The sequence below is a fragment of the Schistocerca cancellata genome, chromosome 1 (assembly GCF_023864275.1).
Source record: "Schistocerca cancellata isolate TAMUIC-IGC-003103 chromosome 1, iqSchCanc2.1, whole genome shotgun sequence".
Lineage (NCBI taxonomy): Eukaryota > Metazoa > Arthropoda > Insecta > Orthoptera > Acrididae > Schistocerca > Schistocerca cancellata.
Genome location: NC_064626.1, coordinates 885905973 through 886194330, shown reverse-complemented (window position 1 = coordinate 886194330; position 288358 = coordinate 885905973). Strand labels below are relative to the sequence as shown.

At 41.0% G+C, this 288358-nt stretch overlaps 2 protein-coding genes across 2 annotated transcripts; both read left to right on the top strand.

Annotated features, from left to right (window-relative positions):
• Positions 1-4253: 4253 nt before the first annotated feature.
• LOC126190659 (malectin-A) lies at positions 4254-49671 on the top strand. The gene is made up of 4 exons (XM_049931093.1): positions 4254-4832; positions 43184-43366; positions 43520-43577; positions 45372-49671. The coding sequence occupies exons 1-4, from the start codon at positions 4467-4469 to the stop codon at positions 45578-45580; spliced, it is 816 nt and encodes a 271-aa protein (XP_049787050.1). The 5' UTR covers positions 4254-4466; the 3' UTR covers positions 45581-49671.
• A 72963-nt stretch (positions 49672-122634) lies between these two features.
• On the top strand, positions 122635-232829 carry LOC126190653 (RING finger protein 10). The gene is made up of 12 exons (XM_049931079.1): positions 122635-123004; positions 150948-151120; positions 158658-158957; positions 171664-171848; positions 181581-181776; positions 194286-194531; positions 204507-204675; positions 208944-209195; positions 222747-222921; positions 228436-228571; positions 228742-228967; positions 231879-232829. Exons 1-12 carry the CDS (start codon positions 122914-122916, stop codon positions 231965-231967), a joined length of 2238 nt encoding a protein of 745 aa, XP_049787036.1. The 5' UTR covers positions 122635-122913; the 3' UTR covers positions 231968-232829.
• The last annotated feature ends 55529 nt before the right edge of the window (positions 232830-288358 follow it).

Genomic DNA, 288358 nt, shown 5'->3' with positions numbered 1-288358 from the left:
CAACAGTGTCCCTAATTTGCTGGGAAGTGGCGGTGCGGTCCCCTGCGGCAATGCGTAGGATCCTACGGTCTTGGCGTGCATCCGTGCGTCGCTGCGGTCCGGTCCCAGGTCAACGGGCACGTGCACCTTCCGCCGACCACTGGCGACAACATCGATGTACTGTGGAGACCTCACGCCCCACGTGTTGAGCAATTCGGCGGTACGTCCACCCGGCCTCCCGCATGCCCACTATACGCCCTCGCTCAAAGTCCGTCAACTGCACATACGGTTCACGTCCACGCTATCGCAGCATGCTACCAGTGTTAAAGACTGCGATGGAGCTCCGTATGCCACGGCAAACTGGCTGACACTGACGGCGGAGGTGCACAAATGCTGCGCAGCTAGCGCCATTCGACGGCCAACACCGCGGTTCCTGGTGTGTCCGCTGTGCCGTGCGTGTGATCATTGCTTGTACAGCCCTCTCGCAGTGTCCGGAGCAAGTATGGTGGGTCTGACACACCGGTGTCAATGTGTTCTTTTTTCCATTTCCAGGAGTGTATATGGCGTGCAAAAAATTTTCTATAAGCTGATGATATGACTATGATCTCATCTGCTGAGAATATGCAGGCAGTTATAGACGAAAAACTATTTGAAAAAGCAGTCAGTGGTGTTAAGCTAACCAGTAAGAAACAAACAGAAAAAATACAGAGGATGTATATTTTAATCTAAAGGCACAAAAAGAAGAGAATAAAATTGTCAAACAGTTGGACCTCATAATAGGCCAAAGAATCTCTTAGAATGATTATATAAAATATCTGACTGATAAACTTGCAAATATTATTTTTCTACTTTATAAACTAGCAGTCATATATGCTCAAAGATTGGGTCTTAGAGAATCCTGTAAGAAACATGTCTGTCAACTCAATATAATGAGCTCCCAAGCCTTTATATATATATATATATATATATATATATATATATATATATATATATATATATATATATATACCTCCTGGAAATTGAAATAAGAACACCGTGAATTCATTGTCCCAGGAAGGGGAAACTTTATTGACACATTCCTGGGGTCAGATACATCACATGATCACACTGACAGAACCACAGGCACATACACACAGGCAACAGAGCATGCACAATGTCGGCACTAGTACAGTGTATATCCACCTTTCGCAGCAATGCAGGCTGCTATTCTCCCATGGAGACGATCGTAGAGATGCTGGATGTAGTCCTGTGGAACGGCTTTCGATTCCTGGCGGGCTCAGGAATTTTCACCTGCCTCGAGATGACTGGGTGTTTGTGTTGTCCTCATCATTTCATCATCATCCAGGATAGTGGCGAAATTGGACTGAGCAAAAGATTGGGTAATTGTACGGGCGCTGATAACCACGCAGTTGAGCGCCCCACCAACCAAACATCATCATCATCATCATCATGTGGAACGGCTTGCCATGCCATTTCCACCTGGCACCTCAGTTGGACCAACGTTCGTGCTGGACGTGCAGACCGCGTGAGACGACGCTTCATCCAGTCCCAAACATGCTCAATGGGGGACAGATCCGGAGATCTTGCTGGCCAGGGTAGTTGACTTACACCTTCTAGAGCACGCTGGGTGGCACGGGATACATGCGGACGTGCATTGTCCTGTTGGAACAGCAAGTTCCCTTGCCGGTCTAGGAATGGTAGAACGATGGGTTCGATGACGGTTTGGATGTACCGTGCACTATTCAGTGTCCCCTCGACGATCACCAGTGGTGTACGGCCAGTGTAGGAGATCGCTCCCCACACCATGATGCCGGGTGTTGGCCCTGTGTGCCTCGGTCGTATGCAGTCCTGATTGTGGCGCTCACCTGCACAGCGCCAAACACGCATACGACCATCATTGGCACCAAGGCAGAAGCGACTCTCATCGCTGAAGATGACACGTCTCCATTCGTCCCTTCATTCACGCTTGTCGCGACACCACTGGAGGCGGGCTGCACGATGTTGGGGCGTGAGCGGAAGACGGCCTAACGGTGTGTGGGACCGTAGCCCATCTTCATGGAGACGGTTGCGAATGGTCCTCGCTGATACCCCAGGAGCAACAGTGTCCCTAATTTGCTGGGAAGTGGCGGTGCGGTCCCCTACGGCATTGCGTAGGATCCTACGGTCTTGGCGTGCATCCGTGCGTCGCTGCGGTCCGGTCCCAGGTCGACGGGCACGTGCACCTTCCGCCGACCACTGGCGACAACATCGATGTACTGTGGAGACCTCACGCCCCACGTGTTGAGCAATTCGGCGGTACGTCCACCCGGCCTCCCGCATGCCCACTATACGCCCTCGCTCAAAGTCCGTCAACTGCACATACGGTTCACGTCCACACTGTCGCGGCATGCTACCAGTGTTAAAGACTGCGATGGAGCTCCGTATGCCACGGCAAACTGGCTGACACTGACGGCGGCGGTGCACAAATGCTGTGCAGCTAGCGCCATTCGACGGCCAACAGCGCGGTTCCTGGTGTGTCCGCTGTGCTGTGCGTGTGATCATTGCTTGTACAGCCCTCTCGCAGTGTCCGGAGCAAGTATGGTGGGTCTGACACACCGGTGTCAATGTGTTCTTTTTTCCATTTCCAGGAGTATATATATATCTGTGTGTGTGTTTGTGTGTTTGTGTGTGTGTCGGAGAAAATGTACAGAAATTTACTCTAAGAATGAATGTACTGACCACTGACTACTTTTTTTAGCTATTTTTGTCTACAACTATTTGCATATTCTCAACAGATGAGATCAAAGTCATCTCATTCGCTTACAGAACATTTTTGCACGCCATATAGTATACATTACCAGAAACAACTGCGTGCTAGACATACCACATTCAAGGTTGTCACAGATACATAAGTGTCACAAACACCTTTGTCTGAATATGTGTAATAAACTGCCAGAATTAGTAAAAATCCTCACTCTAACTCAATTTCATGTAGTATTAGAGATGTGGTTTAAAAATGTAGCACATTATTCCACAGAAGAATACCTTCAAAGTGGCCTGAAGGACATTATACAATGAAGGAGAAAACCCTACTTACTATAAATTAAGTGTGTCATAGATGTATAATCATAACATACTTTCTTATTTATGTAAAATGTAGCTATACCACACACAATATGAAACTGGAAGTACATGTATATACTTCTGTAATTAATATGCACATAACATATAATGGAAGAGATGATATATTTATTATTGTATGATTATGTAGATATGTAATGAGGTGCACTAGAATGTAAATTATCGCAAGACAATCATCAATTTGTAAATGTGTTAAAAACTGTATGTTTTTAACTAAAAAAATAGATGTACAAGTATAACTTCAATTGAAGAAGCCAATTTCGTGGTAAACATGCTGAAATGCTAATAAACAAACAACTAAATGTCTATTAAATCACATGGGAATTACAAAACTTGTAAACCTTTTATTTGTTCTTATTGTGTCGGACCACGTCTTCGAGGAATGTTTTCTTGTCTTTATCCATCGTATTCCCCCTTATGTGCATCGATGATTGATATTCGTTTTCCCATTGGTATCTTGTTCTGCTATATGGTGCAGTCTTTATATCTTATGGTAGTAATAAGATATTTTTAAAAGTGCAGTTTTGAGCACCTCATTATATTTAATGTTCATTGTGAAATTAGCAACAAAGATTAAATTAATGACACCAGTATGAAATTCAATATCGGTTGCAATCGCACAAGTTAACGATTCATTTTACAGTATTTCAGCATCAAGTTTCTTTCCGCAGTCGAGTTTGGCTGGACAGTGACTGGAACCCAGATCATTAGAGCCTAATGGGTGAAATGCTGAACAAGCTCCAGTGGCGGACACTTCAAGAAAGGCGTTACGCAATACGGAGAGGTTTATTATCGAAATTACGAGAGAGCACATTCCGGGAAGAGATGGGCAACATATTACTACCGCCCACATATATCTCGCGTAATGATCACAACGAAAAGATCCGAGAAATTAGAGCAAATACGGAGACTTACAAGCAGTCGTTCTTCCCACGCACAATTCGTGAATGGAACAGGGAAGGGGGGATCAGATAGTGGTACAATAAGTACCCTCCGCCACACACCGTAAGGTGGCTCGCGGAGTATAGATGTAGATGTAGATGTAAAAATCACGCGATTCGGCCATGCTAAACGTCGGTATAATGATATCGATAGTTTCTCCAATGTGATGAAAAAGTATCGATTGTGGCCAACGCGTGGCGTTCGGCAAAGATAGATGTGTGTGTGCGTGTGTGTATGTGTTGCGTAGAGTATGGTGTATTGTCGACAGGTTAGTTGCGTAATGCCGGCGGACGAAAACGGGTTGTTGCCGGAAATGTAGACATACACATTGTTGAAGCTGAAGTGTTTGTGTGAAGGTGGCTGTTGTTAGAGATTCCAATGCATGTTTTAGTAACAGAAGTCCATCGGTCCTCAGCTATTCCGTCATGCTTCTGCAATCAGTGAACACAAGTTTTTCCTTTTTTATAAGCTGCATAGTGTTCTTATTCGGTGTTTCGCGAGTTACCGGCGTAGGAGAGGTGATATATGCTATTAACGCAGGCGGCGAATCGCACACAGACAGTTTGGGGGTAAGATATGAAAGGGATCCTCTCCACGGAAAGGTGGGAACAGCATCTGACTATGGAAAGCAACTTATAATAGGAAGGGTACCGCCTACGGATCAGCTGTTGTATCAGACGGAACGGTATCATCATAGCACTTTTGGTTACGATATACCCATTCATGAAGACGGAGAGTATGTTATGATCCTGAAGTTTTGCGAAGTATATTTTAATGCACCAAACATGAAGGTGAGTATATCTAACGTCATGGTTAATGTTTACCTACAATACATATAAGCCCTTATTGCAGGATGCGTGATGCTTAATTTTGAAGGTACAATTTTAAGATGTTAATGCAAATGTTCCGAAACAGTCGCTGAGTGTTTGTTGGTTTCGTAGTAAGTTATTTTGTGGCACCAGAGGCAGTCTATCGTCAATTGATTGAAATTAGCTATAGTGAATGCAATCAATGGACGTGATATGAAAAGATATAAGTGAATTTCGTTTATAAACTCCTACTAATGTAGATTAATAAATATCTCGTGACATAAACATGTGTATCATATATGTAGGCTTGCCCATTTCTAATGGGGGAAACAACTTCATTCATATGACAGCTGTTGAGTACAATGATTTATTAGTGATTGGTTTTCTCATCAGTAAGCACTTTCTGTACAGAAAACACACTGTATTGTGTGTTGAAACTGCTGCACATATTATTTATTAGGTTCCTGCCCTGTAATCATTTTGACCAAATTTTTGAGAACACAAATGTGAAAAGAAATCTTACACACTTCGAAATTAAATCATACCATTCCAGATTAGTACAAACATTATTTTCTTGATCAACGGACCCTTTCAGTTTTTTGAATGGTGAGAATTGTATGTGGAAATCTTGTTTACTGCATCAGTTCTTTATAATTTTGAGAAATAGTGAGGCCTGTGACAGTTACTAGGGAAAAAAGTAGTATTAACACAGATTTTCTGCCACAATGATATGCGAAGTTTCACACAGGCGTAGTTTTAAAACAGCCCAACTGATATCAGTAATGGTTGGGAAATACAACCTTGCTACCATCCTTTAGTCATTCCGTACAGATAAGATAAAAACAGTTATCACATTTTCTCAATCATTAATTCATTTCTGAACTTTAAAGCTTTTTTTCCGTGATCACTTCAGCGTCATTTGCTAGTTGTAATTTTTGAAAAACAACTACACTTTTGCATTTTCCATTTTCTTCAGATGCCCCCCTCCATATCTCTCTCTCTCTCTCTCTCTCTCTCTCTCTCTCTCTCTCTCTCTCTCTCTCTCTGATAATTTAAGGTCTATAGGAAAGTTATTTTATTGGAGTTAAAGATGTGCCTTGGAATATTATGCAACATATGATTCTATGAATGGAAAGGTGTTGCTGTTTGAGCAGCCTGTAATGGCCTGCTGCAACATGTAAGGTTTTGTATGTGGCAACATGTAAACATCCTGGCATCAAATCATTAAGTCTCTGTATGGTTTTGCAGAATCTGTATGCAAATCCATGAAGTATCAACTCTCTTAACCAAAGAAATAAGCAACCATGTCCCAGGCACATTTAGTGAGAGCTGTCAGCTGAATGTGTGGACGTGCAGACCATTGGTACTGATTTCCATCTTCACTTGCTTCATTGATATTTGCTAGTATTTCAGTACTCCATCAGTACACACACACATACACACAATCCAGCAGACCATTGGTACTGATTTCCATCTTCACTTGCTTCATTGATATTTGCTAGTACTTCAGTACTCCATCAGTGTGTACACACACACACACACACACGCACACATACAAAATGCATGCCCACCAGCAGGTCAGTTAACCAACTCTTCATCAGGATGTGCCCAACAAAAGCTAATAAAATAGGAATGAAGACACCTAGCCCTGATATATAGGTCATGTATAGAAACAATGTGTATTGTCAAAAGAAGCACAGGGTGCACATTTCATTGAGAATTCAATTCCAATAAAGAGTGTTCATATTAAACTTACTGGCAGATTAAAACTGTGGGCTGGATCGAGTACCAAACTCGGGACCTTTGCCTTTCGCGGGCAAGTGCTCTACCAACTGAGCTACCCAAGCACGACTCACGCCCCGTCCTCACAGCTTTGCTTCTGCCGGTACCTCGTCTCCTACCTTCCAAACTTTATAGAAGCTCTCCTGTGAACCTAGCAGAACTAGCACTCCTGAAAGTAAGGATATTGCGGTGACATGGCTTAACCACAGCCTGGGGGTTGTTTCCAGAATGAGTGCTAGTTCTGCTAAGTTCGCAGGAGAGCTTCTGTAAAGTTTGGAAGGTAGGAGATGAGGTACTGGCAGAAGTAAAGCTGTGAGGACAGAGCGTGAGTCGTGCTTGGGTAGCTCAGTTGGTAGAGCACTTGACCGCGAAAGACAAAGGTCCCGAGTTCGGGTCTCGGTCCAGCACACAGTTTTAATCTGCCAGGAAGTTTCATATCAGTGCACACTCCGCTGCAGAAAGAAAAATCTCATTTTGGAAGCGTTCATATTATTTCTCTGAAAGTGATTAGATTTTTTTCTGTTTTTCAATGAGTTCCTTCACAGATGTTTTGATTCCAGTTTATTTCCATAATCTCTCTGTTAATGATGCTCAACAACATCTAGATGGGCTACTTCTTGAATTACCTTTTGCCACAAAAACATTCATGCTCTCAAAGCTGAGACTTGGTGTGGTAGCTCATGGAAACACCCATAATTCTCAGACTGCCTTACAGTCACTCCCATCAGTGGCCATGCCAAGTGTTAGTTTGGAGTGCGCTGCGCGATTGTTGAAGGCTGCTATTTGAATGTAATTTTTTTACTTCTGACCTAGTTACAGTTGACTGACCGTAATCTGGAACATAGACTGTATCCTTGGCTCAAAATAGTCATTCAACTGAAACAAGTCCAGAAACAAATATCCTAAAATAACAGTCGGTATAGCTTTTTTGTGGCAAGATGTTTTTCATCTAATCAGTTTCTCATTGCTCATAGTGCTATAACTTCTTTTAGAAGTGTAGCACAGCTCTCTACTTCCTTTTTAAGTGTCTGACATTGTTATTAAGACACAGTTCCTATGGAATTATTCAAGAAAACTTGAGTAATTTCTTTGAATTTAAGTTGAAGCTTTCCAACTTCCTCATTATAGAATTGTCTTCTGTGGTACGCATACAAGTCTCAGTCATAAATCTCAGATCAAAACTAACTTCTGTTTTTTTGTCATTATTAGACACTGTAGTATAACCTACTTAAGGTGTTCTCTGAGACAACCTGCTATTTTTACCAGAAACATGTTGACAGTAGATACACCCTTCCACAATTGTCAGTCTAAAAAATAAAGATAAATATATCCTTTCTAAGAAATTCCTTTCTGTTGTATGATGAGAAAGCGTTAAAATATCAGTGCAGTTCCTTTCACATTTACAATTGCCACCACTCTCAGGAACTTAATAAAAGTTAAAATTTGATCCTGGCTATATAGGATTTATATTTAATTTTATTATGCCCAACCAGTGTGGACCTGACATCCATCTTCAACAATACAGTGTATGCGTATGTACATACAGTTTATTGTAGTGCTTGTAGTAAAAACTTTCAACCTGCCCTGATAGTCATGTGTGTTAAAGCGCTTTCCTCCAGAGCAAGGAGTCATGGCAGCTCCAATTTGTATTTGCCCAGTGGATTAACAACGAGGACCGGTGTGCCAGCCAGCCTGAATGTAGTTTTTAGGCAGTTTCCCACATTCCATAGGTGAACACTGGGCTGGTGCACACGTCCCACCTGCAAACATATATATGCTCCACAAACATTTAGAAAACTTTCTCACACTTGCAAATAGATTTTACTCTAGGCACAGACAGGTAGGTTACACTGAGTCCTTCCTCGGAGATAAATAGGAGACTGATGACCTTAGATGTTTAGTCTCCTTAACCCATAATCATCAGCAGCAAAGAATGTTCATGTAACATAATGATACCTGCAAGTGTGCCGTGGAAGATGGGGCAAGTGTGCCGTGGAAGATGGGCCTGAGGTCAGATACCGATCCAGTACACTAAAATTTAAAAGATTAATGTAGACTTTTAGTGTCATGAAGTTCCGGAGATTCATGTGACTGTTCCACATATGCTACCTGGCAAAAAAAGTGAAGCAGCCAGAAGACATGGTCGGCTGTCAATATAACTATGAGCACGCACACACACCATTGGCGAGTATTCAAACAATTCGAGTTGGAATTCTCTGTAACATGTAGAACAGCCCTCAGGGTAAATTAGTCTTTTTTGTGTTTAAGGATATAAGGTACTTTCAAAGGTCGAAAAAAATCGAAATTTTTTATGACTTTATGAAATTCTGTAGTATTTCCTGATTACATTGATATATACATTATAGGGCTTCAAATTAAATATGACCTGTATATACCACATTTTAAAGTTACAGTCACGTATGCCGCCACCCCCCTTTATTTCTGTTGCAGAAACCAGTATTATTTCAAAAAGAACTGTGGACTTTCTGTTTCCAGTGATTATACATATGATACATTGTATATGTTAATAACAGTGCAGATTTCTAGTGTCTGTAAATGATAATCTTTGCTAGTATTTACTTTTGTTTCGCTGAAGCAGTTTGTTCACTTGTTACTGAATGTTTGTAGCCCAAGTGCTACATATATTTGTGGAAGTACATATCCTTTAGTGCGCAGTAAATACAAACTATGCCACATTTCAAGAAATTCAATAAAAAGAAATTCCATGGAAACCATTTCACAAACAAAGCAAGCCACACTGTTGAAAGTAACCTATGCATCAGTTCTTCAGGGAAGAAACTCCCACATGGCACACCTCCTGGTGATTCAAATTTTTGTGTTAACAGTGACTCTGTTTGTAGTGGACTTGTTGTTGATGTCAGCATTTTATCTTCTTTGGTAAAGGAAGTGGCGAAATGTAAATAATGTGATGGTGTAGGCTGTCTGGAAATACTGAACAGCAGAGTAGCAGGAAGGCTTTAGCGTCAAAATTAGTTTACTGTGTAGATTCTGCAATAAATCTACCTCAAAAATGACTTCGAACATTGTGCATAATTCATATGATGTGAATTTGAAGTTAGTGTATGCAGTGTGTGCAGAAGGAAAAGGAGAAAAAGCTGCTCAATCGTTTTGTTGTTTGATGGACCTTCCTCCTCCTCCTCATCCCAGTAGGTTCAGCAAGTACATAAAACTACTTTTAGGTACCTTGATGGTTGTGTCTAAAGCATCTATGAATCATGCAGTAGAAGAAACTGTAAATATTAGTGGAACCAGGGACATTGCTGTTTCACTTGATGGGACATGGCAACGTCGAGGACATCTCTCCTTGAATGGTGTTGTAAGTGCCACTTCTCTGGAGAATGGAAAAGTTGTTGATGTTGAGTTCTTATCTAAGTACTGCCACACCTGCCATGGTAACACTGAAGGACATATTGAAAATCAGCATTCTAAGAATTATGATGGTTACAGTGACAGTATGGAGTGTGATGGAGCTCTTAATAATATTTCAGAGGTTGGTGCCCGTTTATAACGTTAGATATACGAAGTACCTAAGGCAATGGGGACTCTAAAGCTTTCAATAAAATTAATGAGTTCAATGTTTATGGTGATACCTTGGTAACAAAACTGGAGTGTTGTGGACATGGATGGACAAAAGAGAATTGGTCATAGCTTGAGGAAGCTACGAAGAGAAATGAAAGGAAAGTTGAGAGTTCTTATGGACTGGCCATTAGACGAACTGCACCTCTGAACGATGTTACAGCAATAAGAAACTCTGTATGAGCCACCTACTTTCATAAGTTGTTCACAGATGACCACCCTGTTCACAGATTTTGCCCTAAGGGAGCAGATTCTTGGAGCATTACCAGAAAGCAAAAGAAAGTGGTCAAATATACCTTAAGAATTCTCTTCCTGAGCCTGTTACGAATGAAATAAAACCAATTTTTAGAGACCTGAGTGACCCTGTTTTGCTTAGTTAATGTCTTCATGGGGGCAGTCAGAATGCAAATGGAAGTTTCAACCATTTCATATGGGAAAGATTACCCAAGAACGTTTTTGTAGGACTAAATACATTAAACGTTGGTGTACTAGACGCAGTGATATGTTTCAGTGATGGAGTGATAGGAAGGTTGGAAGTCCTGAGAAATTTAGGTGTAGAATGTGGCTCTAATATGGAATAACAGTTGCTTGGGTATGACAGACAACGGGTGCATGAAGCTGAAAGATTCGCTCTTCGAGTTACCAAAGAAGCAAGAAGTGCTAAAAGGAATGCCAGGAGGGAGCTTGAAGATGAAGAAATGCTGCAGGATGAAGACTATGCCTCAGGAATGTTCTGAGGCACAGTTTAATTGGCTCATATCTTCATTCGCAATTTCCTGCAAGTTGTATTTTTCAGAACTCAGGTACAAATATTTCCTAAAGTTTGCTGTAATTTTTTTCTGTAACTTGAAATAGTCCATACTTATGTAATAGATCTAAGCTTTATTGCAGTAAAATGTAAGATGTGATATTTTTATCCTTGTAATATACATAATAGGTGGAATTAAATGGGGCTAGTACCTCAGCCATCATGTCATGCATATTTGATAAACGTTTGGTCTCCTTCAAATGTACAACATTGGATTAAATAGTACCTCAGTTTGAGGAAGCATTTTGGAAGAAAAATGCATCAACTTCTTTGTAATTTTTTTAATAGCCCTAAGCAGGTTCAAAAATATTCAAAATACTGTATCCTTAACGTTGTTATCAGGCTTGTAGGATGTATAAGGGGCGTGAACAGCATCAGGCGTTGAGTGACCGCTGTGAAGAACATGGAGATGCTGCATACTCATGTGAGACACCATTATGAGCACATGACAGAGCATGAAATTGACCTCACAGTGAGTCTGCATTTGGCAAGCTGGTTGAATCCTGCAGTACCCAGCTTTCTGGGCCGTTTGGATGTGACAGTTGCCCAACGTTGAACTGCATGGGAATATTAGGGCAGGTATACTAGTCACCAAAGTTTCAGTCAATTATGTCTCGATACCATAGAGGAGGATAGCTGTATTGTACACCAAGCACAGTGTAACACCGCACCTGCTACCTGAGAACAAGTAATGGGATTCTCTGCAGGATTCTGTGTCATTGCATGTCATTGGTTGGAGACTAGCAGCAGCCAAATTAGGGAATTACCATCCCATTTGTAGCCTGTCAATAACACCACAACACATACATGTGCATTTGGAGTGATGCCATGACTGAGAGGGCTGGACTGCTGATGAATGGTGTAACATTGTGTTCATTGATGAATCCCCAGATGACCATTGTCAGGGGCGGCGACTTTAGTCTAGGTCCCATTCGTACAGTATTTTTGAAAGGCACAACAGTGCTACCTCAGGCCTTATGACATGGGAACCCATCGGGTTTGACTTCAGCTCACAGTTGGTTGGTAGTGTATTAGGGAACTCTGATTGCACAGCAGTGTGTCTCGGATATTTTGCATCCCTTTGTGGTAGTATTGTGGTGTCATTTTTCAGCTCGTGCACAAATAATGTGTCGCTGTGAACTGCCTGCGTGATGCTGAGTGGCCCCCGTGGACAGTAAGATGCCTACTTTTGCACTGATAGAACATGTGTGGGACCTGATTGGATGTAAACTCCTTCACCAGTGCCAATATACAGGATGTTGAGGACCAGTTATGACAGTTGTGGGCCAGTTTGCCTCAGGAGAGGATACTATTGCCCAAATGATATCTTTACCAACCAAATCACGGCATGCATGCAGGTCAGAAGAGGGTGCAGCATCATAGCTGATAAGGGTGTTCATACCCCAAGTTCTTTGTAATTCACCTCGGTGCTGTAATTGCCGAAATAACATCACATACTCTCTCAACCTGCAAAGTTTCACATTGTTTTAATACTCCCCTTCTGCATGCTGCATTTTTGTATCAGGCTGTTATTTATTTGCAGCTGATAGTTAGTTATTTCAATGAGATTTAGAAAGTAACAATATTTATTCATCGTTTGATCATTTTATGCAACGCAAATTTGTATTAAAATAGTATTTACATGTGCAGTTGGAGTGATGCCATGACTGAGAGGGCTGGACTGCTAATGAATGAATGGTGTAGCATTGTGTTCATTGATGAATCCCCAGATGACCATTGTCAGTCAATCAAAGTGGAGAATCAGTAGTAAAACATTCCTTCTGTGAAAGAGATAGCAAAATGTATCACATGTGGCAGGCCTAGGTTAATGTGAATCGTGTACCTATTCCTCAGCATTGTAAAATCTTATGTATACCTAATGTTTTATATTGTTTATTTGTGCAGGCAATGAATTGAAGAATATTATTGCTTTGTATGGCATATTTTTCTGCTAAATTGCCTCCTTGTGTACTTCTCTATGAAAATCTTTTCTATCCTATTCTGCATAGCTAGAACACGCTTCATGATCACTCACACTGGAGATAACACAGAGACTGGTCCAGAGCATAGCAAAGTCATTTTAAGCACATACCAACAGTCCAGATAGCAGTTTGGATCAATAATGGAATACAGGCAAGGTTAAAACACTATTAATGAAGAGCACATACTTAATGCTTAATTGAACTGGTGAGATTGACTGGCAAGTGGCGAGTACTAAAGCCCTTCCCTGTTTAATCAGCACGTAGTGCCTGAAATGGTCCAGATTGTGTCGACTTCATCAAGGAACAGGAGAGAAAGACAGATGCTGGAAGCCTCTCCAAAGACTCCCGCGGAACGTCATTGATGCAATTGGGCAACTCCCAGTTCCCATTCCCCAGCACCCTGCACCCTTCTCAACCTACCTAGTTCCTCCTTTGCGTGTCGTAACTGCACCTGAAAGGCACAGATCTTATGCTCCTGCTCCTCTATCAACTTATTTCTACTACAGGTTCTGCATTCCCAGGAGAGGATCTCACTAAAATTACCACTGGCTTCCCCTCTGCATTCCCCCCAATGAAAATACTTTGAACAAATCCAACAAACCTACGACAGAGCCCACACTTCTCACTCATGGTTAAATTTTACAGTTACTGAAAGAAACTGAACATCTACGTTACCTAAGTTCAGTTACACCAGTAGAACTATTTACAGAACAAAAGGTCTTGAAGTTCTCTCCCTACTAATGAAGCAACTTTTATTAATACTACTAAACCACAGCTAATACCAATACCAACAAAACTTCAAAAAATTTATTAGCTAAAACCAAAAATTCAAGTGACCACAAACATTATTTTAACCACTTTAATGCCTTATGCAGTTTGTCAAAATGATTTACGTTCTGTCATGCTGTATTTTTGTGATTCACAGCCAAAAGTTATCCAAGACCTGAAAGTAACTGTTTCCTACTTGCTTTTGTCTTTTAGTAAAAGAACTTCAAACATTTGGTTTTGTTCATTTTCATGCACATTTGTTGAAAAGCCATCCAAATAGAAGGCCATTGTTTCTGATTTAAAATTTGCACAGGTTCACTTCTAGGATAGGTCTATACCCACAGCAAATTATAGGAAAATTGAAGCTCAAATAGTGGGAATCCGTGGTCACTTGAGGTGAAATGACCATGTCATTCCATTAATGTCTGGTTGTAACATGAGTCTCTGCATCCTGTCTGTTGCTGCTCTGAGCATGAGCAAGGTAGTATGCAGCACATTTGACAGCCAGTTTCATGGCATGCCAGCTGAGGCAAACATTTGCTAGATGTCCCGGTGTGCGACACAGGAAACATCTGATATTACTGTAAGGGCAGTGACACCATTGATTCTGTAGGCCACAACATGGAGACAATTTGATGGGAAGAACTTGTCAAGGACCCTCTGAAAACAACGAGGAGGAAACCATTGTGTGAGAGTCTGCTGTCTTTGGAACAAGCTGTCGGGGAACAAAATATTTGTGTTTTTGCGCATCTAACGACAATGAGGGGGTGGATTGCTAACTACTGGAAGTCATCAGTTGATAGTACAACAAATGGTAACTATAGCCCATGTTAGATAGAATGACGCTTCTGCGAATGGAGCTGGAACGGTAGGGAAGTGCGGAGGCATGAGCTCTGCACATGCGTAGCAGCAGAGAGTGTGCAAACAATCTCAATGTTGCCAAAGTGTCTTGCAGCTGACAACAATTGAGTTCATTTGTCTATGGTACATGGTGTGATACATTCAAATCTGTAAGGGAAATATATATATTTAAAACCAGTTTACATTCTTCACATTGAGTCGACAGCTACACAGCTTTGGTCTGCTTGACATTGGAAGGCGAGAACTGCTGACACAACTTTGTGAAGATGTCAGGTACAGTTTTTCTCAAAATGACAGTTGTCTAACAACAAGGTCATTGAAACTGCTTGCAATTATTTTCATTTATTGTGATTTGGACTGTGTTGCAAGTAAAAATGTAAGACACAATGAAATTAACTTCAGCCACAAATCAAAATCATTGTATTTGCTTGAGAACTGCTTCTACTCCATAGAATTTTTAAAAATGTTGGTATGGTGTGTATGTGGGTGTATTTGTTGGTATTTATGTGTAATTACTGTACGTAAAAAACAATTATTACTGGTAGAAAAGACTTATGTAAAAGACTGTTGTAAAACCGGTCAGTATGTTGTCATATTTTTCACTGTCAATGACCATTATGAGAGTGAACTAAGTCGTTCAACATTACACTGAGAGGCCACATTTATAATCCATTATGAACAAGCAAACAATTAACCATCTTTTGTGAATAACTTGAGGGAATGCTGACTGATAACTTTGAAAACCATCGGTGTCTCGACAGGTAACCATCCCTGTCATTTTAAGGCATTTTTTAATTTGTGCCTTGCAAATGACATAGTTTACCCTTGGAAATAGCAGAGCTTTTGACAAATTTATCTGGACGCATTCTTGCAAGTTATTAAAGCATACAACACACTGGAAAAAGCTTCACTTCTCCTTAGGCAATATATGTTGAACATTATAGTCCGCATACTTCATAGGATACAAATTCCTAATCAATAAAGGCTAGGAAGTTCTCATTACTATGTATGTAGCTGATATGTTGACAAACACATTTTCTAAACTTTTGAGTCTTTAAAACTAAGAAATATTATTACTAATTACTTTACTCTACATCGAAATACCATCCTCACCAATATATTGAGTCTGTGTCCGAACCATCAAACTGTAAATGTAGGCTGATAGGTTTGAGGCTTCCATCTTCACCTCCCTATCAAAGTCTTTTTCCTGGAGCTTTTCAGCATGCTGCACATACTATGTCCACACTGTACGAGGGATGTTGTCTACTGCTTCATGCACAAGCGATTCAGTATCTGTTATCTTGAATCCTTTGGTGGTGTCTTCCACACTCACCATGGCTTTTGCCCAAATTAAGTCCATGGAATTATATACACAGTGATGTGTGGGGTAGGTAAACGCAAAATCTATATGACCACATTCACGTGCAATGAAGTCAAGTTTGTGTGTTCTCTTGCGTGAGTTATATAAATTAAAGAGCTGTGGGAGATCGGCATGAGTCTGATTTATACTGCGTGAAATGTTTCTATTTTTAAGCCAGGGCAAAATATCCACTTTCCTGGTGTTTTTACTTGGTGTTTTCTCCCTAACAGCTGAATGATAACTTGCGTAGTACATTATAATGACCAACTTCGAAGCAAGGTTCAGCAAGAATTGTTCAGTGAACCACTTCATGAAACTGACAGCATTCATTTGTGAATGGTAGTCGCTGCTGTTTTTCTTACTCCTAAACGCAAGTTTACTCTCAGGAACAGAGCCAGAAGAAGATCGAGCATGCAGAACAACTATAGCAAAACCTTTTCCTCTAGGAACTTTAAAACCTCCAGTACCATCATTCATTTTCCAGCAGGTCTTCTTTGATAGATTCTGGGTCACCCAAGTTTCATCAAGATAAAACACTGTTAAACTACCTCGTTCTCTTGCATTGTGCATCTTTATGAAGGATGCAGTTCATGCTGCACCTATATCACTTCTTTCAACTAAAATCTCTCTTCTTAACATATTTTAAACCAATTTGTTTTAAAGTCTGATGAAGCACTACCTTTGAAACAGCTTTTCTCGTGCATAATTGTGATGTCTGATATCCACCATTTACATGGCAGTCTCAAAAACATCATTGTCAAAACCATCCATTGTGTTATAGGTTTCTTGCGGTTTTTACACTTTGTGGGCGACATGAAACCAACTTTTCCTAAGGCTCCTACAGCTCTGACACTTTTGTTTACAATTCTTCTAACATTTCTCTTGCTGGCACCACATATTTCTGCACTCTGTTCTTGTGTCTTTAGATGTCAACAGTAGGCCTGCTGCTTTCAAATTCACATTTGAAAAAGTTATAAATGCAATAAATAATACCCCTTGCCTGCTTGTAAAGCAATTAACATATGTTGCCATCACCAGACTTTTTTTAAAAGTGCAGTAAAACATTTACAGATACACATTCACAATTATATTACTAAAAAAAGAGAGAGAGAGAAGTACAGCAACTCTGCAGCATGCAGGAGAGAGATTCTAACTGGCTAGCTGTAGCTTATGGCTAGTCGCTTGGAAAGAGAATGAATATTATTGGCCACCAACAGTTAATGGAGGGGGATGCACAGAACAGTTGAAAATAGCACTCCCTTCCTACTTGACTACCAAGAATTTCAACACCAGAAGAATTGTAAACCATAGCTTCTATTGAAGCAGTTACTTTGTTAACTTTGGCAAGTTTTTGCACATCACTCAGGGTTGGATCAGACAGCTCTCAAGCCTTTGCAATATCAGGAGAAAGACACATAATAACATCAGAGGTTAATGATTTGGCATATGGTGCGCCACACTGTTAACATGAAAAATCACATTTGTGTTCTGACCCTTGCAAGTCAACAGCCCATGCTGTGTATATCTGCTTTCGTTGCTTAGCACACAGGTTAAATTTGAGCATAGTTGCAACTATGTGGGTTTGGTGAACATTTGTCAGCAAACCACAAACATCAGAAAAGCTCAAACTGCTGTGGTCAGAGAGTGAGTGTAGTTTTTGCTGCACCACTTTGTACAGTTTATTACCACAAGACAGTAAAAGTGTGCTCTGGTGGCCTTAGTCAGTTACGGAACTTGCCTTGCAGTGAAAAACAGAATACGGGCAAGGTCAAAACTCTACTGATCAGTGGCACATACTTAATGCTTCATTGAACTATTGAAACTAACTGGAAAGTGTCAGGCTTCTGTGTTCACAGACAGTTTCACTTCAGTGGACGGCTCCGTGTGACATGATTGCTGCAGCAGCCTTATGCAGGAACAAGCTGCAGCAGGAGTATGTAGCCTGGGTTGCTTTGACCTGCTCTACATATTGATACTTGGACTGGGCATGAAATCCTAGTCACTGTCGGATATCAAAAATTCATTCCTACTTGTAGTTTCACAATTGTGCACATTTCTATCTAATGCTGAAAATTTCCTATGTTATTTAAAGTAACATACGCTTTCATCCACCACTCCCCCAATCCCCTCTTCATCCAGCCCCCCCCCCCCCCCCACTCCTCCCATGAATCATGGACATTGCCATTCTTGGGGTGGCTTGCATTCCTCAGTGATGCAGATAGCAGTACTGTAGGTGCAGCCACGTCAGGAGGGATATCTGTTGAGGGAGCAGACAAACATGTTTCCTGAAGAGGGACAGCAGCCTGCAACAGTCTGGATGATTGACTGATGTGGCCTAATAACATCAACCGAAATGACCTTGCTGTGCTGGTACTGCAAACTACTGAAAGCAGGGGGAAACTGCAGCTGTAATTTTATCTGAGGGCATGCAGCTCTACTGTGTGGTTAAGTGATGATGGAAATCTCTTGGGTAAAATATTTCAGAGGTAAAATAGTTCATTGTTCAGATATCTGGGCGGGGACTATTCAGGAGGATGTCATCATCAGGAGAAACAAAACTGGCATTGTACTGGTCGGAGTGTGAAATGTTAGATGCCTGAATCGCACAGATGGTTTACAAAATTTAAAAAATGAACGGACAGGTTGAAGCTAGATATAGTGGGAATTAGTGAAGGGTGGTGCCAGGAGGAACAGGACCTCTGGTCAGGTGAACACAGGGTTATAAAAACAAAATGAAATAGGGTAATGCAGGAGTATGTTTATTAATCATCATCATCATCATCATTTAAGACTGATTATGCCTTTCAGGGTTCAGTCTGGAACATAGCCCCCCTTATACAATTCCTCCATGATCCCCTATTCAGTGCTAACATTGGTGCCTCTTCTGATGTTAAACCTATTACTTCAAAATCATTCTTAATCGAATCCAGGTACCTTCTCCTCGGTCTGCCCCGACTCCTCCTACCCTCTACTGCTGAATCCATAAGTCTCTTGGGTAACCTTGCTTCTCCCATGCGTGTAACATGACCCCACCATCTAAGCCTGTTCGCCCTGACTGCTACATCTGTAGAGTTCATTCCCAGTTTTTCTCTGATTTCCTCATTGTGGACACCCTCCTGCCATTGTTCCCATCTACTAGTACCTGCAATCATCCTAGCTACTTTCATATCCGTAACCTCAACCTTGTTGATAAGGTAACCTGAATCCACCCAGCTTTCACTCCCATACAACAAAGTTGGTCGAAAGATTGAACGGTGCACAGATAACTTAGTCTTGGCACTGACTTCCTTCTTGCAGAAGCGAGTAGATCGTAGCTGAGTGCTCACTGCATTAGCTTTGCTATACCTCGCTTCCAGTTCTTTCACTATGTTGCCATCCTGTGAGAATATGCATCCTAGGTACTTGAAACCGTCCACCTGTTCTAACTTTGTTCCTCCTATTTGGCACTCAATCCGTTTATATTTCTTTCCCACTGACATTACTTTCGTTTTGGAGATGCTAATCTTCATACCATAGTCCTTACATTTCTGATCTAGCTCTGAAATATTACTTTGCAAACTTTCAATTGAATCTGCCATCACAACTAAGTCATCAGCATATGCAAGACTGCTTATTTTGTGTTCACATATCTTAATCTCACCCAGCCAGTCTATTGTTCTCAACATATGATCCATAAATAATATGAACAACAGTGGAGACAGGTTGCAGCCTTGTCTTACCCCTGAAACTACTCTGAACCATGAACTCAATTTACCGTCAACTCTAACTGCTACCTGACTATCCATGTAAAGACCTATAATTGCTTGCAAAAGTTTGCCTCCTATTCCATAATCTTGTAGAACAGACAATAACTTCCTCCTAGGAACCCGGTCATATGCCTTTTCTAGATCTATAAAGCATAGATACAATTCCCTGTTCCACTCATAACACTTCTCCATTATTTGCCGTAAGCTAAAGATCTGGTCCTGACACCCTCTAAGAGGCCTAAACCCACACTGATTTTCATGCAATTGGTCCTCAACTAAGACTCGCACTTTCCTTTCAACAATACCTGAGAAGATTTTACCCACAACGCTGATTAAAGAGATACCTCTGTAGTTGTTACAATCTTTTCTGTTTCCATGATTAAAGATTGGTGTGATTACTGCTTGAATATGAAAATATAAGTTCAGCTAAACTATAAACAACAGCAGAGTGAACATACTGGATTATCATATGGAAGATCAATACTAACCCACTACACTAGTACAAGTTTATTCACTATGTGATCAAAAGTGTCCGGACACCTCCAAAAACGTATGTTTTTCATATTAGGTGCATTTTGCTGCCATCTACTGCCATGTACTCCATATCAGCGACCTCCGTAGTCATTAGATACCGTGAGAGAGCAGAATGGGGCACTCTGCGGATCTCACGGACTTTGAACATGGTCAGGTGATTTGGTGTCACTTGTGTCATACATCTGAATGTGAGATTTCCACACTCCTAAACATCCCTAGGTCTAATGTTTCTGATATGATAGTGAAGTGGAAACGTGAATGGACACGTACAGCACAAAAGCATACAGGCTGACCTCCTCAGTTGACTGATACATACCGCCGACATTGGAAGAGGTTCGTAATGTGCAATAGGCAGACATCTATCCAGACCATCACACATGAATTCCAGACTGCGTAAGGATCCACTGCAAGTACTATGACAGTTAGGCAGGAGTTGAGAAAACTGGGATTTCATGGTCGAGCAGCTGCTCATAAGCCACATACCACACTGGTAAATGCCAAATGACACCTCGCTTGGTGTAAGGAGGGTAAACATTGGATGATTGAACAGTGGAAAAACATTGTGTGGAGTGACGAATCAACAGTACACAATGCGGTAATCTGATGGCAGGGTTTGGGTATGGCAAATGCCTGGTGAACGTGATCTGCCAGCATGTGTAGTGCCAACAATAAAATTCAGAGGTGGTGGTGTTATGGTGTGGTCGTTGTGTTTCACGGAGGGGGCTTGCACCCCTTGTTGTTTTGTGAGGCACTATTACAACACAGATCTACATTGATGTTTTAAGCATCTTCTTGCTTCCCACCGTTGAAGAGCAACTCGGGGATGGCGATTGCATCTTTCAACACGATCGAGCACCTGTTCACAATCACGGCCTGTGGCAAATTGGTTACACGACAATAACATCCCTACATCCCTGTAATGGACTGGCTCGCACAGAGTCCTGACCTGAATCCTATAGAAGACCTTTAGGATGTTTTGAAATGCTTACTTAATGCCAGGCCTCACCAACCGACATTGATACCTCTCCTCAGTGCAGCACTCCATGAAGAATGGGCTGCCATTCCCCAAGAAACCTTCCAGCACCTTATTGAATGTATGCCCCCAAGAGAGGAAGCTGTCATTAAGGCTAAGGGTGGGCCAACACCATATTGAATTCCGGAATTTTCAGCTAGGTTTCCGGATACTTTTAATCACATAGTATGTCGACTAACTCTGCAGATGATGAAGAGATTGGATAAATGTATGATGAGATAAAAGAAATTGTTAAGATAGTTAAGGAAGAGGAAAATTTAATTGTGATGGGGGACTGAAATTTCGTAGAAGGAAAAGGAACAGAAGGAAAAATAGTAGGTGAATAAGGACTGGGGAAAAGAAATGAAAGAGGAAGCCACCTGGTAGAATATTGCACAGAGTGTAATTTAATCATTGCAAACAAAATAATGGAAGAAGGTTGTATACATGGAAGAGACCTGGAGACAGTGGAAGGTTTCAGATTGATTGATAATGGTAAGAGAGATTCGGAACCAGATTTTACATTGTAGCCCTATCCAGGAACAGATATGGTCACTGACCACAACTAACCATAGATTAAAACTGAAGAAACTGCAAAAAAGTTTGCAATTATGGAGATGGGACCTGGATAAGTTGAAAGAATGAGAGATTTCTTAGAGTTTCAGAGGGAGCATTAAGCAATTATTGAGTATAACAGGAGAAAGGAATACAGTAGAAGATGGATGGGTAGCCTTGGGATATGAAATAGTGAAGGCAGGAGAGGACCAAATGAGTCAAAAGACAAGGGCTAGTAGAAATCCTTGGACGACACAGGAGATATTGAATTTAATTTTGAAATGAGAAAATATAAAAATGCAGCAAACAAGGCAGGTAAATGGTAACACAAACTTTTATATCTTCAAATTTAACACATATTTCGGACAACAACACATATAAGTCACTGAGTAAGTTGACCTGTGTACAAGTCGGCATTCAATTAAACACTGAGTCTCAGTCTAGCGGCCGCTGCTCGGCTGGCCGCTTAGGTGGCACAGCTGCTGCGTGGCTGGCAGACAGCGCCGCACGTAGAGGACGTGCGTAATTGCGCGGCGGCACTTTGAATAATCGGCGAGTCACAACACTTTACCCCCCTTTGAAATTGTTGCACTGGTCTTGATGGAGGTGTCCTGAAGATGGCTAACGTCCATAGGCGTTGTTTGACTCGCCGTAAAGTCTCGAGGAGGAGGCTTCCCGTACGGACGGAAGTGTCCCCGATGATAACGGGTTGAGGTTGAGATGACAGGAGACGTAGGGGTTGAATCTGCTGGGGCCCCCTGCACCAATCTGCCCGTTGCAGCAAGTCCAGTTGATATGACAGGAGACATGGGCGATGTGTCGGCGTCTGTTGGAGGAGGAGGCCAGTAGATGTACTCTGACAGAGGACGGTCCTCCGGTTCCTGCATGGGCACGTCTCCTGGTGGCGTCCGTTCTGGTGCTGGCATCGCGATGACGGTGAGAGGGCTGCGTTGTGAGTATTGAGAGATGCCAAGATCCTGAGCATCAGGTAGAGCCAAAGGTGGTGTGGCGGCATTCGGAAAAGGCGTTGCTGGCACCCGAGGCCGAAGCTGGTCCGAATGACGCACTGCAATGCCCGTGTCCGTCTGGATTTCATACAGGCGTCTGCCACGGTGTCGTAAGATGCGGCAGAAGGCACCCGCGGCCGTGAGGTGGGAGGCCGCAGAAGATGAAGTAGCGTGCGGGGCTGTCGGCCATGTAAGAGCTCAGCCGGGCTGTGATCGCCCGTGGGGGTGAAACGGTAAGACACCAGGAACTGGAGAAGCGCGTCATCAGCAGCAGAAGAAGTCAGAAGTTTCCGCATCTGAGCCTTAAATGTGCGGATCAGTCGTTCAGCCTCACCGTTGGATTGTGGATGGAACGGCGGGGCCGTGACATGCGTAACGCCGTGACGAGCACAAAAATCCGCAAAGTCGGAAGAGGCAAATTGCGGACCATTATCAGTAACAAAAGTAGAGGGGAGGCCTTCCAAAGAAAAAATGCGGGCCACAGCACTGGTGGTTGCCGCGGTGGTAGGCGACGTGCAACGGACAATGAAAGGAAAGTTAGAGTAGGGGTCAATTACGAGGAGCCAATAAGTACCTATAAAGGGTCCCGCAAAGTCAGCATGAATGCGCTCCCAGGGCTTCTCAGGCGAAGGCCACGGTGACAAAGATGACTTCGGGGCAGCGGCCTGTGACGCACAAGGGCCGCAGGCAGCGACCATGTGTGCGATGTCAGAGTCGATGCCAGGCCAGTACACATGACGGCGTGCCAGAGATTTTGTGCGAGACACACCCCAGTGCCCCTGGTGAAGGAGGCGCAAGACCGAAGCACGCAAAGACGCAGGTACCACAACACGCGGTGAAGCATTGTCAGTGGAGAGGAGGATAACACCATCCCTAGCCGTGAGGCGGTAGCGCAAAGTGTAGTAGTTCCGCAACGGATCAGAAGTCTTAGCGGACGGGCGATCTGACCAACCCTTCTGAATACAGCGTAAAACCCGGGAGAGGGTAGGGTCAGAACCCGTAGCAGCCGCCAGCCTGTCCCCAGTGATGGGGAACCCGTCCACAACCCGCTGCTCGGCAACATCCAGGTGGAAACACAAAAGTTCGTCCCTATCGAATGCCTGATCAGGACCCATGGGAAGGCGAGACAAAGCATCAGCATTCGCATGTTGAGCCGTTGGCCGGAAGTGAATCTCATAATTGAAACGGGACAAGTAAAGAGCTCAACGCTGGAGGCGGTGTGCAGCCTTGTCGGGAAGTGATGTTGATGGATGAAACAAGGAAACAAGCGGTTTGTGATCCGTAACAAGATGAAATTTTGAGCCATAGAGAAAAACACCAAACTTATGAAGAGCATAAATGATGGCCAAAGCTTCTTTCTCAATTTGAGAATACTTTTGTTGGGCATCCGTGAGCGTTTTGGAGGCATAAGCGATGGGTTGTTCCGAACCGTCAGAAAAACGGTGCGCAAGGACTGCACCGACCCCGTATTGAGAGGCGTCTGTGGCAAGAACAAGATGTTGGCCAGGTCGATAAGTAGCCAGGCACGGGGCCTGTTTCAGCATAGCCTTTAATTTCCGGAAAGCCGCGTCACATGACGCGGACCAGTGAAAAGGCACGTTTTTATGCAACAGGCGATGCAACGGCTGAGCCACCGACGCCGCAGACAGTAAAAACTTGTGATAGTATGCTATTTTCCCCAAGAAAGCCTGCAGTTCCTTAACTGATGTAGGGCGAGGAAGGGCATCGATCGCAGCAACAGTGTGTTGAAGCGGACGAATACCATCCCGAGAGAGTTGAAACCCCAAGTACGTGATAGATGCCTGAAAAATTTGTGATTTCTGAAGATTACACTTAAGACCGGCAGTCTGTAAGACATTAAAAAGTGCGCGGAGATTTTGAAGATGTTCTTCAGTGGTGGAGCCAGTGACAAGAATGTCGTCCATGTAATTGATACACCCCGGGACAGGGAGCAATAATTGTTCCAAGAATCGCTGAAAGAGAGCAGGGGCGCTAGCAACCCCGAATGGCAAGCGTTGGTATTGATAGAGGCCGAAAGGCGTGTTAAGGACCAGAAACTGCCGGGAAGCAGCGTCGAGAGGAAGTTGATGATAAGCTTCCGACAGGTCAATTTTAGAAAAATACTGTCCTCCAGCGAGTTTAGTGAACAGTTCTTCAGGACGGGGCATAAGGTAAGTGTCGATGAGGCATTGAGCATTTACAGTGGCTTTGAAATCGCCACAGAGACGAATAGCACCATTGGGCTTAGCAACTACAACGACAGGAGAGGACCACTCACTGGAAGTGACAGGAAGCAAGACCCCTGAAGCAGTGAGACGATCCAACTCCCGTTTTACCCGATCACGAAGGGCCACAGGAATGGGCCGGGCCCGAAAAAACTTAGGCCGAGCAGTGGGTTTGAGCGTGATATGAGCTTCAAAGTCGTTTGCACAGCCTAACCCAGGAGAAAAAAAGGGACGAAAATGTCGTCGACAAGGAATCCAGTTGAGCATAAGGAATAGCGTCAGAGACAATATTGACAGAGTCATCTATGGAGAACCCAAAAACGCGAAAGGCATCGAAACCAAAAAGATTTTCTGCGGTGCTCTGGTCGACCACAAATACGGGAACAGTGTGAACGACGGATTTGTAAGATACCTCAGCATTAAACTGTCCCAAGAGAGAAATCTTCTGTTTATTGTACGTCCGTAATTGCCGAGTGACGGGACAGGAGTGGAGAACCCAGCTGAAGATACGTCTGAGAATTAATTATAGTGGCAGCAGAACCGGTATCCACTTGCATGCGAACATCTCGACCAAGGATTTGGACAGTGAGGAATAACTTCCCTGAAAGGGAAGAAGTGCAATTGACAGACAACACAGAATCAGAATCAGCGTCATGTTCATGAACATCATGTATGCGGTCGGATTTACAAACGGAAGACACATGACCTTTCTTTTTCCAATTGTGACACACAGCCCAACGTTGGGGACAATCCTCGCGTGAATGTTTCGTAAAACAGCGCGGACATGAAGTAAGTTGCCGGGGATTTTGCTGCAGTTTCTTAGTGGGTTGTTTACGGCTAGGCCGAGGCTGCGCGTGGGAGCGCACTGAGGCCACGTCGGCCGGCGGGGACGCGCCGCACGCGTCGTCAACAGCGCACAGAGGTTGTATTTCCCCGACGTCACCCCACGCTTCTATTTGCGCCCCAGCGGCGTGAGAAATTTCAAAAGACTGCGCAATGGAGAGAACTTCATCTAGAGTCGGATTCGCCAATTGAAGGGCACGTTGCCGAACTTCTTTGTCGGGCGCCGACCAGATAATAGCATCCCGTACCATGGAATCGGCATAGGATTCTTTGTGAACGTCAGTAACAAATTGACACTTTCGACTGAGGCCGTGAAGTTCAGCAGCCCAAGCGCGATAGGACTGATTTGGTTGTTTTTGACAACGATAAAAGGCAACACGAGAGGCTACCACATGCGTTTGCTTTTGAAAATAGACAGACAGAAGGGAGCACATTTCAGCAAAGGACAAAGACGCAGGATCCTTCAAAGGAGCCAATTGCGACAACAACCGATACATTTGAGGTGAAATCCAGGAAAGGAACAGAGACTTACATGGTTGTTCGTCCGTGACATGAAATGCAAAGAAGTGCTGTCGAAGACTTTTTCATAATCAGACCAGTCTTCCGCCGTCTCGTCGTAAGGTGGAAAAGGAGGTACAGCCAACGACGAGAAACGCCCCGCATTTGATGCCGCGACGAAATCGCGAATCGCCGCTGTTAGAAGTGTTTGCTGATCGCGAATCGCCGTCGTTAGAAGCGTTTGCTGTTCAAGGAGATTTTGCAAAAGCTGCTCGACAGTAGCCATGGAACCCTGTGAGTCAACGGTGAAAAGGAAAAATCCACTACCTCGTCGCCAATTTTATATCTTCAAATTTAACACATATTTCGGACAACAACACATATAAGTCATTGAGTAAGTTGACCTGTGTACAAGTCGGCATTCGATTAAACACTGAGTCTCAGTCTAGCGGCCGCTGCTCGGCTGGCCGCTTAGGTGGCGCAGCTGCTGCGTGGCTGGCAGACAGCGCCGCACGTAGAAGACGTGCGTAATTGCGCGGCGGCACTTTGAATAATCGGCGAGTCACAACACAAACATCTAACAAAAGAGGTTGACAGGAAGTGCAAAATGCCTAGAGGACAGATGTAAGGATTTAGAAACATATTTTGCTAGGGGAATGATAGATGCCAAAATTAAAGAGATTTTTGGAGAAGAGAGAAGCAGCTGGGCTCAGATGTAAAACCAGTCCTAAGCAAAGAAGGAGAACAGAAAGGTGAGAGGAATATATAGAGGATCTATGCAAGGGATATGAACTTGAAGACAAAAACAGAAAGAGAAGTGGACACAGCTGAAATGAGATGAGAGATATGATATTGCAAGAAGAATTTGACAGAACACTGAAAGACCTAAGTCAAAACAAGTGCCCTGGAGTAGATGACATACCGTTAGAATTAGTGTTAGCCTTAGAAGAGCCAGTAATGACAAAACTATTCCATCTGGTGTGCAAGATGTATGAGACAGGCAAAACACCCTCATAGTTCAAGAAGAATGCAGTAATTCCAACTCCAAAGAAAGCAGGTGCTGACAGGCATAAATATTATTGAACTGTCAGTTTAGTAAGTCATGGTTACAAAATACTGATACGAATGTGGTATAGAAGACTGGAAAAACTGGGAGAAGCCAACCTCGGGGAAGATCAGTTTGGATTATGGAGAAATGTAGGAACACGCGAGACAGTACTATGTTTATAGCATTTGTAGACTTAGGGAAGGCTTTTGACAGTGTTGGCTGGAATACCCTTTCTGAAATTCTGGAGGTGGTAAGGGTAAATTACAGGGACATGAGAGAGACACACTGGTTGAGAAGGAAGTGATACATGGTTGTAGCCTATCCCTGATGTCATTCAATTTATACATTGAATGTCATCAGCAAACAGAAATATTTTAGAGTAACCCGTAACACTAGGGCATATCATTTATATAAATAAAACACTGATCCCTGGGGCACCCCCCACTTGACAGTACCTCACTCAGATCCCACATCACAGCCGTTATCAACATTGTGAATATTGACTGTTTGCTGCCTGTTGCTAAAGTAAGAGGGGAACCAGTTGTGAGCTACTCCCCGTATTCCATAATGATCCAGCTTCTGGAACAATATTTTGTGATCAACACAATCAAATGCCTTAGTTAAATCAAAAAATACGCCAAGCATTCGAAACTTTTGGTTTAGCCCATCCAGTACCTCACAGAGAAAAGAGAATATAGCATTTTCAGTTGTTAAATGGCTTCTAAAGCCGAACTGTACATTTGATAGCAAATCGTTTGATATAAAATGATCAATTATCCTTACATACACAGCCTTTTCAATAACTTTTGCAAACACTGATGGCATGGCTTTACTACTGAGTACTTTAATCGCTCAGGAAACTGACCATTCCTAAAGGAACAATTACAAATATGGCTAAATACAGGACTCGGAAAGGCATTTGCCAAGAAAGTTATATGATTTCTTGTAGAAACTAAATTTTTATTTAATTCACCAGCAATGCTCAGAAAATGATTGTTAAATACTGTAACAGAAATATTTTTACTGCGAACTGACTGTATATCATCGACCTTGTGGTGCTGACCAGACATTTCCTTCACAACTGACCATATGGTTTTAATTTTATCCTGTGAATTAGCTATTCTATTTGCATACCATATACTCTTTGCCTTCCTAATAACATTTTTTAAGCACCTTACAATACTGTTTGTAATGGGCTACTGTAGCTTGATTGTGACTACTTCTAACATTTTGGCATAATTCCCGCTTTGTTCTACATGATATCCTTATCCCACTAGTCACCCACCCAGGCTGCCCATTACTGCTAGTACCCCGTTTAGAATGTTCTAATGGAAAGCAACTCTCAAAGAGCATGAGAAATGTGTTAAGGAAAGCATTGTATTTATCATCTATGTTATCAGTACTATAAACATCCTGCCAGTCTTGTTCCTTGACAAGTTTTATAAAATTCTCTATTGCTTTTGGATTAACTTTCCTACATAGTTTGTAATTAAATATGACATTGGTTTCAGTACAAAAGCCTTTTAGTGTTAAAATTGGTGCATCATGGTCTGAAAGGCTATTCATGCTTTTACTAACAGAATGCCCACCTATTAATGAAGAATGAATAAAAATATTGCCTATGACTGTGCTACTGTTCCCCTGCACTCTAGTTGGAAAAAAAACACAGTTTGCATCAGATCATATGAATTTAGGAGATCTACCAACATCCTTTTTCTTGCGCAATCATATACAAAATTAATATTGAAGTCACCACATATAACTAGTTTCTGGTACTTCCTACAAAGTGAGTCAAGAACCCTCACTAACTTGAGCAGAAATGCTCTGAAGTCGGAGTTAGGGGACCTATAAACAACAACAATTAGAAGTTTAGTTTCACTAAATTCAACTAACGCTGCACAACATTTAAATATCTGTTCAGTGCAGTGTCGTGATACGCCTATGGAATCAAATGGAATACTGTTTTTTACATACAGTGCTACTCCCCCACCCCGCAGGGAACTCCTTGAGAAACAGCCAGCTAATCTGTACCCTGGTAAAGGAAGCCTCTGAACTGTCAAATTATTTAAGTGGTGTTCTGATATACCAATAATTTCAGAGTCAACATCTATGAGCAGTTCACTAACTTTATCTCTAATACCTCTTATATTTTGATGAAATATGCTAATTCCTTATGTACTTGGAAACATTACATCCTCTGAAGGTGAGCCCTTAGCTAGAGGGACTTCTTTTAAGCAGGTATACCTATCATCTGACTTCAATCTAAAAACGGTGCAGCTCTAAACCAACTACTACATGAATTTTTCCATGAGTGACACCACCACCACCACCTCCACCACCCACTACACTGTCACCTATAAGCTTAGCCAGCCCCCACTTCCCATACCTATTGAGGTGCAGGCCATGCCTAGTGAAACCCGATCCACTGATAGACCCAACTGGCACCACTGAGATGTGACCTATGCCCTCTGCCATCAGTGCCCTCCTCAGCCCCACGTTAACACGCCTAACAGCCACATTAAGGTGAGGCCGATCATGACGCTGAAACAGTTGCACGAAATGCACATTAGTACCACCACTTTGAGTATCTATCTTAACCAAGTCACCACCGACATCATATTCCCCGTCCCTATCGAGGCAGTTCCCTGCTCCACCCACTATCACTACCTGATCCTCCTTCGTAAAATTCTTACATAACTCCCCTATGCTTTCGGTCACCTGAGCCAACCCTTACTAGGCTTCACAATGCTGGTGACTTGGTACTCACTCCCCAACACTTCCTGCAACTTCTGGCCCACATTTCTACAGTGGGAACTACCTAGCAGCACAACCTTCTTTCTGCTAGACTCTGAAACTAACCTAGGCCTCCTAATTGCTGAGGACTGCCGCAAGTTCCCTACATGTACAGCTACACAAGGCTTCTATCCACTCAACTCGGACAGTTGGTCATATCTATTGCATGTATGCAAATTAAAACTGTCTGAATACCTCCTCTTCCTGGTTGCCTTCTTGCCAACTGCCAGTTCCCATTCCCCACCACCCTTCACCCCCCTCCTATCTACTTCCTCCTTTGCGCATTGTAACTGCACCTGAAGGGCGCAGATCTTACGCTCTTGCTCCTCTATCAACTTATTTCTACTACAGATTCTGCATTCCCAGGAGAGGATCTCACTAAAATGACTACTGGCTTCCCCACTGCATTCCCCCCAAAGAAAATATTTTGAACAAATCTCACACCGTAATCGGCTACTCACAAACCTACGACAGAGCCCACATTTCTTACTCATGGTAAAATTTTACAGTTACTGAAAAAAATTATACATCCACGTTACCAAAGTTCAGTTACACCAGTAGAACTATTTAAGAACAAACAATAATGGTCTCGAAATTCTCTGCCTACTAAGAAATCAACTACTTGTATTAATACTACTACACCACAGCTAATACCAGTACCAACAGAAGTTCACAAAATTATTAGCTAAAACCAAAAAATTTCTAACGGCCACTGTAACACTAAGCGAAGTTAAAACACTGAATGAAAATTTTACTGAAATATTTCACTAGAAACAATAATAAATGTCAGTTGAAACGAATGCACGAAATTTACTAAACAACTTCAATGCACAGAAAACTCTAAAAAACACAGTGAGGGAACAATTACAAAAGTTTATTAAACATGCCACAAACTATGGGATCGTCAGCAGTTCTTCCCTCCCTTTTTATGGTCAGTGGATTGTGACCTCCTCTGTTTCTGCCCTCACTGTTATTAACGACTCTTCCAGATTTACGTCATTTTGTTACTGCTTTATTTGATAGTTGTATCATTTGCCATCTTCGTTTGTTGCTGCTAACTTCATATATACCTTCTTGCAGCTTATTACATATGGCTTCAAAGCTGTATTTTTAAACTGTTTGTGACTTTTCTCATGATTCTCTTATGACCCATGGACTTGCCTTTACCATAACCTTAATTTTCTTCATAAAGAACACAACATTGATGCAATATTTATAAATACAGAAAAAAGTCAAACGCTCCGTGAACATAATCTTGAGACACTTGTTGCCAGGTTAGTCTTTGTAGCATAAAATTGAAAATACTTGTATTGTTTTTGTTAATGACTCTTCTTGTTACATAGTTATCACTTATTCTGCAATAATCATTCAGCAAAAATATAATGGCCTTGTGATCTGAAAAACCAGTGTTGGTCATCTCAGCATTGTAGTCATAACTCTTGTTTGTTAACACATTCGGAACACTGCTTGTAGAAATCATGGGCACTTTGTAATTTCCCAGCGTTAAAAGAATCTCCAAGTGTGGCTTACCTAATTGTTAGTTCACAATGCATTTTTTTCTGGGCAGTGATGGCTTGAAGCCAGTTTTTTGCTCTGTTAGTACTTTGGAGAGCTGCTAAATGTATGTTCATGCTTCCACAAAGTGCTATGTGACTTGAAAAACATAACACAGGCATAATCCGTTGTTACAGTGTGCTTCCATAGTTGTTTTGATTGGAAAAGTTCGTCATAAATGGGGGACAGTTAGACTGATAAAGAAATTCTGATGCTGGTTTGAAGAATCTAGTTCTGAAATTGATAATAATGGTTTTGAAATCGATGATAGTATTTCTGCAACAGATGGTAATCACTTTCCTCCTTCATATTATAAGCAGGAGCCATATGAAGAAGTGGAAAAAGTTTACGATGTCTAGGGTACTGCAGCAGTCACTGTGCCCCTGACTGGAATTTGTTAATAAATATCCGCTCTTTTGTTTCATTTCCCTGACCATATCTGATGGTCTCTTGTACAGTTGGTGACAGGTTGTAAATGGTGTTTGTCAGTTGATCCCTTTTAGTACTTTTAAGCTGTAAAGTTTACTCTGAAGTCACCAAAGATTTCAAGATTTCCTAAAAACAAAGAAAAATGACTTGTTGGCTATCTGTGTGTACTTTCAGTGTTATTTCCCTTTTCTGCTAGTTCACAAACATAGTACTCAAAGCTTTTTTTAAGTGCATTTCACTTGTAAATTTTCTGTTTTTTGAGTATAGACCTTGCTAGCAAATAAACATACTCATCACATTTTCAGCTTTGCCTACAAAAGCAGCTTTATCATTGCAAAATTTGTAATTATAGCAGTACATACTCATTGGTGCAAAGTGCCAAAATTTCCATAGAATTATCTTTTAGGGTCACTTCAACTGCACCCATTTCATTTCTTAAAGTTAACACATTTTTGTACAGCAGTTTGAAGCATGTATGTGTCTGTTGTCCTCTGTTCATCCCAGTAATTTCTTGGTCTTGACACTAGAACCTCCCAGATATTATGGTAGTGTTACTCTTCTTTTATATGTTGGTTGCTTGGTTGCTGCTACTTCAATTGATTATTGTCTTGAAGCCAATGTTGTTTATGCTCCTGCTATTCTGTTTTAAGTATGTGAAAAATTCTGGATATCCTACCTGTAACAAAAGGGGTGACCCGAAACCCATGCACTGTACTACTCCTGACCTGTTGAGATGCAGGTCATGCTTGGTGAAACTCCACTTTCCAGTAGCCCAACGGATACAGGAGGATTGTGTGCAAAGTCAGTTATCACTAGTGTTGTTTCCAGTCCTAGCGAAACCACTCGACAAAGTAGACATTGGTGTCACATGTTAAGAAAGTTATCATGTCCCTGTCCAAACTGTTGTCCACCACACATACTGTTGCTGCTTTATTTTCCTTGAGAATTGCTTACTCAGAGCCCCAAGATTGTCAGTCGCATGACTAATTCTTACGTGACATCTGAAGATGCTGTTGGCTTGGGTTTCTGTAACTAGGATTTTCTGTGAACTATAGGCATACCCCTCACCCATGGGTAGTACTTTATGCAATGCCTTCTCCTTTGCAACAACTATGTATAATGATGTGTTGGCAGAAGAGCCAACACCGTATAGCTAGAGGAGGCCGAAATGCACACGTTAAAGCTCACGCAGGCTGGCGTGAGGTCTGGAAAATGACAAGGAATTATAGTAGCCAAAAATAGTACATAGTTGATGGAATACTTAACTTTAATCCATAATTGGTGCACATTGGTCTGATAGTACATGCTTCACAAGATACATCGCAAAGGATAAATGGCGCCTTGCTAGGTCGTAGCAAATGACGTAGCTGAAGGCTATGCTAACTATCGTCTCGGCAAATGAGAGCGTATTTGTCAGTGTAGCTTTGCTAGCAAAGTCGGCTGTACAACTGGGGCGAGTGCTAGGAAGTGTTTCTAGCCCGCCGTGTGGTGGCGCTCGGTCTGCAATCACTGACAGTGGTGACACGCGGGTCCGTCGTATACTAGTGGACTGCGGCCAATTTAAACACTACCACCTAGCAAGTGTGGTGTCTGGCGGTGACACCACGTATAACCTGAATTTCTGAATCATGGCTGAAGTGTATTGCATGTTTTTTTACTCCTACTTCTGTGAGAGGCTCCAACAAAGTAAAATAGTCAAAATGTACGTTTTTCTCTAATCTGTTACCAGCTACCAATTCCCAACCTCTCTCTCACTGCTAATCTGAAATGGCTCACTTCTAGCTTCTTCCAGCTGTGCTTGAAGGGCACCTGTCTGTAATATCCTATAGCAGGAGGGACCCTCAATAATCCCCCCCCCCCCTCCCCCAATCTGCCCACTGCACATACCTCCCTCGCACCACAATTGAAACCACTTATTGCACAATCCCCAACAAATCCCTTTCTTACAGTCGAATGACAGCTCTCACATTTTTCACTGGCAGTCAATTATTTGTGAACAATTAATACACAGCAGAACATTAAGTATACTACTTTATGTCAATAACATCCTATTATACTAATTTGTAATTTGAGTTCAGAAAATTTATCCAAATAAAATGGGAAAAGATATTAATGTCTACATTCTCTTCATGGACATATAACTTGTCTGTGCCTTAACTGTAACACACACAACGTGGAATCTTGCTGTAATAAGGGAATACCACATATACTGTGCTTTCCATTGCTGCATTATTGATTTGTCAAGGTGTACCCTCTAGTTCTACCACCGAGCCATTGGAGAGTACTTGTGACCCTCAACATGGTTTCAAAACAGAGGGGGTTGGGTTGGATTGGGTTGTTCGGGGAAGGAGACCAGACAGCGAGGTCATCGGTCTTATCGGATTAGGGAAGGATGGGGAAGGAAGTCGGCCGTGCCCTTTCAAAGGAACCATCCTGGCATTTGCCTGGAGCGATTTAGGGAAATCACGGAAAACCTAAATCAGGATGGCCGGACGCGGGATTGAACTGTCGTCCTCCCGAATGCGAGTCCAGTGTCTGACCACTGCGCCACCTCGCTCGGTCAAAACAGAGGATTCTGTCTTTTGTGAGTTACCTGCTGCTAATCGTGAAATTCAGTCTTCCTGGCCTGCAATGCTATTTGTTTGGTCAGATGCTGAGGAATATGTGGATGCTGAGACAGAGAGCAAAATAATCAGAAGCACACATAATATGTATGTACATAATATGTACATCATTTACTTAATTTTCTTCTACAAGTCCAAATAGTATTCCACACAGACACATTCATCATAAACAATCACAATAACAGACAGGCCAACTAATTCCACACAGCCACATTCGTCGTGAACAGTCACAATAACAGACAGGCCAAGTAGTTACAGTGCGGAGACTCCAAGTCAACAAGTGTACTCCACAATTAGACATTCTGGCATTGGTGTGGTGTCTTCTTAAGGCAACTTGATGGTGGCACTACTTGTGCATGCAGCAGGGGGTGTGTCTGTGAGCTGGTTGCGGATTGGCAGGACAGTCACATGTTATTGCCAGTCTCTGGATGTAGAATGCTGGCATGGTATCAATAGTTGGGTAACACCACATTCCCGCCACTCTTCATAAATTCATCGCTGTCATGTACTAGTACAGCAAGAAATTACAATGGCGGCGTATGGGGTGTGTTTTCAGGTGCTACTGATGAGCTGAAACTGCAGCTGATGACAAACTCCTGCTTGCACCTCAACCAGTAACACTGCCCAAAAAGCGAGCCGTAGGGTGCACATCTATGCCTAGGCTCAGATGGTCTTCTTCCAATGGCAATAGTGCAATGATGACTGGAGGATCCGCAGTGGTCGAATAGTGCAGAGTGAAGCCCACTTCTTGTGACTGGGACTGCTGACACTGTGGTAACAGTGATAGCAATGCATCAACAGCCTTTGGCTCCCTGTCCAACAGTGTGGCACACAAGGGAGGTGAAGGCGGCTGAAGCTGTGGGGTCCTCCTGGATACTGAATCTGCAAATGAAAAACCCGCAGCAGGATCATGCAGCTCCCACAAGCTTTTGCATCTCACTGGGACCCTGTAAGACATTTAAAGAGTGGCCGAAGACCTTGATAATGCATCATTTCCAGTGCCTGTGTCCACCAAAAACTCTGAAAATTCTGACATCATTAACATTAAACTTAGAGTGCTGCAGATGATTGGCCAACCACTGAGGAGGATGCAGCAGCTGAAGCAGTGTCCCCAGATGAGAGGAAGAGCAATAATGCTTGCCCCCACATATAGGACATGCGTAACGTGTTCATGTGTTGCTTGACTGTTTGGACGAAATGTTATGCTTCACCATTGGATTGAGGATGGAACAGTGCTTTCTTCACATTCTTGATGCTGTTGGTATCACAGAACTGCTGAAGTTCTGCTGATGTGAACTGGCCTCTGTTATTCGAAAGCAACACTTCTGGCATACCTTCAGCGCAAACAATCAAAATCAGTCATGATAGTACTAGGTGTTATGGTGGATGCCTGGTCACCACAAATAGAGACTTGCTAAAGGCATATACCACAATAAACCAACAAGAATTCCAGTACGGACTCACAAAGTCAATTGCAGACACTACCAAGGGGAGCTGGGCTTGGGGCAGTCAACAATTTCTGTGGTGGAATAAGCCTGGTGTTTCGAAGACACTGGACATCGTGAAGACAGTTGTTTTAACATGAGTGCCCATGCCGACCCATGTGCAATGGTGTCGTGTGTGCTACTTAGTGCAACTATACCTCAGTGTCTTTGATGGAGAAGACAAAGAATGTCCTGAAGCAAAAAGCAAATATGACACAACCACTTGTGGTTGATCATTTTCTGTGTGTAATAAGGTAACAGCCTGCTGGACCGATGTGTCGAAGATCAAAATAATGGCTTACATCTGTATCACTAATTTGCTTAATTTAATGTAACCAATCAGTACATGGATTCTGCAACAGTATCTTGAGATTGGGGCCTGCAGCCATTGCTTAAGCAATTCATCAGTGGTCAGTGGGAAAATCATCAAGTGTTTCATTGTCCTGAACAACAGTGTGGAAACTTGAATCTTTGTTTGTGTTGAGCACAAAGTCAGTGCCAATTGGTAGGTGAGAGAGAGTGTCTGAATTTGAATGCTTCACTGTTGTCCTGTACACAGTTGCATACTGGTAATTTGAGAGGAGCAGAGACCAGCGCTGCAACTTTTGCACGGTACGTTGAGGTACTGGCTTCTAATGGCTGAACAATGAAGTCAGAGGCTTGTGATCTGTCACCAAGTAAAATTGTGTGCCATATATGTATTTGTGGAATTTCATCACCGCATATACGATAGCAGGAGCTACCTTCTCAATCTTCCAGTAGTTGCACTGTGCCTTCTTGAGGAGTTTGAATGTGAAGATAGTTGGTGTAGCCAGTGATCCAACTCTGTGTGAGAGCACAATGTCAATCCTGTAAGAGGTGAATTGACAATGTCGTCCAAATAGTTTCAACAATAACAAACTGTAACAATCAGCTATGACAAATAATATTGAAAAATTGCAGATGGGGACACCCTACTGAAGAACAATCTTGAAATCATGAATAAACCTAGGTGGGTGTTGTTCACAAAAACTCGTTGCGACTCATCCAAAGGAAGTTGCAAATAAGCGTAATGAAGATCAGTGTTGGAAAAGACATGATTTGCATTAGTTTTTCCGAGAGATACTCAGGATGTGGATTTACTGTAGCCTTGAAATATCACACATAAGTATAACCTACGTGAAGGTTTTTATATCATCACTGAAGGCAATCCCCACTGACTGGCTGCCACAGTGGAAATATACAATTGCCCTGACAAGATAAAGAGTTCCTGTGCCACCCAATATCTGATAGCAAGAGGGACAGAATGTGCTCAGCAAAACTGTGGTTGCGCATTATATTTCATGACAGTGTGAGCCTCAAAATTAGTGGCTTTTCCTTGGTCTCTTGTGTCTCACTAAATTCATCACACAGTTCACCTACCTCGTCTGTAGGCACAAAAGAATTCACAGAGAGAACGTTGTCTTGTATGTTCAAAGCAAATGAATCAAAAGAATCTATGCAAAAAAGTATATTCAATCAATGAGTACAAAACCGTGAATGAAAATCATGGTAATGCTACTAAAAGTGGCAGATAGAATGCAAGTACCTAACGTAGGAATGTCATATCCGCCATAACCAGAAAGAGTTGCCTACGACTTACATAGCTTAGGCTAGTCTAACAGATCGTAAATGCTTCTGTTCAACAAAGTCAGTGACGCACCAGTATTCGAATGCCTGCATATTTTGCGACTGGCAATCTGCAGAGTGACAAACAATGTATTTGCCTGATGCTGGACGAAGTGTGTGACTTCTTCAATTTTACACTTGATTTACACTTTTCAGTGTTAAATCACTGCTTAACTTTTTAAAAAATCACATTGACTTTCATTGGCTGACACTTTGGAGAACATGTATGTTCGACTTGCATTTTTGCAGACAGACAGCTTGAACATGGCTGTGTTTACCACGGTGGTAACACTTAGCATCACAACAAGAGCACTTGTGCAGTGGGAAACCCCGAGGGCAAGATTTAACACTGCTAGACTGCAGCCTAGCACACTTAAATCTGTTTATGTTGCTGCCCTGGCCGAGACTTTGTGTGCCATGGTTAATTCAAAAACCTGCTGCAAATTAGGATCAAAATACTTGAGAAACTGTTTTATATATATATATATATATAGAGAGAGAGAGAGAGAGAGAGAGAGAGAGAAACATTCCACGTGGGAAAAATATATTTAAAAAGAAAGATGATGAGACTTACCAAACAAAAGCGCTGGCAGGTCGATAGACACACAAACAAACACAAACATACACACAAAAATCAAGCTTTCGCAACAAACTGTTGCCTCATCAGGAAAGAGGGAAGGAGAGGGAAAGACGAAAGGATGTGGGTTTTAAGGGAGAGGGTAAGGAGTCATTCCAGTCCCGGGAGCGGAAAGACTTACCTTATGGGGAAAAAAGGACGGGTATACACTCGCACACACACACACATATCCATCCACACATATACAGACACAAGCACTTCTGCCTCGACTGACATCTCTGCCCAAACTCTTTGTCTTTAAATATGTCTGCTTGTGTCTGTATATGTGTGGATGGATATGTGTGTGTGTGCGAGTGTATACCCGTCCTTTTTTCCCCATAAGGTAAGTCTTTCCGCTCCCGGGACTGGAATGACTCCTTACCCTCTCCCTTAAAACCCACATCCTTTCGTCTTTCCCTCTCCTTCCCTCTTTCCTGATGAGGCAACAGTTTGTTGCGAAAGCTTGATTTTTGTGTGTATGTTTGTGTTTGTTTGTGTGTCTATCGACCTGCCAGCGCTTTTGTTTGGTAAGTCTCATCATCTTTCTTTTTATATATATATATACTTCCACACTTTCACTTAAATTTATAATTGCATGTAAGTCCCTGTAAGTCTGCTACCTACTGTGTATGAGTGTCGTTAGGTTTCCTCCACAAACAAAAGAATTTGTAATGTGCAGCTGTCACATTAATCTGTTCATCCAACTATTTCTGTGGCACAGCAATTACCGTATTTACTCGAATCTAAGCTGCACCTGAAAAATGAGACTCAAAATCAAGGAAAAAAGAATTTGTCGAATCTAAGCCGCACCTGAAATTTGAGACTCGAAATTCAAGGGATGCCGCACCTCCAAATCGAAACAAAGTTGGTCCATTGTAATATGAGACACAATTTAGGTCGAATGAATGACAATAGAGCTATATAGTAGTTTGGTTCGAGTCGTAAGCTTAGTAGTTAAGCTTTACCAGGTAGCCATTGCTATGTGTCAGGCACTCCATTCTTATTTATACGGGTACCCTTCCTTTTCCACGTGTTTCGTCTCGTTTGAATAGATTGTTTATTTTGCTTTGATCTGATAAGTGCCGTTCTCTTTGTTAAAGGTGTTTACGTCATTCTAAGCTGAAAATGCATTATTGTACTGTGTCATACATTGTTTGTCGCATTCTGATAATGAGTGTTTACGGCCTGTTGCCGCTCTCGGGATGGCCTGTTTTTGTGCACGCTACCGCCGCTTACAATTTAAAAAAAAAAAAAAAAACAAAAAAAAAAAAAAAAGAAAGAGAGAGGAATCCTCTCATTAGCAAAACAATGGCAAGAGACTGCTATTTGTTGTTACTTACACTGCTGCTTTCTTTGCTAATGATCAAAAAGAACCAAATAACAGACTGCCTATGATAGAAGATGTTCTGGACGAGAATTTAGAGAAAATTTTTCTCTGTTTGGAAATCTTTGCAGACGCCTCTTTAGCACATTATATTCTGCACAGAAATTAGAGCCATCCTAGATTTAAAAATCTATTCAATTGCCGTGCTTCATTTTTGACTGTATCACTATTAGGCATAAGAATAATACAAATATAAACATGACATGATATGTATATTCTTCCGCGTCTGCTGTTGTCTCACTCTAGTTTCGTAGTTTATTAGGCAGACAGGATTTAAATGAGATAGCAGCAACCATGAAAGAATACGTGGCAAAATGTTTATATTCGTATTATTCTTATGGTGAAGAGAATACTGCATGTGATTCACAATTCATAAACGTTCCTATTAGCAACCATCTCTTCTCACAGGTAGGAAAAAATTCAGAACGTAGAGTTGGCCATATTGACAAACATCCTAAACAGTCTTGCCAGTCGGATTTTCGTAGTACATTGAAATGCTGCTACATTCGGAGATGAACAATACGGAATTTGTATTTACTTCGTTGGATAATGTATGAAATTGCAGTGGTCGAGACTCGGGTAGGAGCAAAAAGCTCGTCTTCCACCTCTTTTTTAAATGTATTTACTGACGCAGAGGTTTTGGCGCCAGTATTTATCTTTGTGCCTGCAAAGCTTGCCTGTGTAGCGCTACATGTATTCGACGGCAGAAGTTAGTTGTGGCGGCACCTACCAACATTTTTCAGAACTTCCGCTTACTTTGCACTCGATTCTAAGCCGCAGGTGGTTTTTTTATTACAAAAACTGGAAAAAAGTGCTGCTTAGATTTGAGTAAATACGGTAATTCTTCATAAGAAACATTTCAGGGCGGATGGTGGGGAAAAGTTTGCTGCCAAGCCTGTACACTTAGTTGTGTTCGGTACTGAAACAGGCACTGCTGGCTGAGACTGTGCTGCAGGAGGGCATTTTAGTGTTGGGTCATGAGCATTCCATCAAATTTTGCATCTACTGTACCTGAAACTGAGCAAGGTATGTTCAGTTCTTGTGGAGGACTTGCCATGATGAATACACACAAAAATTGTAATGGAAAGTATTCATGGTCACTGGGGAAAAAAAATTAATTAGAGACACAGAAAAGAAAAGGAAAAAAAAGCACATGCAAGTACAGGCCATCTGTGGGTACAGTTTCATCAGCAGTTCTTGGGTTGGCCCAGCAGTGGATGCCGAGGAATAGATAGTTGCTGAGACAGAGAGCAAAATAATGAGAATAGGTAGGTAATGTTGTTTACTTATCTTTCTTCTGCAAGTCCAAACAGTATTCCACGCCAGTCTGTTACACAGGCACATTCATCATAAACAATCACAATAACATCACTTAAAACTTCTGGGCTGTTAGGCCATGATCGTTGTATAAAATTTTCTCCTAATGTTTCTTCTCCACCTGCAGGAGACATCTAAATTTTGTCTAATTTAACACCTCCCACTTTTCTGTTAAAATTATTATGGTGTTTTATAAATCTCAATAGACTCTTTATATATATGCTTGTGATAATGTGATTTTTTCGATATGACACTCCTCTCAGTGAATTTTATTTCGTGATCACCCTTTTGGTACCACTATGGCCGATGATCCGTATGTCCTAGGTGGCAATTCCTCTTGTGTTCAACGAGATGGGTGTTAACACTTTTTTTTATGATATCAATAAAAACCAGTCCACAACTACAAGAAATTTTATATACACCCGGTGTAGCCAAAGGATCTTGTATATCTTTTGCTGATCTTTAACATTCTTGTATCATCCTGGTTGCTCTGAAGGTAGTTTCCACACTTTACTTGCTCAACACTTTCCCAGTGTGATCTGTAATCATACTGATGAACAGAAGGGGCGGCCATGGTTCCTCATCGGTCCTGATTCTCTCCCTAGGGCAAAGTGCTCTATCTCTCTCCTTGTTAGAATAACCATTCTTCTCGAATGTCAACCATAGATGTTCAAGCTCATCTTTTAAGTAAGTCAGTTCACAAATTTTCTGTGCCCCATCTACCACGGTTTTAATCAACCCCTGTTTTGGGTTGGGGTGGTGGTTAGAATCTATATGTAGGTAACGGTCAGTATGCATGGCTTTTCTATATACTTTATAGCCCAATGTCCTGTCCCTTCATTTAATAACAGACACATCCAAGAAATTGAGCGTGTTGTAATTCTCTGTCTCCATAGTAAATCGTATTTTCCGATTGATACTGTTGAGACGTACCAGGATTGCATCCAATTCCTCTGCATAGAGAAGCTATTGAGATTTATAAACACAATAATAATTTTAACAGAAAAGAGGAAGGTGTTAAATTACACAAAGTTTGGATGTCAATATTGCAACATAGAATGACGATCAATTATTTTCATTCAGTAGCCCGGATGTAAGTACCAACAATGAAAGCCTGTATTATGTAATTGTCACCATAACAGACAGACAAACTAGTTACGCTGCAACAACTCCAAGTGAATTCCACAATTGGACTGGCTGGTGTTGGTGCAGCATCGTCTTAAACAGGCTCGGTGATGGTGTTGTTCAAGCATACAGTCAAGGGTCTATGACCTGGCTGTAGATTGGCAGGCTAGTCACATGTGTTACTGCCAAGCTCTGGATGTAGAATGCCTGGCATGGTGTCAGTAATGTATGACACCACATTATTAGTCTTCACCACATCAACCATCTCCCTGCAAGCATTGTCTTAAAATTAGAAGGCTAGGATAATTAGTCAAAAGTTCACATTTGATTTCACTCTTCGCCTTCAGTAAAATGTCAACTACATAGTGGCTTCCAAGCATAAAAGTTGAAGAAGAAGAAACATGATTTTGATAAACACCCATTTTAGTTTATACGCACTACATACATACTTCGAGTATCACTGAAATATTGTCTATTGACAGAATGTAGAGCCGTTATGAATTTACTTTATTTAACTGCTCCACTGCAAACAGGTTATGCTCCAATGCCCAAAGGCTGTCCATTTAAAAAAACATGCATTTTCCTGTCCTACCTTTTTTTACATGTATCTTTCTCACAAGAATTTTTAAGGTTACATGACAGCTGTACTTTTGTGATTAAGTCTCTTTCTTAATAATGTAAAAAAAGGAGTATTGTATAATTTTTATTTAATATTAAAATGTTCATTCTTTCAGGTGTTCGATGTTGTTCTAAATGGGGATCTCACAATAGTTCCAGACTTAGATATTTTTGATAGAGTTGGAAGAGGAGTTGCTCATGATGAATACATACCATTCAGTGTTGTAAAAGGGAAACTTTACTATAATGAAGAAGAGTCTGATATACGTGGAGGGAAGATAAGAGTCGAATTTATCAAGGTAAATGTGTAACTATTGTTTCCTTTTTTTATAGACAAGATTAAAATTTGAAATTTTATTGTGCAAATACCTCTACAAGCATTGTTGTGTATTTATGTCCAACAAAATGTCAGCACTGACTCCACAATACATTTTGGAAATTCGTTGTTTCAGGGATATCGAGACAACCCTAAAATAAACGCAATTTGTGTAGTAAAAGGAAAATTAGAAAGTAAGTAATGCATTAAATTGTTCAATTTGATATTTGGAAGTACTGGGTCATGCATAAAGAAGGCATGCGTTTCAGATGAGTGTAATTTGTTTTATTCTGATTGTAAAACCTTTTTTATTAGGCCGAAGTCTGTTACAAAAACTGTTTTTTATGGATGAAGATTGATTGCTTAATTTGATAACATTGTATTGCAATAATAACATTCTATTTGTTGTACATGCATTTGAGGTCCCTGTACATAACAGCAGAAACTTGAGCACATTGTTGCATTTATAAGCAAACCTATCCTAGTATAAACTTTCAAGAATCAGAATTAAGTGAAAAATCTAGAGATATTCTACAGTCTCCTTACCTATCACCCATGGAGAGACCATAAAGAGAGTAAGACTAATTACAGTATGCACAGAGGCTTTCTTCCTGCTCTGTGTGTATATGGTTGGAACAGGAAGAAAGTCTTAACATCTGATGCTCTCTGCCACCATGCACTTAACAGTGCTTTGCAGAGTATGTATATAGATACAGATGTAGTTTGTCCATAATACATGGTCAACAGTCTCAGATCATTTGCTGGTATTTACTTTATTTAATATTCACAGCCAAAATCATTTCTCTGTATAATCATTTTGTGGTAGAAGCTCTTTCCTTGCCTATGTTTGCTTCCTAATATACAGGGTGATTCAAAAAGAATACCACAACTTTAAAAATGTGTATTTAATGAAAGAAACATAATATAACCTTCTGTTATACATCATTACAAAGAGTATTTAAAAAGGTTTTTTTTTTTTTCACTCAAAAACAAGTTCAGCAATACCAACCCGATACTCCAACTCGTTCCACACTCTCTGTAGCATATCAGGCGTAACAGTTTGGATAGCTGCTGTTATTTCTCGTTTCAAATCATCAATGGTAGCTGGGAGAGGTGGCCGAAACACCATATCCTTAACATACCCCCATAAGAAAAAATCGCAGGGGGTAAGATCAGGGCTTCTTGGAGGCCAGTGATGAAGTGCTCTGTCACGGGCTGCTTGAACCAATTTCAGACGATAAGGTTTCATAACTAACCTTTTTCGTAGGACTCTCCATACAGTTGATTGTGGAATTTGCAGCTCTCTGCTAGCTCTGCGAGTCGATTTTCCTGGGCTGCGAACAAATGCTTGCTGGATGCGTGCTACATTTTCATCACTCGTTCTCGGCCGTCCAGAACTTTTCCCTTTGCACAAACACCCATTCTCTGTAAACTGTTTATACCAACGTTTAATACACCACCTATCAGGAGGTTTAACACCATACTTCGTTCGAAATGCACGCTGAACAACTGTCGTCGATTCACTTCTGTCGTACTCAATAACACAAAAAGCTTTCTGTTGAGCGGTCGCCATCTTAGCATCAACTGACACTGACGCCTAGTCAACAGCGCCTCAAGCGAACAAATGTACAACTAAATGAAACTTTATAGCTCCCTTAATTCGCCGGCAGATAGTGCTTAGCTCTGCCTTTTGTCGTTGCAGAGTTTTAAATTCCTAAAGTTGTGGTATTCTTTTTGAATCACCTTGTATAATAAGGAAATATGGTTCTGCCTTGAGTGGTATGCTTGGTACAAAAATGCTTCAATTTTTTGACTAGTACTTCATGCATTTTCTTTTCTTCTTTTTTTAATTATTATTATTATTATTATTACTGTTGTTATTATTATAAGAGTGTTAAGTTAATTATCCCAAAATACAATGAATATAGTCTATCAGCAATTTTTTGTAAATGTGCTTTTTTTTCTCACTACATGTGATATTCTTACAGATGTTCCAAAACTGGCACCACTCCCAAATGAGCCCGACTCGGATGACTACCAGGAAGAAACAGAGGAACGACGAGCATCAAAGAATCGTAGGCCTAGTGGCCCACGCACTCCAGACCCTTACTCAGTAGATGAGACTTCTGTTATGCTCCCTGTTTTTGTGGCCATTGGTGCATTCATCCCTCTTCTTTTCTGTCTGTGTAAGCTGTGATGGCCTGGGCGGGCAGCGAACCGTCGACAGCGAGAGTGGCGGGATAGTGACGCGTGGTTGCGCCCGCCACCCTCTGCTATCGACCGCTGCCCGCTTTGCCAGAGGTCACCGTTGGATTCTTAATGCTATGGTGCACGTCCAGATGCTACAGAGAGCTCAGCACTTTGTATTACTTTATGAAAAGTATGTAGTGCACCTGCAAATGTTCAGTATTGTGAGAGACTGCATTGTGTAGAGACTATCACTAAAGCATCAAAAACGACAGCAGTATTATAGATATGCACTGCATGGATTTGTGTGTGTCTCTACAAGTTTTCATCGGGAGACTAATTCTGTGCTGCCTAGCATTCAGATCAGTGAAGAATTAGCAGGCTGGTTCAAATTGTCACTGCAGTTTGATAACCTAAAATTTCCTCATTGCCGTATATCAATAGAAAGAAGGGATCCACATATTCCAACCATTGATTTGGCAATTCTGAATGTGTATTGATATAATGTGGGTTTAACTGATAAATTTACGTATTATTGTATCAATTTGGCCACAACAGAAGACTTATCAATTGCATCATTATTACAAGAATTACCACAGGATGCATCCAGGCTACGCCTCATGAATATTGTGTGTTTGGTATGTGGAACAATCACAAAAAGGCAGATTCTAACCATGTGCTTATCTCTGTCAAGAACTGAAACTCAGTATACTCTGTTAATTTTTGTTTACATGTTTACATTCAGAATTTATGTGCAGTCTCTCTCTCTCTCTCTCTCTCTCTCTCTCTCTCTCTCTCTCTCTCTCTCTCTCACACACACACACACACACACACACACACACAACACACACACACACACACTTTCACTCTTTCTTTATCTTTTTTTGTGTGTATAAGATGGGATTGTGTGTTCATTTTGAGGGTTGGGGGGAAGTACAGTGATTTATGCTGTGTTCCGAACTTTTATTGTATTTGTAAAATAATTCTGAAACATAATTTCAGTTTTATGAAGTCTAAAGTGTCTATTGACACCAGAGTAAGTCAGGGTGGACTTTTGAAGAAAAAAAATGAAAGAAGAACACACATTTGTAATTTGACTATTTTCCATCTGCTGTCTTTTGCTCCATGACACAGAGAGAAATTTCTGTTCCATTTACCTTTTCTTCTAGGAAACTGTCCATTTATGTCAATGCCAGGTAATCTTAACTTTAGCAGGTGAGCAGTCTTTATAAATCTTTTACAAGTGATTATTTCAGTTCCAATGAAATATTAGAACAATATGTATGTTCCTCATTGAACTCTGTTTATGTGTCTGGATGACTCTATTATGAATGTAACGGGTAATCCAGTTAAACTTTTAGATTTTGTATTATGAATTACAAAAGTAATTCATGGTTAGTGGTGCTAGAAATTTCAGGATTGATTGACAGTTTGTTGGTCTTTTTTCCATAATAAATGTTGATAGGGTGGAGCCATTTCCAGCTAAATGGCTATAGTTTAGTTTAGATATGATAAGAGAACACAGCATTTCATGAACAGTTCATGCCTCAATGGCAACAGAATACAAACTCTTCATATTGTTAACTGTAAACTGTACTTTTGTGCCACTGAAAACTATTACTTTGTTAATTATATACATTTTAGGCAGACATCTCTCCAAGAATGACAAATCTTATGTTCTTAGAACAAGACAGTAACACACCACAATATTTTTGCTATCTCAGTGCACTTTATCCTCAAAGAGTGTTGCTTTATCCAAAAGGGATTAAATTAAATAAAAGGAATGGGTGATGGAACACTTGATGATTAAATTTCAGACTTAATTTGTAATCCTCCTTTATGGGCCGATGATAAATACATTGATTCCCAAACCTGCTTGATATCATTCGCCGTTAGCATAATATTCTTTAATGCTTGTTTTTCATACACACAGCGTACTAAAAATAAGAATCCAGTGTCTGTCTGAGAATTCTTCTCCTGCATTGTCTCCATTTCTTTAACTCATACTGCACTTAATGATTAAATTTCAGACTTAATTTGTAATCCTCCTTTATGTATTTATGCTCTTTCATGATGAGCTATGTCTGTTGGGCTTCTGGTGTGTTGTTCATCTCATTTTGTCTATGTGTTTTAATGTTATGTTGCAATTACTTCACCATTTCCCTACACAAATCATTTTATGTTGTTTCAGTTTTAAATTTGCTTGCCATGCTCTCTCTCTGCCATTAATGTTCCATCACCAGTAAATAAGTTACACTTCATTTTCTCATGCAGTTTAGTGGAACACAGCTATTTCTGGCTATATTTCATGATACACAATAAATTCCCTTTAATTTGTGTGTTGGACATTTGCAATTGCTTCTTTGATACTTATTTTTCTACATACTTAAACTGCTTTGCCCGTGTTGACCAACCTTCTCCCCCCCCCCTTTTTTTATTTTCAGCCCTAATATTCAATTGTTGTTGTTATCTTACCTAACACACCACATTTAATTTTAAGAATGTTTGCAGTAATAGAGTTGATTTGAAACATTTCACAAATAGTGTGAAACATGCACTAGAAATCTATAAGGGGCATTAGTTACCGATAAAGTTACTAAGTACATTACCTACCTTTGAGTACAAACTTTCACAAGTTTAAAAGTGAACTACACTATGTCAGTGCAGAAACACAAAACATCTTTGAAAACATTCAGATATTTGCTATCGTATTAGCAGGCTGTATCACAATTGCAGTGTGTGCGTGTGAAAAGACAGGCACCCAGAATTGTTATTCAGTTTGGGTTATTCTGAAAGTAAATGTACAAGGGCTCTCACGGGACTATGTCCTGGTTCACTCTGGTACTATTGGACAATCATCATGCTTATTCACATGTTTATTTAACATATACCAAAGCATACATGTGCATTATTTTTCTGCTTTCTCATATACAAAAAGAATGTTAACTGTCTTTAACTCTCACACCTCGTGATCTTAAAGCTGAGGAATCTAGTAAAATAACAAAGTGTGGGCCAAGTGAATCCTACTAGTCATAATTAATTGAGATGATGACTTCTAACATTATTATTTTGAAATAAATATGCCAAATAATAATTGACCGTAATTGGTGTAGTCAACTGGGTACAGAATCACTTTCATTTTGCATCAGTTTGAAGGATAGAAAGTTATATACTTATGCAGAACAATGTAAGAGTTTAATTTTACCTCACCCTTTGATGCCATCTGAACATGCTAATTCAGTTTTTACAGTTTAATCAGCCATGTCAGTATTTGAAAGAATCATGCATTTTCTGTTTAATGTGTAGAAGTTGTAAAAATGTTTTGATAAATTTCTCCAATTTCTAGCTGAAAATTTCAAAAGTATCACATGGACCGATCATGTTATCGTGGTGTGTAATGAGCAAGCAAGGCCTGTACAGTATGGTCTTTATGATCACTATGACTCCTTGTAATATATCATTTTATTGAACTGCGTTTGTGGATGATACGAACAGTGAACCAATAGGTATGGTGACTTTTAGTGTCATTTAACACATTTTACATTATTATTTGCACTGTTTCAGAATTATTGTAAGGTTGATATACTCCACTAATGTAGTTGAAAAGGGAGGAACACAATATTCATAAGCATAGGTTAGCTTGCTGAATAATTTCAAATTTGTTTAAAACTGAAAATTATTTAATATACTGGCCATGCACTTTTACTTCTGTCTCTTGTAGACTAATAATGCAGGTTGCCGCGCTGAAATAAAATGATATTCCCTATGTTTGTTAAAAATGTGGTGGTTGGTGATGTGATAAAGAACATTTTATGAACAACTATAATGTATTGCTGCATCAGCTGTTGTGTGTTGTACATATGATTGTAACAAATATTTTTCATTGATGAATGGGAAATGTTAAAACATAATGTTGTCTCATTTTTATTATTGAAGACAGTGTCACTAAAGTTTTTGGGTGGTGTCTGTTCAGAATGTGCAAAATTTGTGTGAAGATGCATGAATCAGTTTGGAGATGAACAGTTACTATATCAGTGACTTTTTGTGGGAATGTTTCGCCTCTCTATTTCAAATAATGAATTACATAAGTTTTCCTCTTGACCCTGCTTACGTGTGGAACATATTTTCAAAGGCCTGACCTGATTTTTAATGACCGGTGCAATGAAGACGCTTAAATTCAATGAGCTGTTTTGTTGTTAATTTTTTTATATTACGCTTTTTTTAATTTGGCAGTTCTGCCAATGAAACATATTTTTCATGTTATATAGTAATTTTTATGTGTGTTGTGCATTTTATGAAGTTATTGTTTGCCATAAATATCAGTATTTTGAGGATTAATTGTTGTGGGGTTTTGTCAGATGAAATAAATGAATTGTTGCATATTTGAAAGTACCATTTTCCTTGCAGACTTTGTTTTCCATGTGCTTCATTACTTTATACTACTTAAAAAGTTGATAATCATTCCATGAAACATTGCTCACAAAGTAGCTGGAATAAAATTTTATCCATTTTAAAATGTATGTACCATTTTAAACAAAGCTGTATTTATATATAAGCATTGAAAAAGTCAGATATGACTTGTTAAACTACTTACAGAGCAGTTCAGTAGATTCACTTTGTACCAAGATTGTGCTACCAAGGGATATGTGCAGACTTCCATATGTTATCACATACCTGTATGTGCTGTACATTGCCTCAATCTACATGAATACTGGAGTAATATGCATGTGTGTAACTGCAGTGTTAGTACAAATATTTATCTGTTGTTTTGTTTATAAAAATTGTTTGCTACTTTAATAAAATCAATAAAATGGGAGAAGTTCTGTTTTGAAATTGACAATAGTTCAGTTTTTGGAAACTGGTTACAACAGGGATTGTGTTTGTATGTCACATGATTCGTGATGTTCATGTTGATATGTTGTTAGTTTAGTATAATAGGATGTGAATAACCAAAAAAGAGAAAAGGGCAGAGTGTCTTGAAAACCATAATACATGGCTGTCAACAAACAAATAGAATTATGATTGATCTTTGAATTCAGTTGTGATTTACACGTCGTTCCTGTGGATAAAAAGATGCATTACACTTTGTATACAAATAAATGGCCGCTCTGCAATTACATTATTAGATTGTGATGCTACAATTTGTATGCAGCAGGCTCTTTAAAGGGAATATGGTTAAGCATATATTAGTGCAGTCACCTCTCTCTTGAAGGGTCGCCTTTTATGATAAAGTCGGGGTTGTGATATATAGCTGCAACATGTATGCTTCAAGTCCTTGTGACTGAAATATTTTATTTCTCTAAGAATGATGTATGTGCCATCCTCTTGTACCCACCAGTCTGTCTATGTTCTGCAAAGGCAAAGCATTACTCTCTATGTATGTGTGAACTGTCTTCCATCTTGAACCTTTCCAGACTTTAGGTAAGTAGATTCCTGACTATAACTTTCATTTGTTTGTCATACTGAGATTCCTGGAAGGAGAGTGAATAAGTACATCCCTTTTTTTTTTTTGTCATTTAGATTTCTACTTCCGTGTACAACATCTGCTTTTCACCAGATAGGGACATAATTAGCCTAGTGAAGCAATTGTTCTGGCCCTATTTTATTGGGAATTTCAATGCCACAACACACTGTAAGATTGTACATATCATATCCCATTCAAACAGCAACTGATTACCAAGTTAGATCTCTCTTTACTAAATACTGAGAACTAACACACACATGTAGCATGCAGTCACATCCTTGCTCTACTATTAGCCAACCAACATGACACTTATCTCTGGTTGCATCCTGCAAACAGTTTCAGATTTGCAGCAAAACAGAGGTGGATTCGTACAACAGCAACTACATGATCAAACAATGGAAACTTCTGGTTGGAATATTAAAAAAAATAAGGAAAAGATAGATTGCTACTCACCTTAAAGATGACACACTGAGTTGCAGATAGGCACACTGAAAATACGCCGACACATGAGCTTTCGGCCAATGCCTTCACTCAAGCAAGCATACCTCACGCACACATGATCACTATATCTGGCAGCTTTTATTGAAATGCAACTGTCACGTAGAAAAGAAGGTGCAATCTGGAGTGAGTGGGGAAGGGAAGGGATAGCAGAGTATGGGTGGGGAGAGAGAAGAGTACTGCTTGATGGAGTATCCAGGGACTGGACTGTCAACAGGTGTAATGTCGGTAAGCTATGGGGCAGGAAGGTTAGGGAGAGGACTGAAGGACGGGCAATGAAAAAAGAGAGGAACAGGAAAGGGGAAAGACAAGTGGGTACATTGGCAGAGGGTGGAAGACGTAAATAAGGAGGAGGTGATAGGACAGAGAGGGTGGAAACTGTCGGGTGGAAGGTGTGGGGACAGTGGGTTACGGTAGGTTGAGGCAGTATAATTTCAGGAGTGAACGTGTAAGGTCAACTCCAATTATTTCAATGACTGCTGCACTACTCGATTCAATGGCTGCTTCACTACTCAACCCATCTGAATCCGCCCTTCCACCTCTGGCTTTTCTGAGCTGTGAAAATGAGAGTTATCCTTACAACACTATCCTGACGTCAACTACGGTATCCTGCTATCCCCACACCCTCCACCCAACAGTTTCCACCTTCTCTGTCTTATCATCTCCTCCCAATTTTCATGTTCCGCCCTCTTTGTGTGCCACCCTCTGCCAAGGTACACACCCATCTTTTCCCCTTCCCCGCTCCTCTTTCTTGCTCCACATCCCCCCCCCCCCAAATCTCCTCACAACCCACAGCGCTCTTTCTTTGCCACCACCTGTATCTTGCTAATCCTCCCCCTCTCCCCCTTACCCACTCTCTTCAGATTCCTGCTTGCTACTCTACGTGACAGTTGCATTTCAGTCCCAGTTGCCAGAGATAGCAATCATGTGTGCATGAGGTGTGCTTGCTTGTGTGAATGAATGTGTGTGTTTCCTTTTCTGACAGAGGCTTTGGCTGAAGGCTAGTTTGTGTCTTTCTGAAGCAACACGATATAAGACCAAAGCTAGAATTTTTGAGATGGTACAGACTCGATTGGAAACTTAGAAGATTGTGACGGTGCTGCAAGAGAAGAACTAGGTTTGATATAACAATTGTCATATATAACACAATTACTACATTTAGATCCATGTAGTTGAGTCACAACTACGTTAAGGATGTGAACAAAGTCTGAATACAATCATCTAAATAATACTTTCAGTCTGCCGATGACAATCTTAAGTTCAGCTTGGAACTAACTGTTACCAGTTGTCAGTAAAGTTCTAATACACAGTCAAAACATAGGTGGGCAGCACAGATAATGGTCTTACTTCTGCAGATACACTCTCTCCATACCAGACTTCGTGACAAGATGTCTGGGGGCTATATCCTACACTCAGTGACATCAGACTCCCACTTCGTCAGGCCGTGGAATGTTGAAAATACCCATTGCCTTAACATCTCGTGCCCTATAGAGCATTCTCTGAAAAGTTTCTGCTCATTGTCACATAGTTCTCTGCTTCTACAGATCCATGTGGCTTGGTAGGGGGTATTATTTCCAAATTTTTTATTTTGCTTCATTGCTATAGCTGGTTCTTGACCGGGCCTACCTTAGTTAAGGCTTGCTGTTATAAATGTTAGAGGTGCAATTATACCCCACATACACATTTGGATACTTTTGAGTGAATGTAAATTTTGTCCCTTATTCTACCCTAAATAGAACAAGACACTTCTAATCACTAACATGATTGCAGTAAACTGAAAGAGATAACAAATTAAAACAAACGAACATTACTTTCAATAAGCAATTTCAATTGAACCACTTTCTTTATACATACATATATTATCATGAATACAGTGCCTGTGTTTTATTAATATATTTATGTAGTTACCTTATATTTTTGTTGGCTTTAATAAAGAACATATTTTTTATTTTGCCCTCTTTCTGTTTGAATAGGTGTATCACTTCTCAATGAATGACAGCTTTGATATCATACTAACTCATGCTCATGAACTCAATTCACAATTGTAGTTGTACATATTTTTCAACGTCAGTCCTCCCTAATTATTCTAGATATGGACATGTAACAGTTCCTGCAGCAGTATCAAAACACAATGCCTTGTTAGAATTAACACTTATCAGTTTTCTGAAGTACTGTACTATTGGTACATGCATCCAAGGTTTGTTTAATAGAAATTTTTCCCTTGTGAATCCAATTTTTTCTCCAATCTTCTAATTTATATCCAGTTATCTAAATATCATCAAGATGCCTAATAACATAAACTATGGGCGTATCTAACTTCAGTTCTGTTAAATTCACTTTTTCTATAGTAATTGTACAACTGGAGTACTCAGTCTTGAGAGCAAGTACAATGTAGTCACTTAGACTTCTTTTGATTGAATTAGTATTTTGGCACCGTAACTGTATCATCTCCCGTAAAATTTCAGTTCAGCCATGCCCTTTATCTGTGGGATTTTCATTATTACATAAAATAGTCAGACCTTTTTCCTGACAGGCAACAACCGACCATTCATAACCCCTAAGTGTAGTCCACATATATTGCCAAGCTTAACTACTTTCCTGTTATAATGTGTAGGTGTCTCTGCACTGGCTGCAACATCTTAACCTCACAAACTTTATGATCAAGGGTACAAAAGTCTGTTTACAAATCTTGCAGTTTCTTTCTAATGTTAAATAGATACTCATTGCTCAATTTTGCCCACCGTCTTTTCACCTTGTCAACTACTATTATATCCTCCTCTGGAACTATATATGAGACAAAAACATCTAAATCAGTATTTGTAACAGCTGATACCTGCTGTTCTCTGTTGGTGCTGCTGGGAACATCTTACCTTTAATGTCTTCCCAGGTAGATTTATAAAGTAAGGCTGTAGAATTCCTTTCTGCTCATTTACAAGAGCATTAATTACCTTATCATATTCTCTTTCTAACTCAATAAATATGATCATGAACGGAATTAATTGCTTGTTTATGATAATTATTATGGATACATGTTGTAACTTTTTTCAGTGGTATTAATGTATCTCTTAAGACTTTTATGTAACTTCTACTTGCCACTTGTAATAATTTCTGCATTTGAGTCTATTGTGGACAAGGTTTGGTTGAAACCAGTTAAAGTGCCTTTAACTACAGTAACTTGCACCTTCCTAAGCCATAACAATTGTCTTTGCTCTCTTCCACCATGTCTATTTTTGCTTTAAAGTATGAGGCTTTTTCCTCATCCAAACTACCAAACAGCATCTTACTGAATCACCCACGAAGTTTTAGACTCCGTGTTTGCTTCATTTTTCCTGGTTTGTTATTTGTCTGGTTATACTTTGAGCATTCTCTATCTTCGTTTTGTGCCATTCTATTACTTGACATTCTAATAAATTCACGCTTAATTTCCATAGCCTTCTTTCACAGACATCTTCTACTATTTGTTATCATTGTTCTATTTTTTCATATTTACCTTTCAGTTCTTTTAAATTTATGTAGCTGATAATTTTCGGCATGATACTGTATGTAGTACAGTGAAGAACCAAAGAAACTGGTACTCCTGCCTAATGTCGTGCAGGACCCCCATGAGCCAACATGATGTGGCATGGACTTGACTAATGTCTGAAGTAGTGCTGGAGGTAATTGACATCATGAATCCTGTAGGGCTGTCCATAAAACCTTAAAAGAGTATGAAGGGGGGAGAGCTCTTCTGAATAGCATGTTGCAAGGCATCCCAGATATGCTCAATAGAGTTCATGTCTGGGAAGTTTGGTGTCCAGCAGAAGTGTTCCTCGAGCCACTCTGTAGCAATTCTGGATGTGTGGGGTATCACATTGTCCTGCTGGAATAGTCCAAGTCCGTTGGAATGCACAATGGCCATGAATGGATGCAGGTGATCAGACAAGATGCTTACGTACTTGTCACCTGTGAGAGTCGTATCTAGACATATCAGGGGTCCCATATCACCCCAACTGTACGTGCCCTTCACCATTACAGAGCCCCCACCAGTGTGAACAGTCCACTGCTGACATGCAGGGTCCATGGGTTCATGAGGTTGTTTCCATACCCGTACACGTCCATCCGCTCGATACAATTTGAAACGAGACTCATCTGACCAGGCAACATGTTTCTAGTCATCAATAGTCCATTGTCAATGTTGACGGGCCCAGGCAAGGTGTAAAGCTTCGTGTCGTGCTCCGAAAGCACATATTGATGATGTTTCATTGAATGGTTCGCACACTGACACTTGTTGATAGCCCAGCATTGAAATCTGCAGCAACTTGTGGAAGGATTGCATTTCTGTCACATTGAACAATTCTCTTCAGTTTTCATTGGTCCCATTCTTGCAGGATCTTTTTCCGGCCGCAGTAATGTCGGAGATTTGATGTTTTCCCGGATTCCTGATAGTCACAGTACACTCTTGAAATGGTCGTATAGCAAAATCCCCACTTCATTGCCAACTCAGAGATGCTGTGTCCCATCGTTTATGCACTGACTGTAACACCACATTCAAACTCACTTAAATCTTTATAATCTGCCATTGTAGCAGCAGTAACCGATCTAACAACTGCACCAGACACTTGTTATCTTATATAGGCACTGCTGGCCACAGTGCTATATTCTGCCTGTTTACATATCTCTGTATCTGAATACATGCACCTATACCAGTTTCTTTGGCACTTCAGTGTAGTGTTTCCCAGGTTATTGCAGTATAGTCCTGGTGTGTATGTAAACTTTTGCACTTAAAAATTATGCATGTATTGATAACCATGTGCTGTTGCATAGCTGCATGGCCATACTGCCAGTCTGAACCTCTGCATCATCTGTAATTCAAAACAGTTATGTTACTTGGTTTTCAGGAATTTGTTCTTCTTTATACTATTATTATGTTAGATCCTGTGGTTCTGACTTCTTGAAGCAGATCTCTGGAGTGATTCCCTACTTTCGCCAAGTGACCTCATTGTTCACTTTCATCATATAGTAAGACTTTGTCTCCTATCTTGAATACCTTCAGAATTTGAGTTTGGTCGTAGTGTTCCCTTTTTTTAGTGATCATTGAACTCTTTTAATACTGAGGTATTTATTTCATTCTAGTGTGTACTCATCTTAATTGTAAATTAAGTCAACGGGATATTTTTGCAATATCCTGGGCATTTTTCACTTTCTGCCATACAATAGCTTAGGTGTCACATCCTGTTGCACTATGTGGGGAAAAAAAAGTTCGTTCTAACACACCATTACTGTGGTGATGATAGCAGATTGTTTGAATCTTGTTAACTTAAAGTATCAGCGGGATATTTTTGCAATATCCTGGGCATTTTTCACTTTCTGCCATACAATAGCTTAGGTGTCACATCCTGTTGCACTATGTGGGAAAAAAAAAGTTCGTTCTAACACACCATTATTGTGGTGATGATAGCAGATTGTTTGAATCTTGTTAACTTAAAGTATCTAGCATACCTGTTTATACATGTTGGTGCCAAAAATGCTCCCCATGTCGCTGAGGAGAATTCACAGTTTTCAAAATTATTTTTTCTGCTAGTACTCTTACTACTGTATCGGTATCTTGCCTCTTATTTCCTTGGCCACCATGTTCAGGGCTAATACAAATGATACATTTGTTTTCAAAGTTCTATATTTTTCACAGTATTACACGTACAGATATGATTGTTGCATGAATAGAACTGTAGAATCACCGAGTTTGTGTTGTGCCCACCAGTTGGCATTATAAGTGCAGTGCCCTGACAAAATGGAGACAAATTGAGAAAAAGAGTTTTTGTGTGTTGGAATATGCAAAATGTTTATCTGTTATATTGGTGCAGCGTACATTCAGAAGGGTTTATGGAAAAGAAGAGTCATGTAAACACAGCATTGTGGTGTTGGTACCGACAATTTGGGGACACTGACTGTTTTTCTCCATAAACAGAATAGTATGGTCAACCAAGAGTGCCAGATGGAACCATGGAGAGATTGAGGGAAAGTTTTGTATGCTGTTCCAAAAAAAAAAAAATCAGTTGTCCAGGCAAGCCAATAACTTGGAAAACTGCAGCAAACTGTGTGGAACATTTTGCAATGCCAGTTGCATTTCAAACTGCAGCTTGTGCAACAATTAAAACGAAGAATATGACCAACACCTTCACTTTTGCATGACAATGCAGGAAGTACTTGAGGATGAACATGTCACCTCCAAGCTGATATTCAGCAATGAATAAGAGCAGGGCATTGAAAATCCTCATGAAATTGTGGAGCATGAACGAAGTTTGCCGAAGGTTAATGTTTCATATGCAGTGTCACAGATGAATCCTTATGGGCCACTTCCTCTGTGAGGAGACTGTGAAGGGTACGTCACACCTTTGTATGTTGCAGCTGTGATTGTTTCTACAACTTAGTGCTGATTCCAACAAGACAGGTCACCTCTTAATTGGAGCATCCATGTTCATCAGAGCATCCATATTCATCACTACCTAAACAATGAACTTCCACATCATTGGATAGGGCGTAGTGAAAATGGTGTGCCTCTGTTACCTTGGCCCCCCAGGTCATGTGACCTAACACTTAGTGACTTTTTCCTTAAAGGTAACATTAAGGACTGTGTTTATGTATCCCCACTGCCAAGAACATTGGAATAGATCATAGAACATATGCTGATGTGACAACCATTAATGGGATATTGCTACATAAGGTGTGGAACGAATATTGCTACCACTTGGACCTGTGTAGTGCATCCAGAGAACATTTGTAGAGTGAAAATGCAAACTTGGTGAGTTTAACATATATTCTTGCAGTGGTCATATTTGTACATGTAAAAACTTGAAAAATAGAGAGATCTGAAAATTACTGAATCATTTTTAATACCCGTAATGCATCTTAAAATGTTAATATGTATTTGTGCCTATTTTCTGTCTGAACTAGTGGACCTATAATGTCAATAGTACATTTCTGGAAAATACTTTCTGGGGTTCTTTTTATTCAAGCGGCATCTTACCCTCCTCCCCCACTTGATTTTGTTTCTTTGGAAACTTTCACATGTCCTTATATATATTCCTCTATATCTTTTCTCATACCATCCTTCCTCTTATATCTCTTCTCATATGATCCGAGGTGAGGTTCTTTCAAACCTTGTCAAGGGTTCTGCCAATCCCTTTATGACATCCAACAGGTGCATCATGTACTTGTCTTAAGAGTCATTTTTACTTCTTCAGGACTCAGTCTTTGCTGTCCTCTTTCTGGTGTGTTTGCATCACATTTGGCTGCCAGAGCTCTCTTAGCTTCCTTGTCCTCAGCTCTCTTGATACACAGCCCGTTTGTCTCCAGTGATGCAGTTACCTCTTCAGTTTCATAAATCCTCAATAGTGGCTCAGCAACCTGATTGCTCTTCCTGCTTTTATATAGAATTTTGTAGTCATTTTCTTCTAGTTTCAATCTAAGCTTCAATTATCTCGAGGAAGGATTTGGAATATTTCCTATCCACATTACTAGGTTATGATGAGTGCATATTGTAAATCTGCGACCAAATGCATGTGATCTGCAATGTCATACTGCCCAAACAACAGCAAATAATACTCTTTTCGTAGTACTATAATTTCTCTCAATTTTATTAAGTGTCCTGGGCAAAAATGTTATGGAAAGATCCATTCCCAGCTCTCTTGGGCTTAGCACAGTGTCAGCAGTGTCCTGGCTTGCATCGGTAGTTATTGTGAATACTTTTTTGAAATCTGAGTACTGTAAGGTTGGAGGACTTCCTCTAACTTTTGAAATATGTTTTCATACTTCCAAATCAAATATGTGCGACATCTTTCTTTAATAGTTCACGAATGTATCAAATTATCATACTGAATCCATTGATGAACTTTCTGTAGTATCTAGCAAGACTTAATTATGCTTTAAATCACTTATGTAGCTGGACAGTCTTTGACAGCTATTACCTAATTTGGATCTGGTTCTAGCCCTTTTGCTGACAATACATGCTGTGGGTAAGTGACTTCTTTTCAGAGGAATCTGTGTTTATCTTCCCCTAGTTCAAGAATTATGTTGCATTAATCATTCAAAAACTTCCATTAATAAGATACTATGTTCTTCTAATGATTATCCAAAAATTATTATACCATCCAGTTATATAAGTAGTTTCTCTCCTTGTAGCCCCATAACACAGAATTCATTAATTGCTGGAGTGTTGGTGGCCCTCAACCCAATTGCTATTTTAGTATTCATAATGACCTTATGTCTACTGAACACAGTTTTCACTTTCTTTATCATCAACCCACCCTTGATAATAACCCTCGGCTAAATCCAACGTTGAAAAATCTTTTGCTTTTCCAGTTCATGGAGAAGCTCATCTATTCTTGGTAATGGAAACACTGAGTTACATGCAATGTGGTTGAGTTTGCAGTAGTCTACTACCAGTCTCCATTTCATCCTTCCACCTTTTTTGGGATAATGATTAGTGGGAAATCTGAGGCACCCTTGCTTGGTGTGATCTATCATCCTCTTAAGTTTTTTTCTGTATCTTCTTGTAGTACTTCTTTTGACAACATAATGAAAATGGATTGCTACTCACCATATGGTGGAGGTGTTGAATCACAGGCAGGCCTTCTTCTACACTAGACAACATACACACACCTATTCAGACAAATACAACTCGCGCACAAGTGACCGCTGTCTCTAGCTGCCGAGGCCAGACTGTGAGCAACGGCACATGATGGGGGAAGCACTCTAGGTGGTGGGGCTAACGAGGCTGGGGAGGGATAGCTGGGTAGTGGCAGGGGATGGTAAAGTGCTGCTTATGGGAGCATACAGGACTGTGGTGGGGAGAGGGTAGGACAGTTAGGTGCAGTTAGGATGGAGGATGGGGGGAACTGGAAAAGGAGCAATCAATAAGTGAAGAATGGGCAGCATGCACAGCAAATGGGTAGCATGCACAGCAAATGGGTAGGCCAGCTGTTTCTTGGCCACAGTTTATCTGTGGCCATTCACGCAGAGAGACAGCTTGTTGTTTGTCATATCCACATAGAATCCAGCACAGTGGTTGCAGCTTAGCTTGTAGATCACATGACTGGTTTCACAGGTAGCCATGTGTTTGATGGTATAGGTAATGCTTGTGACCAGAATGGAATAGGTCGGGGGGGGGGGGGGGGGAGAGGGAGGATGTAGGGGACATGTCTTGCATCTAGATCTATTACAGGACATGAGGCAAGAGGTTGAGAGCAGGGGTCAAGTAGGAATAGAAAAGGATTTGCGTAGGTTAGGTGGGTGGAGTAAGAAGGATAGTGGGTAGGACATTGCTCATTTCAGGGCATGGTGAGAGGTAGTCAAAACCCTAATGGATATTGTGATTCAGTTGTTTCCCATATCCCAAGTGGTACTGAGTCACAGTAGGAATGCTCCTCTGTGGCTGGATGATAGAACTTCGAGAGGTGGTGTGTGATGAGGGTTGCCAACACATTATAGAGAAAATAAGGGATCGAGAAGGAAGCATACAAAATAAACATTTCAAATAGTGTTTCCTACAAAGAGCTGTAGGAACGTATTCAAAATGTTCACACATGCTTTATTTTACATTATTGCCTGTATTTATTTACAGATTGTGCTTCTTTTTGCAAAGATTCATTCGATTTTGCGTATGAAAAGAGTTCTCTATAATTAAAATACACTCAATGGTAAATTTGTTGCACATCTCTGTCTCTTTATGGTTCATTGGGGAAAAAAATCTATCTGCCTAAGCATTTGAACCAGCAATGCTTATTTCAGCAAATTGGAAACCTGAATTTTTCTCTCTCAAGCTACTGGAAACATTAACACACCCTCTGTTTGCACTGCCTTCCGAAGATATGCCTTGCTTCAAAATATCCTTTGTAATGCAAAATTCATCATACAGACAATCTTCATGTGTGTTAACAATTATTTAAAACCACCGCATCTATATTATTGCACATTTATTGTGTTACAATCGGTTTTGTTTTTTGAACATCTTCAGAATGTCAAGTTATGCTGAAGTCGTGACGTAAGTAGTCTGGTTCTCATACGTAATGTTAAAGGCCAAATCCAAGTGCTCTGAGCATAAACATTCTACAGACTCACAAAAAACTTCATTTACTTGAATTGAGTTAATTATTTTTGAAGATGCTTCAATTTTAGCTCGGAACTTAGACAAGAATAGACACCACACATTGATGTAATTGATTAGCCTTGATGGGCTAAGAATCAACCACCTTCAGTGTGAATGCCCCATAACGTTCGACCTCCTGTGGGAATCTCAAAGTAGCAAGTAAGGGGGACATGGATGACGTCTGTGGATAGGTGGTGATAGTTAGAAATGTGGGTCCAGACCACGTATCAGTGTCCCTTCAAGCTGCCCTGGATAACACCGGGGTTGACAACTCATGCTCACAAGCTGATGCGGCCCTGGCACCACTGTCAATGGTGATGACTGCGATCCCATTCAGACCATGATATGGACATCACATAGCTCATTGTCCTCATGATGACCCTCTTCTCAGACTGTCACAACTCTCAACTTCCAACACAGAGGGATGGACACATAAACAACATTCACCTAAACAGTGCAAGAGGAGGCATCGAACTGTCTCGGAACAAGACAACTCACTTTCCATGGACACTTCGGAGGCTGTTGAGCCCAACGAGACCTCAGAGAATCTGCACAATGACAACATGACACCAGATGTGCTGATGCTTAATCTGCCGGTTCACTCATTGCACCTGTACCAATGGACTGTGCCATTGCAATTGCCACCAAGATATCCTCCACTGCTGTGAACAAGTTGGAACATATGAACACCACAATGTCAGTGTTCTGGCATAAAGTCAAGTGCCAGCATGCCAGTCGAAAACAATAGAGCTGAGAGGGCTGTGAAGAAGACATCAGCCAATTGCACGTTGACCAACCTGTTTCTAGGTCGACAACGTGATGGCAGGCCCTCTATGTGAAGAAAACATAAGTGCCACGCCGGCTGGTTGCAGACAGTTCTGCGACCTCTACAAGAAGCGTCAAGACCAGCGACCTGGATAGAAGCATTCCCTGTACTGCTTCTCTTGTATTATGAATTGTATATACTGAAGAGATTTCTTGTTTGTCTGTTGCTCTTTTCTCGCGACTCATCTGTATTTCTCAAAGTTAAGTATTGTCATGTATTTTCTGTAAATAAAATTCACTAATACGATTTGCAGTTGTGTGAGTCATGTGATGTATGGCACACCTTTATGCTGCCCCTCCCCCGAAGTCTTTCCCGACCATGATGTGGTTCAACTCCAAACATGATGCCGAATAGCAACATTAATGACATTAGCTCCTGAGTGAAAATTCCAATGGCTGTGAGAGATGATATGGGCATCAGACGGCGATATTGCACTACTAAAGGCAGTACACTTGGGCACATTGCCAGACATTGTGGGCTATACCACTTATCACTCCCCTGCTGACCACGTCGTATGTGGCACAGCCATCTGTGTCTGCAAGGACATCCCAGTAGCTGACAATCACATACCTTCCATTCACCAGAGGCATGGTGATCATCATGGGAACACATACTGTCATCCATGGACATGACAGAGCACACTCCTACTAAGAAGAAATCGCCCCTTTCTTTCTTGGGCACTGTGACCATTATTTGCTTGGGGTGATTTTAATTGAATCCTGCACTCTTAACGATCAAATGCCCCACTCCAGCACCTCTCAAGAACTGCATCTTGTCATCTGTGATCTGTTGCTCTGCTACACATGAGAAGTTTGGCATGCCAATACACCTGAACATACCAGACTGGTCACTTCGCGAGTCACCTTGACTGGAGTTATATCTCTTGGAAACTCACAGCTGCCCTCCATGGAGCAAAACTTTGCCCCTGCCCTTTTTGGACTACTGTGCCTACATTTGCAATATTCTCCTCCTGCAACAAGTGGTCGGGCACAGTCGTGCGCCATGGAAATTGAACACCTCCCACCTGGACGATACCGAATGTTTTCAATGCATTAGCAAGATGTGGGCCACCTGTGAGCATCAATTGTCTAAATACTGCACTACCTTGACTTGGTGGCCAGAATGTGGCAAATTTGACATTCAGTGTGCCTTGACTCAGTACAGCAAAGAAGTAACTGTTTGGTGCCAACACACTACCAACTATTTCTATGCCGTTCTCCATGATTTAGATGCCCAGCCATCGACCCCCGAAACCCAGAGGGAACACAGCAGTTTTGTACGGAATTAGTCCATGACCTATAAGTTCACTCTAACATATTATTTAATATTAATCATATGTACACTCCTGGAAATGGAAAAAAGAACACATTGACACCGGTGTGTCAGACCCACCATACTTGCTCCGGACACTGCGAGAGGTCTGTACAAGCAATGATCACACGCACGGCACAGCGGACACACCAGGAACCGCGGTGTTGGCCGTCGAATGGCGCTAGCTGTGCAGCATTTGTGCACCGCCACCGTCAGTGTCAGCCAGTTTGCCGTGGCATACGGAGCTCCATCGCAGTCTTTAACACTGGTAGCATGCCGCCACAGCGTGGACGTGAACCGTATGTGCAGTTGACAGACTTTGAGCGAAGGCATATAGTGGGCATGCGGGAGGCCGGGTGGACGTACCGCCGAATTGCTCAACACGTGGGGTGTGAGGTCTCCACAGTACATCGATGTGGTCGCCAGTGGTCGGCGGAAGGTGCACGTGCCCGTCGACCTGGTACCGGACCGCAGCGACGCACGGATGCACGCCAAGACCGTAGGACCCTACGCAGTGCCGTAGGGGACCGCACCGCCACTTCCCAGCAAATTAGGGACACTGTTGCTCCTGGGGTATCGGCGAGGACCATTCGCAACCGTCTCCATGAAGCTGGGCTATGGTCCCGCACACCGTTAGGCCGTCTTCCGCTCACGCCCCAACATCGTGCAGCCCGCCTCCAGTGGTGTCGCGACAGGCGTGAATGGAGGGACGAATGGAGACGTGTCGTCTTCAGCGATGAGAGTCGCTTCTGCCTTGGTGCCAATGATGGTCGTATGCGTGTTTGGCGCCGTGCAGGTGAGCGCCACAATCAGGACTGCATATGACCGAGGCACACAGGGCCAACACCCGGCATCATGGTGTGGAGAGCGATCTCCTACACTGGCCGTACACCACTGGTGATCATCGAGGGGACACTGAATAGTGCACGGTACATCTAAACCGTCATCGAACCCATCGTTCTACCATTCCTAGATCGGCAAGGGAACTTGCTGTTCCAACAGGACAATGCACGTCCGCATGTATCCCGTGCCACCCAACGTGCTCTAGAAGGTGTAAGTCAACTACCCTGGCCAGCAAGATCTCCGGATCTGTCCCCCATTGAGCATGTTTGGGACTGAATGAAGCGTCGTCTCACGCGGTCTGCACGTCCAGCACGAACGCTGGTCCAACTGAGGCGCCAGGTGGAAATGGCATGGCAAGCCGTTCCACAGGACTACATCCAGCATCTCTACGATCGTCTCCATGGGAGAATAGCAGCCTGCATTGCTGCGAAAGGTGGATATACACTGTACTAGTGCCGACATTGTGCATGCTCTGTTGCCTGTGTCTATGTGCCTGTGGTTCTGTCAGTGTGATCATGTGATGTATCTGACCCCAGGAATGTGTCAATAAAGTTTCCCCTTCCTGGGACAATTTATTATCTCAATTTCCAGGAGTGTATTTAATAAATGATGATTGACAAGTGTGGTAAATAAACTTTTGTCCAACTTTGTGTTAAATATGAGACGTGTTCAGCTTTTCCATTATATAACTGTTGGTGTAGGATGTTTTCTTCATCTTTTTCTTCCAGCAATCAGTACTATAATGTATTGTAACCACTAGTTTGAGAAATGTGCATTTACTTCCACGAACTGTTCACGACTGTTTTCATGATAAATATGACCCCAACAAGTGTAAATCATCAATTGTAAAATAATGAAAGCATTTAATTTTATGTATGAAGTTCTCATGTACTGCTTACAATCACTTCTTGGAAAATTATATACAATTCCAAATTTTGGTTTGCCTTTCCTTCCTATGTGTTTTATTTAGGTATTAATAAATGCAATATATGAAACATTATTTCTATTTATTTTGCAATGTAGGTAATGTAAAAATTGAAAACAGAAAAGGTGAAATAATTACACAGACGGACTTCAGTCTATGACCCTTGGCTTACCATTCCTCTCTTTTTTCCACTATGCCACACACTGCTTGTGTGTTTGTCTTTAAATATGTCTGCTTGTGTCTGTATATGTGTGGATGGATATGTGTGTGTGTGCGAGTGTATACCCGTCCTTTTTTCCCCCTAAGGTGAGTCTTTCCGCTCCCGGGACTGGAATGACTCCTTACCCTCTCCCTTAAAACCCACATCCTTTCGTCTTTCCCTCTCCTTCCCTCTTTCCTGATGAGGCAACAGTTTGTTGCGAAAGCTTCAATTTTGTGTGTATGTTTGTGTTCGTTTGTGTGTCTGTCGACCTGCCAGCACTTTCATTTGGTAAGTCACATCATCTTTGTTTTTAGGCATATATATATATATATATATATGGTTATAATAGAAGGAAACATTCCACGTAGGAAAAATATACCTAAAAACAAAGATGATGTGACTTACCAAATGAAAGTGTTGGCAGGTCGACAGACACACAAACGAACACAAACATACACACAAAATTCAAGCTTTTGCAACCAACGGTTGCCTCATCAGGAAAGAGGGAAGGAGAGGGAAAGACGAAAGGATTTGGGTTTTAAGGGAGAGGGTAAGGAGTCATTCCAATCCCGGGAGCGGAAAGACTTACCTTAGGGGGAAAAAAGGACAGGTATATACTAGTTTTTTTTCCCACGTGGAATGTTTCCCTCTATATATATATATATATATATATATATATATGAGCATTCTCTTTGCCATAGACAAGAACTCGCAGTATGTACAAGCTGGGAACAGTAAGTATTTTGTATTTGGTGAAGTATTCTTTGAAGAAAGTTGTGTTTTGTAGACCAAAAATGCACCTTACTGCTTTCTTCTGCCACAGGAAGACATTCTTAGCCCCAGCAGAGTTCCCCCAGAATATTATCCCATAGTTCAAATGTGTGTGAAAAAATGCATAATATGTCATAAGGAAGAGGTCTTGATTGACACAGCTTTTTAATTTGGTTATCAGGTACACTATTCTTGATAATTTATTACAAACTTTTTCTGTCTGGGCATTCCAACATAACTTATTGTCAAGATGGATGCCTAATAATTTCACTGACTTTTCCTTGAGTTTGTGCAGGTCAGTATCAAGGTCCCTGAAGGAGAACAGTGAGTGTTCTGTTTTATCATCATTTAGCTTTAATTTGTTGTCCCTGAACCACTCACTAGCCTCTTCCATCATTAGTTCATTCATTTGTACCACAACCTTTTCATCTGTATGACATGTGATGAAAGTGGTGTCATCTGCATACATCACTACTTTACATGGCACCATGGGAATTTGCCCTTCAATATATTCTCTCTTCCCATTACCCACCAGGCCTCAACCTCCGCTAATTTCAAGTTGCTGCCCCTTGTACCTCACCTGTCATTCAACATCTTTGCCTCTGTACTTCCACCTCGACTGACATCTCTGCCCAACCTCTTTGCATTTACATATGTCTGCCTGTGTCTGCATATGTGCGGATGGATATGTGTGTGTGTGCAGGTGTATACCTGTCCTTTTTTCCCCCGCTCCCAGGATTGGAATGACTCCTTACCCTCTCCCTTAAAACCCACATCCTTTCATCTTTCCCTCTCCTTCCCTCTTTCCTGATGAAGCAACTTTGGGTTGCGAAAGCTTGAAATTTGTGTGTGTGTTTGTGTGTTTTTATCCCACAATCTAGAAAGATTTATAGGAAGAATCAATGAATCAATTCACTTTTACCTGCCTCATTTGCTGCATTTTAATGCTTTCTCCTTTTGCCAATTAAATTTTAGTCTCCCATAACTATCTAAATAGTTTATTTCCTTCTCATCACATCTGGTAAGTCTCCCCAGACTTACCAGGTTCTGGGTGACTTTTCTGAACTCTAACCTTTTTCCCAAACCTCTCCAGTTTGTTTCCTTCACTGCTCTTCCTTTTCCTTCAACCCTTCTACAGAACAAGGAGCTACTGGCTCTGGAAGCTTGCATACATAAAACCTTTTTTATACTTGTATTCTCCTGCTGTCACTTGGTGAGTAGATTTTTTTATCTATCCAATTACATTATACTGTCAATACCTTCAGTGATGTACAAGGATTTCTGCCAGATCTTACTTTTTATCTATTTGATTCTCTGCTGCCTTCACTATTTCATCTCTCAAAGCTACCCACTCACCTTCTATTGCATTCCTTACCCCTGTTCTAGAAAATCATTGCTTAATGCTCCCTCTGCAACTGTGAACAGCCGGTAGTTCTTTCAGTTTATCCAGATCCCATCTCCTTAATTTCCTACCTTTTCACAATTTCTTCAGTTCTAACCTACTGTTCATAACAAATAAGTTGTGGTCAGAGTCCACATCTGCCCCTAGAAATGGCTACAATTTAAAATCTGCTTCTGAAATCTCTCTCTTGCCATTACATAACCATTCAGAAACCTTCCAGTGCCTTCATGCCTCTACCATGTTTGCTACCCTCTTTCATGAATCTTAAACAAAATGTTGGACATTATTAAATTGTGCTTTGTGCAGAATCCCATAAAGTGGTTCCCTCTTTCATTTCTTTCCCACAATCATTATTCACCCACTATCTTTCCTTCTCTTCCTTTTCCTACTATCAAATTCCAGTCAACCATAACAATTAACTCTTCGTCTCCCATAACTATCTAAATAATTTCTTTTATCTCATCACACATTTCTTCAATCTCTTCATCATCTGTGGGGCTTGTTGGTACATAAACTTGTTCTACTGTTTTGGTTGTGGGCTTAGTGTCTATTTTGGCTACAATATTGTGTTCACTGTGCTGTTCACAGTAGCTGATCCACATTCTTATTTTCTTATTGATTATCAGACCAATTCCAGCATTATCCCTATTTGATTTTGTACTTATAACCGTATATTAACCTGACCAGAAGTCGTTCCTCCTGTCACTGAACTACACTAATTCCCACTATACCTAACTTCAACTTATCCAATTTCATTTTTAAAATTTTCTAAGCTATCTGTCTGATTAAGGAATCTAACTTTCCACTCTCCAACCCATAGAACAGTGGAAAACCCAGGACAGAATGTAACAATATTATGAAAAAGAAAGTTGTCACTCACCATATGGTGCAGATGCTGAGTCGCAGAAAGGCACAACAAAAAGACTGTACAAATAAAGCTTTTGGCCAACAAGGCCTTTGTCAACAATTAATGACAGACGCGTATGTACCACATTATTCCCACCAATCCCTCCCCTCCCCAACCCAGCCTCCTCCTTACCCCCATCCAGTCACCACTCGCATCACGCAGTGGTGCTGCTGCTTGCAGTGTGGTTTCAGTTGCGTGAGACTGCAGTTGTGTGTGTGTGTGTGTGTGTGTGTGTGTGTGTGTGTGTGTGTGTGCAACCATACAGCAGAGGGTGCATGCCCTTGGGAAAAATTACAATTTTAGTTTTCCCTTGCTTTCAGCCTTTTCAGTACCAGCACAGCAAGGCCATTTTGCTTGACATTAGTAGGCCAGATCAGGCAATCATCCAGACTGTTGCCCTGCAACTATTGAAAAGGCTGCTGCTACTCTTCAGGTACCACATGTTTGCGTAGCCTCTCAACAGATACGCTTCCATTGTGGTTGCACCTGCAGTACAGCTGTCTGTATCATTGGGCACACAAGCCACCCCATCAATAGCAAGGTCCATGGTTCACAAAGGGGGCTAAATACCTAGGAATTTCAATTACAAACAACTTAAATTGGAATGATCAGATAGATAATGTTTTGGGGAAAGTAAAGCAAAGACTATATTTTATTGGCAGAACACTTAGAAGATGCAACAGGTCTACTGAAGAGACTGTCAGTGCTACTCTTATCTGTCCTCTGCTAGTATATTATGGTAGGGTATTCTTATAAGACAGGACTGACAGAAGATCAAAAAAGTCCAAAGAAGGGCAGCTCATTTTATATTATCTTATAGCAGGGGAGGGAGTGTCATGGTGATGATAAGTGAGTTTGGGTGGCAATCATCAAAACAAAGGTGTTTTTCATTCTGGTGAGACCTTTTCATGAAATATCAGTCACCATCTTTCTCCTCTGAATGTGAAAATATTTTACTGTCATCAATCTACATAGGAAGAAATGTTCATTGTAATAAAAGAAGAGCAGTCAAAGCTTGTACAGGAAGATTTAAGGGTTCATTTTTCCCGCATGCTGTTAGAGAGTGGAATGGTAGAGAAATAGTCTGAAGGTGGTTTTTTGAACGAATTTGTACAGAGAATAGCCATGTTTTTGTGGGAAATAAAACTGAAAGAGTACTCCAACAGCAATATGAGGAACACGGCCTATGAAATTATTGTAGCAAAGTACAAAGAGATAAATCATGCTGCAGACAGCATCTTTGTCATAAAAAATTAGTTGGCTATTGGTGTCTTTCTAGCATCAGTACAGGAACAACCAGGATGCTAAAACAACAACCAGAAGCACCACTGAAAACACGCCAGAACCGACACTGCGGTATTTTGGTATGTAGCACTGCACCCTGAATCAAGAAGAGGTGCGATGTGCAGTATCCTCATTAATACAGGCGAGAAATCTGCAGGGCAAACAGACTGAGAAACTAAATGCTGGCTGCAATATGTCAAAGATGGCCAAGCACAATTCAGAGATTCCTTTTGCAAGCAACAAAGGCAAAATCACACTTCTGTGTTTCAGGTTACCATAACTTCTGTCAGTAGCCAGAAATCTTAATGTTGCAGCTAAACTGTCTTAATCAGTGATGGTAGCTCTCATGTGTATTTCTTTCTTTTCAGTTTTAGTTTGTATCAATTCCAGCAATTCAAAACACTGTTATTGCCCACAAGTAAAAAACTTTTATAGTCTGTAGGCTCTTGAACTCAGAGGTTTCACAATGAATTTACATGAGAAAACTTGGTTTTATCTTTCAACCATTCTTTCATTCATAAATGTTTCTTTTTCTTGTTCTCATCTAAACAAATATTAATGCTGCAGCCACAGCAACTTTTCTCTTTTGTTTTGGCATGGTGAAAGTTGCCACATGACTGGACACACAGCAGGTAGAGTCCACAAAGTGACTGCAGGTGTCGACACACTGTCGAATGTGTCACCGCTGAAGAGGAGATGATTCATGCATGCAGTTCGCCTGACCAGCTGGGTTATGAATGAGACCTTTAGCGAAATAGTGTCCAGATGAAAAGAAGTCCAATATTCATTAATATGCTTGCTTAGCGGCATCATTCGAGATGTGCAACTAAGTCCCTGAATTTACCATCCTCCAGGAAAGCTGTTGTGCACATATTACATTCACCTCTGACAGCTGGAGGATGAAACCTGATGTAGAGAGCTTAGAAGTATTTAATGATGCATGTAACATATATTGAAAAGACAGGTTAGACCCACAGGGAGGGGGAGTGTTATTTGCAATCGTTAAAATTATTTCTGTTGAGCTTGAAATTGAATCTGACTGCACAATTATCTAGAAGTGAGTAAATGGCCTAAGTGAACTCAAGTGAATCATCTAATGTTTTTATGTTTATACTGAGTCCTATATGCCACCATAACAGTTGTCATTCAAAGAAGGCTATGCTCAGTGACTCAGAAGTATCCCACCACAGACACACAATAGTAGCTGGAGGCAGCTTTAACCTACAGAATATGCACTGGGACATCTATGGATTCATTGTTGGTGGTACGCACAGACAGTCTTGTGAAGTAATTCTGAACACAATTTTGAAATGCATCTTGAGCAGCTAGTTTGCCAACCCACATGCAATGGAATTATTTTGCACATGTTAGCTACAGGCCAGACTTACCAACAGTGTCCAGATAGAGACACGGATTAGTGACCATGATGTCATTATAGTGACAATGGTTTCTAAAATAATTTGAACACAACCTGACCTGCTTTCTTCATGCAAGTAGTACTGCAGCTCCTGAGCAATGTGCATGCAAGACAAAATTGGGACCATAAATGATTGCTACAACTGATTTTGCATCCTGACATATGCCTTATTGTCCCATTCTGACTCTGAAATTTAAAGCAATTTCAGAAGTAAGATTCTGGCTGGGTCAACATGAACAGGACCTGCTCTGCCTTTCTACTTTTGTCTTGATCCAACTTATCTTTAGTACATCTGTGCTGAGCTCAGTGGAATGCTCGTAGATCACAACTCTAACCACAGATCAAAATGGAACACTTTCACAGTGAGACAAACAAGTTTTTTTTTTTTTTTACCAAATGCTGCAAATTGTGAGCTGCTCGGAAAGTGAATAGCATTAATGTGAAAAGTGATACCTACTCAAAACTCAGCAAAAATGCACCCCAATCAGTGTCCAGACCAGAAGTCTCTCTCCACCCACAGCAGTACTACAAGTGTCTCTCCCTGCAAAGAAAGACAGTAAGTGCCCAAAATTATCTTCCTCTAAACCTAACTCCTGACTTTCAGGAAAACACTGTGTGGAAGGGCTGACACTTAGACATTGCCACCATGACCAGCAAGACGTTTTCTTTGTTTGTGCGTATACAGTGGAATACTGCAGAAATTTCCAATTCTTGACTTACAGAACACATCTAATCATGGTATCAGCAGCTGGTTATGTACCACCGATTGGCCAAGCTCTTTGTGACAGAGCACAGTGACAGGAAAGGCTCATTTGACTGGATAACAAGATTGAGAGGGAAAGGCAATGAATTTTCTCATGGTGCATGAGCAGTGCAGTGGCAGCCCATTCTTAAATCTGCCCACCAGGAGGTGAATTTTTCATGCACAATTACACTCTAGGGACTTCCAGTGGCTTAATGACAGCTGCCTTCAAAAGACAAAACTACACTCACTGCCAAAGCATGGAACAGGGGCTTACCACAACCACTTCTGGGAAATCCAGTGCCCTGGACATCCACTTCCCTTCTCTAGAGCCTCTGTGACTGATATCCTGCAGTCAGGCCAGAACACAAGATTAACCCTTGGGTCCACTCATTTCTTAAAAAATAATATGAAGCCATCATCTTGAATTAGCAAGCCTTGTACTCCCCTCTAAAATAGTCATGAAATGTGCAGAAAATAATCAAATATCACTCAGTGATAGGTGACTGTTACATCACAAGTTGTTAGCATGCTAATTGGACAATTAACAGGCATTATTTGCTACCAGTATGCTGGAGATAGAGTAATTAACGATGTGGTTTTAACTCATTGTAAATTACACTATGGAGAATTATATGGATTAAGGACAAATAGGACCCAGTGTTGTCTATTAACAAAATCTGGAAAGTGCTGAGCAAACAGAGATGGTTGCATTCTCATTTCAAAAAGAATGTGGAAATAATGACAGGCAAAAGTTAGTAGAAATTCATGCATCTATAAAAAGGTTGATGCATGAAATATGCAGCTGTATGCAACTTCTACCCTCAGCCCATGGCTAATGATCTTGCCAAGAATTCAAAAAAATTCTGTTTCTACATAAACTCACTCAGCTAGTCGAAGGCTTTTATTCAGTCACTTGGCAACCACTCTGGCTTAGCAATAGAGGACAGCAAAAGAAAAGCAGAAATTTTAAAATTTGTGTTAAAAAAGTAATTCACATAGATTTGTTTGACAGCCACACAGATACCTGTATGGAGGACATAAATTTTAGGCATAACTGGCGTGGAATGTTACAATAAACAATTTCAGTGCCAGATGGAATATTATGATCTCTGTAGAAAAACAGAAGATATGTTAAGGTCAATCTTGTTTTGTCACATTCTGGTACCTATAATATTTTAACATTGAATAGAGTTTGAGTGGAGAGGAGTATGTCCATTTACTGTTGAGTAATAACCATTAAAGTGAATAAATTGGTGTATGTACTTATTATTATAATCCTGTGGCACCTTTTAATGTAGCAAAGATGAAGGAGTTTACCGGGTCTTCAAGGCTGTAAAAGGAGGTAAGTGAAAATGGATTAACTGTCAGCCGGTTTGGACAGTGTCAAAATGGTGGCTCGAGCAGTACATAAAATTTAATAGAGTAATCCTCACCCTTTTGAAGAGCTTGCAGTCTTTAACTTTCTAGTTTCATGGTAAAAATATAAAAAGAATAATAGTATTCTCCAGGTCAGTTCATCAGAGAAGCCCTCTGCCTCTTGCATACTGATCCAAAGTGAGACAAGGTATTTTGCTTTTTTTTAATTTTTTTTGTTTTGTTTTTTAGATTGTAAAACTCAACCTATTCATGAAATATGGCACTAGGAAATAATCATCGAGAATCATCTTCAAATTGTGAGTGTATCTGATTTTCAAAATTATTCAACTATTTTTCTCTGACTAAGCAATCAACCCCCTCCCCATGAACCATGGACCTTGCCGTTGGTGGGGAGGCTTGCCTGCCTCAGCAATACAGATGGCCATCTCGTAGGTGCAACCACAACGGAGGGGTGTCTGTTGAGAGGCCAGACAAATGTGTGTTTCCTGAAGAGGGGCAGCAGCCTTTTCAGTAGTGGCCTTGTAACACTAACCAAAACGGCCTTGCTGTGCTGGTACTGCGAACGGCTGAAAGCAAGGGGAAACTACACCTGTAATTTTTCCTGAGGGCATGAAGCTTTACTGTATGGTTAAATGATGATGGCGTCCTCTTGGGTAAAATATTCCGGAGATAAAATAGTCTCCCATTCAGATCTCCGGGCGGGGACTACTCAAGAGGACGTCGTTATCAGGAGAAAGAAAACTGGCATTCTATGGATCAGAGTATGGAATGTTAGATCCCTTAATAGGGCAGGTAGGTTAGAAAATTTAAAAAGGGAAATGGATAGGTTAAAGTTAAATATAGTGGGAATTAGTGAAGTTCGGTGGCAGGAGGAACATGACTTTTGGTCAGGTGAATACAGGGTTATAAATACAAAATCAAATAGGAATAATGCAAGAGTAGGTTTAATAATGAATAAAAAAATAGGAGTGTGTGTAAGCTACTACAAACAGCATAGCAAATGCATTATTGTGGCCAAGATAGACACGAAGCCCACGCCTGCTATACTAGTACAAGTGTATATGCCAACTAGCTCTGCAGATGATGAAGAAATTGATTAAGTGTATGATGAGATAAAAGAAGTTATTCAGGTAGTGAAGGGAGACGAAAATTTAATACCGTATTTACTCGAATCTAAGCCGCACTCGAATCTAAGCCGCACCTGAAAAATGAGGCTCGAAATCAAGGAAATAAATTTTCCCGAATCTAAGCCGCACCTGAAATTTGAGATTCGAAATTCAAGGGGAGAGAGAAGTTATAGGCCGCATCTCCAAATCGAAACAAAGTTGGTCCTTTGTAATATGAGACACAATTTAGGTCGAAAGAATGGCGATACAGCTACAGTAGTTTGGTTCGAGTCGTAAGCTTAGCAGTTAAGCTTTACCAGGTAGCCATTGATATGCGTCAGGCGCTCCGTCCATATTTATATGGGTACCCTTCCTTTTCCATGTGCCTCGTCTTGTTTGAATTGATTGCTTATTTTTTCTTTGATCTGATAAGCGCAGTTTTCTCTGTTATAGGTGTTTACATCACTCTAAGATGAAAATGCATTACTGTACTGTGTCATGCATTGTTTGTCGCATTCTGATAGTGCGTGTTTACGGCCTGTCGTCGCTCGCGGCATGGCTTGCTTTTGTGCACGCTACCGCCGCTTATAATAAAAAAAAGAAAACAGAGGAATCGTCTCATTAGCGAAACAATGGCAAGAAACTGCTATTTAATGTTACTTACACTGCTGCTTTCTTTGATAATGATGAACAAGAACCAAATAATAGACTGCGTATGATAGAAGATGTTCTGAACGAGAGTTTAGCGAAAATTTTTCTCCATTTGAAAATCTTCGCAGGCAACTCTTTAGTACATTACATTCTACACAGAAATTAGAGTCATCATAGATTTAAAAATCTAGTCAATTGCCGTGCTTCATTTATGACTATCACTATTAAGCATAAGAATAATACGAATATAAACATGACATGATATGTACACTGCTGGAAATGGAAAAAAGAACACATTGACACCGGTGTGTCAGACCCACCATACTTGCTCCGGACACTGCGAGAGGGCTGTACAAGCAATGATCACACGCACGGCACAGCGGACACACCAGGAACCGCGGTGTTGGCCGTCGAATGGCGCTAGCTGTGCAGCATTTGTGCACCGCCGCCGTCAGTGTCAGCCAGTTTGCCGTGGCATACGGAGCTCCATCGCAGTCTTTAACACTGGTAGCATGCCACGACAGCGTGGACGTGAACCGTATGTGCAGTTGACGGACTTTGAGCGAGGGCATATAGTGGGCATGCGGGAGGCCGGGTGGACGTACCGCCGAATTGCTCAACACGTGGGGTGTGAGGTCTCCACAGTACATCGATGTTGTCGCCAGTGGTCGGCGGAAGGTGCACGTGCCCGTCGACCTGGGACCGGACCGCAGCGTCGCACGGATGCACGCCAAGACCGTAGGATCCTACACAGTGCCGTAGGGGACCGCACCGCCACTTCCCAGCAAATTAGGGACACTGTTGCTCCTGGGGTATCGGCGAGGACCATTCGCAACCGTCTCCATGAAGCTGGGCTACGGTCCCGCACACCGTTAGGCCGTCTTCCGCTCACGCCCCAACATCGTGCAGCCCGCCTCCAGTGGTGTCGCGACAGGCGTGAATGGAGGGACGAATGGAGACGTGTCATCTTCAGCGATGAGAGTCGCTTCTGCCTTGGTGCCAATGATGGTCGTATGCGTGTTTGGCGCCGTGCAGGTGAGCGCCACAATCAGGACTGCATACGACCGAGGCACACAGGGCCAACACCCGGCATCATGGTGTGGGGAGCGATCTCCTACACTGGCCGTACACCACTGGTGATCGTCGAGGGGACACTGAATAGTGCACGGTACATCCAAACCATCATCGAACCCATCGTTCTACCATTCCTAGACCGGCAAGGGAACTTGCTGTTCCAACAGGACAATGCACGTCCGCATGTATCCCATGCCACCCAACGTGCTCTAGAAGGTGTAAGTCAACTACCCTGGCCAGCAAGATCTCCGGATCTGTCCCCCATTGAGCATGTTTGGGACTGGATGAAGCGTCATCTCACGCGGTCTGCACGTCCAGCACGAACGCTGGTCCAACTGAGGCGCCAGGTGGAAATGGCATGGCAAGCCGTTCCACAGGACTACATCCAGCATCTCTACGATCGTCTCCATGGGAGAATAGCAGCCTGCATTGCTGCGAAAGCTGGATATACACTGTACTAGTGCCGACATTGCGCATGCTCTGTTGCCTGTGTCTATGTGCCTGTGGTTCTGTCAGTGTGATCGTGTGATGTATCTGACCCCAGGAATGTGTCAATAAAGTTTCCCCTTCCTGGGACAATGAATTCACGGTGTTCTTATTTCAATTTCCAGGAGTGTATATCCCTCCGCGTTTGCTGTTGTCTCACTCTAGTTTCGTAGTTTATTAGGCAGGCAGGACTTAAATGAGATAGCAGCCAACATGAAACAATACATGGCAAAATGTTTATATTCGTATTATTCTTTTGGTGACGATAATACTGCATGTGATTCACAATTTGTAAAAGTTCCTATTAGCAACCAACTCGTCTCACAGATAGGAAAAAAATTCAGAACGTAGAGTTGGCCATATTGACAAACATCCCAAACAGTCTTGCCAGTCGGATTTTCGTAGTACATTGAAATGCTGCTACATTTGAAGATGAACAATACGGAATTTGTATTTACTTCGTTGGATAATGTGTGAAAATGCAGTGGTCGAAACTCGGGGCGGAGAAAAAAGCTCGTCTTCCACCTTTTTTTTTTTAAATTTATTTCCTGACGCAGAGGTTTTGGCGCTTTGTGCCTACAAAGCATGCATGTGTAGCGCTACATATATTTGACGGTAGAAGTAAGTTGTGGCGGCACCCACCAACATTTTTCAGAACTTCCGCTTGCTTTGCACTCGATTCTAAGCCGCATGCGGTTTTTTGGATTACAAAAACCGGAAAAAAAGTGTGGCTTAGATTCGAGTAAATACGGTAGTCATGGGTGACTGGAATTTGAGAGCGGGAAAAGGGAGAGAAGGAAACATAGTAGGTGAATATGGATTGGGGGTAAGAAATGAAAGAGGACGCCGTCTGGTAGAATTTTGCACACAGCGTAACTTAATCATAGCTAAACTTGGTTCAAGAATCATAAAAGAAAGTTGTATACATGGAAGAATCCTGGAAATACTAGAAGGTATCAGATAGATTATATAATGGTAACACAGAGATTTAGGAACCAGGTTTTAAATTGTAAGACATTGCCAGGGGCAGATGTGGACTCTGACCACAATCTATTGGTTATGAACTGTAGATTAAAACTGAAGAAACTACAAAAAGGTGGGAATTCAAGGAGATGGGACCTGGATAAACTGACTAAACCAGAGGTTGTAGAGAGTTTCAGGGAGTGCATAAGGGAACAATTGACAGGAATGTGTGAAAGAAATACAGTAAAAGAGGAATGGGTAGCTCTGAGGGATGAAGTAGTGAAGGCAACAGATGATCAAGTAGGTAAAAAGACGAGGGCTAGTAGAAATCCTTGGGTAACAGAAGAAATATTGAATTTAATTGATGAAAGGAGAAAATGTAAAAATGCAGTAAATGAAGCAGGCAAAAAGAATATAAATGTCTCAAAAATGAGATCGACAGGAAGTGCAAAATGGCTAAGCAGGGATGGCTAGAGGACAAATGTAAGGATGTAGAGGCTTATTTCACTAGGGGTAAGATAGATACTGCCTACAGGAAAATTAAAGAGACCTTTGGAGAAAAGAGAACCACTTTTATGAATATCAAGAGCTCAGATGAAAACCCAGTTCTAAGCAAAAAAGGGAAAACAGAAAGGTGGAAGGAGTATATAGAGGGTCTATACAAGGGTGATGTACTTGAGGACAATATTCTGGAAATGGAAGAGGATGTAGATGAAGATGAAATGGGAGATACGATACTGCGTGAAGAGTTTGACAGAGCACTGAAAGACCTGAGGTGAAACAAGGCCCCAGGAATAGACAACATTCCATTAGAACTACTAATGGCCTTGGGAGAGCCAGTCATGACAAAACTCTACCATCTGGTGAGCAAGATGTATGAGACAGGCGAAATACCCTCAGACTTCAAGAAGAATATAATACCCCAATCCCAAAGAAAGCAGGTGTTGACAGATGTGAAAATTACCGAACTATCAGTTTAGTAAGTCACAGCTGCAAAATACTAACACGAATTCTTTACAGACGAATGGAAAAACTGGTAGAAGCCAACCTCAGGGAAGATCAGTTTGGATTCCGTAGAAATGTTGGAACACATGAGACAATACTGACCCTACGGCTTATCTTAGAATCTAGATTAAGGAAAGGCAAACCTACATTTCTAGCATTTGTAGACTTAGAGAAAGCTTTTGACAATGTTAACTGGAATACTCTCTTTCAAATTCTAAAGGTGTCAGGGGTAAAATACCGGGAGCAAAAGGCTATTTACAATTTGTACAGGAACCAGATGGCAGTTATAAGAGTCGAGGGACATGAAAGGGAAGCAGTGGTTAAGAAGGGAGTAAGACAGGGCTGTAGCCTCTCCCCAATGTTATTCAGTCTGTATATTGAGCAAGCAGTAAAGGAAACAAAAGAAAAATTCGGAGTAGGTATTAAAATCCATGGAGAAGAAATAAAAACTTTGAGGTTCACCGATGACATTGTAATTCTGTCAGAGACAGCAAAGGACTTGGAAGAGCAGTTGAATGGAATGGACAGTGTCTTGAAAGGAGGATATAAGATGAACATCAACAAAAGCAAAACGAGGATAATGGAATGTAGTCGAATTAAGTCTGGTGATGCTGAGGGAATTAGATTAGGAAATGAGACACTTAAAGTAGTAAAGAAGTTTTGCTATTTGGGGAGCAAAATAACTGATGATGGTCAAAGTAGAGAGGATATCAAATCTAGACTGGCAATAGCAAGGAAAGCGTTTCTGAAGAAGAGAAATTTGTTAACATCGAGTATAGATTTAAGTGTCACGAAGTCGCTTCTGAAAGTATTTGTATGGAGTGTAGCCATGTATGGAAGTGAAACATAGACGATAAATAGTTTGGACAAGAAGAGAATAGAAGCTTTCGAAATGTGATGCTACAGAAGAATGCTTAAGATTAGATGGGTAGATCACTTAACTAATGAGGAGGTATTGAATAGAATTGGGGAGAAGAGGAGTTTGTGGCACAACTTGACAAGAAGAAGGGACTGGTTGGTACGACATGTTCTGAGGCATCAAGGGATCACAAATTTGGTGTTCGAGGGCAGCGTGGAGGGTAAAAATTGTAGAGGGAGACCAAGAGATGAATACACTAAGCAGATTCAGAAGGATGTAGGTTGCAGTAAGTACTAGGAGATGAAAAAGCTTGTATAGGTTAGAGTAGCATGGAGAGCTGCATCAAACCAGTCTCAGGACTGAAGACGACAACAAAAACAACAACAACAAGCAATCAACAATTTTTCTATCCCCTTCAGTTAACGCAAATCACAGAGAAGGATATTTTACAGGCACTGAGAAGCAATGAAAGAGTTGAAAACAAATAAGTCACCACATTCATATAAAATCCAAATTTGGCATTGTCCCTTACTTAGCTTGAATTTATTGTGAATCTCTTGCCCAGTGAAAATTTCATGTGACTGGGAAAAAGTGCAGGTATTCTTGTATATAAGAATGGGAATAGAATGGACCCACAAAATTACAGGCCAGTATCTGTAACATCATTTTGCTGAAGAATTTTTGAACAAATTCTAAGTTCTAAAATAATAAATTTCTCTGAGACACAAAAACTTTTGTCCACAGATCAGCACGGATCTTAAAAGCATCGCTCATGTGAAACTCAGTTTGCACCTTTCTCATATGATATATCAAATGAAAGGCAGCATGCAGATTACATATACCTAGTTTCCTGGAAAGTGTTTGCCATTGACCCCACTGCAAATGTTAACAAAGATTCAAGTGTATGAACAGGCTCTCAGACATCTGAATGACTCAGAGACTTCTTAAGTAATACAACCCAGTATGTTTTCCTGGATGATGAATGTTCATCAGGGACAAGGGTTTCATCAGGACTGACCCAGCAAAATGTGAAGGACCTTTCTTGTTGTCCATATACATAAACAATCTGGTGGGTAAGGTGAACAGCAATTGGTGACTGTTTGGGGATGGTGCTGTAGTGTACAGGCAAATGTCGTCACTCCAACATTTTCAGTTTTGATGACATTATCAGTGCTGGTTCCAAAGTAATGGACCAAGTCAATTTAATGTCTGAAATGGTGTCTTTTTCTTCCCTTGATGTTTTGTGCAATTCTTCAGCAGTGCCAAAATTTCGTAGAGCTCACCCACTACCACTTGTGGCTAGAGAACTGTTCAGGCAGAATTGCTCAGTTTCAGAACTAAGGCAACATTTCCTTGGTTTCAACCAGTCAGTGGGTGGTTGCTATGGTTGTCCTAAAAATTCCTAATGAGTCTTCATGCATTTCTGGTGATTTTACGTCCACTGTAAATTCCCATTGCAGCATTGATCTCCATCCTATACCTTGCCTGGTGGATTTGTTAACTTAACTGACTATGAGCCATATTTTTCGAACACAGATGTAACAGTGTAGATTTGAAAGATATGCATCTACAACTGCACCAATCAATGATGTGTCAGTTCAGCTGCTAGTCTTAGAAACATAATTTGATTTATATGGGAATAATTGCCTACCTTTAAAGTTTCTAATGCACTCACCATTTGCCGAAAATGCTTAGAACAATTGATCCAAGAAGTCTGCTCTGTGATAATTGTCTGGGTAATTGTTACAGGATCAGTGTATACAGAACACTGCAGGAACCTGGAATCCCTTTCCAAATGGCTCCAGAAAAGTGGTTTCTGCATTCAGTTGGAAAAGTGCAGTTTTTTGCTCCCATTATCACACACCTGGGGCACATTTGTAGTTACAAAAGTGCCGCACCCATGCATTACTTCATCAATGCAATCACTAATATGCAGGCCTCTGTGAAATCACACCCCCCCTAAATCAGCAGCTCATGAAGGGTGTCAGATAATCATGGCAGGCTATTTGCTGTCAGACTTTCCAGCACCTTAAAGATGATCTCAAGGTGGCACTGCGTCTGGCGCCATGTACACTGAAGCAGTGATTGGCACTAACAATAGTTACTTCCCAGTATGAAAATGAGTCACTTTTGTCCCATAAGTTGGCAGGTAATTCTGAATGGCCCTTTACTTTCATATCAAAAATGGTGACTGGCACAGCTCAACTACTCACAAATTGAGAAGGAGATGTTGACAATCATTTGTGAAGTCAAGAAATTTCATATGTATATGTATGTCAGCAACTTTCAACAGTTGAATGACCATAAACCTCTGATTTCTGCAGCAGTGGGTGTTGTTTTTTTTTTAAGTGGATACCACTATGAAATCCACTTTTGGTCCACTGGTCAACATGCCAACACAGAGATACTGCCTCACTTCCCTCTTGGCCCTGATGTGGAATTTGATCACCAAGAAACAGTTTGTTTTGCTCTGGACCAACATCTACAACAAATCCTGGATGAATTACTGCCTAGCATGTGCAACATGACCACAGTATCACCCCAGGATCCAGTCCTGTGGAAATTTTTGTTTGCAGTACAGAAACAGAGCATGTTTCCACCCAGGCTGACCTGGGTTTTCGCAATTATCTCTAATTGTGCTATGAGCTCAACACCACAAAAGGTGTCTTTATGCTACCTTCAGAGAAACATGAATGCTAGGTTGCAGTTCTGCCTCCTCTCTGGACCCACATCCTGCAGCTCCTTTATGCTTCACATAGGGAGATGATGTGTGTGAATGCTTTGGTCTAGAGGTACTTTTGGTTTCTTGGTATTGATGCTAACATTGAATGTGATGTGACTGCTTCCTCAATTGGGTGGTCCCTGTGAAACATTCATTGAAGTGGCCCCTTCCTATCCACCCATGGGAGAGAGTCCACATGAATTTTGCAGAGCCATTAATGGACCAGTGAGGCTGCCGGTAGTAGGCACTTATCAAACTTCCCTTATGTAGTGTGAATGCCATGCACTACCACTCTTATTACTATTCATGGCCTCTCAATGATACTTGCTATTGAGGGAGTGCCATGTGTCCTAGTGTCAGAAAACAGGCTCCACTTTAAGTCAGCAAATTTCCAAGTCTTCTGTCTCTGTAACAGAATCAAACACCTCACTACCATCACCTTTCATCCCACATCCAATGCAGAAGCTGAGCAATTGGTCCATTTTTTCTCATGATGGATATGAAGGCCTTGCAGACATTATCTATTGAGGAAGTCATGCACAGCTTTTTCACAACACACTGGTCCACCTCCATCAACAGAGTCATCTGACCAAAATACTGCACAGGCACCAGAATCATAACCCATTAGATCTCCTGTGTCCCACACAGCATGCCCAGCCAGTCTGTGGGTGAGGCGCTTTTGATGGGCATGCCCATTTGCCAGCATCTGGAATAGACCCATGGGATCATTATCACCCACAGAGGGCATCAGCTATTTGAAATTTGGCCTTGCACATTCATCAGACCTGCAACCACAGCCTGCTCTTGCCATGACCCGAATTAGCAATTGGTGCCCCACTCCATTTTCCACCACTGACCCCTGGGGTGACACCAGGATCAAGACCAGGGTCATCCCTTGCACCATCACCTCGTGCCTTCCACACCCCATTACGACCTCCAGCTCAATGTCATCACTTTACAAGGGCTTGGTGAGGTGATAATCGCATGGGAGCCTATATAGACTTGGATCCACTCTCTGTGCACCAACCTTCCCTCACACCTGTTATACTACCACAGTCTGCTGACTCCAGTGTGCTGCCACCTCCAGAGTCCTTGACCATATTGCCAGGGTTGACCAGCCCTGGGCCCTTTGTTCTAGATCCATTGGAGGGGTGTTCTACCATTCCATCAATACCTTCCGCCCCCCCTCCCTCCCCCCTCAGATGCTCTAGCACCAGCATTAGCTGGGATATTTTTGGCCCTATGTGCTGATTTGAGGGTGGAAAAATTTAATATCCCCTGCCAGCTGCCAATATCAATAGTGGCTCAGATGCACTGCAAATAATGCTTGATCGTTGCCACTTTGGGTGTGCACAGCACATCATGTGGGCACAGCTGCTCACAGCAATGGAGCCAGGCAGGCAGCCATGATTCCATCTAGTACAGGCTATAGCATGAGCTTCTATCAATAGTGCCACTCTCCTTATTGAATCTCGGCCTAGCATAGTACCTGGTCTTCATTGTTATGATTATTGGATTTCATCCAGTGTGCTGTTCTTGATGAATCTGGCTTTGGATTACACATTTTTGCTCGGAACTGACAGAAAAGTCTAGTGGAAATGGCCAAGTCAGACATCAAAATTATTATGACTACAATAAGGGTGTGTAAAACTCATCAGAGCCAGACACCTGAATACAAACAGTACATTCCTCCAGTGATTCACACTGTCAATGTACGAATGGACACAAAAGTAAGATACACATCAGGCATCCAACAGTGTTTTCAAAAGACACTGGCCATGATTCTAGTAAATGGTTATAGTAATTTGACTGTGTTGTTACATATGACAGATCAGATGACTGATGTGTCTTTCTGCCATCAACTTTTATTTGGACAGGACAGACCAGCAATGAGAGAAGCTCAAGTGCTAGGACATATTTTACTTTCAGTTTAAGAAGACAACAAGCACTGCCTAAGAATAACTTAGAAACATCCCAGTGGCATGCTGCTGTGTCATACAGTGAACCAAAATAACACACAAACCAACAAAGTTTCATAGTGAAGGGTTTGGCACAAGATGTCTGTCAAGTGCTACTTTACTACTTTTGAATTCATCAAGTGGTGCCATTACACTGAAGCACTGCCAAAGAAAAAAGTACTGTATTTTATCGCACCAGCTCCCCTGTCACATATCCCCCTTTCTACAACTTTTCGTCATTAAAAAATTGTTTTATTAATATCACACATAATTCCCTCTCTTGATTCATTCGCTTTAAAATGACTTGACAATGGACACAGTGGTTCTTGGCATAAAAAAATTTCCATTCTCACACCATATCGTACATTGAAAAGTGAAGTTGCAGACCTACTTCTAAGTCAGTTTATCACAAGCCGTCATAATTTTGAAATATTCAAACTATATGGACAAATTTAAACTAAATGTATTATCTTAAGCCAATACAAAAAGAGTGAAAACTGCAGGAAGACATTTCTTCATTGATCCTGTGGTGTCTCTGGCACAGAGCGCCCTATTTTTGACTCTGACCTCTTTGAACTTCTTTTTTATGTGACACTCTTGGCACAAAACTTGTGTACAGCCATGCTTTGTTCTTCTTGCTTCATGTCTAATAAACACATTTACGATATTTAAAGTGTGTTATTACCGACCAGCCTAACGTGATAACCACAGTGGTGCCCCAACATCATCATCGAGTGATCACGAGTTATTTTGTGCTTGTCTTTGTCATTTATGAATTTCATGTGCCAGCCCACATTGTTTCCGCCACAATGGATCTACCAGTGTCTTTCAGTGCAAGTGTAATGGACCTCATTAACTTTGCTTGTGATCATGAGTGGACAAGTGTATCTACTCCAAATTTGATTAAAAGTGGACAATTATTTACACCCGACCCTTCCGGAGGCCACCTAAACTTATCCGACACAACATGGCCACTGTCTAGCATAGTAGCACAATAGCCACAACACAGACAGTGCACACCACCTAACGACAATGTGGACAACCTTCCTGTTAAAGACTTTGTGGTTTATCCTTCACGTACGTCATTACCTTTGGGATGGTTCCAGAACTGCAAATCAAACATTTTTATGCACAGGGTAGCACATTCTAATTTACATGATGTTGCAACACCTCCCCCACATGCCGTTTCGATGACGCCGGTCACCTTCCACCCACCCCAGTTACTGGGTCCGCCGCCATGTGGCTCCACCACGCTATCGCAGCACCCTGCCCCCTCCCCCCACACCCCATTTCGACGACGCCAGTTGCCTCGCCTGCACCACTTTCCACGCAGCCGCCTTCCACTCCATTTCATAATGGCACCAGCCGTTCCACCTGCGCCAGTTACCTGGCCAGCCCCCCTGTGGCTGCGCAGCGACCGCCTTCTGCCCACTGTTGCAATGGCACCAGCCATTACACCTGCGCCGTGTTCTTCGTCGGTCATGTAGTTTGGACACAACATGCCGACTTTTGCACCCACACACTCTACACCATGTGCTGCATGCAGCCGCCATGCCTTGCAGACCTTAGATGACGCACCATTCACCACTACTGCACTTTCGGTATTGGAGGTGTCCTGCTCTCTCATACCGATCTCCGTCTGTCGGTACTGCCTCAACATGTGTTACCTGGCAGGTTTCCTAAGTTACCTGATTTGCAAAAAGATAACCCAAAGACTTGGTTCACCTTAGTGGATCACTTCCTGGACATTCACAGCATTTCCGACGATGGCGTTCGTTTTGTCTGCCTGATAAGCCATCTTCACACACATACGGACCTCGTCATCTACTTGCTCCTCTTACCACCTGCCTTGCACAAATATTCGATTGCCAAATCACTGCTTATCGAGAGCCTTTGCTGCTCTCCAGCAGAGGCTATCCATCAAATTATTCACGAGGAGCATCTTGATGACTGCACCCTTTTGCAACTTTGGCACCACCTATGTGCATTAATCGACAATCAAGCATTACCTGATGCCACGCTTTGGATGTTGTGAGTGGCCAAAACGCCTTTGGATCTGCAACTTCATCTACTGTCCATGTCGCCGACCCACTAGTGGTTCGTTTACGCATGGCGGATCAGGCTAACACTATCATTCGTCACCAACACCACCTGTCATGAACAACATCTACATAACCCTCAACTTCCACACCTGCACCTTTGGTTCCGCACCTTGCTGGCAGAGGCCAGTGCGTTCACCTGGACATCTCAGCTGTTAGTCAGGAGCTGCCACCTAGCGGCCTGCAAGAGGTACTGCCAGCAGGCTCCCAACAGCCACTGACGTCGCCCAAGCAGCAACCTGATTGGCTACCGGCCCCGACACAGTCAGCTGTGGCCCCCTTCCACACCACACTGCCCCACCAACCAGCCTACCCGCTGTGCTAGTTCCACGCTACCTACAGGGACGCTGCCTGCAACTCCGCGTGCCTAGCGCCTACCCAAACAAGACCAGTGGGCCATGTTTAGGCACCATGTCCCGCCACATTCTTTCACAGTGCCTATCGCCCAATGCTGCACCACTTGCTTTAGCACTGCGATGCCTTTATGCCACAGACATATCACCTGGCAACCACTTTATTGTCGACACAGGCGCCAACATTACCATAATCCCGGCCAAGCACACTGCTGACGCACTATCACCTTCTACCTCACCTTGATTGCCTCCATCAAGATGTCACTTCACCTATCACCGGTTCACACCTACCTTTAGACCTTCTATGTTGCTGATATAGATAAACCTGTGATCGGGTTGGATTTTCTACACCACTATGAACTTTCAACAGACCTGCAGGCCACAGCTTTCCAACAAGCATCTGACTCTACTGTTCCGTGCTCACATGAGTTCAACATGACTCCACTCTCTGCCTCCTTGGTTACGCTTTCCACGTGTGTGTCCCCAGTCGAGCGCATTACTACATGGCTCTCTGAGCTGTCAGACGTACGCTCACAAATTGACGAAATCCGCACCCAGAACAATGCCTTACGCACCCGCATCACCCCTGCCTCCACTGAATCGTCACATGCATGGCGTACCATACATCGGCTATCTGCAGACCTGCAACGAGGCAGTCCATCACACGCCACTACACCGTCTTCTCTCCAATCTGCTCCTGTGTCAAGCATTCCACCACCTGCTCTTGTTTTCCCACTGCCGTGGACGAATCTACAAGATGCATCTGCATGCTCCGCTCCTGCACCACATCTCCCATCAATGACTTCAGCCGATGCACCACCTACACCACCCCGGTTCACCAAGGTCAGTGAACCAATATTGCCTGCATATAGCTTCTTGACCCCTACTGGCCACCCTCCTATGTGACTATCAGCCATCACTAATGGCACTTGTCATAGGATTCGCACCATCGACGGCCCACTTGTTTGTTATAAGGCCAGGCACCTTAACGCTTCGAAACTTTGGCGCGCAAATGAGATTGTTCAGGATCTGTTGGCTTAGGGCGTCCTCTGCCCTTCCTATAGCAACTGGTCTTCACCTATTCACCTTGTTCCTAAAAAGGACGGCAACTTATGCATGTGTGGGGACTACAGGTCCCTTAAGGCTCACACCATTATTGATAACTACCCCATTTCTCATATCCAGGATTTCACGCAATTACTACATGGTTCTAAGTTTTTCTCTGTTTTTGATTGTTCCAAGGCGTACCTTCAAATTCCTGTTCAGATATTCCAAAGACAGCCATCATCACACCCTTCGGCCTAGTTGAATACTGTTATTTGCCTTATGGATTGAAAAATGCTGTGCAGACATGGCAGAAGTTCATTGATTCCATTTTGTTCCCACTGCCATTTGCTTAAGCTTACTTCCTCTTCTGCTGGCGAGCATCAAGCTTACCTCAATGCAGTCTGTTCAGCCATCACTGCCAATGGTGTTGTGATCAACCGTGATAAATCTCAACTGTGTTCCACATCAGTTACCTTCCTAGGCAATACTGTCTCCGCCGATGGCCTCCGACCAACGAGTTCTCGTGTCAAACCCATATTTGATCTTCCTCTCCCTGAGGATTATGCTCAGCTCCATCATTTTCTGGGTACGGTAAACTTCTACCACCGCCACATTCCTCAGACTGCTTCTGTCCATAGGGCCGTCACCGACGCCCTCTCCATCACAAACACCACAGAGAAAGGGAAGTTGAAGTGGACCAAACCCATGCTCGACATCTTTGGCAACCTTAAATGTGCCCTCACCAAAGCCGTCACACTCGCCCTCCCTGACTCTGAGGCCTGTGTTTCGATCACGACTGATGCCAGTGACTCAGATGTGGGCGCTGTCTTACAACAGCACACCACTGACTCCACCCAGCCCCTCCTCTTCTTTTCCAAGAAACTGACTAAGAACCAGTGTAAGTGGTCAGCTTTCGATCATGAGCTGCTCGCTGTGTACGAGGTGATTAAACATTTTGCGTAGTGACCTCGAGTGGGGACCTTTCACGATCTACACAAATCACAAGCCACTCGTGGACGCTATTCGTAACCTGGCAGTTTCGCCAAATGGACTACATCTGTCAGCGCTCTTCCAACTCGTGCTATATCTGTGGCATGGAGAATGTTGTGGGAGACTACCTATTCCACATCTGCTTGCTAACCACACTGATGAACTTGGAAGAGCTCGCCTGACTTCAGACTGAAGATGATAATATACAGAAATTAATTTCAGATGAGTCATCCTTCTCTGTCCAACCCCACATCCTACACAGGTCGACGACCCCAGTCCTTTGCAACATCGCTATGGGTACTCCCTGCCTCCTGCCTCTTGGTCTCAACCACTCTTCGACACGGGGTCTTTACTGCTTTGCACGGTTTGGCCCACCTTTGAATGCAGGCCACGATGAGGCTCATTACCAAACACTTCATCTGACCTAGCGTGAAGCACGACTGCTGCACTTGGACCCGCGCATGTGTAACTTGCCAATGTTGCAATGTTGGCAGGCACACTCAAGCTCCATTAGGCAAGTTTGATGTTCCAACGCCTTCAGCACATCCACATTGACGTCGTTGGCCCCCTCCCGCCTTCCGAGGAGTACAGATACATCTTATCGATTGTCGACCGCGCAACCCACTGGGTCAAAGTGGTACCTCTTGATGACATCACGGTCGAGACTATCGCTCATTCTTTCGTATCCATGTGGGTTGTGCGATTCAATTGTCATCTTTCCCTCACAACTGACTGGGGATGACAGTTCGAGTCTGTCCTCTTTCCACGGCTGTGTGAACTGTGCGGTGTTGCTAAATTCCACACCACGGCCTACCACCGACGGGCAAACAACCTGGTCAAATGGTGGCACCGTACTCTCAAGGCCACACTTATGTGCCACGGTGGCTTATGGTCCGAGGCCCTCCCTTGGGTCCTGTTGGGCATCCACTCAGCACATATAGAAGACTAGAATGTATCGCTCTCTGAGAATCTATACAGTGAGCCCCTCCTCCTCCCAGCAGAGTTCGTGGAGGACTCACCATCGGCCAATACTATGAACCTTCCAGCTCTGGTTGAATGAGTTTGTGCACACATTGCACACCTCCACACCCCCCTGCCTTGTCCTCATTACACCCCACCTGTGTTCGTCCACAAGGACCTTGCATCTTGTGAATTTGTGATGCTGCACAATGACTCTGTGCGAGCAGCCTTACAACCATCTTATTCGTGGCCTTGCCGAGTGTTACGTTGAGGTGTGAGCACGTTCGTAATTCATCTACATGGACAAACACAGACAGTGTCTGTTAATCACACGAAACTGGCATGGTCACTCTCCGACCTGCCTTCCAACGCTTCCGATCTGCCTTCCGTCACTGCCGCCCTGCCTCCTGACGCCACTGACCTGCCCTCAACCGAAGCCTCTCCGCATACGCAGTAGTTGGTCACACGGGACTCTTGCAGCACAGATTCCGACACAGCTACTTCTCGCGATGGCTGCCACCTACAACTGCTGCACTGATGCAAGGCTTACAATTTCGAGTGATGAAGTTTTCCTCCGCCGTGCTCTGCACTGCTGGGTGGGACTCTGTGGCGACTCTGGCGTGCAGCGCCCTATCTTTAACTCTGACCTCTTTGAACTGCTTTGTTCTACGTCACTCGCGGTGCAAAACTTGTCTACTGCCATGCTTTGTTCTTCTTGCTTCGTATCTAGTAAAAACATTTATGATATTTAAAGTGTGTTATTATGAACTGGCATAACATGATAACCAACTCCTAATTCAATAAGGTATTGGTGGAGGCGAAAAGATAAACTCATGGCTGCAAAGCCAAGCTCCAAATCTTTCCATGGGCCCAGAACAGGGGAATATCCCGAAATTGATAATGGTGCAATTGCTATTTTCTTTTTTTACTTCGAAATGATGGTTGTGCTGTTTGATATGAAATGATTCAGAACGAAGCTCATGAGGTAATTGCCATGCTCAACATTGGCAAGAGGATTTTAAAGCAAGCATCAGTTGGGTGATTCATTTTATGTGATGGCAAAAATCTCAATCTATAAAGGAGAACATCTTTGTGCCAGCGTTTACCTCGAGACTACACTTAATCAGGTAAATGAATTCCATTTTATGTAATGCAATATGACTATTTGCTCTCCCAGATTGGCAACACTAATCAGTCACCAGCAGGCCTGATAGGAAACTGGGGTATCTGCCCCGGGCAGTAATTTCAGGGGCGCGCCAAATTCAAATTCTTGATTTTAAAAAAAAACCTTGTTTCACAAAGTGCCAAGCATCCAGCACACGTTGATCTATCGATTATTCATATTATTTTGAAAAGCATCCCAGTTGGTTTCTGAACACATTCTAAGTTGATTTCTGAGCGAATCATAGGTTGATTTTTGAATGCGTGTATATTTTATGTGTCTCTTTTATTTATTTATTTATTATCATTCCAATGATCACATTTGTGATATAGGATTTGTCAGGGTACATTTTAACAACTATATAATATCTTTACAAAATTTGTATCTGTGCTGAATTCATATTAATCTATCTTATGTTTAATACAATATACAACTAATAAGTGTTTTTATAACATAATTTATTATGCGCTGATGTAATTTCATTTGTCACATTAACTTAAACATATATTTTATACAGTTGTGCAGAGATATTCACTTACACTGTAATAGCATTTGTCAAGCATGTGGTCCTCTAGAACAGTTTTCAATTTATCCTCATTTTCCAGCTCTTTGATATGTTTTGGTAGTGCATTAAAAAGTTTGATTCCTTGATTGCATACATATTTCTGGCTTCGGGTCCTTGTTACAGCTTGTATGTGGAGATCTTTACATTGCCGTGTATCGTAATTATGGAAGTCTGTATTGGTTTTCATTTTGTCCTGATTTCTTTTGATCACCAACAGACATTTCAGAATGTATAATGATGGAATTGTTAAAATTTTCAGTGCTTTAAAAAGGGGCCTACAATGTGTTTGAGGTGGGCTGTGGGTCATTATCCGAATAGCACGTTTTTGCAATTTGAAAATCTCATTTAGACGACAATTTGTTTTTCCCCAGAATACTATCCCATAGGATGCAATGGACTGAAAATAGCCAAAATATACTAATCTGGTACAGTCATTACTACAAACTCTTGAAATTATTCTAAGCACAAAACATGGTGAATTTAGTTTTAGTGCTAAGTTCACCACATGGTCCTTCCAATTAATCTTCTCATCAATGTGCATTGTTGTGACTTGGCAAGACAGCCAAGCCACTATGATTAGTAGCCGAAAAGCACGCGTTTAAGCTCACGCAGGCTGGCGTGAGGTCTGGAACAGGACAATGTAATTAATATAGCCAATACTGTACGTTGCTGCTGGAATACTTTACTTTAATCCACAATTGGTGAACATCGGTCTGACGGTACACGCATCACGAGATAAATAGCAAATGATAATGGCGCCTTGCTAGGTCGTAGCAAATGACGTAGCTGAAGGCTATGCTAACTATCGTCTCGGCAAATGAGAGCTTAATTTGTCAGAGAACCATCTCTAGCAAAGTCGGCTGTACAACCGGGGCGAGTGCTAGGAAGTCTCTCTAGACCTGCCGTGTGGCAGCGCTCGGTCTGCAATCACTGACAGTGGCGACACGCGGGTCCGACGTATACTAGCGGACCGCGGCCGATTTAAAGGCTACCACCTAGCAAGTGTGGTGTCTGGCGGTGACACCACATTCCCCCCCACAAATCGGCATACGGTTGTATTATAAGGCTTCCGCCCGCCGTGGGGAGGACCCCATGTTGACGTATGCGACGAGGTGGGGAGCCTAACAACAGGCGAGGCTGTGCCATTCGGTCCGAGGGGAGCTAGGAAACGCCTGAAAACCTAGTCCAGGGAAGCAACTCAGCCGGCGAGCGACCATCTCGGGGCTGAGAGTGATACGAGGACAAAAAGAGCAATAACGCGTCCTCCCGAGAATGCGACTCTTTCAGCTTCAACATCTGTGACATGAAAGTCCAGACCAAATGTTCAGCGGCACCGTTGGACTGTGGCGAAAATGGCGCGGACATCAGATGTTGAATACTTGCAGAATGACTGAAATTCTGCAGACATGAATTGTGGGCCATTGTCAGAAACAATAGTCTGTGGAAGACCTTCAATGCAAAAGATAGTAGACAACGCTTGAATGGTGGCAGAAAACGTCGTGGAAGACATCCGGACAACAAAAGGAAAATTACTGAATGAATCAACCACAACCAACCATCGAGCATTCCAGAATGGACCAGCAAAATCGATGTGTAAGCGTTGCCAAGGGGAAATGGCTTTTGGCCATGTAAAGAATTTCCGCGGTGGTGCGGATTGTTGTTCAGTACACGCCATGCAAGAAGAGCACATAATCGTAATCGCAGCATCGATTCCGAACCAAGTACAGTGCTGACGAGCAAGTTGTTTCATTCGCACTATACCCCAATGTCCTTGGTGGAGAAGCCGTAAGACAGAGGACTGTAACGAACGTGGGACCACGACCCTGGACTGATCATTATCAGAACACAACAGCAAAACACCACATCGTACAAAAAGTCTCTCCTTGTGAGCAAAAAATCGGCGAACCAACGGATCCCCGATCCATGACTTTGACAAGGGCCATTGCGTAGCAACAAAACGCAGAATGGTAGCAAGGGCAGGGTCGGCAGCTGAGGCTGTAGCTACACGACGAAAATCAATCGGAAACGATTCGACCACGTCATCGGTTTCCGAATCAATGAACATACAAGCAAGTTCGGAGGAATCGAATGCTCTATCCTCAGCAACAGGCAAACGGGACAACGCATCAGCGTTTCCGTGCTTAGCAGTGGACCGATACAAGATATCGTAGCGGTACTGCAAGAGGAAAATAGACCAGCGAATGAATTTCTGCGCTGTACGTGGAGGTACAGGCTTGCTCGGATGAAAAAGCGATGTCAAAGGTTTGTGGTCTGTGATGATGGTAAAGTGACGACCATACAAGAAATCATGAAACTTAGTAACACCAAATACGAGAGCCAATGCTTCTTTCTCGATCTGTGAATAATTTCTTTGCGCAGACGAGAGCAATTTGGACGCAAAGGCAATAGGGCGATCGTGCGAACCATCTTTGTGCGCAAGCACAGCACCGATCCCGAAATCCGATGCATCCACCATCAACAAAAGGGGCTTCCGGGGATCGAATGGCGTAAGGCAAGTATTGGAAAGCAACGCCGATTTCAACTGGCGAAAGGCGCATTCGCATTCCGTCGTCCAGACGAACGGAACACCTTTACAGCGTAAGCGATGAAGCGGAGCTGAAATGGAAGAGGCGTGGCGCACATATTTATGGTAGTAATTAATTTTTCCCAGCACACTCTGTAGCTGTTTCAAATTCTGCGGCGAAGGCAAGTCTTGTATGGCATGGAGGTGCTCGGGACTGGGATGTATACCTTGGGCATTAAGTACATGTCCCAGATATGCCAAATCACGAGCAAAAAACACACATTTGTCCTTCCACAAGCGAAGACCATTTTGTCGCAAGACTTGAAATAATGTTCTGAGATTGGCTAAATGTTCTTCTTCCGTCTTTCCGGAGATCACAATATCGTCCCGATAGTTTGCTGCAGTAGGGACTGACGCACAAACAGTTTGTTGATATTGCTGAAACAATGCAGGGGCGGATGCACACCCGAATGGCAGTCGTTTGAATCGGTACAAACCAAGATGCGTGTTAACCACCAATACGCGCTGGGATTCTTCGTCCACTGGTATTTGCAAGTACACATCTGCTAGGTCCAACTTCAAAAACTATTTACCCGGGCACAGTTTGTCAAAAAGATCTTCCGGGCAGGGTAAAGGAAAAGTTGCAGTCACTAGTTGTGGATTCACTGTTGCCTTGAAGTCCACGCAAAGTCTCAATTTTCTGGAAGGTTTTTGCAAAATTACTAAGGGTGATGCCCAGAGAGAAGCCTGCACACGTTCAATTACACCTTGAGATTCCAAATCATGTAATGTTCTTGTGACCTCATCACGCAAAGCATGGGGAACATTGCGTGCTCTGAAAAATTTCGGTTCGGTGTTGACTTTCAGTTCCAAATGTGCTTGATAGTTCTTAGCACAACCAAGGCCCGGTGCAAAAATGTCTGCAAATTCTTCACATAGACGAGAAACACTGGCTGAAGGCACAGTCTGGTTCACTGATAGGACCTGATTGACTATAGACAAGTTAAACAACTGAAATAAATCGAAACCAAACAAGTTCACTGCAGAAGAAGAATGAAGGACGTAAAATGACACAAGTTTTGTTTGTGCTTGTATGTTGCAAGAAGGCTGCACTGTCCTAACACAGGGATCGCTTGTCCGGAATAACTAGTTAGCTTAACATTTGCGGCACGCAACGGAGGTGTGCCCAGCTGTTAGTACGTGTCGTGATTGATCAGTGAAACTGCAGCTCCGGTATTGAGCTGGAACGGTATTGCTTTACAGTTAATGTCAAAGTCCACAAAAAGTTTATTGTCCTGCTGACGACAAGAGCGACTGTCTCGTGCAACGTGAACTGACACTGGTACAGAATCACTTGTGATTTGACGGGATTTCCAGCGATGTCGACGCACACTCTTTGTGGGACGAACACAGTCACTTTTAGAGAGAGTAGCACTGGGCGGAGTGGCATGAACTACATGAATTTCCATAGGCGAAGTGTTGCGAGCTGGAGTAGCCTTGGTTCGATTCCGATTCCAGCGCGAAGCAAAGGGCCTGGAATGGTTGTGAGTGTCCAATCGGAGCTTTTTCTGGCAAACACTTTGAACATGTCCTTTTTTATTTCAGAAAAAGCAAATAGCCTGGCGTGACGGGCAATTCTCACGCGAATGTCTAGTAGCACACCACGGGCATGATTTCACTGCATTTGTTTGCCGACGAGGGACACGTGGCTGAGAGCCAGGCGGCATTGGCGCAGCCGGGCGCAAGGACTGTTTACTATTCCGTGCAGCTCGCCCGACAGGCCAGTTAACGTGACACACAGGTGGCGAAGTTTCAAATGATTCCTGAGCAAAGTCAAGTGTGTCCTGCCGATCCAATATGTCCATCACTTGTTGAAGGGAGGGATTGACTAGTTTCAAAATCTGTTCCCGTATATGAACATCAGAAACGTTCTGTGCAATTGCATCACGCACCATAGTATCTGAATAAGGGAGTCCACATTCACGCTCAAAAGCACAATCCCTAGTAAGGCCTTCCAAGGTTGCAACCTACTCCCGATTAGTCTGACCGGCCGTACGTTTTGTACGAAAGAACATATACCTTTTGGCAACTACATTGACTGATTGTTGGAAATATGCATCTAATGCAGACAAAATTTCTTTGTAGGACAGAGTTGCTATGTCGCATCGGGGAAATAATTTCACTGTCACACGGTACGTCTGGACGCCTACGGCCGCCGCATCGTTTTGCATTTCACATTGACCCTGGACGAGCTGTCCAAGGGCATCCAATAAGGCCTGCGTCTGCTGATTCTGCAAGCGATAAAATTCGGACAGTACATCTGGAGAATGTGGCGAAGCCATGACACAAGTAAATCAATACGAACGCAAAATTCTCGTCGCCAATTTGTTATGACTTGGCAAGACAGCCGAGCCACTATGATTGGTAGCCGAAAAGCTTGCGTTTAAGCTCACGCAGGCTGGCAAGAGGTCTGGAACAGGACAATATCTTTAATATAGCCAATACTGTACGTTGCTGCTGGAATACTTAACTTTAATCCACAATTGGTGAACATCGGTCTGACGGTACATTCATCACAAGATAAATAGCAAATGATAATGGCGCCTTGCTAGGTCGTAGCAAATGACGTAGCTGAAGGCTATGCTAACTATCGTCTTGGCAAATGAGAGCATAATTTGTCAGAGAACCATCTCTAGCAAAGTTGGCTGTACAACTGGGGCGAGTGCTAGGAAGTCTCTCTAGACCTGCCGTGTGGCAGCGCTCGGTCTGCAATCACTGACAGTGGCGACACGCGGGTCCGACGTATACTAGCGGACCGCGGCCGATTTAAAGGCTACCACCTAGCAAGTGTGGTGTCTGGCGGTGACACCACATGCATACCCAGGAATTTTGCACACTGTACTCTTTCAAGTTGTTTGCCCTCCATGGTGGGATTTAGGTCGTCCTGTTCACTTATTTTTCCATATTGCACATAATTAGTTTTTTTTTGCATTCAGTGTTAGCTTGTTAGCACTAAACCATTTTTGTATATCTTGTAGGACATGGTCCACAGTACTGTGCAATGACTGCTTCATATCACTAACTATTAAACTAGTATCATCAGCAAATAACATGATTCTAGCTTTTCTCTCTGACACCTGAATATCATTAATGTAAATGAGGAACAGCAAGGGGCCTAATACACTTCCTTGGGGTACTCCTACTGTGATCTCCCTTGGATCTGAACTTAGTTTAATTTTTTGATTAATATTTGGTGCTGTAATTTCAACCACCTGCCTCCTCTTTTCCAGATAAGACTCAAACCACTTTTTTACCGGTCCTCTGATACCTATAGCTTCAAGCTTTTTCAAAAATATGCTGTGGTCAACAGTGTCAAAGGCTTTTGACAAATCTAGATTTATCCCAACTACACTATTTCCCTCTTCCAATTTAGTGATTATTTCTTTTGTGTATTCTAGTACAGCTGTTTCGGTACTTCTCCCAGCTTGAAATCCATGCTGATTACTGTTTATCAGATTGTGAATATTAAGATAATGTGTGACTCTATATTTCATTAGTATCTCTAAAACTTTAGAGAAAGTTGGGAGGAGTGGGACAGGTCTGTAGTTTTCTATTTTAAGTTTATCACCCTTTTTCAACAGGGGAATGACTTTAGAAATTTTCAGTTTTTGTGGAAACACGCCCTCAGCCATTGACAAGTTTGCTATGTGCGACTATGGTTACGCTATCTGATTAGCTGTTTTCTTTACTAATATTATTGGCACCTCATCTACTCCAGCTGACATCTTGGACTTCAGACTTAATCACTTTTAAAACTTCCTTTTCGTTTGTTGGAACTGCCATCATACTGCTGGCTGCCTTGGGTGCTTGCATCTTAATCTGCTCCCCAAGATTCCTGCTTAATGTCTGGGGTACATTTAAAAAGTAATTATTTATATAATTAGGCATGGTGTATTTATCTACCATTTTATTCTCCTCATCTTTTAGAATAACTTCCTTGTCTTTGGTAGGTACCCCGGTTTCTTTTCTCACAATTTCCCATGCTATTTTAGTTTTATTTCTGGACCGTTTTATTTCCATATTATTACTTAATAACTTTGCATTTGCAATTACTCTGCGGTATATTTTCCTATACCTCTTTACATATTCTATAAAATCAATATTTGTACACTCCCTCAACTCTGAATTCAGTTTCTTCATGTTTTCACATGATTTCTTAATTCCAAGAGTCATCCGAGAACTTGACTTTATGTATCCAGTAGACTTGATTCTGGTCAGTTTCTTTGGAAAACATATCTCAAAGTTCATCATATAAATCGATGCAAATACACTATATGCCTCATCTGTACTTGACTGTTTCATAACATCTAACCAATTTTCATTTTCTAAGATACTTATGAACTGATGACAGCTGTCCACAGAGAAGTTTCTTTTGTAAATATTATTTACACCTTTATCTTCCTTTGACCTTAAAGGGATTTCAATGGAGAGAGCATTGTGGTCAGACTATCCTAAATCTATGTTTGTTACCTCTATGTCAGTTTCTGACTTATTTGAGAAAATGTTATCTATGAGGCTATTGGAGGTGTTTGTTATTCTAGTTGAATTGTTTATGTGTGGTGACATATTGGAACTCTTTAATATGTCCAAAAATTGCCGTTTTGTAGACTTTCAACTAGAAGATTAATATTGAAATCACCACAAAGAATAATCACAGTTTCTTTTTTGTAAATAGTATTTAGCAACAATTCTAATTTATCAAAAAAGACTTCTATGTTTGCACATGGTGGCCTATACACTGTTATGACCATGACTTTTTTTATCAGGCCATATAGCTGGACAGCACCTGCTTCAAAAAACTTTTCAATACTTAAGTTCTCTGCTTCACATCTCTTTTTAAATTCTAACTCTTGTCTAAGGTAAATACCGACTCCACCACCTTTTGCAATTTTCCTACTATAATTATTTGCCAGTTTAAATGGATTAATATGAATACTACTAATTTATTGGTCCTTACACCAATGTTCTGTAATACACAAGACATCGGGTTGGGTGTTACTTACTGCTACACTCCTGGAAATGGAAAAAAGAACACATTGACACCGGTGTGTCAGACCCACCATACTTGCTCCGGACACTGCGAGAGGGCTGTACAAGCAATGATCACACGCACGGCACAGCGGACACACCAGGAACTGCGGTGTTGGCCGTCGAATGGCGCTAGCTGCGCAGCATTTGTCCACCGGCGCCGTCAGTGTCAGCCAGTTTGCCGTGGCATACGGAGCTCCATCGCAGTCTTTAACACTGGTAGCAAGCCGCGACAGCATGGACGTGAACCGTATGTGCAGTTGACGGACTTTGAGCGAGGGCGTATAGTGGGCATGCGGGAGGCCGGGTGGACGTACCGCCGAATTGCTCAACACGTGGGGCGTGAGGTCTCCACAGTACATCGATGTTGTCGCAAGTGGTCGGCGGAAGGTGCACGTGCCCGTTGACCTGGGACCGGACCGCAGCGACGCACGGATGCACGCCAAGACCGTAGGACCCTACGCAGTGCCGTAGGGGACCGCACCGCCACTTCCCAGCAAATTAGGGACACTGTTGCTCCTGGGGTATCGGCGAGGACCATTCGCAACCGTCTCCATGAAGCTGGGCTACGGTCCCGCACACCGTTAGGCCGTCTTCCGCTCACGCCCCAACATCGTGCAGCCCGCCTCCAGTGGTGTCGCGACAGGCGTGAATGGAGGGACGAATGGAGACGTGTCGTCTTCAGCGACGAGAGTCGCTTCTGCCTTGGTGCCAATGATGGTCGTATGCGTGTTTGGCGCCGTGCAGGTGAGCGCCACAATCAGGACTGCATACGACCGAGGCACACAGGGCCAACACCCGGCATCATGGTGTGGGGAGCGATCTCCTACACTGGCCGTACACCACTGGTGATCGTCGAGGGGACACTGAATAGTGCACGGTACATCCAAACCGTCATCGAACCCATCGTTCTACCATTCCTAGACCGGCAAGGGAACTTGCTGTTCCAACAGGACAATGCACGTCCGCATGTATCCCGTGCCACCCAACGTGCTCTAGAAGGTGTAAGTCAACTACCCTGGCCAGCAAGATCTCCGGATCTGTCCCCCATTGAGCATGTTTGGGACTGGATGAAGCGTCGTCTCACGCGGTCTGCACGTCCAGCACGAACGCTGGTCCAACTGAGGCGCCAGGTGGAAATGGCATGGCAAGCCGTTCCACAGGACTACATCCAGCATCTCTATGATCGTCTCCATGGGAGAATAGCAGCCTGCATTGCTGCGAAAGGTGGATATACACTGTACTAGGGCCGACATTGTGCATGCTCTGTTGCCTGTGTCTATGTGCCTGTGGTTCTGTCAGTGTGATCATGTGATGTATCTGACCTCAGGAATGTGTCAATAAAGTTTCCCCTTCCTGGGACAATGAATTCGCGGTGTTCTTATTTCAATTTCCAGGAGTGTATTTCAAGTTCACAATATTTGTTCTTGAGGCACTGCACATTTAGAGTCATAATCTTTAGAACAGGGGAGTGAGCACTGGTGGTATTTCTCCTTTCGTTTAACACTGTTATCTTGGAGTTTTCATTATGGCTGGATACCAAAAATCCTGTTGTACCACAGGTTTCTTGTTTCTGTTGCTTTTCTTACTTGAAGTGGATGATGCTGATTGATTGTTTACACTAGCTGTGGCAGCTGATGACATTTTAATATTTGCAATAGCAGATGATGATGTTTTTAGTGCTTTAGCAAATGTTGCTCTTGTTAAGGTTTTCATTTCTTCTGCTTCTGTCCTCATTTGGAGTGGGATTTTAGGGAACTTTTCTACTGTTATGCGGCTTATTTCTTCTTGTATCTTTTCACCCATCATCTTTTTTCCATAATAGTTCCTGTGCTGTCCATGCCTCATGAAATGATTTCTCACTGAGCTGTTTGCATCCAGAAAAGTTGCACACTTAAAAGCACAGCAGATCTTCCTGAATTTATTATTTGTTGACTTTATTTCTTTGTTTACACATGATTCCTCGATTAGATCATGTCTATGTGGCACACTTACAACGAGAACCTTTAAATTTAGATCTGACAGCTTTGCCAGGGGAATCCCCGTAGTATCTAGAAATAAAAAATATCCTGCAGACAAAAGGCGATGGGGCTATACGAACTGAGCCAAATAAACCAGAACGTGTGAATGCCAATTGCTGTTCGTTTATGTGGTTGATTGGGTGTGCAAGTGATCAGCTATGTTATAATTATTAGCGAAATCTATAGATTCAGGCTACCAGAGCGGAAATAAATGACTAACGGGAATAACAGGTAAGAAAGATTACATATTCCCAGTGTATCTAAGAAAATGAAGTTTTGACAGCAAAAAGATTCTGGCAGGGTGAAGTTAACCGAAGAATAAGTTTTGACCCTGGCAGGAATATTACAGAATTAGTGATGACAAGACTGTTTGTTAGAATGAGGAAGGAGAAGAAACGCAGACATCACACAAATTATATAAAAGAATATGACTATTCCTAATTAATATAAAAATTTCGTACTGTTATTTTTCGATCTCATGCTTGAGAAAGTGGAGCGTATGAATGAAATGTGGAACTATTTCCTAACATGAGACTTTTTGTTTGCAGTAGACCTAATAGGCATTTGATATTGGTACTTCGTGAATTATGTTCTGTTGTGTTATTTATGTAAATGAAGTACATAAAAATCTGTACCGAAACAGCCTCGCTTATTTGGCGTGTGTTACAACTGCTGCACTATTAGGAAGGCCTGTTCCATTTTATCCAGCAGACACAGTGACAAAATAGACCTAATCAGATCGAGAAACCGCACTAGTCGTAAGTACTATTCATATTAACAGCTTTTTCAGTATCAGACAACGACATTTTGATTTCTCGTGTAGGAAAACGTTTGTTGAACTTTTATGAAGTAACAGATTCTTCGCAGAAAGGAAAGCACGCCATGTAGAGCATTAGCAAGATTGGAGAGAGAAAAATGCTGGGACCTAAGAAATGTGTTCTGCCTTGCTTGTCTCTCGTCTTTACTGGTTTTATGTTTCCTATATTCAGTTTTATGTCACATGAAAGAGAAATTTATTAGCTAACAGGCAATAAAGAGTGCAAATTTTGTGAAGAGTTCTTATTCTCCCAGTCACAAATAATCCCACCCAGGATTAATTGTGAGGTGATTTTCTTTTTTTTTTTTAGGGGGGGGGATGGTAACATGTCAAACCGGCTGACTGGGAGCAGGAGAGGCACAACAGGAGATTTTAATTTCCTCTGTCCTGAATATAGATTTGATGGCTTCCATTACAAAATATACACGTTTGAATTCCACAAAGCAAAATACAGTGACATGCGACAGAAGAATGCTGTGTGAAGAGGTGTGGCACTGCAGTCTGGCTCACTTAAGACCGAATAAAATGTGTTACATTTCCTCAAACATATATATTTTATATGTCAAACTCTTCAGAACGGTGTATGAAAAAACATTTTCTTTTTAATTTTGACATCCTAACTCAGACCCTAGAGGGGGAGGGGTGCCATTATCAAGTTTTTGCCCCAGTTGAAAAATATCATAGATTTAGGGCTGGTCGCCAGTGTTTTTTGATATGGTGTATAACGCCACAATTGCTCCAACTGGCTCAAAAAGTGTCGTCATGAAGACGACTGAAGCTGAGAAGCTAAGATGCACAATGATGTACATTACAGCAGATTTCAATAAACTTCCATTGTATGCCATGTTTAAAAGGAAGACATTACCAAATAAGACTATCCCACACGGGTTCACCTATGAATTCAGGGAAATGGCTGGATGACGGCAGATTTGATGACTGATTGTCTGGAGACAGCCTGCGAAAGATAACTATGGGCATTATTACAAGACCTTTCAAAGAACATCTTTGACGCCTGTATTCATACCAGATGGCAGCGGGATCTCATCAGCTGACGCTGGGAAGCAAGATATAGGCCAGTTCACACTATCTGTCATGGCATCGTCACATCAAGGTATATTCACACTGTCCGTCATCTCACAGCACATCAACTTAATTCAAGTCATGTGATCTCAACTCGCGTTGCTGTCCTCAACTGTCCTTTTTTCCCCTTTGCAAGACGATTTTCAATGTTTTTATGCACGAAGTGCACATACACAATTCAGTAGCTTATATGCATGAATGCTGGAGCCCATGTTTGTTCGAAAATGACTTTTGTTGGACTCAAATGGTTTCCAAATTGCAGGGAAAGTTTGTAAATTAGAGAAGAGAGACAGAAGTGCAAAACAACACAAAAAAAGTGCGTGGGTCGGAAAATATGTCATTATGTGGTACAGAAGGGGAATTTCACACATATACATGGAGCTTGAGGAAGAGGAATCTGGATTTTATATTTTGGAAAGTGGAAGCATCAGTTTTTTTCATCTGATACATCAAATTTTATCCAGAATTACTAATAAGAACACGGTGTTACGAGCTGCTGCCACATCCCGTGAAAATTTGATTTAAGGTTAACTTTAATTGCTAGCCCAGTGCAAATTTTTATGCCTTTCCCTTCAAAATGTATAGGATTTCTTCACACGTTTAGCAGTTCAGGTGCCTTTTTTGTACCAGGGTTAACTAGTGAAACCACATAAATATTGACCACTGATGTTTGCAAAACTGTTTCACACAGAATTCAGAGAGTTGCTTTACAATAAATAGGTCTGCCACAAATACATATTAAACGAACAACTTGCACTGTCTAAAGGTTTCAGTGCATTTCTTTATGTAACATTAAAAATACATAACAACATATAAATAAACTCCACCTACTAATCAGTCTCCATGGGAGACAGTTGCCGAGATGCTGAGAGAAGCAGGGAGATTAGTGTTTCACTTTCTGTCAAAAACAAGGTCATTAGAGATGGAGAAGCACAAGCTTAGGAAAGGATATTGGCTGTGCCCTTTCACAGGAACCATCCCCGAATTTGCCTGAAGCAATTTAGGGAAATCACAGAAAACCTAAATCAGAATGAGATTTAAACTCTGCAGCGGAGTGTGTGCTGATATGAACCTTCCTGGCAGATTAAAACTGTGTGCCCGACCGAGACTCGAACTCGGGACCTTTGCCTTTTGCGGGCAAGTGCTCTACCATCTGAGCTACCGAAGCACGACTCATGCCCGGTCTCACAGCTTTACTTCTACCTTCCAAACTTTACAGAAGCTCTCCTGCGAACCTTGCAGAACTAGCACTCCTGAAAGAAAGGATATTGCGGAGACATGGCTTAGCCACAGCCTGGGGGATGTTTCCAGAATGAGATTTTCATTCTGCAGCGGAGTGTGCGCTGATATGAAACTTCCTGGCAGATCAAAACTGTGTGCCCGACCGAAACTCGAACTCGGAACCTTTGCATTTCGCAGGCAAGTGCTCTACCATATGAGCTATCGAAGCACGACTCACGCCCTGTCTCACAGCTTTACTTCTGCCAGTATCTCGTCCTCTACCTTCCAAACTTTACAGGAGCTTCCCTGCGAACCTTGCAGAACTAGCACTCTCTGCAATATCCTTTCTTTCAGGAGTGCTAGTTCTGCAAGGTTCGCAGAAGAGCTTCTGTAAAGTTTGGAAGGTAGAAGACGAGATACTGGCAGAAGTAAAGCTGTGAGACCGGGTGTGAGCCGTGCTTCGGTAGCTTAGATGGTAGGGCACTTGCCTGCAAAAGGCAAAGGTCCCGAGTTCGAGTCTCGGTCGGGCACACAGTTTTAACCTGCCAGGAAGTTTCAACGTAAATCAGGATTGCCAGATCTGGATTTGAACCGTCATCCTTCTGAATGCGAGTCCAGTGTGCTAACCACTGTGTCACCTTGCTTAGCAAGTGTTGAGAAATCACAACTATGTCACAAGCAATTTCCAATGTGCCATGCACTAATGATACTGGGGCGTTATTTCTTCTGATATTGAATGCTTATTGGAAAGCTGAAGAAATTTATGTTCCATGATTCAGAGGATATTTAACTGAAGATTACAAGAGGAAAACTACATCCAGTCAACATGAAGCTGTATTGTAGAAGTAACTATCAAAGTCAGAACGTAGCCTTTCGAATTTTAGTTTTACTGGAGTGGAGCCATAGTGTTAATCTTGGGTGGGCTTCTTGCAGGCATCATAAGGTGATATATAATGTGGAAAATTGAAACTCCAGACTGAAAAAGCCATTAATAATGCTTGCTCTACATTGAAATTACCCTTTCCCACCATGATAAGCGAGACGAGTTGAAGTCCACAATCTGGATGCAGTGAATCTGTAGTCAAGAGCAACAATGCACTCGGCTTCACAAATGAAATCTGTAAGCCAGACACTATGATTACCATCACAAGTGGACTAGTAGAGCTCTGCATCACCAATTACCATGAACAGCAGCAAATCATCCCTAAATGTCGAGTCACGCTTGGCGTAACAGAACGCCAATATCAGAACATTCCACAGTGCTCTTTAACTGGTAGCATCCACATAGGGGGTGAGAGGAATGGTACAGGACGTCAAATTCAGGTTTTCTTGGGAAGAAAGTTCTGACGTTGACGTTAATAAGGAGGGAGCGGGAGGAAGGGCGACGATATCGTCGCCTGCTAACATCGAAAGTTAACCTATTTTTGCCGCCTCTTACTCATGTTATAGTAGAAGAGTTCGTACTTTTGCCTCAGCTTAGGCCAGATATAGTAAAGCGTAAAATTATTTAGGTTTTACAATAACTGGACAGAGAAAAGGCCTACTCTGTTTATGAAGAAGAAAATAAAGTGATGAAGCATTTTTCGTCAAATACCTATTTTTAACATTGAAAAACTGTGCTCTGTTAAAACAAACAGGAATAAGGTGGATTCACACTTGACGGAACGTCATCGTCACGACTGTCATGTCAAAAGATTTTCCTATATATTTCAAATAGTGGCATTCACACATGCTGTCAACGGAACGTTATCGACATGTCCCGCCACATCAGCGTCATGCCAAGGTTTCTCGGGAAGAATATTGTGACAGGCCATCGGCAGAGTCACATGATATTTCACTGCTGGTGCCGGCAAGTAGCACCCCCATATATGTTTTGTTTAGTTAAGAAAAACAGCCCTTATAAGCAAACCTAAGGCAAACCATCAGCTTCTACCATGGTGATATTAGACACCTAAACCTTGAATTTCTCTACATAATTTTTATTTGTATCTTGCTTGACACGTAAAAAATTGTTGTTTAGACGTTCTGAAATATTTATAGAACGCTGACTCCTCCTCTTCCAGCTCCTTGTAAGGAGTGTGGAACTCTCCTTCACAGACGTTTTTTTTGCTTGCCGTTCCTGTTCCTCATCAAGTGCAACAGCAATCATTGCAAGTCGGTTTAAATTAAATTTCGTCATGAACTACGAAATGGAGGGTATTTTAAGAACCAGTTGAAAAGTCACGACGTTCTTTGGACGTTGACGTGGCGTGTAGTGTGAATGCTCAGGAATTTCTCTCACCATCGACACTCAAAAACGTGATGGTTACATGACTGTAACATTCCAACAAATGTGAATCCACTGTTAATGTATCACCTTATCAATTCTGTAATATTGTTTGATGTGCTTGTGTGCATATATCTCTGTTAGTAAATGTCGGTATTTATAAATGTTTGGAAGACACTTTCTTCTGTTGCTCCACAACTCGGCAGTTAAGCATATAAACTTTTCAAGAACATTTGTTATCAAGTTTGTTTTGACCATAAGTAAATTTTATCGTTGCTATTTCCTAAGTTCTGATATTGTATTCTGACTTTTTGTACCAAGGATGATATCTCATTACTTTATGTTAGCCCTTCAGTACTGGGGTAAATGAATTGACGTTGTGCTGGTGACTAGTATTAACATACTACCTCTTGTTGATGACATCGCCTGCCATCCTATTGACACATAGTGTGAATTGGGTTAGGTCACAGGGGCAGCCAAAGCAGCCCATAAGGGGGAGCTCTGTACCTTTGATGGATAATCATTGTAAGCTACCATTACCATCCTCCCACAGGCGGAATCTACTATCCATCTGATAATAGGCCATGGCTACACTGAGGAACAACGTCAGGAGGTATTGCCCATGCTGCGTCAGTTTACTGCATGCATTCAAGTAGAGTGGAGATGTATCACACAGGACAACCTAGTGTGGAACATCATATCGACACTGGGAATAATTCTTCCATCACTGAGCGCTCATATAAGGTGTCTCCAGTTGAATAGAAGCGGAAAAGTTGCGGCAAGATGACATTATTGAGTTGGTTGAAAGTCCTTGGTTCTTCTGTGTGGTCCTTCTGAAAAATAAAGATGGCACATACCGTTTCTGTATCGATTACCGTAGGCTGAACAAAATTACTAAAAATGAATATGTACTGCGATAAGTTGACAACTAAATTGTCTGAAGAGAGCACAGTAGTTCTTCATTATTGATACACAGATTGGCTACTCAAAGAAAGAGACTGATGAGGCTGAGGTAATAAACTGCTTTTGAAACTCCAGATGACTGTCATTGGTTCAAAGTTATGCCATTTGTTATGAAATACTCCAGCCACCTTTAAATGCGTGATGGAAAATCAATTTTGACATTTTCAATGTGCAACATGTCTATACAGCCTGGATGACACTCTAAGACATCAGAAGAGCATCTAAGCCTCTCTACCACATTTGTCCATAATGCAGGTCATCGTTGTCAAAGAAATAAAAATATTTGCTCACCTAATAAAGGAAAAATGAGTCTATCATAGCACAAGAAATTGTGCCACAAGACATTTTCCAACTCCTTGACAAAATTGTGATGTGAGAGGTTTCCCTCGAAATGTGCTCCTACTAAAGATGCTTCTTAAAGGATTTAAGTTTCAAGACATAACCACTACTAACACGTCTACAGGGAGAAGCCAAATTTCCATGAAATGAGATGAAAAAAAAAATGGTTCAAATGGCTCTGAGCACTATGGGACTCAACTGCTGTGGTCATAAGTCCCCTAGAACTTAGAACTACTTAAACCTAACTAACCTAAGGACAGCACACAACACCCAGCCATCACGAGGCAGAGAAAATCCCCGACCCTGCCGGGAATCGAACCCGGGAACCCGGGCGTGGGAAGCGAGAACGCTACCGCACGACCACGAGATGCGGGCAAATGAGATGAAAGAAAAATCTTTCTGTATCTTAAAGGAGGCACAGACATCTTCAATAGTAATATGTGATCTGATGCTTTCCCAGTGCATATGCTGTTTGAGAGATAAATATCACACCCACTGGTCCAGGATCTTAGTCAGCATGATGCGACTCATTGTTATCCAAAATTTGTTCTGTAACAATCAATTGATCTGGCCGCATGCCCAAGAGACTTCCAGGCAGCATATTCACTGGGAAAACACACATATTAGTTTTCTCCGCAAATAGGGAATGCTACAGCTAGTCAAGAAGCTTGATAAAATCTGAAACAAGAAACAACATCTCCAGTGTGCACTTGCCTTTTTGAAAACATGCTGTCACGTCTGTATTGTGCCAACCTTTGCCTAGATAGTACATAATATCGGGACTCCAGCAGTGGACTATCTTACCAGAAGACCCATCCTGGCTATAGTGAACTAACAGAGCAGAGCACATCCCCCCAGCGTGACTCCACAGAAAGCAAACTCTTTGCCCTACATTTAGAACTGGCATCTTTGCTCGCCTACATTACCTGGGAGTGGGTTAAACGTTCAACCTGGCCGCACCTATGTGTAGTCCTCCATCACCTGTGGTGGCCAATATGTACATAGAAGACTTTGAGGACAACGCACTAGACTCAGCACACTGGGAAACAGCATCTATCAGAAGGAAACCCACACGGGCCAGTACCTTCGCGCCTCTAGCTGTCATCACCCATCACCAAGAGAATCGCTGCTAAGCACGCTGGTCCACAGAGTTCTGTGATCTCCAATGAAGAAAGCCTAAAACTGGAACTTGACCACCTCAAGGATGTGATCCACAAAAACCTCTATAGTGGCCACCAAATTCCGTGCACCTTCAAGCAAAATACCACACAACAACCAACATCTGATGAAGATCACCCGAAAAAGATAGCCTACATTCCATACAAGGGCAACGTATCTGGAAAAGTCGTTAGAATTTTACGTCGAAAAAATATCAGAACTGTGTACCGCCCACTGGCAATGAGCAAATCTCTTTTGAGGATAGTAAAAGGCGATCAGGGACCCCAGAAACCTGGTGTGCAGACAGACAGACCATTCACGCAGTTGAAGAAAGGTGCACAGAACACAAAAGGTACTTAGACCTTCAGCAGCCTGCAAAATTTACAATTGCTGAACATTACCATAAAAACCAACCACAAAATGAAATACAAAGATACAAAAATTCTGCAAAACGTCTTTCTATTGGGACTGTGTATACAAGGAGACTATCGAAATCCGGCTACATGAGAACCTTATAAACAAGGGCGATGGATTTCATCTTAGTCAAGCGTGGACTCCAGCACTAAAACGAACTGTATGGAGTGCAGATTGAGGACTGCCATTCGATTCCCGAGCGCAAGCTTCCCCCAGTCCCTACCACCGTGGCTGGCATATAGAGCAGTCGAAGGGGGAGACGACTTGTGTATATATTGCATTCACTGGTCCATGATGTCAGTCAGCCAGAGTAACTAGGTGATCTTGGCACATTACAGCATCGAAAATCTGTTCTACAATTAATCTGGCTGAATACCCTAGAAACTTTCAAGCATTGTTTGTGTGAATATATTTCCTCTATCAAATAAATGTCGATGCTTTGACATTGTTTCACTTGTCAGCAATTTATCAAACAAACTTCACAGTTTTGTGTTGGGAGTTGATGATTGATCAAACAGCTGCAAGGCACTCTTTTTCAATTGTGCAGTAATTCTTCACAGACTTGGAGAATTTGGTGAATATGTAATAATTGATTCATTCAACGCTTTCTTGGATTTGCACCTACCCTGTTATCACTACCAATAGTGTGCAGTTCTATCTCAGTATTCTCGTCAAAAGTGGCATGGCTAGTGAAGATGTTTGAATGGTTCTTGGCTGTCCAGCCGGATACGATCGTCGAGCGCCCACGATATTTCGGCGAATAACCGTTCAGCCATCATCAGGTGATGCTGATGCAATGGTCTGTCCTCTCTCTCTCTCTCATCTTTTGCTTTCCCCTCTTTGGGGAAGTGTGAGGGGGAGTCTGTAGCCTTTAGGCTTTTACTCCCCTGTGAAAGTGTGTGTGTGATTTTTCTGTAGTTTTTGGTGTCTGTGATTTGTGATGATTGTTGTGAGTGTGTCTGGTACTTGCCTGAGGTGGGCGAGAAGTTTGTTGTTATATGGGAAGGAACAGGATGATGGATTTGGTGTAGGGATTTTCTCTTCGACTTAATCGTCGAAGATCGTCATAGGGCGCTTGTGCTTATCGCGGGACATGTCATACCGACCTAGGGAGTGGATGAGTGCGTTTCTGGATCTGGAAGAACCCTCATAGAAGGCCCTTGCCAGATCCTGGAAACGCTCTCTCAGGAGTGGGATTTCGGCTGCGGCGTGCAAGTCGTCTGTAGGGAATCCAAGAGGTAAGCGCAGTGCCCTTCTGAGGGCGCGGTTCTGCAGCCTCTGGAGTTTGTCCAGGTGCTGCTTCGCCGCGTATCCCCAGACAGGGCACGCATACTCCATTACTGGCCGGATCAGGGCCTGATACACATTTAATGCTAGTGGTCTGTCCGCTCTTAGCTGCTAGTATTTATCCCTGGCGGGCCAGGTGCGATTCCATGCGCTGACGGCGCACTGTCTCCGTGGTGGGGGAAGCAAAGGCTGCAGTAGGTGGGGCGGGAAGGGGCAGTATGTCTTCAGCGGCCGTGGCGGAATGATCAACTCTCCACTTGCACCACTGCTCCTCGATGGAGCTTAGTATTGGTTCCCAGGCCTTACTGAGTTGGTACCAAGTGTCCCTGTTGATGAGGTTTATTGTTACGCGAATTCCTATGGCCTCTTTGAAGATGCAGTCCCAATAATTATTTGTGGAGACCAGTACTTTTGTCTCGCCATAATTCGATGTGTGTCCAGTGTTTATGCAATGTTCTATAGGACAGTGTAGCTTGGTTGGCCAAGGCAGGTGTTGGTGTTCTTTGCATCGATCTTCCACCATATGAACTGTTTGGCTGATATAGGATTTGCCACACCCACATGGAATTTTGTATATTCCCACTTTCTTGAGACCAACATCGTCTTTCGCCATTCCTAGTAAGCTGCGCATCTTAGCCGGTGATCTGAAGACTGTGTCGATCTTGTATTGCCTCAATTGTCTCCTATTTTGGACGACATGTTGTCTGCAAAAGTTAGAAATGACAAGCCTTTATCCTCTTCTTCCATTTGTTCTCCATCTCGGTCTCTACTGAGCCTCTGTTGTTGGAATCCCCTTGGGATTTGGCGATTTTCGTATCCATTCTTGCTGAACACAGTCTCCAGATATTTGAGTTCCTGGGATAGGTTCTGTTCATCTGAGATCATGTGTGCTCTGTGTACCAAGGTGTTAAGCACTCCATTTAGATAAGTTGGATGGTGGCAGCTGCAACCATATAGGTACAGGTCAGTGCATGTGGCCTTGCAGTACACATCGTAAACTAGCGAGCCATCTGACCTGCACTGCACCAGGACATCAAGAAAGGATAGTTGTCCATGTTTCTCGATTTCCAACAGTGAATTGTATGTTATTATGGATGGAATTTAAATGTTGTAGAAATATTTGTAGTTGATCCATTTCACGTGACCAAATTACAAATGTGTCGTCCACATATCGGGAGAAACAGACAGAATTCAGTTCTTCAGTTTCCAGGGCTACTTCTTCGAAACCCTCCATGAATGGGTTGGCTACCAACGGAGCGAGAGGGCTCCCAAATATCCATTCCTTCGGTCTGCTCGTAGTATTGGCGGTTGAAGTCAAGGAGTTTGATGTCAACACATGACTGAGAAGCTGTGTCAGTTCTGCACCGAATTTCTCAATGATGAAGTTGACAGGATCTTCCAGGGGGCCTCCTGTAAACAGTGACACGACATCAAAGCTGACCATGATGTCGGATTCTTGTAGTGTTACGTCTTTTAGGCGGCCAATGAAATCCGACAACACTGCGCCGACGCGGACTCTTCGAGTATTCGCTGCATTAAATAATTATAAAAACGTTGTTATTAAGCTGTTTTTAAACGTTTACAGTTGTTATAAATATAATCTAAGTGTTGTTAAATTAGTAGGAGTTAGTGAAGTATAAAATAAGATTAAACGGGGTAGGAAGCGTATTTTTCTTCTCGCGCCTGTAGCACGAATCCCAGGCCTAATTTCACGCGTGCGAATCGTAAGTAAGCAGTGAATTAAACTTATAGGTAAACGTTTCCTGAGGGTATAAATATAATATAAGTGGTGTTACATTAGTGGAAGTGTTAGTGAAGTGTTAAAGAAGATTAAACGGGTAAGAAGTTTATTTTTCTTCTCGCGCCTATAGCACGGATTTTAGGCTTAATTTCAAGCACGCGTATCGAAAGTAAACAATGACTTAAACTTATAAGTAATCACCAGTTTTTTTATTCAGTAATCTTTCGATTTATTTATATCTGCTTGAATAGTTTCTAGGGTCCTTTGTTTACGTTTTAGTCAGTACTTAAATCAGTTTATATGATTTCTGTTTGTACCACGAGTGAGAAGTGTGTGACTTGCCATAGGATCGTTAGTTCTGGGGTGTGGTGTGATGGGTGCTGTAGTTTCTTTCATTGGGGCGAATTTAGCGGCGTGGGAAATGGGGACATAAATGAGGCTCACCAGTGGTATTGTAGGAACTGCAGTAGAGGCAGGAAAATACTGGAACAGGAAGGAAAATTGCAGCTCTTCAAGCTGACTTACACAAGGCAAGGGAGGAACTGGACAGGTTAAAGAGGGAGAAGGGTGAACAGAGGTCGGAAGTGGCAACAGGTAATAGGGGGAACAGGCAAAGGAGAGCGTCAGACAGATTTGTCATAAATCTTGAAAATAGATTTGACCTGTTGCCTTAGTCAGAATCGGATGAGCCTCATGTAGCTGAAGCTGTGGAAAGGGCACAACAAGCTTTCAAGGACTTGAAAAAGGTTGGGAAATTTGTAAAGAAAAAGAAAGTTCTGTTGTTAGGTAGCTCCCATGGTAGAGGTGTTGGCCAACTACTGCAGGAAAATCTAGGTCCAGAGTATCAGGTCACAAACTTTTTCAAGCCTAGTGCAGATCTGGGTCAGGTAACAGAGGATGTAGGTTCTTTATGCAAAGATTTCACGAAGGAGGATGCCGTGGTTATAGTGGGTGGTCCGGGAAACCGCATTGACAGAGACTCTGAATATTCCATAGAGAGTGACCTGGTGAAGATAGCATCAGCAACTAAGCATAAGAGTGTGGGATTTGTGTCTGTGTTGAGACGCCATGATCGGCATCATTTGAACTCTTCCGCCAGGAGGGTGAACTTGGAGTTGGAGTGGCTGCTCAGGACGGATATAGGGTCCCATATTGGTTTGATTCCTGTGGATACTATCGATAGGTGGGACTACACTAGGCATGGCCTTCACATCAGTAGGAAAGGGAAGGGAAAACTGTCTGGGTTGATTGTAGAAAACGTAAGGGGGGGGCACTGTCACAAGTGGTAAAATACCAGTGGTCACAGGTGTCAGAGGAATGCCTTTTTTAGGATAGGGAAGGGGGAAAGAAAACGAGTTTTAAGAGAGATTGGCAGATGCACTCAGTTTGAGAAAACAGATGAACAGATGAACAGGAGTCAGATTTTAGCATATAGATTCCATTTAAACAATTTTTAACAGAAAGTAATCAGAAACTGGCAGTTCATCTTCGCCAAAGCAGTTATAATCCCATTAGTATGCAGTATCAGTTAATTTTATTACACCAGAACATTCTGGGACTCAGAAATAAAATTGATGAACTACTCATTTGTATTGATGAAATGAATTCATCTAACCAAATCGACATAATCTGCCTCTCTGAACATCAAGTGACCGCTGGCATAGATATGTTAGACATTTCAGGATTTAAGCTAGCTTCCTACTTCTGCAGAGTAGATATGGATGGAGGAGTAGTTGCCACATTTATTAAAAACTGCCATAAATTCAAGAACATTGACATGTATAAATTCTGTTTAGACCAGCATCTAGAAGCATGTGCAACAGAAGTAGAGTTCCATAACAGCTCCTATATAATAGTAACTATTTACCGAGCACCTGCAGGAAATTATAATCTATTTATAAATCATCTAGTAGCTCTTTTGGGTTATTTAACAGGAAGAAACAAAGAAACTTTGATTGCTGGTGACTTTAATACAGATTTTCTAATGCAAACTTCCAGTAAACATTTACTGCAGTTAGTAATGTTGTCTTTCAATCTAACTCACACTGTAAACTTTCCAACTAGGATCACTAAATCCCCAAGGACAGCCATTGATAACATTTTTATAGACATATCAAAGGAAGAAAATCATATCATAAAACCTGTAATAAATGGACTATCAGATCATGACATGTAGCTCCTTGTTTTTGATGTAAATTCTGAGCAGATTATCAAGACTGCTAAGTCTGAGTACAGCAGTGTAGTCAGTCAACCAAAGATTGAGTGTATTAGAAAACTGCTCAAAGATATGAACTGGAAAGGTGTTTCTAGTGCCCATGACATGAATGAAAAATATAATACATTCACGAACAATGTCAGTACCATGTTTTAAAACTGTTTTCCCCTAAAAGTTACTCAAATTAAACAGAAGACTATAATAAAACTATGTATTAGACAAGGAATAAAGATTTCCTGTAAGACAAAAAGGAAAATATATCTGTCGACCAAGAATAGCTTCAATACTGATGATTTAGCTAAATACAAGGAATACTGTAAAATATTAAAAAAAGTAATTCAGACATCTAAACAAATGCACTACGAGAAGGAGAGAGCACTGTCAGGGAACAAAATAAAAACAATATGGGATATAGTGCAACAGGAGACTGGTAGAACCAGAAAGGAACAGGAGCAAATAGCATTAAGGGTAGATAACACATTAGTAACCGATGGGCTTAGTGTGGCAAATCTATTTAACAAGTACTTTATATCCGTTACTGATACAATGGGATTGTCAGGATCAGTAAATAATGCCCTTTAATATCTGAAACTAGCCTTTACAAATAGCTTCAGCTACATGAATATGTCATTCACTTCACCAAAAGAAATAACTTCCATAATAAAATCTTTGAAAACAAAGCATTCTAGTGGTTATGATGAAATATCAACAAAGTTAATTAAGGCATGTTCTTGTGAGTTTGGTACAATTCTAAGTTACTTGTGTAACCAGTCAATTATAAATGGGACATTTCCTGACTGGCTAAAATATGCAGATGTTAAGCCTCTATTCAAGAAAGGGGATAAAGAGATACCATCAAACTACAGACCGATTTCACTTGTGCCAGCATTCTCAAAAATTTTAGAAAAAGTAATGTACAGGCAGCTTCTCAACCATCTGACCACAAATAACATATTATCAAGAACACAGTTTGGATTTCTGAAGGGTTCTGATATTGAGAAGGCTATTTACACCTACAGTGAAAATGTACTTAATTCATTAAATAACAAATTACAAGCATCAGGTATTTTCTGTGATTTGTCAAAGGCATTTGATTGTGTGAACCACAACATCCTTTTAAATAAATTAGAATTCTATGGTGTCAAGGGCAGTGCTGCAAAATGGTTCAAGTCATACCTAGCTAACAGGAAACAAAGGGTGTCAGTACAAGGGACTAGTGAATTAAGTCATCAGTCATCATCAGAATGGGAAGAAATTACATGTGGTGTCCCACAAGGATCCATCTTAGGGCCATTGCTTTTTCTTGTGTACATTAATGATCTCTCATCAGTTACACTGCCAGAAGCAGAGTTCGTTTTGTTTGCAGATGACACAAGTGTTGCAATAAATAGTATGTCGAGTATAGTTCTAGAAAGATCTGCCAATGATATTTTCATGGATATTAATAAATGGTTTAAAACCAACTCATTGACATTAAACTTTGAAAAGACTCACTACATGCAATTCAGAACCTGTAAGAGGTTTCCACCCAGCATATGCATAAAGTATGAAGAAGAGCAGATAGAAAAGGTTGACAGTCTTAAATTCCTGGGATTACAACTTGATACTAAATTCAGTTGGGACGAGCACACCACAGAACGGCAGAAACGCCTTAACAAATCTGTATTTGCAATTTGAGTGTTAGCAGACATAGGCGACATAAAAACCTAGTTACACGACTTTCAAGAAAGAGACAACTGAAATTATTCATACAGGAGTTGTGCAGCTTTTAACATAAAAGCTTTTAGTGACATTGCCGAATTCAAAATGGAGTCACAATTTTGGATGTGGCAATGGGCATATTGTAGGAATCGATTGGAAACGACAAATATGCTAATAAGGGACTTACATGATGGAAGACGATGTTTCGTTCGTAAATCATTTTCGAATGAGTAAAATCAATTTTGAAATCTTTTTGAGCCATAATTCTGGCTCTGTATAAATGTTTAATGCATGTATGTGGAATGGTGTGCTAGCTTGCATTAAATTACATGTAACAGGCAACTGACAACTGGAAAACTGCAATACAAGTATTGCATTTCAAACAACACTACCAGATTTCTAAATTTTTATTTTGTCTCCAATACACTGTGGGTACAGTGGAAGGTAATGTTTTTTATCTCAACAGTTCAGTTTCGTTTTTATTATCAGAGTTAAGCAAGGTTCTGATACACTACAGGCGCTGCACTTATATGTTTGTTTTGCCTGTACGATAATTTTGTATGAAAACTTTAAACAGAAAGGTCATTACTCAATAACAGCGCTAATTCGAACACTGATACATGAGATTTTAATTATTGTCAAGAATAGTTTTAAATCTCTTAAGACATAAATAAATTTCCATTTCACTGTAATATTTACACTCGACTACTAAAGCAAAAAATTATGATCATTATGCTAAAATAAAAAAAATACCTTTAAGGTATTGGTTGCTCATCAGCAATAAGGACCTCTGCAAGTTCATGCTCTCAGTCTTAACACTTTTTAATCAATTTTGTCACTTCAGACGATTGTGTTACTCTGTTACAAATACGTGATTATAAGGAGTTGCTGAATGCTAAAATGATATCCCTATCGCACATTTTAAGAACTTTGGACGCTTGAGAAAGTAAGCCCATTACTTTGGCATGATGCTAATTTTTTGTATACATAATCAAACGATCCTAGATTGGTGCTGCCAAACGAATAAGAGCAGAATGGAAGCAGACCCACCTAGCTGCAGCTGCTCAAGCTCTTAGGTAACAGTGGGGGAAGCAACATCATGCAAGAAACTAGGATGACTTTTAATTTTCGTAGCTTACACATTAGTTGGCACAACAGTATGCAAGTTGGGTGTGTCAACATGTAAATTGGTTGGAGGAGATTGACGTTACTTTGCTTTGGCTCTGAGAGCAAACGCTGCATTGCCATATCTCTTGTTCTATGTTAATAATGCATGACTATGCTCTTTCACTGTAGCTTGTGTAGCTATGTTGGCATAGTGAGCTGCAACTGTGGCTCATAACCAAATATTCATTCATGTTCTTGTAATTGTCAGTTCATTTTCTAACAGTCACTGCTTGTTTCTGAAAATGTGGGGTATTAGGACTTTCAAAAGATCCCTCTGGATGCTGGACAAATGTTTAAAATGTAGGACATGTCTAGGAATTTCTGAACATCTGGTAATTTTATGCTAAATCTACTATTACATCTACGTCTAGTCTGCAAATCACTGTGAAGTGCATGGCAAAGGAAAGGCCCGTTGTACCTGTTATTAGAGTTTCTTCCCATTCCAATCACGTATGGAGTATAGAAAGAGTGATTGTTTGAATGTCTCTGTGTGTGCTGTAATTAATATAATCATGTTCTCAAGATCACAATGTGAGCTATATGTAGGGAGTTGTAGTATATTCCTAGAGTCATCATTTAAAGACGGTTCTTGAAAGTCTCTAAGTAGGCTTTTTTGGGCTATATCTATCTTGAAAGTCTGCATGTTTAGTCTCTTCATCTCTATGACATTCTGCCGTAAGTCAAACAAATCTGCGACCATTTGTGCTACCTTTCTCTTTATATGCTCAATATTCCTTATATAACCTATTTGGTACGCATCCTGCAGACTTGAGCAATATTCTAAAACCAGTCACATGAGTGATTTGAGTACCTCACCAATAAACGTAAGTCTACCATCTGCCTCACCCACAACTGAGCCTGTATCGCCATTCCATTTCATATGCTCACAAAGTGTTACACTCAGGTTGGCCAATTCCACCTGTTACTCGTTTGCTGTAGTTATAGAAGACTATGGTTTTTCGTTTTGAGGAGTGAACATCTGAAGCAAGTGCCCAATGTTTGCACCATTCTGAAATCCTAACAAGATCTGACTGAATATTTATGCAGCTTCTTTCAGACTGTAATTCATTATAGATGACTGTACCATCTTCAAAAAGTCTGATGGCACCATTAATATTGTCCACACTGTCACTAATATACAACATGAAAAGAAAGGTTCCCACACACTTCCCTGGACGCACTCAAAATTACTTCTACATCTGACAATGACTCTCCATCCAAGATCACATGCTGCATCCTTCTTACCAAAAATTTCTAAATCAAGTCAAGACGTTCACTTGATATCTCATATGATTATATCTTCGTCAATAAGCTTCGATATAGCACTGAGTCAAATGCTTTTAGGAAATAAAGAAATACTGCATCTACCTGACCATCTCGATCCCAAGTTTTCAGTACGTCACGTGAGAAAAATGTGATTTGGTTTTACATGATCGATGTTTTCGGGATATATGCTGGATGGCATGAAGGATTGCATTCTGTCTGAGAGACCTCATTCTATTTGAGTTTCAAATATGTTGTAAGATTCTACAACAAATCAATGTCAACGATATTTGACAATAGTTTTGTGGAGCACTTAAAAGAGGAGCTGACTCAGCCACAAATACAAAAAAAAAAAAAATCTCATAGGCATTCCATTGGGCCCAGCACTTTGTTTAGTTTTGACGATTTCAGTAGTTGCTCAACACCAGTGTTGCTAATACTGATTTCACTCATATTTTCAGTGGTACGAGGATTAAATTGGGACACTTCTCCCAGGTTTTCCTTTGTACAGAAACATTTGAAAACAGAGTTAAACATTTCAGCTTTTGCTTTGCTACCCTCAATTTCAGTTCCTGTCCAAATTGCGAGTGACTGGACACTTACTTTGATGACACTAACAGCCTTTACATATAGCCAGAATTTCTTTAGGTTTTGTAAAAGGTCATGTGACAATATTCTGCTATGATAGTCACTGAACACTTCACGCATTGCCCTATTGACAGTCAAACGCATTTTATTGAGGATCTTTCTATCTGTAGTCCCATGGCTTGTGTTACACATATTATGTAGAAGTCTGTGTTTCTTTAGAGGTTTCTTTTACCATGGAGGTCCCTTCCATTCTGAACTTTCTACTGGGCACATACATATCCAGTACATGGTCAGCTATTCTTTTAAATTTGAGCCATAATTACTCTGCATGCCCCTGCATGTGCTGGAAATTTCAAGTTCCGCATTGTGATATGACACTATCGCTTTTTATTTACTTTGCTGATCATCTATATCTTTCTACTTGTTTTAGTTGTCCTTTGTATTTCGGTCATCATTGTTGCCACAGTCGCGTCATGTTCACTGATACCATTTTCCATGTGAACATCCCGAGAGAGGTAAGGTCCATTCGTAGCCATTTGATACAATATACTTCCATCACCAGTGGGATTCTGAAACTATCTGTTCTAAGTAGTTTTCAGAGAAGGCATTTAGTAATGTTTCACAGGATGTCTTATCACACCCACCACTAATAAAACTGTAATTTTCCCAGTTGATAGTTGGATGATGATGCTGTACAAGTTGTACATGCTGTACAAGGACACTGGAGTTTTGTTTAAAGTTTGACACTCATCAGTCTAATGGACGATAGAAGGATCCAGTTACCAATCTGTGCTCATCCCTGATACTGAGTCTTGCCCACACAATCTTACATACAGCTTCAATTTCTATCTAGGTGGATATAAGTTCCTTGACTACTATGAACAAATACACCACCTCCATTTCCCATTAACCTAATCTTTCGATACACACTTAAATTTTCGCCAAAAATCTCACTGTTATCAATTTCAGGTTTCAACCTGCTTTCCGTGACTAGTATTATGTGTGCTTCGATGCACTTTGTTGTGAATGCTTGAGCAGTTAAACACTAGGATGTTAATACTCACACATGTGGAGGCATTTCTTTGGACCTTTCACTGATACTCCTGGGTTTCCTACAGCTATCGTTAACTGGATTCGATGGTGAGTCACCCACATGACACACTGCCAATAACTGCACCAGAGGTAGGAATATAAAACATTCTGACACTAAGACATAACTTTCTGACACTACAAAGTCCGTTCCATTCTGTCAAATATGAGTCCTCGATTGACCACCTGAAGTAGGCAATATGGCTACCTCTGCATAATCCTATTAATACTGTTTTATGTTGAAACTTCACACATTCAATAATATTATAAAACTGTCAATATATTGATCACCTGAGGGCGCTTATTGACACATTGCCAATACTATAAATATTGATGATCAGTATTGATGGACCTCAGAATATTCTCACAATCAGTATTGTCAATACATACTGAACGTATGAGGCCAAATATTGAAGGTCTGATAATGGTGACAGAGCTTCAGTAAACAGCCACGCAGCGTGAGTGCGCAGTGTTTATATTTTAAATTCACCATTGCGTACGGCACATCTCAGATTCAATTTTTAAAGCGTCTTTAGCATAAAAGAATTTTAATAAGCCTATGCAAGGGTAATCATTGTAAATGCCTTTTTAGGATGATTAACGGAGGATTCTCAATGCATTGTTTATTAATTTGAGAATATAGTGCAGATTGTTGTTACACAGCAGTTTTAAAAAGCACTCCCATTTCGAAAAAGGTGTCGTGTATCTACAATGACCTAAGAGGCCTGCTAAATGCATGTCAGTTTCATCGAATTACCACAAAGAGTGAGAAACAAGTTTTACGTTAATTGCCTGGACAGGTCTTAGCCAGGCAGATACAATTGGTTCACAGGTTTCCATAGAATTTCACTAATTGGTCTTGCTGGTATTACACAACTAAACTTCCAGCATTAGAGTGATCTGTCAGTCTTAGACATCTCAAAGTTACTCCTAATCTCTTGACGAACGCGACATGCTCTCTCATTAATACATTTTACTTCTCAGTTTTATCTCGTATCAACATTAATAATTTGCCGTATGATGCAGAAATCTTTGGAAAAAAACTTACGAAACTTTTCGGGTCCGTGATTCTAACTTCAGTCAGTAAATTAACATGCGATCCTTCGCTCCTTTTTTCAACCAGTCTCGGACCCATTTCCTTTTTTTCGTTGTTTTCTATTACCTGGAAGCTACAGATAATATAATTGCAACACACGCTTTCCTTTGGCTGTTCGATACCTTAACCTTCTAAAATCGCGCTGTCAACCGACAATTTTTGTCGATGTTATAGTGTGAAGTCGTTTCAATACATTGCACGTTTGACAAACTAGTATTGTCAAAAAGTACTGAACGTGTGCAGGCCCCTTAAAAGAATACTTGAAAACTCAATTTGTGGGATGGCATGTTAAAAGACGAACTGAAGCATAAACAGTGAGCATGTTGTATGGTTGATTCGTGAATATCATGAATGTTTGCAACATCTGAATGGCGAATAGACCGTCAGTTCTCGACCCCATATACCCGATACACATTAACAATACCGAAAATGTTTTGGGATCCGTCAGTACTGCTCGTCAATATTTATAATATTGACAATACTTAAATATGCGCCCTCAGACGGTCAATATGTCGCGGTTTGACAATAATATTGAACTGTTAGGGCTGGGCAAAATCATGCGTTAAGTGCACTGAAACAGAAAGGACTTTTTCTTTCTCCTTTTTAACATGTTTGGCTTATTAAAAATACGAAACATATCCAAATTTATTATATTGCAAATTGTTATGAGTGCAATAACACATTTGGCCGCTCGTAATATGAAAAAATATAAACAATGGATTAATACGTACCAAACTTTCAAACTCATTTAAGCTTACCAACTATGTTTATCGCCACTTAGCAATTCAAACCGGAAAACGAAAGAAAAAGAGTAAGGATAACGCATGTGTATAGATTGATCTCGTCTAAACGTCACCAATTGGAATATTCTACGATTAACGATGCAAAATGTTTGTCGTCAGTGCTGAAATCAATACCACCTTTCCCTTCATCCGTGACTTTCAGTGTTGGCCGTCGCCATTACAGCGACGACAGTGTTCGTCAAAAGCGCTTTCGTTCATCGTCGTTTTCGGCGACAGGGTTTATCCCTGCTCCCGAAAGGGTTTCGTTTCCTTCGTGTATAAACTTTTAGCATCTTTTGAACCAGTTTTGTGGCACTGGCAAAAGGTTTTATTATTTGTGTAATTTTAATCATGGCTTGCTGAAAAAATGTCGGGCCTGAAATTGTTCGCTGTTTCTCCATGCGGAGATTATTTCTCCACCATCGTAGATGCTAGAGGACTTTACTATGGACAAAAAATCAACTCGTTCAGTACAACCCCCAGTAAAGGGGAATGGTACTGAGGCTAAGAAGAATCAAGGTGAATATTGACTTAACCTGATCATTTTAATGACCTTGGCAAACTGTTATTTGTTGTTCGTGTTATTATGAACGATTGTTTTGACACTGGTTTTTCATTAGCATAGCAAAATAAGTTGTGTGTTGTGAGTTTTAGCAGAATGAACTTATGACTCGCCTTTTAGCACAACAGATGCCGTGTTGCTGGTGTTTTTTTTCCTTTTAATTTAACGATTGCGCAATAGTTTCGGACAAGCTCCTCATTTTTCTTTAGTCATATAATAATTCATGTTGCGAAGTCGTAGTAAATTTGCAATTGAAGGAATATAATGCCTATGGTCATGTTTACGATGTGACCAGAACAGAGAGAACAAAAATTAACTTTGGCACAAGTGCTTATTTTATCTAGTTGCAGAAACACTCGGGAGCGAGAAAGGAGGAATAAAGTTAAGTGTAGAACTTGAATCATCGTAGCCCATAGCTTAAAAATATGAAGTAGACAGTTTTGCTTGTAAAGCTGGAATAAAAAATATTACCTGAAAGGAAACATCAACAATAGAAGTAAACGTTCCGTAATATTATCGAAATAGGCCTACTTGATCATCTAATTGTCCTATGGAGACTGGTAATGAATGTATCTGTTAGCCTAATTGCTGTTGTGTTACAGTGTAAGTGACAGTGTGAAGAATATTTGACAAGTTGCAGCTTTTCACGTAACTCACGTGGAAGTGCCCTTGTCTGTGAAATACTACTCAAATACGGAAAAAGATAACTTAAAGTAATGTAAAAATCAGCTTCTGTCAATTATTTACAGTCACCGTATGAATGGGAATAAAGTTGATTTTTAATTGTATTAAAGGCTCCGTATGATGCTATGTTTTTCAAAGAGAAACTGTACTTTTTTGTGAAGCGACACATTCCATGTCATACCAATTGTAGCCCATGGAACATTAGATTAGATTAGTGCGTGGTTCCCCCCCCCCCCCCCCCCTTCCCTCCCAGGAAATTACCCACTTATTATATCCAAAAATTCATCTAATGAGTAGGAGTTGCCATTAAGAAATTCTTTTAATTTCCTTTTAAATGCTATGTGGCTATCTGTCAGACTTTTGATGCTATTAAGTAAGTGACCAAAGACTTTCGTGGCAGCATAATTTACCCCCTTCTGAGCCAAAGTTAGATTTAACCTTGAGTAGTGAAGATCATCCTTTCGTCTAGTGTTGTAGCCATGTACACTGCTACAGTAAAGATCTGTAGCTCTTTAAATAACTGTCTGCAGGATGATCTTCGATGAGCTCCAGCAATTATTCTGATTACATGCTTTTGTGCTATGAACACTCTTTTACACAATGATGAGTTACCCCAGAATATGATGCCATAGGAAAGCAGAGAATGAAAATAGGCATGGTAAACTAATTTACTCAGATGTATTTCGCCAAAATTTGCAATGACTCTAATAGCATAAGTAGCTGAACTCAAACGTTTCAGCAGATCCTCGGTGTGTTTTTTCCAGTTCAACCCCTCATCAATGCCTACACCTAGAAATTTTGAATATTCTACCATAGCTACAGATTTCTGATCGAAGTCTATATTTATCAATGGTGTCATTCCATTTACTGCGTGGAACTGTATGTACTGTGTTTTGTCAAAGTTTTATGGGAGCCCATTTGCAGAGAGCCATTTAATGATTTTCTGAAGAACATCGTTTACAATTTCACCAGTTAATTCTTGTCTGTTGGGTGTGATAGCTATACTTGTATCATAAAAGTAACTAGCCTAATTAATTATGCGCAAGAATGTACAGTGCAATTCAAAAAACATATCAGAAGAGGGTGTGTGTGCTTAAAAAATCAAAATGACAGGAAGTATTCCAAATTAAAATTAAAAATTGTAGCCAGAGTGAAGTTATAGTATTACTGTTAATTGTTCACCACATGTAAAGTCAAAGATAACACATTTTCTGTATCCTATTACTTAGTTAAGCTTAAAAGTAATCTCATTCTAGTGAAATATCCTGTGCCAGTAGTAACTGACAGTCGATTTTCTACTCTCACTGCTACAGAAAAGATATAAATTAATTACAAAAAATGTAATGGGAGTCCTTTCTTCACTCTTGCTCTTTTAGTTTATTTCCTCAGTTGAATATTTGTAAAGATGATGGGTCAATAGGTGTGTTAAATATAAGTCTTTGGCTAGATACGGAATGTTAATGGCTTCTGTCACATCACCTTTTGGTGAATATACTCAGTTTTAGAACTTTTCCAGTTCATGGTGGGATTACATAGCAACCAGTGATAATGTTTTAAAGAGATAACACACTTTTTATTGGAAAGGTTATATTTATGAAAATTCCTTTACTGGTTAAAGCAGACCACTCACCAAAAAGCAGAAGTGTTGAGTCGTTGATAGGCACACTCAAAAGAAAACTTCACTGGTTAAAGTGATCAAGGATTGAACTTCATTCCAATCCTCCTCCTGTTATCAGGATTTTACACTTCTGGGAGCTGCAACTCACTCCTGTCCCTTAATATAATGAATGATATTCTTTTATAACACACCAGATGAAAAGACGAACTTGCTCTCATTGTTTTTAAAGTGTAAGTACAGATTGCATCTGATGATGTATTTAGCGTAATTTCGAATTTGTCGGCTTTTGTTCACCCAAATCCACAAATGTATTCTCCTCATCATTCTGCTGCCCCCCCCTCTGTGGGAGTCTGTGTTCACCTGTTCTGATCACAAGAAAACGGTTACCAATGTTTCCTTGTTTTCCAGTGCATCTTCTGCCATTTGGTCTGTATAGTAAATCTTCTTTTAGTATTGATTGTTCTTGAGTTCTATTAGTATGTGTGTGTCAGCAATTATCTACTTTCTTTGAGTCTATCTTGTGTTTTAAAAATATACTGTCCCCTGCTCATTGACATTTTTAGATTACCCAGTCTCTTAAAGGCTTTGGCTTAGATGTATTGTGTGCATCAACCTTGCTCCTAAGCCAACCTTTCTTCAGATAACCTGTGTCATAAATTAGTTTCTTCAGTGATTTGATTCAGTGACTCTTCATTAGTTATTTGCTCTACCCAATCATTCTTAAGCATTCTTCTGTAGCATCACGTTTTAAAAGCTTACAGTCTCTTCTTGTCGTCTTATTGTCCATATTTCACTTTCTCATTGTCCATATTTCACTTGTGTACAAGGCTACACTTTCAATATACTTTTTCTGAAAAGACTTTGTAACACTTAAATTTGTGGGTTTTTTATGGTTCAGCTCTACAAAAAAAAATTGGTATAAAATGAAATGGAATAAGTAATCTAATAAAAAGAATAGTTCTCTCTTTCTTGACGCTCCAATAATTTGAAGTAATCATGTTTGAAAAGTGTAATTTTTTGGGTTCTGTCTTACCAAAATTTCTTCCCTAACAATCCCATTGGTGACAGCATCTGGCCAGCAGTATTGTTTGCCTCAAGCCATTCTACAGAAAATTACTGAAACCTGTAAAAATTAAAAGATCTTGAACTGAACATGGTCTTGGTGGAAGGAGACCTCTTCTTATTTTGACCTCAGACACTTATGGAAGTGTATCATTGGGCTTGAGATAGTGTGTAATGAAAATACCCTTCAAAAGAAACCAGCAGTTTTTAAATCACCATGGACCATAGCAACATATTTATCAGTACAGTAATGTTCCACGTAAAAGGCAGATTATGCTATTATGCTAACAAGAAGTACACTATACCTTAAACTGGAATTAAACTAGCACACCAACAGCATTACACAATAAAATGACAAATAATTAATTGTTACATGAATTAATTTCAAAAACAGTCAGAAATTGCTCTAAAGTTCACCAAAATTTATACGCTGTGTGCCATGATCTCCATTGCCTCGGTAAGGCACAGTTAAATTGTGGAATTTATAACTAGGTTTATTCTCTAGTTATAACATAGGAACACTGAAATTTGACATGCTGCATTGTGATAAGAGGCGTCCTTTCTGAAGTTTGACATTGCCTTCCCCCAGAGAGTTGTAGAACGTAATAAAAGATGGCCAGTTTTAATTTGAGTTCCAGTGGAATATGGACCCATTTTTAACACACCTCCACCTTATTGTTGTTTCTAGAGCTTATACACTCACATTACGAAACCAAATATTTTTAGTTTGTATAGAACATGTTCTTTCTAATGATTATAGTTTAAAAGAGATTGCAGAAAACTCCTTTTTTGTAAAAGTTGTCCAAAAATAGCTTAAAAAATCTATCTTTGCACTTTGTTTGTAAACTATTGGAAAGCCGTGATAGGAGAATGGATTTTTATGTTCCAAGACCTTGTGGTGTTAAGGCACTACATGCAATGTTACACGTTTATCCAGCAATTACGTCTGGAGATATAAATTGCTAAACTCCACAAATTCCCCCTCCCTGCCCTGTTCCCCCCCCCCCCCCCCCATGCGAAAATTGCTGTGGGTTTTTTTAATAGCGCAAAATGTAAAAGGCAGCCTAGTTTTGTTTGCTTCAAGAAAATATTGCTGGAGATGTTACCCTCAGACTTGCTTAAAGGTCATGGGTGCTTTGTTGACAGCTGCACTTTGTGGTTAAACAAATGATTACATCTCTGGAAGTATTAAATTAGTGATCGTAAAACTTTACCAATGTTCATTTGGAACATGTGCAGATGTTCATACATAATTTCATCGAAGTCTGTGGTGGTCATGTGGGAACCTCTGGATGCCTTGGCATATATGTAGTACATTTGCACCTTTTATGTTGAAAAATTTATCAAACATTTAGTCTGAAATACACCTCTTGATTTTGATGATGCAATAGGAATCACTTGTGTAGTGCTAATGGCCCTCCTGTCATTTTGTGCTCTAACCACTTCCAACTGTTTCATACAGCACTTTTTCAGTATGGGCATTAAAATATTTTCAGTGATTTTTGTCTCAGATGGAATTTATGGTGTGGTAAGACTGATACATAGCATATCCTGAAGTTCAGGTTGGATTGGAAGGTAACATCTTGTTAGTTGGCGAAGCTAACGAATGTGATTATTAAACTGAAGATGTGGTGTCCAGAACCCAAGATATGGTGTCCTGTAGTGCAGTGCGAGGTCTAGGTTAGGTTGAAAGGTGACAGTTTGGTGGTGAGCTGACAGAGCTAAGGAAAGTGAGACACATGTGGGATGTAGCCCAGTAGTCCAAAATGCAAGGAAACATAATATAGTGTATTAAAGTGGTGTGGTTTCAAAATCTAATGTTGTTTTAATTATATTTATTACAGATAATTTATAGCCTCTCACTCCCCTGCAGTGTTGGACACCAAAATAGACCCGCAGCACTTCCTTGCCTGCCTTAAAAGACAACTGATAGGAGTATTTTTATTTGGTCATGTTATTACCTTTACCAGATGTACCAGTATGAAATGAGTGTTAAAATACAAATGTATCGATAGTGAACATTTGTTGTGAACGAGCTTCGATTTTTTTCTATTGGTATGACATCTGTCAAAGATATTTAGTATACATCAAGAGTCATGAAACAAACATCATCATATGTTTTCATCGTGTTAACAATGTCGAATTTTGTACCAGAAAGTGATGATTTGCAGAAAGCATTTTAATTTTTTGTTTTCATTTGAAAAAAAGTGCTGCAGAGTCGCATCAAATGCTTGTTGAGGCTTATGGTGATCATACTCTATCAGAAGCAACATGCAAAAGATGGTTTCAACGGTTCAGAAATAATGATTTTGATGTAAGAAATGAAGAACGTGGAAGACCACCAAAAAAGTTCTAAGACGCCGAATTGTAAGCAATGTTGGATGAAGATGATACTTTGAATCAGAAGCGAATGGCAGCAATGCTGAATGTTGCACAACAAACAATTTCTGACCATGGGAAGATCCAAAAGTGTGGAAAATGGGTGCCATGTGAATTGAATGAAAGACAGATGGAAAACTGAAAAACCATTTGTCCAATTTTGCTTCAAAGACATGAAAGAGAATCAATTTTGCATCGAATTGTTACTGGCGATGAAAATAGGATTTATTTTAAGAATCCTAAATGGGAAAAATCATGGGTTAATCCGGGACAACCATAAACATCGACTGCAAAACCAGATCGATTCGGCAAGAAGACAATGCTCTGTGTTTGATGGGATCAGAAAGGTGTGGTGTATCATGAACTTCTAAAACCCAGTGAAACTGTGAATACTAATTGCTACAGACAACAAATGATCAATTTGAACTATGCATTGATCAAAAAAGACCAGAATGTGCCAGAAGACATGGCAAAGTAATTTTTTACATGACAATGCACCTGCACACAAAGAAAAACTGGTTCAGGATACAATCAAAACACTTGGCTGGGAGCTGTTACCCCACCCGCCGTATTCACCAGACTCGGCCCCTTCAGACTACCATTTGTTTTCATCAATGGGACACGCATTGGCTGAGGAACACTTAGATTCCTACGAAGAAGTCGAAAATTGGGTGTCCGATAGGTTTGCTTCAAAAGACGAACATTTCTATTGGCGTGGTGTCCACTAATTGCCAAAAAGGTAGTCAAAATGTATAGAAAGCAATGGTCAGTACTTTGAATAAAATGTTTTTACTTTTCAATTCAAAATTAGTGTTTCACAATAAAAAAAGCCCGCTCATTTCATACCGGTACACCTGGTAAATTCTGGTCCCCAAGTTGGGTTTGACCTTCACTTTCCAAATTTTACAGAAGTGCGGGCCATAAACTGTGCACTGTTACGGATCTACCTCTGCATCCAGAACCCAGCGTAACAGCAGGTTTGTTATTGTGGGGTTGTCACATACCCTCTGTGGCAGCCCCCTGACAACACAGGGATCGCACTGCCGGTGTCTGGGCTGTAACCTTCCAGTGTCAGTCAAGGAGTAGGTGCCTGTCAGCTTCTGGGTATCGGCACTCCGTGCAGTGGTGGGTGTGCCAGATAGCCTTTGCCTTGGCGGTGTGGCGCCCACAGGGAGGGCCTGTGATCAGAGTGAACGGCAGGTGATCTGCAATGAAACGGATCAAACTTAACAGTGGCCATGTCAGCACAGCCATCTCATCAGTCAGGAACAGTGATTTTAATGCAGAGGTTTACAGTCGTGTGGCATTTCAGTCTATGACCATGTCTCAAGATGAGAGCCATTCAACGAGAAATAGAAGTGTACAATTTGCCAAGTTCTTGGTTGGTTCCCGAACTGACAGCCATTGTTTTTCACTGAAAATATTGAAGATCGGTTTGGGGGGGGGGGGAATGAGGAATGGCTCTTTGTTGACCAGTCGCATGCCAATCAGTCGTGGGCACTTCAGGGCTGTGTAAAGATAGGAGATACACCAGTAACCGTTTCTCATAACAAGTTCGATAGAATTCAGGGTGATGAAGAGCTGCATACTAATCTGGTGTGGCTGGCGTGGTGTCCAGTTTGTTTACCGCATCGAGAAGAGACCCAAAGGTAATAGAATGGACAGTGGAGCTTTTATACTGGCCTTCCAATGGCAAAATTTTGCCTGGAAGTTTAAGGTTATGGTTTTTAGATGTGGTGTCAGGTCTAATTTTCCTCCTTCGATGAGATATTTTAGGTGCCAAAGGTTCGGACACACATGCTCCCTCTGTTCTAATGATGCTGTCGGGCACATCCCATGAAGGCAGTCCTTGTGACCAACGCCCTCAATGTGTTAACTATCTGGAACTATACCCTCATTGGTCACCACAATGCTTAGTGTTCAAGAGAAAGAAGAAAATTTAAGAGAATAAGACTTGACTGCTTGTCTAATCAAGATTCAAAGAAAAAGTTTGAAAGACTTAATCTGATTTACATGGTCACAAATTTTGTCACTTTAGTGAGCTTATACATCATGCGATATGGTCTCGCACCTACACTTTGTCGTATTCCAGGGCCTGCCTCGCGGTTGGAGGAGGGAATGACAACTCCCACCCCCTCCTCCCCACCCCCACCCCTGTAGCAGCAGTGGTTCCACACCATCTGTGCAGCCAGAGATGCCTAGTCATCCTCTGTTGTCATCAGTGATGAGGACACCTGTCAAGGTGCCCCCTCTCAAAGACAGGGACCAGCTGCCATAGGCTGGGGGCTGAAGAAAAGTATGGTCTTCTTCACTCTATGAACATAAAATTGGGAAATATTAACAGAAATCTGAGTCTCACAGAGATAGGAAGGATAAGCAGAAAGATAAACTTCTTCCTGAGGCTTCAGATGTTCTGCTCCCTGCCCCTGCAAAGGTTGAGCCTGTGCACCTTGACGATGTCTTACACAATCAGGCAGCCTGCAAGCTGTTAGCAAAGTAATCACACCCATCTTTCCATTCGCCATTTTCTCGGACCTGACTCCATTTCTCCTTCAATGGAACTGTAACGGCCACTATCGCCACCTGACAGATTTCCGTCATTTACTGGCTACTTATTTTGTAATTGGCATAGCACTTCAACAAACGCGGTTTACGGCGACACGTCTCCCTGCTCTGAAAACCTACAAACCCTACTGTACCTATTGTGTTAGTGTCAAGAATGTGTCCAGTTTTGTTCATTCCCTCGTAAGCTCTTTTTCAGATGCCCCTTACCACTGAACTAGAGGCCATGGCCATTAGCGTCTACCCGTTAATTTTAACGACAATCCAAATGTATGTTTCCCATTAGCACAAGCTGTTAAAAGTTAATGGAATAGTTACACCTCTTCCCTTCCTCTTACTGGGGACTTTAATGCCCACAGTTGAGTGCGGGGTGGCGACAGTGTCTCGCAGAGGCCGGGTACTAAACACCTCCTTCCAGAATTGGATGTCTGCATACTCAACACTGGAGCTGCAACACATTTCAGTGCGGCCTGCAGAACGTACTCAAGTGTTGATCTCACAGTTTGCAGCCTATCTTACCCCTGATTCAGTCCATGGTGATCTTTGACAGCGACCATTTTCCTATTATTCTCTCCCTGTCCACTCAGACATATGGGACATGTTCCACTTTGGGCTCCTCGGGAAATTGACTGGCAGGCTTTCTCCTCCAAAGCCACTTTTGCAGTCAGTCATGCGTCGGATATCAACGGAATGGTACAGAATACTATTGATACTGTTATTCCTGCTGCCACAGCAATGATGTCATCTGGCTCATTCCAATGGCTGTCGGTGCCATGATGGTCTTCAGATACAGCAGTGGCTATCTGGGAGGGCTGCAGGGGCTTCAGTGGCATGGGCACCATTCCTCTAAGGATAATTTAATAACATTCCAGAGACTTTGGACGAAATCACAATTTTTAATAAAGAATAGGGAGCAGAAATGTTGGGAGCAACATTTCATCAGTGCGATCCCGTACCCCCCTTTGTTCCAAATATGAACTAAACTCTGCTGCATATACAGCCAGCAACCATCCACTACAAACCACCCACAGCGGTTCCTGGCATGCGTGTCAATGGTAACATGTGCACTGATCCTGTTTTACTTGCCGGATGTTTTGCGGCACACTTCACTAGTGTGTCCACTTACAGTAGTTACCATCCTCATTTCCTGACCCAGAATCACCTCACTGAGTGCAGCCCATTATCCTACCATGCACACGGTTCTCTGTCATACAACGTCCCTTTTGGCAAATGAGTTTTGCAGCACTTTGGCATATGTCAGGATATGGTTCCCAGGCCCAACAAAATTCACAACCAAATGCTGAAATATCTTCGTGCCGACAGCATGAAACATATTCTTGGGCTTTTTCATATTGGCAGGAAGGTATTATTATTCCTGTCCTGAAACTGGGTAAGGACCCACATATTTTAAAGAACTAGGCCTACCAGCCAATCTCTCTGATAAATGGGTTATGTAAAATCAGTTGTGTAAGCTATCCAAACTTATGGTCAACTGCCGTCTTTTTTGGCTTTCAGTCTTTCCGTTCCACCACAGATCATCTGGTTCACCTGGAATCTGCAGTGTGCATTGTCAACATCTGATTGCTGTGTTCTTTGACTTGCAGAATGCATAAGATACCACCTGGCAACATCACATACTATCTACACTGCATGTTTGGGTTTCTGGGGTAGTTCACTCATTTTTATCCAGAATTTCCTGTCTCTCAGACTACTTCAGGTCCAGATAGTTTACTCTCAGCAACCAATGTATACAGGAAACTGGAGTCCCTCAGGGATCGGTCCTGAGTGTAACGCTGTTTGCTATCGCCATCAGTGGCATCGTAAATGCAGTGGGCCCAACAGTCTCTCTGTCACAGTACAAATGTGTTTGCCTGTATTATGCCTTTGCTTCACTGCGCATTGCTGAGTGCCAAAGTCAGGGGACTGTGTGGAGAGTCCATGACTGGGCCCTGAACCACGACTATCAATTTTCCCCTGCAAAATCATGAGTTACACATTTTTGTTGACTCTAGACTTTGCGCCTGCACCCAGAAATTTATCTCGGTGACAAGGTTCCTGAAGTAGTTGATACTTCCAATTCTTAATTTATTTGGCCACAAGCTATCTTGGCTGCTGCATGTCTGCTGGCTCAAGGCAACCTATCGTGTTACTACTACTGTCCGCCCTTTTTTGAACTCGTTGACTTGCTTATATACGAGGCAAATCCCCACGGTTTTGATTGATTTTTCCTTTTTGTATGTGTTTCTCTCATGAATTGGAGGGATTGTGACCCAGTAGTTTAGCCCCGTGGACACACAGTTGTCATCGGCAATCTTATAGCCACATGGCATTTGCCATTAGATTGCACAGTGGATGTGGCTGCGAGCACACAGCCTTTAGATGACTGCTGTCACAGCAGGCTCTCAGATGGTTGCAAAGCAGGATGAAAAAACAAACATATTACAAATTAGTGAAAAGATATTTACCCTACCCACCGTATAGCGGAAAGGCACAACAGATTAACATTGGAGATAGGCAACAAACCTTGCCACATTCCCTTCTCAACTACCACCTCAGTTTCATATCCTTAAACAAGAGTAACTGCAGTCCAGTTTGTGTGCATGTTGGGGTTAAATTTCTCTCATTGTATTTTATTCCTGCTACCTTCAGAATTTAAAAGTGTGTGTTCCACTCAGCATTGCCAAAAGATTTTTCTAAATCCACAAATGCTATAAATGTAGGTTCGCCTATCTCAACCTCTAGCTATCATCTTTAGAATTGAAGTTACTACATTCTTCTTGAAGTCTTGAGATATTTTGCATGTTTTGTATGTGTTGAACAGCAGGTGGACTAGTACTGTCACGAAGTGAATTTTAAAATTTTTCAGCGAGTTGAGTCTATGAAGAAATTTCAGGCTTGCTTCCATTCGTCAGCAACTACATCAGTATTACGACTGTGCACCTGCCAGTCACCCTCAGGTGAGCTTTCAAATACTTGTGAAGACATCCTCTGTTCTGCAATATACAGTGCACTGTGAGTATTCTGGCATGCGTCACAATCATGTTGACAGGCAGATAACACTACCCAGTTGCACCACCATCAGCGATGGAACTACGTACTCAGCCGTCCTCCGCATTACTGCTTGCCATGGCTGTCGGTGCACTCTGTTGTCTTTGGTTAGCGGAAATCGTGGAGCTGACAGGATTTCTTGTATAATCCAGTTGGTAGATGCTGTAGTGGTTCGTCAGATTTTCCGCCATGCATATTTCTATGGGTTCTTTAATAATGGTGTTTCAAAAAACTGTTGTTGTGGCCAAAACTGTTTTACCATGCTCCATTGATTGTCCAGTGGAGGTGCAACGTTTGGCAATAAGACTTATTTGGTTTGCAAAAGGTGACTGCTGCATTGATTTGCAGTACAATGTTCTTTCACAGTGCATATGGTCTGGCCTATACAAGCCATAACATACTGGCAAGGTATTTTTTAAATCCCATTTTTCCACAGTAACATAGTTTCCTTTACTTACCCCAGCAGTTGGCAAACTTAGATGGTGGGCGGAAAACTACTTTCATCTGAAAATTATAGATGATTCTGGCTGTTTTAAACAAAATATTACCAACAAAGGGACAAAAAGCTAGAGATTTTGTTGGCATCCTTTCCTCTTTTTGGTTTTTACCAGACACAGCCTTGTTAATCTTTCGGGCAGAGTAGCCATTCTCCTTAAACACTGTCTTTCGGTTGTGAACTCTTACCAAACCATCTGGATACTGTATGAGCTCTCTGTAAAAGTTTTTTAAAGCACACTCATAATTTGCGGTGGGTGATGACAACTCGATGATTATAAATGTGTGGGCTTTCTAGAAACTGAATTCCGCACAGAGCTATCATTTTTCAGTCTAACCAAAATGCACAGGAAGGGAAACTATCAATCTTTCTCTAATTCCATAGGAAACCAGACATTCTAATGAATGGAGTTGAGGTAATATAAAAACTGTTAATTTAGCTTCTTGAAACCACACTGTGAAAGTATTGTCCACATATTAACCAGTCAACAAAGACCAAACAAAGTCTACTAAGAGAAAAGATTCATGAAGTCACAAATTTTAGCACAGTGGTAGATTGGAGTGTTTTAAACAACATAGTAAAATTCTGGGATTACTGAAGAAAGGGGTATAACATGTCAGCTTTGACCAATGATGTCAGAAGTTACCAGAGATGATGTATTGCACAGATTTAATAGCAAAGACAAACGTTGAGAAACAAATGAATGCAGGACAGAGAAAACAGACGGTAGACATTTATCACGTATCTTCATATTTCAATTGTAATTTTAAATATATCGCTTTTTTGAGTCCTAGTGTCCTATTCTTCAGTTGACCTATATAGCTTAGCTGAAGAATAGGGTATTACTGCCAAAAAAGAAAAGAAGAAAAAAAGGAACAGAAGTAACATTAGCATGGAACACCTCAGTTGACATGTATGACTTGTATCCTGAACTGCAGTTGATCTGTATAGGTTAACTGCAGTAAGGGATATAAGTGTAAAGTATGTCAACCTTTTCGCCTTCGCTAGCACTAGTATCCTAGGTCAACTGAAATACGGGATACAAATTTTACAGGTTTGGGGTTTTTTTCCCCCCTGCCTCTGCTACTACTAGCATTTTATTGTTCAGTTGATATTAGTATTAGTGAAGGTGAAAAGACAGCTGACCTATGCAGTATAGGTCAACTGGAGAATCAGTTATAGGTCAACTGAAGAACGGGATACTATGTTCATAGTTCAACTGAGGTACAGGATGCCAATGTTACATATGGTGCATTTTTCGTCTTTAATGGCACTAGTATCCTATTTTTCAGGTGACCTTTATAGGTCAACTGAAGCACAGGATACAAATTTTTCACACGTCAGTCTTTTCGCCTTCGATAGAACTAGTATTGACTGAAAAGTATCGTAGTAATACTAGTGCTGTCAAAGGCGAAAAAGTGACAATTGTAAAATTTGTATTCCGTACTGCAGTTGACGAATCCTGCTTTTAAGTCTTCCATATTCATAGGAATACATAAATCCATACCTACAGATGAAAATCAAAATGTAAAAATTGTCCAGAATGAAAAACAATTCTTCCAAAATATCTCAAACTCACTTAGAATGAAAATAAAGTACCAAATGAATTGGAACAAGCATGTGATTTAAGTTAATACAAGCGACAAAAATCATACAGAATGTATAGCTCTGTCTTTTAAAAACACATCCATTTATTTCAATTTACAGTGACACCTCGCCACTGAAGATAACTAATTTATCTTATAGCCTGATAATAAGGACATTATCTATAAGTAAACTATGTTGTCATTGTTCAAAGCTGACAGGTCGTATCCCATTCTTCAGTTGACGCAAAAATCCTGGCTGATGGGGGTGTGAGCATTGGTGTGGGGCAGGGGGCATGTTTAAAACTGCTGCTTCTAGTAAAAATTATTCCCAGTACAGAATTTAACTACATTAAATTTCCTAATAGTTTCCACTTAGCAGGGAATGGCAAATTGCAAAGTATTAAAAAAACTGTTTAAATGGTATAAAGTTAATATTTATTGTTGTATGGAATGGATTAAAAACAAATATTAAATGTGTCTAAGTTCAGGAGAGCCATATTAAGGGATTGTGTTCTGAAATGCAGAACGCAAGGACAGTAGATTGCTGAATTGTGGTTATGCACTTCCCCCCTTAATAGGTCTGCAAACTGAAGATAAATCAGTTGATTTCCCATTCTGTCTATGCCACAAGAAGCAACTACAGTTTCACACAGTTACACTGACTCTCCACAGTGTGCCTTATGAATTGGTGGCAACACAGCTCATTGACATGGGATGCAGAGATTAGTTACTAATAAAACTAATGCAAGAAATACATATGCGCAGAATCTAGAAAAATCTCTGTACATCTTCTTTACACTGCTAGAGGGGAAATTGATTCTTAGTCATTGTGTACAGCAGCTGTAGTGTTCTTCTGGGAAAGGCAACTTCCCCTACCACAAGTGCTGCTTGCTTTTCAGTTTAGATAGCCTACACATCCCCAGCATTTCATGTCCAGTTCTCCTGTGTGAATAGACAAAATAACTACACTGAGCACTTGTTCATGACTGGGGTTATGTTCAGTGTATTGAGTGAGTGTTTATTTGCAGTTGTTAAGTCAGCTTTTATGTAAAATACATTCCTGTAAACAGTGGCTGAGAAGTGTGTAATTTATGATGTTAGTGATCAGTGTACTGGTGTTGCTGGGAAAGGTATTGGATTGGGAACTGTGGCACTGTGCTACTGTCTACTGTTGACAATATATTGCAGATTGTAAAGCCGTATAATAGTGTTGTCATTTGGTGGTGACTTAAAGAATAACCAGAAAGTTAATGGTACTTCTCTCACCATTAATTGTGTTAGTGGTAGACTGCATAAATCTCTTCCATTCAAGAACTGCTAGCATTGGTAGAGTGGGCTATACCGAGTGGAGGTACTTACCACACATCTACAGTATAGCTTCTAAGGTGGGTGCAAATATGTCTCATGGAATGAGACTGATAGTGTTAAAGACTGGAACAGTAACCTGCTGTAAAGTGATGTGTGGCTTACATTGAAATATCTGAAGTTCCTTTGCAAATAGGTTACCTACTTCTGTCTCAGAGGGAGGCAGTATAAGTCTCTGGGAGAGCTGAGGCTCGGTTGATGCATTTGATGTGCCCCCTATTGTGAAAAGTATTCCAGACTGTGATAGTGGTGACTATGAAATCGACATTGTCGAATATTTATCCATAGCATATAACACTTGGGGGGCAGGCTCTTCATTGTGGTGGAAAGTTTACTGCTTCAGCTGCAGAGATTTTTTACATAATAGCTCACCTAACAACTGCAAATAAGTACTCATTTGATAACCTGAAAATAACTAAACAAGTGCTCAGTGAGAGTATTTTATGTATTCGTGTAAGAGAACTGGACAAGAAATGCTGGAGAGGTGTACGCAGTCTGTAAACTGAAAAGCGAGTAGCACTTATAATGGGAATTGCCTTCTGCAGAAGAGCACTACAGCATGAACACAAATCCAACATCCCACCATCCATCATGTTCTACCCCCCCCCCCCCCCCACACACACACACACACACACACACACACACACACACACACACACCAAATCCTGATACAGCTTGGAGCACAGGATTCTCTATTAATACGGCTCTGCTGCACTTGGATGTGGTACATACATCTAATATTTGTTTTTCACCCACTTCAGTTAAAGAAAAAGCTTCAATTTTGTACCATTAAAAGAATATTTTTAATAATCTGCAATTTTTCCATCCCTGCAGCACAGAAACCGTTAGTTCTAGAAGAAAAAAAAAACAAAAAGGAAAGTTTTGTATGAAATTTAATGTAGTTTAATAGTGTACCAGGGAATGTTTTCACTAGAAGCCACGGTTTTCAATATATTCAAGGAAAACAATGGCCTTTAAAACCACACACACACACACACACACACACACACACAACCCATTTGTTCAGACCCTATCAGTCAGGATTTTTTAGTATGTTGTTCGTAGCACTTCCTCCTACCACTGTACAAAAGTTTGCAACTACACAAATTTTTCTCTTAGTTTTTTCTATGTTGAATAGACTAATACCTCCAAAATATACTTGGTTTAATAGCTGCTGGCTCAAGTGCTCTCTGCTCGGAAGTCCTGCATAAAAAGGTTGTCCACCAGTTGGGACAGAGGACCACGCATGGTGGTATCAGTCTGCTCAAAATATTCACGGTTCAACATAGAACAGATTGAGGGAAATGCGTGCCAATTGGAAGTAGTGATGTCCACTTCAAACTTAACTACCAATTAGCACAAAAGAAACCGCAAGAGGGACCTTCGTAAAAAAGAGATGCTACATGAAAGCTGACTAAATAGCCAGAGCTGCTTAGATGGAGAGCCTCAGTGTGTCGATACAATTGGCAGAGTTTTGTATATGATGTATTTGCCCACCAGCAGCCTTAGGAAGAAAACAGGGTACTTGGGTGAATCGTTTGGGGACACCAATTTTGCTTACCACTGGCTGTAAAGCTAGGCTTTATTTATGTGCTTTAGGAAAGCCATACAGTGATCAGCAAGGGGTTAAGGCCACATGGTTGCACACCATGTCTTCCTTTACAGTCAATAGCAAGCAACATGAGAGCCGCCAAATATGATTTAGCCAAACGCCTCGCTTCCTCCACTGGTGGGTAAATGCTCTCAATTTAAGTAGTTCAGACGGTTTAGTCAGCTTTGATTCAGCATCTCTTTTTACAAAGGTCCCTCTCCCAGATTCTTCGGTACTAACTGGTAATAAGTTTCAGGTGCACATCTGTACGTCACTTCGGCTCACACATTCCTCTACCTATTTTGTGTTCAACCATGAATATTTTGAGCAGACTGGAGGGTGTCACCATGGGTTGCTTTCTGTCTTCCCTGATGGTCAACCTTTTTATGGTGAATTTTGTAGAGAATGTGCTTGAATCAGCAACCCCTAAACCAACTATTTTTGAGGTATGTAGATGATACTTCCAGGAGAAACGAAATTAATGCAATTTTTACACCACCTAAACTCCATTCATAAGAACATTCAGTTCACTGTGAAATTAAAGAAAGCAGGTTGTTTGCCTTTCTTGGATGATACAGTTAGACCGAAGGATGCTGGCTCTGTGGGACATTCAATTTATCGTAAGTCCACACATCTACAATCATAGTGGTCATCACTCATTGCAAGCAATAAGTGTGCTTAAAAATCTTGTAGAGAGAGCTCACACAGTCTCAGATGCAGATATTTTATCTGAAGAGCTCACCAACCTAAAGACAGTATTCAAGAAAAATAGATACTGTACCTGAAAGATTAACAGTCAGGACCAGTTAAAGCCAAGAACCAGGAAGTGAACAAAGAAGAGAGCAAGCAAGCAAAATCTCTAGCTTTTCTTCTTGTTGTTGGTAATATGTCATTTAAAATAGCAAGAATCCTCCAAAATTTTCAGGTGGAAGTGGTTTTCTACTCATTATCTGAGGTTACTGATTTATTGGGATCAGTGAAGGCCACTAGAGTCACATTCAGGAGGACGATGGTTGAAACACAGGTCTGGCCATCCTGATTTAGGTTTTCTGTGATTTCCCTATATCACTTCAGACAAATGTCGCGATGGTCCTTTCGAAAGAGCACAGCCAATTTCCTTCCCCATCCTTCCTTAATCTGAGCTAGTGCCCAGTCTATAATCTCATCGTCAACTACTAGCACTTTCATCAGTGAAGGACAGTTTGTTATTACAAAGGCTGGAATATACAAATAAACCGTGCCAGTGTGGTATGACTTACATAGGGCAGAACAAGTGCACTATGGGCTCTATGGAAAAACACTGGATAACATCAATGCTGCTCTGCATTTTGCTCCAACCAAGTTTTTTATTGTCAAAAGTTGCATCTCCATCGGATAATAATGGAGTATGATAAAACAATTATTTTGGCCACAGCAACATCTTTTTGGGACTCCGTTATTAAAGAATCTGTGCAAATATGCATGGTGGAAAATCTGATGAACCACGACAGCTGCTACCAGCTGCATATTATGTGGAATCCTCTCTTCACCATGAGTTGCCCAAACCGAACAAAACAGTATGTGCCAACAGCCATGGCGAGCAGTAATGCAGAGGACGGCCCTCTTCACAGTTCCACAAGTGAGGGTGCTGCAGCCGATTAGTGTGTAGTCCATATGTCAACATGATTTTGACACATGCACGGAATATTCACAGTGCACTGCATATTGTGGAACAGAAGACGTGTTCGTCCGTCTTCAGTGACACATAAGGATGATTGTCAGGTGCCCAGTTAACTATTCTTTGAATAGTTCTGTCATGGTTGGTTCTCCTAAGGATCTAGATAATTCTGAGGGAGTGCCATCCACTTCAGGGATCTTGTTCGGCTTCGGTATTTCAGTCCTTTGTTAGATGCAGTTTCCTCTCCCTCATTTAATTTCAATTTACTTTCTTATCCCTTTCAGTAATATTGCCTTAAAGTTCATTTCTTTTATGCATCCCATCTGTACTCTCCTTACACCTTTACGGCTGGCCTTCTTTGCTTAGCAGTGGCGTGCCATCTGAGCTCTTGGTATGTATACAGCTGCCTCTCCTTTTTTTTTTTTTTTTTTGCCCCCTCTCTGGTTTGTGTTTAACTTCCCGTAGGCAGCATCTACAGTCTTCTAGCCAATAATCAATCATTGCTAATGAAATGTAAGTGCTGCCTTATTAAATTTCTGTAGGAACAGCAGTCTGACCAGAACACGCTGTCTTCCCCTGTTCATTCACAGAGCAATAACACAAATTAAAAAATATTACTACAGTCCAACAAACAAACACACACACACACACACACACACACACACACACACACACACACACACAGAAAAAAGCTAACGCATTTTACACTCGGCACTAACCAAACACTACCAGACCCTTCCGCACTAGACGCAATGCAATGTCACATACAGTTATTATAATCACAGAGATCGACTTCCATTAGATAAGTTTTGCTCTACATTAGGTGAAGCCGAATTTTTGAGAGCTGCAATTCATGGTTGCTACTGGGATACATGCGTTATGAATGTAAGAACTGTACACAGCAGTGTCGTAGCATGGTGGTTAGCATGTTAACCTATATAGTGTAGAAGGTCATAGGTTTGAATTTTATGAAGTACGTAAAGTACAGAGATTTTTTTATTCCTAAATCTAATCAAAACACCTTATTATTTTTATTCAATTGACTGATTTAAATGTAATTTTTTAGTTTTGAATACTTTACCGTGTCATTTTCACTCACTACATTTACATGCGACACGTCTTCTGAAAGACAAGAGATGAATTTCGGAAAACCGTTTTTTGTCATGTTTACATGTTACGGTTTGATGTGGATTTGCTAGCTCATTTAAATATGGTGCCTGAAAAACAGCTGTTACAGTTTGTCAGTACAATTGCTATTTCTCTTCACTTAGACAAGGTGTAAACAGCTTCAGTCTAATATTTATACTTATACTTCACTGTACAGGAAACCACCCTGTCCATATTAGCTGAAAATTTTAAAGAAAAAGACAAAACCTGACAGCCCAGGTACGTTTCAAAACTGGCAACCAGAAAGAGATTTCCAGAATTGATTTCGAAGTGTTTACATGACCACTCGGAAGTGGTGTTGGGAAATTGGTTCCAGAAGTCCGGTTTTGGGAGCCCCATGTAAACAGGTTGATTATTGTACTGATGTTTTTATTTGCTCATATTTTCCTTCTCAACAATCTTTTTCATTTGTAGTCTGGCTGTATCATGTATAACTGACAACCAAGTGCCAACCAGAACTGCTCATTGGTTTGTAATGCAGCAGTTCATGTAGCCAGTGGGAGGATAGTTTCAGGTAACCAATGATTGATAGTGAGAAATTAGTTTGTTTTGTTGCACTGACATTGGAATCTGTTTGCTTCTAGAGGTAAGGTTTAATTGTGGTTTTAGTCCTGTCGCAGATTGTTGACTGTCATTTTCTCACACACATTAAAGACTACTACTGCCACAATTCAGTGGCTGGTCACGTAAAATCAGCTGTTGACAGAGCATCTCATTTTTCTGTCATCCTTTGTGGCGGCCGCTTCCAAAATTCCTCTGCATTACACATTAACAGCATTAATGAACTGACCCGCCATGCTTGTGTGTCTCCTGTAACCAATGTCTATAACCGAGCAGTTGACAGTAGCTGATGTGGCAACTCTAACAGAAAGTGATAGACATCAACTATCAAATAATTTTAATCGAACAATAGCTAAGATTTCTGGAAAGTTATTGAAGAATTGTCATATAGCATTCTGTACGTGAGAAGTTTTAATTGACTTTTGTAATTCAGTACATGTTTGACTTGATCACTATGTAATAAATGCTGCAGAAATGTACATTATGTGCTGGAACAAATTTATAGCATTAACACCTCTACATTCAGAAATACTAAATTGATCATTACAAAAGGTTCGTTCATTGACCCATTGTTCATGTCCTGTTTTAATGATTTACCATTTAATTGTTGCCACACCAAGCAAAGAAACAGCAATAGGATAAAATAGTAAGTGATGGTTTTCTTGAATTAACTTTTTTAGCTGTCTGTAAACCATTGTAAAAGTAATATCATTGCAGTTCGTTAACTTTTGTAACCACTTAGCGCTGCCAAAATATGCAGTTTCAGATACTTTTGATGCAAGAATTGCTAACATTGAAGACATATCAATCAGTATGTAACATTTTTCATTAGAACACTCATTGCAGAGAGAATTTTAATCTGGGGTTAAAAATTTATAAGAAACTAAAATGCAACACAATATTCAACATAAACTGGGTCATAATAATTTCATATTTCAAGCAGGTGACAATTTTTTCGAGTACCTCTATTTCAGCAGAAAGTATTCATCGTGCACTGCTGTTAAACTCTTGGACAGTCTGCTTACAAAAATGAAATTTGACAGATAGCTGAATTGTTTTTAAATGAATATTTTAAATATTTCTCCATGATGACTTCTGTATGGCCAAGGAATTCTTGACTAGAAATAGTCAGTCAGCTAAAGATCTATAATTGTGTTGCATGTAGCCAAATAAATACAAAGTATGATCAAAAATTAATGGAAATTTAATTTTGTGGACTTCTTATGTACAGTTTTCAGTTTTTATCTTTTTTTACACAAGTTTGTGAAGTAAATTTGCTTTTTCAGTTGTTTTTGTATATTTTGTTTGTTTTTCACAGCTGAAAAGGTTATGCATATTTTTGTGTGCTTGGTGAATTTTAACTTGCGACAAAAATGGATCAAAGAATTTACATTAAATTTTGTTTGAAAAATGAAATAAAGTGCAGCACCACATTTGAAATTTTGACTGCCTTTTGGCAAATCTGTTATGGTTATGACAAGAGTTTACGTTTCAAAGAGGGTAGAGCAGCCATTGGAGGTGACAGCCACTCTGGATGCCCAAATTAACACATAAATTGCTGACAACCTTGTGGAAGAAGTAAAGTAAATGGTCATGGAAATGTACTGTATCACGATCAGAAAGGTTACTGATGTCGACATATCAGATGGTTCTTGCCAAGCAAATTTTTCATGTTTTGGCCATGAAAAGTGTAACACCAAAGTTTGTTCCAGAATTGTTGAATTTCGACCGAAAATGACTTCACATAGACATAGCTCAGGAATTGCTGAGTGAAGTCAATAACCCAGAACTTCTGAAGGCTATAATAGGTGATGCAACATGGATTTAGGAGTATGACATTGAAACCAAGGCCCAGTCATCCCAAACTACCTGAATAGCCAAGACCGGAAAAAATCGATAAGTTTGATCACATACAAAGTTCTTCTCACTGTTTTCTTTGATTGCAAAGGGATAGTGCATCAAGCGTTCCTGCCTTACAGTCATACGATAAATAAGGAATACTACCTAGAAGTTATGTGCCATTTGCGTGAAGCCATCTGAATAAAATGACCAGAATTGTGTCAAACACTTGTGGAAATTGCATCACAACAATGCTTCCGCTCACACCTTAATGTGTGCTCCTGATTTTTTGGTAAAAACAAAAAGATTATTTTTTGGTAAGAAACAAAACGGTTATTTGCCTCAGCCAACACATTCGCTGGACATCGTCCCCTGTGACTTCTTTCTCTTGCCGAGGCTGAAGAGAACCGTGAAAGGATGTCGTTTTGCCACCATTGATGAGATAAAACAGAATTAGCTGAAGGAGCTGAACAAAAAGTGCTGGCACAAATGTGGTATGTCTGAGGGGGGATTACTTTGAAAGGGACAAAGTTGATGTTCATGAATAAATAAAGATTCTGTAAGAAAAAAAGAAATTCCCTACTTTTTTATCGCACCTCATAGCCTTATTTACTTTTATGGAGTGTGTGCAAATTTTGGTCAATCTATGCATTCCACAGCATAAAGTTTATCATTAATATGGTCTACACTAAACTCAGATGATATGGTTCAAGTCCATCCACATTAAATGAATAGTTCTGTTTCACAATAACAGGAAGAAAAGTATTCTGAACACAAAATCAAATAGTTCTCCTATATGGTACATTAGTTTTGGTTTTCAACCTTGAGACCTATTTAAAACAATATACCAAAATTATTTGCTATTTTTAGAGCACATTTTGCAGAACACCCAAGCTAACCACTCCAACACTCAGTAATAAACAAACAACATACAGTTCTTCTCATAGTTATGCAGATACATGTATGTGCTGTGCAACACAAGTAATAAAGACTTGAAGAGTGAAGAGGTCAGCAACGAACTCCATTGATAAGTCTCTGAGAGCTCGGTGATGATTTTATAATAGTCATAAGCTGTAAAAAATAAAGTAATGCTGTGTATTGAAGCACTTCTCAGTTCATCAGCAGGTAAAATTGATAAGACATTTGGGTTGTTGAAAGATTTGAGGATTTCCGAGCAATGTCCATGACTTGTGCACCAAAATTGATACAAAACATTTACTCTGCACAAATAATCAATAAAGGCAAAATGTCAGTAACAGATTATAGTGGTGAGCAGATAAGAAGGTGGCCGTATGATGCATTCTGAGCAGAGGAGGAGGAGGAGGAGAAAATTTTTCGGTGTCTGTCCCAAGCTTCTTGCTCTAGCCGTTGCCTACCCTGGTAACTGGCAGCATTGGAGAAGTGCACTTAGGGTCATTATATCTGCTTCTGACTACTTCTAGATAAAACTATCACTGTCTAACACTTTAGACGACAAGAATCAATGTAAAGTTGGATTGCAAAATTCACACCTCTCTCACATCAGTTGACTTACTGCAATGCACAGCCGATCTTCTTCTCTGGATGGTTAGCCACGTTGGTCTCAAAAAAAACTTCTTCTCCGAAGAATAAAGCTGGTTAAGGAATTCATCAGACTGACTCTCTCTCTCTCTCTCTCTCTCTCTCTCTCTCTCTCTCTCTCTCTCTCTCTCTCTCTCCCTCCCCCACTCATGAAATAAGTGGATACTCACAGAATACTTTTAGTTTAGCCTTGGTATATTTCAACTTCTTCATTTGTCCTTGACAATCATCACAGTCACTAAACCAGCAAAGAATAGCACAGGCTCTTCTCTACACATACACTGAAGCTCTATGGATCGTACAGTAGGTACTTGTCAGCCACTGCACCCACATTTAGGTTGTGACTGTTTTCAGACCTGCACACACAAACATGCAATGCACAATAGGTCGGATTCGTCTCTCACATACTTCTATTTAAAATATCTTGTGTTAGAGGCGGAGGAAGGCCAATGACTCATCAGTTAAAAGCATTTCATTAAGAATGTCCTTTCCATTTTGTTGAACAAAATTTTTGAACCATTGACAATAATACAGTCTCTTGCCATGATCGGTATTTTTCAGTTTTTGCACGACTGTCATTTTGTATGGGAAATGTTCTAATTTTTTTCCCTACAGCTGTGTGGGCCATTCCAACACTAACATTTATTTCCTGGGTGAGTTTTCTTACCGACTTGTTCGGGCTCATGGACATTTTATTAGAAATATTGAGTAGTTTATCCTCAAACAGAACGCTAGGACGACCACTGAACCCGTACTTCGAAATTTGTTAATCAAATCTCGCATAGTATTGCGATGTGGGAGTGTTGTCTCCGGGAAAATTGAATTAAATGTTTGACGGACTGAAACTGTGTAATTACCACCAGCTTTGAACACTTGTTGGGCCAAAAACACACGTTCTTCAGTGGTTAGCATTTTAACAGTGACAAAAATGAAACAGACGAACAAAGGAACTAAACTTAAACGTTCACGTCAACACATAACGACACACACCAACAATACCACTGACTATGGCTGAGATAAACGAAACAGTGGAATGCTGGGAGAGTCCACTTGAAGGGAAGTAATCCAGGGAGGCGAACAATCATACGGCACTGCGGAGAGACTTTTTGAACGCCCCGTATAATTTTACTGGATACTATGCTTACACATATTATTCAACTGATAGTAGATACTATGTCTACCTAATTTGTTCAAGTCACACTATCCTACTATTCATCAGTTTAAGTATTCGCTACACTGACTTCTCTTAAATAAGCATCACAATTAACTCCAATCTGGCTTGCGTTCTTTCATTACTCATGCTTCCTGCTTATGTATACTCGTTGTAAGATCATTATAGTTTTTCAGTACTTATGTACATATGCAATATGGAATCTTCAAAATGGCTTTTCATGTAAACACATTCATTACTCATGCTTCCTGCTTATGTATACTCGTTGTAAGATCATTATAGTTTTTCAGTACTTATGTACATATGCAATATGGAATCTTCAAAATGGCTTTTCATGTAAATAGGTGATGTCGAACAGTCATAATTAAAAGCAATGTGTGCATCTTTCTAGATGTACATATATCTTCTCCCGTACAACCCTTGCTGGTTCTTATATCCTTCTAATCTGTGACTTCATTGTTTGTGTATTCATATTTCTGTGTGTGTGTGTGTGTGTGTGTGTGTGTGTGTGTGTGTGTGTGTGTTCCGACTCTTCGGCCTTCTTATATGAAAATAAGTTGTAAGTTATTGGAAACCACGGAGACTAGGAAGGACTTCTGCGATAGAAGTATATGAATGTGGAAAGAGGAAGAAAAATAGTTAAGTCCTCAAAAGAGAAGTAAGAAAGGAAAAATAGAAATGGTTGCTAAGATTGAAGAAAAGAAAAAAGACAGCCCCAAAGACAGGAAACCCTTCCCATCCCCCTTCCCGAGGATCCCTACCTCGCTGGTACTAGAGTGATAAAGCCGGAGGAGGTATGGTGTTAAATCGTCTACTACAGAATGGACGTTCCCGCCTTCACCTTTGAGGTCCCTGAAGAAAATCTTAGCAACCCTATGGTAACAGCAAATAGTGAATAATCAGGCACACTTGTTTGCGAGGGTCATTTGAAAGGTGTGATGTGTGCTTTGTGTTAGTCATGATTTATCTGTTGGTGTAAATGGTGCTTTTATATACACTACCCACCCCTTTCAAAATCGATACAAACCCTCCTGTCTACATCACATCTCACTAAAGGTATAAAACATTCTATAGAAAATAAAAAAAATTGTACACTACTGTACAACAGTTGTTCAGTTCGTCACATTATATTCTATTTTACACAGACATAATATTCTTATTCAGTTTATTTCATCTAGACATCACTGTTTATCTGTGATTCTTTTAAACCAATCTTTATCTTGTAGTCCTATCCAGTTTTCTAAGTGCTAACATTACAGGATAGTTTAAGATTTTAGGAATAGATTAAAGAATAGTTTAAGATTTGAAGGGAATTCAGTGCAGGAAAATTTTATAACAGAAGAAACACCGAAAACAACTCGATCTGACGCTCATCACTCCACCAGTTAACACAGAGCGTTAACGTCCCTGGGGGATGGATGTGACCCCGCTTGGATCCCATGGATCTGATATTAACTTCACTTGAGCAAGTGAAGACCAATACTTCTCTTCACATTTCTTCAGACATTTTTCTCCTATTGCAAAACAGTCACCACTTCACTAGGTAACACCACATTAGGTGTCTGCCCCGATAGCTGAATGGTCAGCGGGACGGACTGCTGTCGTAAGGGGCCCGGGTTCGCTTCCTGGCTGGGTTGGGGATTTTCTCTGCTCAGGGACTGATTGTTGTGTTGTTTTCATCATCGTTTTATCCCCATCTGGCGCACAGGTCACCCAGTGTGGCGTCGAATGTAATAAAACCTGCACCAGTTGAAGCTGCACCCTGGGCATCTAGTTTTTCACTTAGTCGCAATTTGAGCATTTGAAGCTGCGCTTTGTGTGTGACCCCAAGTGAGCTCCAGTGAACAGCAAGCCTGTGGCATCAGACGTCGGTGTTGACGTCAATGTCGGTAGCCAGCTGTGGAAGCAGGTCAGCTCCGGTGAACCGCAACTGGTGCCGGTGGCACTGGATGTTGTTCCCGCGTCAGCGCCGCTGCGATGTATGTGAGAGCTGTATTCCATTCTTTTAACGTTATTACTTCCTTATGACTTCCCTTTTGTTGCATCCACAAATTTTTCTATTTGATTTTTGGACTTGAGCCAATTACACAAAACAGTTCTCTCATCTTGTTATATCTGGTTTACTATGGCAACACTTCATATCTTCTGCTTCAATTTCTTCTCAAAATTCCTTTTTTTTCCCACTGGTCGCCATGCTCTAACATTTTTTTGATGATAGAACGTGTGGATGGAGTAATATACAAACTTTTTCATCAATTAACGATGTATTGGATTATGCAGAATAACATTCTCGCATTTCACATGTAAATATCTCCGTCTTCTTGTATTTCGCTCATATTTCAAGCTTTACAAACGCATTATATTAACATTCGTAAGTGTGTTGGCTTAAGAACCACCCGTAATTTATGAACATGTCTTGCTAGCAAGTCCAGCACATGAAGTACTTAAGTCTAATCTCATTTCTTCATTTGTCCTTAACAATCATCACAGTTACTAAACCAGCAAAGAATAGCACAGGCTCTTATCTACACATACACTGAAACTCTATGGATCGTACAGCAATTACTTGTCGGCCACCGTTCGGCCGCCGCACCCACATTTAGCTCATGGCTGTTTTTAGACTTGCACACACACAAACATGCAATGTACAATAGGTTGGATTCGTCTCTCACACACTTCTATTTAAAATAACGTGGGTTCGAGATGGAGGAAGGTCAAGTGGTTCTATAATTTACGTGGAAATTCTCGAAGGACTAAAACTGTTGCATCTTAATATAATGCTTGTCACATTTGCTGTTTCACCCATAATTAGTTCTACAGTGGCTAAATAATCTCAACTTACCCAAAGTTACCTAGAAATCAATGCTAAATATTATGTGTGCCCTGAAGCATACATTACCAACAGAAGAGGGGCATGACTCTGTTGGCTGGAATATAACATGACACACTGTTCCTGAGCATTGTGCATCACCCCACCACCTGCTGTGAAACTGAATTCAGGAAAGCCTTTATTTAGATAACGAGCAGAACTGTCATTAAAAACAATTCAGTATTAGCATGTAAAAGCAGTAGGTACACCTGATGTTGTGTATCAGTGACTTATTTGATGGTTTCCACAGTACCCATTATTACCTCTAATGTCGGGATCAGGTGATCTATGTATGATACAGGGTGCTAATTGCACCATTAGAGTCGTGATGCTTTTGTATATTGCTTTGTAATAGGTTACTTTCCTGTTGGTCTCCATTCCTCTCTTAAGGCGTAGATTTTTGTAGGCCTGGCTAGTCCTTTATTCGCTCAAAAACTAAGATAAATAAAGGAAAAGTTCCCAAAATCACTGCTGCACCAGATAAGTTTCAACTGTTAATACATTTTCTACAGTATTTGTTTATTATTAAAAGTAAAAATTAAGAAATATTTTTAGGGCACTATACTGTCACTTTCTTGCTACACACTACACTAAAGCTGTGTAAAAACTTTACGGTAGTTAGAGCAGTTTGCCTTTCCATTTGTAAAGATATTTTTGATCTAAAAATGTATTTTTATTTCTCCAGATGTCAGCAGCAACAAACAGTTTCAAAAAACAGTTCGGCGACGAGAGCAGGCAACCTCAAGTAATACCAGATATGAAACAAGTCGGAAACCTGTCCCACAAAAATGTAAATCTATTGACAAAAGACCAAAACCACGGGGTCAGTATTACAGTGGTGGAAAGGAGGATACCAAGGTTTGTGTTTCTGTGTCTTGAATTTTCTCTTATTTGGAGAAATTTGTTTATAATTTCCAAGACAGTAACTGTTGGTTTCAAAGTTTCCGGGTTTGGAGCCAATTTGTCATTCTTTATTTTATTATATTTTATTTTTTTACACAATATTTTGATGTCAGTTGTAAAGCACAGATTTTATTGTGTGCTATTCGGGTTCCAGCTAAACTGAATTGTATACACAGTGTGTCGCCCCTAGCAGTTAATATCCTGATGCCATTAAGCAATAAAACAGTCTACTTAAATTCAACAAAGGCTACGCCAAAATTTAAAAAATTGAAATTCTCTAAGATTACAAAGTGTTTTAACACATTCGAGGAAGACAGGATTTTTTTTTTTTCCGAATTACCACATATTCAGGGAATTCTTTCAAGTAGTTCTCCTCCTGGCAACTTTATGTAGCAGTTTAACAATAAATCGCACATTTCTGCCAAAGCATCGTTAAATTCATCTCCAGTTGATGAGACTACTTCTATGCCACTTAAGATATCTTCACGTATTCCACTGATACACCGTTAAATTCATTTCCAGCTAACAAGACAGCTGCTACACCGCCTTCACAGATAGCGCCACCTATTTCTGCTGAAACAAAATTATCTGCATTACTGCATTACTGTAACATCCATTCTCCACCAAATTCAGATGCATGTCAGCCTCTCTTTTGATCACAGAATTTTCCACCAAACATTCATTCATTCCATTCTTCACTTCTCATTCACACCCTGTGAGTAAGGCCAGAAGTCATCATCAATTCTGCCAGCTGCCATGAGAACTGAGGATGGGCTCAGAACCTAAGCAACAGACATCATAGGTGCTGACATGAACAGCAACCTGCAGATGGCTCAGTAATGGCAGGCAGGGTGTCCAACACATGTCAGTCCTCAAAGGAGGCTCGCCGCAATTTGGCAGGTTTGTTCTTGGCCACCACGAGGCCCCAGCCTTTGCAGCATCTTTTTCCTTCCATGCTGCATGTCTCTTCTCTTGCTATTACTGTTTCTGTATCTGGTGGCGCAGTTGATTTCTTCCACCCTTTCTACATCTAGGGCCTGTTGCTCTTCTGTTCCTTGAAACTATGAAATTCTTGGCATTCATTCCCGATAGTAAACTTCCTTGGTCCTCCCCATGTCTTAGGTGGCAGCCAGCTGTATACGGCCCCTGTATTCCCTAGGTGTCTTCAATGATGCTTTCTTGGCAGCAGATTGAACCGCCGTCTTCTGTCTGTACTGGTCCCTTGTCCATTCGAAAGTAGACTATGGGTGCTTCGTTTATGCATCTGCACGTCCCTCTTACGCTGTCTAAATACTATCCACCATCATGGCATCTGTTTGGCCAATGGCACCTACGTTTGAGAGTCAGAACACAGATGCTGTCGAACTACTGCTGTGTCTTTCTCCTCAGCAGATAAGCATGCTGTTTGTCTGCCATGCGTGGCCACCTATCCTATGCCTCCTTCTTGAATGATTCCTTTGATTGCCAGTATGGGGTGCAACCCTCTTCTGTTACGTCCTGGAGTTTGCTTTTGGCTCTTGCTCTGGCAGCTTAACTTCATGCCACCTGCAACTTTTCCAGCTGGTGGGAATCCTTCGTCATCTTGCTTCGTCTGATGGGCCGTGTTCACCTTCTTCATTTGCTTCCTACGGTCACTGCTCCAGCCTTTCTGTATCATCTTCAGTTTCATGATCTTCACATGGAACTTCACGATAGTACTTTTGTGTGCAGTGATGACTTTGACTGACTGACTGACTGACTGACTGTGGTGTCAGGTGTGTGTTCATCATTGGCACAGACATTTTTTGGTATCTGCTTCTCGTTCTCATTTGTGTTTTCCATCTGAATTATCGGCCATTTTAGAAAATGATGTGCGGTCTGTCAACCGCATTTTATTTTTTAGTCATTGTATTACTATGGTGAAGGTCATTTAATTTATAGTTCTGGACCTCTCTTTCTGTTATGGTGCATTTTATAGACCTTTCTCCACATCCCTGTTTTTAGCTGTCTTCTCTTCTGTTGATTGGGATTACTGGGTATTCATTTTTAATTCCTCTCTTTGTCTTCATGTTCTACAGTTCTGATGGGGGCGTATATGACACTAGTTTTTGTGCCCATCCTCCTCCTCCTCCTCCTCCTCCAACTCCAACTCATCTCTCCTACCTCCTTCCTGGTAGACGTACTTCAGTGCACATTGGATTTCTTTCCAACCCTGGATGTTGTTTCCCTAAGGAGCTCCATAACTGTTTGAAGGTAAGAATGGTAGTCTCTGTGAATTGCAAGAAGCAAGTGGCTGAAACTAGCATGCGATAGTTGTAGACAACTCATTGGACATTATCTATTTTTTGCTGAAAATTGTCTCATCAAGGACTGTTGTGTATTATTGAAGTTAGGAGGATGTGCAGTTAGAGAAGTTACTTCCACAGCCACTTGTCACTTGCATTGTTTGCCAGGTTTTTTTTATGTTAGTACAAGTGTGGAGGGAGAGAGGATGAACAAATTGTGCATATATGTATCAACTTCTTGTTTAGGTACTCCACACACCTTACCTTATGATAATTGTTTTACTCGTACTAGGATTCGTCATTATTCACTGTATGATATTGTCACATAAAAGGTGGTGTAATTAGCTTAATGACGAACGCTAACTTCACGTAACGAAGGTTTATTCAGCACTTGCACATACAAGAGCACAGAATGAACTGCCTCCTGCCAGAACACATACAGTATATATACAGCTACAGAACATTCCAGTACAATGATTCTTGACGTTTGTAGATACTTCTACAATGTCCTCGAACTGTATATAGAAATTAAATTGTACAGTCCAGGTGAGTTTTGAACTCACGAACTTCCATGCAACAGTTCAGTTTCATAACCACTGCACTACTCCGCTGCTTCTGCGACATTGCTCCCTTCTTAAGAGAACAGCGTCTCTAAGTCGTCCTAGCCTCGGAACGAGTCATCGGTCCTGCATACTCCGACTCCTGATGACTGATGCTCGCCCTGGTAGTAATCTTCTTAGAACTTCTTTTGCCGCTACACTCTTCGTTACCTTCCCACTTGTTGCCTCTCGCTGGAGCTTTGAATTTACCGTGGGTTGCAGGATCCATGCAGGGCTTCATTCGAAGGACATGGACCGTATCTCTGATCTTTTGTCGTCTTGTCAGGGTCGAAATCTTCAACTTCATAAGTAACATCAGACAACTGTTTTACAACCTTATTAGGTCCAAAGTAGTGCCTGAAGAGCTTCTCAGGGAGACCAACCTTCTGAACAGGAGTGAAGATCCAGACAGTCACCAGGCTGGTAGACAACAGGGCAGTGGCTCGTGTCATGCCTTCGGCGATTGTTTTCTTGAGCCTGCAGCGTCGAACTAACTGCCGGGCTTCCTCAGCTCTAGTTAACACCTGGCTGATGTAGTCGTCGTCCACATCATCACGATGTAACAGAAACACAGTGTCCATCATCGTTGTCGCCTCACGCCCATGCACCAGGAAAAATGGCATAAATCTGTGGTGTCTCGTGTGGCGGTGTTGTAGGCAAAGGTCACGGAAGGTAGCACCTCATCCCAATTGCTCTGCTCAACATTGACGAACATTGATAGCACATCATCCAAGCTCTTATTAAGGCGTTCAGTAAGCTCATTAGTTTGCAGTTGGTAGGCAGTCGTCATGTGATGAGTAATGTCGCACTTACTGTGTATCTCTGTCACAAGATTCGCTTGAAAAACTTTCCCTTGATCTGTAATTACCGACCTTTGGGCATTGTGTTTTAATACAATATCTTCCATCTCGTCAGAGATGTGGAGGAGGCCCTGCTGTCGGCGATGAAGAGCACTGGGTGCACCTGATTGCAGATTGTTGCTCATGTCGGCACCAATGACTCCTGCTGTCTGAGTTCAGAGGTCATCCTCAGTTCACACAGGCAGTTGTTGGAGTTGGTGAAGGTGGAAAGCCTCACTCGTGGGGTGGAACCTGAGCTAACTATTTGTAGTGTCATTCCCAGAACCGATCGCGGTCCTCTGGTTTGGAACTGGGTGGAAGGCTTAAACCAGAAGCTCAGACAATTCTACGGAAAACTGGGGTGCAAATTTCTCAACCTCCGCTATCAGGTGGAGAAATGTAGGGTCCCCCTGAATATGTCAGGCGTGCACTACACGCAGGAAGCGGCTACAAGGGAAGCGGAGTACGTGTGAAGTGCACATGTGGGTTTTTTAGAGTAGAGAATTCCCTCCCTAGGCCCGACAAGACACCTTGTGAGACGCGACAAGGTAGCAGTAGGCATAACACAACAGGGAATGACAATATTAATGTGGTAGTAGTAAACTGCAGGAGTGTCTATAGAAAGGTCCCAGAACTGCTCTCATTAATAAACTGTCACAATACCCACATAGTACTAGGGACGGAAAGTTGGCTGAAACCAGACGTAAACAGTAATGAAATTCTAAACTCAGATTGGAATGTATACCACAGAGACAGTCTTTACAGTGAAGGGGGAGGTGTGTTTATAGCGATAAAAAGTGCAATAGTATCGAAGGAAATTGACAGAGATTCGAAATGTGAAATAATTTGGGTGAAGGTCACGGTTAAAGCAGGCTCAAACATGGTAATTGGATGTTTCTATAGGCCCCCTGGCTCAGCAGCTGTTGTGGCAGAGCACCTGAATGAAAATTTGGAAAATATTTAGAGTAGATTTGCCGACCATGTTGTAGTTCTGGGTGGAGATTTTAATTTACCTGATATAGACTGGGATACTCAAACGTTTATAACGGGTGGCAGGGACAAAGAATACAATGAAATTTTTTTAAGTGTATTATCTGAAAACTACCTTGAGCAGTTAAACAGAGAACCAATTCGTGGCGATAACATATTGGTCCTTCTGGTGACAAACAGACCCGAACTATTTGAAACAGTTAGCGCAGAACAAGGAATCGGCAATCATAAAGTGGTTACAACATCGATAATTTCAGCCGTAAATAGAAATATTAAAAAAGGTAGAAAGATTTTTCTGTTTAGCAAAAGTGACAAAAAGCAGATTTCAGAGTACTTGACAGCTCAACACAAAAGTTGTGTCTCAAGTACAGATAGTGTTGAGGATCAGTGGACAAGTTCAAAACCATCATACAGTATGCATTAGATGAGTATGTGCCTATGCATTAGATGAGTATGTGCCAACCAAGATCGTAAGAGATGGAAGAGAGCCACCGTGGTACAACAACAGAGTTAGAAAACTGCTACGGAAGCAAAGGGAACGTCACAGCAAACATACACATCGCCAAAGCCTTGCAGACAAACAAAAATTACATGAAACGAAATGTAGTGTGAGAAGAGCTATGCAAGAGGTGTTCAATGAATTCGAAAGTAAAGTTCTATGTACTGACTTGGCAGAAAATCCTAAGAAATTTTGGTCTTATGTCAAAGCATTAGGTGGACCAAAACAAAATGTCCAGACTCCCTGTGACCAAAATGCTAGTGAAACAGAGGATGACAGACTAAAGGCCAAAATACTAAATGTCTTTTGCCATAGCTGTTTCACAGATGAAGACTGCACTGTAGTTCCTTCTCTAGATTATCACACAGATGACAGAATGGTAGGTATCAAAATAGATGACAGGGGATAGCAAAACAATTAAAATTGCTCAAAAGAGGAAAGGCCGCTAGACCTGATGGGATACCAGTTCGATTTTACACAGAGTACGCGAAGGAACTTAGCCCCCTTCTTGCAGCGGTGTGCCGTAGATCTCTAGAAGAGCGTAGCGTTCCAAAAGATTGGAAAAGGGCACAGGTCATCCCCGTTTTCAAGAAGGGATGTCAAACAGATGTGCAGAACTATAGACCTATATCTCTAACGTTGATCAGTTGTAGAATTTTGGAACATGTACCATATTGGAGTATAATGACTTTTCTGGAGATTAGAAATCTACTCTGTAGGAATCAGCATGGGTTTCAAAAAAGAAGATTGTGTGAAACCCAGCTCTTGCTATTCGTCCACAAGACTCGGAGGGCCATAGACACGGGTTCCCAGGTAGATGCCGTGTTTCTAACTTCCACAAGATGTTTGATACAGTTCCCCACAGTCATTTAATGAACAGAGTAAGAGCATATGGGCTATCAGACCAATTGTGTGATTGGATTGAAGAGTTCCTAGATAACAGAACACAGCATGTCATTCTCAATGGAGAGAGGTCTTCTGAAGTAAGAGTGATTTCAGGTGTGGCGTAGGGGAGTGTCGTAGGACCGTTGCTATTCATAATATATATAAATGACCTTGTGGATAACATCGTAAGTTCACTGAGGCTTTTTGCGGATGATGCTGTGGTATATCGAGAGGTTGTAACAATGGAAAATTGTACTGAAATGCAGAAGGATCTGCAACAAATTAACGCATGGTGCAGGGAATGGCAATTGAACCTCAATGTAGACAAGTGTAATGTGCTGTGAATACACAGAAAGAAAGATCCTTTATAATTTAGCTACAATATAGCAGGTCAGCAACTGGAAGCAGTTAATTCCATAAATTATGTCGGAGTAGGCATTAGGAGTGATTCAAAATGGAATGATCATATGAAGTTGATCGTTGGTTAATCAGATGCCAGACTGAGATTCATTGGAAGAATTCTAAGGAAATGCAGTCCGAAAACAAAGAAAGTAGGTTACAGTACACTTGTTCGCCAACTGCTTGAATACTGCTCACCGGTGTGTGACCCGTACCAGATAGGGTTGATAGAAGAGAGAGAAGATCCAACGGGGAGCAGCGCGCTTCATTACAGGATCATTTAGTAATCGCGAAAGCGTTACCGAGATGATAGCTAAACTCCAGCAAAAGACTCTGCAAGAGAGACGCTCAGTAGCTCGGTACAGGCTTTTGTTAAAGTTTCGGGAACATACCTTCACCAAGGAGTCAAGCAGTATATTGCTCCCTCCTACATATATCTCGCGAATAGACCATGAGGATAAAATCAGAGAGATTAGAGCCCACACAGAGGCATACCGACAATCCTTCTTTCCACGAACAATACGAGACTGGAATAGAAGGGAGAACCAATAGAGGTACTCAAGGTACCCTCCGCCACACACTGTTAGGTGGCTTGCAGAGTATGGATGTAGATGTCGAAGAGCACGGAGCAAACTGCCTCCAGCCAGAACACATACAGTATATATACAGCTACAGAACATTCCAGTACTATGATTGTTGACATTTGTGGATACTTCTAGAATGTACTCAAACGGTATATAGAAATTAAAATTGTACAGTCCAGGTGAGTTTTGAACTCGCGACCTTCCATGTAACAGCTTAGTATCGTAACCACTACACCCCGGCATACTCAGCTTCTTCTGCGACGATATTCGTAACATATTGCATATCCTGCTATTTATAAATATTTAAATTATGGCTGGGAATTTAAACGCTTTCTCTTCGGCAGAGTGCTGGAGGAATTTGATCTGCTTTGATTTCTTGCGTATACTGCTGACTTAATTACTACCTTTTTAATAAAACATTTTTTCTATACAGGTAGCAGAGGATGAGAGCATTGCTGAGTATGGGTCAGTTGTACTACCCAGCAGCAAAAAGCAAAACTTGAACCACTTATTAAACTTCCATTATGCACCAAGAGAAGGTACAACAAGTTGGCGTTCTGGTTGGGGTAGCAGTGGCAGTGGTCGTCACCACCATGTTTCACTTCGCCACAAATACAACAAGGAGCAGTTTTTACAAGCAAACTGTCAGTTTGTGGTCCGTGCTGATGCAGATTATTCAGCATACATCTCTGACCCTGATGCACTTGTTAGTTGGGATCTTATTGAACAAATTGTGAGTAATAACAATTTACAAATTTTATAGATAGGACACTTATAATCAAGAACAATGTTACGTTAGTGTTAGAAATCGTGTATATTGTGCTAATTGTTAGAGATAGGTCTGATTTTAGAATATTACTTGTAAGATATGTGAAATTATGCTTAAAGTTTGTTGGAACTGGCTAAGTGCCCTCGTACTCATACTGGATGAGTAACGTTTGACTGTTGGCATCATCAGTTGCGCTGCCTCAAGGTACACACAATTTCTAACTGTAGTACTTGTCTTATTGTGTCAAATTTTTAACATAAGATTTTACCTGTTAGAGTAGATTACAATAGCATTTAAAATTTTTAAATTTTTGTTGCCTCTAGAAGGCAACAGGTACTAAGTTCCAGGATAGTCACTTAGTGATATAAGATGCACATCAGATGTCCAATTTCAAGAGATTTCTGGATGATACAATTATCCATGAAAGTTTTTAATATATTACAAATCTCCATAGAAGCAAGATTTCAGTTGGTTACTGTACTTTTAAAAACTTGAAATGTTCATTTCAGCGAACAGGGAAACAATTTCCCTGAGGGTATAGTGAAAATCACATGGTATTTTCTTTTTTTCATAAATACACTCATTGTATTTTTGAGGAAAGCAATGGGTTTCAGTGAAAAAATAGATTTTATACCTTAATTGTCAATGCTTTCCATAATTACTAGATGTTGTTTGGACACGAAGAGTGCATCAGAATTGATCCGTGTCCATAAGAAACAAAATGTTTTGGTTTAATGTTGTGTTGCTGGTGTAATTTACTACACTGTCTGATCAAGACAGAAGAAACATGAAGTGAAAGTAAAAGTGAAGAAAGACTACTGCTCCGTATGGCTTGTAATGGTACATATATTTTCAAGCTACCATTATTTTTGTGGTGTTACTACATGCTCTGACTTGCACACATTCATGCATGGTAATATATGTATCTGCTATTGTTTGTTGCTTGTGAAATTTCCATTATTGTAACCGCATAAAGTGATCTAAATTGGTCAACAGAATTGTTGTTCATTTATAAGTAGAGCCTAAAATGCAGAAAAGATATTTTAAAAAACAAAGACTGTGGAGAACTTTGTGCAGATGGATCCATTCCCAAGGGATCAAGTCAACTTATGTATGGTACTTGGTAATAGAGCACTGAAAGATCGTATGCAAGGACAAAGCTTTCACAGAACCTACCATTGCTTGGCTAACTATCATAAGGATATTTCTTACGTGAGATTCCCTCTAATTACTTGGGCAGTGGATATCCAAACAACGCAGAGAGAGAAATCCCACTGTCAGTTGCAAATCATTTCATTAATTTTTTTTTTTTTTTAACTGACTGACAAGATGACACTTCGTCTACTCGCAACATATAGAGTTTTTAAATAACTACAGAAATGCAGCCAAGTAATGTACATGACAGCAGCAACATATTGCCAAGTGCATGCCTCTGTTATCTCAGATGAAAATAACACGAGAGATCACTGTGTATACCAACTAAAATCTTTGGTGGGTAGGGCTACATCGTGTAGGAAACAAGACTATATATGCGGAAAGATAACATATCATACACAATTAGTGCCACAACACAACCAAAGATAACGAATGCCAGACATTATGCAAAGTGAAATATTTATTAACAGAGAATGACCAAGTAGTGCTAATTCTGTCCTTTTATTTGACCAGGGAGGGAGCAGGATTCCAGGCAGAATTTAATAAAAAACAGTTCCCATAAGTACACTGTTCCAGTAACTGGAAGTGCATGCCAGAATATCTGTGTTGCTATATTCCGTCACATTACTGGTACCAAGACAATGTTCTGCTGCCACAATCTACACATTGGTCCTCCATGGTCTTCATGGTCTGATCATTATATTCAGAAGGTGCTGTGTTTATTTTGTGATCCATTGCATTGTTACCTTAGTGCTAACTCGACAAATATGATTTAGAGGCTAGCCGGCCAGACATGGGCAGGGATGGGCAAGCAGCTGATTAGCAGTCACTTTGTAGCCTACACTTTACTACTGCACCAGGAGAACGTGGGGAGAGATGTGGCCATATGCCTTGCACATGTGCAGAACGCATACAGTTGTGCTGTCTGGCAGGTAGCCTATATACTAGCTGCACCTACTCTCAGGGGACCTGAGGAGTGTCTGCACCAAATAGGACAATTGTAGAACAGCTTGTAATACGGCACTCCAGAGATTTGTAAAGATGGTGTATTGTCAGTAATATAGGTCCTTGGACAAACCATGTCACAAAATAGCTTGCTGCTTTATTGAGCTGCTAGTAGTTCGGTGTATACATCACATTAGGAATTCTGCAGATTTTATGTGGCTGCAACATAGAATCACATGACTATTGGCAGAACATTGGCAGTAGTCCAAGGCAGCACACTGTCTTCTGACTTCTTTTCAGATATTTCTTAGTGGATGTCCAACTAACATTTATTATGTTAAATGTGGCTTGTTAGAGTACAACTAGTTGTGATAACTTATTGTTTTAACAGAATACAAAGGATTGCACATGAGTAGAGCCTTGTTCAGAGAAAATGTTTGTTATAAATGTCTAACTAAAATTTAACAACAATCTTGCATCAAGGTGCAGACAGGCACAGTTAAGACACTAACATAAAGCTTTCGGCTACAGCCTTCATCAGTAATCTGGAAGGGGCAGGGATAATAGTGAATGGGTGAAGTGTGCAGGGACTAGGCTGCCAACAGATGCAGTGGCAGGAGGTTGTGGGGCGGGGAGGGGGGGGGGGAGAAAAAAAGGAGAGGGGTGGAGAAAGACAGGCAGATGTGTTGGCAGAGGGCTGCAAATAAATGGGGTGAGAGATGAGAAAGGATAGCAGGTGATAGGATTGAGGAGGTGGAAACTATTGGATGGAGGGTGCAGGGACAGTATGTCATCATAGATTTACGTCGGGATAATTATGGGAGTGGAGAATGTGTTGTAGGGGTTACATCCATCTGTGTAGTTCAGAAAAGCTGGCGGTGGAGGGAAGGAGCCAGACAGCCCAGGTAGTGTGGCAATCATTGAAATGAAATGGAGTGTGATGTGTTCAGCTGCATGTTATGCCACAGAGTGGTCTACTTTGCTCTTGGCCACAGTTTGGCGGTGGCCATTCATCATGGTGGACAACTGGTTGGTAGCCATAACAATGTAAAAAGCTGTGCAATGATTGCAGCAGAACTTGTATATAACATATCATCGTGGCCTGAAATTTTGGGGGGGGGGGGGGGTGTACATCCGACCCGAGATACTTACCACTTCTCTGAAAGTGGTGATTCGTCGCCCACCCAGCCCCTACAACATCCTAGTCCAACCCTATGCCACTCCCAATCGCAATCCCTTGCCACAGGAACCATCATTGTGGCCACCCAGCACCACCTATTCCAGTTCAGTCACAGGTTTATCCTACCCCATCAGGGGCCAGGCGTCCTGTGAAAGCAGCCATGTCATTTACCAGCTCTGCACTAATCATTGCACAGCTTTTTTTTTTTTTTTTTTTTTAATTGGTGTGACTACTAACCAGCTGTCCATCAGCATGAATGGCCTCTGCCAAACTGTGGCCAAGAGCAAAGTAGACCACCCTGAGGCACAACATGCAACTGATCATTACACACTTGATTTCAATGGCTGCTTCACTCTCCAAGCCATCTGGATCCTTTCCTCCACCTCCAGATTTTCTGAACTGCGCAAATCGGAGTTACTGTTACAACACATTCACCACTCCTGTAATTGTCCCAGCCTCAATAGTTTCCATCCCCTCAGTCCTATCATCTCCTTCCCATTCTCACCTCTCACCCTGTTTATTTCTAGACTTCTCCCTACGCACTGCAACAGAGAGCATTGGTCTCAGCCGCCACCCATACACTATTACCACTTCTCCTTCTCTGGCCCCTCCTGATTACTGCTTGCATCCTGCTTGATGTTGCTTTCCAACCAAGATGTTAATTGAAAGTTATTTTCTGGTTTAAATAGTTTGCATCCAGAGTAAATCAGCTGTGATAGGAATTCTATCCAAGTCATTACTTTGTATTAAAAAACTGTGAACTATGATGAAACTACTGCAAAGTTTCAGCTGTAGCTGTTGCTCAGTCCTAACTGGGACAGCCCAGACAGGCAGCACAGTGCTAAATATTTAAGTGATCCTTTCTCATCTTTGCGGTATTAAAAAGATCCATATGACAGCCTACCACCTGCAAAGCAATGGGTTGGTGGAACGATGACACCGCACCCTTAAAACTGCACTCAGGTACCACGACTGTCTCTGGTCCGAGGCACTTCCTTGGATGTTGCTGGGCCTACGCTCTACATTTAAACCAGATTTATATGCGACGATTTCCGAATTAGTTTTCGGTGAAAACCCGGTTTTACCTAATTCTCCTCAAAGATCCTGGGGATTTCCCCTCCTTCCCAAACTTTATCGGAAGGATGCAAGCACAGTTTAGAAACACCCGGCTACACCCACCTGTCAGCCATTCCCCACCTGATACTTAGGTGCCAACTGCACTCAGCACTTGCTCACACGTCATGCTCAGGGATGACTCTGTCACACAACCCTTACAACCCCCTTACCTCGGACCTTTGAAGTATTCCGGAGGGGCGAGATGACATTAGACATTATAATAATAGATCACCCACAAACCATTTCTCTACACAGGCTCAAGCCTGCCTTCTTAGACTCTGACACCCCTCTGCCATCCCAGTTGGATTGCCCGAGCACATGTTCTTTCGACAAACCCACTAACGAGTCCATTCAACCTACGGTTGGGTTTTGTCCGTCCAACAAGTCACCACCGCAGTTTGCGGGTTCCTCATGCATGTCACCATCATCATCCCCATTCACAGGTTTTGAAGACATTTCAGGTACTAGAGACGCAGATGCCCCGTCCGTTTTGTGCTGCAACATACCACCTGACCGCGTCGATGACGTGTCTATTAAGGTGTTAGATAATCGTATGCTTGTACTGCTCACCGACAGCACAGACCGACCCTCACAGAGGAACTCGAGGTCAAGATAATGCACAGCTTGTCCCTCCCACAAGAGTGCGACCTGTTATGTGTTCGAGCTTTCATTTCTTCGAATGGCTCAGTATGCATTTGGGGAAGGCACACTCACTCACACGCCACCGCCTCTCCCATACTGCTACTCACGAGTTGGCCGACACATCACACCTCCTCCCCACCTTCCCCCCTCTCCCCGCCGCTGGTTTTCGAATGACCGCACAAACCCATGAACCTCCCCCCCCCTCCCCTCAGGGCTCATAGGCTGTACTCCGTACGGGGGGGGGGGGGGGGGGGGGGGGGGGGCTGTGTGGCATTGATAGGTCACATCTACCACTCCAATAACAATCATTGGAACATTAACTGCTCTGATGAGCCGCCATGTTTGATTCAGTCTGCCTTGTACTTCATGCAGTGTTCATGTGTATCAGTCTTTATGATAAGAATATAATAGAGGGAAACATTCCACGTGGGAAAAATATATCTAAAAAGAAAGATGAGACTTACCAAACAAAAGCGCTGGCAGGTCGATAGACACACAAATGTACACACAAAATTCAAGCTTTCGCAACAAACGGTTGCTTCGTCAGGAAAGAGGGAAGGAGAGGGAAAGACGAAAGGATGTGGGTTTTAAGGGAGAGGGTAAGGAGTCATTCCAATCCCGGGAGCGGAAAGACTTACCTTAGGGGGGAAAAAAGGACAGGTATACACTCGCGCGCGCTCGCCCCCCCCCCCCCCCCCCCCCCCCCACACACACACACACACACACACACACACACACATATCCATCCGCATATACACAGACAAAAGCAGGAACTGTTTATTATGTATATTACGATCCGTATCCAGAATCCCATCCTATTATTAAGGAAACTGCCGAGATTGAAATGGCGAGCATCTTCATAAATCAAGACAGAGGTTTTTGCCTAGAATGCTTCCCCCCACCCCGTTTCCCATTCCTGTCTCGCATTCAGGAGGACAACGGTTCAAACCCATGTCCGGCCATCCTGATTTAGGTTTTCCGTGATTTCCCTGCATCGCTCCAGGCAAATGCCGGGATGGTTCCTTCGAAAAGGGTATGGCCGACTTCCTTCCCCGTCCTTTCCTAATCCAATGAAAGCGATGACCTTGCTGTCTGGTCTCCTGCCCAAAACAACAACAGCAACCCGTTCTTATCTTTCGCCATGTTTCCAAATTTTTGAAACCTTGAAGAAAGATATTTGTCGCCTATGATTTGCTTACAGCAAAGAGCCTCGGTATAATCATCATTCCCTGACCAGTTGCAGAAATTTTTGCATGAAGGTGTAGACCATCTTGTCTCTCAGTGAGATAAATGTATTAACCATTATGGCATTTACTTTTGAATTAAGGAACAGTTTACTTACCTTTTTTCTGTCTTGTCTTTTGTCTTGTCTGCCGGAGCATTCCATGTCAAATTATCCAGAAATTTTAGGAAGTGACGTCCGTTGTCACACATCCTTGAAATTTTGGGTAGTGGAAGTTTACCTAGATACATTCACATTTCCAAAAAGTGAATGTTTCAGGTCCATTACTTTTTCACTTATGGTAAAAAGAAGTCATATAGATTCAGGAGGCTTTCATAGACACGAGCTCCTTTATGATTTAAAAATGCAATAGTTCCTGCAGTTTTTGCAGTGGAAGCTTGAATTTTTTTTAGTTGAAGAGGAAGGTTTATATTTTTATAGTCATGCTTCTTGTAGTGAAATATCCATCACCTACATCTCAGAAAAAATTGTAAATAATTTCTTTTAAACAAAATCCACGCACGGACATTATAATTTTTTAAGGTATTGCTCCCTCATTGATACCTTTGAAAAATTTACAATATTATTATAAATATTCCATTATGTCACACAAAAAGTATCAGTTTGTAGCCATAATGGGAAGTGTGAAAAACAGCGTTATTGTAAAAGAAATATTGAAGTTGCTAAGTCATGACTACTGTGTCACCACCAAATTGCTGAAGTTGGCTACACTGGTTTACCCTAGGAACAAATATCTGAGAACACTGTTTTATTGTCACTACACGTATTGCATCATCCAGTACCTTTATTTTGAGTCGTGTGTTCACTGAGCATGTAGTTTTGAGCTCTTGTACTGAGTTGTACCAAGAGTCAGTTATTGGTTAAAAATTCAATTGTTGCAGTTTTTAAACTATTAATTCCACAACATAAGTAAGTCCCCTAATGTTACAGTAATAATGTGAAACACTTTTGTAATGAAATAGTGGGGTGGACTGCTTTTTCATTATTTAATTACCTTTTAGGTTACACCAATCATCTTTTAAATTTTTTACAACAAATATTGGTTTTATGACTGAAGCAGTATGGGAAGTACAAGTAAGCAGTGTTTTCTTGGACAGTATCTGCAAGATATATGTGATAATGCCCTGACTTGTGTGAATGAACTGACGAGTAAAGAACAAAAGCTTTTATTATGGTGAAGCAAGTCATTCATACTGTGATTTAAGTGTGTGTGTGTGTGTGTGTGTGTGTGTGTGTGTGTGTGTGTGTGTGTGTCATAAGAAAATTTGCTATTTGCTGTGATCCCTTCAAGTGTCATAAATGATCTGTTTCATCTGGATTGCGTGGAATTAGTTTAGAAAAGCAAAGACCTTCAAAATGAGAGGCTTTAGCTTTATTCCTGGGGAGAAAATGTGCCCAACCTGTATCAAAATTATCAATGAAAAGCAAGCATGTGACGGCTCATCACCAGACTATATAAATGAAAATAATGTGGAGGTGCAGACTCCTGAAAAATCTGTGCTTAACTAGCTTAGGAGTATTTCCTGCAAAACTGCATTCAGTTGCTTGGAATAGTCGGTATGCAGCAGCCAAACGAAAATTGAAATCAGCAGCTGGGGCTCTCAAAACTAAAATTTCACGTACATATCAAGTTGAGCTGGCTGCAGCTGATGCAAGCACTCTCTCTGATAGTGATTTAACAGAACTGGAAGAAAAGGCAAAACATCATGATGAACTCACGGACAAAATCAAACAGAAAATTGAATATGCAAATAATCGTGAAAAAATTCAATTACTTACTCTTGTGCTGTCGACTTGATCTCGACAAAGTCGGTTCCAAATTTCAGGTTTCTGAATATTTGGTATGACAAGCAATAGCTCTTTTAATGGAAGAAAAGAGGAAAGACATTGCCACATGGTACAGTGCAAAAAGTAGAGTTTTTATTTAGATGACGAAAACATGAGAATAATGCCTGGGGAAAAAAGACAAAGTGAGCACCAGCAAAATACCTACGAACGAAAGTGTCTTGTTTTAAGTAATTTAACTGAACTGTATTGTCTCTATAAAAAAAAAGTATCCTGAAGACAAAGTAGGATTCTCAAAAACGTTAAATTACTTCTAAATTCCATTTCTGATAAAGAAACATACCAAGATCTAATTAAAATAATAACATGTGGTATAAATAACTGAGCCCGTATGCTTCGTCTGAGGGTCGTTTCATGTCAAATCAACACACTGATCCCGACTTGGTATCTCAGATTTCCATTATTTTTGGTATGCAGCAATATATCATGGACTTATGGAAAAATACCAAATTTCAGTAATGAAGCACAATTACTTTTGAAGTTATTAATTTTTAAAAATTTAAATTTTTATGAAGAAATTTCATCATTTGGTGCCTTTGCATGCCTATAGGCTGGCAACCAGTGGTGATATAAATCTGGGAGTGGTTTCATTTTAAAGCTGTTGAAGGCGACTTTAATATGATATGCCACAAGAGCGTGCGCGCTCTCATTTTCTGACAAAAGCTATGGTTGAAAGTTTAGTTGTGAGAGTGTGATTCTACGTGTCTATGTTGAAATTGGAGTAGTGAAGTTAGGCCTAGCTGACCATGATGGCCTATGGATTACAGTTCCAGTCAGCATTCCAGATGAACAACACAAAACTTTTAGACCTATGAATGAATGCAACATAAGAGAGTTTAGAACTAGATTAAGATCAGTTAACTGGAATGACATCTTATACAAAGATATGTGTGTCAATAACACAAGCAAATTATTTATAGAGGAAATTGCAAGAATATTTGATGAGTGTTGTCCCGTCCCAGAAAACACAGAATAATAACCAAGCTCATTAACCACAGAGACTAAATAATTGGTTCACACCATACCTCAACAGCATCGGGATTATACTTCTTATGTTTAAGGACAGATCTCATAACAGCAACGAGTACAAAGAGATGTACATTAGAATAAGAAAAATTTATAGATCTGAAATACGTTTGGCAAAACGTAGGGCAAATGATAACTATATTCTTAAATCCAGAAACAGCTGTAAAGCTGCCTGGGAAGTAATTAAAAGTGAAATAAATAGACCAACAACTCAACTAGCTATACCCATAGACCCAGATATCTTAAACTCACACTTTGTTAATTTCAGTTTACAACAAGATTTGTCTCCCCTCAATGCCATGCTTGATGCTAAAACTCTTTTAGGTTCAAATAAGTACGTAGTCCATAAATTCTGCTGGGTAACAGTAACTGAAAATGATGTTAGCAAAGCAATAGGCAAACTAAGTAGTTCCAGAGCAGAGGACTTCTATGGTCTGTCAAACTTTGTCATGAAGTAGATATCAAGTGATCTTCTGCCCCCTCTAACCACTCTCATTAACCGTATATTACAGCAAGGGATTTTCCCCGACTGTTCGAAAATAGCAGTAACTATTCCCATATTTAAAAAAGGAGATAAATCAAATCCAAGTAACTAACGCCCTATCTCATTAATCCCAATAATATCTAAAATAATTGAAGACTGTGTTCACCAACAAATGAATCACTATTTTGAGAGGAATAATGTGTTAAGTAACTCACAGTATGGATTCAGGTCTAAACTATCCACAGTTAAAGCAGTTGAAAATATTGTTAGTGATATATAAGATGGCTTTGAAAATAAATTAATCTCATGTGCTACTCTCCTAGACCTGAGTAAAGCATTTGACACTGTATCTCATAGTACTTTGATCATGAAATTAAGACACTACGGCATGGAAGAGGACAACCTGAAATTATTAGAATCCTACTTAAGCAACAGAGTACAATTTGTTAGTGTAAATGGGCAGCTGTCAAACCCACAAACAATGAAAAGAGGTGTGCCACAGGGCTCCATACTTGGGCTCTTCCTGTTTGTAGTGTATGTTAATGATATGCCACAGTATTTACCCTGTAAAACAGTCCTCTATGCAGATGATACAACTTTTATCAATTCAGGACAGACTCTTGAATCTGTACGAGAAAAAAAATAATATAATATTTGAAAAATCGGTTCATTGGTTTAGTGCAAACTCCCTATTCATAAATGAAACAAAAACTGAGGAAATATTCTTTAACTTTAAGGTATCAAACAAAGAAAATAAGTCCGTTAAACTGCTAGGAATGATGATTGACCAGAAACTTAGCTGGGATAAACATATCACATACGTCTGTTCTAAACTTGCACGTGCTATGTTCCTACTTTATAAGCTTAGGAGTAATGTCGGCCAAAACTTACTGCTGCATTCATATTTTGCTTATATCCACCCCCATCTTTCATATGTTATTGTGCTCTGGGGAAATTCTCCCAATTCAATATCAATTTTCAGATGGCAAAAAAAGCTCTTCGATGTGTAGTGGGTTTATTTCCTAGGGATACATGCAGGGAACATTTCAAAAAACTTACCATGACAGTTCCTTGTTTGTACATCTATTATTGCTTACTGCACGTAAAAGAAAACATAGCTCAATATCCCCTTAGGTCATCTGTCCGCACCCACAATAGAAGACGAAACCACACAATTGATCTGCCATACTCTAGACTGTCTAAGATACATAATAGTTATAAATATGTAGGCCTCGAACTGTTTAATATGCTCCCTAAAATTGTACAAACAGTATCTAAAAGTAAATTTAAGACAACATTGGGTCAATGGCTCAAAGGTAAAGCATTTTACTCAGTTGATGAATATAAAGATTGTAATATGGCAGATTTGCTGTTTTAACATAGAGAAAGGTACCTCTGCCTGTAGTAGGACCTAAATTTGTATCAATAGCTTAGGATAATGACGTAGTGTTATCAACATGTATATGATAATGACATAGTGTCACCAACATGAATATTCCCTGCTTAATATAAATCTGTATAATGTTTTCCTTTTTATTGTAAAATTAATTATATATAAAATACCAAATGTGTGCTATTGTACTACACTAAATTTCATATGATTTATATATACATAGCTATGAGAATATAACCATCTTTATACTGTAATTGAACTTACTGACGAAGCCCATTGTATAAGAAAATACTGAACGGCTAATAAAGATTCTTATTCTTATGGCTTAGCAATCATCTTCATGGTGATTTGCTACCTATCCTCATTATGATTGATTCTCAGAGTATTTGAACAAGTTATCTGTGGTCTCATTTCATCAACACGCTGTCTGTGGCTCGTGAATAGTTGGCCACATGAGTGGGTTTCCACAATGGGCTGAAACGGCAGGCTTTCTCTTTGGGTATCTGTAATGGATTAGGCCTGTCGATTTGAAGCCATACATTTCAACTAATGTGCAGAGACTGCCCATTGTATCTAGTCTTGCTGATCTGCCTGCAGGCAGGGTCTGTTTGTGTGTGGCATAATGCAGCAGATTTTCATGGTTTATCCATGGACCCAGAACTGGTGCTCCTCAGCTGGCCAGATGCAATGACCGATGGATTTCAGGAACTGCGACTGTCTCACCACAAATATTTTGTACAGTCTGGCGTTCTATAGAAATTTTATTTGTTCTAGTCCATTTTGGCACTTCAAAAGCAAGTTATATGTTGGAAAGTATGGATGATAAGGAGAAGAAAATTGTCAGTTGCTACTCATATATTTCTTGAAAGGAAAAACGCACAATACCTGTAAAATAATAGATATAACACAGTGGGTAATAACAGACAGTAATGAAAATCGTATAACCAACATTTTATTGGTGGTCACCTACAGTGTTGGTTTACTCCATTCTTCCCCGCGTTATACACTTCTTTCAAGCAGCCTACTTTTTTCTGAGGTTAATTCTGAAATCAGTGATGGTATTTTAAATTGGTCTTGTGACTTCAAGGAAATTTGTGTTTTTGTCACCAAATGTGTCTTGTTGTATTGCAGTAAAATAACATCAGTGGTCTTAATAAAACATACATACCATTTGGCTTGCTTTCTCCATCTAAAAACAGTATATATTTTCATTCTTGTTTCTTGTACCATAGCTGCAAAGACAGATTGTCAACTTAAGTCTTAACTTACCCTTGAGATCTCAAAATTTGTCAGGGAAAATTGCTAAAACTTGTCTGGAAATCAGGGAATTTCTCTTGGGGAAACTTGTGGCAACCCTGTTTTTGTATATTGTCCACATTACAAAAACTGAATTAATTCCACCATAGACAGTGTAAGTTGCCTAAGAAAGGGAAGCAAATGAAGATTGAAACTGTATAGTCACCACTATCCCAGGCAAATGAAATAATAAAGTATTTGCTATGGAAAACATGTTATATTTAAATTTAATATTAGGAATATTGATAATGTTATTGTGTTCCGAAACATAAGTATAATGTTATGAAAATATAAAATACAATTGGTAGTGTGGAAGACAGTTTTGATGGTAGTTATTTGTTACAGCGTCTTCAGAGTTGTGAAATGGTTTCCTGCCCAATATGCCTGTATCCGCCTGTAGCTGCCAAGATGACACGATGTGGACATGTTTATTGTTGGCCTTGCATCTTACACTATCTGGCATTATCAGATAAATCATGGAGCAAATGCCCAATCTGTTATGAATCAGTACATAGGCAAGACCTGAAGAGGTAATACGTTAATTACTTGTTGATGGGTGTTCAAAGGAGTGTTTTCTAGTCTCTGTTCAATTAATTCTTTACTTGCAGAAACTGCATCACACTTACTAGTTGGCATATGTTCTATATTTATTTTTGTATTTATTTGTTTTTACTTCTTACTTACTTGTTACATTTGGCCTGGTCCCTTGTGCATTGGTAATAGTTAATTATTTTTATGGATTAATAAAATATTCTTGGATTTTGAGCTGTGTCAAGTGGTTAACTGCGCATGAGCTTTGGCAGAGGTCTCCTCTGCCATTTTAAAGTGGTTCATTGTCATGTGACTGCCACTGCTGTGCTTCTATAGCTGCGCCGTCGTCATTGTCACTGGTGTTCAGTCCTGCACCATATATGGTAATGTTTTTGGTTGTGAGACTTACACACACACACACACACACACACACACACACACACACACACACACACACACACTCCTCAATCACAGAATCCCAGGCCATACTCAGCTGCAATCTGCTGGCCTCATTGAGGGTATTGTCTGATACTTTTATCTCTATTGCTTCATTTATTATGCTGTGCCGGAACCCGTTGGTCCATTCTTGTCAAATGCAGTTTGATGTCGGACAGTCTAGTAGACATAAAACTGCCCACACCCACTCTGTATTATGTATATTCCAGGTGTTCTGAGACCTACATCATCTTTCAAAGGCTTTATTACTTGCCAGGATTTTGCTGGGGGCCTAGAGACTATCAATTTTATGCCTGAGCAGCTGGCTAATCTTGACTGTTATTGAGTCACAAAACAATAAAAACCTTATCTTTGTGTCTTCTTAGAAGGCCTTCTGCTGCACTCATATATATTTTTATGCACACACAAAGGCAATAATCAGACTTCCAATGTGTCTGAGAGAACAATCTTGTGGTTCCTTGTTCTTGTGTCCATTCTTTTACCGTTTCTTTCATTTATTAAGCATTCTTATATCAGCCACACTGTTAGATCCTCAGTATAGTATTTTGATGTCTCATTGGATAAGGCAGACAATTTGTGATAGTGCAGGGTGAATTTTAGGACTGCTTATATATTTGTTGCATGTGGATTTCGTAGCCATTAGTCTTGAATTGGTTATAGCACAATGACTTGAATTTTATTTTCTGGTTTCTTAGGTATTACTTCTCACATGAGTCACTGTGGGTATTGTTTTACAAAAATTAAATAGACACCAAAGCTTGTAAATGTCTTTCTGGAACACTGTTCCAACTTAACACCGATCCAAGTAAAAGTTGCTGTAACTGATAAATTCTCAGGCATTGAAAGGATACTTGTTTGGGCTGCAAGGATACCAGTTGCTAAGGCTGTAAAAATACTTTGCAGAGATAAAGTAACCATTTAACATCAAGGCACGTATTAAATGATGGATGTTAATATCCATAAGGATAAAATATAACTGGGAACTTCGGGAATGTTAAGCAAAGGATGTGCAAGATGAGTAATATGTTCGCTTTTAAATTGACTGTTTGTGTTCTGTTGTGACTGAAAGTTATGTACAGCATTTTTAGTTGTCTGATTGAGAAACCTTCAGAAAAATGAAAATCCCAAGCAAACAACACTGAAACTCATTAGTTATGCAGTTTTTGTTTTGAGCATAAGCAACTACACCAGGAGTGTGTGGGAGATGCAGAGGGAGGGCGGAAAAAATTAGTCCTATGAGAAGTGTGGTGCTAAATGTGGAGAGGCGAGATGTGAAAATGCAAAGCATGTGATCAGTGGTTAGAAATTGACCACCACAGGTTCAGTACACCTATGAATGATGCCAAGAGAACTGTCTGTTTAAAAATGCCTGTTTTATAGGCTAGTGTCTCCCTTCTCCACCTTCCTCTGAGGTAAGTGTTGACAGCCAGTTACACATGATGGATTTCTGAAGGCATCACAAAACTGTTCAAAACTAATATTAACAATTGTTGCCTGTGTGCCATCTGGTGGGGACAGACCTGACTGTTAAAACTTCTCCCCCATTGGAGTGGGGAGCATCTCCTTGAATGTCTTCGCTCAGTGTTCACAAGTCTAGAGGATCGCTGAAATAAGAGTTCACATGAGTAGAAGCTAGTAACTTCATACTTAAAGTAGACCTGGAGCACCTGTGTCACGAAAAACCTTGATATACCAACAGATGTCCATCATTTAAGGTGACAATTGTCTTCAGTGGCTATGGCCTTGTCCAGGTGCCAGTTCCACCATTGAGTTTATACTTTGAGGTGCACAGAAAGAATGTTTGTTTCTGCTGTTTCGTTAACTAGTATCAGTTTGTACTTCTGGGTCTGCCTCTTGGTTTCTCCCATATTAGCACTGTTGACTTTAGTTGCAGATAACAATACGCCCATTTAGGATCAAAGAAACGTAACTCCAAAAACAGTGTTTTGAGATAATTCGATTTAAAGGTTTTGTCCAAAAAACTGAGTACTTATTAATAGTTTTTCACAAACCTTTCTATGGTAAATAAAGAGTATACTTCATTGACTGTTGTTTTCTACTAGGTGTTACATATTCTAGTCACTCGTTGGACGCTAATGAGATATTTTATGAAATTGTGCACATAGTTACGTTTGTCCGATCTTTAACTTAATGGCTGCTGCTGTATAATATATGAACGTCAAACAAATAATATGCAGCTTTAAGCAATATTATCATATTAAAGATTGCTTGTTAATAATGCCTTTATAAATACAGGTTACACAGAATAAGCTATGGGAATGTATGTCAGTGCTATTCAGTGAGTACTACAAACAAGAGAACTATTTATCAGGAAGGTTATCGTCAGTCTGCTATGGAGAATACATAAAGGCCATTATTATTTTCACTTTGCATTATTTGTCTGCAATAACATTGAACTTGCCAAAAAAAATAATAATAATAATTTACAGGTAACAGAAATAATAAACTTGTTTTTTAATCTTCACATAACACACATAGCAAAAATCATTTTAATGAAACACAGTGCTCCCTCACACCTGTTTTTCTGATTGTGGATTATTGTTTCAAAAATAATACAACACAGACATTTAAGAGCCAAGATTAATGGTTTACACAAAATAGCTAAGGTGATGAACTAGCTACAATAATAAAGGAGACAAATAAACATGAAGTCTATTCCTGTGATTCTTCCATGTTTACCTCATTTTCTCAATCGTTAGCAGCATTGAGCCCTCAATATAATGTGTTACACCTAGGAGGTATGATACCCTTATTATATAAAACTATAAGATCATTTTTCTTTTCTTTTCTTTACTTACGCAAACAGGACTGTCATGCTGGGCACAGAGTATTGTCTTCAGGTCCTGAATTTGAAGAATTTCATACGCCAGGTCTTTCTTGGTGTGCAGAACTTGACAGTCACGATCATCGTAGGAATACTTGAAAAACGTCATGTCAGGCTGATCTTTCCTGTATTACATCCAATCAGTTTTAAGCCATTTCACAGTTTCTCCATTCTCAGCAGTTTTCCTCTTCCCAATTATTTTCTTCTGTAGCTGGTTGAAATCTAAAATTTGAGTGTTATCCATTCGTCACTTTGTACTTGCTGGAGGTCATTATTACAATTGTATACCAGCCAATAGGATTTAAAAAAAAAAAAATTCCACATGTTTACTTTTTCTTTCGATGTTTGCATGCACTGAGTGTACTTCCATTTGTGAATGTCCAGGCTCAAAAAAGCATTGGCCGATAGTTGGAATGTCCAGTGTATTCACTGCATCCAAACACATAGTGCACATGTTGGCATTCCTGTTCTGGCCCCCACTTGTATCAGAAAACAAGGTTTTTGGTTTTCCTATTGCATGATTTTTCAAAAAATCCCACAGACATGAAACCAGCTCTATGGATCTCGTTTTTGCTGTTGCCTCGTCCCATGTTTTGCTTTCTCCTACATTAAGAACTGTTATATTATACATGGAGTGCTTCTTTTATAGAATACTGCCTTTGCATTCACTTTAGGGCAGTAAAGCACAGATTGTAAGTCAAATTCAGCTAGCAAAGATTCACTTATTCTTGCACTTTCTTTCTTAATGTTCTTAGATTCCCTTACAATTTCTTTCCTTTCCAAATGCTCTTCCAGTTCCCTTTTAAAATCTCTGTCTTCCTTTTCCTTGGCCGAAAGGAGTGAAAACTTTAACCCATTTATCACTCGTATCTTTTTGTGGCCAGTGGAATTTAAGATTAAATTCCTTTGTGAATATCTCCCTATACGGCCATAATTTCTCGACTGTTTTATCTTCCTCATAACATTGTTCCCAATATAACTCATACATTATCTTAATACTCATATTAGTAGGTAAATAATCTGCTGTAGATTCTTTCCTCTGCTAATGAGAATGAAGGGTAGGAACAATCTTAATGTGTTTCCTTATAGCCTCTACTTTCGTCTGGTCTCTTTATACCTGGTTCGTGACATCCTTTTCACTCTTTCTTAATTCTATGATGTGCATATATATATATATATATATATATATATATATATATATATATATATATATATAATTTTTCCCCCCCTCCACCTTACAAAGGTTTCGGAAATATCAAATGTCTTGAGAGAAAACTGCATACACACATGAATCTTATCAGATCCCTTTATTAGATAGAATTTCTTGGTCCTCTTTCTTTGTGAGTTATCCGATTTTGTCCTCACACTTTGTTTCTCTTCTTCTTCCACTAACTTATTTAGGTACTGCCTTGGTAGTTAAATTGGTTCAAGATCGCAGTAGGCTCTATGGATATTTTGCCTGTCTTGCTCAGTAAACTTACTGCTGCAGTCTCGTGGACATTTAATAGAGTAGTCTTTTGGCTTCATATTTCTTGCAGGAACTTCAGAATTCTTCATAGAAATATGTACCCTACCATGCTGTCGATTGATTTTTCTTTGATTTCTTTTCCATCCCTCTTTAATCGCTACCCTTTTTAGTTTTCTTGTTTAGTTACTATTTTCAATACCAGAATTGTCATTTGCAATTTCCCCATCCTGATTGTGATGATTTACTTGTGCAATAGTTGCATCATCAGCAGTTTTTGTGACATTCTTTACAAGGGATGTTCCATGTCCAAACCACAGGTATTTAGAGGAAGGAAGAGAAAATTAACTGGAACTACTACAGTGTCTAGTAAATGCTTGGCTACTCACCAGAATCTGTCGTTGTGCAGTCCATAGGAAGGATCACCACCTCTACCTGAACCAGTGAATGTCTTGAGCATCTCGACATCACGTTCTTCCTCAGCTATTGGTATAAACAATAATAATAATAGCAGTTATAGCAATAATAATAATTATTATTATAATAATAATTATTATTATTATTATTATTATTATTATTATTATTATTATTATTGTAGTACTTACCACCAAAATACATACATTAAGAAACAGGTTCTAATACTTCAAAGATTCCATTACATTCTGTTCCTTCTCCAGGCACATTTTCACCATCCTCCTTCCTCTGGACTCCATAATACTTCTACTTGCTTGTAAATACAACAGTGACAATGCGTCTAAAGAGAAGCAGTGGGAAAAGCAACTTCTAAAAGTTCTGTTACAATCAGAGAAATGTAAGAGCTGTTGCATTTCACAAATTAACACTGCGTCCTGTGGTCTAAAAATGGATCAGCTCTTCCGTCTGTTTGATCCTTACTATTTTTTGTAAAATGTAGATACGTGACAACTAAAACGGAAACCACATTAGACAAAGTTACGCTTGTTTGACCGTGACATAGGTCTTGATTCCGTGTACCTTATGGTACTAACAACTCAAAAGTGGCAAAAATGTAGTTACGTCTGTCTGAGCATAAATGGGCGAATAGTTCTAGTTTCTGCTCTAATTTATGATGGAGCAGCTGAGAGTCCCACTAGTGATAAATTACTACTTTTAGTGGTGGAAACTATGACTGCGCTTGTTATGCAGTCTTTCCGTTTCCATCCTCTATGACTAGTTGGCAAGTCAGCAATAGAGGTATAAATTGTCAAGTTTCCACAAATAATTTAAAAAGAATGACTGAATGACTGAATTTGTGTTTTTGATCTATTTGTGTAAAATATTTGCTTCATTACTGGATAAAAACGCTTGCCTTTGACTGATAAATTGAGGTTTGCAAGCACTGCATAGTTTGTGACACAGTACTATGGTTGGATATTACATGAGAAGAATTCTCACTCTAAATAAATTAATATTTTAAAATGTAACTACAATCAAATAACAGCAATAAGTTTGCTTGTTATGTGGCAGCAGTTTAACACACGTACGTAAGCCAGCATTTTTACTGACTTACAGAAACATACGTGCCTGTATTTGTTAAAAGAAGTGAAACACTCATTTATTTATTCATTTATTTTAAAAGGTGTACCCCTCCTAACTTACTAGCTTTTCGAGTTGCTTGAACTGGAGTTTCTTCTGCCTCAGTTTTGCTGCATCTCTGGTGACCAGTTGTCTTGTATGGCTACATTGACTCCAACAGGGAATTGTATACCTACAGGTACCTCTGGCTAATGCATCTGCTATCTTATATTCCCCTTTGCTGATGAGATATTAAACCTTTATCTTCCTTCCTTCCTTCCGTCACTGTATCATTTCTATCTGTTTTGCATGTGGCTTCATGCGCAACAGAAACAACTTGGTTTTCTTGGTATTGAAATAGTTTTGTCTTTGTTACACTTTCCATAAAGTGTAGATTGCTACTCACTGCATAGAGGAAGCTTTAACTCACAGACAGGCACAGTGAAATGACTGCTAGACATTTAAGCTTTTGGACAAAAAAGCCCTTCTTCAGAAATAGAAAATTCACACAAGCACAACTCACGCATACATGGTCATTGTCTCCAGCCGCTGTAGGCTGACTGGACTGTGACTGCGTCTGATGTGAGCAATAATCTGGGGTGGCTGATAGGGGTAAGACAGTGGCATGGGGTGGGGAAGGGGAGGGATAGCAGGGTTGGGATGGGCACAAGATGTGCTGTCTGTATGAGTGTGGAGGGACGTCTTGGGGACTAGATAGTATAGTCTGGGAGGCTGCATGGAGGGAGTTGGGTGCGGGGGATGGGGGGTGGGGGGAGCAGAGAAGGGGAAAAGATTGTAGTCGCATTGGTGGAATAGAAGGCATGTGTAATGTTGGAGCAGCAACAGGGAAGGGGAGGAGATAGGTAGGTGGAGGGTGAGGGGAGTACTGAAGGTTGAGGCCAGGTGGGTTACAGCAACAAAAGATATGTCGAAGGAAGAGTTCTCAGCTGTGCAATTCAGAAAAACTGGTGTCGGCAGGAATGATCCAGATGGTGCAGGTTCTGAAGCAGTCATTGAAGCGCAGCACATTGTGTTATGGGACATCACCGACTGGGTGGTCCAGCCGTCTCATGATCACAGTTTGATGGTGACCATTCATGCAGACAGCTAGCTTGTTAGTTGTCATGTCCATGTAGAAAGCTGCACAGTGATTGCAGTTTAGTTTGTACACATAGCTGCTTTCACTGGTAGCCATGCCTTTGATGGGGTTGGAGATGTATATATTAGCACTGGAGTAAATGGTAGGAGGAAAATGTATGAGACAAGTAATGCGTCTTTGTCTGTTGCAGGGATATGAGTCATGAGGCAGTTGGTTGGGAGTAGCACTGGAATAGGGATGGACAAGGATATTGTGTAGGTTTGGTGGGCAGCAGAATACCACTGTTGGAGGGCTGTGGAAGATATTCCTCATGTCAGGACAAGGCAAGAGATAGTTGTAATAATGGTAGAGAAAGTGATTCAGTCCTGGGAAGTACTGAGTCATGGGAGGAATGCTTCTGTGTCATCAGCAATGGATATGTGGGAGGTGGTAAGTGAATGGAGGCTGTAATCTGCAGTCTAAACTGCCTCCATTTTCGTGCTTTCTATGTGGCCGTGACAGCTAACAAGCTGTCTTTGAGCTGGAATAATCACTGCCAAACCGTTGCCAGCAAGATTTAATTCGCCTGAGATAATTAAACTATCCAATTGCTGAACAAACTGTCCAACACAATGTGCTTCACTTTGACTGCTTCACAGCCTGCACCGTCTGGATCCATCCTAACACCACCAGCTTTTTAGAGTTGTACAGGTGTGAATTCTATCTACAACATACCCAACAACATCCTTTGTTCCTGTACCCCCCTGGCCTCAAACTTCACTAGTCCCTATCCTCCACTAACCTAGCACCTTCCCTGGTCCCACTTCAGCACTACATATTCCTTCTATTCTGCCAATGCACCTAGTCTTTTCCCTTTCTGCTGCTCTCCCCTCCCCTCTAGCATTTTCCATTCCCCCTTCACAGCCTCCTGACTCTGCACTTAGCAACCCTATCCTGTCCCCACCACGTCCCCGCACTCTCTCGCAGGCAGCATGTCATCTTCCCAATCCCTAATGTCCTATCCCTCCCACTCCCCACCCTATGCCACCCACTCCCACTACAAACACAGGATTGCTACTTATATCAGATTCAGTTGCGGACTGCCTCTGCTGTTGCAAAACAGCTGCCATAGACAATAGCCATGTGCACGCAAGCGCGGGTGTGTGGGAGTGAGCACACGCGCATGTGCATGCGTGTTTTTTATTTGTTTCTATTTCCAGAGGAGAACTTTTGGGCAAAAGGGTTTCACTGGTAAGCAGTCTTTTCATTGCACCTGTCTGCGACTTAATGCCTCTTCTACACAGTGAATAGCAACCTATCCTTTTCATAATATTGCTATTATTCTGTCATGGATTTGTTTGATTTTGTTACATGTTTCTAATTCACTGCTAATTAGATAATTAGATAGGTCGACAGCAATTGTGGATATGACAAGGCCCACAGAGCACGGATATCCTTAAAAAAAACATACTTCAGTGAGAGTACTGAGTAGCAGATTAGTGTGAAAACATCAATTATTGTGAAATACACCTGCCTTGTTCAACCATATTCAAGTGGAGAACAAACAAAACTATAGGGGTTGGCACATGTCAGTGCCCAAAGTTTGTTGGGTAAGGCCGTTAAAAACGTAAAGTGATTTCTTGCATTGGTCTTAAATTTATTGAGAAGTGGCAGCAAAGTTAATTTCTCATCAAAAAATAGACTCAGAATTGAATAGAGTATTATTTAAAATTAAATTCTACACAATTCATGGGAAGCCCATGCTGAGTTGTATTCTTCTTGAAACTATAAATAATGCTACACGATTTTGGTACCATGCTTGGCTCGTAGCTTGTCGTGGTTGGTAAAGATGTTCACATAGCAGAAAAAGTGATTTGCAGCAGTATTTATGAGAGGCAGTTCATGGAGAATTTAATTCTCACTTAGTAACTGTGGAAATTACACAGTAGTTTAGTTTGTATGAAATAAATAAAGCTGTTGCATTCATGCGAGAATTTATCAATTTGGGGAGGAAGAAGTGGTGTATAGAGGAATCTAACAATAATTTATATGGGATAACTTGATGAGATCGTGAACATTTTGACTAGACTGACAAACTGATATTATATCTGCTGTGGAAATCTGTGTCTGAAGAAAGTTCTCTGGTATGGAGGTGAAGACAGTCAGGCAGGAGCAGTAGAAGTATGAAAGTATGTGTACAGTTAACTGAAATTGTTAACTACCAAGTACATAATGGATAAAGTTAATGTATTGGTAACTTTTTCGTTCATAGTTAAGAGTGCCATAAATCATTAATTTGTCTAAACATATTTTGCAAAACAATTTTAATTTTCATGGTGATATTTAAATTTCAGCGTCATTGCTATTCCACACACGCAGTTTTCAGTAGGTGAAGAAATAACGTTACGCCTTATGAAGAGAGAGAAGGGCTCACTTCTGCCTGTGCCAGTTGACCAGTGCAAGGACTTCCCTGTGAAGAAGCTGCTTTCTGTTTCTGAGAAAGAACTAGACACAACTTACTCAAAGCTGCTACTAGCAACACCAGCGGAGGTTTGTATATTCTATGAAGCACAGGCATTTTCTCCTATTTCTCACATTTAGCTAACGGATGCATGTTCACTTCTGTATTAAATTAAATGAACTAACTTATTTCACATTTCTTCTGCCATTCAGCATATAGGTATGAATTGTGGTATTTCATGTCAGTATCAGATTGAAAGGGAAACTCATTTTGCGACGTGGTGTTCACAATAAGCATACTGTTGAAATATCAATTTGGCTGCATGCCACCGAAGTAAATACAGAAATATAGTCTGCTAATTCTTCATCAAATTTACATTTCTGTGGTGATTTATACTGACGGTTTGACTCTCGTAGTAAATTCATTCAAATGGATTACTGTAGAGGGGAGAAAGTAATTGGGAGTTCCATGTCAAATGAATCGTCTCCAATTACAGTAATTTTTCACGGATATTCCTTATAAAATGAAACAAAATTGGGTTACATTTTAACTGAAAAATACAAAAATTAAAGGTTTTCTGTGGGGACCAGTGAAATGTTGAGATAGTTCTTCGAAAGCCTTGGCCAAATTTGAGATGGTTTAAAATTTAAACTACTAGTAATATAGGGGAGATGTTTGGATCAGATGAAAAGCTTTTTCTCTTCAACACACTGTTAAAATTCCACGGTTCTGTGCTACATGCTGTCAAAGTTGGGTGGGGGGGGGGGGGGGGGGGGGTTATGTAAGTTTCACTTAGCTTTTGTGTAAGCTTTGATCTTGTATTTCTAAATATGATCTACTTTCTTAATTTTTGTTTTATTGAAAAGAGCAGCTTTTCTGGTGCAAAAATGATTTGGTTGGTTCTGTAGACCTTCTCGGTAAGATAAAGAAGACAAGTTTGAAAATATACTAAAAACACTCACCAACCATCGTTTTAAAAACTTCGTTCTGTATAAAGCAATACAAAACAGTTTTACTGTAATTCTATATTTATCTATTTGTTTAACTAACCAGTCAAACTTTTGCCAAGAATTTAGTTGTTTATGCACACAACAATCTACGTAAAATATTTTGAGTTTGGCTGAATTGGTCATTCACATTGGACCTAAATTCACGTGCAAGTGAGAAGCTGGCTGCGTGATTGTGTTCTGTGCAGAGACGGAGAATACTTGCCGACATTGGCACTGTGCTATCTTTCATTGTACCATATTTACTCGGAAAGGTGTAGCTGTTGCTTGTTAACGTAACTCTGCCAGAGTGATGCTTTCCTAGAAGTCCAATATAACATCCAATATTTGATTAAAGCCTTAGGCCCTTCTCAGAGTTTCTCCCCTGAATCTATTTCCCTCGTCATCCATATGGTAGCCTGCATATTCACCTTCTACATGCTCCCCAAAATCAGCAAACCCAACAATCCTGGACGATCCTTTGTAGCTGATTACAGTGCCCTCACTGAAAGGTTTTCGCCCCTCATTTACAAACACCTCCTACCAAGTGCCCACAACCTAGCCTCCCACATCAAAATTACCAACAATTTCCTTCACTGGCTCTCCACCATCCCCACCCCTTTACCTCTTGGATGCCTACTTGTCACTGTTCATGCCACTTCCCTATACACCAACATCTCTCATGTACATAGTCTTGCTGCTACTGAACACTACTTTTCCCAACGCCCTTCAGACTCTAAACCTACTACCTCATTCCACATACACCTGACTAACTTCAACCTCACACAGAAGTTCTCCTCCTTTGAAGGAAAGATATACACACAAATCCAGGACACAGCTGTGGACACCCACATGGCACCTTCGTATATCAACCTGTTTATGTGCTGTCTAGAGGAGAAACTGCTTATGGCTTCCAGCAATGGAGGGTGAAGCACTGACAATGCCAGCCACTTGTGCTGTCAAAAGTTCAGCAAAATCGCCAAACAACTGTCAGCCTAAGAACCTGAGACAGAAGCAAACAGGCAGTTTGTCAACAAGTGGCCCAAAATCCTTGACAATTTTGTATCTAGAAGAGACCTTTCTAGCCTCCCAAACCACTAAATCCCTCGTCTTGATCAGGTATACACTGATGATATCTACATGATCTGGACCCAGGGCGAAGACACACAATCCTCATTCCTCCAGAACTTCAACACCTCTTCTTCCTTCTGCTTCACCTGGTCCTCCTCCACCTCGTATGCAACTTTCCTGGACAGTCACCACCTCCTCTCTGATGACTCATCTAAACCTACGTCCACATAAATGTACAAACCATCAATAGTACCTGCATTTTTACAGCTGTCATCCATTCCACACCTAAAAACCTGTACCATACAGCCTGCACAACCAGGGATGGCGTATCTGCAGTGAGAACAACTCCCTTGCCTAGAACGCTGGAGGCCTCACTAAGGTTTTCACAGACACTACCTCCCAGACCTTGTCCATGAACAGATCTTCTGTGCCATTTCCCCACATGTCCCCAATCCTATCACCAACCCCAAAAACCAGATACAAAGGAGAGCCCTCTTCACCTCTCAATACCACACTCTACTGGAACAAATAAACCACGTTCTTCGTCAGGGCTTTGATTACCCAAGGGCGTTTTCACCCATCCTAAAGTGGTGTTTGCTGTCTACCCAACCACCCCAACGTCCTATTCCATTCGTATGCCACTTCCAACCCCAAGAATCTGCCACAGGAATCCTACCAGATCAGAGGCCAGACCAACTGTTAAAGCAACAAAATCATATACCAGCTTTCCTGCAAATATTGTACAGCTTTTCATGTTGGTATGACTACCAACCAGCTGTCCACAAGGATGAATGGCTACAGCCACTGCCGAACTGTGGCCAAGAGCGTGGTAGACCACCCTGTGGCACAACATGGAGCTGAACGTAATATGCTTGATATCAATGGGTACTTCACAACTTGGGCCCATCTAGGTTTTCACCTCCATCACATGCTTTCCAGAACCTCGTAGATGCGAGTTATCCTTACACCATATTCTCCACTCCCAAAACTATCTCAGCTTTGTGTCATGGTAACCTACTGTACCCACACCCTGCAAAAACAATTTTTGACACCTCTGCCTTATATCCTCCCTATTCATGTCCCCTCACCTGCATTGCATGTGTGCCTCTGCCAACAAAACTGCCAGTCTTTCCCCTTCCCTGCTCCTCTGCAATTCCCTTTTCCAATCTCCACAAGAGCATATGTTCTGAAAATTTTAGCCATCCAGTTCATGGTGTTCAGTTTTCAGATATCATTTGTCGTACATGCTTTTCCCGTAATGTTTTCACAGAGCTTGTCAAATGTCAGATTGGTCAAGTTGGATACCCGAATATTTCAGCGAGTGATCAATCGTGGTTCAACTACTGCCCTTACCACATCCACTCACTGTTTTTGTGCATTGTTTCTATCATGAAAGGCACACATTTTTTATGGGAATCTGGCTTGAGGGAATTCTCACCCTAGTACACCCCTAACTCTTTGAGAGTCAACATCAGTTTCCCTTTCACTTCCTTGGGTGGCCACTAGAGTACCGTTGGCACATAATAAACTGTCTCGTCTCAGCTTTTATAGGCTGGTTGTTTGTATAGATGTGATATAAAATTGGTGCCAGGACATTGCCTTAGGGTGGGCCTGCTAATTTTGTCATTCAAAAGCCCTTAGTCGTGTTACAAAATTTAATGAGCAGTGACTGGTGGCTGACAGTATTATAAGCATCAGAGAAGTCTATTAAAGTGACTCCTGATTAAATTTTAAGCAACTTTTTATGCCAACTGCATCAAAGATGGCTTAAAATTGGAACAAGTAGGGGCCCAAAGGAGATATCTGTATCAGGCGCAAAACTTTTTGTGCTCAATCCAGCACTAAACTTTTAGTGATATCATTCATTAGTTCCATTTTCTTTTATGTCAAAGTTGAGGAACATAATTTTTCAACCATTTTGTGACCGCAATAATTCTTTGAGGTATATTCAGCACTTCATTAGTAACTCAACAGGTAAGTTATTACTTATAAAATCTACCAATCTCCAACACCTATTTGCAAGTAGGAAATTATTAATATCTAAACATACAATTCAAAATTTCCACACAAAAGTTTTGCATACTTTGATGCCATAGTGCTAAAAATTATCACCTGCAGTTTCCTTCATTTGTGTTTCATTAGAAAGACTGTTTCCTTTAATGACCATGGCAATCCATTGAGAATGGTCCCCTGGACCTTACGAAAGGCAGGGGATGGTTATTAATAGGGTGTGTGATCACCACTAATTACAATGCATGCTCTGCAATTTGCTCCCACACTGGCCAAAAGGTCAATAAGAGTTCTTGTGGTAGGGAATTTCATTCCTCTAGCAGTGCCGTTGACAAATTACCGGATTGTCATTGGTGCATGTGGACATGCTGCAATATGTCCCCAGAATGCCTCTCACATGCAATCAGTGAGATCATAAGCCAGTCCACTTACGAAATATCCTCTGTTCCAAGAGCTGCTTCACCTATGTTGTTAAATATGGTCGTGCACTGTCACCCACAAAAATGATGGCAGGGTCAGATGCACCCCTGAAAACATGCACGTGGGGAGGGAGTACAGTGTCACAATAACATTGACTGATAAGTGTACTGTGTTCCATAATTTTGAGATTTGTACACCCATGACACATCATGCCTCCCCACACCTCAACAACTGGATCACTGGAACAATCACATTTGACAATGATCCTGCATGCATTATGGATACCACATCTCACCATCACCATATGAGGGTATGTCCAGTATTATCGAACAGGATCTTGGTGATGCAGATGTTATTGTGTGGGGAAGCATGATGTGATAAAGGTGTATTTATTGCCTTATCTTTTAAAGGGTGCAGTTGGTCCTGACTACTTATTTGTGCCATGACGATGTGTGACTGCATCAAACTGTGCATGTGAAACAGTGCTTGGAATGAGATGATATTGGGTGAATGGACTGGCTTACCTATTGTAACATTACGAGTCAAGATAGCTGCAACGGAAATTGAATAGCGTAAAGTTATCATTAAAAACGCACGCCGCGCGATTTGTGACGATTTGGTTGGTCATAATAGTAGTAACATGCTTTTGAATACAATTAAAATATAACGGCGATACACTTATCGACAGGTTATTCACCTAACCAAATAGTATTTGGTGAAAGTATTGTGCCAAAAGATTACCAAGAAAGAAGATATGGTGAAGAAGGTCTACGAAAACCTGAAGCATCAAGCACAATTGAGAAAAACCCGTTTTGATAAAAATGTAAAGAAAGTAGTCACATATGATGTAGGGGAAGAAATTTTATTGAGAAATCACCCAAAAGCATCAACCAGGAAAAGACTGAATAAGAAATGGCAATATTTATATACAGGTCCATACAAAATAATGAAAATACCTCATGAAGGGAGCTACCTCCTGGCAGATTGTGATACTGATGTAATTAAAGGCTTGTTCCCTCACATAGACCTGAAGAAGTATTATCAATAATGAGCAAAATACAGATTCAAGAAACACTGAATGGTACCAAGACTACACTCAGTGGACTAAATAAAAGCACCAGTGGATAAATACGTACTTATACTAACTTACAAAGAAAATTAAAGAATGTACCGACGATTTCCATGAGATACCTTCTTGGTATCAGCAACAATGTCGACGCTGAAATACGATTTATCCTCTCACCGAACAGCGAGGATGGATGAGTTAAAAGTGGAAGTAAGAGGAACAGAAAAGGACCAAATCCTCTCTGGTTAAACAAGTGGCCTAATAAGGGTTTTGGCTTAGGATGCCAATCGTCGAACCCGGCTGTGATCCCTGCCTTGCACAGTCTGTTGAAGAACTGAGGGCTTCATCCAAGAAAAAAAATGTGGTGTGAATATGAAGTGATTAGTGCGAAGTGTTTCTAAGACAACCTATAAACAAATGTGGAATTTAGTTAAGGGCATTTTGTCTAGGCCCATTAACTCAACTTAAATATTGTAGAATGTATGTACTGACTTGTTGAGTGAATCTGAGAGTGAGTGTATTCGCCGAAACAAATACCCTCTCCTGTCACAGTACACAAAAAAATAAGCCTGTTCTGTCTGGAACCCTCTTCAAGACATCACAGTCTGGGGGGCCGTGTAACATTACGAGTCATGATAGCTGTAACAGAAATTGAATAGCGTAAAGTTATCATTAAAATTGCACGCCGCGCGATTTGTGATGATTTGGTTGGTCATAATAGTAGTAACATGCTTTTGAATACAATTAAAATATAACGGCGATACCTGTTTAGTGTTATTGGCAACAATATGTAGTAAATTAATGAGTAAGGTAGCCGATCCTATAAGAAGAGGTGAAATTGAAATTGGGCATATTAAGGTGTTTTGCTTTATGTCGACTAAGCCGATTATACGGCGTCTTCCCCCGTTTACTCTTAGAAAAAAAGCAAATAAGTAACGAAGTGCTAATTGTGCGTTGTGAAAAATATAGGGGTGAATTTTAAATAGCTACAGTGTATAGTCAGACTAACAAATGGGCATTCAGTTACACGAAATAGCGGACAGCGAAGTATGGTCATTAAATTGAGTACACCTACAGGGCGGTCAATTCCGGGATAAGTCTATTCGCATCTCACGAGGGACGCGGTATTGAGACCGGTTTTTTTTCTTATTATATCACGGAGAGCGGGCTTCAATTTATAAAAAGGAGAAAAGCTGTATCATTATCATTGACTGTTGGTGTTAAGCAACCAAAACTGTTCATCAAAGGGTTTCGGTGAATGAGTGGTGAATGCGAAATGAAACTGTGAACGAAGTTATATTAAATAAAGCAGAAGAGACAAGACAGTTTGGTCGTATCTGCTATTATTCCATCAACCGTAGCATTTCTTCTCGTTGTACGAAGCCTTTATAGACGATCGTTATGACAATTTGCTTTGAAGGGATCTCGTTACGAGTTAAGTTTTGGGGACCTGGTCAACAAGGGATAGTTCGTAGATCTTAACTACTGCAGCTATTCTGGAATCAGGTGCTACCCTGACCGTTGTGTGTTGTCAATGGCTTAAGGTCACCATATCTCATGCTCTAAGATCGACGCGCCTTTCCTCTTGGTATAACGGTGTCTCACGGTAACAACGGCAACGCCGACGGCGAATGAAGATACGGTAGACTATGCCTCCGATTTAAATCCCATCAGGTATGTGAAGGATGCAATTGGGAGGTGTATTGCAGCATGTCAGACGCACCAGTGACCATCCAGCATTTTGTCAACTGTGCTTGTGGAGGAATGAAATGCCCTACCACAAGAACCCCATTGCCACCTTTGTGGCCAACATGGAAGCACGTTGCACACTCATTCAGGAACCATGTCCCAGCTGTTGTAAAGTCCAGGGGACCATCACAAATTGTGATTACTGAAGTATAATTATTCTGTGATTCTTGAGTTTCTCCCGGCGTATTTGATAATCAAAATATCCACAGGTGTGCTGCCGGTCTATAGTGTCCAACGGGCACAATATTTCGGCGATCATTCATGTCGCCATGTATACATCGCCGAAATATTGTGCCCGTTGGACACTATAGACCGGCAACACACCCGTGGATATTTTGATTATAATTATTCTATTTGAATAGAAGTGTCATTTTTGTTTGCCTCATAGGGTATTTCTTCTGTGCCATACTGTAGCAGTTTTTCCTATGTTCATTTAAAATTTCTTCAAGCTACATTACTTGGCAGTGTCACATCATGTGAAAGTTACTTTGTTCTTAATGTTTGCACACCAGTGGATGTTGCCTACTTATCAGTCAAACCTAAAATAAAAATAGCATTCTTTTGTTTAGAAGGGTGCTGTAGCAAAGGTGCCTCTACAATTTATTTAATACAGATGGGATACATGTGTGGGCCCTGCTTTATCACCAGCACAATTGATTGTTTGGAAAATTCCGAGTGGTGTTTGGCTTTGTTTAGTAATTACTAGCAACCTGCATTGTCTCTGCAAGGGTAGCACAAAATGTCTACAGTCTGAAGACTCTTCTGGTATACCAATGATGAATTGTCTACACAAACCTTTCTCGTTGACCAGTCTATCTATTACTGAAAATTGTATCAAAATCTGTACAGTAGTTTTTGAGATTATCTTTTCCATGCAGATGAAAAAAAATGGGAAAGGGTCTTCCATTTAGTAAATGTATAGACAAAAAGCATCCTAGTCACTGAACAAATTCCAGCCTGATCAAAAAACCTGCTTGAACTACATACAGTCCGGTCATGATCTTGGAACAAATTTTATGAACAGTTTCCATCTTTATGCCCTACTTCTTATTTGTTTTGACTTCTCAGAGAAATGTTGCTGCAATGTTATCTTATGCAGAGGCTTCAAATGCTAATGAGCTTATGGAAACTACGGAATGGATCAACTCAAGTTTGTCAAGTTGTGGCATCTCTTTTAAAAATTCACAATTTCCAAGGCGACAATATATGAAAGTTCAGTCAAGTTGAGTTTGGTGAAGTTGGGCTGCTGTTACAATCAGCACATTCTTGGCTCAAAATTCTAATAATCAGCAATGCCCATACTTTGGTGATTACAATGACCCACCAAGCAAATTTACGCAAGAAAGGAAAGAAAAGTTCTTAAAATATTGAGAAACTGCAAATGTTAACACTTCATCCAAAAAGTTGGTAGATAGAGCAAGTGGCTTCTTTCAACCAGAGTAATGAAAAACAATAGGAACACACAGGTTACTTAGCAATGCCTGAGAAGAAAAACCCTTTCTGGTGACATTAAAGCATGGTTTTAGAGCAGTGTGCATGATGTGGCAGTGCGCAGTAAAGAAAGGGCAGTGTAGCACCGTACTGTGTGAAGACCAGTTAATAACATCGTTCTGCTGCATCTATCTGTAACATGTGCTTCGGAGTAAGCGTAGAACATTTGGTGCCAATTTTCTTGTTATCAAAGGTAAGGTCAAGATACATAAACCCTAGTGTCCATTATGGTTGGCATGAAGTAAACACATTTCTCTCTTTTCCTGCTTTCTTTTAATGTGTTTTTCAGTTTTATTAGGTCTCTCCACATTCGTTCCTTTTAATGTGTGTCAGGGCGCTGATGACCTCGATGTTGAGCGCCCATAAACCCCAACACACACACACACACACACACATGAAGTAAACACACCAGAGGGATGGGTTAGGTGGAGGTTCACAGGTTCGTGTGGCACGGGTAAGTGTGGAAAATGAATGAGAAAATACGTGAGGTTGAGGGAGGGAATTTGGTCAATAGAAATAATTTATAATTATTGATGGGAAGAATTTTGGGCATCAGATGTTAACTGACAATCTACATGGTCACGAGGCTGTGCATTATGCACGGACGAGATCATTGACATAGTGTGGCTTGGAAGTCAGAATCTGTGTGGTTTGGAAGACGATGCATAAACACAGGAAAGGGGAGAGAGAACAGACACTCAGAAGAGAAATACTTTAAGTAATAGTAACAAGAGGAAAAAATAAATCACAGAATTGTGGGATGGAAGAAAAATCATTGGGCAAAAACAAACAATGGAAATTTAATGTTGGAATTCCTTATATTATTGAAAAGGACAGATTGCTATTCACCAGAAAGATGACATGAGTTGCAGAGAGGCAAAATGAAAAGACTTTTACATAATTGGTTTTCAGCCAAAGCCTTCGTCAGAAAAGCGCGCGCGCGCCCACACACACACACACACACACACACACACACACACACACACACACACAAGCGCGCGCGCAATGATATTCACGTTTTAAGATTCTACCTTCACAAACCTGGTACTCCAAAAATGGGTCTCCATGATGAGGCACCCCAGAACCACCTCTACTCCCTCCACAAGATACTGCTACTGTGCAATCCCTACTACATACATCCCATGTCTGAATTAAATCCCTTTGTCTCCAGCCCCTGAAAGAGTACTCCAGATATCACCTGCTGGAATTCTACTGCCGCCTTGAGGTGGCACAGCCCAACCCTTTGTAGCATCCAGACCCTGCCTAGCTGTCCTTTCCAACTTGCCACATCACCGAAAACTTTCTGCAAACAACTCACTAAATCCAGAGCCGAAACATTCCCAGAACACTATCGCTTAACTTCCCACCAAAATCCCCAGCCCCACAGAAGTTTGTCCTATTCAAAGACCTCACCTTTAGCCCTACACCCAAATTTAACCATGTTGGACTTGTCAAAGACCTACTCTCCTCCTCTCGATCCCTGCAATGGAAACACTTCTTTGCCACCAATTCCTTCAACCAAAGCCAACCTAACCCATATTGAACCCTGCCTCATACCACCTTGGAATTGTGATCCCCCCCCCATGCATAACCACCTTCTGGGGTCCTTCCCCAGATCCCATCTTAAGAACACGAACCTTTCAGCAGAATAGAGAACAGCCATACACAACCTCAGAACAGATCCTGACCTAATCATTCTACATGCAGACATAGGTGCCTCTAATGTCATTATGAATTGCAGTGACTATCTGGTGGAAGACTAATGCCAATTTTCTGCCTCCTCCACACACACAATTTCTCCTTTAAAGTCCAGGCATACAAACAAATCCACAGCACAGATATGGGAACCCACATGGCCCCCTCTTATGTCAACCTGTGTATGGGCTATCTAGAGGAAACCTTTCTAGCATCATAAAACACCAAATCCTTAGTCTCATTCAGGTTCATTGACAATATCTAAAGGACATGGTCTTAGGGCCAAGACACACTATCCTCATTCCTTCACAGCCTCAACACCTTCTCTCCGATCACCTTCACCTGGTCCTTCTCAACCCGTATGCTGCTTTTCTGGATATTGACCACCTCTTCTGTGATGACTCAAATGCAAACAGTACCTGCATTTAGAAAACTATCATCCCTTCCACATCAAAAAATACCCCCTACAATCTGGACAACCATGGCCTCTCAGTGACAAGAACATCTTTGCCCAGTGTACTGAAGTTCTCACCAAGATCTTAACAGGCAGGCACTATTCCTCAAACTTAGTGCACAAAAAGATCTCCTGTGCCATTTTCTCACGTACCCACAATCCTCCCATCATCCTGGAGAACCAGCAACAAAGTAGTGTCCACTTAGTCACCCAGTACCATGCTGGACTGGAACAACTGAACCGCATCTTTTATCAGAGTTTTGATTATCATTGATTCAGGACATCCTACCCAAGATCATTCCCCCACCACTCCTAAAGTGGTATTCTGTCACCCATCCAACATCTATTCCTGTGCCACTCCCAGTCCAACCCCTTGCCAAGGAGATAGTATCCCTATGGAAGACACAAGTGTAAGACCAGCCCAATACACTCGCCTAACACTTGCTATTCCAGTCCTGTCACAGGCTTATCCTGGCCCATCAGAGACCGGGCCACCTGTGAAAGCAGTCGTGTCATATACCAGCTCTGCTGCTAACAATGCACAACTTTTTATATTGGTATGCATACCAAACAGCTGTCTACTGGGGCGAATGGCTGCTGCCAAACTGTGACCAAAAGCAAAGTAGACCACTCTGTGGCACATATGCAGCAGAAAATAACATGCATGATTTCAATGGCTGCACAGCCCGGTCCATCTGGATTCTCCCCTCCACCACCAGCTTCTCAGAACTGCACAAATAGGAGTTATCCCCACAACACATTCTCTGCTCTCGAAATTATCCCAGCCCCAACATACGGTAACCTACTGTCCTCACAGCCCCTACCCAACTGTTTCTGCCCTTCTATGTCCCATCACCTTCTCATTTACATCCCCTCACCCTAGCTGTGTGGTGCCCCCTGCCAATGCCCATCTTTCCTTCCCCATTCTTCCCCTTTCTTGTTTTCCACTGTCTGAGGTCTCCTGCTCCTCTGAATCACCACCTCCCAATGCTGCACTTGATGGCAGCCTTGTCATGCTCCATTGAGTCCTCCCTCCACGTGTGTCCTGCTATCCCTTCCTATCCTGCTCTCCCTAGATTGCTGCTTTTGTTTAACATGACAGTTGCATTCCCTTACGTGCTGCCGGAGGTGGGGCAGTTACGTATGTGTGAGGTGTGCTGGGTTGTGTGAGTAAGTGTGCTGGTGTTTTCTGTAACGACGAAGGCTTTGGCCAAAAACTAAATGTCTAACTGTTGTTTTGTGCCTCTCCACAACTCCACGTCATATTTACAGTTACTAGCAGTTTATCCTTTTTCTTATACTCTTTAGCAGTCTGTCTTTTTCCTTATATTGTTAATAGTTATACAAAGATATATATTTTTTAATCCTTCATATAGGGAGTTCGGCTTTTGTTTACAAAAGTAATGTACCAAAGTTGTCTAATTCTGTAAGTTCTAGATAATGAATGTAAACCTTTTTGTATGTTTGCACAAATAAAGTTCTGTTTTAGCTCGTCCATCAGTAATCAGTGTAACCATGGAAACAAATCACTGTAGACTTTCATGCATCAATCAGTTGTTAATTTGAACGTATTAAATGCAGTTAAAACACTGTAACAAAAGCACTGCTTCAGATATCAACCAGTATGCAGAAAATTGTGCTATTGTTTTCATCCAGGTACTGTCAATAATAGAACGTGAACGCTGTGAGTTAGAGGTACAACTAGCAGATGATGAGTCCCAGCCGGAAACTTGTTTCATTCAGCAAGCTATTGATTTATTGAGCCAGAGAAAAATACCAACCATTTGTGAAGATAACAAATTACTGGAATTGGGAGCAGCAGCTCTACTGCCTGAAACACTGTCGACCATGGAACCTGCGCATTCTGATTTGCAAGTGCACACAGCAGATGTGGAAATGAAGGTATCAGTTTAATCCTACATAGAAGTTAAATATGTTGAAAATTAATTTGTGTCACTAGAGGTACAGACAATTTCTCAAATTTGTGTTAAACAAGGGCTATTTTCTTTTAATGTCATGCATGTGAAAAGCAGTGCTACTTGATTGGCTGGCCAGATGCCACCACCTATATTGAGTTCTCCCCCCTCCACAATTGAAAACGTTCAAGATAGTTTCAGTCTACTTCTAAAGGAATAAAGAGTTGACAAATTACTTCTCAGTAGCTGGAAATTTTAAGTGAACACACTTTGCTTCTATTTTTATAACTTACATTTCTCATTTTGGCTCATATGCAGGCTATTGAGAATCTCAGCCCTTCAGGAATTTCTTGCAATACTTTTAAATGGTATTTATTTATTTTCAATTGAAAGATTGCAACAACATAAAAGCAAAATGTAAAAACTGTCACAGATATTTAATAAATGCTTCTGGTGAAGCTGGAGTCAGATATGCTCTTCGCTGTTATAATGTTGTATACTTTAAGTAGTCTCCAATTTTTACTTACTTAATAATTGTTTCAGCTTGAATTCTGTCTTCACTGTTTGCAATCACTTTCATCACATCATTGAAATTACCAGTTTCCCTGGATCAATTGTTCATGGAATCTGGAAGGTCATAAACTCCATTGGCCATCTTAAATATACAGTAAAACCCTATATTTAAAAATCCTTTTTCAAGACATTCCCACATTTAATGAATATTTCAGTAATCCCCGTGAAACCACCGTAAGAATGGTATTGAATGACAGCACACATTCATAGTTTTTTAAATATTGTAAACATACTTAATCAAAATCAGGCGTAGCCTTAAAAAAAAAAGCATTATGTTAAAGCAGTTTTTCAGCCACCTTACAGTGGCACCCTTCTTGACTTGACAAACAATGCCCTGGGTTGGCGGAAAGCTGGCATCTATAGAAATCCTGTATCAATGTGACAAAGCCAACATTTTCCAGAACACGCACACCATGCATGAAAGGTGCATTGAACATGATCAGGTCACACTGATCTTTCACAGTCCAGTAGTGAGTTCTAGTTGAGTACTACATATCCACTGGATATTGCATAACACAAGCATTGCAGTATCGAATCTTATCATATTGCATTGCATTCCATGAGTTAGTCTGACATAAAAATTGTGCCTTCAACAATATCCTTTTGGTTCTTAATTATTGAAAAGTCTGTTGAATAAGTTTGGCACAGGACCTTATTAATCCGTACGGCAGCCTTCAATCAGATAAGTCATGGGACTCATCATTACTTTGATTGGTTTATATGGAAAAAATGTACACCTTGTCTTGTCCAGCAAAGATTAATTTTATACTTCTGAGTATTAACTTGAGGGGTTCCATTTGACAGAAGACAGTCCTGCAGCAGAGACCTATGTCCATGTCCCACCAAGCCAGTTTCCAAAATAAATGTAGCAATGTGCCCTAGAAATCTCCAGTTTTAAATTTGCCAGAAAATCACTGCCTATACTCCAATTAAAATTACTGTGCAATTGACAGAGTGCAGCGGGGAGGGGGGCAGTGTTGCCTTTGTGCAGCCAGAAACACTTCACAAGAGACAACACATACATACAAAACAGGTATTTCAGCAACCACTTGGCACTTGAGAAAGAATTAAGATTGGATGGTGGCTGGCTCGTACCACTCAACTCGCTGAACTAGCGATCACAAAGTAATTTTAATCGAAGTATAGTTGTCAGCCTGAATATTGAGGAAAGAATTCCATTGTCAATTGAAATACACAGCATACCAGGAAAATTTAGAGACTTGCAGTAATTAGAAAGTTTAAAACCAGTTGTTGTAAGAATATCAAGAAAGGTGCCTTACCCATCATACTTAGATACGTCGTTACCTTGGATGTGAGGTTGGAGCACAATAAGATAGATTTGTTCTTATTGATGTCCAGTCTTCCACATCAAAAAGTAATTCCGTTTCTCAGGAATTTTTAATATTTTCCTGTTACCCACTCATGTCCACTCCACCTCTAGACTGAAGCCGTTGACTACTGGATGTTAATCGTAGTTTCGATATCCTGACACGTTTATGAAATGAGGCAGATGTTACGAGCACATGATTCACATTGCGCGTGGACAGAACAGTGGGTGCACTGCGCACAACCCTCCTGTATATATAAAAACAGATATCTTAAGAATAGTGACAAATATCAATCTGTTCTCCACTTTAAATTGATTTCAATCTGGTAGATATATTATGTACATAGCAATGAATGACCTAAAATAAACCATTTTCATCATCTTTGTAAAACTGTTAAATTTTGTGCAATGCTTTTCTTAATCTGATTGCCATTGCAGCCTTCTTTCTCTCCAGGGGTGCATTTCCTTTCCCTTCCCCTCCTTTCCCCTCACCCTTCACTATCAATATAAACCCATTCAGGCAATAGCAGAGTCACCTGGTGAAGAATTACTATTAGTCAGATCAGTGAGCATGCTGTCCATATGTAGAATGGGGAAGGTGCGTGATCTATCTTGAGTTTGACTGAGGGAACATTGTGACGGTCTGGAGGCTCAGCACTAACATTTTGGAAGCTGCATACTTGTCATGTGCCTGAGAAGTGCTGTGGTGAGTGTTTTCAGCATGTGGCGAAACCATGTCCAGGCGTTCGGGAGTGGGACAGCCGCCCCTCATTACAGATGTCGGACATTGTAGGCTGGGCACACTGGTAAAGCAAGACAGTTGGTGAACTGTGGTGGAATTAACACCAGACATAATGCTGAGAAGAGTAAAAGTGTGTCTGAACACACAGTGCACCAAAAACACTTCTAACTATGGGCATCCGCAGCTGACGACCCATGCACGTGCCAGTGTTCACACCACAGCATCGGCAACTACAACTGAAATCCCCCTAGGGGGTCCACAACTCTCTTGTGGATACGTGCGTGGCGAGCACGGGGCCCCAAGCCATTGCAGCCTTCTTTCTCTCCAGGGGTGCATTTCCTTTCCCTTCCCCTCCTTTCCCCTCACCCTCTCCTCTCCCTCTCTTGGTGTCCTTGCTCATGTTGGCCCCCGCTATCCTCCTGGTTCTGTTGGTTTTCCAGTTCTGCTTTGTTGCATAATCATCTCCTCCTTTTGGCATTCCTTGGTCCCCCTCTGGGGTTTGACCTCCATTACAAAATTTCTCCTCCGTAGTGTGAGCCATTTGGGGAAGAGTACCTTACCTAGTGTCTCCGACGTGCACCCTCCTAGTCCATTCCACCCTTTCTTTCACGTCGTTGTCTGATACTAGGGTGCATAGCCAGCCCGTGTGGTGGGGTCGCTATGTACCCTTTTGGTTGAGACCCCTGAACACACAGGGATCACACTTCTGATACCTGAGCTGTGACCACCTCATGCATGCCATGGAGTGGTTGCTCGTCATCCTGGAGCATCAGAACTCCCGGCAATAGCCGCCGTGCCAGACGGCCCTTGCTGTGGCTGGGTGGCACCTGTGAGGAGAGCCCCTGATCGGAGTGGGTGGTGTCAGGGCAGACGCTATGCAAATGAAACGCATACGGGTCCAGAACTCTGGTCGTTCTTCTGCGGCCGTTTCTCTGCGTGGAAATGATTCCTCAGGTGCTGCTTCTCTTGCCCCTTCGGCCTGCCCTTCCATGGCTAACCCCTGGGAAGAGGGTCAGGCCCGTCGGCTAGGGGCAAAACCTTTTCCCCGTTACCTAGTTTGCACCAGGACTGATGGAGATACTTTCACCAATACCAAACCTTTATTCTTTGTGGAACACATTGAAGACAAGTTTGGCGAAGTGGACTCCCTGAGCAAGATGCGGTCAGGTTCGTTGCTGATAAAAACTGCTTCAGCTGCCCAATCTGCGGCCCTTCGTGCCTGTACCCATCTTGGCACAATACCTGTGTCCATTACCCCCCACCAGTCTCTAAATATGGTACAAGGTGTGATTTTTCACAGGGACCTCATCCTTCAAACTGATGAGGAACTTCAGGACAATCTCAGACGGCGGGGTGTTCACTTTGTTCGGCGTGTTCAGAAGGGTCCTAAAGACAATCGTATTGATACTGGTGCCTTTATCCTGGCCTTTGAAGGGGATACCCTCCCTGAGAAAGTTAAGATTATGGTCTATTGCTGTGATTTGAAGCCGTACATCCCACCTCCTATGAGGTGTTTTAAGTGCTTGCGTTTTGGACACGTCTTCCCGCTGTTCACAGGCCCCTCTCTGTGGTGACTGTGGACGTCCACTCCATGAGGGGAGTCCCTGTGTTCCCCCTCCTGTCTGTGTAAATTGTCATGGTAGTCATTCTCCACGTTCACCAGATTGCCCAGTATATAAGAAGGAAAAAAGATACAGGAGTATAAGTCCCTCGATCGTTTAACCTACACAGAGGCCCGTAAGAAATATGCACGACTCCACCCGGTGTCCATGACATCTAGTTAAGCCTTGGTTACATCTTCACCCCTTCCTCCCCCTTCCTTACCCTCATCCCGGACCCCTCTCCTCCCCCCTCCCCCCTGCCCTGCGGCTCCCACACCTTCTCCTACGGGCGCTGCTCCCCCTCCCCAGCCGGAGAAGTGTCCCACTCCTTCGGCGTCTGCCGGTCAAGGGCGCCTCTCCCGGGATGCCCCTTCCCGTCACCTTCCAGGCCAAAGGTCTGCTGCCGCGCGACGACCGCGAGAGCTGCGGTCTGTCGGCCCCCAGGTCGCCCAGTCTCTTTCTGTTCCTGATCTTGCTGCAGCTGGCTCCTTCATGCCGCACAGCCCTCCTCGATCTCAGCCTGAACGGAAGAAGAAACATAAGTCCCGGGACAAGGAGCCTCTGGTGTCACCGGAGGTCCCTTCCCCGACTTCACAACCGGATTCTAACCTGTCGTTCATCGATGTCGGTGACGGGAGGGTACCCGACGGTATGACTGGATTTAAAGTGTTCAGCCCCCGTTTAAACCATCGTTCTGTGGTTCTCCAATGGAATTGTAATGGATACTATCGTCACCTTCCGGAACTGAAATCCCTTCTTTCGTCCTACTCTGCAGCTTGTGTGGTTCTCCGGGAATCTCATTTCACTTATGCTCACTCACCGACCCTCCGTGGGTTCTGTGTTTTCTGTCGAAATCGGGTCGGACCCCTGCGGGCTTCTGGTGGCGTTTGTACATTGGTCCGTACAGACATTGCTAGCACGTGGATTCCTCTTCAAACTACATCGGAAGCAGTTGCTGTTAGGATCCACTTCGACTCTGCAATCACAGTTTGCAATCTTTATCTCCCTCCTGACAGGACTCTTACACCTGCTACCTTAACCGCCCTTCTTCAGCAACTTCCTCCTCCCTTCCACCTCCTTGGGGATTTTAATGCTCATCGTCCTTTGTGGGGCAGTGCCTTTCCATCTAGACGAGGTCTTCTTATAGACCAATTTATTGCAGACCACGACCTGTGCCTTCTTAATGATGGCTCCCCTACTCATTTCAGTGCCGGTCACGGTACCTTTTCTGCCATTGATCTTTCTCTTTCTTCTCCCTCTCTCCTCCCTTCATTACACTGGTCGCCACACGACGACCTTTGTGATAGTGACCATTTCCCGTTGATTATCACGCTCCCTTCCCGCTCCCCGATGGACAGGTTGCCTCGTTGGTCTTTCCAACGAGCCAATTGGCCTCCATACACTGCACAGGTTGCGTTTTCTCCCTCTTTGTCGGGTTGTATTGATAACGTCCTACGTGACGTGTCTGACGCAATTGTTCGCACTGCTAGCCTTGCTGTCCCATGCTCATCTGGACCATTTCGTCGCCGGCAAGTCCCGTGATGGAGTACGGCTATTGCCATTGCCATCCGTGATCGCCGTCGAGCTTTGCAACACTTTAAGAGGCACCCATCCGTAGCCAGCCTTACTACCTTTAAACGCCTTCGCGCTAAAGCCCGTTATTTAGTCAAATAGAGCAAGCGGATATGTTGGGAAAGATTCGTTTCTTCCCTTGGTTCTACTGTCCCTCTGTCACGGGTATGGGCTACACTTCACTCTCTCCAAGGTTGCCATCAGCAGTCCACCCTCCCAGGCCTTCACCTCCCAGATGGCCTTTGTACGGACCCATTAGTTCTTGCAGAACATCTAGCGACCCATTTCGCAGTGGCATCAGCGTCAGCCTCCTATCCAGCTGCTTTCCTTCATCAAAAACAGCGGGCTGAAGCTTCCATCTTATGTTTCACCCCTTGTGAGTCAGAATCTTACAACGAACCTTTTACTGAATGGGAATTTCTTTCTGCTCTATCTTCTTCTCATGATACGGCCCCTGGCCCAGATTCCATTCATAACCAACTGTTTCAACATCTCAGTGCTCCACAACGGCAACATCTTCTTCGGGTGTTTAACCGTATCTGGTTCGGGTGACTTCCCTTCTCAGTGGAGGGATAGCATTGTGGTTCCTGTCCTTAAGCCTGGTAAGAACCCCCTATCTGTTGACAGCTATCGGCGAATTAGTTTGACCAATGTTGTTTGTAAGTTACTTGAACGGATGGTAGCCCGTCGGCTCAATTGGGTCCTCGAATCTCGGGATCTATTGTCCCCTTACCAGTGTGGCTTTCGAGAGGGACGTTCTCCAATTGATCATATACTTTGCTTGGAATCCGCAGTCCGGCAGGCTTTTTCCCAGTGCCGCCATTTGGTTGCAGTGTTCTTTGACCTTCGCAAGGCCTATGATACGGCCTGGCGCCATCACATCTTACTTACCCTTAGTCAGTGGGGTCTTCGGGGCCCACTCCCGATTTTTATCCGCCAGTTCCTCATCCATCGGTCATTCAGAGTCCGAGTTGGTACTGCTTTTAGTTCTCCACGTACCCAGGAGACGGGCATCCCACAGGGTTCTGTCTTGAGTGTCCTTTTCCTCATTGCTATCGATGGACTTGTGGCCTCTGTCAGTCCCTTGGTCGCCCATGCCCTGTATGTGGATGATTTCTGCATTTGGGTTAGTTCCTCCTCGATGGCATCTGCAGAACGGCAGCTCCAGGTAGCTATACGGCGTGCCTCTGCATGGACCCTCTCACACGGGTTTCAATTCTCTCCTTTAAAATCGCGAGTGGTCCACTTCTGTCGCCGTACTACGATCCACCCTGATCCAGAGCTCTATCTCGCTGCACAAAGGTTGCCTGTGGTCCCACAGTTTTGTTTCTTGGGTCTTCTTTTCTACAACAAGCTCACTTGGCTGCCCCATATCAGACATCTGAAGGTAGGATGTTTCCGTAAACTCAATGTCCTTCGCTTCCTTGCCCACTCCTCTTGGGGTGCGGACCGTTCCCTCCTCCTCCGTCTTTATCGTGCTCTAGTTCTGTCTCGCTTGGACTATGGTTGCCAAGTTTATGGTTCAGCTGCTCCTTCCACACTGCACGTGCTGGATCCAGTCCACCATCGTGGTATCCGTTTGGCCACCGGTGCCTTCCCTACTAGCCCTGTTGATAGTCTGCTGGTTGAAGCTGGGATATCCCCCCCCCCCCTTTCTGTTCGGCGGTCCCAGCTTCTGGTGTCTTATGCACTCACTATCCGTTCCTCTCCCACTCATCCTTCCTATTCTATCCTGTTCCCAGACCATGGACGTCACCCACCCGACTCCCGCCCTCGGGCGGGTTTACCAGTTGGGCTGCGCCTTGCGTCTCTTTGCCGTGATTTTCAGCTTCCTTCTTTGTCCTGTCTTCCTCGCTCCATCCCCTCTACCCCTCCTTGGTTAGTTCCTCGGCCTCGAATTCGGATGGATCTGTGCCGAGGTCCGAAAGATTCCATCCCCCCGGTGGTGTTCCGTTCCTTTTTCCGCCAAATTTTATGGGAGTTTTGGGATGCTGTTGTTTTTTACGCTGATGGCTCTAAATCTGCTGATCATGTTGGGTATGCCTTCACGTCCTCTGTTGGAACGGAAAGTCATCTGCTGCCACCTACATGTGGGGTGTTTACTGTGGAATTGATGGCAATTTCCCAGGCCCTTACCTTTATTAAACAGTCCAAACACAACCGCGTTTTGTTATGTACGGACTCGATGAGTGGCCTTCTTGCTATTGACCAGTGTTTTTTGCGCCATCCCTTGGTCTCTGCCATCCATGACCATCTCGCTGATATTCACCGTGCTGCTTGTTCCATTGACTTCCTTTGGGTCCCTGGCCATGTGGGTATCCCGGGTAATGAGCTCGCTGATCGTTTGGCTGGGGGAGGAGTTACTTCCCCCCCCCCCCCCCCCCCCCTCCGTCTTCTGTAACCCCTCCTGCAGCGGATTTACGGCTTCACATCAAATCCCGCTTCGCACAGTCATGGGTCAATTCTTGGGAGGCTGCTCCCCTGTCTAATAAACTTCGTGCAATTAAGGTGACACCAGGCCCGTGGACTTCTTCCTTTCGCCTCTCCCGAAAGGACTCGACCACACTGTGTCGTCTCCGCATTGGCCATACCAGGCTGACCCATGGTTTTCTTTTGCGTGATGAGCCACCCCCACTATGTGGTTGTGGAGCCTTCCAGTCGGTAGCCCACATTTTGGTTGAATGCCCCTTTCTTTTGGCTCTGCGTGCTAAGTACAGACTCCCCCGCACTTTACCTTTGATGTTGGCTGACGATTCCCGGATGGTCTCTCTGGTTCTCGGTTTCCTCCGGGAAAGTAGTTTTTATTCTCAGTTTTAAGGTTTTTAATCTCTCTCTGGTGTTGGGGCAGGGTGGTGAGTGTTTGGGTGTCTCCCACTGTAAGCCGTGTTCGGAGATTCCCGATTCCCCTCCCTGACCGACATCCTCTTTTCTTCCGCCTTTTACTCTGTTTTTACCCCCCCCCCCCCTTTTTAAAAAAAAGCTTGTTTAGTCTTTCTATTCCCATACGTACTTTCTACATTCTAGCAGTTGTACCTTTTACGTCACAGGTGGTCTTGCCTATACTGCTTCAGCATATTGTTGGGTTCGTTCTCTTGCCGACTTCCCTCATTTTGTTTTTTACCAATGACAACATGACTGCCCTTTTACGTTTTTACCTTTTTCCGTTTTATTTTTCTGACTTTACTGAGCTGTCCCATTAGCGGAATGGAGCCTATTTGAAACAAGGGACTGATGACCTTGCTGTTTGGTCCCTTAAGCCTCAACCAACCAACTACAACTGAAATGGGCACTAGACAAACGGCACTGGACGTTGGCGCATTGGCAGTGTGTTGCATGGTCTAATGAATCCCAATACCTTCTCCATGTAGTCAAGGGCACGACTCTGTCGTCTTCTGAGAGATCAGCTCCTTGGACACCCCTTCATGATGATCATGTTTCCCCAACAGCAGTGGCATTTTTCATCAAGATAATGCGCCATGTCAGAAGGCCAGGAGTATGATAGAGTGGTTCGAGGAACACAGTGGCAAGTTTCAGTTGGTGTGTTGGCCGCCTCCCACTCCACTCCACCCCACCCCTCCCTGCCTACCCCCCAAACCCCCACTGACTTGCCATATCTGAACCCATGCATACACATCTGGGATGTGATTAAATGTGGCGTTAGAGCTAACCACCCTCTACCCTGAAATTTATGGGTATTAGCTGACCTGTGTGCGCAGATTTGTCAAATTCATCCAGCGACCTACCATTGTCTCATTGCGTCCGTACCACGGCGTGTCGCCATTGTTATATGTGCTAAAGGTGGACATATCGGCTATTAGGTAGGGGGCATAATGTTCTGCCTGATCACTGTATGGCCTCATTTCATTGCAAATTCAACTGCTAAATTCTTTGTATTATTTACCATTTGAATAGTTGCTAAACCTGTTGACAATAATATAATAAATTTCAATAAAATCTTTCAAATGTAACTTTGCCAGGGTTTAACATAGAAATAGTATGAATTTGCATTAAGAATTACTTTCTGACTGTGGAGTGTGAATGGGGAAACATTATCAAATGTTGATGAAATAATTAAACAAGGAATTGGGAGACTTTTACTGGCAACTACTTTGAACTCATGTTTACATGTTAATTTCCCCCCTGTAGCTTCCAGTGGCAGTGGCAGCAACAGCAGTTGAAGCAGTGGAAGAAATTGCTGCTCGAAAACGCTGTGAAAGTTTCTGCAGTGAAGAGAGTGATTCCGCAAATATTACAGTTGAAAATCTTGAGAGCCTATCGACACAGGCGTCACAAAAATACTTTTATTTCTATCAAGGTTGGTCAATTTAGAATTATTCTTTATACTCAGTGGTGCACACACAGAATTTTCATATGTATTTAATTGAGGACGATGCATTGGCATGTAGTCAAAAAAACATCAGTAATTTGCATTTCAAAACAGAACTAAACTGTTAAAGCTACTGATTATTATAAAAATCATGGTGTTAAGTGTTGTGTAGTGTAGTTTCTTGGGCAGATTATCTTTGAATACCTGTATGCAAATATAGAACGTGTTGATGCATTTGATGCATTTTTGTCTTTGGTGCCTCTGGCCAACACAGTCTTTTATTCCATTGTGTCTGTTTCTCATATTATCATTGTCAGTTGCAAATGTTCTGTATCTTGTGTTTAAGTGCCCTTTCCATTCAAGGAAAAAAACTGTTGCTTTATTGCTGTCTTCACTACATTTTAGTTTGTCTTACAGCATTGCTGTTCTAAGTAGCTACACAAGGTGATGTGTACCAATTTTATTGGACAAAGAGCCATGCCACATTAAGTTCAGTCAGCATATTCGTTATTTGTGTATGATCTACTGTTTGTAAAATAATAATCCTCTGGTGTTGCATGCCAAAATAAAATATGTACATTGTTGTAATGATAACTTTTATTATTATTTATTTTATTGCCTTCATTGGACCACTCTAGTCAAAAATGTTGATGAAAAGTTGTAAACAAGTTGTTACACAGGGATACAATTTGGCTCAACAATAACTTAATATGATAATTAGGTAATATAATTATTAGTCATATTATTATATGAAAGGTGTTTTGCTCTTCTGTCTGCCCAATATTTCTTCATTCTTTCAGATATTTTCTTTTTTTCTTCATCTGAGGCCACTCTTCCTGTATTCCTTTTATTGATTTTCATTTGTAGTCTGATTTGCAGGTCTTGCAGTATTCTGGTTTTCTCTGTCTTGTTTTTTAGGTCATCTACTGTAATTTGGAGTTCTTTTATATCTTCCTTAATTTCTGTGATCCATTTAATGTCGCTCTTGCTATTCCACAATTTTTGTATTATTTTTTTACTAATTCTGTTTTCTGGAGTTCTCATCAGATGTCCAAAGAATGAGATGTGTTTCTTCCTGATTGTGCTCATGACTGGTTCTATTTTCTTATATACTGTTGCATTTGATGCTATTCTCCAATGTCCATTTATTTTATACTGTTTATTTATACATGTCCTAATTATTCTTCTTTCTATTTGTAGTATTCTGTCAATTTCTGCTGTATTAGTTGTTTTGAAGATAGTTTTAGATGCATACATTATTTCTGGTTGTGTAACTGTTTTATAGTGTTTTAATTTTGCATCTATAGATAGGCCTTTTTTTGTTATATGTAGTTTTGGTAATGTAATTTGCGTAGTTCAGTTTTTTATTCTATTCTGACATGATGGCTTCTCACTTAGATTGTATGTTATTATTTCACCTAAATATTTAAATTTATCAACAATTTTGATTTCCTGTTCTCCTATTGTAATTTTGTTTGCACTTGGTGGATCAGTTAGCATTATCTCCATTTTTTCAAATGATATTCTAAGGCCTACTTTCTCCGCTATTTCTTGTAGTGATTTCACTTGTTGCCTGGCTTCTTGAACGGTGTTAGCTAGGAGAGCAAGATCATCAGCGAATCCCAAGCAGTTTAAGCCAATATCATCTTTTGCACTTTCAATTCTTATCATCCTTGGATTGTCCTTGTACCATTCTCTCATTATGTATTCCAGTGCACAGTTGGACAGTAATGGTGATAGGTAGTCACCTTGTCTTAAGCCTGTTTTTATGAGGAATGGTTCCAAAATTTCTCCTCTAAACTTCACTTTTGATTTGGTGTTGGTTAGAGTGAGTTTTATTATTTTAATTAGTTTTGGATGGAGTCCTAGATTTCTTAAAAATTTTAGTACTGAAGGTCTGTGGAGACAGTCATATGCCTTCTTAAAATCTACAAATGTTATTGCCAGATGTTTGTCGCGTTCCTTTACTATGCCATAATCAATTTTAAACTAATTATCTGCTCTGCACAGCTTTTCCATGGTCTGAAACCTCCCTGATATTCCCCTAACTCCTGTTCTAATTGCTCCTTGATTCTTTCATATAGGATTTTGGATAGAATTTTGTATGTGCAATCTAGGAGAGAGATTCCTCTGTAGTTGCTCGTATCTCCCTTTTTGTGTAGTGGGTGGATGATAGCTGTGGTACAATGTTTGGGGAATCGTTCTGTTACCCAAATTTTTGTTAGAGCCATGTGTAAGGATATCTTGACTGCGCCACTTGCATATTTCCACATTTCAACAAAAACCTGATCTTCTCCACATGCCTTATATTTTTTTTGTTCTTTAAGAATTTTTTCTACTTCTTGGAAAGGTGGAGGGAGTAGTTTGTTAGGTTTGGTTTTTATTGGGGTATTTATATTGATTTGTAAGGGTTCTTTGGGTTCCTCGCAATTCAGAAGTTTGTTAAATGCTTTTGCCATGATTTCTGCAATTTCCTTGTTACTGTGTGTCATTTTTTTCCATCTTCATCTTTCAGTATTAGTGTAGGGGCCTCATATTGTTGCAGTTGGTCCCCAAAGATTTTATAGTAGTTCCTGGAGTTGGTTTTATGATAATTACCTTCTATAGAGTTTATAATATCTTTATGGAATCCTCTCTTGATTCTTCTAATATTTTGTGTGAATTTTTTTCTTTCATTTTTTAGGTTGATGGTATTTTCTTCAGTTTTGTGTGTTTGAAACTTGAACCATGCTTGGTGTCTATCTTCATGGAATTTGTCACATTCTGATGTCCACCATGCATGTTTCCTTCGTGGGTTCAAGGGAGCTAGATTCTCTGCTTCTTTTTTAAGATTAGGCACTAGTTGTTCTAGATCATCTGTTAATTTGATGGTTTGTGTTATTTTTGGTATTTATTACTTATAATTAGCTGATGTGGGTCAAACCCCCTTTTTATTTTATTAGTTTTTTCGGTCCTCTTCTTTAACTGAGTGAATTTGATTTTAATTTTAACTATATAATGGTCTGAGCCTGTCTCTGCTCCTCTCAGTACTTTAACATTGTGGATCTCCTTATGAAAATTTTTGTCCATACAGACATGGTCTAGCTGCCACTCCCCTTCCTCCAGTCTGGATGTTTCCATGTTTTAAGTTTACTTGGCTTCCTTTTAAAGTATGTTGATTTAGATATAAGGTTGTGTTTCCTGCAGAGTTCTACAAGTCTCTGACCATTTTTGTCGGTAAATTTATGTGGACTCCATTTTCCAATTATATCTTTATATTTCCTTTCTTTTCCCAACTGAGCATTGAAATCTCCCAATAAGATTTTTACATTCCTTTTATTTACTCTATTCACAGTTTGTTCTAGAAGGTCCCAAAATTTTATCTACCTTTTCCCTTGTTTTTCATTTGTTGGGGCATGAGCATTTATTATTGTTTAGGTTTTATTCATTGTTTTAAAGCTTAGTCGCAATTCTTGGTGATACTGCTTGGAAATCCATTACTGAATCTATTATTTTTATGTTTACTAAAAACCCTGTTCCAAACTGGGGACCTTGCTTCATTGCCCTCGGTCCTGGTTTCCCATTATAAATCCTGTATCCTTGTGATTCGAATGGGTCCTCTGTGGTGTTTCTCATTTCTTGGATCCCTGTTATTAAATTTTTTTGTTTATTTAGCTCATCTATGAGCTCCTTGAGTTTTCCGGTCTGAAGTAGTGAGTTTGCTGTGTATTGCTATCTAATTTATCTGCTCATGTTTAATCTTATTTTTGTGTTTTAGTGTGCATTTTGATGGTTGCAAACGCTCCGATTCGTTGCTGTCTTCTAGTTGACTACCCACCGAATCCGATGTAGCCTTTTCCTGCCTTTTTGAGCAGAATGGTGGAATTTTTTGCCTAAAAGACCTTTCCATTTTTGACTTTCGAAGGTTGTCAACCTTTGTTGGAACGAGCTGCGATTTACAACTACGGTTGTTAACTGCAGAGGGTATGTTTGGTCCGCGAGGTTTGACAAGAAAACAGATCGCTGTCTAGGACTGTGGCTTCTGTTGCTGTCGTCAGTTATCCACAATTGTGCAGGTTCTTGTGCATAGCAAAAAGTCTTGTTTTAGCAGATGTTTGTTTCCTTTGTTGACAGTCAGTAATTGTTTGGGTTGAGATGAAAGATAAAACAAAGTTTTTTTTACTGTTATTATAACTTCATTGTGATGTATTGATAAATTATCTTCAGTTCCTGTGAGCATAATTATAGTAACAGCATTTTAATATTTCATGTTACAGCTGCAGATGGACAGCACATCTACATGCATGCATTGAATGTGCGAATGCTGGAACATATATTTGGTTCGCTAGAGAACTGCCCTCCAACAGTGCGCGGTCGCATAATTGAAAAAGAACCTGGATCGGTAACTGAAGAATTACGTCACCGACTTCGCTACCTGCAGCATCTTCCAATCACATCACAGTTTGATGTTGTAGAACTCCACATCTTGGCTCCTACCATACCAAGGCGCACCTTGGAATTCTTCCATGGTAAGTGATGTATTGGTGCTTAGCACAATAATACTGATAATGATATTTATATGAAGTAATCTTTTTTTTCCATTCTTCTGACTTTTTGATCTTAAAATTCAAAATCAATCTCTCTCTCTCTCTCTCTCTCTCTCTCTCTCTCTCTCTCTCTCTCTCTCTATACCGAGCGAGGTGGCGCAGTGGTTAGCACACTGGACTCGCATTCGGGAGGACGACGGTTCAATCCCGTCTCCAGCCATCCTGATTTAGGTTTTCCGTGATTTCCCTAAATCGTTTCAGGCAAATGCCGGGATGGTTCCTTTCAAAGGGCACGGCCGATTTCCTTCCCCATCCTTCCCTAACCCGAGCTAGCGCTCTGTCTCTAATGACCTCGTTGTCGACGGGACGTTAAACAACACTAACCTCTCTCTCTCTCTCTCTCTCTCTCTCTCTCTCTCTCTCTCTCTCTCTCTCTCTCTCTCTCTGACAAAATTTTCTCTTTGTGTAAAGTAGTGACATACTGTGAACGTAACCAAGATTTGAGTTTGTTTTGTCTCTCATAAATTACATTAGACAAATAACAGAATTTATAGACTAAAGTCGTGAGTGAAAATCTGTACCAAGGCCAGTAATCGAGCCCAGGTTGCCTGCTTATTAGGCAGGTGCGTTAGTTAGCCACTAAGCCACCTCAGCACAGTAGTTTGCACAACTGCATGGATTGCCCTGGCACACCTCCCTCTTTGACCTGAATTCTCGCTGCCACCCCAGTCTACTTTAAATTCCCACAAACAGAATTTCCGAAGCTCTCTGTGTTCTGGAATAGCACCTCGGAATCCAGTGTAAATGGGAGTTCTAGCCTGAAACTCAGGTGCAGGTACTTTTACAAATGAAATGATGCTTAGGTGCTATTCCAGAACATGGAGAGCCGTGGCAATTCTGTTCGTGTGTTAGGGGGAATATAAAGTAGACTGGGGTGCCAGTGAGAATTTGGATCGAGGAGGGAGGCTTCCCAGGGTAATCCGTACAGTTTTATGGCATGCTATGCCAAGGTGGCTTAGTGGCTAACACACGTGTCTAGTAAGAAGAAGATGCGGGTTTGATTTCCGGACTTGGTACAAATTTTCACACACATATAGAGACACACACAAACCCATATATGTATGATACCAGTAAAGTGAAGTTGTCATTTCATTAAATATCTGAATGGTTACATCTTGAGTCGGACTTTGATTTCAGTCTTAAACTACCTAATTACCAGTATGACACCGAGACATAAGTGCGTTTTTGACTTTTTTATACGAGCAGCTTAAAGTAACGGTATAGTGTATTTATGACAGCCATACTACAGAGTTTGTCAGCTTCATTGAGTACAAGTACATCACTGCTTTAAGAAGGAAATAAGGGAACAATGACGTGTTGTAGTCACTAGGATATACATGCTACAATCTTACTCTTTCTTAAGGTAAAAGTACTGGGAAAAAACAGGCAGACCAATCTGTCCAGTTGGTTTTTAACATAAATTTGGATTTGGATGGTTATAATATCCTGCCCTTGTATCATTAAGTAGATTTTCAGTAGTGATCAGAAGTGTAGTATGAAAATTAAATATGTCAATTAAGACTCTGGAAGTGACAAATCTGTATCCTCAGCCACCAGTTTCTGTTGACCTTTCGTGGCTCATATATACCAATACAAGACCTTTTGTGGGTAGAGTATTTAAAATGATCAGAATGAAAGGAAGTACAGTGTGTTTAACTGTAAGACGGCAGAGTTGTGAGGGGAGTGCGGGGAGAGGAGGAAGCAAGCATTGGCTGGTGAGGGGTGGGGAGTAGACCCTTTTGGGGGGGAGGAGACAAGGCACGCCTGCCAGTTGCAGTGCTGGCACTACAAATTGCGCATCATGCTTACACGAAAGCAGACGAAAGGCTTCTTCTAACCGTACGCCTACCGGTAGGGGTTGTTGGCGACTCCCGAGATGGGCCAGCAAGTGCCTTTTCACTCATTTTGATAATGTTTAGCACAAGTGCACAATAAAAACACGCAGAACAGTACAGCGCAAAACAATAACGAAGCAGAGACAATGGCTACCTTGTACAACACAGTCAGCTATGTAATGTTGCCAGCAGTCGAAACTGTGTGCCTACCGAAGCCGCCCGACGTTCACCGACTTCTACCGATTCCGGACTAGGGAGAGGTCTGCCATCTAAAAGTTTACACACTGTATATGTGCTTTCTCGTAGATACCATTAAGAAAAAGCAGATAATTTCCTTCACTTTCCAAAAGGCACTAATAATTACTTGTCAGATTAATTGGAATTAATGTGTGGGTTGTGCACACAGTGTGGGGCAGGTTTTCACATAAAGTTTGTCTGGATTGTTGTCAAATGTCAGAATTGGTTTTTGAAATTCAACATTGGCTGATTTCATGAACTACAGTTTATGGTGATACTTTGTAATTTGTAAAGGCTTTCATAATTAATCCATTAATATATGGTCTGTCATTGTCACAACCAGTGCACGCATTTATATATGTTCAAATTTAATTGTTGTTTACTGTCTTTCATTAAGGTGGTTTTGTCTTGCACACAGACATTATAATGCTAATCGTTCATCTGGTTACCTTTTTGTTGTTAATGCAGAAGTTTATTATTGATGGCATTTCACGATTTGGAACTTTATAATGCATATGTGTTATGAACTAAAGATAAAAGAGGTATTTGGAAAAAAAAGTTCTGATCAGCTGAAAAATGGAAACCACTGTGAAAAACAAAAATGTTTTATTTGCAACAGTTAGTTACAACTTCCAGTTACTTATCTGCACAGTCACCGCTCCGACTTAAAGGCATTTGTCAAAGCATTGTCCGAACTTTCCAATATCCTCATTGTAGAAGACAGTTGCCTGCCAATTCTCTACACTGGCCTGTAGCTCGTTATCTGTGCTGAAATGTTGGCTAGTGTTCTGAATGTAAATTTTAAGAAGGCTGAAGGAAGTTGGTGACCATCCAGTGTGAAATAATAATTTGTAATAATAAAATGAATGAATAAATACTGGTTAAACTGTTCCTATACTAATATTATGTGCTTGTTTTTAAGTTACTTGGCTATGTTTACTGTCTAGGAGATAGCCAATGCATTTGTCACATTACCCTGATAATTATTCACACTATTGTCCAGTAATTTAATAAAATGCTTGTGGTGATAAAATAATGTTAACCACACACCCAGGTTTTGATTTAATATAGATCACAACAGAACTAAAGCTCGTTAAATTTAGACCAGAGCAGTAAACACCACCAACTAATGAGCGTTTCTGGTAAATTACTGAAAATAGTTCTTAGTGTGCAGTAAGTGTAAATTAATAAAAAAATTCATGCCTGATAACTTCTGTGAAGTTATCCTAAGTTCTCGTAGTCAATGGATGCAGATGTTTAAAGTATATGAATTTGTATTTAGAAAACTTTCAGAATTTTAAACTCAAAATTCTCGCATCGCTCTCATATATGTCTGCCCCCTACTAGCTATCTGGGACGACTGACCCTAGACAAGATGGTCACGACTTGTTTAAGCATTTCCCTGCTGTTGCGCAAAATTCGCAAATACGTGTTGTCCATATGTTGAAATGACTGTTAGTCTTCCATTAAACATAGGTACAACACATCAGATTGGATCAAAATTTTGTCATCTTTCTGATGCTGTCTTTTGTTTTTTGTGGAGTCTGTTAGTCTTCTCAGTAATTACGTTTTGACAGTGTTGGTTGTTTTAAATTTGTATACATATAGAAATATATACATTTATGGATAGGTACCTTAGTGTAATTTACTGTGTTGCCACAACTTTTTTGTATTGTGAGAAATTCTTGTTTTTTAGCTTGAAATACCTATTACAAAGCTTTCAATGTTATATTTTGATAGAACTCCCCAAACTGCGTTCTGTGGACACACAGTTTATGAAAATCACCGAGGGCATTAACACATTAATTTTTGAAGTTCATTTAGTTGCAAAACCTCCAATAACGAGTAGCTAATAAGAAATGGTTTGAATTAGCATGTGTTTTCGTGCCCACAATCATTTTTCTCTTTTTCAAGGCGTATGTGATTATTTTGTAGCTGTCCTGTGGATCAGGTTTTACAGAATTATGGAGGACTTTGTGGGTACGGTATCTTCTTGTTTCTGCTGTGGTAACCAGCCCCTCTGTATTTTTCTCCAACAGCCAAGTGCTGTTTCTCCAGATCATGTAAAAGACATACTGTTTACCTGCTGCACTCTGCAGCCATAGTATTTATTATACTGCAGCATCTTCCAGTTAGGAGGTTTAAGTCTGTGTGCTGGGCTGAATGACTCAAACATGCTGCCATCTACCGGCGAATATAGTGACTTTCATGCAGCTGTCTCATGTGTCCATCCTAGCATGACCAGTATGCTCCCTTCAGCTGTTTTGCTTACCGTATTTACTCGAATCTAAGCCGCACTTTTTTTTTTTTTTCGGTTCTTGTAATCCAAAAAACCGGCTGCGGCTTAGAATAGAGTGCAAAGCAAGCGGAAGTTCTGAAAAATGTTGGTAGGTGCCGCCACAACTAACTTCTGCCGTCGAATATATGCAGCTCTACACAGGCAAGCTTTGTAGGCACAAAGATAAATACTGGCGCCAAAACCTCTGCGCCAGTAAAAAAAAAACGGGTGCAAGACGAGCTTTTTTCCTCCGCCCCGAGTTTCGACCACTGCATTTTCATACATTATCCAACGAAGTAAATACAAATTCCGTATTGTTCATCTTCGAATGTAGCAGAATTTCAATGTACTACGAAAACCCGACTGGCAAGACTGTATGGGATGTTTGTCAATATGGCAAACTCTACGTTCTCAATTTTTTCCTACCTGTGAGAAGAGATGGTTGCTAATAGGAACCTGATGAAATGTGAATCACATGCACTATTCTCTTCACCATAGGAATAATACGAATATAAATATTTTGCCACGTATTTTTCATGTTTGCTGCTATCTCATTTAAATCCTGTCTGCCTAATAACTACGAAACTAGAGTGAGACAACAGCAAACGCGGAAGAATATACGTATCGTGTCATGTTTATATTGGTATGCCTAATAGTGATAAAGTCAGAAATGAAGCACAGCAACTGACAAGATTTTTAAACCTAAGATGACTAATTTCTGTGCAGAATTTGATGTACTAAAGAAGCAGCCGCAAAGATTTTCAAACGGAGAAAAATTTTCACCTAACTCTCGTTCAGAACATGTTCAGTCATACGCAGTCTATTATTTGGTTCTTGTTGATCATTATCAAAGAAAGCAGCAGTGTAAGTAACAACAAATAGCAGTCTCTTGCCATTGTTTTGCTAATGAGAAGATTCCCTTTTTTTTTTTTTTTTTTTTGTGTGTGTGTGTGTGTGTGTGTGTGTGTGTGTGTGTGTGTGTGTGTGTGTGTGTGTGTGCGGCGGTAGCGCGCACAAACGCAAGCCATGCCGCGAGCCGCGACAGGCCGTAAACACGCACTATCAGAATGCGACAAACAATGCATGACACAGTACAGCAATGCATTTTCAGCTTAAGAGTGACGTAAACACCTATAACAAAGAAAACGGCACTTATCAGATCGAAGCAAACTAAGCAATCGATTCAAACCAGACGAAGCATGTGAAAAAGGAAGGGTACCCGAATAAATACGGACGGAGCGCCTGACGCATAGCAATGGCTAGCTGGTAAAACTTAACTGCTATGCTTAAGACTCGAACCAAACTACTGTAGCTGTATTGTCATTCATTCGACCTAAATTGTGTCTCATATTACAATGGACCAACTTTGTTTCAGTTTGGAGGTGCGGCCTAAAACTTTTCTCTACCCTTGAATTTCGAGTCTAAAATTACAGGTGCGGCTTAGATATGGGAAATTTTTTTTCCTTTATTTCGAGTCTCATTTTTCAGGTGCGGCTTCGATTCGAGTGCGGCTTAGATTCGAGTAAATACGGTATTCAAGTCTGGCATTCAGCCGTTTGTGGCTGTACCCTCACATATCCGCCCCTTGCTACTCTCTGCGTGCAGTAGATGCAGTCAAAAGAAGCACCAAAAACTGACTCAACCATGACATTTTACATCTCACAAAAAAAATTTCATTTCTAATCACAATATATAAAACTTGTCAGGCTGTAGCCCTGTTACCTTATGCGATAGCATGTTTCCCACACTGGCCACTATACTCGAGCATATTTAAACATTTGAGTGTGTACACCAAAAAGTAAGTACGCTTCTATAAACAAAAGCATAAACAACAAAAATTAATAATGACTCTAACCTAATGTCTCTTATTTTGTGTATTATATGTCCACTTTGTCTCTATAAAAAATGTTATAAATCTAAGAGGACGACAGTTTACCAATTTTTGTAACTGATTATTGTCGAATATTGAAAGTGCACTTTGCAGTGTTCCCCCCTTGAAGGTTGAGTTTTGTCTACAACCTCGCAATGATAGTTCATTTCCTGCATAATGAACAAAGATGTGATATCAAAAGGAGATATTAGTAACAAATACCAAATTCGCCATTAAAAATACCTAAATTGGCAAAAATATCGCACCTAACTTGGCAAAAGAAAATCAATGTAGTAAAAAAAAGTTAGACATTGTCTGTCAAAGAAGTAATGTAGAGTCTGCTAGAAAATTGTGAAACTGGCCGAAAACAAATCCAGTAATGAAATAGCACCAAGATTGGCAAAAAACAGCACAGAAATCTATGAAAGTTAACACTGAATATGCCCGTAAAATAAAAAGATCATTTTCTGTCGCTAGGCTTTGCTTGAGCTAGTTAAAAGAATGCAGCTCAAATCATTAGCACTGGTTTTCAGACTCTGCTGCAAGCCAGTTAACATTGATACTAGTAACAAACAAAAAGCAATTAATGTGTGTCGCCTATCATTTATTTGCATATAAATACCAATGACTGGTCAGATTGAAACACCTGCTTGATAAACTATAACTTTAACACAACAAATTGAAAAACATGGAACAACACTGAACTGAAAAATAATCAATGTCCAATGAATAAAACCTCCATAGAAACAATCCTGCATCCCTGTTCTAAGGGTAGCGTCTTTGATTAGTAATAAAGACGTCCTCAGTCCCAAACTCGAAGCTCACCTCTGCTTAAATTTTGATTAATAATCAGCATTGGTGGCCAAAGACTTCCGGCATAAGAAGCCACCCTCGTACTGCCAACAGTCTTGCAGAGGGGTGGACAGAGGTTCAGGTTTCTCTCTTGTCCTTGGGGTAGGAAACTGCCCTAAAGGCGGAAGAATCAGCAGTGATCAATGGCATGAGGATGCAGAAAGCAGTGGAAACCACTAAATTAGAAACGCATGACGTGTATCCACAGGACATGTGGCCTGTAACTGAAAATTGTCATCGTGATCTCTCCATTGGCAAAAGATTCCAGGATAGTCCTCCATTCGGATCTCCGGGAGGGGAATGCTGGAGGGGAAGTGACCATGAGAAAAAGATTCAATAACCAACAAAAGGATAACATTCTAAGAGTCGAGGTGTGGAATGTCAGAAGCTTGAATGTGGTAGAAAAGCTAGAAAATGTAAAAGGGAAACGCAAAGACTCAATCTAGATGTAGTGGGAATCAGTGAAACGAAATGGAAAGACGACAAGGATTCCAGGCCAGATGAGTATAGTATAATATCACCAGCAGCAGAAAGTGGTATAATGGGTGTAAGATTTGTTATGAGTAGGAGGGTAGGATAGTGTGTGTCTTACTGTGAACAGTTCAGTGATAGGATTGTTCTTACCAGAATAAACAGCATACCAACACGGACAACGATAGTCCAGGTATGCATGCCGATGTCACAAGCTGAAGGGGGGGGGGAGGGGGGGGTAGAGTACAAGGATATTGAAAGAGCTTGTCAATATGAAAAGGGAGATAAAACTCTAATAGTGATGCGGGACTGGAATGCGTTATAGGGGAAGGAATGGAAGAAAAGGTTACAGGAGAATATGGGCTTAGGGCAGGGAATGAGAGGGGGGAAAGACTAATTGAGTTCTGCAATAAATTTAGTTAGTAATAGTGAATACTCTGTTCAAGAATCAGAAGAGCAGAAGGTATAGTTGGAAAAGGCTGGGTGATATGGGAAGATTTCAGTTAGATTACATCATGGTCAGACAAGAGATTCCAAAATCAGATACTGGATTGTAAAGCATACCCAGGAGCAGAGATAGACTCAGATCACAAAGTAGTTGTGATGAAGAGTAGGCTGAAGTTTAAGAGATTAGTCAGGAAGATCGATATGCAAAGAATTGAGATATAGAAGTACAAAGGAATGGCGAGATACGTTTAAAGTTCTCAAAGGCTATAGATACAGCAATAAGGAATAGCTCAGTAGGCAGCACAGTTAAAGAGGAATGGACATATCTAAAACGGGCAATCACAGAAGTTGGAAAGAAGCACATAGGTAAAAAGAAGATAACTGCGAAGAAACAATGGGTAACAGAACTACTACTTCAGCTGATCAACAAAAGAAGGGAGTACAAAAATGTGAAAGGAAATTCATGAATACAGAAATAAGTCACTGAGGAATAAAATAGTAGGATGTGCAAAGAAGCTAAGGCGGAATGGCTGCATGAAAAAGTGAAGAAATCGAAAAAGAAATGGTTGTCAGAAGGACTGACTCAGCGTATAGGAAAGTCAAAACAACCTTCGGTGCAAGGGTGGTAACATTAAGAGTGCGACAGGAACTCCACTGTTAAATGCAGAGGAAAAAGCGGATAGGTGGAAAGAGTACATTGAAGGCATCTATGAGGGGGAAGATTAGTCTAATGTGATAGAAGAAGAAACAAGGGTCAATTCAGAAGAGATGGGGGATCCAGTATGAGAATCAGAATTTTAAGAGAGTTTTGGAGGACTTAATATCAAATAAGTCAGAAGGGATAGATAACATTCCATTAGAATTTCTAAAATCAGTGGAGAAAATGGCAACAAAACAACTATTCACATTATGTAGAATGTATGAGTCTGGCAACATACCATCTGACTTTCGGAAAAATATCATCCACGCAATTCTGAAGACTGTAGGAGCTGACAAATGTGAGAATTATCACACAATCAGCTTAACAACTCATGCGTCCAAGTTACTGACAAGGATAATGTACAGAATGGAAAAGAAAATTGAGGGTGTGTTAGATGACTATCAGTTTAGCTTTAGGAAAAGTAAACCCAAAGAAGCAATTCTGAAGTTGCGGCTGATAATGGAGGCAAGGTTAAAGAAAAATCAAGACAAATTCATAGGATTTGTCGACCTGAAAAAAGCATTCAACGATGTAAAATGGTTCAAGATGCTGACAAAATCAAGGGTAAGCTATAGGGAGAGATGGGTAATATGCAGTATGTACAAGAGGGAATAATAAGAGTGGATGAACAGGAACGAAGTGCTCGGATTAAAAATCATGAAAGACAAAGATGTAGTCTTTCACCAGATGTAGTCTTTCACCCCTACTTTTCGATCTGTATATCGAAGAAGCTACAATGGAAATAAAAGAAAGGTTTAGGAATGGAATTAAAATTAAAGGTTGAGGGATAGCAATGATAAGATTCGCTGATGACATTGCTATCCTGAGTGAAAGTTAAGAAGAATTACATGATCTGCTGAAGGGAATGAAGAGTGTAATGAGTACAGAATATGGATGGAAAGTAAATTGAAGAAAGGCGAAAGTAATGAGAAGCAGCAGAAATGAGAACAGCGAGAAACTTATCAGGATTGATGGTCACGAAGTAGATGAAGTTATCTAGGCAGCAAAATATCCAATGACAGATGGAGCAAGGATGACATCAAAAGCAGACTGGCACTGGCAAAAAGGGCATTCCTGGCCAAGAGAAGTCTACTAGTATCAAACATAGGCCTTAATTTGTGAAAGAAATTTCTGAGAACGTATGCCTGGAGCACAGCACGGCATAACATTGTATTGTAGTGTAACATGGGAGGAACTGAGATCCATGATACTAGAGGGAGCTGTAGTGGGGAAAAACTGTAGAGGAAGACAGAGATCGGAATACATCCACCAGCATACATTGAGAATGTAGGTTGCATGTGTTACTCTGAGATAAAGAGGTTGGCACAGGAGAGGAATTCGTGGCAGGTCACATCAAACCAGTCAGAAGACTGATGACTCAAAATAAAGAGAAAAAAAGAAACAAGTGTATTATGAATCAGATAACTTACACTGACATCTTATACTAATCACGTTTAAACACTTGTTATAACCTTCAATTTTCAGATACAGATTACTTGCTATCTGTTACTAGCTGGTCCTGTTTCACATATTATTCATTGTCACAAATGGGATCTCCACTGGAACATATCTTAGCTCTTCAAATTCTGGCTTTGCTGTTCACCCCTGCGAAGTTCAAATATCCTTGCCCTGATCTTTTGCATTGGTCTTGTCTAATTCCTAAAATTGGTTAGCCATAATTTAACCCCTTCAGTTTCTGTTGGCTTCATTAAATCTTCTTCATTCCCTCTCCAGTTCTCATTCTGGGTCCTATTTCTGTTGTTAGTTTGCTGACTTCCCAAATAACTATCTTGTCCTCTGATTGTTTCCCTGACTACTGCCAATACCCCCCCCCCCCCCCCTCCCCCCCGGTGGCTTCACAAAGTGCACTAACTTTCTCAGTCCCGCCTGGCATAACTTTCTCTTGGTAAATCTTCCCCTCATACAGTGGTCCATTAGGGCTATAATGCACTAGGCAGTCAGGCCTTGGTTACTTGGCTTAGGCAGTTGAAATGTCAAGCAGCCAACTTTAGCTGCAAGCTGGCGGACAGCCGGGACTGATCAGCCAAGTGAGACGAATGTGAAAATCTTAAAATTGTTTACCTTTGTCTCATAAGAAATGCAAAGCCACGTTATTCAGGTTCACTTTACTGTAATAATAAAAATTATTTTTCCATCGTTGTACCTGCTTTATGCAGCACGGATTGTTTGCATACATAGATATTGGAGCATATGGAAAATGTAGGGACTCCTCTATTTTTAAGCAGTCAGTTTTGCATAAAACAAACTCATCAATAAAGATTTATGGGAACAAGAGAGAAGCATCGTATCAAACAGTGGAATACTGATATCGTGCACCATCGAGATGAGGCACTTGTTGTAATGGAAAATTTAATGTGTCCATATGGAGGAAGGAGTGTAACAAACAACAAAATAGTCTGCACCAACTTTCTCGGGCTAGGCAGTTAATGGAATGTATGTTTGATATTCTGGCAAGTAAATTAGGAGTTTTCAATTACCCAGTGGATGTTAGAGAAGAATATGCAATTGCTATAGTAAAAGCATGCTGTGATTTTAATAATTGTGTGAGAAAAAGATGGCTATAAATTTAAAGACAATGTACATCCTTCCAGAACTGGAAATTCCCCCAGATCCTAGAAGAGTCACTGCAAATGTTGTTTATGGTATACAGACAAGGTCTGGATACTTGGACAAATTCACAGAGACTGAAGACAGCCACATATGTTTTTCATGTGATACCCTGCTCACAATTTTCTACTATTCATTTGACACTCTAAGGGCTGCCACAGCCATCCTAGCTTCCTGGTGCACGGACTGCAATGAAACATCATTGTTTTATTGGCTGTTGCAGTGTGATCTCTTTACAGATATTATTTTAACCTCATCATTCATACCCTGCACAAAACAATCTGCCTGCAGCAAGAAAATCTGTTTCATATTACTTGCTTTCACCTGAGAGTCTTGCTATTGGGCTCCTGCATCATGGACCACTTCCCTTTCCAGAAAAATTGATTAGTCCTAAGTTACTTACTCTGTTGATTACTTTATTGAATTCATTGTTTTTTTTTTTTTTTACAGCGGCCACATCCTTCATCTCCTTCCTGTAATTCATTCATCAATAAAGATTTTGTTTCTCATTGCATACCTGACTCTTTTTATTCATTTCAGCCACAGCCTGCATTGTGTCAGTATCCCTGGTGTCACAAATCTGTCCACCTGAATCAATTCAGTTGCAACTGCATAAACTCTAATAAGCAACCTCTGCTCTACTTCCCCAAATTTTAGATTTAAAACCTCCAATTTACTGTCTATTCCCTAAGTTTTTCTTAAATGTACCCATGGAACTATCTAAATCAGTTTTCATTTTATCCTTTAAATTACCCATTTTATTCCTAAGATGGCTCACAGAATTATTTAAATTTTCTCTAAATTGGGTCCTCATTGTACTTGATGAAATTTCTTGGCTACCTCGTGCCTCTTTCAGATCACAGGACTTGTAGTCACTTGGCAACTTTTTAATTATTTGTTGCACAGCTGTGGTTGACAAATAAACTGAAATTTTTTTTAAAAAAATTGAACTGCTGCTCAACTTAAGTCTCACACTGTGACAGCAGCGGTGGCAACAGACTGCTCCATTACGGTGATATGAGATGTATCATCGTGTGTGTGTGTGAAATTACTCAAGTGCTTGCTGCTGGTGGCTGCTCAAGATGTGCCATTGCTGCGTGCTACCCATTGACAATGTGGTATGTGTGCACTGCTCTGTGGCCCCTACTCGCAGCTATCAGGGCCCTGCTTGGAGACTGTTGCACTCTATGCTAAGCTCATTGTAGTAATGAGGATTTAACAACACAACCAGAACACAAGGATCCAGGATGCTTTATTCAGTCCGAGTGAGGACTTCTGAAAGAGAAGATTACTATTTTTCCAGGAGAGGGAGAAATGCCATGAGTTCTGGTGCACGCAGTTCTGTGTAGTAGTCGGCACAGCCGGCTGACATGGTGCTGGTTGCTGGTTCAAACCGAACCAGTAGCAGTTATTTGTTATTTCTTATCATTACTTGAAGGTTCTTTAAATATCTTGTTTGTATATCTGGAATATTCAATCATTTACCAACAAAAACCATTAATTATTGCCAAAATATTTAATTGGATAGATATTCTTTCCTTCTCATCTTGTATGGTAAGTCTCCCCTGACCAGCAGTTCTGGGTGACTTTCCCTTTTCGTAGAACTCTCCAGTCCTTTTCCTTCACCCTTCACCTTTCTTCCTACCCCCTTCAACCCTTCTTCCTGAAGAAGTTGCCACTGGCTCCGAAAGCTTGCCATTTACAACAGTCTTATATGTGTATGTTCTGCCGCAGGTTGGAATGTTCGATTGATGTATAGGTAGTCATGTTGTGGGATGTTCAGTGTTTCTCTAAATAACTGAACACACTGTCCAGGAGATCCCATCTTGCTGGCTATATGTTGGTGTCAGTAATAAAAGTGCTGAAATATTACGGGTTGAACTCCATTGACAGCCCTGTCTTCTGAAGTGGACTTCACTGTGGTGACAATATTGTAGAAAGCTTCTCATTACATGTATTGATTTAATTTCATGTTTGTTGATTAACTGAGTTCATTTACACAATATAAATATCATTTTCAGTGCTCTCCTGGTCGCAATGGAAAAGCATATCTGTTAGATTTTTTTAGGCCTTGTGTAAACATTTTCCTTGTTTGATTATTTTAGTATTGCCTTTTGCTATTCAGATATCTTGAACTGGAAATTGTACGTTACAGATCAGTTGGAGGTAAGGCGTAAAAGGCGTCGGCGTAAAGCACAAGATGAGCGTAAACGTGAAAAACGTATTACAGAGGAAGAGAACAAACGCTGGGGCAGGTATCCTACTCCAAATATTCGTATAGAGTCCCAGCATCAATTTCCTCAATGTGGCACCGATGTTGATGGTATTAGGTATGTGAAATTTGTGTACCTTCACACGTATAGCTTAGTTGGAACTGTTACTAGCCACAGTAAAATCCAAAAATATGAAACTGTCAACAGTGCTTTAGTACCTAGTATTTTCCTTCAGCATTTGAGATGCAGTGTGTGTGTGCGTGTGTGTGTGCGTGCGTGCGTGCGTGCGTGCGTGCGTGTATGTTTGTATAGTACAACATTAGTACAGTATGTATGTGTGCCTTATTACACCATTTCAACTGCATCAGAGGAGTTGACGGAATAACTTGCAAATGGTGATGTGGATTTAATAGTCTTAAATGTCTCCTCTAGGCAGTAAGCAACAGAAAAGTACAAAAACAATGTGGTTGGTGTACATCATGCGCAATGACAACTTCAGTGGAAAGAGGAGGGGAGGCAGACAGAGAAAACGCTACTAAATGAAACTCCTGTTCACAATTAGATATTAAATAATATTGTCAGACAAGCTGCTGCAATTTAAAATATTCCTGTACCCAGTAACCGTGCATTTCGTATAACACAGACAAGAAGCTTAAAGTACTCATTTGTATTTTTCTTGCAATGGGATGTCTTCAGCAGAGAGAGAGAGAGAGAGAGAGGGAGGGGGAGGGGGGGGAGGTAGATGATTCCAGTTGCAGCACTTTCTATGAACCATAGTTGCCAACAATTTTAATCATAATTTTTTTTTATTTATTTTTTAGGGTTCCATACCTCAATTAGTGAAAAACCGGACTATTATAGGATCAAAACTTCCTGGCAGATTAAAACTGTGTGTGGACCTGAGACCCGAACTCAGGACCTTTGCCTTTTGCGGGCAAGTGCTCTACCATCTGAGCTACCCAAGCACGACTCACGACCCTTCCTCACAGCCTTAATTCTGCCAATACCTCGTCTCTTACCTTCACAGGAGAGATTCTGTAAAGTTTGGAAGGTAGGAGACAAGGTACTGGCGGAATTAAGGCAGTGAGGACGGGTTGTGAGTCATGCTTGGTAAGCTCAGATGGTAGAGCACTTGCTCGTGAAAGGCAAAGGTCCCGAGTTAAAGTCTCGGTCCACACAGTTTGTCTTCCAGGAAGGTTCGTAACAGTGCACACTCCGCTGCAGAGTGAAAATTTCATCCTATTACAGGATTGCTTCTCTATCTATCTGTCTATCTGCCTGAATGTTAATGCCCCTTTTTCTCAGAAAAGGAAATAGGTATAAATTTGAAATTTGTTTCATATGAAGGTTTACAGTCTCTTGGTGGCATGAAACATTTAAGGTCCTAAATCAGTGCAATCAAAAGATAGGACCATTTACGTCACATATTTTTATATTCGTAGACTGACTCATCAGAACCTATTGGAACTTTCTGTTGAGCTAGAACAAGAAGCAACATTTCACAGTACAAGTAAAGGAAAAAAATCCAAAAATTGTTTGTTGGTATTTTATAACAAATTTTATTTATTAACTTTAACTATTTTTTTATTCCATTTGTTGTATGTCTGTTAAGGTAACTTTTCCCAGGAAAAAGTGGCATCAAGTTGAAATTTATGTAATATGCTAAGGTCCATCGTCACCTGGCAGTTTAATTAATTTAAGTTTCCAAGTCCATGCAGTCAAATACTGTCAATAAATCTGCTCCAGTCCGAAATCGCTGAACCATTACACCAACAATCTGAAAACAGCTTTCGCATCCCACAACTACCCTCCCAACATGGTACAAAAGCAAATAACCAGAGCCACTTCCTTATCCCCTCAAGCCCAGAACCTCCCACAGAAGAACCACAAAAGTGCCCCACTTGTGACAGGATACTTTCCGGGACTGGATCAGACTCTGAATGTGGCTCTCCAGCAGGGATACGACTTCCTCAAATCCTGCCCTGAAATGAGATCCATCCTTCATGAAATCCTCCCCCCTCCACCAAGAGTGTCTTTCCGCCATCCACCTAACCTTCGTAACCTCTTAGTTCATCCCTATGAAATCCCCAAACCACCTTCCCTACCCTCTGGCTCCTATCCTTGTAACCGCCCCCGGTGTAAAACCTGTCCCATGCACCCTCCCACCACCACCTACTGCAGTCCTGTAACCAGGAAGGTGTACACGATCAAAGGCAGAGCCACATGTGAAAGCACCCACACGATTTACCAACTGACCTGCCTACACTGTGAAGCTGTCTATGTGGGAATGACCAGCAACAAACTGTCCATTCGCATGAATGGACACAGGCAGACAGTGTTTGTTGGTAACGAGGATCACCCTGTGGCTAAACATGCCTTGGTGCACGGCCAGCACATCTTGGCAGTGTTACACCGCCCGGGTTATCTGGATACTTCCCACTAACACCAACCTGTCAGAACTCCGGAGATGGGAACTTGCCCTTCAGTATATCCTCTCTTCTCGTTATCCGCCAAGCCTCAACCTCTGCTAATTTCAAGTTGCCGCCGCTCATACCTCACCTGTCTTTCAACAACATCTTTGCCTCTGTACTTCTACCTCGACTGACATCTCTGCCGAAACTCTTTGCCTTTACAAATGTCTGCTTGTGTCTGTATATGTGCGGTTGGATATGGGTGAGTGTGCGAGTGTATACCTGTCCTTTTCCCCCCTAAGGTAAGTCTTTCCACTCCCGGGATTGGAATGACTCCTTACCCTCTCCCTTAAAACCCACATCCTTTCGTCTTTCCCTCTCCTTTCCTCTTTCCTGATGAAGCAACCGTTTAATTTTGTGTGTATGTTTGTGTGTCTATCAACCTGGCAGCGCTTTCGTTTGGTAAGTCACATCATCTTTTGTTTTTAGATATATTTTACGTATTTCGATACTCTTAAACTCATTTATCAAAGTCTGTAGATGAACTAGCTATATACACTGACAGGAAAAAAATCCCAACAAGAAGTAGTAATTAATGTAGAGTAATGAAATTTTGGAAATACATTTGTCTAGGTAACATATTTAAACAATTAACATTGCAGGTTCAGAGGCTAATGTAAGTGTAAGAAGAGCCATTGCGAATGTGGAATACTGGTACAAACAACTGGTGTAACTGCCAGAATGTTGAACGCAAGCATGCACAGGTACTGGGTGTCAGTGTGTGGGATGTAATTCCACACCTGTTTCACTTGGTCGGAATGGTTAATGTGGAATTAGGATGACACAGGAGTTGGCACGTGACGTTTTTCTATACATGCTTGATTGGAGACAGATCTGGTGACTGAGCAGGCCAAGGCAACGTGTCGACACTCCATCGAGCATGTTGGGTTACAACAGTGGTATGTAGGCGAGTTTTATCCTGTTGGAAAACATTCCTAGAATGAATGGCAGCACAACGGGTCAAATCACCAGACTGACGAACAAATTTGGAGTCGGGGTGTGCGGGATAATCATGAGAGTACTCCTGCTGTTGTAACAAACTCGCACCCCGGCCATGACTCGAGGTGTAGGTCCAGGTTGCCGACAGGTTGGTTGCAGGCGCTTACCTGGCCTCCTCATAACCAACGCATGGCCGTTGGCACCTAAGCAGAACTGGCTTTCATCAGAAAACGCAACAGACCTCCACTCCACCCTCTTGCTTGACACCACTGAAGTGGCAAACGACGATGGGTATTTTGACATTGCCCCCCCCTCTCCTCTCTCTCTCTCTCTCTCTCTCTCTCTCTCTCTCTCTCTCTCTCTCTCTCACACACACACACACACACACACACACACACACACACACCCCTTACTGTCATTTCTTGCTCACAATATTAGCTTATTCCCAAGAATAAGCAGCTTTCACTCAGTTAATACTCGGCAGAAATCAAACCTGCAGTTGGATCGGACTTCCTTAACTCTTGTGCAGAAAGGTGTGCAGTATACTGCTGCATCCATTTTCAATAAGCTACCACAAGAATTAAAAAATCTTAGCAGTACTCCATGCACTTTCAAATCGAAACTGAAGTTTCCTCATGGGTCACTCTTTCTATTCTGTTGACGAGTTCCTTGAAAAATTAAGCTGATTCTTGTTGTATTGTTGATTGTGTGTACTTAAAAACTTAATGGTTTGACTTTTTTGGGTCCATAAATATTCTATTTCTATCTGTTATTACTTTTCTGTTGTAATTTCATGTACTGACACGTTCCATGACCTTGGAGATTTGCTCCTCAGTTTAGTCCTGTGGAACTTGACATGTAAATAAATAAATAAAGGGCATCTCGGTTGGAGCAGTCATTGAAGTAACTGAGCTGCAACTGGGAATTATGTCACTGTGGTGCCATCTACTGTTCGTATTGCTGATGCGTATGCAGTACAGTGTGCTACAGCCATTGGGTGAACGACAGTTTTCCCTCTTGGTAGTGCATGTGGCCATCCGGAGCCCAGACTACTTGTAACCAGACATTCAGTTTAAGTTCTTTATGTACAGTGCAGTTTGGAGGCTTTGCTCCATTATCAGGTGACATATCTGGTGCTGGGGTCAGGTGCATTTCTCCTGGTAAACCAGTAATGTTGAAATCCCTGCAATACTGCATTTCTTTGTTTACGTACTTTTTTCAAGAGCTCCACATTTAACTACCAAGGTTTATTGACTGGTTACATTTTGTTTTTATCAAATAAAAGCTGTAAACAGTGAATGTGTTAAGCTCAAATGCAGTGTTCTTAAGGAAACTACACACACAATGAATGTGCACAGGACTACAGATATTTAGACATTGTTGGTTTCTCAGGAGTTTTTGAACACAATCATGAAAAGAACCTTCAAAAAATGTATGTTTAAAATATATATTATTCCATATATATTATTCCTTGAACCTGATGTATTTAAGTTGCAATGTTTTTGGTGGCTTACATGCTGCTAACATTCTGTCAGTGTTGGTTTGTAATATTATTTGAAGTTACTATTCCTCTGCTGCAGTTAATTCACACTAAAAAAAAACCTTGTAGAGTACTAAATTACTTCATTAATTGTTAGTGTTCATAAATTCACTCATAACAAGAATACTGAATCAAAGAATTTACATTCATAGAAACCCAAAAGCAAGAGTAAACAATCGGTAATGCCAGAAACACAACTGTAATTTGCTGCACTGTAACCTCTCTGCTTTCAATACTCAGATATTGATTCACCGTCACAAGCCTCATGCTTAATTCTCTCATACTGCACTGTCAATCCAATACCTACTATTGTTTGCCCCACAAAGCTTATTACATTGTGGACATAATGATAGTCTAGTCCCACCACATTCATTACATATGACAAAAGGAAAGTCAGTGAAACAAACATATCACATTTTTTCGTATTCCATGCAGTCCGTAGTTTCTAGCTCAGTTGCATCTTACCCTGCATTTCAAACATGGTATGGAGAATGTAAACAATTCTGAAAGGGTTGAGGGTCACATTACAGCTTTGCTAGAATATTTTCCCATTGTATAAGGCAGGTTGCTTTATGGACATGCCTCCACACTGTTGAAAAGCATTGAGAACTTGTGATGTATTTAGTGTCTGTCTTTTGAATTCACTTATTTGTTAAATTCATGAGCTGTCTTTTGTTCCAGAATAGACAGCCCTATATCACCTGCAGAGTCGAGCTTGGCCAGTAGTCCTTCTTTATCCCAAGAAGATAACTTACCATCTGTAGTTGAGACTTTGAGCCTTGAAAATGTAGACAGTACAGGCCCATCATTTGCCCAGGTGGGTAACACATTATAAATGGTTTTAATTGAATGTTGGTAATTTTATCACCAGCAGAGTAGTCCTAGTTTGTTTTACTAACAACATTAACCTCGCAAAAGTATTGAAGTGTAGATAAAACTTGTTGATACTTCTGTTGTAATTAAACATTTTGTACTATTTTTGTATAGATGCTTCGTGAGGGTAAGAGCCGACCACCATCAGTATGGCCTAGGGTCAGTGTAGCATCCTCAGTTTCCCCAAGAGCACCCACCCAGCACACTGGTGCTCGTCATTCTTCTGACAGTGAGACAGAGCTTGAAGGTTATGTGCCTGTACCTACATTTCAGCAGAGCTTCAGTGATGCCATTGCATTGGCTTTAGAGAAAGCAGCTACTGCACATCAGAACAATGAAGGTAATAGTTTAATGTGCTTAAAATGGACCCTTTCTATGAATTGTTAAAAAATTGCTTTATCCGTACACTTTTAATATCAGTCATATGCTTTTGGTGGTACAGAAACTCTGTTTGCAGTTACCTTATTATGAAAATGAAACTTTGAAGTCATTTTATTTATATTTCACCTGACTGTCTAGAAACTTAAGTGTATATCACTGTAATGTATAGCACAGAAATGCTAAAAAGATAAACTGCAGTAGGGTTGAAGCACCAAATTGAGTGATTTATTAAAGTGTGAAGGTTAAATCCATTTATGTGCTGATAGCATGTCAAGTGATTGAGGACAGTGCTGTTATCAGTTAAATTTAAAAACAATAATTGTCTTCAGTTTACACAGTTATCCCTCTTCTCATTTTGTGCTAGCTCTGTCTCATTTGTAAAGCGCCAGGCTATAGATCCAAAGATCTTTGACTTGAACCCATCAGTCCTGAGGTTGTTATGTCACTTACCACTCCATTCGTCTCTGGAAATGTTTGTGAATGTGAAAAAAGCTGAATTGCACCATGGTTCGGAATGCACGTTTAACTGGAAGTCCCCTTGTAACTGACTGGTCAGTAAGTTTGATCAGAAGAAGGCAGTGGCCTACCACCTCCAATAGGACGACACCTGTAGTTAGAATCACGAACAATGTCTCAGACAGCCAATGAGTGTTCAGTAGTGTTCTAAGTGCTCTGCTATGAATGCTGTAGCTAGTGTAAGCATTAAACATGATTGTAGTGCATTGTTTAGTGAATTTTTATTCCATTTGTTTCAAGTTGTCATCACTGAAGGTGGTGGGTAAGTGATACATTCTGAGACATAATTTTCAAGATATACACTTTCTTAAAGCGGAAAGCAGGTGCATATGCGTACCATAACTGTTGCTTGGGATCTTCAACAATGCGAGCTTCATCCGTGTCTCAACAAGCGCGAACTGCCTTCATTCTTGGATCGGACTGTAATAAAGCACCGTCGTTTGGTTAATGACAACTTTACTTTTTATCATCTTATAATGATCCTGGGCATTTAAAATTAGACTTGAAGGTGAATAGAAGTAATCCAGTACAGATTTGTTAAGCAGAATGTTAGAGGTAACAGGATTGCACTTAGGTTCATTAATACATTGATGACATAATGTTGTAGTTTGCAGCCCCACCATTGACTCTACACCTTTCTGATTGAGTGCATGCCCGAATCAAATCATTGTGGCCATGAGTGTATTTCCGCAGCCCAGTTATTGATTATGAACCACACTTTCTTGATAGGCAAAAGATCATGTGAGTATGTAGACCACCCAAGAAGCAGTAGCTGTTGTTATTCAGGAAATAAGGGAGTTTGTGAGTTGCGTGATCTTACATGTTGTCCTTTTGATAACGTCTTTCCAGAATGGTCCTCAATATACATGAAAACTGGCCCAGACATTTCCAAAATGTAACAATTGTGTAAAGGCAAGGTTTAAATTCTAATGAATCTCACTTGGCGACTACCAATATATGTAAGACAGTAGTGCAACAACAGACATGATCATCTACAGAAACAAGACAATGGGATACCTTTCATCCTGTCAGGTCCAGTATTTTATACAGTTTTGCAGCCACAGACAAGTAGTGATCTTCCTGTGATGGGATCGCATGGCTTTTCTCAGCAACATTGATTATGGTGTGCTTTCTGGTGTTCTGTTGTTTTTTTATTTTTCTGTGTGACATTTCCACGACCAGCCCAGTCATCTTTGGGTACTGCAAACAGTTTATGTGAATTACTAACAATACTTAGTCTGATTGGGGTCCAGGCAGCAAGTTCACACAACTATAGCTCACTGAACATGAAGATGGTGATTGTCAGTTATCAAAGTATTGTGCAGTAAACTGGGTTCAATGTCTTGGCTGTACACCTGAAAACATACCACTAAGCTTTCAATGTTATTCATAGTGCTGAGTGCTTAAAAAATATTCCCCCATCACAGTAGACAGAGATGAGGGGTGTGTGCAAATGCAGGAGGTCTTTCCATATGATCCTAATATGAAGTGCTTGATTTGTCAGTTCTTTTTTCAGTCACTATTTTTTCTGAATGCTTGCCCAATTTGTCGGTGTCGTGTAAGCTACTGAGTCTAGAACCTGTCAAACCACTGCTCTTATCTTATTTATTAATGATCCATTTCTTTCAACATAATGATCAATTATGCAGTAAAATAATCTACTATCCCAGTACTCCAAAATTCTTCCTAAGTAGAAGCCAGCAAGCCCTTCATAGACTTGTATTCCATAGGGTGTGTTAAATCTTTAAAACTGAATCTCACTGAATAAATATAGTGAACAGTAGAAAGTAAGGTTCAGTGGGAGAATGAGCTATTCAGAGATCAAACTGCTGTGTGTCTCCATTTGAATTTTGTACAGAAAATGTTTCCACTATTTAGCCAATGATCAGGACACAAGCATAATCAAGACAAGATTGGAACTATTGGCACACCTTTAAAGGACAGAACATAAAAACTTAAACTAATTTAAAGTAAATGTTTCTTGCTATGCAACAGCAGATTGGCTACATACGTCACAGAAGACAGAAATACATTTTCAGAACCGGGACTGATTTCATATAGTGGTGAGCGGGAAGGGGGGATCGTGTCATTGGGACATACATGTATGTTCAAGGATAAGTTGTATCAAGAGAAAAATTCACTCGCGGTAAAATTACCAAATTTTGTGAAAATAACATTTATTTGGTCACACACATCTCCACCCATCTTTTTCCTCCACACTACTCAGTCCATTGGTTCCTTTTATCCCTCAAAAATCATTTACTTTTCATGTTAAAAATTCAGAGGCAGGTATGAGTCATTGCTGTATTTCACATTTCTGATGATGGGTTTAATTCTAAATTGTACTTTTCCAGGAAACATTCAACCTTCTTCAGGCAAAAAGAAGAAAAAGATGAAACAAAAAGTTCTTTTTGCTACTGGCATGGCATGTTCTAGCAAGTAGCTTCACATTGCAGTTTCAATTTTTGTCTCATTCTGCTTTCAAATACTGTGTCTTTAAATTCTAATAGTTTTTTGCAATGAAGAAAATTTCACAAACTCTTAAATTTAATATAAATAATTTAGCTTCGTTTTAACATTGTAATTAATCTTATTTTACATTTTCAATAAAGAATAGTTACTGCACTGTAGCCCCTTGAAGAATCCTTGTTTTCTGATGGTTTTGTGGCATTTGTCTTAAGTCAGGTTTTAGTTACTGGGTATTTGTTTCTATAGGTTATTTATCAATTAAAGTAACATTCAGGTTACAAAATTTGTGTAATGCTGTGGAAGGTACAACACAAAAATGTATAGTACTCACAAAGTTAATGAAAAGGTATATCCTTTGCTGAAGTACTTGTATAAATATGGTTTATGTAATGTTTGGATGCTATACTGTTAATACTGCACAAGCAGTAGATTTTTTTGTTAATTTTCTTAAATTATCATTGTTTAGTAGACCACCAAACAGTAAGGGAGGCAACACTGGTTGTGATAAAGATTGATAAGACTCCTGTTTGAATATAGCTGTGTACTTTTAAATCAATATGGCAGAATGTACTATTTGACAAACATAAAAGGTTATTCTATAATTTTTGCTAAATATTATGTGCTATAATGCCTTTGCCAATGTCTTGGCACTGCTGTGTGGAATCTTTGGCTGGGTGGCCTCGGGCCTGGCTTCTGTGATATTTGTTCCTACAGTTCAGTGTTCAATTTTGTGACAAGGCACATGAATCAGATATTTGTTGAAATTGCCATGTTTTCAAGGTTTATTATGTTTAAAATATTATAAATTTAATTTGAATAAAATTTGATAAAATTGACTGTTTGTACCTTATTTTTAAAAGAAGTTACAGTACGGTACTGTAGGTCAGTGGAGTATTTTAAATTCCAATATAATAATATGTCAATGGCACCCACTAATACAAATTACAGTATTCTGAAACCACACACAATTCACATATGGTAGGACTACTGATTTGCGAGGAATTTAAAAAATGTGTGTTGATGCAAGATCAACACAGTTAAGGTCTTGGTATTTTGTAAATTAATTTCAACAGTCTCATACAGATTGTTATTCATAATTTACCGTTGTCTACCTCATAGCAACTGCAGAATAATTCCCAGTTTTGAGTGAATATAAAGTTATACAGTGCCCAATGAAATGCACAAAATATGTGTAAAAGTCACTGTGTGGACAGTCTTAATCCATGTTCCCCCTCCCCAAGAGGGAAACAAACATGACTTTAGCTATCAGTAATATCAGCACAGCAATTACTCTGAGTGCAGTATGAAGACTCTTTTAACAGTTGTACCCATGTTATCTAATGACAATTTTTCTCACAAATTTTACACCCATTATTTTACCAGCATAGGTGACAGACAACTGAAAATTACAGGAACATTGACATTGTGCCTAAGTAAAAGATTATTTGTCTTCTCTCCACATTGAAATGTGCAATGCATAAAATTCATCTACACCATAAGCCCTGCAATTGAAATTTTGAATACAATATACCTAATATAAAATGGAAGTTGACTGAAGTTTCATGGCAACATTATTATCCTGTTACTGGCAATGTTAGGCTATGCCAGATTGTAGTGAAAATACTCCAAAATTCAAGCTGTCCTCACAAGGGACGTATTTTTCATTGCGAAATATGCCGGACATGCTGCTCATCAGTATTTGTGACCTCAGTGCTCTCCAGCAGCACTCTGTGGCACCTGGCACATAAATCACACTTTCTTTATGAAAATGGACATGCATCACAGTGTTAGCAATTGTCAAAGAAAAGAGGAGGAAATCGTGAAAAATATTCTGAACTTGTCAATGGCTTGGACAATCGACAGCATCATACAATGATCTCGTGCACATACTAGTAAAAATTATACATTAACTCAAACTGAATCTTCACCCTATTTTTCAGATTTAAGTTGAATATAGTTAGTGTCAATTGTCAGTTTGTGCAAGCATAATATTCATACTCTGGATAGTTCGTTGACTACCATCACTTCGGCATCCCACACTTCATCACGTAGATTTCAAGATATTCATTTTGTAATTTCATTTGAATGGAAGAGGAGATTTTTTCAAAGCTGCTAACTTTCACAGAAGAAAATATTTATCAACAAAATATAAACATGAGGCAGTCCATGAACCAAGAGATTGGGGTGTGTGTGTGTGTGTGTGTGTGTGTGTGTGTGTGTGTGTGTGTGTGTGTGTGTGTGTGTGTAAATTTTACATAAAGTTTCATACGAGCAAAAACTTCCAGTCTGTTACTTTTGTTTACTTTCTGACAGACTGGTGGCTACATAAGATTCTGGCAATGGGAGAAACATTCAAATTGTTGGTCTTGGCAACAAAAACTGCGGCAAATGTGTAATTGATAATAAATAACATCCACTATTACAGGTAATAATGCTATAAATTAATAAGGAAGATCCAGACTCTTTCAGAAAACAAAATATGAAAGAAAATTGCAAGTAGTGATGCAAAACCTACAAATCACAACTCTCATCAGTTGAGTAATGGCTTCAACGTGGCAGCCAGGTCTCCATTGTATGGTATTCACTGTATCCACAAAGTCAGTGATATTTAGCAATGAGGAATTGTATCCAAATGATACACTATTGATCATCATTGTGCCGTAGCATTGAAATGGTATACTTTCATAGCACACAAGATATAACACTTAAAAACTTCAAATACAGGAAGCCTTCATCTACCAATGTCGTTTCCTGTCATTTTATAACAACAAATCATAGGTAAAATGATGCATTTTTTAGAGATCATCAGTTTGCTGGTGTTTTGAAACAGATCACATTCATACCACGTAGTGTACTATAAAGAAAACCCACCAAATACTTAGTTTCACTCAATAAAATATGGCCGCTTATAAGTTCTGCCTATGATGTAAAATGATGCCACATCTCATTGGTCATATTCCTCTCAAAAATGCAAAATCCTCCATTGCACACTCAGCAATTCAGTGTAACGTGGAATTCCATGCTTCAGTGTCACCAGCCCCTCATCCAAGTGCTTTTTCACATCCCATGAGTGGACAGCTTTAGGCTTACTAAAGCTCATGAAGGTTCAGCTTGGAGAGATTGCTTGAAAAGGGAAATTCAGTTGCTCGTTGGTTTTAAAATAAATCGGAAAAATTGGCTACTTGAGCACATTTGACAGGGAGCTGTTAACAGGTGTTATACATACCCAGAAAAAATTGGTTCCCACATACCCTGTGGCCAAAAGTGTGGTGGTTGTGTTCAGAAGTGGACAGATGGAAAGATAAGTAACAATGAAACTAAGCATCTGGCTTGGAGATGTGCTCAGATAGCTTAATAATTGAAGATTACTGCTCAAAAAGAGCAGGAAATTCAGGTTCAAGTTCGTCTGGCATAAATTCTCATTTGTTTCAACAGTGTCATAATATCATATATACCATTATTACAGGAGTCTGCACTGCTACTCGTGGAATTAGATGGAGATTTGAAACGAGAACTATTTCACATTCTCAGAATTAAAGAGCATTGTTGTGTGAAAGAATCAAATTGCTGAATTAAGCATATAATGGAGATGTTGAGTCGCAGATAGGCACAATAAGACTGCTAAACAAGTAAGCTTTTGGCCAAAAGGTCTTCAAAATTCGGGGAAACACACACACACACACACACACACACACACACACACACACACTCTCACTCACTCACACTTTTGCTGTGAGTTCTCATCTGTGCAATTCAGAATGGCTGGTGTTGGCAGGAAAGATCCAGATGGCATAGGCAGTGGAGCAGACATTGAAATGAAGGATGTTGTGTTGGGCAGCGTGCTCAGTGTCAGCAACAGGGTGGTTCAGCTGTTTCTTGGCCAGAGATTGTCGGTGGCCATTCATGTGGATAGAAAGCGTGTTGGTTGTCATGCCCACTAGAACATGGCACGGTGGTTGCAGCTTAGCTTGTAGATCACATGACTTGCTTTCACAGATAGCCTGCCTTTGATAGGACAGGTGATGCTTGTGATTGGACTGGAGTAGCTGGTGGTAGGAGGGGGATGTATGGGACAGGTCTTGCATCTAGCATCTGGGTCTGTTACAGGGATATGGGCCAGGAGGCTAGGTGTTACAAGCAGGGGTTGAGTAGGGATGGACGAGGACATTCTGTAGGTTCAGTAAGCAGTGAAATAGGTCCTGGATTTTACATTGTTAAATTACTGCATTGTTAAGATTTTGTTTAAAATGAAAATAACAATATTTGCATAGATCATTGTGATGAGTATAAAGAAATCCTGCGAAGAATGCACTAGAGAACTCTTCAAAGAGACAGACAGTGTGAAGGAATTTTATTAATAGTATAAGTGTTTTGAATAGTGGTGAATGATACTTGTTATGAGATAAATATGGTCAACTTTTAAATCTTCCCGATACGTAGAAACTGGATGCTAAAATGAAACGTGGCCCTGGATCAGTACTTTCCCATTTAACTATATATCATCAGAATACTCGTATGGCAAAATTGCAATGTACCGCGAAGGTTCGTTTTGGTTCAGACCTATTCTGGAACTTGTCCTATTGTCAAATAAAGCAACAAATATATTTGTCATAAGACTACTGCATGCCTGTGCCATTAAATGTAGATGCTAATATTGCTTGCATGCTACACTTGGAGCAGCTTGAACCAGGACAAACTGACATCTCTTTACCAAAGTGCTAGTTTAGAGCATGAAAAATATTTACTGTAAATGCAGAACTTTGTGTCACAGTAAGTTCTTGCTAACACAGGCAGGCAGACCACTGCTTCAGTCTAAGAGAACTATTTATTGAATGATTTAGGAGAAAGGAGGCCTCTTGCCAAATAGCAGAACCATTGAGTTGTCAACAGGCACACACAAAAGAGAGAGAAAACTTGCTAGCTTTTGGAATAAATTCTTTGACCTAGCTAGGGTACAAATGCACACCCAAGCAAATGTGCACAAACTCCTTCCACCCGAGAGCACGCATGCATGCACAAGGGCAGGCATGCGCGCACACTCCTTTGGCCCTGTGCTGTGCCAGGTGGACACACAATGCCACGATTGCATTTCGGCAGTTGAACTAGGATAGGTAGTGATTGTGTTGTGTGGGGTGGGTTGAGGGGTGAAGAGGGCATGAGGCAGAAAGAGGCATTGAGGATGGGTATCTAGCAGCTCGGGAGTGAGGCAGCAGACTTACTTGCTAGGAATGTGGGAGGGGGCAGGTGCATGGACAATGCATATGATATATAGGTATCGGAGCTGGTGATGCATGACAGCATGATGGTGATGTGAAGGCAAGGATTGGGAGGGGTGATGAAACAGAGGAAGAGAAAACTGTTGGAAAGATGGTATGGGGAGAATACGTTAGTGGAGACCGAGATCAGGACAATAATGGGAGCAAAGGATGTGTTGTAAGGATAACTCCCATTTGCATAGTTCAGAAAACCTGGTGCTGGAGTGCATGATCTAGACGGGCAGGTTGTGAAGTAGCCATTGAACTCTGGGATGTTAAACCAGCAGCATCTTGTTCCACTGATGTTCAACTTTATTCTTGGCCACAGTTTGGCAGCAGCTTTTCATTCTGGTGGGCAACTGGTTGGTAGTCAAATCAACATAAAAAGCTGCAGATATTGCAGTAGTATTGGTATACAAGATGGCTGCTTTCGCAGGTGGCCCTGTCTCTGATGGGATAGTATAAGCCTGTGACAGGACAAGTAGGAAGTGCTGGGTGAGTGCACTGGAAAGGTCTTGCACCTGAGTCTTTCACAGAACATGACCGCTGTGGCAAGGGGTTGGGTGTAGGAATAGCATAGATAGGCAAGACTGTTTTGTAGCTTGGGTGGATGACCTAATACAATATGTTGATTCAGCTAAGTCAGAACCGTAAATATTTATGCAGTTTGTTTTAAAGGTGATAATTCGATTACTCTGTGTTGTTGGTCAATAGACTGTTGTCCATAGTGTTGATCTTGAAAAAAGTGTGTACTTAGATCAAAATTAACATAGTGATTGGCAGTGGAGCAGGGAGGGGGCAAAGTTGTCTGTTCACGTTTGTGTGTACGTACAATATGGCTGCTGCACCAACACCTAGGCACTTCTATTTCCAAAACATTCACATGCTGCCCATTAATGTACAGTATTGGGTTTGCTCAGCAGGTTGGTAATAGGATTATCACTCTCCTGCACACTTTCGCATCTAGTTTTAAGACATTCTGCTGCATATAATATACACGCCACACAGAGAGACGATGAAATCAGATCATGATTGTTACGTTACCAGTTGCAAGCATTATCTGCAACTGTGACAACCGGTGCATGGGCTAGGAGCAATATGACAAGGCTGAACAGAGCAGAAGGCGTGATCAAGCTCATTCTCTGACTGGTTGTTCTATGGTAGGTGTCAATCACACTGTTATTCATATCCAGGTATAGTAATGCACCATTCCCTCACTTCACACACAGGTGCTGGTGGCTACTCAGTCCCCCACGATGCTTAAGCAAGAGCAGAGGGTTGCATTATTGGAAGCTAGCTTCGTCGTAAAATCTTACAAGCAGTCTGTTGAGTTTTCATACGAGGATTTCCCTGATGTTCCTATTCCAGGGGAAACAGCAGTATCACAAAAAATGGCTCTGAGCACTATGGGACTCAACTGCTGAGGTCATCAGTCCCCTAGAACTTAGAACTACTTAAACCTAACTAACCTAAGGACATCACAAACATCCATGCCCGAGGCAGGATTCGAACCTGCGATCGTAGTGGTCGTGCGGTTCCAGACTGTAGCGCCTAGAACCGCTCGGACCCTCTGGCCAGCAGTATGACATTGTGAAACATTTTTTTGCAACAGGAAATGTTAGTGAAAGGTCTCAAAGCCATTGGCCTGAAACATTACACCATAATTTACAGAGAATTTTCAGCAATCTCTGCTGTGATCTCCTGCTAAATCACTTCATTTGTTGTCTCAACAGCTTGGAGCATCTTATTTAACCTGCCACAGGGCCACTAAACATCTGAGGTTGCAGGCATATGGAGTTCAAGTCGTACAAGAACTGCATCCTTTGGATTCACAAAAGTGTGTCAGCGGTCTAAGAGATTCACTCTTAATAATGTGAATAATACACTGAACAATATGTTTTTCAGTAATGAAGCATGGTCCCATTTAAATGTATACTTTAACAGCCAGAACACCTGCGTGTGGGTTGCTAAAATTTCTCACACACTGCACGAGACTCGACGTCACCCACAAAAAAATTGGAGTGTGGTGTGCCGTATCTAGACAGTGAACTGTCGGACCAATATTTTTTTAACACAACTGCTACTATGGTTGTTTATACAGGCATCATAAATCAACTTGTAACCATGTTTGAAAAGAAAGAAAGTTATTGCTGGTTTCAACAAGTCTGTGCAACATGTCACATCTCCTATGAAATAATGACGATACTTCAACATGTTATTCAATGCTTGATTAACCTCTAAAAATCTTTGACTCCTACACTCACCAGAATTGGCTTCCCCCGATTTCTTTTTGTGGAGCTGTCTTAAGGAAAAGGTGTATTGCAATAATCTTAAAAGTGCTGGAGGATTTAAAAAATAAAATTACTGCTGCTATAAGGGAAGTCAGTCAATGTTCTGAGGCAAATATGTGCAAACACACTGTTTTAACTTACGTGAATCACCCTACACTTCAGGAGGGACAGGAAGGATATTTGCTAGGATGTCCCTCATTTCTGGACATCATGACAGACAGATAATCAAATCCCTGGCAAAGGATATGGTTCACTTGTTCCATTTCAGAATGATACTGGGTGAAGAGGGGGGGGGGGGGGGGGGCGGATTCCTTTTTAAAAAACTGATTCTCAGGGATTGTGGAAGGATAACGGATAAGGAATGGGAAGTCTATTTGCAGGCTAGGTTTAGGGTTCGCTGAATACACTCCTGGAAATTGAAATAAGAACACCGTGAATTCATTGTCCCAGGAAGGGGAAACTTTATTGACACATTCCTGGGGTCAGATACATCACATGATCACACTGACAGAACCACAGGCACATAGACACAGGCAGCAGAGCATGCACAATGTCGGCACTAGTACAGTGTATATCCACCTTTCGCAGCAATGCAGGCTGCTATTCTCCCATGGAGACGATCGTAGAGATGCTGGATGTAGTCCTGTGGAACGGCTTGCCATGCCATTTCCACCTGGCGCCTCAGTTGGACCAGCGTTCGTGCTGGACGTGCAGACCGCGTGAGACGACGCTTCATCCAGTCCCAAACATGCTCAATGGGGGACAGATCCGGAGACCTTGCTGGCCAGGGTAGTTGACTTACACCTTCTAGAGCACGTTGGGTGGCACGGGATACATGCGGACGTGCATTGTCCTGTTGGAACAGCAAGTTCCCTTGCCGGTCTAGGAATGGTAGAACGATGGGTTCGATGACGGTTTGGATGTACCGTGCACTATTCAGTGTCCCCTCGACGATCACCAGTGGTGTACGGCCAGTGTAGGAGATCGCTCCCCACACCATGATGCCGGGTGTTGGCCCTGTGTGCCTCGGTCGTATGCAGTCCTGATTGTGGCGCTCACCTGCACGGCGCCAAACACGCATACGACCATCATTGGCACCAAGGCAGAAGCGTCTCTCATCGCTCAAGACGACACGTCTCCATTCGTCCCTCCATTCACGCCTGTCACGACACCACTGGAGGCGGGCTGCACGATGTTGGGGCGTGAGCGGAAGACGGCCTAACAGTGTGCGGGACCGTAGCCCAGCTTAATGGAGACGGTTGCGAATGGTCCTCGCCGATACCCCAGGAGCAACAGTGTCCTTAATTTGCTGGGAAGTGGCAGTGCGGTCCCCTATGGCACTGCGTAGGATCCTACGGTCTTGGCGTGCATCCGTGCGTCGCTGCGGTCCGGTCCCAGGTCGACGGGTACGTGCACCTTCCGCCGACCACTGGCGACAACATCGATGTACTGTGGAGACCTCATGCCCCACGTGTTGAGCAATTCGGCGGTACGTCCACCCGGCCTCCCGCATGCCCACTATACGCCCTCGCTCAAAGTCCGTCAATTGCACTTACGGTTCACGTCCACGCTGTCGCGGCATGCTACCAGTGTTAAAGACTGCAATGGAGCTCCGTATGCCACGGCAAACTGGCTGACACTGACGGCGGCGGTGCACAAATGCTGCGCAGCTAGCGCCATTCGACGGCCAACACCGCGGTTCCTGGTGTGTCCGCTGTGCCGTGCGTGTGATCATTGCTTGTACAGCCCTCTCGCAGTGTCCGGAGCAAGTATGGTGAGTCTGACACACCGGTGTCAATGTGTTCTTTTTTCCATTTCCAGGAGTGTAGTTCAGGAGCCCACTACAAGCTACACAGGTAGCAGGGGCTGTGTGGTATGGATGGGACAGGTTTTAGGGGGTCTTGGGGAAATATAAAAAGGGCTTTGGTCTCAAAGGGTGCAGGTTGAACACAGAAAGAACATAGAACCACCATCAGTATAACAGTTGTAAATTGTCAAGCAGTTTTGGGGAAGTACCAGAGCTCCAATCACTAATAGGAAGCAGTGACTCTCAAATCATTAAAGGCACTGAAAGCTGGAGATAAGTTCAGACGAAATTTTTGTGAAGAACCTAACAGTGTTCAGAAAGGATAGGCTAAACAAAGTAGGCAGTGGTGTGTTTGTCGCTGTTGAAATAGATAGTTCCTATGAGTTGGTATGGGCAAAGGTCACTCTTGGCAACTGAAATAAAATAATAATTGGATCTTTTTACCAACTTCCCAACTCAAGATGACACAATTTGCTGAAAGGTTCAAAGAAAACTTGAGTTTAATTTCAAGCATATAGCTGACTCATACAATCATAGTTGGTGGTGACTTCAATTTACTCTCGATATGTTGGCAAAAGTACTTGTTTAAATCCAGAGGTATGCATTAAACATCATCTGAAATTGTGCTAAACACAGTCTCTGAAAATTATTTTGAGCAGTTTGTTCATGAGCCCAAGCAAATTGTAAATGGTTGTGAGAACACACTTGACCTCTTAGCAACAAATAATCCTGATCTAATAACGAGCATCAAAATGGATAAAGGGGTCAGTAAACACAGGGTTGTCATAGTGACATTGAATATTGTAACTTCAAAAATAAACAAAAGCTATACTATTCAAAGACGCAGATAAACATTCACTTGACACCTTCCTGGGAGACAACCTCCACAGCTTCGAAATTAACAATGTAAGTGTAGATCAGAAGTGGCTTGAATTCAAAGAAACAGTATTGACAACAATTGAGAGATTTATACCAAATAAATTAACAAATGATGGAGCTGATCCCCCTTGGTTCACAAAACGGATCAAAGCACTGTTACAGAAACAACAAAAAAAGCATGTCAAATTTAAATGAACACAAAATCTCAAAGATTGGCCATCTTTTATAGAAGCTTGAAATTTAGCGTGAACTTCAATGCAAGAGGCTTATAGTTTCCACAATCAATCCTGGCAAAAAAATCAAGAGAGATTCTGGTGGTATGTAAAGTATGCTAGAGGCAAGACACAGTCAATGCCTTCTCTGCGAAATAGCAATGGAAATACTATCAATGACAATGCTGCGAAATCAGAGTTACTAAACACAGCCTTCTGAAATTCCTTCATCAAAGAAGGGAGAGTAAATATTCCAGAATTCGAATCAAGAACAGCTGCCAACGTGTATAACTTAGAAGTGCATATCCTCGGAGGAGTGGAACAAGTTAAAGCACTTAATAAAAGCAAGTCTTCTGGTTCAGATTCTATACCAATTAGATTCAGTTCAGAATATGTTGATGCAATAGCTCCATACTTAATAATCATATACAACTGCTTACTCAATGATCCGTACCCAAAGACTTCAGAGTTGCACAGGTCATACCGATATTCAAGAAAAGAAGTAGGAGTAATCCTCTACATTACAAGCCCATATCATTAACGTCGATATGCAGTGGGATTTTGGAACATATTTTGTGTCCAAACATTATGAATTACCTCAAAGAGAACAGTCTATTGGCATGGAGTCTACACAGATTTAGAAAACATCGCTCTTGTGAAACACAGCTAGCACTTTACTCACATGAAGTGTTGAGTGCTATTGACAAGGGATTTCAAATTGATTCCGTATTTCTAGCTTTCCAGAAAGCTTTTGACACTGTACCGCAAATGCGGCTTGTAGTGAAATTGTATGCTTATGGAATATCATCTCAATTCTGTAACTGGATTTATGATTTCTTGTCGAAGAGGTCATGTTTCACAGTAATTGATGGAAAGTCATTGAGTAAAACAGAAGTGATTTCTGGTGTCCCCTAAGGTAGTATTATAGGCTCTCTGCTGTTCCTTATCTACACTGGTGTCCAAAATTAAAACAACAAACCACTTATTTCTCCATGCTGTGTCTTAATTCATGATATAATCATGCAAACTGTTAACATATGTCTATACGATCATGTTCTGCCCAGAAGATGGCATTTTGGTCAAAGTAAAACCACGTCAATGGTGACATCAGGGTACCTATCAAACAGAGTAGCGTTTGCCGGGTAGTCCAACACCCACACTCACTATGTACAAAGTCACAGACAGTGCAGTATGGCACAAAGAAGACACCTACCAGACTCTCTGTGGCAGAGAGCCATAGGAGAAATGGAAGCAGGACAGTCACAAATTCATGTGGCCCGATGGCTTAATGTGAATTGTTCTGTTGTTTCTCAGATGTGGCAACAGTTTATGGAGACCGAAACTGTATCACAAAGAGCAGGGGAGGGCCAACCATGTGTGGTATCAGAAAGAGAGGACTGTCATATGACTGTAAGGACACGATGGTACCACCTCAGTACTGCGCAGCAACTGGCATCTGACCTTGCAGCTTCCATTGAACATGTTGTATCAAGGTAAATGGTGTAGAGGAGTGGCCTTTGTCGGACACCTGCTGTAGTGTGTCTCAGATGTGTCTTCAAAGAAGGGAACGCCTAGAGTGTAATCATCAACATGCCACCTGCACAACCAAACAAAGGGCCAATGTTATTTTCATAGATGAGTCCTGAATTGGTCAGGAAAGTGATTCTCAGTGGATTCACATCTGAAGGGAATGTGGAACATGATTTCGAGACCTGAAAATTATGGAAAGAGACCGATATCGAGGAGGATCGCTAATGGTGTGGGCACGGATTACGTTGATCACTAGAACTCCTCTTCATGAAACTGTACAGGTGAATCAGCAAGGTTTAACTGCTGTCAGATATTGTGACAAGGTCTTGGGACCTCTTGTATAGTTGTTGCAAGGTGCTATGCATCCAGACTTCTTATTACTGGATGATAATGCTCAACCTCATAGAGCAGGAGTGCTTGATGTTTTTTCGGAAACGGAAGACACTGTACTCATGGCGTGGACTGCTCGCTCTCCCGATCTGAATCCCATAGAGCACTTATGGGCTGCACTATGGAGAGGGGTTGCATCACGTCAGCATCCACCAACCACTCATCAAGACATGTGAGCAGCTCCGCATGAAGAATGGGTGTTAATGCCTCAACATGACACATATGACATTATTCACAGCATGCTCAATCATTGTCAAGCCTGTATTGCTGCCAGAGGTGGTCACACCCCATAGTGAACACATTAAACAGTTGTTGGAATGTGTATGCAAATCTGTTAAGTTGTGAAAAATGAAGAACATTTTCGTCTCTATCACTTGTTTATACTGTTTTGTGGTAAAATAAACGCAGCCTTGCAAAATTTCTATTTGTTGCTTTAATTTTGGACACCAGTTTATGGAAACGATTTAGGAGAAACTGAGCAACCTTCTTAAGAGTATTTGCAGATGATGGTATCTTTTATTGTCTATTAAACCCTTCTGCAAAGCAAAACAAATTGCAAAATGATTTAGAAAAGTTATCTGTGTCGTAAGAAAATTGGCAATTGACCTTAAATGATGAAAAGTGTGAGGTCATCCACATGAATGCTACAAGGAATCCATTAAACTTCAATTACACTATAAATCAGTAAAATTTAAAGGCTATAAATTCAACTAAATGCCTAGGAACTATAATTATGAACAACTTAAACTGGAAAGAAGGCAAACCAAAGACGGCGTTTTATTGGCAGAACACTTGGAAAATGTAACAGATCTACTGAAGAGACTGCCTACACTACACTTGTCTGTCCTCTTTTGGAGTACTGCTGCATGGTCTAGGATCCTCATCAGATGGGATTAATGGAGTACATGAGAAAGTTCAAATTAGAATACCATGTTTTGTATTATTGCAAAATAGGGGAGAGAGAGTCACTGACATGATATTGGATTTGAGTGGCCATCATTAAAACAAATACTTTTTCATTGCGATGGAATCTTCTCACAAAATTTCAATCACTAACTTTCTCCTCTGAATGCAAAAATATTTTGTTGACACCGAACCACATAGGAAGAAATAATCATCATGATAAAATAAGGGAAACCAGAGCTCGCATGGAAAGATACAGGTGTTCATTTTTTCTGTGCGCTGTTTGAGATTGAAATAACAGAGAATTTTTATGAAGGTGATTCGATGAACCATCTGCCAGACACTTACATGTAATTTGCAGAGTATCCATGTGGAGATGTAGATGTTTGGCAGGTACCGCTTGTCGTGGAGGTCACCATGAGATCTTCGCTATATTGGGCAAGGGAATTCTCGTTACTGCAGATGTTCTCTCCACATGGGGCCAGGCTGTACGGGAGCAATTGTTTGGTGTGGGATGTGTGACAGCTATCAAAATATGGGTAATGTTGGTGGTTAGTAGGTTTAATATGGACAGGGGTGTGGATGGAGCCATAGAGAGGTGGTCAACATCCAGGGAAGTGACATATTGGGTTGAGGAGGACCAGGTGAAGTGGATAGGAGAGAAGCTGTTGAGGTTATAGAGGGATAAGGAAAGGATGTCTTGGTCCCTAGTCCAGATCATGAAGATGTCACTGAACTTGAACCATACAAGTGATTTGGATACTCAGGATGCTAGGAAGATTTCCTCTTAAATGGCTCACAAAAAGTTTAACTTAGGAGGGTACCATGCAGGTGGCGATGGCTTTGCCACAGAATTGTTTATTTAGTTGCCCCACAAAGGAGAAATAGTTTGATGAGGATATAGTTGGTAAGGTGTGTGAGGAATAAGATAGTGGGTCTGGAGTCTGAAGGACATTGAGAGAGACAGTGGCAAGGTCATGAGCATGAGTGATGTCTGTGAATACAGAAGTGGCATCAAGAATGATATGTAGGGATGCAGATGGTAAAAGGATGGGGATGGTAGAGGATCAGTGAAAGAAGTGGTTTTAGTATCTTTAATGTGAGGAGCTGGGCTGCAGACAATTGGTTGAAGGTGTTGGTCAACAAGAGTGGAAATCCTTGCACCAGGAGCACAATAACCACCTACAATGGGGCATCCAGGGTTGCCGGATTTGTGGATTTTGGGGTGCATGTAGAAGGTGCGTGTGTGGAGTGTCTTTGGGGTGAGGGATTGAGAGGAGAGGTTCTGGGACATACCTAAGGATTTCAGTAGGGTTTGGAGACTGTGTTGTACTTCTGGGGTGGAATCATTATGGTAAAGCTCATAGGTAGAGGAGTCAGAGGTAGTCACTGCAATTCATCGTGACAGTGGTGGAGCCTCTGTCTGAGCAGGGAGGATCTGCATTTAGGCTGCGTATGACTCTCCTTTCCTCTGTTGAGGGGTTAGTGTTCTCAAGAAGCTCCTGGTGAAGGATAGTGAGGCTAAATCAGAGGAAAGGAATTCTTGTAAGGTGACTGGGAGGGTCATGGTTGGATGGTGGTATGAACTGTGAGAGGCAAGGTTTACTGTTGGGGTTGGCTGGCTTTGGTTGGAGGGATTTGTAGCAAAGAAGTGTGTCCACTGTAGGTGTCAACAGAAGGTGACTAGGCCTCTGATACATTTAATCTACAGCACATTGTTATCATACATATCTAACTTTACTTAAAGGTACATGCAATGTACAGTAAACAGAAGTTTAAAAGTTCGTAAAAACCCAAAGATAAATAAATGCAAGACTTAAGTTCAAACTCACAAGAACACTTCGCAATATTTGTTGTATCAAAAGAAAACATTAGTACATTACCCTCCTGAATCAAAGCCTGAAAATGAGGTGATCTCACCTTGATATCCTTCCCATACTAGCCAAAGTTGTCTTCCATTGTCCTCCAAACCTCTTTAATATATTGTCAAACCATATGACATTCCCATATCAATACCCCAAAGTACCTACCTCTACAATCATTCTTACTATAAAGCATCCCACCCATGCACATTGTAAAGAACAAAGATTTTACGCGAGTTAGGCAAAATGAATTGTTCAATAACACTTCTAAATTTGAAGTTTTTGGTACAATTTTAGTTTTAAAATATATTACATATGGTTTTTGTGGAAGTGTGCAACACATTTGAAATTTGTAGTTATAATATTTTCCTTATTTGTTTATAAATGACAAGAATGTTTCCAAACTGGTAAATATAAAATCCCAGAAGGATGGCCATCCTACCTATTTCACTTTAAAACAAAGAAACATGACCATGAAAATAATTTTAAAAATAAGTTCATTCATAAACTAGTGTTTCTTTTCATCATTTAATTTGTTCAAAACATCACATGTCACATAAATTATGACAATTTGTATAGGCTGTTGCAGATTATTATTCATTATGTAAATAATTACCAGGTGTTTACAAAAATGTAATTACCTTCACAAAAAATTTTCCATTTAATAACAAAATTACAATATCTAAACAATGTTATACAGATGTAATATTCATGAAACATCAATCTTTTATTCATGATAATTTAATATAACTTTTGCAACCAATTTTTTTCCTAGATTCCTCTAGACATGGAAACATAGAATTTTGTCTAAGTCTTTGCTAGTATGAAACCCAGATGTCAACATAATAATAAAAATGACAGTTGAAGTTTCCAGAATGTTCTGGAGGGTATATGTATGTTTTAAATATTTCAAAATTTGTGCCAGGTTTAAGTTCATATTTTGCATACAGTACAGTTCCTTCTCTGTTTACATACAGAACAGTTTGATTTCATACTTCTTTGCAAGCAGTTCATATCTCATATTTCTAAACTAAGTGCAAAAACCTGAAATTGTACCATATCTGCTTTGCAATATGATCTTGTGACACTGTGTTTAACACTATATATAAGAGGCAGTAAAATGAAAATAAACACATCGAAAAAAGTAAGCAAACTGTTTAACAATTATGAAAATGATAAACTGCAGCTCACCATAAAGATGACATGTTAAATTGCAGACAGACACAACAAAAAGACTCTTACAAAGTGAGCTTTCAGCCAAAGCCTTCTTGAGAAAGGCGCACACACACACACACACACACACACACACACACACACACACAAATGCTACCTCTGGCTGCTCTGGGTAGAAAGCAACTGTTGCGTTGACCGAAAACAGCAATCTGGCTGGGGCAGGGAAGAGGAAGAGAAGTGCACTGTCTGGCAGTGCGTGCAGGGACTAGAAGGCACCAGGACAAAATGGCTAGGCACAGCTTCAGGAGGCTCTGGGGAATGTGGAAGGGGGGAGGGGGTAGTGGAAAAAGACAGAAGCTGAGAGAGGGAAAAGACTGATGGGTGTGTTGGCAGGGAGCAGTGCACAATGATGGTGAGGGGGCGTGAATAGAGAGGAGGTGATAGACAGAAAGGGCTGAAAATAGTGGGTGGAAGGTGTGGGGACAGCAGATTATTGTAGACTGAGGGCAGGATAATTTCAGAAGCAGAGAATGTATTGGAAGGATAACTCCCATCTTTGCAGTTCCGAAAAGCTGGTGGTAGAGGGGAAATCCAGATGGCCCAGATTGTGAATCAGCCTTTGAAATCAAGCATGTTATGTTCAACTGCATGTTGTGCCACAGGGTTGTCTACTTTGCTCTTGGCCATAGTTTGACAGTGACCATTCATCCTGGTGGACAGCTGCTTGATTGTCATGCCAATATATAAAGCTGTGCAATTATTGCAGCAGAGCTGGTATATGACATGACTGCTTTCACAGGTGACCTGGCCTCTGATGGAGTAGGATAAGCCTGTGGCACAGCTGGAACAAGAAGTGCTGGGTGGCTGGATTGAGCAGGTCTTGCACCTGTGTCTTTCACAGAGATATGCCTGTGGCAAGGGGCTGGGATTGGGAGTGGCACAGGGGTGGGCTAGGATGTTGTGGAGTTTGGATGGCTGATGGAACACCATTTTGGGGGGGTGGAAAGCATCTAGTGTAGGGTGTCTTCCATTTGAGGGCATGATGACAGATAATTATGGCCGTGACGGAGGATGTGGTTTAGTTTTTCCAGTCCAGGGTGGAATTGGGTATCAGGGAGAGTGCTCCTTTATAGCTAGTTCTTTAGAGGTGGGAGGAGAATTGGGAGTGTGTTGGGATATGGCATGAGGAATCTGTTTGTGTCACGGTGATAGTGCCTGTCTGTGAAGGCCTTCGTGAGACCTTCAGCATGCTAGGCAAGCGAGTTCTTGTCATTGTGATATGACATCCCCTGGTGGCCAGGTTTTATGGGAGGTATGTTTTGGCGTGGAAGGGATGGCACGTACTATTGGTGATTGATGATTTTAGTATGGACAGAGATGTGGATGTAGCCATCAGAGAGGACAAGGGCCATGTCCAGGAAGGTGGCACTCTTGGTTGAGGAGGACCAGATGAAGTAGGAAAGGTGTGGAGGTTGTAGAGGAATGATGACAGGGTGTCTTGGCCCCAAGTCCAGCTCATGAAGAAATCATCAATAAATCTGAACCAGGTGTTTTGGGAGGCTCTGAAAGTTTCTTCTAGATGGCTCATAAAAAGTTTAACATAGGAGGATGCCGCATGTGTGCCCATGGCTGTGCTGCAGATTTACTTATGTATTTGTCCCACAAAGGAGAAGTAGTTTGAGGAGAATGTAGCTAGTAAGGTGTGTGAGGAATTTGGTAGTCTGAAGGACATAGTGAGAGGTAGTGTTCAGTAGTGGCAAGACCATAGGCATAAATAATGTTGGTGTATAGGGAAGAGGTGTCAACAAGAAAAGCCATTGGGCAAAATCAAATGGTGGAAAGTCTGGGTTGGAATATCAACCCTTGTGAAAAGGAAAGATTGCTACTCACCGTAAAGATGAAACAATGTGTTGCAGACAGGCACAATGAAAATATTGTTACACACTGAGCTTTCGCTCACAGCCTTCTTCAGAAAAGGAAGGAAAACACTCGCACATCCACATAAGCAGTAAACCTCACACACATCTGACTATTACCTCCAGCCACTCTGGCCAGATAGCAACTGTTGCATTGAATGAAAGCAGCAATGTGGAGTGGGGTAGGAAAGAGGGAGGGATAGCAGGGTTTGGGTAGCAGGAGAGAAGAGTGCTGTCTGGTGAACTGCAGTGACTAGAAGGTGGCAGTTAGGAGAATCTACATCTACATCTACATCTACATTTATACTCCGCAAGCCACCCAACGGTGTGTGGCGGAGGGCACTCTACGTGCCACTGTCATTACCTCCCTTTCCTGTTCCAGTCGTGTATGGTTCGCGGGAAGAACGACTGTCTGAAAGCCTCCGTGCGCGCTCTAATCTCTCTAATTTTACATTCGTGATCTCCTTGGGAGGTATAAGTAGGGGGAAGCAATATATTTGATACCTCGTCCAGAAATGCACCCTCTCGAAACCTGGCGAGCAAGCTACATCGCGATGCACAGCGCCTCTCTTGCAGAGTCTGCCACTTGAGTTTGTTAAACATCTCCGTAACGCTATCACGGTTACCAAATAACCCTGTGATGAAACGCGCTGCTCTTCTTTGGATCTTCTCTATCTCCTCCGTCAACCCGATCTGGTACGGATCCCACACTGATGCGCAATACTCAAGTATAGGTCGAACGAGTGTTTTGTAAGCCACCTCCTTTGTTGATGGACTACATTTTCTAAGGACTCTCCCAATGAATCTCAACCTGGTACCCGCCTTACCAACAATTAATTTTATATGATCATTCCACTTCAAATCGTTCCGCACGCATACTCCCAGATATTTTACAGAAGTAACTGCTACCAGTGTTTGTTCTGCTATCATATAATCATACAATAAAGGATCCTTCTTTCTATGTATTCGCAATACATTACATTTGTCTATGTTAAGGGTCAGTTGCCACTCCCTGCACCAAGTGCCTATCCGCTGCAGATCTTCCTGCAATTCACTACAATTCTCTAACGCTGCAACTTCTCTGTATATTACAGCATCATCCGCGAAAAGCCGCATGGAACTTCCGACACTATCTACTAGGTCATTTATATATATTGTGAAAAGCGATGGTCCCATAACACTCCCCTGTGGCACGCCAGAGGTTACTTTAACGTCTGTAGATGTCTCTCCATTGATAACAACATGCTGTGTTCTGTTTGCTAAAAACTCTTCAATCCAGCCACACAGCTGGTCTGATATTCCGTAGGCTCTTACTTTGTTTATCAGGCGACAGTGCCGAACTGTATCGAACGCCTTCTGGAAGTCAAGGAAAATAGCATCTACCTGGGAGCCTGTATCTAATATTTTCTGGGTCTCATGAACAAATAAAGCGAGTTGGGTCTCACACAATCGCTGTTTCCGGAATCCATGTTGATTCCTACATAGTAGATTCTGGGTTTCCAAAAACAACATGATACTCGAGCAAAAAACATGTTCTAAAATTCTATGACAGATCAACGTCAGAGATATAGGTCTATAGTTTTGCGCATCTGCTCGGCGACCCTTCTTGAAGACTGGGACTACCTGTGCTCTTTTCCAATCATTTGGAACCTTCCGTTCCTCTAGAGACTTGCAGTACATGGCTGTTAGAAGGGGGGCAAGTTCTTTCGCATACTCTGCATAGAATCGAACTGGTATCCCGTCAGGTCCAGTGGATTTTCCTCTGTTGAGTGATTCCAGTTGCTTTTCTATTCCTTGGACACTTATTTCGATGTCAGCCATTTTTTCGTTTGTGCGAGGATTTAGAGAAGGAACTGCAGTGCGGTCTTCCTCTGTGAAACAGCTTTGGAAAAAGGTGTTTAGTATTTCAGCTTTACGTGTGTCATCCTCTGTTTCAATGCCTTCATCATCCCGGAGTGTCTGGATATGCTGTTTCGATCCACTTACTGATTTAATGTAAGACCAGAACTTCCTAGGATTTTCTGTCAAGTCGGTACATAGAATTTTACTTTCGAATTCACTGAACGCTTCACGCATAGCCCTCCTTACGCTAACCTGAGACAGAGCCTGAAACTGGTTCGTCAGACAAACTGGAGAGGCCTTCCGTTCAGCCCTCCGGAATGTCTTTCGCCCCCTGCCACACCTTGAGACGACCTCCCACTCTACCACAGGTGAGGGATCAGCCTCAATGCAGGCAGTATCCTGGGCAACCACAGTCTTAGTCCGATCGGGGGATGCGTGGGACGAGCTGGCCGTCTCCGACAAACCCCCATCCGGACCCCCACAGTGATGCCCATTGGCAACAGCCTCAAGCTGTGTGACCGAAGCCAACACTGCCTGAAGCTGGGAGCGAAGGGATGCCAACTCAGCCTGCATCCGAACACAGCAGTTGCAGTCCCTATCCATGCTAAAAACTGTTGTGCAACGAACGTCTGAACTAATCTACAGAGAGTGCAAACAAATCGACACAAAATTTAAACGGTTATTAAAATACAAGATTGCCTAGTAAATGCAGTAATGCTGCTACTTGCGCACTGCTGACACACTGCTCGGCGGCGGAAGGAGACTACGCATATCATGACAGCCACATATTCCGATGATGCAAAGTTTTAGTTTGTGATGAAGAAGAGGGTCTTTCCATACAAATCCCTGGATTCGATAGAGAGACTCGACAAAACAACATAGCTTAACATAACCACATTCTCCTGTAAATTAACAGGCACTGCCATAACAGATGCGGACTATGAGTACATGATGAATATTTGGCTGAAGTTCAGTATCCTTAATTTAGGCAAATATGCCAGATTGTGTATAAACACTGACATCCACCTGCTTGCCGACAACTTTCAGAAATGCCTGGGCCCATACTTTCTGGGTCCTGCTTTATATTTCACTGCACCAAAGCTTTTGTAGGATGCAATGTTAAGGAAGATGTGCGTCAACATCGAACTGTTGACCATTGTTGATATGATGCCCTTTGCGGGATTTGTTGGGGCCTTTACCAAAATGCGCACAGCTACACCATGTGAATACCCCACAAATGAGTGAGGAGGAGTACAGGCCATGTGATGATGTAAGTTACATCCTTTAACTGGATGTAAACAACCTCTATAGCCAAGCCATGCAACAAAGTCAACTATTTGGAATGTTCCAGTGGGTGTCCAAAGGGGAAATCAACAGGAAGGAAAAGATCAAAGATGTTCTGGAGGTGGAGCTGGAATATCCCACCCATTTACATGACAAGCACAGTGACTTGTCACTATATCAGAGTGCCTAGTCCCCTGATATGATTCCATCCCGAAGCTGTTGACAAGACTGGGGAATAAACAATGTTATATTATCCACTACAGATATCTCCAGCTATGTCTCAGGTTGGGGCTGGGACTTGTTAGTGTCACCCATGGAATCTCCTCTGACCAGCATCCCTGGTTGAAGGCATCCATTTATTTAAACATTGAACAGAGGGTTCTCATGACATGTGAGTTTGAAAAATATTTTCACAAATCAATGAACAATTCAATTTTTGAAAAAAAAAAAAAAAGAAACCTGGAGAATCATAGAGAACACTGCGAAATGCATTTAGTTTGCCAGTGGAATGAGTGTTTTGGCACAAGAGATTATGTCAGCAGATGAAATTTCAAATGAGCCACAATCTTCAATGAAGCACTAGTCACTGTGGAAATGTCCAAGGTTTAAGTGCAGTTTGCAAAACCTGTCTGTATCAATATGTGTGTTCTGGACCTCTTCAAACTCCACATTTATCACTTATACTATGATTTTTCTAGCCCAGACTTCGGTGATCCCAAGTTACTTTATGTGGATACAGACAGTTTCATCTACTGGGTGACAGGCTGGATGTGCAGCTAATAATCCTTCTGTAATAACGCATCAAACAAAAGGTTATCAGCCTAAGATGAATGCTTTGCAGATTGCGGCTCAGATCAAAGCAGTAGGCATACCGTATAGATGCAGATGCCACCAGAGATGGAATAAGGGTGTGCATCATCTGGCCTCAATGGCTCTCACTATCAAGGATTACAAGAGGTGTTAGCACAGCTCCACATGTTGTATGCCTGGTAATTTTTCAGTTGACAAGGCATGATGTACATACTGTGCTGAAGCTGAAATTCATTCTAAAATGCTGTTTCTACATGCCTGGTACATATAAGCTTGTACGTTTGACGGCTCTTTGATGTTTGATGTTGGTTATGTTACTGTCAGTAAACAGCCACCACCCATTCAATACATAATTTATTTATGTGGTGAATTTTACAAGCATAGTGTCTTAACATATTATTTATATACGCTGAAGTGCCAAAGAAATTAGTATAGGCATGCATATTCAAATACACAGATATGTAAACAGGCAGAATAAGGCACTGTAGGCAGCAACAGCTATATAAGACAACAAGTGTCTGTCGCAGTTGTTTCATTTGTTACTGTTGCTGTAATGGCAGGTTATCAAGATTTAAGTGAGTTTGAATGTGGTGTTATAGTCAGAGCATGAGCATGGGACACAGCATCTCCAGGACAGTGATGAAGTGGGGATTTTCCCATATGACCATTTCACAAGTCTGCTGTAAATTTCAGAAATCTGGTAAAACATCAAATCTCTGACATCGCTGCGGCCAGAAAAAGATCCAGCAAGAATGGGACCAATGATGACTGAAGAGAATCCTTCAACTTGAAGAATTGCAACCCTTCTGCAAATTGCTGCAGATTTCAGGGTTGGGCCATCAATAAGTGTCAGCATGCGAACCATTCAATGAAACATCATTGATATGGGCTTTTGGGGCTGAAGGCTCAGTCGTGTACCCTTGATGATTGCACGATACAAAGCTTTACACTTCGCCTGGGTCCATCAAGACCGACATTGGTCTGTTGATGACTGGAAACCAGTTGCCTGGTTGGATGAGTCTCATTTCAGATTGTATCGAGCAAATGGACATATATGGTTATGGAGACAACCTTATGAATCCATGGACCCTGCATGTCAGCAGGGGACTTTTCAAATTGGTGGAGGCTCTGTAATGGTGTGGGGCATGTGCAGTCGGAGTGATATGGGACCCCTGATACATCTAGATATAACTCTGACAGGTGACAGTACATAAGCATCCTGTCTGATCACCTGCATTCACTCATGTCTATTGCACATTCTGAGAGACTTGGGCAATTCCAGCAGGATGATGCAACACCCCACACATCCAGAATTTCTACAGAGTGGCTCCAGGAACACTCCTTGAGTTTAAACTCTTTTGCTGGCCACCAAACTCTCCAGACATGACATTATTGAGCAGATCTGTGAGGCCTTGCAACATGCTGTTCAGAAGTGATCTCCACCCTCTAGGACTCTTAGAATTTATGGAAAGCCTTGCAGGGTTCAAGATGTCAGTTACCTCCTGCACTATTTCAGTCATTACTCGACTCCATACCACATCGTGTTGCAGCACTTCTGCATGCTTGTGTTGGCCCTACACGATATTAGGCAGTTTAGTTTCGACTTTAACTTAGGGGGATAAGTCAAGGTGGCAATGTCTAGGAGATCTCTCCTTCCCATTGTTTCTTTAAATAATGATGCTTGTGGAGAGACTTGAACTTAGAGGTAGGAGAAGCAGTGACCACACACCTCTGAATAAATAGTAGCCAGGAAAACATGTTATCAATCACATCACCTGTGATACACTTTCGGCCAGAGCTCTCCTTACACACCTACCCTCACTGAGAGCTACAGTTTGAGTGCTTGATCTCCATTGTACTTTAAATAATAAATACATTATTAAACATCTGGTGATTCATGGTTACAAAAAACCCTCTAGGTACTGGATCCTTTTACATATTATAATTACACTGAGATGATAAAAGTCATGGGACACTTCCTTTTATCATATCAGAACTCATTTTGCCCAATGTAGTGAGCAACACAGCTTGCTATGGACTTAATAAGTCATTGGAAGCCCCCTGCAGAAACATTCAACCACGCTGCCTCCATAGCCACACATAACTGCAAAGCTGGTGCAGGATTTTTTTTGAATTAACTGATCTCTCAATTATGTCCCATAAATGTTTGATGGAATTAATGTTGGATGATTTGGGTGGCCAGATCATTCACTCGAATTGTCCAGGATGTTCTTTAGACCAACAATCAATTGGGCCTTGGTGACATGGCGCATTGTCATCCATAAAAATTCCATTGTTGTTTGGGAACATGAAGTCCATGAATGGCTGTTAATGGTCTCCAAGTAGCCAAACATAACCATTACCAGTCAGTGATTGGTTCTGTTCCATGTAAACACATTCCACAGCATTATGGATCCACCAACAGCTTGCACAGTGCCTTTTTGACAACCTGGGTCCGTGACTTTGTGAGATTTGGACCACACTCGATCCCTACCATGTTGTGGGAGAATGGGGCTGATGCGGTCAGAATCACGAGAAGATCAATGTCCTCCCCAATGACAAGTAAACAGTAAGAGTGCTGAGCATTGTCAACAACAGCAGCTATAATTAGAGTATCAGTGTCCTCAACAGCTTGCTGGGTACTGAAGTTCTCACTCTCGGTTGTGCATGAAACGAGGCACTGGTGCCCCCCTCCTTGCCCCCCTCCCCTCGACAGAAACACATCATTCGTGATGATTACTGACGTTTCATTAAATGTGACAGTTCTTTTGGTGGCTCTGCACAGCTGTTCAACTGATTTCTTGATTCTGTCACTTGTCACATCGCGTCAAGGTATCCATCAAACACAATCGTGATCTTTCTGCCTTACCAATGTTTCATGTAATCTACAGGTTTGTAATATGCAAGAAATTAGTTCTTTTGCTTCTCTTGACACTCTACGTGACAGGTGGAATACGTTGTGCAAATAATAAAATACACAAAACAAGGACTTGGCCCCAAAGAAATCTTCTTACATAATAATTAAAACTTTACATTTTGAATGATTTTTCTAGAAAACAAAAAATGTATATAATTCTACTAATAAAGCGTGTTCATTTACATTCAAAATTAGTACAAGATACCACTTCCACTCAACAAAATTATTTATTTCCAAACTTTGGCTACAAAATACCTGGAAAATCATGTACCCCCAAAATAGTACTGCTGCTGTGCCAATTCTGATTTTTATTACAGTCCAAAGCCAATGCAAATGCACTAAAATTTACACAAAAACTTGAAATAAGTGAGTATATACTGGCCAACATAGTAAAAATACACAAATACAATTCACTTCTCTGTGGAAGCACATGACAATGAAAACTAAACTATATTTTTTGTATACTGCCCCATCTGACTTGTCTGATATCAAGATGTATTTTCTGTAGAATGTTTGATCTAAAGAACCAATAAAAACACAAGAAACTCAGAGACAAAGAAGCCAGTGCACTATCTGAAATGTCATTAACACAAAGACATCATATTTAAAAATCCTACTGGTTGCCTTGAAATCAGATTTAATCATCTAGTATGACTGATTTACATGTCAGCCAGTATAATCACTGGGTATGGTAGACCTCTAAATAGTCTTCTAAGTGCAGAGCAATATAACACTTTTTACGCTGCCTTGTACTCTCACTCCCTTCTCCTCTGTAAAACAGCTTTTTATTTGGTAAAACTGAGTTAATTTAGAGGAACAATTCACGTGGCCTGTTTCATCTACTTTCTAAAGGAAGAATTTTGTATATAAAGCAATCTAACTACACATAAAATTTTACAGCTTGGTTGATGTTGGAAACCATACGCCTTGGAGGTAATTCAGACCATTGAAAAAATCTGTGACTTACTTACTTGTAACATTTCAAATTTTTCATGCCTAATTGTGGAGAACTTATTTTGCTAATAAACTAGTCAATATTCATTGGTTTGAGGTATGATTAAAAAACTAATAATTACAAGATTATTAATGCTGTTAATTTTTAATTATGTTTTATTGTTGACACTTTGGTCTAGAGGTATGGATCACTGTGGCCTAGAGGTAATGTTTTTGACTAGTAGCTGAACTGTCCTGAGTCTCGGGTTTGATCCAAGCCCCTGCTTACATCTTGAATAAAAAATCATCAGCAGTGGCAGTAAAAGCATTTCAGCTGTAGGGTGTATAATAATTATGTGTTATTTATGGTTGTTCAAAGCAAAAAAATATATACGGACTTATTATAGGTTAAGTGAGACTTGGACATGTTAAGCCACAATATTCGGAAGCAGCAACAATTGAACAAGAAAAGCTGGTATGTGTGTCAACATTAGTCACATTTCTGCCTAACATGAGAAGGCCCCTAACATGAGAAGGCCAATGACCAGTGGAGTTTGCACAGAAGCTGTCAGCACTTCAACAGATCAACAACCGAGCAGGTGGGCAATGCTTCCTAGGAAAACAACGACTAGTGCAGTTTGCATATCAGTAGTCAATGCTCCAGAAACTGTCAGCATACTGAACTCGCATGCGTGATGTATCTGGCAATGCAGAGGAGATAACAGGGCAATGCCCAACAATGCCAGCACAGAGGTAAAACAATGGAAAGCCAGCCTGACAGGAGAAGCATAGATCAATGACCAAAGAGTCAGTCACTCCCCTAGAAACTTTGCAACATTGGCAAAAACACCAAATAAATACCTCCGACAAATGGGCATGAGGGGGTCTTTTGAGTAGGTCCTTCAATGGAGAGGAAGAAGACACAAAGAAATGTTGCCTGGATGGACAGACCAATGGTTAGTCAGCAGACATCATACTTTGCTACAACGACTTAGCCACTACACTGCTCAACTAAAGATGTTGGTGCCACACCAATAGGTCAACGCAGAAGATGCCATCCCAGATGTTACCAGAAAGAAGATTGTGTGATACTGACCCAGGTGACTTGTGAGGTTGAAGGGATTGCGGTGTCATCAAATGGATCACCTGTAAACCTAGAGGTTGATGAACTCCGCCGGAAGGCGACAAACCTGAGGGTCGCTGGTTCAATTCTGGGACAGAGTACTCCACGCCTCGCCGTAGACGCTTTTTAATAATGCAACGATTGAATTCACAAGGAGAGGACTGCACTGCCACCACAGTGAGTCTTGGTAAGGTACTGAATGGAAGAATATGCTGTCAGCGCACCACTGCAACATGAGCCGTAGCCGCATTAGCGGTCATTGGAATCTGCATGCTATGTCTCCACCACTCCGCAGCCATGAGGAATTGAGCAAGTTTAAACACATTGTATTACTCTGTTTGTTTAAAGGATCATATGTCTCAATAAATGAATGTTAACATGTCAGTGGAACCACCAATGTTTCACTCACACCTCACTCACTGAGCCAAGGAGAGAGCCCACTCCACCTCCCTCAAAGTGTCGCTTTCCCTCCCACCACACCTGACAAAATAATGACCTCTTCTTCCCTCTGTCACTGACAGTCAATATCTAGTGTCACTAAACCCTGACATGCTACATTTGGTGCCAGATAACCTTGACCCTATTTTGAGGTGTACATGGTAGGGAATTTGTGGTATAAGAAATTCATGATTCCATCACCTGCAACGAGCTGCGAACAACCCACAGGCAGCAGATGACAACCTGCAGCCAATGGACAGTATTTCTATACATTGGTGAGTGCAAATTCGTTCCAAATGTTTTTCCTTTTCAAGTAACGATTTCATGGTGTAAAACACAAATGATGAAAAGCTATCATCCTTTCAAAGAAATTTGATGCTAGAGAATTTCTTTTCGGATGGTGTTAGATGTTCTTGTTATTTTGATTGAAACTGTAATCAAATTTCATAATGCTACTTGCTATATAGCAGTCTATGTTCTTGTGGTCATAGGAAGTATATTTGTGGGAATAACAATTTGTTAAACAGGAAAGCATTACAATGATGGATAGTAAGAAACAATGAGTTTCCACTCACGAGGCTATTCAGAGCCTACTTAATCAGGTAGCCCAGTTGAGATCTGACAATAATGAACTGTTGAATCGATTATCCGAGTATGGTTGACATATAGTACAACCCCTCCTGCACCAGATTCATCAGCAGCCACCCTTGTGACTCCCTTCTCTGGCAAGCCAAGCGAGGATATAGATGCATTTTTTGCTGATTTGTTAGCAAAAAAAAAAATGGTTCAGATGGCTCTGAGCACTATGGGACTCAACTGCTGAGGTCATTAGTCCCCTAGAACTTAGAACTAGTTAAACCTAACTAACCTAAGGACATCACACACATCCATGCCCGAGGCAGGTTTCGAACCTGCGACCGTAGCGGTCTCGCGGTTCCAGACTGCAGCGCCAGAACCGCGCAGCCACTTCGGCCGGCATTTGTTGGCAGCTGCTAACCTTGGTTCCTGGTCAGATGAACAGATGCTGAAATTGACAAAGTTATTGTTAATCGGGGAAGCTAAGGCATACATACTATATCAAGAGGAGTTACCAAATGCATTAACTTTTTAAGAATTGAAACAAGGTTTGCTCACAAGGTTTAAAAAGTGGAACACTTGATGTTTTTATAGGAAGCAGTTGAACATCAAGTCCCAAAGAAAAAAAAAACAGAAAACTTATTGGATTGAATATAATATGAAAAGTTAATAGTAACACTTACCTATTGTCAGCCAGTGATGAAGCCAATAAGTATATTCTACAAGAAGTGGAGAATAGAGCCTTAGATACCTTTTTGTGAGGACTGCCACCCAAAACATTGTGCCATATTAGGGGAGTGTGATACCTCCTAGTGCAATGCAGTTTTATAGGCAGAATTTAACTGACGCAGTGAATATTGCTACAGCATTAGAGGAAATAGGTGCCATGACGAGGTGCAAGGAAAGTAAAAATGTATTTTCCAAAGGAGTTTGCTGTTCCAGATGTGATCAGCAGGGATACATAATGAAAAACAAAAACAGGGGGCTATTAAATAGGAATGGGAAACCCGGAACTGCCACCAGGCATTCCCATTAAAATTCTATACTATTAGAGCACACGCAAAGGTGGAGTGCTGGTTACCAGGGACTATTAATGGTAGAACACATAGACTATTAGTCGACACTGGGGCTCTAGTGTCAGTCATAAGTAAACAGTGCATTGAGGTCAGTAGATATGACCCTCTAAGATACAAGTTAAGTGGTATAGATGGAGGTGACATGTTCAGTAGGTTGTATGTTTCTGACCTTTCACATTGAGGGTGTAAGATTCCAGGATATTGTGGAAGTCATATCAAGGGTAACTGAATATGATGCTATCCTAGGGTCAGATTTCCTGAATAAACATCATGCCATAATCAACCTCAGGCTGCAAACAGTGGAGCTTAGTTGAATATTGTTTCAATTAGGTGACACAGCTGCCAAGGATACTCTGCCACAATACCCCTCTCCCCACAAAGGTGGATCAACTAAACTGTGAGCAATGTCCTTGAAGGTAGATTAGCAGGATGAAATACCATTTGGTACAGGGGAGCTACTTTGGGTGGACATTAATGCTACTTTACCCACAAATACACTATGCAAAGTGGAACCGTTAAAAGTAAACAATGAATTAGATACAGCACATTGTTTTGTGTGTAGGAGTATAGTTTGTGCCACAACAATTGATGGAGTACAGAAGATACCGGGGCATATAGATAATTTTAGGACAGGAGACAAGAAGTTATGAAAGGGAATGTTAATAGCTAACATAAGTACCTTGGACAAAGATGATTTTGACTTGTCAGATGTAGACAATAGCGAAAAACCAACTGCCTACAAAACTGCATTGCACCGGAAGGTATCACACTTAAAAGGAAATGAATGGCATATGATCCATATGATAGAAGCAGTGTTGGACGAGTTTCAGGGTCTGTTTAGTTCACAGGGACTGCTACCAGAACGAACATCACACAGCACAGGATTCCAAAAAGAGACAATACCCCAGATTATAGGAGACCACACAGTGTTCCTTCCCAGTTACAACCATTACTTGATGAATTCATAGATCAGCAATTAAAGGATGGTATAATACAGTATTCAAATTCGCCACACAGTCTAAATGTCATAATTGTGCCAAAGAATTACATTGACGGTACAGAATGTTATAGATTCTATTGTGATTACAGGCATCTAAATAACAAAACAATTTTTGATGTGTATCCATTACAAATATCATAGATGCACTATGTAATCAAAAATATATGGACACCTGGCTGAAAATGACTTACAAGTTTGTGGCACCCTCCATTGTTAATCCTGGTATTCAATATGGTGCTGGCCCACCTTTAGCCTCGATGACAGCTTCCACTCTCGCAGGCATATATTCAATCAGGTGCTGGAAGATTTCTTGGGGAATGGTTACCCATTCTTCATGGAGTGCTGCACTGAGTAGAGGTATCGATGTCGTTGGTGAGGCCTGGCATGAAGTCGGCATTCCAAAACATCCCAAAGGTGTTCTATAGGATTCAGGTCAAGACTATGTGTAGGCCAGGATGTTACTGTCATGTAACCACTCTGCCACAGGCCGTGTATTATGAACAGGTGCTCGATCATGTTGAAAGATGCAATCGCCATCCCCGAATTGCTCTCCAACAGTGGGAAACTAGAAGGCGCTTAAAACATCAATGTAGGCCTGTGCTGTGATAGTGCCATGCAAAACAACAAGAGGTGCAAGTCCCCTTCATGAAAAACGTGACCACACCATAACACCACTGCCTCCAAATTTTACTGTTGGCACTACACTCGCTGGCAGATGATGTTCACCAGGCATTCGCCATACCCACAACCTGCCTTCGGATCACCACATTGTGTACCATGATTTGTCACTCCACACAACATTTTTCCAGTGTTAAACCATCCAATGTTTGCTTTTCTTACACCAAGTGAGGCATCATTTGGCATTTACCGGCATGATGTGGGACTTATGAGCAGCCACTCGACCATGAAATCCCATTGTTCTCACCTGCCACTTCACTGTCTTAGTACTTGCAGTAGATCCTAATGCAGTTTGGAATTCCTGTATGATGGTCTGGGTAGATGTCTACCAATTACACATTACGAACCTCTTCAACTGTTGGTAGTCTCTGTCAGTCAATCAGACAAGGTTGACCTGTACGCTTTTATGCTACGCTTGTCGCTTCACATTTCCACTTTACAATCACATCAGAAACAGTGGACCTAGGGATGTTTAGGAGTGTGGAAATCTCGTGTACAGACATATGACACAAGTGATACCCAATCACCTGACTACGTTCGAAGACCGTGAGTTAGGCGTAGCGCCCCATTCTGCTCTCTCACGATGCCTAATGACTATTGAGGTCACTGATATGGAGTAACTGGCAGTAGGTGGCAGCACAATGTACCTAATATGAAAAGCATATGTTTTGGGGGGTTTCCAGATACTTTTGATCACATAGTGTACCACTGACAATCTCAGCAAAAATAAATATTTCTCCACAATTGACTTAAGGAGCAGGTACCATCAAACAGAAGTTGCACCAGAGACCAGATGTAAAACTGCTTTGCTTTCTCCATCCCTTCAGGTCATTGGCAATTCTTAAGGTTGCCTTTCGGATTAAAGAATGGCCCTGCAACATTCCAAAGATTGCTAGATGGGGTGTCATGTGGATTAAAGCCTTGACAGTGCATGATATACCTAAATGATGTAATCATATTTTCAAAAGACATCAAGGAGCATCTGATTTGATTATGAGAAGTTTTCCAAAGTCTCAGAGATGCTAAAGTACCATTAAAATTGCAAAAGTGTCACTTCACATTAAAGGAAGTAAAATATTTAGGCCATGTTATCAGTGAACACAGAATCAAAACTGATCCATGGCTAATAACTGCAGTTAAATATTTTCCAACGCCACAATCTATCAAAGAAATATGCAAGTTCTAGGCCTCTAAAATTATTATCAAAAATTTGTAAAAGACCATGTAGAAATAGCACGATCTCTCACGCAATTATTGAAAAAGGTTACTAAATTTCACTGAACAACAGAATACAACACACCATTTGAAACACTAGAATACAAATTAATACATAGTCTTGTATTAATCTAAATTCATTTCAGCAAAGAATTCATCCTGTCCTGCAATGCATCTGGACATGCTATCAGAGCAGTTTTGGGGCAAAATATTAACAGTGCTGAACATCCAGTAGCCTCCGTGTCCAGACAATTAAATACGGCAGAAAAGAATTACTCAACAATGGACAGGAGTTACTGTGTGTCATCTATGGTATACAATATTTCAGGTGCTATCTGTATGCGAATAAATTCAAGATAATCATGAACCACACTGCTCACAAGTGGTTACTTGGGCTAAAGACCCATCAAGTTGTTTGACACATTGATCCCTATGCCTCTCCAAAATGGACTCTGAAGTCATTCATAAACCACGGAAGAAACATTCCAATGCAGATTGTCTTAGTAGAAAGGTAGCGATATTAGAACCAGTAGGTCAAGATGCAGAAGAATGGCAACAGGCACAGGCCTCAGATGCAGATTGCAAAAGTTATGTGATACAACAGCAGTTTTGCCTACAGGATGGGGTCTTGTGTCGAACAACTAGACTCGGACCAAGAATTGTGTTCCCAAACACCTCCAACACGAAGTCATGCAAGAGGCCCATGATCACATTCTTTCAGGTCACAGTGGTCAAAGATCTACTGAAAGACATGTTGCTGAATGTTTCTGGTGAGAGACAAGGAATCATGATGTGGCACAATATGTGCACAATTGCATACCATGTGCAGAGTGAGCATACTATTGCCATCAATGCATACCATTACACAAAGACTCCTGGAAGTGTCACATCCAATTTCAAATCACAGGAATGGACATATATCACCAAATTAATAAGACACCAGGTGGGAATAGGTATGTACTAATGAATATAGATCATTTCTCAATATATCTAACTGTAATAAATCTTCCTGATCAACAAGCAAACACCATTGCACAAGCTATGGTCAATAATTGGATTTTAAAATTTGGTATACCAGAAGCACAAGGTAGTAACTTCATGCCTGATCTAATGAAACAACATTGCCGCCTACTGAAATCATGAAAATTATGCACCATCCAATTACACCCACAGACAAAAGGACCGAAAGAAAGGGTCCACCGTGCTGTCAGGAAAACGCTTAGTTATTTTATCAAAGACCAACACAACAATTGGATAGTGTCATTCCATACTGTGTAAGTGCATACAATGAGAAAACACATGAAGGAACAGGCATATCACCTTATGAAGTTATTTATTGAAGGAAGATGCCATCATCATTTGATGTTATTAAGCCCAAAGAAGGAAAGAACAGAGAAACTGTTAGGGAATTTGCTCGAATCATTAAGTACGTGTGGAAAAAGGTACAGAAAGCAAATACCAGAGCATTTGAACAGCAAGAGAAATTAGGCAATGTACACACTAAGTATCCAGATTTCAAAATTGGACAATGGGTTTTTCTATCCACTCCCCGTGTTGATAAAGGAAAGATGAAAAAATTTGTGACAAATTACCAGGATCCTTACCTAGTTGTCACAATCATGATATAATAGCTGAACTGTTCAAAGAAAACTTGAATCTCATTACAAATAAGTACCCCACTCATACAGTTATAATTAGTGGAGACTTCAATATACCCTTAATTTGCTGGCGAAAATACATGTTCAAAGCCGGTGATAGACAGAAAACATTTTCCGAAATTGTACTAAATGCTTTCTCTGAGAATTCCTTTGAACAAATAAGTTCATGAGCCCACACGAATTGTAAATGGTTGTGAAAACATACTTGACCTCTTAGCCACAAATAATCCTGATCTAATAGAGAACGTCATGACAGATACAGGGATTAGTGAACACAAGGTCATTGTACCAAGGCTCAAAACTATATCAACCAAAACCACTATAAATAAATGCAAAATATACCTATTTAAAACAGCAGATAATAATTCGCTTGATGCCTTCCTAAGAGAGAGTCTCCATTCCTTCCAAGCTAATTATGTAAGTGTAGACCAGATATGGCTCAAATTCAAAGATACGGTATCAACAGCAATAGATAGATTCATACCGCATAAGTTAATAAGAGACAGGACTGATCTACCATGGTACACAAAACACGTCAGAACACTGTTGCAGGAGCAATGAAAAAAGCATGCCAAATTCAGAAGAACACATAATCCCCAAGACTGGCTAAATTTCACAGAAGCTTGAAATTCAGTGTGGACATCAACGTGAGATGCTTTTAATAGTTTCTACAATATAAACATTGCCTCAAAATATAGTAGAAAACCCAAAGAGATTCTGGTGGTATGTAACGTACACCAGTGACAAAAAACAGTCAATATCATCACTGTGCGATATTGATGGAAATGTTACCGATGATGATGCCACTAAAGCAGAGTTACTAAATACAGTTTTCCATAATTCCTTCACAAAAGAAGACAAAGTAAATATTCCAGAATTCTAAACCAGAACAGCTGTTAGCATGAGTGACATAAAAGTAGATATGGTTCAAATGGCTCTGAGCACTATGGGACTCAACATCTTAGGTCATAAGTCCCCTAGAACTTAGAACTACTTAAACCTAACTAACCTAAGGACATCACACACACCCATGCCCGAGGCAGGATTCTAACCTGCGACTGTAGCAGTCCCGCAGTTCCGGACTGCAGCGCCAGAACCGCTAGACCACCGCGGCCGGCTAAAAGTAGATATCTTAGGTGTTGCGAAACAACTCAAATCACTTAAGAAAGGCAAGTCCTCTGGTCCAGATGGTATACCAACCAGGTTCCTTTCAGAGTCTGCAGACACAATAGTGCCTTTCTTAGCAATCATACACAGCTGCTCACTTGATGAAAGGTCTATTCCCAAAGACAGGAAAGTAGCACAGGTCACGCCAATATTCAAGAAAGGAAATAGGAGTAATCCATTGAATTACAGACCCATATCAATGACCTCAATTTTCAGTAGGATTTTGGAGCATATACTGTACTTGAACATTATGAATCACCTTGAAGAAAATTACTTATTGATACATAACCAACACAGATTCAGAAAATATCATTGTTGTGCAATATAGTAATTGAAAAAAATGTCGTGATGGTCTCTCCATTGGCAAAGATTCTGGATTAGCACCCCATTTGGATCTCTGAGAGGAGACTGCCAAGGGGTGGGGAGGAGACTGCCAAGGGGCAGGGGAGGGGGGTTAGAATAACCAACAAAAGGGTAATATGCTACAAGCTGTACCATGGAATGTCAGAAGTCCGAATATGTTATGGAAGCTAGAAATCTGAAAAGGGAAATGTAAAGGCTCATTCTACATACAACCGGGACAAATGAAATGGAAATAAGAGATGGATTTCTGGTCAGACAAATACACTGAAGAGCCAAAGAAACTGGTACACCCACCTAATACCGTGTAGGGCCCCAGCAAGCATGCAGAACTGCCGCAACATGACATGGCATGGACTCGACTAATGTCTGAATTAGTGGTGGAGTGAACTGACACCATGAATCCTGCGAGACTGTTCATCAATCCATAAGAATACGAGGAGATGAAGATCTCTTCTGAACAGCACATTGCAAGGCATCCCAGATATGCTCAATAATGTTCATATCTGTGGAGTTTGGTCACCAGCAGAAGTGTTTAAACTCAGAAGAGTGTTCCTGGACCCACTCTGCAGCAATTCTGGATGTGTGGGGTGTCGCATCGTCCTGCTGTAATTGCCCAAGTCTATCAGAATACACAATGGACATGAATGGGTGCAGCAGGTGATCAGACAGGATGCTTACGTACATGTCACCTGTCAGAGTCGTGTCTAAATGTATCAGGGGTCCCATACCACTCCAACTGCACACACCCCACACCATTACAGAGCCTGCACAGCTTGAACAGTCCCTTGCTCACATGCAGGATCCACGAATTCATGAGGTCATCTCCATACCCAAACACGTCTATCCGCTTGATACAATTTGAAACGAGACTTGTCCGACCCAGCAACATGTTTCCAGTCATCAATAGTCCTACGTCAGTGCTGACGAACCCAGGCAAGGCACAAAGCTTCATGTCATGCAGTCCTCAAGGGTACATGAGTGGGCCTTGACCTCCAAAAGCCCGTATCGATGATGTTTCATTGAATGGTTTGCACACTGACACTTCGTGATAGTCCAGCACTGAAATCTGCAGCAATATGCAGAAGAGTTGCACTTCCGTCATGTTGAATGATTCTCTACAGACGTCATTGGTCCCATTCTTGCAGGATCAGAGATTTGACATTTTACTGGAATCCTGATATTCACGTTACACTCGTGAAATGGTTGTACAGGATAATCCTGACTGCGTCGCTACCTCAAAGATGCTGTGTCCCATCGCTTGTGTGCCGACTATAGCACCACATTCAGTTCACTTAAATCTTGATAACCTGCCACTGTAGCAGCAGTACCTGATCTAACAACAGCACCAGACACTTGCTGTCTTATATAGGCATTGCCGAATGCAGCACCATATTCTGCCTGTTTACATATCTCTGTATTTGAATATGCATACCTATACTAATTTCTTTGGCACTTCAGTGTACATCAACAGCAGCTGGAAATGTTATTATGGGAGTGGGACTGGTTATGAATAAAAGGATGGGACATAAAGTGAGACATAGTGAACAATTCAGTGATACAGTTGTTCTCATCACAATCAACAGCAAATCAATGCCAACAAAAATAGTTCAGGTACATATGTCGATGCCAGAAGCAGAAGATGAAGAGGTAGGGAAAGTATATGAGGATATCAAATGGGTAATTCAGTATGTATAGGGAGATGATAATCTAATAATCATGAGAGATGAGAATGTATTAGTTATGGAAGGATTGGAAGATAGAATTACAGGAGAATATAGGCTCAGTGGTAGGAATGAGAAAGGAGAAAGACTAATTCAGTTCGCCAGTAAAATTCTAACAGTAGCCAATACACTGTTCAAAAACCACAAGAGGAGGGGGGGGGGGGGGGGGGTACTTCAAAAAACCATGGAGGCAGTGCAAGCAAGATACCAGAAGAATTACATTATGATGAGATAGATATTCTGTAATAAGATATCGGATTGTAAAGCATAGCCATGAGTAGATATAGACTCTGACCACAATTTGGTAGTGATGAAAGGTATGATGAAGTGAAAAAGAATTCTCAGGAAGGTTCAACATGGAACAAAATGGGATACTGAAGTATGGAGGAATGATGAGATGTGTTTGAAGTTCTCTGAGTCATAGACACTGGAATAATGTATACTACAGTAGTCAGTTAAGTTTAAGAGAAATGGACATCTTTAAAAATTGCAGTTATAGAAGATGGATAGGCAAATATTGGTATAAGGAAGTGAACTGCAAAGAAACTTTGAGTAACTGAAGAAACACTTTAGCTAATCAACAAAACAGGGAAGTACAAAAATGTTCATAAGGAAAGACCAGAATACAGCAATGTAAGTCACTTAGGAATGAAATAAATAGGAAGTGCAAGGAAGCTATAGAGAAATGGCTGCACGAAAAAGGTGAAAAAATTGAAAAAGAAATTGTTGGAAGGACAGATTCATCACACAGAAAAGTCAAAAATAAGAGTGCACGAGGAATTCTGCTGTTAAACATAAAGGAGACAATGTACAGGTGAAAATAATACATTCGAGACCTCCATGAGGGGTGGAACTAATTGCTGATGTAACAGAAGACAAAACAGGAGTCAAGTACAGGAGATCCAGTATTACACTCAGATTTTAACAGAGCTTTGGAAGATATGCAGTCAAATGAGGCAGAAGGTATAGATGATATTCCTTTGGAATTTTGAAGCTGACTGGGGTACAAGGCAAGTAATTACTATTCAGATTGGTGTGTAGAATACATGAGGCTGGAGGAGATATACCATCAGTCTTTCAGAAAAATATCATAACACAAAGATAGCAAGAGCAGGTAAGTGCAAGAACTGCAACACAATCAACTTAACAGCTCATCCATCCAAGTTGCCAACAATAATAATAAACAGAAGAATGGAAAGAAAATTTAGTATCTTTTAAGGTGACAGTCGTTTGACTTTTGGAAAGGTAAAGGCACCAGTGAGTCATTTATGAAAATGCACTTTACAAGGGAAGCAAGAATGAAGAAAAATCAAGACATGTTCATAGCCTCTGTGAACTTGGGAAAAACATTTGATGATGTAAAGTGGTGCAAAATGCTCAAAATTCTCAGAAAATAGATGTAAGTTACAGGGAAAGATGGGTAATGGACAATATTAGTGAACCCAGCAATGCTTTGCAGTTGCTAAATATGTATAGGAATTGTATACACCTTCTATCTCCTTCTTCCCCTCTTTCGGTCCATCTCCTTCTCCCACTCTCTTTGTGCATCTCATCCTCTCCCCCCCCCCCCCCGCCATTCTTTGTTTATCTTGTCCTCCCCCCCCCCCAAATCTCCCTCCATCAATTCTTCACCCCTCTCTCTGCCCATCTCCTCCTTCCCACTTTCCCTGCCCATCTTGTGCCCCTCTCCCTCTGAGTCCATTTCATTTTCCCCTCTCTCTCTATCCCATGCATTGTTTATTGTTACAGCAAATGAAGCATCAATTGGGAAATGAAGTAACTGCAAATGAATGGGTAAATCAGTTGGGGTCATTATGATAAGGGGTACAGGAAACAGCTCTCCAGCAGCTCAATATACATGGGTGACAGTTTCATTGACAGTATTTCTCATAGTTTTGATCTGTGAAGAGTATGACTACAAAGTTTCAGATGTTTCAGATTCCACAGTAGCATTCTCATCTTAAGTCGATACGGCATAAATACAACATTCCTCTTTCCTCTTAAGATCGAGTGCAACCTAAAAATCAAAACAGCACACTGTTCCACAAACAATTGTTGTTTAAAATTATACATGCAGAGGAAGAATATATGAAGAAGTAACAATCTGTCTAATGGTTTAACTGCCCTAATGCCTAAGTTAAAACTGGCTACAAGAAATAAAACGAAACTGCACATTTTCACAGCACAGAATTTTCTTTTTTACAGTCAGTTTTAACAGAAAATCCGTACACTGTTGTTTAAATGTCCTCCTGAATGTTAATAGAGTATTGTGTTACAATTTGAAGTAAAGAACTTATTGAGATTTTTACTAACAACGTCTCCCTTATATATATTAAATATTTATTTATATAGTACATATATTTAAATATATACAGCCATGACTGTCTGAATGTTTATTAGAACATTGTGTAAAAATCTGAAATAGTTTGGTCACAAGCTTTTCAAGATGTTTACTAATAACATTCCCCCTTTACATATTTCATAAATACTTCTTTACCATACACATGTTCATCCAAACATTTATTAGAGTATCATGTAAAAACAGAAATAAATCATTAAAGAACTTTTCTTACAGCATTTACCCTTTATGTATTTCATACTTATTTATGTACCATATACATTAAAAATATGTAGTTTACGTCTCTCCAAATGTTTATTAGGGTGTTGTGTAAAAATGTGAAGTAATTCAGTCAAGAACTATTGGAGATTTTTGGTAACAATGTTAAACAACAACTTACTTTTATATAGATATGGGTTTTTGTATACATTATATATTTAAGAGTATGTAGTCTATGTCCAACCAAATGTCTACTAGAGGATCATGTAAAAATATAAATTAAAACATTCAGGAATATTTCAAGTTCTTTGCTAACTACATTTCCCCTTTACGTATTATAAATTTATATCAAATATATTAAAAAATATATAGCCTCTGTCTGTTTGAATGTGTATTAGAGTATCGTGTGAAAATATGAAGCAAATCGATGAAGAACTTTTGTGTTAGATTTTATACACGTATTTATACAGCACATATATTTAAAAAATTTATGCATCCCATGTCTGTATGAATACTAACTACAGTACCATATACAAATCTGAAGTAAATGATTCAAGAACTTTGCAAGATTTTTGCTAAAAACCTTTTCCTTTTAAGTAGTACACATATATTTATGTACCATATACATTAAAAATGTGTAGCCTACATCTGTTCAGTTATTAACTCTGCCTGAACGGATCCCGAAAGGCCCAACTGTACCGACCGACCAACCACCATGTCGTCCTCAGACGATACGCATCACTGCGATATGGAGCAGCGTGTGGTCAGCACACAGTTCTGCCAGCTGTTAACAGGTTTCACGACCAGAGCCATTACTTTTCAATCAAGTAGCTCCTCAACTGGCCTCACAAGAGCTGGATGCCCCTCGCTTGCCAATAGCACTTGGCAGACGTGAGGGGTCACCTGTCCAACTGCTAGCCAAGCCCACCAGAGCTTAACTTCGATGATCTGATAAGAACCAGTGTTACAACTGTGGCAAAGCCATTAGCATACAGTAATTCAGTGTTATGTCTGTCTGAATGTTCATAAAAGCATCATGTAAAAATCTGAAATAAATCAGTCAAAAACTCGTCAAGATATTTGGTAACAATGTTAAACTACAACTAGTCTTCATATAGATATATATGAACCAAGACGGAACGTTAAGGATAGAAGAGCAAGAACAAAATGCTTGGATTAAAAGGGGTATAAGACAGGGACGAACCCTTTCTCCTCTATTATTCAATCTGTACATTGAAGAAGCAGTGACAGAAATAAAAGACACATTCAAGAGTGTGATTAAAATTCCAAGGTAAAGATACCAATGATAAGATTTGCTGCTGATACTGGTATCCTCAGAGAAACCAAGGAAGAATTACAGGACATACAAATACACTGAACAGTTTACTGAGTGTAGAATGTGTACTGAAGGCAAGTTGAAGAAAGACGAAAGTAATGCATAGCAGGGTAAATAGTGATGAACATATCATCAACACTGGGGACCACAAAGCAAATGAGGTGAAGGAATTCTGCTACTTTGGAAGAAAAACAATGAATGAAGAATAATCCAAGGAGGACATAAAAAGCAGGGTAGCACGAGCAAAGAGGATTTTCCTGGGCAAAAGAAATCTACTAGTGTCAGATGTTGGTCTTAATTTGAGAAGGAAATTTCTACAATGTATGTCTGAAACACATTATTATTTGGAAGTGAAACTATAGGCTGCAGGGGAAGGAGGGAGGAGGGGAATGGCGAAGAAGAGAATCAAAGCATTTGAGATGTGGTGCTACAGAATAATGTTGAGAATTAGGTGGACTGGTAAGCTAAAATGAGAGGATTCTTTGCAGTGTCAGTGAGGATAGAAATCTCTTGAAAACATTTACAAGAAGAAGGGACAAGATAGTAGGGCATATATTAAGATGCAAGGGAATAGTTTCCATTACGCTAGAGGGAGATGTAGAGGGTAAAATCTGTAGGGAAATCAGAGTGTTTTGAACACTTGAGGACATTGGATGTAAATGCTACTCTGAGATAAACAGGTCGGCACAGGAGAGGAGGTCATGGCTGGCTGCATCTAACAAGTCAGATGAAAAATTGTTGTTGTTGTTGTTGTTGTTGTTGTTGTTCTTCTTCTTCTTCTTCTTCTTCTTCTTCTGCCTCTTCCCATTTCTTCTATAGGCTTGGCAGTGTTATATGAATTGAGGCAATGTTAGTGATAGTTGGTGACTAGATGCTCCTCTTGACACCAACACTCCCCCAGGATGGAATCTGTGTACCCCCAGTGTCTGTGTCTAGAGTAAATTTATGTTCAAGTGTGAGAATGTTTTTCTAAATGTTTGCTTATCGTGTATCCAAAGTGGAAAATTGGTATCAACTCATCACTCACCTTGTTAAGGATTTCCCAAACTGTGTTCTATGAAACACTGGTGTTCCATGGAAAATAAATAGGCAGTCCTATTTATAACATGGTGTTTTTTCCCGTAACATTTTTATCATACTAATTCTTTTCTATAATGTCATTATAATTTCTGTGTTATTAGTTACGTTTTGAAACTGAAGTAATCACAAGTTTTCCTCATTTTTTTAAAAAAATTTATTAACTTTAAAAATACATGAGGTGTTCCATCAATGTACCAGGATTACTTCAAAAGAGAAGTTTGGAAACCCCTGATCTAGTTGGATGTGGGGAACCATCTAACAATCACTTCTGGGCTGGCTGGCTCATCAGCCATCATCATTAATCCTTGATGCAGATTTGGTATCAGGCAGGTTTGCCTCCATGTCCCGGAAGCAAAGCTTTAAAGCATTTGGCTTTTCAAGTGGGTTAACCAGTCACCTTACTGAGGACCAAAACAAAAAAGCTGGCTTGTCTAGTATCATCATAATTAAATTATTAATTAAATTATTAAATTAATTATTATTAAATTATTAATTAAATTATCTGATGATGAATAAGCACAAGCAACTAATTATGATTCTCAGTTACTGCTTAATTCCAGCATTACTTTATTTTCTAGCTTAAGATGCTACATAAAAACATGTGAGTGTATATAAATGGAAGCTAATTTATTCATCAATCATGTATTCTATGAAGGTCATTCAATGAAAAATGCTTAATTTTAAAAAGTCATTAGTATATATAAGAAAATATCCTTTTAGGTGCATAAAATTTTATGTTTCTTCTGCTGTACACAAAGCTTTGAACAATTCCAGCAAATGACATATGTATAGTGAACCATAAAAATGGCATCTGTGTAAGACACTCATTAGAATTAATGTGCTGTAATCGAATTCCTGTGAAAAATAAACCTTTTTGGGCATTAATAAATGTTTGGGTGCAAAGTATTGTAATGATGCTGATGCACTTGAAGGGGGTACTGTTGGGTGATGGGTAAAGAGAGTTAAAAATGTCAGGAAATGCACAAACTGTGTCCATGATGAGCCACATACAGAATCAGAATGTCCTGTCACAAACATTGGTCCCGATGTGGTGAACTGCACAGACGCCATTATTCATGCGGGCTGGTGCATCACAACTTGACAATTGGCCCTACAGCAATTGGTGAGTATTGAAGTGCATGTGTGGAATGAGTGAGACTCTTGGATATTCAGATATGAGCTCAAGATTGGTTCCATGTATGCTCACAACAGGTCACATAATTTTTTCAAGAAAATCCATTTTGTCTGAACTGTTGGAATGGTTTGAGGCCAGAGTAGATGCCCTTCTGTCATGGACTGGTACAGGTGATAAAATTCAGGTGCATCACTTTGAGCTGGAAACAAAAATGCAGTCTTTGGAATGGCACCACCATCAGTGACCAAAAATGAAATGCAGTGCCACTCCCTCTCTGTCAAAGTGATGATGACAATCTTCTGGGATGCTGATGGTGCCATTCTTGTGGGTGTGTTGCCAAAATCATCAACCACTAATCAGAGGCATATGTGAAGACTCTGAACAAACTCAAGAACCATTTCTGACATCTGGTCAAACACAACAATGCTTGCCCACACACAAGTCTCTCAACATGGGGACACACTGCCAAACTGGGCTGGACTTCACTGCCTCATCCATTCTATAGCCCAGACTTGGAGCCCTCGGAGTTTCATCTATTTGGCCACCTAAGGATTCTATACATGAAATACACTTTGAAGATGTTGAGAGCACAATTGGTGCACTGAATACATGGCTATGAGCACAGACCACAGCTATTAACAATGTTGGGAAGGGGTGGGGTTGTGGGTTGTGAGGGGACTTGTAGAGACAGATGAAAGCTCAGCTACAGTAAGCAGGTTTAAGTGCTCTTACGCGACACTGGCATAAGGTCATAGAACATGATGGAGACCATGTAAAAAAATAGTATATATAAAAGAAATGTTGATCAACATTGTCACAAAATCTTAAATTTTGAGGATAAGTGTGTTCTGAGTAAAAAATTGAGCGGCATTATTTATCGAATGAATCTCGTGGTATCTAATTTCTAGCAGAGGACATAAAAGATGTCAGTTTCCAATTTACTGCTTTACATTTTCTGGCAGATTTTAAAAGATTTCTATGCCAGCATATTGGATCATTTTGAAATTTCAAAGTGGATCAATATCTCTGTCATTTCGCTTCTAGACAGTAGTATTTCCAGTTTACAAACATTTATTTTTAATGGAAACAGAACTGTGGAAAATTTACTGAAGTAAATACAACAATTCTTAATGTGGCTTCCAAAAATGTTTAATAACAACTGCCATCTGTATTGTTTCTATTGGATGATTACTTAATTGGCTTTAGCTATATGCCACACAAAAGAATGACACTTCCTGCCATTAAAGATGAGGAGGAAGAAATAAAAGCTTTGCAGTTCATCATTGACACTGTAGGTCCTTCAGACACAGCAAAGGAGTTAGAAGACTAGCTGAATGGAATAGATAGTGTCTCAAAAAGAGGTTATATAATAAATATCAACAAAGGTCAAACAAATGTAATGGAAAGTGGATAAATTAAATCAGGCTTTTCTGAGGGAAATACATAAGGAACTAAGACACTAAAAGTAGAAGATGAGATTTGCTATTTGGGCAGCAAAATAACTGACAATGGCCAAAATAGACAGGGTATAAAATGCAACTGGCAATAGCAAGAACAGTGTTTGTGAGAAAGTGAAGTTGTTAACTTTGAATATAAATGTTAGGAGGTTGTATCTGAAAGTGCCTGGAGGGTAGCTTTCTATGGAAGTGAAACATGAACAATAAGTAAATCAGACAAGACAAGAATATAAGATTTTTAAAAGTGGTGCTACAGAAAATGCTGAAGACTGCACGAGTAGATAGGATAACTGATGAGGAAGAACTGAATCAAACTAGGAAGAAAAGAAATTTATGGCACAATTAGACTAAAAAAAGAATCAGTTGGTGGAAAACACCCTGAAGCATCAATGAATCATTAGTTTGGTAACAGAGAGAAACCCGTTTTGTTGGGAAGGGGTGGGGTTGTGGGTTGTGAGGGGACTTGTAGAGACAGATGAAAGCTCAGCTACAGTAAGCAGGTTTAAGTGGATGTACGAGGGTTGTACCAAAAGTAAGGTTCCCATATTTTTTACAAATAGAAAACATTGTTTATTGTTATTAATTTATACATCCTTGAAAAGCTTACATTTTTGTCTATTTTTCAACATAGTCTCCATTTTTTTCGACACACTTTTGAAGACAGTGCTCCAGCTTTTGTACTCCTAAGTCAAAGAAGTCTTTCGTCAACCCTTAGAGGAAGCATGTGACCTCTCCTCGGACTTCATCATTGCTCTTGAAGTGTTTGCCACCTAAGTGTTTCTTTAGCATGGGGAGGAGGTGATAACCGCTGGGGGCTATGTCTGGGCTGCACAGGGGATGGGGCATAACAGTCCACCCAAATTTCATCAAAAGCTCATGTGTTTGACAAGTGATGTGGGGTCAAGTGTTGTCATAAAGAAGCACTACTCCCTCCTTCAATCGTCCTCTCCAGCAATTCTGGGCTGCTTGCCACAGTTTGGTCAATGTTTCACAATATCTGTCTGAGTTTATTGTTGTCCCCGGTTGCATGAAGTCAATGAGGAGCACACCCTTCAGGTCCCAAAACACAGTCACCATAACCTCTCCTGCCGACTGCATTTGTCTGAATTTCTTTGGTGGCAGTGAACTGGAGTGACACCACTGACAAGATTGTTGTTTTGTTTCGGGTGTGTAAAGAAACACCTATGTTTCATCTCCCGTGATAAAAAGAGTCCAACAACTTCTCCTTGTTGCCTCCCCCTCACACTGTTGAAGAATCTTGCAAGCACAGACAAGGCATTGCTCCTTGTGTCCATCAGTCAGCATCCAGGGGTCCGAGCAAGCACACACCATGCCATAACCCAACGTTTCTGTTACAGTTGTTTCAACTGTGCCGTGGAAGGCATCAGGAATGCATTCAACAAGTTCACGGACAGTGACTCTCTGATCTTTGAGCAGCTCACTGCTGATCTTCTGGAAAATCGCATTCGAAACAGGCGGTCTTCCACTCCGTTTTTCATCGTGAACTTCCATGCGACCCTCAGCAAAAGCCCTGCACCATTTGCGGACGTGCTGAATAGACACGAGCACTCTTCACCATACACCTCAGTCAGCTGCTGATGAATCTCTATGGGCTGTAACTTCCTGGCATGGAGAAACCGGATAACTGTTCAAACCTCGCACTTGGTGGTAGCGGTGATCAACACTTCCATCTCTGATGGCTCCCAAGCCAACGCCGAGTGACGTAGTGAATCGTGGCTGGGCAGGCTTGAGAGTTGGGGAACCAATGTGCAAAGCACTGTTGTCGGATTTAGCCTAGCACCTTCTCTCAAGGCTGTAGCTCTTTGGGAACCGTACTTCTGGTACAAACCTCATAGGTTGCAGTAGATATGCAGAGATGGAGAGGCTTGCCTAGACAGTCTGTGTGGAGAGCTGCCTTAAACCACTCTTTGGACTGAAGACCACAACAACAAGTGAAGATGTACATACATGCAACTGCAAAACATCACAAAATGTGTGGCAGAGGGTTTTTGTGTTGTGATATACATTAAGGTTTCTACCCATTTCTTTTATGAATGGAGTGTGAGATAAATGTTTGCTTGGACAACCTTGTATGAGCTGCTATTACCAAAAACTCTGCAGTATCAGTACATAGGGGACTGAAAAATATTGTGACCTGAAAGCCAGTTCTTGAAGATTTCTAATAAGGTTCTTGTGCAATACATGGCATCTTCCTTCAAGTGTCCACAAATTACAAATTTCAAAGTCAAAGAAATCTATGACCATTCATGTTTTCTTTGTAGACATATGTTGTCCCCTGTTATTCTAACTCGATACAGATCTCACAAATTTGAATAATATTTTAGTATCAGCTGTACAAGTACTTTGTAAGTTTTCCTGTTGTTATCAAACTAGTTTCCCATTCATACTAATAAAGCAAATGCTGCCATATAGTTTACCTAAAACTGAGTTTATGTGACTATTACTCTTCATATCTCTTCATCTGTTACTCCTAGATACTTGTAGAGGACTGCTTAGTTGAGACTCATTAACTGTGTAGTGGAATGATAATACAGAGTTAAGTTTCATGAGGAACATAAGTTTACAGTGCTGTATGTTAAAAGATAGTTGCCAATCTTTGCACCCATCTAATAACTTGGCAAGATCCACTTGCTATTACTACAGTCTGTACCAAATATAATGTCCTGGTAGATAAATGCTTAAGTTGCAAAAAGTTTGAGATTGCAGCTAATACTATTTGCTACGTCATTAAACATGTAACATGAACAATAACGGTGCTGAAATAGTTCATGAGTGGATGGCCACATGTCAGTGTCCAATGGGCACAATATTTTGAGAAGCAGCCACATTGCCAGCATCAGGTGCACTGATGTATCGACTGTCTAGGATCTGAAGTGGCGTTTTCATTCAACCCCCTCCCACTGTCCTGCCACTCTGTCAGCAGTCTGCATCCGGGGAGAGGACTGTGTCTACATCTACATCTACATACATACTCCAAAAGCCACCATATTGCACACAGCAAAGGGCACCCTGTACCACTACTAGTCATTTCCTTTCCTTTTCCACTTACAAATAGAGCAAAGGAAAAACGACTATGTATATGCCTCCACACTCATTCTTATTTCTCTTACCTTATCATCATGGTCTTATTAAAGACATACATTGGCAGCAGTAGAATCGTTATACAGTTAGCTTTAAATGCTGGTTCTCTGAATTTTCTCAATAGTGTTCCTCGAAATGCCTTCTCTCCAGGGACTCTCATTTGAGTTCCCAAAGAATCTCTGTAATACTGGTGTGTTGTTCAGACCTACCAGTAATAAATCTAGCACACCACCTCTGAAATGCTTCCATGTTTTCCTTTAATCCAATCTGGTGCAGAAGACAAACACTCAGGTAGTACTCAAGAATGGGCCATACTAGTGTCCTACATGTGGTCTTCTTTACAGGTGAATCACACTTTCTTAAAATTCATCCAACAAACTGAAGTCAACCATTTCCCTTGCTTACTACAACCCTTACATGCTTGTTCCATTTCGTATAACTTTATAATGTTAAGTCTAGATATTTAATCAATGTAACTGAATCAATCAGCACACAATTAATGCTATGGTCAAATATTACAGGTTTGTTTTCCCTACTCATCTCCATTAACTTGTATTTTTCTGTATTTAGAGCTAGCTGCCTTTCATCACTCCAACTAGAAATTTTGTCACCTTGTATTCTCCTACAGACACTCAATGATGACACTTCCCATACACCAAAGCACCATCAGCAAACAGCTGCAGACTGCTGCTTGCCCTGTCTGCCAGATCATTTATTGTACACAGAAAATAATAGCAAACATATCACACTTTTCTGGGCACTCCAGATGATATCCTTGTCTCTGATGAACACTCTTCATTGAGGACAACATACTGGGTTCCGTTACTTAAGAAATCTTCAAGTCACTCACATATCTGGGAACCTATTCCATAAGCTCGTACCTCCATTAACAGTCTGCATTGGGGAACCGTGGTAAATGCTTTTCAGAAATCGAGAAATATGGAATCTGCCTGTTGTTCCTCATCCAGTGGTCAAAGGACATCACATGAAAAAAGGCCAAGCTGAGTTTCGGATGGCTGATGCTTTCTAAAACTGTGTTGATTCATGGACAGAAGCTTTTCCATCTCAAGGAAACTTATTATATTCAAACAGATAATATGTTCAAGAATTCTGAAGCAAGCCAATGTTAATGATACTGGTTTGTAATTTTGCAGGTCCATTCTTTTACCATTTTTATATAGAGGAGTCACCCACACTTTTTTCCAGTTGCTTGGGACTTTATGCTGGATGAGAGATTTGCAATAAATGCAAGCTAATTATGGGGACAGTGCCACAGAGCACTCTTCGTAAAACTGAAAAATGAAATGTCGTGTGGCTAGGGCCTCCCGCTGAGTAGTAGACCGGTCACCTCGTGCAAGTATTTTGAGTTGACACCACTTCGGCAACTTGCATGTTGATGAGGATGATATGATGATGATGAAGACAACACAACACCCAGTCTCTGACCAGAGAAAATCTCTAATCCAGCAGGGAATCGACACTGGGCCCCTTTGCACAGCATTCGTAAAACTGAATTGGGATTTCATCCGGTCTGGTGACTTACTTTTTTTCAACTCTTACAGTTGTTTCTCTATGCCAGGGATGTTTATTACTATGTCCTTATGGTGAAACAATGGTAAGTTTGTATGATTCGATGGCATGAACAATTTCTGAAACACTAAATTTGAAACTTTGGCTTTCCTTTTGCTATCTTCTGCTACCATAGCAGACTGGTCAATGTGTTTCTGGACAGAAGCCTTCAACCTGCTTAGCGATTTTATGCAGGACCAGGATTTTCTTGGGTTCTTGGCAAGATCTTTTGCTAAGGTATGATGGTAGTAGTTATCGTATGCTGCAAACCTTGATCTTTTTACAGACAAACGAATCTCTACTAACTTTTGTCAGTAGTCATTAGGGCATTCTCTTTTGAATCAAAAGTGCAACAGCCTTTAGTTTCTTGTTGTTTTCTGAATTTCATTATTAAACCACAGTGGGCATTTTCCATACTTTCGTTTTTCATACTCAGTGCATGAATTACAATCCATTTAAATTTTACTCATAATTCTTCCACATCCATCATACTATTACCCTTCCTGCTGACACATCTCTCCATCTGCAGTGTACACCCAGGCACGCATACTGGATGTGTGTCTGCTATGGTTCTGCCTGCCTCTGAGGTTGTGGGATTTCTCCAACCTCTTCTTAACCAGACTAAGTGCATATTCCCAAGCCTTTACTAATGATGTAGCCACTGTCACTTTTGATCAGCAGTTTCCTTACTTAAATCTCAATTGGTCCTTTAATGACAAAGTCCCTGAAGTTAGGCATCTGTGTTGTCATGGAACATTGCCTGTAGGAATTACAAGGAATGGATTACAACCACACTGAGGTTCCAACACAGACATCTCACTTCTGAGACTCTGTCAGTACAGAATTTATCAACACTCAAGTAAGGGAACTGCCAAGCAATAGAGATAGTGACTAAATCTTAAATAACACCTGGGAACCCAGCACTTCTACTACAAATCTATACTCTGCAAGACACTGTGAAGTGCATGGCAGGATAACTGTCTGATTAAGAAGAGGATGTAGATATCTCACATCAAACTGACTTCAGGGGCAGTCAGACCAACAACAGAAGTGCCAATAACATGTGTCACTGGGAGTGAACTGTGAACCACGGACAGTGTGACATGTTGGCAGGAGGAGGGGAGGGGGAGGAGATGTTGGACATGCTCCCACCCCTTGCTGCATATTGTGCCATGCCTCCTACGAAATCAGCTCATCAATGCACCTGATGATGGTGCTTGACATAGTTGCTTCCCGAAATATTGTGCCCATCAGATGCTGACATCCAGCCAATTGTATGTGAATTATTTCATTATGAATTACACTTGGAGAAGCTGAGGAATCACAACAATGGCGTCACTATAATAATCCGGCTCCCAAGACTGTGCAAGTGTATGATGTTTTATTTATTATCTGTTTAGGAACACAATAGGCTCATGGGTTCTACGAACACTCTGTTGTTTGAACAATAAATTCTTAGATATGACTAAGTACAACATTCCATCTGTGAGAGAGATGCATTACTCTTTGGACTGTAGTTGCTTCTTGGGGAGCTAAAGCTAAAGCGAAAAGCAGAGATAGATGAGACACACTGTTACAGTATGCAATTGAGGACAGACATGTACAAATCTCAAACAGAATTGCAACTCATAGTTGTCCACCATTATAGGAAATTTTATTTTACTTTGCTATTGCGACAGATGTGTTAAAAGTACTGAGGAGAAGAGACTGTAATTTTCCTCAAGGATATATTACACTGCTGAACAGGTACTTAAACAAGTTTCATTTTATCAACACTGTATTTCCAAGAGTGAACATATGTGCAAAGCTTCTGTAGGACCTTCAGACATTTGGTTTGTGATGTTTGCATCAAGGGCTTAGGATACATTGGGAGATGTTTTTACTGATGACTGAAGTAATCTGCTCTTTGACTATACATTATCGTACAAAATGATAACTGAATTGCACTGGATCAGTTTCTGAAGCCTCTATTCAAAGTCCTAAATATTACCAGCAATTTATAGATGACTGGCAAGGGTTTGCAGTTGCTCTTACACAATGAGATCATTAAGCACCATTAATTAATGTATTACAATTATCAGCAGAGACTACTGAATTTTCAACATCAGGAAAGAGTCTAATGAAAAGCATTCAAGACAGTGAAGGGAATCTACTCAAATGTGCGGTCATCAGTGCCTGTACAAAGTCCAAATTTTTACACAGTCCAATTTTTCTCACAGTCCAAAATTTTAAAGCAATTGAACTTTAATGAACACACAGTAGGTTACAGAACTAAAGTTTGCGGAATCTATGCTTTTTCTGTGGAAAATTTAATTTTGTTCCACGTAGATCATTACTTTTGACCTCTGATATGTTCTTGGTTTCTTGTACAGTGATATAAACTGTACAGTTACATAAATGAGACTTCCTGTCAAAAACCTGAAAAAACACCTTTTGCAGTGTAGATCAATGTGAGATGCACAAGAAGAGTGTCAATTAGGTTCCGGAAGGCACCAACATGGATTTGGAGCCACATCAACTCCAGTGCCATGGCCAGCTGTGCTTGCTTTCTCAGTTGAGGACCCACAGCGTAAACAGCCCAATCGAGAAGGAGCCCCCGATTCTCAATTGTATTTACATCTCAGGAGTTTGGTGGCCACGGGAGTATGGTGAACTCATCTTGGTGCTCTTTAAACTGCACACGTACACTGTGAGCTGTGTGAGATATTGCAGTGTCCTGCTGGTAGAAGCCAACAGGCCTAGGAAAAACAAACTACATGTATGGGTCGACATGGCTCCAAAGGACAGATGCATACTTGTGTTGATCCACTGTGCCGCCAACATATTCTCCACATCATAATGCCACCTGCTAGGGCCTGGACTTCAACAATTGTTGCAGGGTGTTTGCTTTCAGACGTTTCATGCTGTAAACACTAACAGCCATCAGTCTGATGGAGCATAAAACATGATTCATATGAAAAGGCCACTTGTCACCACTCAGTAGAAATCCAGCTGTGGTACTCACATGAAAATCCCAGCCTTTGTTGCTGATGAATAGCAGTCAGCATGGGTGCACGAACCAGGCACCTACTGCAAAGTTCCACACACAGCAATGTTCTCTGAATAGTAGTTAAGGAGATGCTGTTGGTAGCCCCTTGGTTAATCTGGGTGGCCACCTACTCAACAGTTGTAAGTCTGTTTGCCCATGCACATCTTTACAGCAATCATTCAGCCCTGTCATCTATGGCCTGTGGTGCATCACAGTCGCTTATTGCCAGTTTTGGATAGTGCCATTTTGCCAGGTACGGTATATTCTAACCATGGTGACATGCGAACAGTTTACAAACTTAGCCAATTTGGAAATGTTTCCACCTTTGGTTGAGAGCCAATGATCATGCCCTTTGGCCATCAGATAAATTGCTAGTTTTCCACATTACAACAATGACTGCACTGTTTTCTGCAACCTCATGACACACTTTATATACCCTCCACTGTAGGCACTGCCACCTGTCGTCCATGAGTGGTTATTGCATATTGATGTTGAATATAGGTGGTGGTCACTTTAATGTGACTGAACCATCTATAATGGTATTCATGTGGATGCTGCCTGACTTTGTACATAGGTGTGACTTATCCTCTTTCCAGTTGCCATAATAGAATCAGCGAAAGAAGATCCCTGACAGATGGCAGTATTGATGCCAATTTTAAACTGCAAAGCACAGACAGCTGCAGGCAAAACCAATATTTGCCTATCGAGCTGCAATGCTGCTGAGGCATTGCCATAATAACTCCTACAAAATTTCATTACCTCACTGATTGAGGTAGACACACGCAGTAGCAGTGCCAAGCCCACTACAACTGTCAGGGATCTTCTTTCATCAACTCTATTACGGGAATGGTTCTCTGTTTATGGAACTTCCAGTATGTATTACAGTCAAGAGTACAATCAATTCAGTTGGAAATTATGTACAGAATATTTCAGTTATTCCACTGGGCCCTGGAGTCTAGCTGAGCTGCTCTTCAATATTGCTAGTATTGATTGTACTATTTCTCTCAAAAAAATGGCTCTGAGCACTATGGGACTTAACTTCTAAGGTCATCAGTCCCCTAGAACTTAGAACTACTTAAACCTAACTAACCTAAGGACATCACACACATCCATGCCCGAGGCAGGATTCGAACCTGCGACCGTACTATTTCTCTCATCTTTGCATCTACATTTACACACATACTCTGCAATCCCCTTGAAGTGATTGAGAGAGGATAAGTCTGACTGCACAGTGTATTACAATTTTTTTCAATTCCATTCCCGTGTAGAACACAGGAAGAATGACTGCTTAAATACCCCTGTGTGCATTACAATTAATCTAATCTCTTCTTTGCTGTCCCAACAGGAACAATACATATGAGGCTGCACATATTCCTACATTCCTCATTTAATACTGGTTCTTGAAACATTGTAAGTAAGCTTTTGTCAGATTGTTACTATCTGTCTTTCAGCATCTGCCATTTCAGATTTTTTTTTTTAAAGCATTTCTATGACACCCTACCATGGGTCATATAAATATATAAATGTCCACATTTACATCTACACTCTGCAAAAGTGAAGTGCATGCAGAGTTTACTTCCCATTGTTCCAATTATTATGGCTTCTTCCCATTCCATTCCTGTATGGAGCACATGATGAATGACTGTTTAAATGCCTCTGTGCACACTATAATTAATATCATCTTGTCCTCATGATCCCTGGGGTGGCGATGTGGGGGTGGTGGTGGGGGTAGTATGATATTCCTAGTCATTATTGAAAGCCATTTCTTAAAAGATTGTAGTTAGGCTTTCTCAGGATAGTTTGCATCTATCTTCAAGTGTCTGGCAGTTCTTTTTCTTCAGCATCCCTGTCACATTCTCTGATGGCTCAAATAAACATGTGACCATTCACACAGCTCTTCATTGTCTATATTTTGCTGTGAGTCCTGTTTGGTAGGAGTACCACACACTTGAGTAATATTCTAGAATGGGTCACACAAGTAGCTTATAAGCAATCTGTTTTGTACACTGACTGCATTTCCATAGCATTTTACCAATAAACCACTGTAGACTGATTGTATTTCCGTAGTATTCTACCAATACACCGACATCTACCACCTGCTTTACTTATGACTGAAAATAAAACATACTTTGCTTTGTATACAAGGTGTTTAAAAAAAGTGTTAAATATTTTCAGAGGTGGTAGTAACCATCAAAACAAGAAAAAAAAGTCCAATAAGCTTGGGCTCTAAAATGCATATCTTAAGAGCTATGAGCACTTGTCCGTCTACAATACTCTGAAACATCTCTCTTCAGCTGCAAGTACTTTGCTTTTCATATTTTGGGAGGAGGTAGCATGAACCGAAACAAGAACAAAATGTCCAGGAAACATAGGCTCTAAAGCGCTTACCTTCAGAGCTATGTGTGCTTATCCATCTTCGCTACTGTGAAACACATCTCTTCTACTGAACAGGTGGTCACACCTTTTCAGGTATTCATTTGGAGCCAATGTTTACTGGAAATTTTTTTTCTTGTTTTGGTCCATATCACTTCCTCCAAGAATATGGAAATTAAAGATGTGGCAATAGAAGAGATGTGTTCCACGGTATGACGGTGAAAAGTGCTCATAGCTTATAAAGTACGCATTTTTGAGCCCATGTTTACTGGATTTTTTGTTCTTTATTTTGATGGCTACTACCACTTCTCAAAATGTTTGACACTTTTTTTTAACAAATTATGTTATCAATATCCTCTACTAGATCTATTTGGTATGGGTCTCACAATTTGGAGTAGTATTCTAGGATGCAATCCTAAACACATTGAGTTGCAGACAGGCACAATGAAAAGACTATTACACATCTAGCTTTCAGCCACAGCCGTCCTCAGAAAAAACGCACACACACATTCACACAAGCAAGATTTCACACACTCATGACCATCAAGTGCAGCAGCGTGGACTGGGATGTAACTGTCTTATTAAGGGGCAGTTTCTAGTGGGGCAGGGAAGGGGGAGGGATAGCCAGATATGGGTGGTGGGAGAGAAGAGTGCTGTCTGACAGAGCATGCAGGGACTTGATGAAGGCATGAGAAGACTAACAAGTGCAGTGTCAGGAGGCTGTGGGGCAGGGAAATGGGTGGTGGGGGACAGGGTGAAAAGGAGAGAAGCAGCAAAAGAGAAAGACAGGCAGGTATGTTGGCAGAGGGCGGCATACAGTGTAGGTGAAAAGATATGAAGAGGGAGGAGGTGATAGGACAGAGAAGGCGGAAACTGTTGGGTGGAGGGTGAGTGGCCAGTAGGTTATTGTAGGTTTGGCTGGAATAATTTTGGGAGTGGAGAATGTGCACAATTCAGAAAAACTGCTGGAGAAGGGGGGATCCAGATGGCCTGGGTTGTGAAGCAGCCATTGAAATCACTTACATTATGTTCAGCTGCATGTTGTGCCACAGGGTGGTCTACCATGCTCTAGGCCACAGTTTGGAGGTGGCCACTCATCCTGGTGGACAGTTTGGTTGTCCTAATATTACTGATATTCCAACCTGGAGTTTCTTCTGATCACTCTCCATCCGAGGTAACATGCAGCATCCTCCCTACCAAGAATGCCTCAATTTAGTTACAAATTTTGTTTGACACCCCATATTGACTATACTTTTATTAATAAGTGTTGGTGTCAAACTGTGACAAATGCTTTTTAGAAACCAAATGAAGTGCAGCAATTGAATGGTGACAACTTTCTATGATTTTGCCAGTTAGGAACATCTGAAGGCATGTTTCCACACTTCACTCTTTGTTCTGTTATTATCTATTTAAATTTATGTTTCATCAACCAATACCTGGACGCTAATACTTGTGTCATAGAAAAACTTAACAGGTTAGCAAAATTTTTCTGTAGTTTGGGAGAAGTCCTCCATTAACAAGCCAATTTTTCACATTGTCCTTCTGGTCATTGAGTATACTTCAATTAACACCCACTTAACTGGTATCTTTCACACAGTACATCCTCTTCCTTAAGATGCTTTGTAATATGGGTTTTATATAAATGAATCTCTGCATCTTTACTTACTTTCTAGGTACATAGTTTTTCTAAAATTTGATTGACTATTACC

Excerpts from the sequence above, each read along its gene's own strand:
- LOC126190653 (XM_049931079.1), top strand. The coding sequence starts at position 122,914 with ATGCTAGAGGACTTTACTATGGACAAAAAATCAACTCGTTCAGTACAA. Across the intron at positions 204,676-208,943 it reads ATACTTTTATTTCTATCAAG|CTGCAGATGGACAGCACATC; the intron begins GTTGGTCAATTT and ends TTCATGTTACAG. Across the intron at positions 209,196-222,746 it reads CACCTTGGAATTCTTCCATG|ATCAGTTGGAGGTAAGGCGT; the intron begins GTAAGTGATGTA and ends TGTACGTTACAG.
- LOC126190659 (XM_049931093.1), top strand. The coding sequence starts at position 4,467 with ATGCTTCTGCAATCAGTGAACACAAGTTTTTCCTTTTTTATAAGCTGC. Across the intron at positions 4,833-43,183 it reads TTAATGCACCAAACATGAAG|GTGTTCGATGTTGTTCTAAA; the intron begins GTGAGTATATCT and ends TCATTCTTTCAG. Across the intron at positions 43,578-45,371 it reads AGTAAAAGGAAAATTAGAAA|ATGTTCCAAAACTGGCACCA; the intron begins GTAAGTAATGCA and ends ATATTCTTACAG.